The sequence below is a fragment of the Tachypleus tridentatus genome, chromosome 13 (genome assembly GCF_004210375.1).
Source record: "Tachypleus tridentatus isolate NWPU-2018 chromosome 13, ASM421037v1, whole genome shotgun sequence".
In the NCBI taxonomy this organism is placed as follows: Eukaryota; Metazoa; Arthropoda; class Merostomata; order Xiphosura; family Limulidae; genus Tachypleus; species Tachypleus tridentatus.
In genome coordinates, this window is record NC_134837.1 from 100,080,909 (window position 1) to 100,328,656 (window position 247,748).

Here is a 247,748-nt window from a genome sequence, read left to right on the forward strand (position 1 = left end):
TTAAAAAAGGCCTACGAAACTTGTGAAATTCCTGTTTATTCTCAGTTTATGACATAGTTGTTCTTATCTACATTTCAATTAGGCTTCTGACAAAACTTTAATTAAATATACATGTTGCGGTGAAGCCATCCATTCTTCTTCTCCACCTATTAACAATTTTTTACAACTTATACACAATTTTTGAGTACCTACTTCCGTTATACAATCATCCTGTTGTTTATATGGATGTTGAATGTGTAAAAGCAAATAAGTTGTTTAATTGGGAGAGGGTCACTTTCGATGTTAATGACAGCGCAAAAAATGTCATAAATTTAATGGAACAAACCAATTTTTTTCTTCAAAGACAGCTTCAGTTGCTGTAAAATTTTAGGTTCTGTTTCTTATATGGAGTTCCTAAGCTTCTCAAAGTGGTTCACTGGATTAAAGCGTACTCTGAGATAATCAAAGTAGGTTTTGGACGTTATTTATCTCAAGGACTATTGGACATTGCGTGATTTGTTTTCATTCTTAAATAAACAGGCATGCTCCATATCTATAGGTTTTCGTCAGTGTGAATAATTTGGCAATGTCTAAAACATGTAACAATATTCAAGACATATATAGTTCTCTTACTGTTAGCAGGGGCGAAATCCAAATCAAGTAAAATAATCCCACATTATGATTCCACGAGTGGCATGGCTAGGTGGTTAGAGCACTCAGCTCGTGATCTGAGGATTGTGGATTCGAATCCTCGTTACTTCATACATGTTCGTCCTTTCAACCGTGGGAGCGTTATAACATAACGGTTAATTCCACTGTTCTTTGGTGAAAGAGTAGCCTAAGAGTTGGCGGTGGGTCGTGACGACTAGCTGTTTTTTCTCTAGCCTTACACTGATAAATTAGGGATGGCTAGCTCAGATAGCCCTCGTGTAGCTTTGCACGAAATTCAAAACAAACAAAAAACCATGATTCTACAGCCATTCTTCACTTAGAGACAATTTAAACATATCAAACGTGTTTTCCATGTTGTCATGAATTCTATATCTATCCATTTGAAGGAATTAATGATTTACCACCATATTTTGTGTTTTCATATTTTTACATCATCTTCGATGTTCTTCGTATCACGACACCAAATATTTTAGTGGACAGTCAATCTGAGACACCCTATCCATGAAATTCAGTAACATGAAGTTTTTATTTCCTGGGTAATGGACTTAATGTCAGATTTGTGGTTACTTTTACAACGCCTTTGAAAAACAGTATAAACTGAGGAGATGTCAGTTGTGTTCACATTAATACTTTTATTTCTTCATCGTATAACTCATAATATAACTAAGTACGAGTAGATGATTAAATATATCATTAGTGTTTCACTCAGTGAGCCCCTTATGACGCTAAAAATAGGGATTTGGTACCTGTGATAAACACAGAATAGATAGCCCATTTTTTAGCTTATTAAACACAAAGCTCCGCCCACCACGGTATTGAAACCTGGTTTCTATATAAGAAACCATTATATTATGTGGTATAAGTCCGCATATTAGGGAGTTCTTGTATACTTAGAGTTCTTTAGACTACATGTAAATTTGGTGTGAACAGGACAGTACCAATACGGTATTTGCTGTCTTATGTCTTTGACAATATATTGTGTATGTCTAATTTTGTGATGATAATAGTGCCTTTTTCTCAAAGTTATTTTTATAAATTAACCACATTTTTAAGACTGCCAATAATTCGTTTGCAGAATAAAGCTCTGTATATTTAAAACGAATTCACTTAATAGTGTTTAACTACTGTCAATTACAGTATTATAACAGTGATACGCAGCTATATTTAACGTGTTAATGTCCATATTTGCACCACTGGTGTCTTCTTCATCATCAGTGTTTTAAGTCTTCACTATGGATGCTTACTTACATACTGCATGCCAAAATCTTGTAAGCCTAGGAAGCTATAATTATGATTAACGCCTATCAATCGGAAAACTATAAAACTGGACCAGGAACGTTAAAAATGTCGAACATTACAAACAGTTCATTTTCACTAAATAACTTCGGACGTTAGTATTTGTCCGAGGACGTTAAATATCGTCATTGGGAAAAAGTGAACTTGTAAGCGGTATGAGGCCAATTAAGCCTATCTAGTTTAAGCGGGTTGCAATAATACTAACTCAGAATTAAGTCGTTTGTCGTGGACCTGGATCGTCGATAAAATATTCAGTTATTATAAAATATCTTCATATGTTATAGCATGAATATCTATTTCATTTTTTATCCGCTTGAGGTATATATATATGTGTATTAGAGAGAGATTCATATCGGTTATGTTGCAAAAATTTCTAACCTCTTTTTCTTTTACCTTTCTATTTTGCCAAAGTTGTGGAACACTGATTAAATTGTGTTTCCTTTAACCCCTGAAACGTTATGAACAATTGTTTCGTCAACAAGCTGGGTTTTGCAAAGACAGAAGTGCTAATAATTACTAGTTATCTTAACTATAGAAGTCTATCAGTTTGATCGCTTGATGATGTAGCAATTGTTTTTTTTTTTTTTTTTTTTACCTTGGTAGTGTCTAGATAAATGGTCTTCTAGGAATTAACAATGGACATTTTTATGTTGGCTTCACAACTGCTTACTTGCAGATTTCCTTTGTTAAAATTTAGAATTCCACTTATTTGATCGATCATATCTTATATCCAGAACCAAACTTATCTCTATTCTGTTAAAAAAGGTATATAGGAATCTTGTGGATAATTTAACAAGAGAGCTAACAACTGTGGAAATTTTACTGATGATGTCTAAATATGGAAACACGTTCATAACCTTGGAGTTTTTTATGTTAGTATTAACAAGAAATTTTAGCTTTATTCAGTTGTGAACAGTCAATTGGAAATTCTCCTTTGCTATCTTGAAAAGGCCTGTTCTCATTTTGGCACTATCTTTCTGAGGAATGATTATCTTTATGGTTACCATTTCAAGTACTTAAATATGCTACGTAATAAATAGTGGTATTGAAATGTTCTCTTTTTCTCTTTCGTTATAGTTTCCATAAACACTTAAGCTTATTAAGGGGTGTCTTCGGTACTTCTTGGGAGACAGGTAATCGTACCCACAGTATAATTAATTCTAAGCTGGAATATGAACGTGCTTTGTATGGTTCTAGTCATTCTTCTATTCAAATTAAAAACAAACAAAACAAACAAGATCTGGAAAATGAAATTAAACAGGTCATTGTTTAATACAAAGATATGTCAAACTAATTATTAAGTACTCTTTTTAAAAGTTTTTAAACCTAGATCCAATTTCGAAAACATCTGATTTTAATATTAATTAAAACCGGTAGTGCCTTAACAAAATTGGACCAAACAATCATCAGGAGGTATGGCCCCGAATCAAATTTGCACCCCATCAATAGAAACTACGTAAATTCCACAACAATTGGGATGATACACATTGTGACATTTGTATACGTTGTTGCTTTGTCGGGAAATGAAGGAGATTTATCAACTTTAGTATGCTTCATTGTTTAACAATTATTGTTGTTTACTTTGATGGTGACAACATTTTGGCCATATTGACAATTCCTTGATCTAACTTGGCAAGGACGCTATTAAACACTGGTCAAGTGACGTTTCTTTGTAGCTTTCATCTCAGTAGGAAGTATCTTTTCATCATAAATATTTATAGTAAACCTGTGGCCAAGCTAGAAGTATCAGTTCCTGGTTCTTGAGCTACAAGGCCACATAAGTAATATATAAGATTATTTACATATTCCGTTGTTAAAACTGCTGGCATAAAACAGCTGTAGAAAATACCTAACTACTTAATTGAATTTATAACTTTAACAATTGTGCAACTGCTTTAACACTTAGTCTGATTGATCGGAACATGGGTAGAAAGAAACTTGTCTGGGATTTTCACAAGAACTTGCAAGCTGATCATTGACACTCTGCTGATATATAGTCGTAAACGACCAAAAATATCAAATTTATAAATGGATTTAATAATTACAAACATAGTTTTCGTTAGATCATAAAATCAACATCTAAGACAGAACGGTAAAGGTGGCACTGTTATGTCAGTTCAATGAATTAAAACAGATATCACCTCTTCCAGAACATCTGTAACTTTCTAAAGGTTTGTTTTTAAGAATTTTGTAACAGTCTTGACAGATAAGTGCCAAAGAATGATGTGGAAGAATCAATTCTGATAAGTTGTGGGACAGTAGAGCCATATTGCATTTAGTTGTTTAATATGCACTTCTACCGAGGATGTTTGTAGCAGCAAAGATGTCATTAAGTTCATATTCCTTGAGTTGACAAGCAGTTGCCTAAAATATGAACTCCAAGTTATCACCTCCCTTCCCCCAGTGGTACAGCGGGTACTTCTGTTAATTTACAACGCCCCTAATTTAGCAGAGTAAGACTAGATGGAAGGCAGCTAGTCATCACCACCCACCGCTAACTCTTGGGCTACTCTTTTACCAACGAATAGTGGGATTGCCGGAACATTATAACGCCCCCACGGCTGAAAGGGCGAGCATTTTTGGTGCGACCGTGATTCGAACCCACAACCCTCAGATTACGAGTCGAACGCCTTAATCCACCTGGCCGCGCCGGGCCAATAATATATATAAAAAAACACTACAAATAAAACCGAGTCGGAAAGAGAAGTGTTCCAGCTGCAATAAAAGTTTGGCTGTTAATTCTACCAAATACGTAATTATTACCATCTGTACGTTAAAATAAGATTGCAAAACATTGCAATTTATATTCCTTTAAATTTTGCTTTACTAATGTTCTAACTTGTGTTATAATAAACACCACTACGTGGCTGAGTTTTAGGTCTCAAGCTTACGACACAAAAAATCGAGTTTCGATACCTGTGGTGAGCAAGGCAGAATTAACTCATTGTGCAGCTTTGTAAGTAACAAAAAACTAAACAGTTCTTTGTTTGTAATTAAGTACAAAGCTACACAAAGATCTAGCTGTGTTCTACCCACCCCGGGTATCGAAACCCGGTTTATAGAGTTGTAAATCCGCAAACATACCGTTGTGCCACTGGTGGTCAAACGAAACGAGAAAAAAATGTTATAATCCTAATTTGCACAAATCTTAAAACTGTTTTAATAGTTTTATATATATAACCTTAAATAGCAAATTCGCGGCCTTACAAAAGTTCATTCTTTATTTTAAAAGCATTTAAACATAAAGACATTTCTTACTTTAAAAATAGGTAAAAGTCTGTTTTCTCTGTAGATTGACACAAGTGAATTCGTTACAGAGTATTTTTATACATCTAGTTCATATGTTCGGACCACACGTTTATCTACAAGATGTTGTATTTGAATTAAGCACAAAGTTACACAATGGGCTATCTGTGCTCTGTCACCACGGGTATCGAAACCCGGTTTTTAGCGTTGTTAGTCCGCAGACATACCGCTGATCCACTGGGGGGCTATCTAAAAGAGGAAGGAAATTTATCGCTGTTGCCACACTGTAGATATTTAAAAGATCTTAAGTTTTTACACGCTACTGGAACATCGTTCTAACGTGCAAGTTGTCATCACGAGCAATTTAATCAATTTTACCGTCCTGAATAAAATTCCTTGTAGTTAGGTTCGTTTATCAACAGATTTATTCTGCCACACATTCATTTTCCATTGCAAATGTCATCCAGTTATCAGATGTAAAGCCTATCAACTTGAATTCACATCATCTACAGAACAACTGCTGGAAAGTGTTTGATTGCGCTATTCAGAATTAACAATGAAAATCTAATGTTTTCCAGTTTACTTGTTGAAAAGCCTCAGATGAAAATCTTTTTCTTATACATGCAAGGAGCTGCCATTCTTTTATTGTTTATAGTGGATGCCAACGTTTTGGAAACCTTAGCAGCTTTTTTTGAACAGATTTCGAGCAGTATAGTACCTCTTCAGAGAAATTTTCAAAAGGTAATTTATATGCAAAAACGGCTCGTTTGGGCTGAGAAAACACTTTTACATAGAAGAGCGAACAACGAAGAAGGTCGAAACGTTGTTCGCTCTTCTATGTAAAAGTGTTTTCTCAGCCCAAACGAGCCGTTTTTGCATATAAATTTCTCAACAAGTGGGTTTCTCGTCATCACTGATTTCAAAGGTAATGTTACTGCGTTTCTTGGAAAGGACTGTAGCCCCGCAAGTTCACATTCTTTTCTACAACACGCAGAGATAGTTTTGACCTTTGTATCGATGTATTAGGTTCTTCCACGGGAGGTCTGTTACTCAAACTAGTAACTTCAATGCGAAAATCAGGAAAATGTCTAAATGTGTCTCAACAATCTATTGTCTCTAGTCGATTCCTTTCAAAAGTAATATGAATAAAATTATACTTATAAAATTATAGAACAACTGCAATTGTTCAAGCTATATTACATGCAAAATTGCTTCCAGATACAATCTCATAACACCAATTTTTTTACAGATTTTCTGGGGTTCACATATTATAACCCCCCTTTCAAACATGCTGCGTACGGGCCTAGTATTATAATGTACAAAGATGACTTGTCCCAGGGTTTCTTTAACACGATTCTATGATACAGATACGCACCCTGATGTGTTCGCAGCCCCATTGTAACATTATCTATTTCAGTCAGACCCATAAATTCCTAATCTTAGTAATGCATCATTAATAATTGAAAAACATCTTTCCCTTCGTGCATTCGATTTCTTTAATCTCTGCAAAATCTTCAGAGCTCCCAGTGCATTATTCACATACCGTGTACATAAATTCACATGCTTCTGCTATGAAAACTCTGTCGTTTTTTCACTACAGCAGTAAAAACTCTTTGCGTCTTTTAATCAACAACAACATTTGGGTCATGAGTCATATAATTTCATTTTGAGCTTTATGCGAAGTCCATTTAATTCCCTTTTCTCATTGGACCTACTGTTTCAACTCTGGAGATTTAGCACCTGAATTTCGATCCAAAGTCATAATGGCCACTTACTGTTAAATGTGATTGAGCTAAATAGGTAATGTTTCTAAATACAACAAAAAAGAGCATCACGGACTTATGTCATCTACTTCATGTTGTGGTCGTAAATCGGACATCAGTGAATTTTCCAGTGAATTAATTTCTAATGTTTCTTCTTTATGGTGCATCGTTTTTCTCCATTTCAAATTATTCAGTTGCTTTTTTTTCCCAATTATCAAAATTTGTTCATATGAAGGCTCTATTTGTTGACAATACAAACATATTTTATTTTTTAAACAAAGCATATAAACTACTTAAAATAATTAAGCTATAATGAGATTTTTATATGTTTTTCAAAGTGTGAAATATAAAAGAAACAAAGAGATGTTAAGCATTGACGAAACGTTTTTACTACAAATAGAATAGGTAAACATAACTGAATTAGTCATAATTCATTAAAACAAAGCAAAATTTAAGAAAAATACCAATATTTGGCTGCACAAATATCATAGAAAAAATAAGTCTTTAATAGCTGATAGGTTTTTCCATATTTTTAATACCTTTTTGCACATTTTACCCATACTGTTGATGCCATTTCAGATGACTTATTGGAGCAGCACAGTCCACTCCTGGAAGAGGGCAACTCTGAGCTCTTGTACAGTTATAGGAATAGGCTTTCTGTCTTTCTCAAATTTGTCTTTTGAAAGTGCGTATTTAAATAGTGAAGAATCTGCGGATCCTTTTTATTACTTAGTGATCAATTTACTTTAAGGAAACGGAAATTCATCAGGTAAACCAGATACCTCACATCCATCAGTGTATACATTTCAGTTAAAACTGAGTAGTTTTTTTTTCTGTAAGACTTACTAGGTATTCTGTTGTTTGTCTTTTGTTTTCTTAAATATATTTTCTATTTTCACTAATCTTGATTTCAGTTCGAGATATGCCAACAGTCGTGAACTGATTATTTTTTAGTAGTTTTTCAGTACATTTGGTTAGGCTTATTGGTCTGTAGCCTTTTGGTTTTCTTATGGCTTTCCTTGTTTCAGAAACATTAAAACGTCTGCTAGCTTCCAAGCAGTCGGTATACAACCAGATGTTAGGGATAGATTAGATGTAGCAGCTAAATGTTCGTACAATTTAGGCGTGCTTTTTATGAGAAGAGGCCTTGTTGTTCTTTTTTCACTTTAAGAATGTCTTGTATTTTTATAATTGGTTTGATGAGTGGTTGAATCGTGTTCAATTTCATCGTTGTTTAGTTGTTATGCTCGACCTGAGAGGGTCAGGTTCCTCTGATCTCTTCCTCTCTTCATTACTGTTGTTTATAAATTTCCAATATTCAAAAGCTAAATAGTTATTCACAAAATCGATGAACACTAGTGTAAAACACTGCATTGGAACATTGATATTATTTCTCTCTTCAGGGTCATATCCATGGATAGACAACTTATAGCCTTTAGTGCTATTTTACAGTTTATCTTAATTTGACTAAATATGCTCGCAAACAGTTCCACATAATTATTTCTTTTCATTTGGTCTTATATACTCACAAACATTTCCATAACAAAACATAACTTTTTTCTCTAGAAATAATTATCAGTCGCGTATTTCACACATAATAAACAGTTTTAAATACACAAATAATACTTAATTCTAAACGCTATGCTTATTTCTTGCATATGTGGTCTTTATTTTTATAGTAAATATTTAGTGGGGAGAGGTATTTAGAGCTATCGTCGTCATGTAAGATATAGTGACCTATTTCTGTTAATAAGTCCTTTTTATACACTTTAAAAAAAAATAGAAGTAGCCACCCGCTAGTACAGCGGTATGTCTACGGATTTACAACACTTACACAAATAAAAGTAATGGGACGAGTAGTTTATGCACCTGTCTATAATTTGATGTTTGTTTTGTTTTAAAATTTCGCGCAAAGCTATTCGAGGGCTATCTGCGCTAGCCGTCCCTAATTTAACAGTGTAAGACAAGAGGGAAGGCAGCTAGTCATCACCACCCACCGCCAACTCTTGGGCTACTCTTGATGTTGGCATAATTATGCATAAGGCTGTAGTGATTATTCCTTTCTGTATAGTATTTTGTTTCTTAAAATGGGTGTAGGTGCTGCATTAGTTAGTATCCCATAACAAGTCTAACGTATTGTTTGTAATTTTTTCTTTATGACTTTTGTGTTTTTGCCTGTTAATCTCTTAATATAGTTTACTCGTTGTCATATTTTATTCCTAATTTGGGTAAGATGTTTATTCCACATTCATTTTGAATCATAAGTTATGCTTAAAGATTTTGTAGAAGGGATAATATTTCTAAGAGCTCTATTTAAGTATACTTCAGGAAGATTTCTTAACGCTTTGATTGATTTTGAAAAAATAATAACAAAAACCAGGTTTGTTTCAAGAACGTTTATTTTTACCTTGGGTTTTACTTTTAGACGGTATTCTACAATTTTATTCAGAACGGGCTAAATTAGTAGCTGCTATCGAACTGGTTGGAGAGCTCTTCCAAATTGCCATATCTACATCGTCTGAAAATTGTCATGTTAAGCTAAAATTTTTGTCGTCTAATGGCTAACGCTTACGTACATGATCAAGAGGACAGGGTAATTCCATCTCTCTTTAGAACGCCTTTCTCAGAAGAAAAAAAAATTACTTACGGTTTCTTCTCCTTCTTCCTCCCCCCCCCCTCTCCCTGGCCTGGCATGGCCAGGTGGTTAAGACACTCCACCCGTAATCCGAGGGTTGCGGATTCGAATTGCCATCACACCAAATATGCTCGCCCTTTCAGCCGTGGGGGCATTAAAATGTCACGATCAATTCCCACTATTCGTTGGTAAAAGAGTAGCCCAAGAGTTGGCGGGAGGTGGTGACGACTTGCTGCCTTCCCTCTCATCTTACATTGCAAAATTAAGGACGGCTATCGCAGATTGCCCTCGAATAGCTTTGCGCGAAGCTAAAAACAAACCAAACCAATTAAACCTCACCCTTTTTTTATTTTCTCGAGGCAAATGCATTTCGAATAATCCGACAGGGAACGTAATCGTGTGCTCACGCTCAAAAATAAGTGTTTACTTAAACCATGACGAAAGAAAAAATTTGTTTCAAGGTAACTTACTTTCATTCCAACCTATTACTGAGTTTACGGTCAACTTTGTTTACGTAACGGAAGTGTAAGGAATAATCAAGTAAAATGTCCAGAAGCAGAACAAAGACAAAAATTGTAGACTATATTCCAAATGTGTATGCAGCTTAATAAAAGTGTTTAGTTAAATGGAAAGTACATAAATGATCTTATAAATCTTGTAAGTTTCAAACTAAATAACTTTAGAAAAATTGGAACTGAAAGGTTTAAGGTTTTAAGATTTCATTTTCTTTGTTAGTTTTGTCGTAATTTCAATAATAAATTATAATTTCATATCATGTGTTCATGATCTTACAGATGTCTTCAATGTTCAAGTTCAACCATTTAAACTTAAGTGACTTTAAAAAGAAAAAAGGCAGAGGATCAAACTTCATCAATGTAAATGGTTATTAACCTTATTGGCCTTGCACAATGATTGAAATGAGTTAAGGAAATTAAAAATGTTAATATTATTTACAATTGTATGATACTCGTAATTCTTCTGTAATCGCTTCCCTCACAGTGATCCCAAATTTCTTGGACTTTATTTACAAATATTCACGATATAAAATTAAAATCGTAGTTAGTTGAATAAATATGTACCTTAAATTGCCTATTAATGACAAGTATTAACAACACTGTTATGGTCACTTTCACCCTCAAAGATATACCTACATTTTCCACACCTTTTTAAATTATATAATAAACTTTATAAAGTTTAAAGCTGTTACAGCAGAACTGTAATAATGTTTTTTGTTGTTTTTTTTACATTTTGTCTTGTATGTGTTGTAACTTATACACACACTTTGTAATTTCTTTTTCATTTCCTTTCTTCCACTTGTTCCCTCTCCTTGATGTGCATCTTTCTATATTTGAAAGCCAGTTTTGGATCTTTAGTTTCAGCCAATTCTTTTAGTTTCAAAGCCTGTTTTGTATACTTTGTGTAAATCATTGTTTATTTCTTGGTCATTTCTGCTGTTGTAATTCCTTTATATTCTTTTTCAACAATTATTGCAGCTATTTTATCATTAATATGCTGCAATTTGTAACTCACTGTTGTACATTTCTTCAAGTTTTCTTTCCTTAACTTCCAGTGATTTGTTGTTTTCCCTTCTTTTGTTGTCAACTATCACCTTTGTCTTCAGTCTTTTAGTAATTTCCTGGAAAAACAATAACAAGAAGAAAGGTGACAAACAATACACTTCCCTAAAATTAATTTCTAATTAATGTCATCTCAACTGAAAATTAAATTATAACCTAAATGTTTAAAAACTAATAGTAGAAGTTTAATTGTAAATTAAAATTTAGTGATGCTTAGAAATATTAATAATTTTTTAAATTAAAACTTAAAAATTAAACAATGTTTATTTCACAGTGCAGTTCCTTGTTCCTTGCCTGTTTTGTATAATATTATATGTAATGATAACTCTCTTATATCTAGTTAGGAAATAACTAAACTTACAACCATAGTTCAGATGTATAGATTATTATTTAAATAATATTGAAATATAAAAATCATAATATTGTAAACAGTACGGTACAGGTGTAAAATATCATACTGGTGACATATATGATATTTGAGTTGTAGGGTTAGGTAGTGGTGAGGAGATGGTTGATAGGTCTCATATATATTGTGTTATATTCAGGTTTACATTCATATATGCTGTAAAAAAATAACTTAAATGGCAATAACACATGTTATCCACGTCATTTAACAGGGCAACATGCCACGTTTTTGAATTATGCATACAGCGTGGGTCACAAAATGTTATGTTAATTTGTTGTGGTTATTTTCTATTGGAAAAAAATCATGTATCATCCCAGAGAAACAAACCAGTGAATTACAGCATTAATAAAGAAAGTGATGTGAAGCTGTTAATCAAAGCACTGTTTTTTTTAGGGTTTTTGACTACTGTAATGTTGCTTTTGTTTTATAAAGGGTTTAAATAGTTCAAGTGAAGAAGTACATTATTGTTAAGAATACAATTACTGTGAATACAGAATATCTCTTATTTTATGTTTTTTATCAACTAGTGAGGAAATTAATGGTTTGTAATGAAGTGATTAGATATGATAAAATATACAAGAGAATTAATTTATTCATAAGGTAATATATATATGATATGTATTGTGGAATAAATACCTATAATTTTAAAAAGTGTTGAATGTTATCTTGAAGACCTTTCATGGTATGTGTTTGATTTTGTTTACTTCCAAAAGTTCATATAAAAATTTGGTTCAAAATACAAAAATAATGTGAATTGTGCATTTTCTTTCAACCCATAGCAACTGGTTTCATACTTATTCCTGCAATACATATTTTCAAACTATTTTGAAAATAATCAAAACTAGTCTCTCTTGATGTATTTGTTTCATAACTTTATGATTACAAATTAGATTAAAATTACATTGAATGTTTCAGTTAATTTTACATTATTAAAATTAATTTTTCAATAATAACCTAATTCAACACTTTCTAACATTCTATTTTCCAAAGCAGCACTGTTAGAACATTTTACAATGAGATATATGTGACTTGAATAATAGTGGATGATAGGAAGTTTGAATTAGTAAGATAATACATACAGTAAATATCTGCCCATATATGTCTGTCATATTTAGTGATACAATCAGTAATGTGAAATATTGTAATCTTTTGTTTTATTTATTCTACATGTTCATGAGCTTTGACAGTAGCCTTTGGTAATTCCAATTCTTGCCAATCAACTTCGATAGCTCATGACCCTTGAAGTGTGGAATGATAAATGTAACACCAAGTTTTATAATGTTTAGCACCAACATCTGAACTTGTACAGAGATAAGGTGTCAACTCTACCAAGACTGATATTGTTTCTCCCTTTATAATTTGAAAACATGGAAATTTGAGGACTTCTTTAGCTGCATTTTGATACAGTCTAAAACTGACATTAAGCTCTGGTATATACTGCATGAAGCATTCTAAATCTTGAATCTCCCTGGTTTACAGGCATCTTAACTGAATATGCTCAACACATACAAAATTGACAAGTTCTCAAATGTAAAAGTCTGGTCTATAACTGCTGACATTTCTAAAATAATTTCCAACTGAGAACTGTAAACTTAATCCTTCATTTCTATAGAATGAAGATTTACTCATCTAAAAAGTAAGTTTTCATTGTGGCTTATTTTGTGCCCTTGTCTACATAATATTAACAGCTAAAAGTGTCCAAATCTTGCCAGAATGCTAATATTTTTCTACCCCTTGCTTCTAAATATCTGTATAGACAGTCAACCTCTTTGCTGTTGGATAAGTTGCAAATCAACTTGAAGTCTTTGTTTGTAATTGTCTTCAGAGATAAAACTTTGACTTTGTAGGCATATGTGGTCTATTATGGACTTTTAATTTAATTTTCCACATATTGCTTTCTGATTTGATAAATTTAATTTTGAGAATTTGGAATTTTGACTTTGGTCTTTCAACTCCCTTTCCTCTAGTCTTACACTTTTAAGTTAGGGCGGCTAGCACAGATAACCCTCGAGTAGCTTTGTGCATAATTCAAAACAAACCAAAGTCTCCAATTTGTAGAGTAGCAAAGTGACTGCTGCAGAAGATTAATTAGTTTGAAGAAATGTCACAAAAATGCCAACTAAATATGGTTAGCCTTATCCCTCCCTATTTTATATTACACTAATGACTAAAAATAATTTGTACTTTGTCATACTGATGGTAAATACCTTCTCTGAAGAAGAGTCAATTTGTGCTACTGTGGCTGCCTCCTTTGTCTTTGCTAATTTCTGTGACTGTTTCTTTTAACGGAGTTGTGCTTTATTGAGGTTTCCTCGCAGCATTTTAACCAAAGCAGAAGGTAGTCTGTGTGGTGTAAGTCATCATTTTTTTCTTTTTTACAAATTGATATAGATGAAAATAATGTGAAAGTTGTTCTGTTAAATACTGAAGAAAGTATCAGTGGCAAAAATTGACAAGCAAGCTCAAAGATTCTTGCAGAACATGATACTACTTGATTAAATAAGGAACACATTTGTTTAATTAAGCAAAGAGCAATTTTTTATTCAGCAACTTAAATTTACTTCTTGAGTAATGATGTCTTATGAATTTATTTTAAATAATGAAATCTATAAACTTAATTAAATAAAAATATTTTTTGTAAATTTGTGTTAACTTGTAATGGTTAATTTCCTTTTTTTTTCAAATGTTAAAATGTGTGCAGTTTGAAGAGTTTAGTACTTTAGTTAATAATTACTGTAAGATCAAACTTGCATATACACTTAAATTTCAAGAAGTTAACATTGTAAATGTAATACTTTATTTTTTCCCATCAGATTATGTATGAAACTAAAGTAATGCAAAAAAATGTCTTATCCTTAGGGTGTGTATCAAATGTGGATTCTTCTGTTTACTACAAAGTTTCTTGTGAACAGATATATTACTGTGATGTGGTTATGTTTTTGGACAACTGGTCTTCAAGCTGCTTTGGGATTTACTCCACCAAATATTATCTTTGTTCTTACAGATGATCAGGATGTTGAACTTGGAGGCATGGTATACTGAAATATTTTATTTGTTGGATAAATACTGACATTTTTGGATAACGATAATAATATTTGGTAGGGTGTGAATTCAAATTGCATAACATATAATTTGTTGGTATAGTTTGTTGAAATATTTCTAAAACCAATCATTGGTAATTTAACTTTTAGTTCTATATAACATCAATTATAAAGGTTGCATTTTGGGTGAGGTAAATATCACTTGCAGTAATCCACACAAATGTGTGCTTTCTTAATTTTCATAATATTACTTTTTTATTTTAATAAATGTTACTGGCACGTTTAGTAGGCTGTTGTTCAGTGTATGAAATGAACGGTGAAAACTCTTGAATTAAAAAATCAAACAGTTTTCATTAAATAAGAATGGAAAAATGGTAATAATTTTTGTTTTTTGCTAAAATATGTTTGCACTGATTTCCATTGAAAGTAAAGTAGCCGTTTTGTTACAAATAAAACAAATTAGTTTTATATGTAAATAGTACTTATATGTGTAGTTTTGCTGATAAATTTATATTTTTAGGGAGAATACACTAAAGATGCTACTGCATGAAACTTGTTGAACATACATATGACACTATTGAAATGCAATTTATTTTTTTAGGAAAGATAAATCAGATAATCATAATTTTTTTTTCTTATGAAAGGATAGTTAAGGAGCTTATAAAGGCTTAAAACAAATGTTTTTGACCTCCAGAAAATGTTACTTGCAACAGTGCCAGCTAGCAATAAAAAGAAGGGTTGTAAGCTGTGTATTCTTAGACAATACAACAAGTCAACATTTATTATTTCCTGTTATTTGACATAGTGTCAAGTTTATAACTATGTTTGTGGTAATTTTATTTTCTATTATAAAATGAATTAAACGTTTGAATAAAAATTCTTAACACCATTTTGGACTCACTGTTTTTATGTAATATTTTAAACTTTTGGAATCCAATTTAGAGATGTAAAACAATCTACCAGAAATGGCTTATTGGTTTATTGTCATAGTGTGGGTATTATAAATGCTGTGCTTGCAACCAGCTCTTTTTTAATAATTATAATCATTTTTCACAAATGGTTTGAGTATTCATAATTATGGTTATTAGCTTCAACTAGCAAATGTTAATTTTGAGCCTTTTATCAGTTTTTGTGAACTATATGACTAGTAGGATTGAGAACACAGTTTTTAAAATATACTATCGTAATAACTCTAGTTTGTTTATTTTTTTGTTTGTGTCTTAAGAATTTTTCAGGAAAATCAGTAACAAGTCACATGCCTTAAAATTACCCAAACTTTTTATATGACCCTTAGCATTTTTAAGCAGCATTTTGAGAGAGAACATGATAATCAGTTTGAGTTAAATATCTTGATTCAAGAGAATGATGGTAATATTACTTATTGGGAATCCAATAAATTATATTGAAAAAACGAAAAAGAGAGTTAAACCCTGCAAATGAGAAAAGTACAGAGACTCATTAAATGTTTTACTTGTTTTATGTATGCACGTATGTGTGAATGTAATCATAAGTCTAACACTGGATGAATACAAACTTTAAATCACATTTTTAACAAAAACTAGTTTTACTTAACATTAAATACATTTTATACCTTATTTAAAAAAAACATGAAGTCACTTTCCTTGATGCAAGAATATGTAGTTTACATGTCTGTTTTTTAATTTATTGATTTATTTTGTATCTAAACAATTTCTTAATGTTTCAGGAACCCATGCTAAAAACAAGAAAACTTTTAGAAGTAGGGGGAGCAACTTTTAAGAACATGGTAAAAATGTTTCCTACATTTATTCTTAGCACACATGTAGGATCAATGTAAGAACACAAATTTTATATATATTTGTTTGATCATTCAGTCAATTGGCTGTTATCTCTTAAAAACAAAGTTTACATTATTGTGATTCAAATTGAGCATTAGACTGGATATTTAGATGTGATAACTAACTTTTGCATCAATAAAGTGGTACATTTCAATTCTCAACATTGTGCTGTCTATTTCTTATGTTGGTGCCACTTTCTTTCCTTCATTTTGACATATCTATTGTACTCTTGGTTACGAAATCAATTTCTGTATATGAGATAGTCTCTCCCATTATATTTTTACAAGAAATTCATTCTGTATTTGAAAATTGTTTTATTTATCACGCATTTCATAAATTTTGGTTTTGTATAATATGATTTGGTGCTGTGAACTTTGTTGTTGTCATGTTTGTGTTTTTGTTGGTAATGTAAAACTTTATTTTTTTTTTGTTTTTGGTGTGAGGGATTTTGTTGTGGTATCTGCTTTCATCTTCTGAGTTATATTTCTGACAGAAAAAAATTATATTTTTGTGTACAATTGCTTGTTGTCCAGGTTTTATTTACCAGTTCTGTTTCTCAAAGATAGCCTTTGTCTTTGATTTTTTAGTAATTTCCTGGTAAAACAATAACAAGAAGAAAATATGATATTTTTTAAATAAAAAATTTACTTTGGGTATTAAGGATTGGGGGTTGTTTTTCTTATGTAGAAATATCTAAATATCTAACCTAATGATTTATTGTTGTTGGCAATGGTTAGATCTCCTGTTGGTTTTTTCTGGTTTTTTTTCCTCCATGTAGTCTGTTACAGGCTTTAATAGTGTAGTAAATATTTATCAAATGTGTTGAAGGTTTTGATCTTTTATATTATTTTCTCATCAGTTTGATTGTTTGGTTACATTTCTTACAGATAGTATTTATCGGTTCAGGGTTTCAAGCTCATTCTTCTTATAGATATTTTGACTTTTTATGTTTTTGAAATTAATTTGAAAAATCATAGATATTCACGTTTTTATGAACACACCTATCTTTCCATCACTGTTTGAAACTCAGAAATCAAACTTTGTCACTGCTTTGCATGAGTTTAATGTTCATTTTCTTTTTTTAATTTTGAGATATGGTTTTTTTGTTCAGCATATAGTTCTGATATTTTAATAACTTGATATTTAATATTGAAAGGCATGCTCAAACAGAGTAGAAAGTAGAATCAATTGTAACGTTTTTGAAGATCTTATAAACCCTAAATGACCATGTCTGTTAACACACCTGTATTAATATGATTCAAAATCTTATATGATTTTAAACTACTGTTATAATTATATTTATTTATGAACTTCCACATGACATTTTATAGAAGGTTTCTAAAAATATATTATTTTGAAAGAGCATTTGACATGGCCCTTAAAGCTAGTTTTAACTAAAATATATTTATGGAAAAAAAAACATTTCATAAAATAACTCAAAATGTGATATGAGTACTTTATTTACATTTTTACTTAGAGAAAATATTTTTTTACTTTTCTGTGTTTTTCACTTTAGTTTGTTACTACTCCACTCTGTTGTCCAAGTCGATCTAGCATTCTGACTGGCCAGTATGTCCATAACCATGGAGTAGTGAACAACAGTGTTAGTGGCAACTGCAGTTCTCAGAATTGGCAAGCTAGTTCAGAGAAAAAGACATTCGTTACTTATCTAAAACAGCAAAACTACACAACTTTTTATGCAGGAAAATACTTGAACCAGGTTACTTGTTTTCGTGTTAAAGCTTTATGTAAAATACCTAAACTGTTTTATTTCATGATTATGTGGTGATAATAGTTCTTTAATAATAATTGAACCTAAAAATTTAAAAAATAGTGAATTATGCAAAAGTTGGTCATGATAATCAGATTAGTTAGTAAATATTGTTGTTATGATGTTAATAATTATATTTCAAAAGGTAAAATTTGAATCAGGAACATAAAAACCTTGAAAATTAAATAATGAATAATAAATCATGGACACTGTAAAAACTAAGCAAATTAAAAGTTTTTTTTAAATATATTTTTATATTTCATGTAAAAAATACATGACAATCTTTCTATAACTTGTTTTCATCTTCATTAATGAAATAAAAAAATATTATTACCTCCAAAACCTGAAATACAGAAATTTTCTTTTGATTTTGAATTAAGTTAATCATAATTATTTTGTCCCACAGTATGGTCGTCATAGTGTTGGAGGTGTTCGGCACATTCCACCAGGGTGGGACACTTGGATTGGGTTGGTATGTATATATTGTTCTTTTTACTAGAATTTTGGATGCCATATGTCTGCTGGAAACCTTGTGTTTGTATATATTGATACCTTAATTAAAAATTACTGACAAGTACAATCCATAAAAATTCCAAAGAAATGTTTTTCTCAACATGGAGTTATAATGAAATACTATTTACTTTAGTTTAACATATTTGATTTAGCTGAGTCACTTCAATTTGTTAAACAATTTCTTGCTATTGTACGTATTGTTTTACAGTTATTACACATACTAGTAAAATTGTTTTCTATTCTTGATATTTTCTCATAAGATTAATGCAGTTTGAATTGCTGAATGTTGCTTTCCATTCTATTTGTTTCAATATCAAGCTGATGTTGGTTGGATTACATAAGTACTGCTTTCTAAAGCTTTCTTCGTTGGTTTAACACAATTTCACTCTTTCTGGTCCAGTGAGCTCCTTTCATGTACTGACTGCATATTTTCATATAATAGTTATATATTTCAATAAAAGTAAGAATTCTCATCCTGTTTCAACAGTTTTCTTTTCAAAAATGTTTTTGAATTGGTAATTTGTCACTTTATAAAACTTGTTTTGTATAATTCACAGAAGAAAAATAAATGTTCTAAATTACTTTTCTGTGTACCTTTGCAGAGAGTTGCCTATAAACAAGGCAACTATAGGTTGTTTTTTTTTGTTTTTTTTTTGCTGCCCATCACAAAGCATATTTTTGTCTGTACTAAGAAAGATTCAGAACAACTACTAATATAGCTCAGTTTTGAAAATAAGTACAGACAAACATGAAATACCATTGGGAGCAGATTATAAATTATCTGTATTAATGTATTTTTTGATGATCAGCAATTTATGACTTATAGGAAAGTAATGAAACTTGTGTCATGCAGTGAACAAGAATACTTAATATTTTGTAAAATACTTAGTATTTTTAAAATTTAAGAATAAACAACATTATTGGAAAGTTTTATAGCTTGTTTTGATATTCTTTTAGTTCATAAAAATGTTTTTATGTTAAATTATTTGTCTGGAAGCTATGAAAATTTTCTTCGATGATAAGCTATCAAGTAAGCATTATTAGATTTAGAGAATATGGTGTGATTCATATTCTTAATTATTGAATATTATTGTGAAGTTTATTGTATTCAAACAACACATCTGGTCAAGATTTTAAAAAATGAAACTTGAAAATGAAAAGAAGTATTTTTAATGTTTTTTTTAAATAGTGTCCACAATAAATTTTTGGAAAATTCATAAAATTAAAATTATAGATAAACTAACTCAAATTTTATAAATTTTAAGACACTTTTTTAATAAATTTATTTTAGTATTCATGCAATTTGGCTAAGTTTTTCTGCTTTGTGTATAAAAAAAATTGTGGGTTACAGTGTCATGCATAAAGTTTGAATATACTAAATACTACTTTCAGTATGGTACATTACCTCCTATCACATAGATAACTATTCTCATTCAGTGCTACCATCTATATGGACAATTTTTTTGCATGCCACAAACCTTGAGCTCCCAAGATCAACATGATTGAACTGTGTTTTGCATACAAATTAACATGTTACAACCCTCCTGGCACAAGTGACTCCTTCTATTCGATTCTACTGCACTATCACTTATTGTTTGGCAGTGCTATTGTCAAGACATTTTTGTTATGTGCTCGTTTTTTTCATTGTGTGTGTTTTTTTGAAATATCATTTGAAGTGGATTTTTTTTTCTACTTCACTTTGTTTCTTTTAAATGATAACTTACCTTCATTGCTATGCCACTTGCTTTTAGTTTTCTCACAGAGTTTACGTTTTCACTTTGAGAGTGTTTTCATTCTTTTCATTACCTAGATTTCAGGTGGTGGTACTTGACTGAGGGATTGCCAGCTATAATATGTTAGGAGATAAATCATAATGCCAGTTGACCTTCATTGGTCCTTGATTTCGGTGGCCACATATTTGGGCCTGCCAACTTTGGATGTATAAGCTGTTATACTATTATAGCTTTTTGAATGTTTTGATAATAATATTATTATTTATAGTTATTTGGTTTCAATAACATACATTTAATTATATTTGAACCTAGTTCTTGTAATGTTAGGGTTTTTAATAACGTTTAGTTATTAACGTTTTAATAACGTTTAGTGGTATCCTTTTGTTCTACAATGTTAATTTAGGGTTAACATGTGTCTTTGTAATTTTAGGCTTACCTGTCATTCATCTTAGTGGTAAATTGTAAATAAAGTATATTATTTTTTCAAAAAATACCATTTACCAAATTTGTTATTGCCAATATGCAGTTACTCAATTTTATAATACAACGAGTTTTTCATTTTCATAACTAATTATATTTTATACTTTTTTCATTTAATATCATTTTTGAGAATGCTAGGGGTTCAAGATCTGCCCAACCCACAATTTTGCATTCTTCCTCAAACTCCAAACTCATCTTGGATTATCTCTATTTGACAGTTTTCATCTACCTGAGTACAAATTGGCCTTCTCAAGCTTCAACTATGGAGTTTTATAGCTCTACCTCGACCACTTTTATGTGTTGTATGTTGGTTACTTTTCAATCAATTAAGTACTTACCTGTCCTACATCAAAATAGTCCTCTGTTGGCCATGTATTCTCAGTGCAGGTTGGAATTCTGTCATTGATCTGTGCCACTTCATTTACTTCTGGGTTCTTTCCATTTTTCCTTTGTTTTTTATTACACTATTCCTGTGGTACTGTCTTAAGTTTGGATTGGTCACTAGTTTTGTGCCTTTTCCTTTAAGCTTGTTCCAGGTGTGTATGTTTTTGTTTCCTCATCCAATTGCCTTGGCTGTCAATGCATGCAGACAGGATTGGGACCTATTTATACGTTTATTTTCTCATCCAAGTTATGTCCTTCATCCTTACCATTCTGTGTTGAGTTTTTCTTTCCTACCTTCCATTTTGGCAACTCATTGAACATGTGTTTCCTCTTCTTCATTTGTATTTCCTTATATTTCACACTTGTAATCCTAATTGGATTCTGGTTTAAACACCAAATACTATGTGTGGAATGTGTAATAGCATATAAATTACAGTGCCAGGTGATGTACTCTTTTTGCTTTTCATATGCAAATTAATACTCTTATGCTACTGCTACATAATAGCACCATATGTTGTAAAGATACTTTCTGGCTACTTAGATAAAACATAATGTTATTATGTAGTGGCAGAACATTATAAAGTTATGTTATTATTACATACACTGCTGGCCAAAATCTTAAGGCCAATGAACATAAAGAAAAAATATGCATTTTGCATTGTTAGACTCAACCACTTATTTGAGAAGAGCTTTGAAAGATGAAAATAAGAAAAGGGAAAAAAAAAAACAAAATGTTTTTTAGCATTCAAGAGGGAAAATGTGAACACTATGAAATTAGCTTAAATACCAGCTGGTAAGAAGTTTAAGATCATACCAAAATGAAGTCCTAAACAGGGTAGGAAATGCCCAACAAGAGGTCTCAGTAGTGAGTTGTATGGCTGTCATTGCGAATAACTGCAAACATTCGCTTTGGCATGGTCGATATAAGCATTTGCAGAAGGCTGGCTGGAATGTTATTCCAAGTGGTGAAGATGGCTTCATGAAGATCATGCTGGATGGTCCAAAAGAATCACGTTATTCATCATGAAAAATCCTTTGTTCTGCAGGCATTGTGGATTGCAGCATTGTCCTGCTGAAAGATCCAGTCATTTACATGCAAACGAGGGCCTTCGGTCAATAAGTATGCTCTCTCCAATATGCCAATGTAGCTAGCTGCTGTTTGATGCCCCTGTATAACCTGATGCTCCATTGTTCCATGGAGGGAAAAAGCACCTCAGATCATGGTGGAAACTCCTTCACTGTGTCATGTAGAAAATGTCTCTGGTGGGATATCATTATCGTGCCAATAATGTTGGAAGCCATCTGGACCATCCAGGTTAAATTTTTTCTTATCAGAGAACAAAACCTTTGTCCATTTTTCTACGTTCCATGTTTGGTGCTTTTCAACGAAGTTTAACTGAGCTGTTTCATGGTATGGAAGGAGGCATGGCCTTTGAAGACATTTACAGTTTTTAAAGCCTTTCTCTCATAGATGCTGAATTATTATTGTTGAGCTGAATTCTGCATCTGTAAGGGCCTTAATCTGGTTTGACAATTGGCTGGTGTCTTGCTGGACAACCCGTCGAATCATCCCGCTCAACACTGGCGAAATTTTCTTGGGCCGACCACTTGAAATTCGTGTTCCGTATCCCTCAGGATCTTTTAAGAAATTTGCAACAGCAGTTTTACTACACCCAATCTCACCAGCGATGGCACATTGAGAGAGGCCTTGTGTTTGCAGTTCGACAATTCTGCTACGTTCAAACTCTGTCAGCTTTTTAACCTTTGCCATGTTTTTACCAAATGTAACACAGGAGATGTCAGTGGGAAATGTTGACAATGCTAATGCTTGAACGAACACAAATGACTAAATTTCATTTCATGTTTACCGATTAACGCTTCGTTTCAGTGTGGTCTTAAACTTTTGACCAGCTAGTATTTAGGCTAATTTAACAAATAACAATTTTTTGTTTTCCCCATTTTCCTTTGTTGCATGATAGTTCTTCTCCTAATTTAGTTTTCACACCTTCTCAGTATACTGGGATTCATGCTGAGCATCTTGCTTCCCAATTGGTTGAGGGTGCCAGCATGCCTTACACTTCTACAGGCTAAGGATCAGTTTGCTTTCGCATACCATCAAGCGGATTGTCCACTTTTAGACTCTCAGCAGTTGGGGCCTGTTTTCCCAGTTTTGGGGGCACTCCCTGATTTTCCAGTGCTAAATTTTTACATCTTCATCTTACCTTTCTTCATTTTTACTCTGTTCATTTACCATATGTCTCTTTTCCAAGGTGAGGTGACCTCCCAGGGAAGGTTCTGTTTTTTCAGTTTACCTCCTCTGGGATCTAAACAACTACCCACATGTTTGCCGTGTGTGGTGGCCTGCGATTGGAAGAAGAGGATCCTGGTGGTTGAGGGGTCCAACTCCAACACACCACTTTGGCCTTGAATTCCTGTAGATGGGCAGCCGTGGGGTAGCCCACTTTGGGTCAGTCAGCTGGTCCACTTGGGCTAGGGTCAACCAAGTACCAGTGTTGGATGTTCTCAACAGGTGTTGTGGACATTGTATCTGATGCTGGTGTTTGGCTACAGTGCTCACAAAACCCTGGTGTTTCTGCAGTGTCCTTGTTTGCATTCTAGTGCATCCCCTCATAGGGCTCTCTGGTGGGTGGGGTCAGTGGGCATCAAAATACTCTTTTTTTTTTATTATGGATCCTCCAAATAAAAACTTAACTAAAATAGCGAAAAAACAGTCCATAGGTAAACGACCACATCTTGAAGATTCTGAGCAGCAATTTTCAACATTTGTAACCCCTGTACCTCATTTTCTCATATTACATACTCTTTCAAACAAACCTTTAGGGCAAATGTCTTCCTTTTTCAGTTAGAAGGGACTAGAGGGATTTGATGGCTCTCCAAAGTCAGTCAAAAAGCTTTGCTTTGGTGACATATTGGTGGAAACATTCACATCTAAACACATTGAACTCCCCTTACATTCAAAGGCAATTGGGGATATACCCATAGAGGTTACGTCCCATGTTACATTGAATTTGTCACGAGGAGTTATCGAGGCAGGTTATCTTAATTGCAGGGTACAGCTATACATTCCAAACCCTCTCCGTTGTTTCCAGTGTCAGTGGTTTGGTCACTCAAAGATGTCATGTTATGGTTCCTTGTCATGGGCTCATTGCAGTGGCAAGGACCGTGATGCCTAAGAATGTGAAATGGACCCTCATTGCATCAATTGCAATGGCTCTCACCTGTCCAACTTTCGTTCTTGCCCTAAATGGTTGGAAGAAAAAGAGGTGCAGCATTTCAAAACGATTCATAACATTACTTATCCTGAGGCTCATAAGTTGCTGCCCTCCACTTCATCTTGGACGTATGCTGCTGCTCTTCATTCCACTACTACAGTGGGAGTGCAGACAGATCTATATGTGCTTCCAAAAGAATTGTTCTCAAAATCAATGAAATGTATTTTGACCTCCATGGTAAAAAAAGATGATAAATCAACTTCAACGCCCATCTCTGTTCCTTACATATATTTCAACAAATCCTGAGATCCACCCCTTTAGTTTCAAGTACATGTTTCCTTGGATACATCTTCTTCTTCCATCCCAAGATGCAAAACAGTCATTTGCTCATGTCTTCTGTCGCTGGAATCCTCTTCCAACAGCAAAGACCTGCCCAATTGACCCAGGGTAGGATCCATGGAGGTCAACAGACCTCCCTTGAATAAAGACAATAAAGAAAAAAGACATCATAAACAGAAGGGTTCCCCACCCAATCTGCCTACACATAAATAAAAATAGCCACCTTGATGCAATGGAACTGTCAAGGTTTACATTCTAATCTGGATTACATCAAAGCACTGATTGCTTCCTACTATCCTGTATGTCTTTCCTTACAGGAAACATTTCTGAAATCTGCAGATACAGTCACCTTCTGGCAGTTTTCTTTGTACAGAAATGACAGGCTGTATGATGAATGAATGCATGGAGAGGTGGCATTGTTGGTTGATCAGCATGTGCCAATTCTATCTTTGCCACTCGGCACACCTTTGGAGGCTGTAGCCATCCATGTTTCCTTGGGTCATACCCTATCACTGTTTGTTCTCTCTGCTTGTCGCCTGGAGAGACATATGAGCAATCAGACCTTGATGCTCTCATTGAACAGTTGCTGTCTCCCTTTTTAATCCTGATGGGATTCTGATGGACAGTACTTTACTGCTATTGATCTCTCAATTTGCTCCCCTTCACTGTTCTCCTATTTTTCATGGAGGGTTGACAATAATCCATGAGGCAATGATCATGTTCCTATAATTTTGAGAGAGACTGGCCATGCTCAATGCCACCCGACCCACATGCCCTGGTGGAACCTGGATCAAGCCAACTGGCCCTCTTTCACTGCTCTCGCAGAACTTGATCCTGCCATTGTCTGTAAGCCATCAATAGACGACTGTGTGGCAGGAGTAACTGTTACTAAATGTATTCCTAAAACCTGGGGTGGAATCCTGCCTGCCACATGGTAAGGAAGGCTCAAAAACGAGTCTGGGGTATCTTTCGTAGGTATTCCTCTATCACACCACATCACTTTCCAGCAGGCCCTTGCACATGCTCGATGGATAAGACGTCAAAGCCAGAAGGACTCTTGGATTAAGTTTACAGCCAGTGTATCTTCTACCACCAGTTCCAAAGTCATATGGGACAAGATTCCAAATGTCAATGGGAAATATAATTCTGCCCCCCTCTCAATCTTGCTTTCTAATGGTCAGGAAATAGCTAATACCCAGAGCTTCGCTGATACTCTAGGTGAAAGCTTTTGCCAGGTATCTAGCACTTCTGCTTCTTCCTCTACCTTTTTTAGCCATCAATACTCAGGCAGAGTGATCACCTCTTTCCTTTCGAGTTGATTGTCTCTATGACTGTAATTGTTCCTTTACACTGGTGGAACTCAAACTGGCTCTTCATCGGTCTTGCAGTACATTGGTTGGACCTAGATAATGTACACTGTAAAATGCTGCACCATCTATCTCCTGTTTCTCTTGCTATTTTTCTGATTGTTTCTAACCAAATCTAGCAGGAGAATGTTTTTCCTGATGCCTGGCACCAGGCTATTGTCCTATCTTTCTCTAAGCCTTGGAAGGATCCCAAGATTCCTTCAAACTACCATTTAGTTGCTTTGACGAGCTGTCTCTGTAAGACCTTAGAGAGGATGATTAATGCTCATCTTGTTTGGTTCCACGAATCAAACAATTTTTTGCTCACCCAGTGTGGGTTCTGATGACAAGAGCTCCACCATGGACCACCTGATATGACTTCAAACATCAATCAGAGAAGCCTTTCTCAAACAACATCTTATATCAATATTCTTTGACATTGAGAAGGCTTATGATATAACATGGAGGTATGGCATTTTACGAGACCTTCACATGTATGATTTACATGGCCATTTGCCCATTTTTATTAAAACATTTTTAAAGGACAGGTGATTCCATGTGGGTTCGACACTTTCCGATTCTTTTCTACAGGAACTTGGAGTTCCTCAGGCCTGTGTTTTGAGTGTCACACTTTTCAGTATAAAGATTAATGCCATCACTGAACAACTCCCTCTTACTGTTGCAAATGGGCTCTATGTTGATGCCTTTCACACTTTATAAGTCGTCAAACGTGAGGTGTATTGAGCAGCAGCTACAGGCTGCCATCAATCATTTACTGAAGTGGACCACAGCAAATGGCTTTAACTTCTCTCTCCCTCCAAAACTGTTTGCATACACTTTTTTTGCCAATGAGGTATTCACCACGATCCTTAAAGATGCTGGACCCCATTCATCATTAAGGTCTTTGGCTCTGCACTGGGGCTTACTCCAGTTCAGAGCTTATACACAGAGTCTCACGAACCTTCTTTTCGCCTCTGCCATTTATAACTCTCTTTACTTCGTTCCTTACCAAAGCATTCCACCTGGGGTTATGTTTTTCAGAAGAGATGATCTGCCATTGCTCCTTTTGGCCTTCGTATCCAGGCGCAGTTGGAGAAATTTAGTCTGTCCTTGGATAACATTGCTGTACCCACTGGTCACAGTCCCCAAATGTGATCTATCTTTAAGTCATCTGAGAAAAGCAGACACTCCCAATTTGAAATACTCTCTGCTATTTGCTGAACATCTTTCGAACCATCCTTCCATTCCTATTTGTACAAATGGTTCAAAATCAGGTGACTGTTTAGCCTCTGCCATGGTTTATTGTGGTTCGGTGGTTGTGCACAGAATTCTCTCTACAGCTTCTGTGTTCACTGCTGAACTGTACACCATTTCTTTTGTTCTGGATGACATCGAACTAAGCAGTACTTAAATTGTATTATTTATACTGACTTGCTTAGTTCTCTACTGGCCCTGGAATTGCTTCATGTTAGTTCATACCCTGTTCTTGCTGAAATTCAAAACTGACTGGCCCATTTTTCTTTAATATCTACTTCTATCCAGTTTTTCTGGATACCAGGCCATGTTGGTATTCGCAGGAATGAGCTCACCGACACCACAGCTAAATCTGTCTGCTCTAGCACCATTATTGCTGTTTCTGTTCCATACATGGACTATGGTCATGTATTCAAGGCTTGGCTCTGTGCCAGTTGACTTGGAGTGAGAAACATGAAAATAAGCTTTTCCAAATAAAACCCTCTATTGGACTTTGGCTGTCTTGCTTCCATAAGGATTGGAAAGAGAAAGTTGTTCTAACTAGACTATGCATTGGTCACGGTTTTTTAACTCAATATTTTTTTATCTGGGATTGATGCATGAATGTGTTGTCTGTTTAACACTCAGGTCACAATAAGCCACATTTTACTCTCTCGCTGTCATTATGACTCTGAATGAGGGTGTTATTTTCACCATATTCTGTCCCAAGGTTTGTCCATAACATTAGACAGTGCTATGGGTGATGGTGACACTGTTCGTCTTGGAAATGTTTTTTAATTTTTTAAAGGGCATCAATTTTTTAATGCTATTTAAGTTTTTTAATTTATGCATTAGACCTTATTTAATATGATTCCCTTTTAGGAATCAAAGTACATTAGTTCGATTTGAAATTAGAAAGTGATCGTAACATCCAATAACTTGAAACCAGGCCTGGAAAGGCCAACTTCAGGTGACTAACACTGGTGTTTGAACTATCCCTTAGTCATCCTGGAGAGTTATAATTAAAATTTTGCTACAAGTTTTTTAAAACTTGTATTACTTTATTTTTGAAAATGGCCATAACATCAAATAACTCGAAACTAAGACTGGAGAGACCAACTTCAGATGACTCACTGGGATGAACTGGGATGTTAATGTGGACCTCTGTTGCCTCAATTTGAACCATTTTCCATGTGTACCTTGTTTCCCCTTTCTCTAAAGATTTGTTTCATTTTCTGTTACTCTGAGGATGTTCGTAGTCTCATTTACTTCCATCAATAATTCACATACTCTTTATCATAGTTATTTTCTCCTTTACCCAAATCATTGTTTACCTCCATGAAACCTATTGCAACTATGGAGGGTAACTCTTTGTTTTAGCTGATTTTCCTTCTTCTCATTTCTCATCTTTATCCTCAGCCTGATCTGGATAGACATCTGTGTCCTATACATACTCTTCAGTGTTATATTGCCTGCACAGCTTCTATCCATGGTTCTTATTCCTACCTCTTTATCCCTTTGCAAACATCCTCTGTTTGTGATCTTCCTCTTTTCACCCTCATCATTTGGCCTGGACAAGCTTCTTCAATCAGGCATATGGACTACTATTTATACATTTGTCTTTCATCATTGATACTGGATCACAGTTTTTCCTCTTCTGTCTGTTGTCTTCTGCCTGTATCCATTCTTCAGACGTGCATGCAACTTTGACTGATTAAATTATTTTTATTCTTCTTTAATTTTTTTCAGGGGCCTTACTTCCCTTTTCATAATAATTATTCATCTTTGGATTCTTTCATGGGGTGATGATGGAATTGTTTCATAAATATGCTCGTCCCAGACAGTACCACCCATGGACTATATGGGTAAACAAGAATGCAATAGCTGCCTATCCCTGCTATGTATTGTATTGAATGAATTGGTATGGTATGCTTTTAAAAATAGCTCATTGAATTGCCTCAGGTGTTGAGGTTCTTATGGCCTCTTTACTGTGTTTCACCCCTCTTTTCTTCTAATGGAGTTTAAAAGTCCTTACTACTTTTCAGTTCCGAGCATCTTCCTGAATGGTTTAATTGAATAAAAAATTAATAAAGAAATACCATTCAATGCAGGGTAGGGTGGTGGTCTCTGCTGGTGTAAATTATTTGATATCCTCCACTATAGAGCAAAAGAAAACCAGAAGAATGAGACATCATATTGCAGCCTGCTGAATTTGAGGTGAAGATGGTATGATCCTTTTTTCTACCCTCACATGGATCTTGGTTCCTGGTGGCTGGGTTTTGGATTGAAATTGACTTACCTATCGTATGATCATGCTATCCCAACATGAATGGTGGTTTCTAGTGGCTTTTGAGTACAGCTGACTTGCCATGTAAGGCTCATCTCATCTTAGCCATTCTACATTTAGAGGAACATCCTTTTACTCTTACCCACATTGATGTACTTTGTGGGATTGAGATTCTAATATTACGTGGCTTGGACCCCTACCCAACTAGTGTTTTCTCTCTTTTGAATGTGCTCCTTCCAGTTTCTACCCATGTCTTCAACATCTGTGAGGATCCACTCTTTTAGGGTGTCTTTTTTGTGATTTTGCATGATTTGTTTTTCTTTCCCTTGCATAATTTCCTACACCTATTCAATGTGGGATTCTAGCTGGTTATGTGAGGAGAGGTTAGGTAGTGTATCAGAAGTTATAATTTTCTTGTACTGAAAGTTTATTTACAGTAGGAACTTACCTTTTTTCACACTTCCTAACCTTCCTCCCCACTTGGAAATCAATACTTCCACATTCTGCCAAAACTCGGTATAATTGATTAAAGGGAGTCTCATGCATAAGGATTATGTCACACTTCTATTGGTGGAGCAATGTCACATGATGAATTGCTTGCAAGATGTAGTTGAACCACATTATTCTTGTGGCATGCAAAAAACATTTGCATATAAAGGGCACCACTGAAAGAAAATAGCTATTTACATGAATTTGTTTCATCTTCATGTGGACACAATTTATGAGATGCGATGTATCTTTAATTTTTAATCATAATATAAACTATCATAAAAATTGTTTGCAGTGTAAAGGAAGAAAAAACTTTATATTTTTCATATTTATTTCTATTCATATTATGGCAGTGAATACTTTTTTTGTTCTTAAATTTATATCCTTTAGTTTGAAGAAGTACAGAAAGTACTTTTAAATATATCATAATATAAACTGACAACTCATGCAATATTTTTATTAAGTTTTATAACTCATATTTCAGAAGATAGAAATAAAGTATATGTATTCACATGCTTGTGTAATAACTGTTATTTTAATATATTTCCATTTTAGTTTCTAAAAAGAGAACATTTTTGTGTTATATGTACATTGTTTAGTAACATTTATTATGTATTTAATTTCTAAAAAAGAAGTTTAACGTGCTTGTTGAATAACAGGTGCAGAACTCTCGTTATTATAATTACAGTCTGTCGGTCAATGGAAAAAAAGTAAAACATGGAAGCAATCCTCGGAAAGACTATTTAACTAATCTTATTGTAAGTAATATATATCACATATTTATTGTATTATCTTTTATTTATTAAAATTTTAAAATTTATTTTTGTTCTGACTGTGTTGACATAATTATATGACGTACAAGCAAATTTAAACTAACCATAACATTAGTTAATAAATTGCAACAAGCTTGCAGTTTTAGGAGAATAATAACAACCAGTCTTTCCTTATGAAAGGCTGGCTTTCTGTTGACAACTATAAAGCTCTCACAAATCTTAATTTCTACCCATTGCCAGGTGGCCTTATATTAAAATCTCATTCATCATAATTACCACACGTATTCTTAAATCTTTGTTGTTGTTTTTTTCTGTATTCTTATTTCTAATTAGGTTTTATATTTATTAGCAAACCATGGGTATTTTATTTGATTCCCTGGTGCACCAGCTATAAGTTTGTGGAATTACAAATCCAATTCTGTGGTTCAGTTTTCAGCAGTAAACAGGATACATCCATCTTACTGTGCAGGTTTATGTTAAAAAACGAATTTACAATGCCTTAGATTTCATAAAAAAACAAATGTTTTGCTCAATTTTTTATTGATAAGTACAGGAGACAAGCTGTAATAACTTTTTAAAGAACACTGAACAACTGTTTTTATGATTATGAGAAATCTTCTGAACCTTGTTTTGAAACAGTATAGAAATTTTAAAACTAAAATTTCAAATTTAACATAATCTTACAAAGAAACCCAAGAAAAAGTTTTAAAATTAAGAATATTAAAAAGTGTAATCTTTCTGAAACTTTAATTTCTCAACTGAATAATTCTCTGACTGTTTTGTACAATTTAGTTTTATTGTTGTAATTTATTTACTTTAAAAATTTAATTGATATCAATTATAACAATATATTATCCCAATGCAGAACAACTTAACAAGTTGAATCAATCTAATTATTTTGAACATAGTCAGCCTTTTTAAACAAGTTTGATGCTGTTATTTTTAATTAGTTTCTGACAATTGAAATACTTTAAAAAAAAGCTACTTAACAGTTATAATACAACAGAATGAAATAAAATTTCAAACTTTTTCAACTGTAATTAATAATTCAAGTTGTAACTATAAATTTATTTTATATAAAGAACATATTATTATAAGAACAAGTTAACCAAATGTTTTTTCCTGCATTCATCTTAATTTATCCATTTCATATGAACTTTTGTCTGTTATCATCTAGCCCAATCTATGAGTTCTCTTATTAAATAAACACTGTTGGACAGTGACATTTTGGGAGTCAAAAGATAGAATTATAATTCTGTTTTTACTCATCTCTGATGTGGAGCTATAATGAACAGATTAAGAAGAATGTGAGAAAAAATCTGCAGTTAACGTGTTTTTATAACAAATCACTTGTAGTTTTACAATATTTCACTATTTTAAACTTTAACTTTTAAAGATACATGTTAGATGTTTTGTCATCTGTTCATAAGTAATTTGTATTGAATCAAGTTATAGGAATTATATATTGAAATTGTGATTTGTTAATTGAAGAACACCATGGAATTATCAATCTTAGTAGAAAATGCCAGTTTAGTTATAACAGAGCTAGGTGAAATAGAGTTGTCAACTTCAACACAACTGATTACATTTATAAAATAATATTAAATTATGGTGGTTAAATTTGTAAGTTAAATAATGAATTAATATTCAGTCCTTACAGTTAAATATCAAAAAATAACTGACAGAAAGCGTTCCTTCAATGAATTAAACCAGTTGAATATCATCTTGCACTTACATGTGGCATGCCTAAGGTGCATAAGTGAGATTCTCATGTAAAATCACCATCAAATTAATGTTTTTTTTCATACCTATAGTTTGTTAGGTGTTTTGATTAGTTTTCTTTTTCAGAAAGAAATCTTTAATAAATTCACCATTAAAAAATGTTGAAATTTTTTACCACAAAATTTCAAACTAATATTTATACATCAAACTTTAATGTTGTTAATTTTATATTTATTCTATTTGAAAAGATCATTGATTTGTACGTCACTTTAGTTTTATGTCTTCTGAAATTCTGAAAGATCTACCTAACGTGGTTTATAAATTGTTTTTTTTAAAGGAAAATATTTAGTATTAAACAGATGGGGATAGTGGCCTTAATCTGTCAGGCTTATTTGTTTGTGAGTCTTTAAGAGAAATAGTATGTTAAAAAAATCATTAAACCTCATTTTTTGTAAGCTATACTTTGATTTTTCATACACAGAAATAAATAAGAGAACTCCTTAAGTTTTTGAATAATAAATGTCAAAACATTGAATTTACAAAAAAATATCAACATGATGCAGAAATTGCCTTTTTTGATGTTTTTAACAGTGGGGCTTTTGTAGTATTGTTATAAAGATGAAGGCCAAATTTTACATTTAGTCAAACAAGAGTAACCTAAGATTTTTTAGTGAATGCTGTTAAATAGGTGCCTTTCCTTTAATGTTTCATTTCAGAATTAGAGACAGCTAGTGCAGATAACCATTCAGTAACTATAGGTAAATATCTGAAAACAGACTGCTGTTTAGGAAGATGTTATCTACAGTTACTTATTCAGTGTGTTTATGGACCTGTATTTGGCTAACTTTTTCTATTTTAAAATGTAATTCTTTAGAGTAAGAACTTGTTTAGATTTACAAGTTTAGATTTCCTTACTGTGCATGTGAGTATGCTGACTACATCACTAGTTGGTTATACACTAAAATAAGAGACATATTAATAAAACCAGGAAATTTAACTAACATATAATAGATTCATGAGAGCCTCATAACAACTAATCTGAAGCCTGTCTTAACTTAAAAACTTGACTTTTTCATGCCTCTTTTTTTTTTCAGTTTTGAAAAGAAAGAGGTGTTCATTAAAAAACTAATTTGTGTGTTAACCTCATGAATTAATGGAGCAAAAATAACTTTTATTTATCAGTGAGCTTAACATTTAAGATTATCAATTTTCTAAATGATTATTTCATTTATAATTCACTTCTGCACCTTCTATTTTCATGTAAAATTGCTACGATTAATTCACTAGAAGTATTATTTCTGTTTAATTTGATAAATCAAAATTAACTTCAGTAATATGTGACATGCTTCTAAGTCAGTTTTTTGTATTGTAGCGTAGAAAAGCAGCAAAATCTTTATTGGAACATTCTCAGAAAAGCCCTTTTTTCATGATGCTGTCTCCTCCAGCTCCTCATGCTCCTTTCACTCCTGTTCCATGGTATTCCAAAAATTTTTCAACAAAGCTAGCTCCACGAACACCAAACTTTGGTGTTTATAGCGGAAAGGTTAGTGCCAGCATACTGAAGTATGTAAATGTGATCGAGAATTATACTTTTTAAACTTCTATTTGAAACCGCTTATTTGCAATTAATTGTTAAATTTATCATCATAGTATATTATGTATTACTGAAAAATGAGAAGGTGGAACTAGGTTGAATCGATAAGGTACAGTTTAAATTTTGTTTCTTTTTCTCTTTAATAAATATAGCATTTTGTCCTTCTATTAACTTTCTCTCCTTTATCATTATAACCTTAGATATAAGTTTATGGCATTTAAACTATGACTGATTACAAAGCAGTTACTTTTCTCAGTGAATTTTAGTTTAAGTATCCTAGTCTTTTACTATCCATTATTCCAGATAATGAGGACTAAAAGTACAAACTTGATAATGTTGTCAAGGAACATTTACAAACATTTTTCACAAATGACAAAAACTCTTGTTTCTTGTTAACCCTTTCCAGTTCCATAAGAGAATATTGTCATTTCTGCATATGTTTTCCTAACCATTCATATATCAAATTTCACAATATCTGATGCTCAAACACCACAAATATAAAGCACAATAAACATTTGAACATTTTGTAATCTAGTTATAATAATGCCATTATGAAATATGTAACTATTTGGAGTCTAAATTTTGTACATACTTAACAACAGTACAGTTAAGAAATCTAATGTATCCTGTGCTAGTCCAGTTTGTTGAAAGAAATTTTTGAAATGAAACATATTTCTTTAACAAATATAAATAGATAGTTCTTAGTTTTGTATTTCATATTATAAAAGTTACTCCTTCTTTTATAAATTATGTGTTGGTGATTCAAAAATGACAATATTCTCTTATGGAACTGGAAAGGGTTAACAAGTAAACAAGAGACTTCTGGCTTTTGTCATATTAACATGATATCCAGGACAATTAGAAAATGTTTGTAAATGTTCCTTGACAACATTATTAACTATTAACTGTTTTACTTTATTTTGAGACTTATGGTTATATAGTGTAAGTGTTAAATTTATTTTCAGAAGTGATAGTGTATTGCAGATTCATTTGTATAACTTTGTAGGAATCACATGTTGTGTAGCTCAATTGTTGTTGGTTATTGCTTGTTGTATTTTGTCGTGTTACTGGAACCTTCTAAGTTTTCTCATTTTCATTGACTGTTGTTGCACAATGAAATCTTGTAGCATATGGAACAGTCTATGCCACTGTGAGGCCATATATATGCATTTAAAATGTAATGCGAGTTAGATAGATAGATCTAGAATGTATGAATGTGAAATTATTTATAAAGAGTAAATTATGGGAACTGCTAAGGTGAAGTTATAACAGATTGTATTGTAATAACAGAGTAGTGAAAAATAATTCAACTTGACAGTTATATTCTAAAGAAAGTGAAACAGCCTGTTTGGACTTTGATGAAAAACAGTTATTTAAAGCTCTGGATACAATTGTGATAAATAACAAAGTGACAAACATTTGTATATACATTTGATTTTGCTTAATATATTACTTTAAAACAAGTGGACTGTGTGATGTTTCGTTCTTGTTGAAATTTATCACCAACAAGTCACAGACACCTACTTTTCAAAGTGGTTTATCTCTTATTACACTACAACTATTATTCAACTGCTAAGGTTTCTTTTCCTTTGTGCATTTTAGCATTGGTCTAATTTTTTCATGCTTGTTCCAGTCTCATGACACTTTTCATCTACATCATTGTGCCCTCTATCTTGGTACTGTGTATAAATACATCCTTTAGATAATGTTGCTACTTTTTTTAATAAAAAATAATAATAATTTTCATTTGGCATGAGCTCCCAGATCAATATATCAAGTATGATTTTAGAAGTTTAATGTTGCCAATGCATATCTACACATTCCCACAGTGGAGTCATCCTGCTACTATCTGCATTTTTTACATAAAGATCTGATGCTAAAGTTCAGGGATCTGCCCTTCAGACTGACATTGTTTCTATAGGAGTTTTGTTGAATCATAAGAACCTTTTCTTGTCATCTCCATCTCCTTGGCCTGTAAACACACCATTCAATGGATGTCTGGCTACTTCTGATATACTCTTGTCAGTTGGTGAAATGTCACACCTAGATGCTTTTCAAAGCAACCAAGTTGGGATTTTCTATCAAATCCAAGACATCTTTACTCACTCCAACACAATACTTTGTCCATCTGAGTGTCTTTTTTTCATCATATATCTCAGTCAGGCTCATTTGATACCCATCTGGCTTCATGTTAATGAACAGGCAATCAGACTTTTACTCATGCATCCTTCTCTCATATGGATCATCACTCAATTATTTGGGATGAGTCCACATTAAATCTCTTCAATGGTCTCTAAGTTCATGATCAACTAGATTTTCCAATTTTCCACTTTATGAATTATCATCTTTCATCATGAGTGGTGGTTTAACTAGAATAATACTGCAGTCAATATTCTTCTGCTGCCACGTTGTCCAGAGATCCATATTTTCACAGAGCCTCACTTCACAAATGGGGTGAATATCTCAACTGGTAGAAATTCTGGGTCTTGTGGACAGATGATGAGGCTTTCCTCCACATCAATATATTTGAACTTCTTGTTCAAAGGGCAGTGTCTCAAGATCTAGAATTATTAGGTGAGGAGCAAAGTCGATATGCTTCTTTCCAAAAATTCTACAGTGGTATCTTACATTGCTCATCAAGGGAGCATTTGATCTATATATCTTAGATCTTTTATATTTAGCACACTCACATTAATCATCCTACTAGCTTTTCACATTCTGGGATGATGAACTTGGTGGAAGAAAAATTGTCCCAACTCTACTGGATTCTTCCAACAGAATGGGTTCTTCATTGAGATTTTTTCTGTTAAATTTTGCTCTTAGTTTGGGATACCATTTGCCACTCCTTGGACCACTCAACTACTGGCATTTTGGCCTCCAGTATCTCATCCTAGGGCATTGGCAATAGATGCATTCAATCAGGACTGGGCTGAATTGCACCTATATGCCTACTTACTTATTTTTTCATTACCCAGAGTCCTAGCACTAATTTTTTTCAGCCCTGACCATATTCTGTTAGTAGCATTGAATTGGTTTCATTTTCTGCCTACCTTTTCCATTTCCTCTTTGACCATCTCTGGTAAAGCAATTACGATCCAACATTTTTGCACACACCCATTCTGTAGCTCAAGCTTCATGCATAGAGGTTAAGCAGTCCTTTGCGTAACTTTGGGGTTTAACTTCTAAGGTGCTATGTACCTATCTCAATCTTTGTATTGCCCCACAATGGACATTTATGAATGGAAGTGATACACGTATTGGCAATAGCTTGGTTTTTGACTTGGCTTTTTGGCAAGGGTTTGCATCTTCCATAACTGCCCTACATAAGGTAGTTTTATCAGCCACCTTTAGATAACTACTTTCTGGTGTCCAAATTGCTTTGCGTCCTTCATCCAAAACAACCATTTTCAGGGTCCCTTACTTTTTTTCACAGGATCCCACTCTGTGACAAGTGTTACCCAGTTATTTGTGATTTTATCCAACCAAATCTGCACTAGCAACCACTAACACAATATACTTTATGTTTTGTTGGTTTGTAGTTAAGTACAAATTTACACCAATGACTATCTGGATTCCACCCACCATGGGTATCAAAACCTAATTTTTAACATTATAAGTCTACAGATTTTGTAGGCTGCAGCAGGCTATGTAGAAAAGAGGTGTTCCATAAGACCACCTACAGGAAGACTGATTAGTATTAGGATATTATGCTGGATCATTACTCGTGGGCTGTTATGAGTAATGGTCAGTTCATTGTTTTTCAGTCACTGGGGCGATGAAAAGAGGTTATTCCCCAAAAAAATGTTCTAATGATTTTCCTCCACTCTTGGAGAAGGGAATGAATTTGTTGGTCCTCCTTTCTGGGACCCTGGATATTTTCGTCTGTACAAGACCCTATTTATAATACTGGTTCAGATTTGGTGCTCAGCTATACAGTTTGGTTGAGCATGGCTATTCTTTTTTACCAGTATTGGTTCTTTACATTATTCATGGAAGAAAATCAATTGTCCTCTCATAAATCCTGGGCCCTTGGTTTGGACCATTTGTTCTACTTCATCCTCATAATTTTAAGGGCAAATGGAATTTACCTCACCCAGATGGTTGGAGAGTGAGAACGAGTGTTCATAATTCCAGACTAGATAAGTTTTGCTTCCTAAGTATGAGTATAGCATTCATGGTCTCAACATTCTGAGTTTGGGATGTTGCCTTTTGGACTTCTTCAAGTTAAGGTGAGGGTTTGTCATTTCTTGTTGTGATTTTGTGGCTTATAATGCATCACTCTGTAACTACAGGTTGGGATTCACTCACAGATATATCTGTTGCAGTCCAAATGCCCTTACCATCAACATGATATTTAGGATCCATAGTACTATAATTTTAACCCTGAGCAGTGAAACTTTGGCTAACTGGTTAGGGCCTGGCCAGTGCTAATGAGGGTTCTCATCAAATTCCACCCAAAGTGAGACTTACTGTTACATAATTCCTATAAAGCATTGTCTTGATATGAAATATGTTGTCATATGTAGTTCCTGCACTGCATATTTTATTTAGAAATTACATTGTGAAATAAAACAGAAAATGGTTATCTTGATGTGAAAATTGTTGTCATATGTGGTTCTTGTATTATGTTGTCTTGATATGAATGGGACTTATCATTGTACCTAATTCCTATATTGCATTGTTTTGATATGAAATATATTGTGATATGTAGCTCCTGTACTGTATTTTTGTGATATGAAACTGATTTCTACATGTAGTTCCTGTATTGTCTTCATGTGAAATATGCTTGCATATTTCGTTCGTGTATTGTGTTGTCTGGATATGAAACTTTTTTTTTGTGTAGTTCCCATATTACTTTGTCTTGATATCAAATATGTTTTATATGTAGTTACTACATTGTTTCATTTTAATGTAGAATTTATTTATATAGGGTGTTTCTGTATGTTGTTTTGATGTGAAACATGTTCATGTAATATGATCCTGTATTATGCTGTTTATATATATGGTTCTTATATTTTGTTGTTTTGCCATGAAACTTTATCATATATGTAGTTTTGTTATTGTGTTCTCTTCATATGAAATTTTTTTGTACATGTAGTTACTTTATTCTTGAAATAATAGAATAATTCAATAATCAACAGCTTGTGTTCATACCAAAGAAAAGGTGTGCTAATTCATTAAAACAGCAAACTTTTAAGATCCTTAGTAAAAGACTTGCTTAATGGGTAATCATTCAAGTTTGTTTGTTTTTTTTCAAACATATTATTACCTTGAACAGCAGCACATAAAATGATAAACCAAAATATCACTTTTACAGTCAGAATATTTCTCTGTAAATAGAAACACCATTTAATTGGGCCAGTAATTAAGAAGTTATTTGTGGTTGGGTAATTAAAGTTTTAGGTGTTTGGATTATTCCAAAGATAATACACTTTGTGGAACTTTCATTGTGTTTGTGGTTTGTCAAAAGATGACTTGTCATTGCTCTTATAATTTAAGCAGAAGAAAAAAGTCTGTATAGTCATTTTTTTTTCAGGGAAAACATTGGTTGCTTCAACAGCCACCTCATCCATTATCAGAGAAGGTTATTGAAAATATTGATGAGACGTTTAGAAATCGGTAGAGTATAATTTTTCTTGTTCTTTTTAAAGACTTATAAGCAGGATTCACACGCATCCGTCATACCCACGAGAAGTTAGTAAATTTATTTTAAGTCATAAAAATCATTAAAAACCAGGAAATTACTTTTTATTAAAAAGAAATGTGTAAAAATCAAAGATAATATCAATTCATGAAATATTATTCTTTACAAGTAAATTTTTATTCTTGAAGAAATATAAGTAATTTCTGTAATTTTTATGTTACAGTCAAAATAATGAATTTTGTAAACTTGTTAGTGCATTCAGAACTATGGAATATTTGAGAGTGCATACAGCAAAAAAATGCTATTTTGTAATTAGTTGAAGCCAGCTATGGCCAGGTGGTTATGGGGCTCAACTTGTAATCTGAAGGTCATGGGTTTGAATCCCCATTGCACCAAACACGCTCACCTTCCAGTCGTGGGTGCATTATAATGTGATGGTCAGTTCCACTATTCATCAGTGAAAGAGTAGCTCAAGAATTGGCAGTGAGTGGTGATGACTAGCTGCCTTTTCTCTAGTCTTATACTGTTAAATTAGGGTTGACTAGCTCAGATACAGTTACAACAAAAAGTGTTTGTACCCCTGTGTCGTGAGTAGTTTGTTTCCTCATAACTTAAAAATTATCATGATTAGGATAATGAAAGTATAGTCTATTGTAAATCTTATACTAACACACATCTACATAATTTTTATAAACAAATAACCAAACATAGAGGGGCAGAAAATGTTCTTGTGTCTACTTTAATGGTCAGTTGTGTAGCTTTTTAGGTGAATTACTTGGTGCAATCTTTCCTCATAGCCCTCCATGATCATTTGACAGTACTCGTCTGGTATTTTCTTCCATTCCTCTTTACAGAAGGCCTCCAACTCTTGCAATTTTTTTGGATGACACTAATGAACCGTGGTCTTCAACTCATGCCAAACGTTTTCAATTGGGTTGAGATCGGGTGACTGCGATGGCCACTCCATAATGCTTATGTGGTTTTCTGCAACCAGGATTGCACATATTTTGATGTGTGCTTAGGGCCATTGCCGTGCTGGAAGATCCAACGATGCCCAAGTCGCAAGTTCTGAGCATCATTCTTGATATAAGTGCCTAATATATCAACATACTCTTCTTTTTTCATGATTCCATTGACGAGGTGAAGGTTGCCTATACCAGAAGAGCTGAAGGAACTCCATAGCATGATCGAGCCACCTCCAAGTTTAACTGTAGGGATGGTGTTCTTTGGAATATTTTGTTCCCCCTTCTTATGGAAAATATTCCAAACATCATTGTGGCTGAAAAGCTTGATTTTAGTCTTGTCTGACCACAGAATACTCTTCTAATAGGTAATGGGTTTATCTGCATGCTTTCTTGCATACCTCAATTGTGCTTCTAAATGAACAGGCTTCAAATATGGAGTTCTACGAGAAAGGCATGCTTTGAACCCAGAAGAGCGTAACTGTAGAGGTGCTCACTTGAACCCCAGTTTCCCTTACCAGTTTCTTTATGTCATTACGTGTTAAATGAGTGTTTCTACTACCTTCACTGAGAACCTTCCTCTTGATTCTCTCTGGAATTTTGGTGGGGCGTCCAGAATGAGGGAGATTAGCAGTTGATCTTGTAAGCTTAAACTTGTCAATTATGCTTTGAAGATTTCGGCACATTAAGTTGTGTAGCAATACCAGAAAGAGACACACGAGACTTGTATCTTACAATAATTCATTTTTTTAGATCACTGGACAGTTGTTTCCTATTTGCCATGATGACCAAGCAGATAATGACAGAGACGGCACTAAATTGTCGGAAGTACATTTTTTGCTGGCTAAATTCCAATAGTTATGAACCCAGTGAAAATTAAAAACAAAAAGCAAGGATTTAGCTGAAGCATGTATTGATCTCAACAAAACAATGTGTTCATTGTATAAGAAATTTTTCGAATTAAGGAGCATAGATTAAGTCACTAGAAGATACATATCACATTACACAATTCAAAATACTAGCAGACTTTATTCAGTAGCAAAGGAAATTCTGAGAACAGCCTGTATATACTTTATTTATTTCATAACTATGTCTAATGATTATTTTTTATTTTGGTTAGGTAGTAATTATTTCTGAAAAACATAGTAAATGTAGTGATTTAAGCATCTAATCATTAACTGTTAAAGAAATTTTTAAACTTGGTAAATACTGATTTTGGAGTTTGACTTCACATTGCTCTCATTTTCAGCTGAGTGTTTGTTAGCTGAGGATTTTGTTGAAAAATATTCCCTAAAGAACTTTAAAATTGTATGCATGTTAGCAATAGTTTTTGTTAGCCATTATGTTCAATAATATAAATATTCATAATTGCTAAAAATTTCTTAATTTTTGATACCAACCATTGGTAAACACTTTTGGCCAATGCATACAAGAAAAAACATTGGAAGCATAATGAAGTTTGGAATGGCCTAGTGGTTAGGACACTAAACTTGCAATATGCAGATCCTGGGTTTGAATTCTGTTATTGAAGGTGCTTGCTTTTTAGTTGTGGAGGCATTTAAATGCCATAAGCAATCCCACTATTTGTTGGTAAAGAGTAGGTCAAGAGTTGGTAGTGGATGGTGTTGACTAGCTACTTTCCCTCTATTCTAGTACTTTAACATTTGGGATGGATAGTACAGATATCCCTTGAAATTTGTAGCCACAGCTAGCTCAATTTCATTTTTTTTAATCTAAATTCTAACAATATTTCAGTTTTATGCCCTTCCAAATGAATCCGATTTGATCTGGATTGGGGAACAATCCTGAAACCCAATTACTCACATGTTCATCCCCATAAACAATTAGTTCTCTCATGCACAGTACTTGAATATATGAAAATTTATGTTTATGCTTGAGATAATCCGTGCATTTGTATATCTGAGTGTTTTGTTATATTGCTTTGTCTTCACAATTTTGTTATGTTATAATTATACCATCATTGTCAACCAAGTGCATAAGAATAACTGACAAAGAATACCTATAAATAGATTCTCTCTGAGGTTAGCATGGTCACAACCAAGTGGGATTTCTTACAATAGACACTGGAGGCTTTGGAATTTGAATTAGGGGTTCCCAATGTACCTGCTGGTTGAACGAGATATTGATTTGTTTATCTTTTGGAAACTTTCAAATATTGTCTTGATTTTGATAACGTAAGAGTCAGAATGTATAAGATATTTAGTATAGGTCTTAATTCATTGTTTTATCTTGCCACAATCCTGTGTTGAATTGATATGTTTGTTAAGCTGTAATTTCATGCTCGTACCAGTAACAGTATAGCTTTGTGAACAATTGTCTTCTATGGGTCTGTAATTTGAATATCTGTGTTTATTTGCTTATATGAACTTTGGCAATGTTGCTAAACTTGTTAATTCTTTATTGTTACAGTTTCATGGTGTAGGTGGTACGAATGTAGTTCATCACATTAAATTCCATTTAAACATCAGTGATGTTGTGTGGGTTCATATGGGGAACAGTTAAACTCAGACGCCTTTAGGATTCATCATGAATTGTGATAATTGAGACACTCTTCGGATACAGGAAAATAGGAACTGCATGAGCGTGTCCATCATGTTGACTGATGTGACTCCTACTTGAGCAAGAGATGTACAAGAACCAAGAGAACTCCATGTAGAGCCCACAGTAAATGTGATGGAGGAGACAGAACAAGTCACAGAAAATCAAGAAAAGATTGTTGAAAGTGTGGAAATAGACATCACAACACTCAAGCCAGAGGTCTCAAGCATTTGCAAGAGAGATTGCAGCTCAACCTTGAAAATGAGAGCACTCAAAGAACAAGAGCACACAAAGAAGTTTTGGAAGCTACATTACAAGTATGTAAAGTTGTTAAAAGAATGTGAAACCAAGCTAGAAAGTATGTTTGAAATAATTACCATGCAACAGATGAAAACTGAACTGGAAACAGAGTTTTCAAGGTTGGAAAATGTCTATGACAATGTTAGAAAATTGACTGATAACCCAGATCCCAATCTTAGAAGAAGCATTGACCAATTGCATGCTGGTAGAGATCTCCTACATGGGATAATCCCAATGAGACTCCCCTCCCATAATGACAAGTGTCCCAAATCTCTTTGCTCTCTGAAATCAGTTTCATCCACATCATCAAGGAGCTCAACAAGAACCTCAAACACCATAAAGATGATGTAACTGCCCACAGAGCCAAGCTGGAGGCAAGAGAGGCCGAAATGAGGGAAGAAGATGAATTGAATGCACTGGAGCTCAAGGAAACAAAGAGAAGAGCTGAAGCAGATTTGTTTGTAACACAGACAGCCATCAACATTCCTCCTACAGACACTGGATTGAAAACAGCTGCATGTGTCATCCCTCTTATTTCAGCAAACCAAAGTATAGAACAGAATAACAATGAGAAATCACCAACAACTGCATCTGCACACACCTCACAATCCTGCCTAGAACAGATGGACACAATAGTCAGCCTCAGTCACCTCCCATCTCCTGAACCCTTGTATTCACAGGTGACTCACTCATCTATCATGACTGGAACATGGCATTCAAGTCTTTCATCGAAACAAAGAAGGCGAGCAATGCAGAGAAAATACATTACCTCAAGAGATATGTCAGCAGAGCAGCTGGGGATGCAATCAATGGTTATTTCATGCTCAGCTCAGAGAATGCCTTCCAGTGAGCTGAGGCAGTCTTGGAAGATCAATATGGCAATCCATTTATTGTAACTGAGGCATTCAGGAACAAGCTAGAAATATGGCCCAAAATGACAGGAAGATATGTAGGACTCAGGAAGTTCTCAGATTTCTTGAATCAGTGCAAAGCAGCCATGGCTGAAGTGAAAGGTCTGGACACAGAGAGAACCAGAAGCTCCTCAGAAAACTACAGGATGGTCGTGACAAGATGGCTGAAGGTTGTGTATACAATAAAAAACAAAACCACTGGTTCTCAATACCCATTATTTCACCAGTTTGTGAAATTCATGATGAGTGAGAGATGGCCTGTGATCCCATTGCCTCACTAGGATCTTTGAGGACCAATAGAGATCAGTCATTAAAGAGAGAAACAGACTACAGCTGCCAAGGTTTTTACATCAACAACTGACACACTCAAAAAGACAATGCAGAATAAAACCTGCCTCTACTGTGGCAGTAAAGGCCACTTTATGGTGGAATGCAGGACTTTCTCCAACAAAGCCTTGTCCGAAAAAGAGGACTACATTAAAAAAATGGGCTATGCTATGGACACCTCACAGTGGGACACTTAGCATGAAAGTGCCCCCAGAAGTGCATTTGCCAAAAATGCAACAAGAAACACCCAACAAGTCACTATGAGACAAGGGACACCTTGGTCAGAGACACAGACACTGGCAGAAGCCAAGTTAAGGAAGGAACTCAGAGTGCAGTGTGCTGTAAAGTTTTGATGTCCAGGAATGAACCTGTCATCTGCTCAATAATTGTGCCTGTCTTTGTCGCTAGTTTATGCACTCTTGAACATGCAGTCCGATAACACCTTCATTCTGAAAGACACAGCAGACAGACTTGGAGCCCAAGCAGAATCAACAGCTTTGAGGCTCACAACGATAATGTCTAAAGACCAAAGGGTCAGCTGCCCCCGAGTCCAGAACCTGGTGATACATGGTTTGCACTCTCCCACAAAAATATCTTTTCCAACTGTCTACTACAGAAACTACATCCCTGTTGATGTGTCACATATTCCAACCCCTGAAACAGCTAGATCTTGGCCCCATCTTTGTGGAATAGTACAAAAAATTGCACAGCTGCAAGACTGTGAGATTTGCCTTCTTATTGGGTACAACTGCCCACAAACTTTGGCTTTATTACTGGTGAGGGTAACCAGTCATTTGCTGAAGAGACTGAATTGGGATGGAGTATTGTGGGGTGCATAGACCTAGCAGAGGACTCGGGGGATATGATAGCAATTTCTCACAGAATACTTGTGAGAAAAATCCCAGAGGCATTCCAAGTGGCACATGGAGGGAGTTCCAGATATGAAGTCTACTGCATGTACAAGACATCCATATGGGAAGAAAGGTGTAACTCTCAAGAAATCAACTGGACCCTTGAGTCAGATTTCAATGATGTCCATGCAGAAAGAGATCAATTATTCTCACAGGATAACTTGAAATTCAAGAAGATCATAGGTCAGTCCATCCATGAAAAAGGGTATTATGAAATGTCATTACCCTTCAAGAAGAGGTCTAAACTTCTGAACAATAGAGAAATGACCCTGGATTGCCTGAACCATCTTCAGAGAAGGTTTTCAAAAGACTCAAGGTACCTCTCAGACTATGCTTCATTCATGAACAACTTGATCCTCAGCAGGGATGCTGAGAGAGTTCCAGACCCAGAAATTCCTGAAAAAATGGCTTGGTACATTCCCCATCATGAAATGTACCCCCCAAAAAAAGCCAAGTAAAATTCAGGTCGTCTTCAACTGTGCAGCAAAGTTTCAAGGACACTCGCTGAACAGCCATCTTCTTAAGGGCCCAAATGTGGTGAACAGCTTGGTGGGAGTGCTATGTCGATTCTAAGAAAAAAGTGTAGCCTTCACCTGTGACATTGAGAAAATATTCCACTAGTTCTGGGTCCAGAAAGAAGATAGAGATTTTTTAAGGTTTCTGTGGATTGAAGACCTGTCCTGGGATGTGGTGGACAACTGAATAAAGCTTGCTTATAACAACACAGTAGAAAGCCCCCAAGCTGCTTACTTCATTCAAGAAGGCTTTTATGTGGACGATGGCCTAAAGAGCATCAAAACTGTCAGTAAAGCTATCTATTTCATAAAGGAGACCCAAACAATTTGCACAAAGGGAAACATCCATCTGCACAAGTTCTGGACTCAAATTCCCCTACAGACATGTCACCAAAAACGGAAAACCTTAATCTGCCAGAGGAGGGGACCCCATTGGAGAGAGTGTTGGGCATACAGTGGTGTGTAGGGTCTGATCTACTTCAATTTTGAGTGACCCTCATGGATCAACCTTTGACACGATGAAGCATCCTCTTTACAGTAACTTCTGTATATGATCCTCTAGGGTTTTTCGTCCCATTCATTTTGATTGGGAAACAAATCCTGCAGCAAATGTACAAAGATGCTGCCAGATGGGATGACCCTCTCAGCGACAACTTGCATCCAAGGTGGAAGTAGTGGAGATCCAAGTTCCATCATTTAATCCAGGATAAAATAACCTGCTGTTACAAGCTAGAAAACTTTGGCAAAGTCATATGTCAAGAGAAACATCACTTCTCAGATGCAAGCATCTTTGGGTATGGTCAGTGCTTGTACCTGAGGCTCATGGATGAACATGGAAATGGGCACTGTTCACTTCTGATGTGAAAGGCAAGAGTGGCACCAATGAAGCTCATCACCATCCCCAGACTAGAGCTCGAAGCAGTTGTGGTGTCCACAAGAGTCAGCAAACTCCTTAAGCTTGAGCTCACCTGGGAAAATGTGGAAGAGTACTTTTGGACTGATACAAAGGTCGTGCTTAGCTACATCAACAATGACATGCGTCGCTTTCACGTATTTGTGGTGAACTGAGTCCAAGCCATCAAAGAAATCTCGGTCCCTTAGCAATGGAACTATGTTCGAAAAGATCAGAATCCGGCTCACCATGCAACATGCTCTGTCCACGTGGAGATGCTGGATGACATGAGCATTAACGCATTCATCAATAATTTGCAGTGCTTCATTGCATTGACTGCCCTCTGACCGAGGAAGCAACTTCATTGGAGCCCATGGATAATTTGCCAAACTCTTGGAGGAATGCAAGGAAGGCAAACTCAAGAACTTTCTGATCAGTCAAGGATGTGAATTTGTCCAGCATGTTCCCCAATTCAGCCACATGGGTGGCATCTGCGAGAGACAGATCCAATCAGTTCGAAACATCCTTACAGGTCTTCTTCATGTTGCTGCCAGAAGACTTAATAGCTCATTACTGCAAAGTTTTTCTACGAGGTGATGGCAGTTGTAAACAGTTGCCACTTGTCAGTGGAGAATCTCAACGATCTGCTAGGTCCAATTCCCATCACCCTTAAGACTGAGCCAGTGATTCCTCCCCTGGGAGAGCTTGTTTGTGAAGATCTGTATGCCAGAAAAGGGTGGAAGAAAGTACAGTATCTCACAGAAAGATTCTGGCAGCAGTGGCACAAAGAGTATCTGCTAAGTCTTCAGATGCATCAAAAATGGACAACCAAGCATAGAAACCTAAAGCACAGAGGTATAGTTCTAGGAAGAACACCCAACAGGATGCTGGAAATAAGCAAAAGTCATGGACGCTATGCCAAGCAAAGATGGTCTAGTGAGGAAACTGTAAATACTGGTGGGAGATTTGAGACTCAGTGACCGAGGACTTCCAACTAGGAAAACCAGCTATTTGGAAAGACCTGTGCATAATATCATCCTGCTGTTGGACAATAATTCTTCTGAATAATATGTAATTTAGTAAATTGAGTGATTTAGGGAGGTATGTAACCACAGCTAGCTCAATTTCATGTTTTGAATCTAAATCTTAACAGTATCTGAGTTTTATGCCCTTCCAAATAAATCCAGTTTGATCTGGATTGGGGAACGAACCAGAAACCCAATCATACACATTTTCATCCCCATAAACAATTAGTTCTCTCATGCACAGTACTTGAATATATGAAAATTTATATTTACCCTTGAGATAACTCATGTATTTGTGTAATCGAGTGTTTTGTTATATTGCCTTGTCTTTACAATTTTGTCATGTTGTAATTATGCTATCATTGTCCATAAAGCGCATAAGAATACCTATAAATAGATTCTCTCTGAGGTTAGCGTGGTCACAACTACATGGGATATCTTACAATAGACACTGGAGGCTTTGGAAATTGAATTAGGGGCTCCCCATGTACCTGCTGGTCAAACGGGGTATTGATTTGTTTATCTTTTGGAAACTCAAATATTGTCTTGATTTTGATAATGTAAGAGTCAGAATGTATAAGATATTTAGTATAGGTCTTAATTCATTGTTTCTATCTTGCCACAAACCTGTGTTGAATTGATATGTTTGTTAAGTTGTAATTTCATGGTCGTACTAGTAACAACATTTATGTGAAATTCAACAAAGCAAATAAACAACCAAGCAAGGGCAGAATTTGATTGTTCAATGACTGTCGTTCAGCATGATCTAAACAGATGAACATTACTTAGTATGACATAAAAAATCAATTAGAAAATAAACTTTTAGTGATAATTACAATAATTCACTATAAGAGAAACCTCTTCTAGTATAGTTTCTAAAGAAATAATTTACTACCATCAATGGTTATGGAATAGTTGTATCATTTGAATTCTTTGTGTGATTTCAGTAAATGGTTTCATTATTTCTTCAGCATAACAGTGATACTCTCTTGTTAGTACCTATAATGTTTTCAACTAGCCTACTTTACAACACCAGCTGAAGCATTTACATTTTAATTATGTGCATAAATAAAGTCAGAACTTTTAATATCACCAGAGTAAGGATAATAAATGTTTGAATTACCACTACTTCAATACTTACACAATGACATTATAGCAGTTTAGTGATTTTTGTACTGTTGTTGTTTTTTAATCATGACATGCATTGTAAGAACAGGAAGAATCTTGCAGAATATTTTCTAAGCAGGCAAAATGGGCATTTAATTTAACAAATTTTGTTGTCAAAGATAAGACTCAAGGCTACAGAGTGTTGTGTAATTATATCTTGTGGGTCCTATGCAGCAAATTGTATAGGAACCATTAATCACTGTTGTAGACCTCATGGAGCAACTTAGAATTGATTCAATCAATAATATTGGTAGTTATACCCATGGCTATTGATGGTGTGAAAGTGTTGGTCTTACTGAGGAGGAGTAAGTTTTGTGAAAATGCTCAGCCATCAGTGTTGTGAGAATCGTAACTACAGTTTTTCTTAGGCCTAGTATTATGAAGTAGTTAACACCAAAAATGCACTTTTTAATGTGTTAATTCTTTTATTTCATAATTTAAGCCAATAAATACAGAAATGCTAGATATATGTAAGATATATTTCCTCAAATATAAAAAGCATTAGCAGTAATATTTAATAGCATTCAAATAGGATATGAATTATAAAAAATAAAAAGAAAGGTAAAAAAAAAGAAACTACATCCATCAAACTGATAATACAACGTAGCATAAAAGTCAGGAAAATTTGAATATCCCTCTTGAAAAACATACAAATATATTAACTTTATTCAAATTCTGTTGTGGAGAGTTAGTAGCTGAAATGTAAGATAAAAGCCTAATTAGTTATTTAATAGGGTTAGTTTATCAAATTGAATATGAAAAATTTATTACATGTTTTCTCATGACACAAACAGTTAAGTTTTTAAAACACAAATGGCAGATATGTTGAAGTTATTAACATCTCATTGTTAAAGTGTCTGGATGACCTGTTGGAATTCCTGTTTGTTGTTTACTTGATGGAAACCTTTAAGAAAATTATAAAAAAAAAGTATGTGGACTTGCACATAAGAACTTGGGTTGTCAATAGATCAGTAAGTATACATTACTTTCAGTCAACATTTTTTAGTCATGGTACAGTATGAAACATAATTTCACATTTCATGAAAACTTTATTTGAGAATTGAAAACCTCCAGGAGGCTTTATTAATGAATCAATTGTCACTTGGAAATTTTTTTGCTCTGTTTCTACAAGATATGAAAAATGATCTCAAATAAAACTTAACTATTCTTGTGTAATATACATTTTTTCTTTGAGTATAGGGTCCAAAATTAAGCAAGTGGAATAGCCTTGGTTTGCTATCAAGCTTTAAATTACCTTTTCCATTAAATTCCAAAAAGGATAGAAGACTGTATTACAAGCGACTGAAGGTCTTTTCCTTTGAAACGTTGTAGCCACTGGTAGTTATAAAATATTCCTGTTTTAGAAAGAGGAATCAAAATAAAGCAATATCTACAATTTTAGTGGGAAAAATGTAACTGTAAATTTGCATTAAATCTGTTAACTTGTGTTTAAAAATTAATAGAAATTTTGTCAATAATCTACTAATTACTGCAAAATATTTATACATCCTTTCTGTATGTCCTAAAATAGCAATAAATTTTTGATAATGTGTCATGATATTAGACCAATGTATCAATATCCTAGTGGTGATCTTTAAATATGAAAACTTTTCAGAAATATCTTAAAGAAAAATATTTAAGTTAAACCACTTAAAGATGTTGTGGCTTTTGAGATTAAATTACTTAAATCAAATGTTTGTATTTTTCTCACATGTTAGAAAGCCAGTGTTGGGTTTGAAGCATCTGGAAAGGAATATAAGATTAATAAAAAAGCAATTAAGGAAGTCATGATGGAATATAAAAGATGTTTTAGAGGAATTTACAAAAAACTTTACCAAAATGAATTATATTGAAACTTTGTGGTTATGTTTCCTGCTTTAACCCATGAATAATAGCTTGAAATAAAAAGACTGTGTAGCTAAATTAAGAAAGTCTCGAAGGAATTTATTAAAGCTAGTGACCTATAAAAGTTATTATTGCAGAAGAATATGAAGAGTTTCTGGTTGTTAAAGGAGCTTGTAACATGCTAATGTTGAAATGCTATTCCTAAAAATAAAAAAAAACAGTTGACTTATATTTGAATTTTCACATGGTCAAAAGTCCATAAACTATTTTAATATGAAATAAAGTTGTTAAGCATGTTTTTTATTTAAATCATGGCCAAGCTGTGATGGAGTGTGGTTTTTATATAGACAAGCAAACTGAAGTCAGAAATGTAAAATAAAAAACGTCGTTGCCTTAAGAACTGTTTGTGACTGTGTGAAGGAGATTGGTTACTGAAGTGTAAATATTAATGAGAAATGTTTTCTCTTTCTGCTTGATCAACTACAAACATATGATACTTGGAAGAAAAAATGAACTGAATGAAATAAAACAGGTACTTGTAAAACCACATAAATCAATGAAATAAATTATCTCAGTGTTAAAAAAGAAGGCGTGAAGCAAACATTTCTCAACTTCTACAGTCATAATCAGATTTTGTTAATAATTCCATTTGTTAAAAAAATCACTGATGCTTCAAGAAAATATTGCAACAAAAAATTGTTGGTTGGCTGGTTGTTAAGTGCAAAGCTATACAATGGGCTATATGTGTCTTGCCCACTGTGGGTATCAAAACCCAGTTTTAAGCATTGTAAGTATATAGACCTACTGCTGAGCTAATGGTGGCAGTAGTTTTTAAGAGCTTATCTTATCAGAAAAGAACTGAACTGGGAGAAATTTCTAATATTATAAAAGAATAGATTGCTATCAGAGGTAAATATAAACAGTATATTCTGTCCAATTAAAAATTTTATAATTTATAATTTTTTATATATTTTTTAAGCAAAGTAAATTTCTTACACTAGATAATGTTAAAATATGTATTGGTGATGTTTAATGTTAATGAATACTTGATTATGGTATGCTGTTGTTATTAAATTATTTTATTTCTCTGTATGGTTTAATGAGTATGTTTAGGCTTAAGTTATTCTACAGTTTGTGTTAGTAAAAGATATATAAGATAAATGTGCATTTTATTTGTAAACTGTTATTCTTTATGTGCTAATTTTTGTTTTCAGGTGATTTATATATTACATACTAATACTTTTGTTTGGTAGTAATTCTTCTTGAAATAGTTCTAGACAACACCTTTAAGTAGAGGGCATGAACCCATTCCTTGGTTCCAAAAGTGAGAAATAATAGTCAAAGTCTGAAATTAAATATGCTAACTTACAACAAGTGTCAGTAGCATGTTGATATGTTTTTGTGAAGCATCTGAAGATTTATTAAAATCCTTTGATGGAATAGCAACATGTTGGCTAGGTATATGTGCAAATTTATCAGAATATCAGTAACATTTTTAATAGTTGTGCAAGTTTGCAGAATTAGTTCAGTGTGCTGCTTTAGTGTTGGTGTGTTATTTTAATAAATGTGAAAGTATCTGAATGAATTTGATATGAGTGAAAATGCTCAGAAGAGTCTGTACATTCTTACCAAACTGTACCTGATGTGATAGCTGCATGTTATTTAATGTTTTTATTACATCTAGAAGTGTTACCACAAATGCATTGTGTCATTAGTGTGTTTGCTGGTATTTATTTGATATTTTTATTGTAATGCTTTTATTGTGAGAAGAGTGTCTTTTCATGGTGTCTTAATTAAATACAAGTTAATATTTGTTGGAGTTCAGTCCACATTTTGTAAGTATTATATCAGTTTGCAGTACAAACTTCTATCACTAATATTGCAAAAGTATGGATGTATTCATGTATTTATGTATAAGATTAGAGTTTGTACTTAAAAATTTTTTGTACAGTTATTGCAAGAGTGTTCTCTATCATGGACATGACTTTGTTTCATGTTTTCAGATGGCGTACATTACTGTCAGTTGATGATCTGGTTCAGAAAATATTCCTTGTTCTGAAGAGAATAAAGGCTTTGAATAACACTTATATTTTCTTCTCTTCAGATAATGGATTTCATTTAGGTAAACTCTATAACTAACTTTTTTTTAAAAAACAGTAATAATATTTTAAGTTTCTTGCTTCAGTTAGGTCCAGTTCATGAGAAAAAGAATGTTTATCAATAGTAGTGACTTCAGTTTGGCCTAGTTTATAAGAAAGAGATGATTTACTAATAGAAGTGGCTTCCATTTGGATTTGGACCATTTTATAAGAAAGAGACTATTTATAAACAGAAGTTAGTTCCATTTGGTGCAGTTTATAAAAAAGAGACTATTTACCAATAGAAGTGGTGTCCATTTGGTCCAGTTTATAGGAAAAAGACCAACAGAAGTGGCTTCAGTTTGGCTCAGTTTATAAGAAAGTGAATACTTACCAAAAGAAGCGACTCCCATTTGGTCCAGTTTGTATATAAGAGACCAGTGCAAGTGCTTCCATTTGGTCAAGTGAAGAATGTTTCATGATAGCAGTTGTTCAGTTCTGCTACACAATCTGGATACTTCATTATTGTTTGGCCAGAAATGTTGATTTTAAGTTGACTTTCAATTGAATATTGTATATTGGGATACGTTTAAGAATGATAAATGTATAAAACAAAGACCCTGCATGCAGAACAAGGATTTTATGCTCAAATACATTTGTAAATTATTGTAATCTATTGTGTATATGATTTTAAGCTTTATAATTTAAGATGTTCTTCAAGACTAGCAGATTTATTAAAACTTATTCATGATATATCCAGCTGTCAACAGCAATAGTGTGTGAAGTGTATTGGACATAAAGTAATTTCCATTTTCACATACTTATTGCTGCATAACCTATCTGTATTCTTATAAGAAGGGAAAATGCATGTTTCATTTGCCACAAGTCATCCATTGTTTGGATCAGTACGCTATTAATACACCCATGTAGTACCTTAATGGCATAGTTTAGCTTTAAGTACTTCATTAGTGGTATGTACTTATAGATTTTTAATATTATTGTGTATTGTGACATTATAGGTCAGTTTTCACTTCCACAAGATAAAAGGCAGCTTTATGAGTTTGATATCAGAGTTCCTTTGCTAGTGAGGGGACCTGGAATAACACCTGGAACAGTGGTTAAGGTGAGGATTTTTGCTATAAAGAGATTGTCCTGAGAATTAAAATATTCAGTACCATAATTAGAAATGGAATCTAGAAATTAATACACATTCCAAAACATGCATACCTCCACTGACAGTATAGCTATTTCTTGACCTATAGACAAGTCTACTCTCCATATCAGTGTTCTCAAACATTTTGCAGTACACTATACAATGATTCAGGTCTGTCTTGCTTGAATGGAAAATTTTTGTGATGCATTCTGACAATTCCACAGTGGTATCTCAGATTTCTTGTCAAGGAGGCATGCCTTTGTTTTGTACGTTAGATCTTCTTTACTTGACTCATTCTCATTATATCAGTTTCTTAGCATGTCACGTTCCAAGTGTGATGAGTTTAATTGCAGATTATATGTCTCAACCTTATCAGATTCTTCTGATGGAATGGATGCCACATCCCAAGGTTTTTCAGTGGATTTGCTCTCATTTTTGGTATCCTATGACTGATGAGTTGGTAGCTCATTTGAATTCTCATTTACTGTTGTTTTGGTGTCCAATACCTCATCATCAGGTGTAGGCACTTAAGACTGGATGACTTTACATCTGTATGCTTTTCCCCCAATGTGACTATTGCCCCTGTGGCTGATTCTTCTCTCTTGGTTGCATCTTATTGGACAACTCAAGCATAGTCTCTGCTTCTTCAGAATCTGCAGGATTGTCCACATTGGCCACCTCTGTTGAGACAATTTTGATTGCACCTTATTGGACAACTCATATGTAGTCTCTGCTGCTTCAGTATCTGCAGGATTGTCCACATTGGTCACCTCTGTTGAGACAACCTTGATCAGCCATTCTCTACCAAGATGTTTGGAAACTCAGTAATCATGCTTGAAAGTTATGCATTCTTCTGCCTAGCATAAGAGTTTAACTTCTCATTTTTCTCTGTATTCAACTAAATCTCTTCATAGACCAACCGTGGCCATTTGTCAACAGAAATGAAATGTTTATCATCAGTGGTGTATTAAAAGGAATTTCAACCCTCTTCATCCTAAAATAATTCCTGTATCCCATTTTATGACTTAGGTATTTTAGGAGGGTCTTGCTTCATCTATGGTGGCTTTATAAGGCATACTTATTCACTATTTCTCAGTATTCCAGATATTGGAAGGTTTTTGAATTCCCAGTACTCTCAGGTCTGTTGAAATACTTTTATATTCTTTGGCCCAACTGACCTCTTCATTTATCAAATGGGGATTTTACAGTTGTTTTACATGTGCTATCCTCTCTTTGAGCCCTTAGCTTTGTGTTCTTTATTTCTTCTTTCTCGTAAATTTTATTTTATGTTTTGTTGGCTTGTGGATGTTGTCCATTGGAGTTATTTGCTTTACCCCAACAGGACTCTGGCATCCAGGGAAAGAGAAAGATCCTTCTCACCAATCCATTTGCTAGTTACTTCTCACATTTTTGACAGCTCCTGTTCTGATAGTTTGTTGTTTCCTGTCAGTGGGTCCTTAGGAGTTACATGGCTTGTACTATCTTATTTTAAGGAACTAGGAATTGATTGTTCATTCAGTGATATTTTATCAGTTTCTTATCTCCCATTATCCTAATGAGATGGCTTCACAAGTTGATTAACATGATCTACAGAGAATTATTGTTGCAGGAGAGGAAACTTTTGTGTCACATTTCATCAGATTTGTCATATCTCTATGTCCTGAACCACCTAGTAGAATTGATCTTTGGAAGACTTGTGGAATAGTTTATGAACTACTGTTAACACTTTTCTATCTCATTCTTACATGATCTGGCAATTTCCTCTTCTGAGGGTTTTTGAATACCCCTGTAACTCTTTAACCAAAAGTGTGCCTCTTCCTTAATCATATATGCTTTTATTTCTGTGGTCCCTTTATTTTTTACTAGATATCACTCTGTGACAACTGTTGGCCAAGCAGATATGCTTTCTATTTGCAATTCTGCACCAGCAACCAATTTCACTATAATTATTACAGGCTCTGTCAAAAAGGGGTACTCCATAAGACCATCTAGTCACATAGTGGATGGTATTACTATATTATCATGGACTGCTACTTGTGTACTATCATGAGCAAAAGCTAAAAGTTATCCTGCTTGAATAGATCAGAGTCAGTTTGCTTTTAAAAATGTAGGGAACTTGGTTCACCTGTTGCACAGTATCCTGAGGACTTTGCAGTGCATATTACATGCCAGACTCTACTAGTGGAGCTCAGGAGTCCTTACCACCTCTAATTTCCATTCACTGGGGTAGTTGCCAGAGACATTTCCTCTAGAATGTTCTAGTGCATTCTGCCATTCTTGGAGGAGAGAGCAAAGTTGGAAGCCCTCCTATTCAGGTCCCTGGAGGTTTTTCCCATGTACCAGAAGGAGTGGTATTAGCCTATGCAGGAGCCTAGTCATAATTCCAGTTTAGTTTTGACACTATGCTATCCAGTTTGGGTGTGCATATCCCTTCTCTTTGATCATTGTTGGTTTCATATATTGTTCATGGAAAGAAGTTTACTATCTTTTAATTATTTCAAATGTGAGGTTATCCCATCCTAGGTTCTTGGTTGAGCACAAGTTCCACATTCTCTACATAATTCCAGGGGCAAATAAAATACTCCTTACCCACTTGGTTGAAAAGTGAAGATGAATGATCATAATTCCAGACCAGATGAATTCTGTTTCTTTAGGAGAGTATGACATACACATTCCCATCATTGCAAACCTGGGGTGTTGCCTTTTGAAATTCTTAAGGTGAAAAAGAAGGTTTGTCCACTTTGGTGTAGCTTTCTTTCTTATTATGATTTTAGTGATTTGAAGTGCATCACACTATGGCTAGAGATTAAGATCCAATCAAAAATATGTGTATATATATAACATTGTAGTCCAATAGCCATAGCAACTTTGAGTTACAGAACCTCAAGTATCTGCTGGAGCTGACTTGTACTGACAATTAATCATATCATACCCCACCTTTGATATAGGAACTAGGTTCTGGGTGAAGAGCATACCTGTTCTGGATGTAGTGTAGTTCAACCACTTATCTTTATCTTGGTATGCTCATGCTCTGTAGAGATTCTTTCTGTATGGATAATACCTACACTGGCCCCTTAACCTTTTCAGCGTGAGATTCTAGCTATATTGTCAGCGGAGGTATGCATGTTTGGGAAGTTAAGATTTCGCTAAACTAAAAATGTATTTCCAATAATACGTACCTCTACTGCTGCTATACCATTCTACTTACCCACTAAGAGATGATTTATGTCTTAAAGTGAATATATTATTTGAATGAGGTGCTTATATACAGTGCCTAGATAGAGGATGCATTGAAGTTGGTGGAGGATTTTGCAAATTAGAATTTGTTAAAGTCATTTGAGTGGGGGTATAAAAGACTGGAGCAAGCATGTTCAATGCTTAGATAGACAAAGAGTGGAAACCCTGAAGATTTAAAAATAGCTGTTTTGTCAGTGGAGGTAAGTATTATTGGAAATACCTTTTCAGTTTAGAAAATGTTAACTTTCAAAGAAGTGATTAACTTGTGAACTTCGAGAATGCAAGAAAAATCTTCTGTGTGATAGGAAAAAAGGAAGGAATTAAATTTATAACTTACACCCTAAAATATTGACAATTAAATACATTTTATGTTTTAAACAATTTAGTTACTGAAATTTGTCATGAATTAATTGTGGTTTTCTTAGCATTATTATTGCAGAGTGCTTGAAGTTGACTCTTTCATAGCTTGGTTTTATATTCAAGTCCAGTATGCATGTTGGTAAACCTTATATTCTCAAGTTTGTGATGATAAATTGAAATATAGTAGCTGTATTTAAAAATGGTAAAAAGTTTATTTTTAGGTATTGTAGTATTCAAGAGAGATTTGAGTTTTTGTTGCTGTACTCTAGTTGTAAATTTAATATCCAACCTCTTTACCAAATGTTTATAATTAAACTTAGATTAATTTTTTTCCAGGTGTTAGTACTATTATTTATCTTTTATTTATATATTATAGAATCCTGTACTTAACATAGATTTTGCTGCAACATTTCTGGACTTGGCTGGTATTAAAAAACCAGGCTTCATGGATGGAACTTCTTTTGTACCTCTTCTGAAAAATGTGACTACATTAGTTGAGTCATGGCGAACAGAATTTGTTGTGGAGCATAAGGGAGAGTCAGAAGTTGGGCCAGCGAAAGGTTGTCCCCAGTATCCCAATGGTGGGGTAAAGGTGAGCAATAGCTACTAAACATTGCATAATGAAGAGTTGTCCTTAATAATCTACTAAACATTGCACAATGAAGAGTTGTCATCAATAATCTACTAAACATTGCACAATGAAGAGTTGTCCTCAATACTCCTGTAGTAGTACCAAAGTAAGACACAAGTTCTGTTCAAGTGTAAATATTTAGCAGTAGTATAAGGATAGGAGCATAATTATGGTAGTGTTTATTGGACAGAACTTTACTTAAGACACAAAATATCAACTGGCTTATGGAGCTCAACGTGGTTGAACTTGTAGAAATAAACGTTTAGTATGTGATCTAACAATGGTTGTAAACTCAGTGACCAAAACTAAACTAAGAAAAATCATAAAGTTAATGGTCATTTGCTTCCACAGCAATGCTGCTTTAGAAATACAGGAGTTATTTTTTTTCATTTATGGATTAGCTTGGATAATATTTTTAGAGTAGTGAAATACCATAAATTAAGAAGTAATTTTCATATGTTAAAATTAAGAAGTAATTTTTGTATGTTAAAATTAAGAAGTAATTTTCATATGTTAATAAAACCCAATTGACTCAATGAAGTAGTGTACATGCCAATAAAAAGGTGTGCTATCATATGAAACCTGTACTGGACATAGTGCAGTTCAACCATTCATGTATCATCTTTATCTTGATATGCTCATGTTCCATACAGATGCTTTCTGTATGGATCATGTTTGCATTGGCTCACCACCTTTTCAATGTGAGATTCTAACTATACTGTCAGCAAAGATATGTATGTTTTGGAAGTTAACATTTTTCTAAAGTGAAAATGCATTTCCAGTGATACTTACCTCTGCTGACACTCAACCATCTTACCTCCCCACTAAGAGATGGTTTTCTCTCAAAAAAGTGAATACATTATTTGTATCCTATGAACACTCCTAGAAAAGCTTAGCAAGAAACTAACATCATGTATGCTTTGTGAACAAGCTAGTGTTTACTTATGTAAGATATTCAGTGTCACTTTTATTTTAATTAGGTTTTTACACAATAGTTAAAAAGTCTGTGTTCCTGGTCTAATGATTAAAAAGGTATAATGGTGTTCAGACCATAAACATGTAAAACGTTCAATAATGTGAAGTTGTGTGGAAAATCTGTCAGTTATAACTGTAGTTTTAAAGAGTTGTAATGTTGCTCTTTCCCTGTGTTCCAGAACTGTGTTCCAGATTGCATCTGTGAGGACTCATGGAACAACACTTACACATGCCTCAGAATGCTTTCTTCTTCTGAAAACAGCATTATTTGTGTTTTTGATGATCACCAGGTATGATATTTAATGTGCCAAAAAAATTTGTTTTGTATTCAAAGGCTAAGATTTTTATGTAGATAGTGGTTTGTATTTTTAAAATATTTTTAAACTGTTTGAAGATTTATTGTGAATAAAACAACATTAAATGAATAGCATTGTTATATTTCTTATTGGTAGATAATATATTTGAGACAAAAGAATTTTTTTAAGTGCATTTGGTCCTATTTGCTTTCTAAATGTTTAGTCTGAAAGTAATTTTTTTTCTTATTAATTGTAAGAAAATTTTTTTCTTCAGTTTGACCATTATCATATGTAAACCTTATTTTTCTTGTAAAAAATGAAATGTACTTCACAAGAGGAGTTCATTAGAGCTGGGCAATTAATAGAATCTGCTACTCGTTTAATTGTAGATTGCATCCAACCAGTCAATTATTCTCACCTGAAGTGGCTAAAAAAGTTAAGAAAAATTATTTCTACTTAGGAGATGGCTAAAAAACATATATAATACAAAAATCTGGCTTTTGATGTTCATATCCCTGGTAGGAAGGGCATAGTACAGATGGCCCATTGTGTAGCTTAACAACAAACAGAATGTCAATATTTTGATTACTTGGGTAGTTAAAATAATTGAAAATAGTTATAATCATAAATCCTAATTTTGAATATTTGATTAATTTTTTGAGCTATGACACTAACTGATTATGTTTGATAAGCTTGAATGAATTAAAAATAATAATGAATAGTCATGATGACACTATCTTGATTACTGGATAGATGGAATAGTTTGAAACACTAATTTTGACAAATTAATTGTTGTTTATATGTCATTAATCAGTTTGTGATTTCATTTAGTAAATAGTCATGAATAATTGGAAATACTAATTGATTGTTTGTGTGGAATTAATCAAGGTATTATAATTTTGATTAATTGATTATTTTATGTGACAGCAATCAATACTCATTGGTTATTGATTTTATCTTTTAATCACCCACCTCTAGAGTCAATACTGCCATTTTCGTTTAGATAATCTTGATTTTTATAATTTACTGTTTGTTACCTGAGCTAACACTCAGTAAAATGTAAGTTGCAGGGTCCTGTGAGACCCTAGAGCCATTCACCATGTTTTTTGATGACTACAGAATAATTGATATAAGTATTTGTTACTTTTAATTTATTTTCAGCAAACCTTAATTGATAATTTTGAAGCTTGATTAAACATTAAAGAGACTACACCATGGAATTGGCAATAATTGCATACTATCAATTTGATTACCAGTTACCAAAATGTAGTTCATTCTTAGATCACCAACTTTGAATCAATTTGTATAAATCACTTAGAAAAGCCATGTTTGAAATGTGATGAATTACTTTGTGCAACCATGAAATTGTTATAACAGTCTATGAATTAAAAGCATATAACAACATATTCTGAGTGCTGTTAAACTTGTAAGTTTTTTCCAAGAGAAAGTCTCCTTATATACCATCCAAAACAAAAAGTTAAGTTCACTTAGGTTTCAATCATTTTTATATTTCTTTAGTATTCTTATTGTTTTACCAAGTTAGATTTGAAATGAATTTTTCATGTTCTACAGAATTTTGTGGAGATCTACAATATTACTGCTGATCCATACCAGCTTCATAATCTGTATCCTATGAACACTTCTAAATAAGCTTAACAAGAAATTGACATCATGCATGCTTTGTGAACAAGCTAATGTTTACTAACTTCAATCAAAACCTTGATGAAACATACAGATGAAGATAGGTATATGGATGTTTTATTATGAGACAAAGAAGTTTCATTTCTGAATAAATTTCTGTATTAATTAAGCTAGTATCCTAGTGAAGTGCATTAAATTCTAAATCTGTTATTGACATTTGACACAATAATGAAAACACAAATGTTTACTCTTATGGAAGTTCTTACTTGAGCATTAAGATATAAGTATTATTTTAAACTACATATTAAGTCATTCTCCTTTATCAACATAGTTTATGCCAGTCCTTGAAATTACTTAATTTTTGATATAGTCAAATTCAAGGACTTGAAAGTGCAAAAGCAGAAAGTTTACAGAAAGATGTTTTGATGCATTTTAATTTTGTTCTCATGAATGTTATAAAATGGTTTTGTGACTTTTAGTTTTATACTTATTTTGGAAAGTCTGAAAATTTTACAATGCCTTTTAAATTTTGTTTTTATGAATATTTTAAAATGGTTTTGTGACTTTCAGGTTTATATTTATTTGAAAAGTCTGAAAATTTTACAAGGTTATATATTTCATAAATTTTTCATCTGGAACATTGTAAACTGAAGTATACGTGCAGCATGTCACAGTGTAAAGTGTGCCATGTTGGCAGTAACATTATGTATCAATCTTTATAACATAATCAGGAGTATGTAGTTTAATAAGCTGTCTGCAAAAAAGTAGAAATATTGTGTTATGTGTTACCACCTGATTTTTTGTTTTTTCAGTTTAATTCTAAAACAAATGGAGGCATTGATTTAATGTATCTGTTGTATGAATTGATGTATTGCAAGAAAAGAAACTACTGGATGTACTAATTCAAAACCAATTCTAAAGCTTATATAGCTTCTAAAAATTAAAATGTTTGATATGTGATCTTTGCACAATTTTGGTATATGTTGTTGTCTTTCTTAAAAATTGCTTACCTTTGTTGTATATTTTAATTACCAATTTTCTTTTTACAGTTTGTATAGCTTATACAGAGTAAAATATTTTTATAGAATCTTTGCATGCTTTAATGACTATGTTTTTGAAACTTGTATTGTTATATGTTGTATAGTGATTTTCATGTCTCCTTACATTCTTTTAAAACTGTCTAACAAAGTTTTTATTTTATAAAATATTACATTTTATCTTATTTGTGATTTAAACACTACACACAGTTTCACAGTTCTTGTGATCACTGGCATTATAAAAATAATTTTTATAACATATCATAAGCAAGCCAACTTTTTTTTTTCTAGTTGCTTAACAAAAGGTTACATTTAATATAGGTAATAAAGTTTAAACTTATTTGATATTCAGCTATATTTTTATTTCTTTTTGGTGATTCATTTTAGCCATTCAATTAGCTGTCTTCTTAGTTAAACAAAACTTGAACATGTTGACCATGCAGTGATCTAATTAAGCTTATTTCATTAGAGGAAAGTATTTCTTTCTCTATCATACTGCAACATCATAATTCATATTATGTATAAAATTATAAACAAACTTAAAAATGTTTCAGAAATGTAATTGTGGTCAAGATTGTTGACAAGTCTTTTCTTTTAGCAACATGTCACCAAGGTAAGCTTTTATTTCTCTCAACTTTTATGTAAGATTCCACTAAACTGCAAGTTGTATTGACACACACAGTTTAAAATAACAAAAAAGAGCTTTCCTTTTGATTTTAACTTACTAACCTATTGCTTCTGAAAGCTAAGTTACAAGTTTAATATTGGCTCTGTTTTTCAAAACAGTTTAACTCTCCCCATGGGACAATGAGTGTCATATTATTATCAGAAAAAATTCAGGAAATTCACAAATACTAATTGTTTTTGTTTGTAACTCAGTGAAGTCAACCAAAAATATCAAGGTTTTTAGACTTTTAAAGTTTTTTTTATTTATAATTCAACAAATAAAACCATTTACCAAATAAATTTGAACTCAAGAGTTAATAAAAAAAGTAAGAACAGTAGTTAAAATTTAGTTTCTACAGGTTTTTTTTTCCTTTTGAACAGACAACAAAGGTTAATGAGCAAATGTTTTATGTGCCACTTGACTTAAAACATCAATTTAAGAATAATGTAACTGCATTCCAAAAATCAGAAGACTTAATGTGTAATAGAAGTAATGGAAAATAATCTGGCATGTGAATGACAAACTTTGGAAAAGCAGTATTTCACTTTTAATATTTCTGTCACAAATAAATTAACTTTGTAATATATCTGTGAAAAAAAAGTTCTTACTAAAAGTGTAAAGCTAGCTAAGGTATGACTTGATAAATATACTAGATTTTAAAGGAAAAAATTTTTCTATTGAGAAATTGTAATATATTGTTATACAAACTTTAAAACGTGAAGATTTTCATATACTCTTCAAAAAAAGAAAAGCAAAAGGCAAAATATGAGACAAATTGTTAACAGGTTTATTCTGGGTAGTTCTGTATGACATGTGTGAAACTTTGCACATTCACTGCTGAACATCCAAAGTCTGCAAAGGTGAAGTCCACGCTCACTAGGTGAAGTTTAACGTCACTCAACGTCAATAACGAGTATGCCCCCATGAGCATCAATAACTGCTTGGCATCTCCTGCCCATGGAAGCGATGAGATGACGAATCACATCCTGTGGAATGGCTGTCCACTCAGCCTGCAAAGCTGCTGCAAGCTGAGGTAGAGTCTGCTGTTGAGGTTGTCGTCGTCGCAGACGTCGGTCCAACTCGTCCCAAAGATGTTTTCGATGGGGCTTAAATCTGGTGATCTGGAGGGCCAGGGAAGAACGTTGATGTTGTGGTGTCTCAAGAAGACAGTGGTGAGTTGGGCTGTGTGAGGACGGGTGTTGTCATGTTGCAAAACGTCATTCACCATGATGGGTTGCACATGGGGCCTAAGAATGTCGTAGATGGTTGCGTACGGTCTGATCGGAAATCCTACGCAGCCCTGGTATGGTTGAGGCAGTAGACGTCGCAGTGGTGGTCCTATCCTGAAGGTGACGTAACTGGATGTTGCGATCTTGTGCGGGCGTGGTCACACGAGGTCTGCCAGATCGTGGACGGTCACGAGTTGATCCATGTTGTTGGTGACGATTCCATAGCCTTGTGATGGTGCTTGGGTGGACATTCACAGCTCTGGCAACATCTGATTGAGAGTTGCCTGCTTCCAAGTGACCAATGGCGTTGTTGCGTTGTGCTTCAGTCAGTCTTGGCATAACTGTATTGCGTGTTGGTGGCTTAACACTGAGCTATGGAAACCGAGAACCCGTCACTTTTATAGGGATTTTGCACATGTTGCACTTGCAGAACATGCAGATCTCTCAAACAAATTTATTGGACACACATGCGTTTTGGCAAAAAATCCGATGTTTTCCTCCGTTTTCAAAGTGCAAAACTTTTATTGTCATTTTGGTCTGACAATCAGTGCCTTAACACGTGTAATATCACATACTCTGAGCTTGTAACATTATTACATATATTTCTCTTTAAAATAACAAAAATATCTCTTTTGCATTTCTTGTTTTGAAGAGTATATTATAAAATAAGAGTCTTCAGTGTGTTGTGATATTAGAGAAAATGTGGGAAATTGCCCTTCTCTCTGAATCTCAAAATGGGTATCTCCTAGGAAGTATGATTCTTTTTCAATATTAACTCTTACAAATAATAGATGTAAACTAGTTTTATATGTTGTGTTTATGTACTGCTATTTCTTATGGATTAATAAAAATGCAAACCATTCTTTATCCACTTTAAATATGTACTTTCAAATATGTGCTTTAGAACATTCTTGTATCACAATAATAAAATATTCCTTTAAAATAACTTGGTTTGGTTTGAATGTGAAATGTAAAGTAGTGGAGGAGTTAAGATATGGTTATATTACTCCAAGTATACCGAAATCTGTAGAAAAATTGTATTAACAGTTAGAATGTGAAGTCATGAGATATTTCAGGACACACCAGTGGGAATAAGACTATTAGTTTAGTTCATCAGTCAGCTCATGGAAAAACATATGGTCAAAGTAATTTGAAATAAAGCACAATTCATATAATATACTACTTGTTTTATGCAAATAATTTTTTTGTTTACATAATAAAAGTTCACGTAAAGTTTCATTTTTGTTTACTTCATTTAACCTTGAATGAATAAATACAATTCAGTACTAGGCTTAATGTTTATCTTTATTAGTACTTTATATAAAAATAACACTTTTTCCCCTGATTTGAGTATTGTGTGAATATTTTTAAATAAAACTAATCTGAAATATTACAATAGCTTAACAAAGAATATCCTTGTTATGTTCTTTTTCCTTCCACTAAAGCTAATAACTTTAACTTTTATTGTTCTTTAGTACTGAAAAATGGAATTCTCTAAAAATAATTTCAGCATTTGACCATAATCAGGCAATATATAATATAATATATATATATATATTTGTAATTTTTTTTAATGTACTCTCCAAATTTTTTTGAAAATAGATAAAATGTCAAGTACAGAAGAGATAACCTATGCTATATAAAGAAAACAAGTGATAAATATTAGAGAAATACAAATCATTCCAAATATCAGTTCCTTTAACTGAAAAAATTTGTATTTCAGTAATGTAAGAGGAGTTCACAAATTTGATGGCTTTACCCACTTGTAGGTTCCATAGAACTTGAAACCCTTCTTTTTACATAATTCATCTGCTTCTTTTGGTCCACGACTGTAAAACATTCAAGAATTAACATTTTATATCTGTTTTATCTTCCTCCAAACTAATATAGAAAAACAAACTTGGCCTAATATATTCATATAACTATCTTATTGAGCTGTAATAGTTTCACAGAAATATTTTCAAACTAATGTAAAATTATGTTTAATTTTAATAGCATGAAACTTGTACCATTATATGTTGTATAATGTTGTATAACTTCACTATACCTAAATGTCCAGTTTTGGTCTCTTAACTTTTTTTTTCTTTTTTTTACTTTTAGAAAAGCCATAAAACTACTCTCATTACATAGAAATTGGAAATACTTTATGTACTGTCTGTATTTCTATCACAAATACATACTGCTTTCAGGATTTACTGATTCCACTTTATAATAAATTAGTATCTGGAAATTTCTGAAAACAAAAAAGACTAGTTCAAATTACTCACCTTCCATAGGTATAAGGTACTAGTTTTATGTCCTCTTTCTCGATTCTATGTAGCATTGGTGTAAAGATTCGCCAAGCTTGTGCTAGCTCGTCACTTCGGACAAAATGGATTTGAGTTCCACAGAATACATCCAGAATAAGTCGTTCATAAGCATCAGGCATTACAAGCCCCTATTAAAATAATAGTATAGTTGTTGAGTCATTGTTACACTGCTGAAATATATTCATTACTAAAACATATTCAAACTGAAAATGATATTCTATGTGGTAAATTTGTAATTGAAAAGGACATTATATTAGTAAAGTCTTATCATCACTTACACTGTGTGTATGTGTGACTATATTTTACATTAAACTGATATCTTTACCATTCATGGAAACATCTGACTTCAAATCATGTATTAGTTTTTCAACCCAGCTGGTATATTTTAATTAAGACATTTCTTGCCTTGTATCGACTGCCATAGGTCAAATCAAGCTCAGTTTCCTCAATATCAAAGGACATTCCTGGTGTTTTACTCATCATTTTAATATACACAGCTTCTCCTGGTTGTACTCTGATGACCAGCTCATTTCTCTTGCTCTCTCCATGGAAGATATCTCCTGGAACATCTCGATACTGTATACGAACTTCAGCTTTCCTCTCATTCAAGGCTGTTGAAATATCATGACAATAAAAATTAATGGTATTTTCACCTTCAGTTGAACATTAGGTGTAACCACCTGTACTTGCTTCATTTTATATTTCCTTATTAAATACGTTTCATGCTCAATAATTATAGTGAAATAACCCTGCATTTCAGATTATAATATAATTACTATATTAGTATTGAATTATTGTTACATTATTTTACAATGAATCTCCTTTTTTGTTTTTATAAAAGAATATTTACCAAATTTAGATTATTTTAAAATAAGACAAGAAACTAGTATACTCACCTTTTCCACAACGAAGAAAGAAAGGCACTCCTTCCCATCTTTCATTGTTAACATAACATGTAGCTAAAGCATATGTTGCAGTTTTAGAGCCTTTGGGGACAGTAGGGTCATCTAGATAACCCTCTTTTGCTTCTCCTTCTCCATTTGGATCACCAACATACTGACCTAAGACCGTATCTTCAAGTTTGACCTCTGACATGCACCTCAGGACCTTTACCTACACATTAAAGTAGTTAATATTTATTTCCAGAAAAGAAATGCATTAATAAGATTATTGTTTTTATTATAGATTTTGAAATAACTTAAAATTTACCTAACTAATAAAATGTCTAGAATACAATCTTTAAATTTTACAGAATACATAACATTGTTAACAGAATTTCAAAGTATAAATTTGTTGTTGTCACAAGGTACATTCTCATGTACAGTGGAACAAACCTAGTTTAAATTCAGCTGAGAGTCAGTAATGCAGGAACATGTATTATGGTTTTCACATTTTGTAGAAAAACTCCTGACTTTCCAGGCAAAATTTTATATTTTCTAGACCTTCACAATATATATTACATCACACTGTTCTATTAACTTTCTATAATTTTAGCCAATTAAGATTACTTGGTTATACATTATAATAAAAACTTCAGATTCACGAGTTTGATTCACACTATAATACTAAGAAAAAGGTTCTTTAAATAAAAACATTGAAACCTGATGGTGGATAGTAAAATATTTTTTTAATAATATTTGAACTAATATATCATCAAATGTGGTAAAATACTATAGAATGACTAACCAAGGTTATATTGAAGTATGGCAATAACTGGCATAACTGAGCAATATGGTTTGTGCAGATGTACAGGTTTTGAAATAAAAAAGAGCAAAAATTTCTCTCTTTTTATCAGGCTTTGAGATAATTTTTCTATTTTCCCTGAGTTTTGACTTCTTTTTTTTTAATTCTCTGACTATTCCATATTAGGGGTTGTCATGGTATAAGTAGAAATTATTACATATTATAATTCTATTAGAAACACAAAACTAATAAATTATTTACCTACTTTTATGTGTAAACTTAACACATCTTTGGTCATTTATGCTAAATACAAGTTACTCAAAACACTGCACTCATTAAAATGCCTCAAACTGAGGAACTAATTTTATAATTTTATTGTTCTTTTGAGAATAACCAAGATTGAGTTCAGTTGAGCACCAGTAAAAACTGTGATGAGTAAATTTCTTTGAAAGTTACATTATTCAAATTTTTTATTTTATAAGATTAACAAACTTTCTCTTGAATAGTTATTCTGCAATGGAAATAAAAGGATTAGTAACAAACATAATGTGGAATTATTCGAGTTTTCAGCAGCAGTTAATATAAACTGTAATGTTACATGTAGTTCTTAAAACCTGTTTAGAATTAAATTCAAAGAAAGTAGTTGAAACCACAAATTTTGTGTAATACATAACAAAACACCTGTTAGGCACATGTGTGAATGTTAATCTTTAGTAGCAATTAAATATTACTCTTAGGGAAGTATGTACATCACAGTTTATGCATGTTTATAATCAGCCTTTAATCAATAAGAGCAAAATGTTTTGAAACCTTCCCACTTCTTTAGTACACTAATTATGGACATACATATTGGAAATTGAAAAAAACAGATATAGAAATTGTAAATTTTATAACATCATTCTTGTTCAGATTGTTAAAAGATTGTCTTCTTACATGATCAAAAATTTAGATAAAATTCTAAACTGTTTATATGCTGACATGAGCTTGTGATAAAGAAAATATACTCTTTTAACATGTTCTTAAGTATTATGATATGAGAAAAGTACTATATAAATAGATGTATATTTTAAAAGTATGAATTATCATGCATCGTTGGATTATTATAATTTAAGTAACTATGTAAGATGGTTTGGCCAAAGGAGTTAGTTTAATTTGTAGCAAAACTTAAACAAAACAATGTGAAAGAATAATGTATTGCTACAAAGTTGTCTAGAGGGCCTTGTTGATTGTTTGTTTTGACTTATGTGTAAAGTTACACAAGGGCTATCTGCATTAGCCATCCCTAATTCAGTAGTGTAAGACTAGAGAGAAGGCAGCTATTAATCAAAACCCACCATCACCTCTTGGGCTACTGTTATACCAAAGGAAAGTGGGATTGACTTTCACATAATAACACACCCATGGCTGAGGGTGAGCATGTTTGATGTGATGGGGATTCAAATCCATGATCCTCAGATTGTGAGTTGAGTGCACCAGTTATCTGGCAATGCCAGGCCAGACATGTTGAACATTCAGTTCCATAAACTTGAAAGATGAAAAATCATGACAAATAAGTTAGAAGTACTTGTTGGCATATATAATGTACAACTTACACTTAATATGAGCAAAATAAGATTATCAACAGCAAGTTGTAAAACATTTTCAAAATACTGTGATAAATTTCAAAATTATAAATGCTTATTTGTCAGCATAAAAATTTAAATAGCTTTTAATGTTTTAAAAATAGCTTATCAGGAAAAAGGCATTTTAATGTATATACTAAAGGTTGCTTATGAAACAAAAAAATGCTATATTACTATAATCTAGTAATGATTCAACAATTTTTGTATGAGTGAATCATTTTCTTGTAAACTAATTAACTATTTGTATAATTCAATGTTCTTGTTATTATAAACTTTATATATGTCAAACTGAAAATTCAAGAGTCTGGATGAACTTGCATAAAACATGTTTTAAAAATTACAATAATAGTCATTTACCATGCTCTAAACGTTTTAATAAATTACTACAACAGCAAATCAGTTACGTAAAAGAGTTCCTGTTTTATTGCTTTCCTATTTGATATTCAAAGATTAAAGGATAACAAAATACTTTTTCATCAGAAATATTTTATACAGAAATTCAGAACAATATTAAACTCTTAATCTGTTTGCTAAAAATATCATTTATATTACATTTACATCAAAAATATCAGGTTATGATTTTTTACCCTTAAGATGCAGATATGAATTTGTAGAAATTGTAATATATATTTGCAGTGATATTCTTATATTTGTATTGTAGAAACAACTGAGATTGAGAGAAGATTAATCTCTGAAAGCACTTTTTCACTAAACAACTCTGAAATAAAACCAAGCCCGTTTCTGTGTTTGACATACAGTTTTTTCCTATATGTTTTTCTATGTGTTACATTCCCTTTTGTGTTTAAAACCTAATCATCATTTAAGTATTTTGTTTTTTCTTGTAATTTCAGGACAGAATTTGTGTATTTCAAACTTTAATGTGTTCTCATAGTGTAAAGATAGCTACATAGAATCAACAGATTTTGATACATATGTATATATGTAAACTTTTTGAAGTCTTAAATAAGGATTAAGTTCACAATATACCAACATTTCATTAACAGATGTGACGGAGAGCCAAGCAAAGAAGATTTCAAAGTATTGTGTGGTGTTTCAAATTACAGAGATATGAAACTGGAATAACCTTCACTTATTCCTCATCTGAAACCAGTCAGAGTAACTTCTTTTATTAAAAATGCAACAAGTCGATTTTAACTACCAAAGCTGCTTGAAGTATTTTCTATAAGTAAATTCAATTTTAAATTTATATGTTGATCAAGTCTTCTGGTAAAAGCTGTAATTTATGGTACAAAGAAAGAGTTCAAATAACATCAGTACCTTCTCATCTCTGATGTCCTCTGCTCCAGTAGATACAGGCTTTTCCATGGCAACTAAGCTGAGCATCTGAAGTAAGTGATTTTGCATCACATCCCTTAAATATAGAAGACATTTTCATAAATTGTTGTAACTTGTATTATAGTAAACTTTAAAAGAAATATATCTACCTGTAATTAATTTCCTATTATGGATTTGTTGTTAAATTTTACACTTACCTAATGATGCCAAAATTATCAAAGTATCCACCACGTCCCTGTGTTCCAAATGGCTCCTTGAAGGACACCATCACACAAGAAATATGTTCTCTGTTCCATGTTGGACCAAAAATTCTATTTCCAAACCTGTAAACAATATCAATGAACACTGTATTTCATATTGGGTGATACTTCAGTTTGTTTACTAAGAAAGACAACTATTTTTCAGCATTATTTTATAAATAAAATACAGTTGTATGAGCACAATATAGAGTGGATCATTAATCAACTGCTTAAAAGTACAAGTTATCTAAAATGCATTTTGACAAAATTAAATTGGACTTTGTAAAGAAGAGCAAAAATGGAAAATAAATAACCTAGTTTATGAAGCAAAAAGTTTTCAAGGATAAGAAAAATAATAATAGCAGCAACTTTAGTACATAAAGCATCTGTACTCAAACATGTGAAGCAAAATTTCAAATATATACAGAGACATTGTCATCAACATAACTTACTACAGCAGTAAAACAACTAGTAAATTTCTCTCTGTAACCCTTAAATATAATTCACCAATAGCCTTAGCAATAATTTCAGTTAAAGGTTTTTCGTCAAATCCTTTTTGTACCAAACATTTGACACCAGTTCATTGAATAGTAAAAGTTCCATAAATACAATACAATTTGTCACTTATGGCTCAGCAATAAATCTGTGGGCTTTTCATTCTGAAAATGGGGTTTAGATAATCATGGTGAGAAGAGAACATATATCTATTGTTTAGATTTGTGCTTAACAATAAACAATGTAATTTATTTTTGCTTTTATAGGATGTAGTTTACGAAACAAAAACGAAAAAAAAACACATTACTATGGTAGTTGGAAAATTACTACAAATTTTCCTCTTAGTTTAAGAAAGTAAACTGTTTGGTTTACAAAAATGTTTTTAAATTGTCAGATTATATACATTTTAGCATGTTTACAGACTTGCATGTAAAGAAAATCTGCCTTGTGAAGTATTAATCTTATTTTATGTTAGTCATGCATGGCCAAGACATATGTCATACTTGAATATTTTTAGGGTTTCTTATGGAAGATGTTGTTGGAGACCTGCTTTTGATCTTTTATTATCTGTCTGTAGCAACATCACTGTTTAAATTTAGAAATTTGTCAAAACTCTCCTCCTTACTTTCACTAATGACAAGCAGTGACATGGGTATCACCTATTCACTTAGAGGGATGATATTATTGTTTTTGTGTATATAATACCAGTCTGAAACAGAATAAATTCATCTAAGACAGATAATTTAAACATCTATTTCCTTTAGCTAGAGTTTCAATTAATTGTTCAATGCTTTGAACTTGTTATTTATTTAATAAAGCCTATTTTCACTTCAGCTGGTGTTCAGTCACTCCCATGTTTGAAACTCAGTCAGAGACAGCAGACAATATAGTTTAACTCTGTAGTAGATTTCTTGACATTCTTATCTCTAAAATTATCAGTGTACCTAAGAATAACATGTAAGGAGAAATTCTGAGATCATGCCCTCAGGATTTGTTATTGCAAAATTTTCTGTTTTCTCATGGAGAGTCTTCTACTGTGCTTGTCTTAGCTATTGTGTGTTTTATGAGTAAATAAAAGCTTCCAGGAGTGGATGGACTTATAAATAAGAGAAATAATTCATCACTTAAGACAGATGTATGTTTTAAGCATGGAAAGTAAGTGTTGTTTAAGTACGTGCCAGCAGCATGGAAAAAAACTTGATTTCAGCCGAAGGAGTCCTCATGTCTTTCTCCAGGCAGCTACCCACCTCTAGAGTAGGCTGTAGTTTATACTGTTCATATGATTACTGTACTACCAACTATACCAGTGGTTGCAGTATCATAATGAACTATCATCCAGTAATTAAGAAACTAGACTCACTCTTTTGGCACCATTAAATAAATAATCACCAGCAGAATTCTGCTTTTAGAACTTGAATATGATGCTTCAGTGGATACGAAAAGGAGATTTTCAAGTTGAAAAAGTTGAAATAAGAGAAGGATTTGCATTTAATGTGGAGTTCCTTAGTAAGAAAGTGGGTGTGGATGAAGTCTTAATGAGTCCACTCAAGAATACAGTGGTGCGAGACTAACCTCAACCCACAACTGTAGTTCTCCTGTTTGCAGTTGTGTTAAGGTATTGATTAGTGGTATGCATTGCACAGAGGAAAACCATTTGATACGTAGAAAATGGTCCTGGCACAACTTGACTGCTAGTATTGCTAATACATTTGAAATGTGAAAGGATGTTGCATTCCTTGTTATCCAAGCATTCAGATGATAATTTTTGCAATGCATCTTCACAGAATATTTCAAGTGGAAAACCATGAGATTTTTCATAAGCAAGTGCAGAATTTATATAGCATGTACTCAAAAATATGTACATCTTCTACATGCAGTAAAAATTGTGCTTGTTCTCATTCTCAGTAAAAATATGAATTAAATACTTATAAATATTACTGAAAATATCTTTGTTTTACTCAGTTCCTTACCATTGTTTGATGGTACTCTGTGTTACATATAAGTTTGGTGCCCTTAACCCAACCCATTTATTCACTTTGTTAGGCAATCAGTAACCCTCTTCAAGTTGGCATCTTAGGTGAACACACTGCTTGCACTACCCATGGTATGGTCCTGGCTTTAATAAATTCTGCCTGTATATATTTTTCTGTGATGCTTACTTAAGTGAGTGATTTGACAAGTGTTATAGTACAATATGATGATAGTTTGGCTAGTGGTGTTTGAGGCAGTCTAGTTAAGTTTATATATTTTACTGTGAAATATTGCATTTAGCTCATGCTGGTTTAAGTGTGTGTACTGATACATAATGTACTAGATAGCCAAACATTAAACCTACTTGAAAAGTCTTAGTTTGGCATAATTCTGGTGGTGATTATTTATTTCATTGAACCAAGAAAGTGAGTTGAGTTTATTGGCTAACAGATGGCAGTTTATTATGGTACTGCAACTACTTATATAACTAGTGGCACAATAACCACATGAGCAATATAAACTAGCACCCACCCTGGAAATGGGTAACAAGAGTAATGAGTAGGCATTAATCCTCCTTATGTTGCAAAAAGAAAATGAAAGATAAACTATTTTATCAAAGAAAAATATTTTGTTGGATTAGATAAAGGTCTATTTGCTATGGCTCATGGCTGTAATTTCTTTTAAAAAGATCAAGTCTGGGGATTGGGTGGCAAAAGCATTAGGTCAATAGATGTAAACAAAAACTCAGGAATCAAAAGATGGCTAATCTTGAGTTGAAAACAAGAAAGTAAGCAGCATGTATTACATTGGGGGCATATATGAAAAAACAAAGTACATGATTTGCAACCATAAAGTCATTTATTGAAAATCTATTTAAGCAGAAGTCAATGCTCAACTTTGTTGACCAAGATGATATACCCATCTTCCCAAAACATACTTTCTGCACCATTGACAATATGATTTTATATATATATATATGTGTGTGTGTGTGTGTGTCTGTGTAAGGTTGTTTGTGAATGTTGTATGGCACAAATTAATCAGTTTGTGCCCCAATACTGGGGTAGTCTTCCCCAGTATAAAAACATGCAATCTCTCTGACTGCTCTTGCTTTTACTTGTATTGAATGTCTCTAGCAGCATCACTCTATCTAACTTTGGAAACATCTAGAGCAGTATTTCTCAAATGGTGGGTGGTGACCTTCTTTAGAGTGATGAGTATATTTCTGGGATCACAAGGTGTCTACACTGAGTCAACATTTTTTTGAGTCTTCTGTGTGAGAGGTGCATATATTACTTTTGTTATGAACTGTGCCAAGAAACATCAAGAATCTTTTCATTCTTGTAGAGATAATGGGAGGTCACAAGGACCAAAGTCCAGATGGTGGGGGTCGTCTGGCAAATCTGGTGAATTGGGTATTGCATATGCACTGAGAAGGATGACATTATTGCTTTCCTGTGTATAATATCATAAGTTTTCAATCTAGAACAGAATCTCTTCAGAATAAGATAGAAAATTTCAAACCTCTCTATCTAGAAGCACCAAACATATATCCTTATAATTATTTGTTTTGATTATTTGGTACTTAATACATTACTTTTCACATTGTTTTCAGTATACTTTCTGTTCCAAATTCCATCAGAAATAAAGAATTCATTTTAACTTCACAATAACTTTCCTTACATTCCTGTAGTTATTGTAGTTACCATCTCTGTCTCTAAGGAATATCAATTACCTGAGAATACCATAATCTCAGACCTTTTGCTAGGTTATTTTAGTAATCCAGTTATGCAATATTACATTGTATAACTAATTTGGAGCTTACCTCAGAGCCATAAGGTTCTGTACCATTTCTTTGCCTAGGTAATGGTCAATCCGATAAAGCTCTTCCTCTTTAAACAATGAACTAAGATGATTGGACAATTCTGCTGAGCTTTCAGCATCTCGTCCAAATGGTTTTTCAATAATAGTTCTTGTCCAACCCCTAATAAAAGGACAGTATTGTAAAATTTATAAACTTGAATATTTTCTTGAACACTTGAATTTTAACACAAAATTTGTTCTTAATTCCTAAGATATAATTCAGCATTCTAAAGAATATCCAGAGAAAATTTGGAAAAAGAAATTATAAACAAATTAATCCTGAGTCTTTAAAGGTTTTCATTAATTAGTGGTTATATAATAAGTAGGTAACTTATCTACTCTAATATAATCTTGTTACAATTTGAACTTACAAGTACACATCAACTTTATCCTAATGAAAATTAAATTTATCCTTTATTTTTAAAAATTATTTTAGTTTCACAAATAACTGTTTGAATTTACTTTAAAGAAGTTACAATTTTAATAATACTGATCACCTGACTTGTGATTTAGGTAGAGTTACAAGTTTCAATAGGATTCCTTCCTTTGAACTTCTATTCTAAAGTGTGATATCACTGCTCACATATAATTGTATAAAACTATGTTGAAAGAGTAAAAATAAATTTGAAAAATTGGTAACAAAAGAAATCTCTACCCTGAATAACAGTATGAAGTAGCATATGTGCAATACAATATATTCAAAGAAAGAACCTTCTTTGTTAGATGAAAATGAAGTCATTTAAGTACTAAACTTACTTTTTGGCCATGCAGTGAGCTTTGATGTTACTAGTTGATGACTGAAAAACGTTTGGTGGTAATGCAAGGTAGAATAGCCTGTTGCAGTGATTGGCCACCTCAAATTTACTGATTTCCTCATTCAACTTTTGAAAATCCTCTGGATTATCATATGAGCCACTAACATAATGATTCATTTTGAAAAAACCATCGGCTTGCCCTTTTTCTTCATCTTTTACCTGTAACAGATGTGTGGAAAAATATTATTTCACATCCAGTAATATAAACTCTGACATTCCCTCACGACTTAAACAGAATAAGAATTAAAAGTTCTACAGTTTAATGAATTAGAAATTAATCTTTTTTGTCAATGGAGCTATTTTGCTATCTAAACCTACAAATATATACATATATTGTTGTATTCTAGAAATTTTCTTTTTTTTTTTGTTTGTTGGCTAGAGGGAGCTGCTGATCAATAATAATGTAATAATACAGACTTTGTAAAATAGCTAAAGCAAGGCTTACTTGTAAAATACGATTGAGCCTATGAATTAGAAGCTAGTGGTGTATAGTGAGAGTATCATTAAAGTTAAGAAGACTGTAACATTGTTTTAGAGTTCTTTCCAGAAGAAGGTAGAATGAATCAGTCAGGGTGTTAACTATCACTGTTACTTTGTGAAAGCAAGTTCATTTGATTTGAAGTTAATCCTAAATTGTTGGAGAAGTTTAAACATCATTTGTAATTAAGTCTACAATGAACTGCAATAACATCATACAAGTATTTAAGATTATAGATATGTTGCCAAGTGCACACGGGATAAGTTCATACATTTGAGAAGGTATGTTGATTATAATTTCAAATTTACTATATGTATCTAAGTGATATGTGGCAAGATTCTTGTCAAATGTACAAGTCTCTTTTTTTGCAAAAGTAAAATGTTTACAAAATTACTTGTATACTTAAGATACGTCTTTGAATTGCTAACCCGTGCCACCCATATATCATGCATTTCAAGGAAAAAATCACAAAAATTTGGTGAATGAACAATTTAATATAGTTTTATTTTTTTAATATTAGGGTCGTTCATAGAACTTCACAATACAAGAAGTAGCCAGTGTTGTAAGCAATATTTTTAATATTGTAATTTGTTAGCCAGTAAGAGCAGCAGGTCATGGGTAACGTAATGATCTAGAGACTTTACTACTAAGTTGTAAAACATGAGTAGGCTACTCAGTTACAAGCTAGTGGTGAATAGTGAATTGAGTATAGACAGAGTTGATAAGATTATGGTGTTGCTTCTGAAGTGTTTCAGGAAGATAACACAAATGTCAGTATGTTGGCTGTCAGGGTTACTTTGGACAAGTAAGTTGATTAGGTTATGCATTAGTCCTAGATTGTTTGAGAGGTTTAAACGTCATTTGTAACGTAGGCTTACAACATGTTATAACAACAATTGAAGCTTATTGAAACGTTAAAGGAGGAAATAAAATAATTTATGATTACTACGTGGGTTGGACTTTTGAGTTATTTTCACCAGATAATTTAAACGAACCCGCCAACAAAAAACAAACTTGTTAAAACAATACATATATACATGTACAAATGAGAGAGTAAAATAATGTGTATAGTAGTAAATTACTGCCGATATATATATATATATACAACAGATTGTTTTTGAATTTTACGCTAATCTAATATACAACAGACTAACAACATAAGGAGCAGGGCCTAAAAGTTTACATTCTAGACGGTAAGTCCAAGGGGCCATGGTTCGCATCTCGTTGCCGTAAAGACGCACTATTCGCATTATGGCTAGGACAGCATTATAAAATTAGAAGTTAAATTCTTATCATCAATGCCGACACAGTTGGCGGTATATGCTGTTGACTAGCTATCTTATCTCTTCTATCAATTTGCTGATACACGGAACAAATAAACAATATAAATACTAAGTAAAAGTTTTGTCATACAAAAATACCTTTAAATATGGCTCAGCTTTGTTCCTGATATCGTCAACAGTTAACGTGGAGCGTGCATAACCAACAAAAATCGTTTTCTTGGGAATGAGACCGTCTCGATACAATGACCTTTATCAATAAAATATATGTATATATATTTGTTTTTACTCACAGGATATTTGAAAAGAAGTATCTCCTCGAAATGGTTTATTCTGAATCTTCACAAACAAACAGCATATTTATGTAAAAATAACTTTTAGGCATAAAACAATACTAAATTTCAGCATTGATATAACCAGCTGTTTCAAACTTAGTTAATTATAATAACAAAACAAGCCACGAAACGTGATAAATAATTGTTGTAAAAACAGATACGAGTTGAGGTATTATGTTATACTAAATGTCATTATGTTATACCTTCCACACTAAAAACCACATGGATACATATATATATATATATATATATACTCTTCAAAAAAAAGAAACGCAAAAGGCAAAATATGAGACAAATTGTTAACAAGTTTATTCCGGGTAGTTCTGTATGACATATGTGAAACTGCACATTCACTGCTGAACATCCAAAGTCTGCAAAGGCGAAGTCCACGCTCACTAGGTGAAGTTTAACATCACTCAACGTCAATAACGAGTATGCCCCCCGTGAGCATCAATAACTGCTTGGCATCTCCTGCCCATGGAAGCGATGAGATGACGAATCACATCCTGTGGAATGGCTGTCCACTCAGCCTGCAAAGCTGCTGCAAGTTGAGGTAGAGTCTGCGGTTGAGGTTGTCGCCGTCGCAGACGTCGGTCCAATTCGCCCCAAAGATGTTCGATGGGGTTTAAATCTGGTGATCTGAAGGGCCAGGGAAGAACGCTGATGTTGTGGTATCTCAAGAAAACAGTGGTGGGTCGGGCTGTGTGAGGACGGGCGTTGTCATGTTGAAAAACGTCGTTGACGTTATCCATGATGAATCTCGTCGACGTATCGTTGAGCCGTAAGATTCCCTCGAATGTGCAAAAGGTCTGTTCTGGCATTGTAGGCGATGGCAGCCCACATCATGACGCTGCCATCATCAAATCTGTCAACATTCTGCACACAGTTTGCTGCAAAACGTTCATCTCGGCGTAGGTAAACACGGGTCCTTCCATCCTGCCTACGAAGCATAAAACGTGATTCATAGCTGAACCAAACATGCCTCCATCGTCGATGAGGCCATACCCGATGTTCCCGAGTCCACTGCAGCCGTGCTTGACGATGTTGCTGGGTGAGGATGACTGGCGTAGACGGTTGCGTACGGTCTAATCGGAAATCCTACGCAGCCCTGGTATGATTGAGGCAGTAGACGTCGCAGTGGTGGTCCTATCCCGAAGGTGACGTAACCGGATGTTGCGATCTTGTGCGGGCGTGGTCACACGAGGTCTGCCAGATCGTGGACGGTCACGAGTTGATCCATGTTGTTGGTGACGATTCCATAGCCTTGTGATGGTGCTTGGGTGGACATTCACAGCTCTGGCAACATCTGATCGAGATTCGCCTGCTCCAAGCGATCAATGGCGTTGTTGCGTTGTGCTTCAGTCAGTCTTGGCGTAACTGTATTGCGTGTTGGTGGCTTAACACTGAGCTATGGAAACCGAGAACCCGTCACTTTTATAGGGATTTTGCACATGTTGCACTTGCAGAACATGCAGATCTCTCAAACAAATTTATTGGACACGCATGCGTTTTGGCGAAACATCCGATGTTTTCCTCCGTTTTCAAAGTGCACAACTTTTATTGTCATTTTGGTCTGACAATCAGTGCCTTAACACGTGTAATATCACATACTCTGAGCTTGTAACGTTATTACATATATTTCTCTTTAAAATAACAAAAATATCCCTTTTGCGTTTCTTGTTTTGAAGAATATATATACACAGGAGAAGATATAACTTGAAACCGCAAAATTCAGCTGGCTATAATACAGAATTGTTTATATGAGCACACACGCGTATTCCAGAAGTAAAACTTGTTTTATTTTTTCCTAATATAATTATGTCTAAGAATTTCTATAAACACTATCGAAGTTGATTGTTTTTATTATAATTTTTTAAATAGAGAAAAAAGTTAGTTTTCTCGGGGTATATTATTCAAAACAAAAACCTTCATCAATTATTATTAACAATTCACACTTTAAACCGGGCTTCCATACCACTAGGGGGCACAACACAAATATCCCACTGGGTAGCTTTGCACCACAAATACCTGGTAGGTATTTCAGTTAAATTGTTGTTTGTTAATAATTCTCCATCTGGGTGTTCGAAGATTGAGCAATATGTTTTGGTAGTGGAATTACAAACTAAAGTGAATACGATCTATAATATACACACGGCTTAGCACTAAACAGTAATAAACTCCAATCCCGGACATACGTTCTTTGCATTTGACTACAAACTGTTATGAACAATCACATAAACGTTTCACTATTAATTTTAAGAACCTACAGATAAGTATCCGAACTTGCATGCATTTGATGTTTACTTACCATAATGTTGGATAGATTTTTTTCTTGGCAAGGTCTCCCTGACAAAAGCAAAACATGTGGGTACGTTATACACGATTATATAAACAAAATGTTAAAATAACAGCAATAATACAAAACAGTCATTCAAATCAAACCAGTACCTAATGCTTAGAATTTTGAACTTAATAGCTGTTATTTCTGGTTACGTTGTGACAAACTTAGTTATAAAACGAGTAAACGTTTGCTGTTGAGGAAACATTCGGTTAACGTAGTTACATCGTAAGACCCAAAAACACGACAGAACACTTAGAATTAATTCAAGTCTTTTTTTAGCTTTTGAGTTTTTATTTCATACATAATTTTACTCTGTATTATGATATAGCTACTTTCAAGAATGTATAAAATTATTCATAACAATCCAATGACTCTGCCTACAATACATAACATGGTTATGTAGTGTGAGACTAGGGAGAAGGCACTACCAACTTTTGGGCTACTCTTAGTGGGATTCCCCGTCACATTGTATAACTAACATTGATCGCGTAATTTGTTTTTATAAATTTTAAGTATTATGATTCTTTAATTTTGCTCATTTTGATTTTTATATAACTGAATAAATTAATTTTTTTGGCCTAAGGCTCTGAGGATGACGGACCACCTGTCACAATTGATAGGTAATAAATAAGCCAAACAAATAAACTGAAATTTGTTTTAATGCGATATTATAGCAACATATATAAAATTTGTAATACAAAAGTGTCATTAAATCAACGAAAACAACTACAAAACCGTGTTGTTTATTGACAACAATACAGAAAACAGATATAGCTTAGCACACGAAAAAAACTAGTGCGTATCTAACACGTACAAGCAAAACTTTCTTCGTGTCTACGTTTTTTCTTTCATTTTAAATAATATTTTGTTTTCAATTAAGAACTGACATAATATTGTTATTTCTAAGTTGGTTTTCTTTAATTCTTTCAACACTTAATTTTGTTATTATTTTATGAGAATGGCTCAACGAGAATCTTGAGGGCTTATAACGCTAAAATATTGGGCTCTATATGTGAAGTATCCCTGTGAGCTTAAAAGAAAAAAACAGTTGCTTGTTGCAATTACTCTGCATAAGGCACATGAGAACAAAATGCGGTCCGGCATAGTCAGGTGGTAGGAGGCTCTACTCGTAATCTGAGGTAGGCGGGTTCGAATCCTCGTCCCATCAAACATGCTTGTCTTTTCAGACGTAGGTGCGTGATAACGTGACGGTCAATCCCACTATTCGTTGGTGAAAGAGTAGCTCAAGAACTGGCGGTAGGTGATGATGACTAGCTGCCATCCAGTTTCGAGCTTATCTACTGGACTAATAGTTTAAATATCATAACATATTCCAGGAATACTGGGCAACTCGCTTGATGTGCGTTATATTCGTCGCGCAATTTTATGTGCACACTAAGTTCCAAAATTAGTGTCATTTGTAGGCACTTAGCAGAATAAAAAAATAAAGTAATTAGCCCTGTCGTCAAACATGCACTTCCATATTTTCCCTACAACCATAACTGTGTTTTCGACTTATAAAAGTATTTTCTTCACTCCAGTCTTCCTAATGGAGCTTCTAGCTTTTTGGTGATTATGTTTATTTTTAAATATTTTGGAAAATCTCTACAGCGTTTGAAATGAAAAGAACGTTCCTGAAACATGTGAAGGCTCGGCATGGCCAGGTGGTTAAGGTACTCGACTCGTTATCCCAGGGTCGCGGATTCGAATCCCCGTCACACCAAACATGCTCGTTCTTTCAGCCGTGGGGGCGTTATAATGTTACGGTCAATCCCACTATTCGTTGGTTAAAGAGTAGCTCAAGAACTGGCGGTAGGTGATGATGACTAGCTGCCCTCCTTCGAGTCTTACACTGCTAAATTAAGGATGGGTAGCGCAGTTAGTCCTTTTGTAGATTTGCGCGAAATTCAAAAACAAACATAACAATATGCACAAAATTTAGTTTTCTAAAAATTAAAAAGCTACTAACAATAAAGATAAAATGAAAACATTAATTAACAATAGATTAAGCGAGAAGTCTTTGAGTGCGTTCTTGAATAAACCTACAAAATGATTTTATTGATTACTATGGTATTTCTTGTTTTATTTAGGGTTTTTCACAAAAGAAGATAAAATCACTGAATAAAACTTGTTTTAACACAGCACTATTTCTGTTGAAATGTTAAGAGTTAAAATAACTACACTGATCAGATATAAACACACGTGTGTAAATTTGATAGTTATTTCCCGTTGACTGTCTTATCAAAGAAGTATCATTTCAGAATAATATTATTATTTATTATTTAAGGGTCTCATCTGTCTCTCAGCTAGCCACTTTTTATCGGAAACACGCAATTTTCTTGACGCTTTAACAATATTCTAGCGCATTTTTGTAAAATATTGTCGATTCTCACTTTCGAGAACGTTCTCAAACTTGGAAAACAGGCGGGACTTGCGCAATACACAGCTAAGAATATACGCCATATGCAAAAAAAGAAAACTATAATGAAACAAGCGTAGGCGTTAAAATAAATGTACAATGGTAAATCCTGCACACAAGTAACTGGAACTAATGTTTCGACATTTTTTATGTAAAGATAGGCTTAGCATTAGCTACGAAAAACTGTAAAACTTGTACATTTTGATGTTGAAACATAAAGTATATTTGTTATAATTAAGTGAAATGGTCTTTGCATTCTTACGGAATTTGACCCCCGCTAGTACAGCGGTATATCTCCGGATTTACAACGCTAAAATCAGGGGTTCGATTCCCCTCGGTGGGCTGAGCAGATAGCCCGATGTGGCTTTGCTATAAGAAAACACACAAAACACACTCTTACGGAATTTTACAGACCAATAAAAAAATTCATCTAACAACAGGCATTGTTACACCCACATACTGTACTTGTAGAAGATTGTGTGTTGTTGTTGTTTTTTTTCGTATAGCAAAGCCACATCTGGCTATCTGCTGAGCATACTATTGAGAATCGAACCCTTGATTTTAGCGTTGTAAGTTCGTAGACTTATCGCTGTACTAGCGAGGGGCTTGTAGAAGACATTAGCATAGTTATCAAATGCATGTTATTTGAAAATAGCATCTGTTTTATTTGTTGTTTTTTTCTCAAATGAAATTTCTATCACAGTTCTGATTACTTAGAAAAGATCAGGGTCACAGAAGTCAATATGAAAATGAGAAATTTCAAACATTTCTAGTGATGCACACTAGTAATTCTCTGATGCAGGAATCACCAAGAACAGGTAGCAATAGTCAAAATTCAAAAACCATGCCGGTAAATAAAACTGAAAGTGGAGAGCATTAATGAAAAAACATGTACATAAACTTACAAATAAATATTTATTTATCTATATATCAACAGGGTTAAAAGTGTAAACAAGTGCAGCCGTACGAACTTTATGGAAAGCGCAAGCTTCACTCCTGTATTAAAGATAACCTTCAAAAAATAAATGTGAAATTATGAAGTTAGTTACAATATCAGCAATGCTCCTTAATATTATAAAGCGCACAAAAAAGTAAAAACACGATTTTAACTCACGAAATCAGAAAGTATGTGTGTGTGTAATTAGAGCATAGTCACATGGGACTATCTGTTCTGCCCACCTAGGGAAATCGAACACCTGATTTTAGCGTTGTAAATCTGAAGAACTTACCGCGGTTCCACTGGGGAACCAAAATCAGAAAGTTAACTATCAACAATTGATAAAAGTTACAATAAAATATTTTGATGCCACAATAATCCTCTCACCAAGAAGGCCTCTGAACTTGTGCTCAAGCTTAAACTGGAAATAAGATAAGTACAATATGTTATTCCCATCATAAGTATTTCGTGGAATTGATTTATGAACACTGTAACCAAGGAAATTACGGAATGATATAATAATTAAACACAGCTACGGTGGGAGGTTTTACATATTGTGAGTGCGTCTCTGATAGAGATAGATTCTTTATAGTAAACCGAAAATCTTTTTGTAAAACGCCAAAACTGAGAACTTAATATAAGATTCCATGCACGTAAAAATGAATAAAATGAGACCATTTATTCCTATTATTAATTAACTAATACCGTATATCTGATTTGATTTGAATTTCGCGCAAAGCTACACGAGGGCTATCTGTGCTAGCCGTCCCTAATTCAGTAGTGTAAGGCAGCTAGTCATCATCATCCGCCACCAACTCTTGGGCTACTTTTTTACCAACGAATAGTGGGATTCACCGTAACTTATAACGCCCCCACAGGTGAAAGAGCAAACATGTTTGGTGTGACGAGGATTCGATTATGAGTCGGGTGCCTTAACCCTTTAGCCATACCGGGCCTAGTATTTCTGCATACGTTATGAAGGGCTATGTAAAATTTTTTACTTCTTTTGTTTATAAAAAAGATAAGACGATTTTTAAAATTGGAGTGGATTGCTCTTCTTGTGGCATGAGCATGGCCTCTAGAAATATAACGTTTTCATATGTATCTAAGCGTTTCATATGTACAAAATTTGAAGCTGGTCCCTTAATAATGAACGAGGAACTTGGCTGGGATTTCAGTTTGGGGAAAGGGTAAATCTTAAAAAATAGCGTTGCCATTGCTGGCGCTCCGTTGAGATTATATTTAAAATTTTGAGTAGTTTCTTTTTCTGAAAGAAAAACGAACTCTGAAATTTTTAATCATCTTCAATTGGAAAACTCCAGTACATAAGTATAATATGTTTTTAAAATATAAATACAGTTTGCAAACATAAAAATTGCGCATACATATGGCATGTTTCGAGACAAAAAAAATTTTGCTCTCTTTTTTAATTGTTGGGGGGACGGAAAAATTTCGGAGAGGGTATGCCCCCTGTCTATGGCCCTGTAATGAAGACTTAAATATTTGGGATGGCTGCTTTTAACTAAGGTTATATACAGCAATGTCGTACACTAACAGAATTAATTACTTTATCTTTACCACTTCTTTTTATTACAAAGCTAGATTATATAGTAACCTTTACTTTTTCTGTATCACCGTATAAATACCAGTTGGTCATTAAATGTCCTGTATTTTCGTAAAAATACAACCAAGGACGAACGTTTAGATATTATATGTTACGGAAAATGTTCTGACTTTTTCTTGAAAGTTACACAAGCGTTGATCTTTGGTTGGAGATTTAGATAATTTTATAAGGATCTGAAAGGATCAGGTACTATCGAAGATCTCTTCCTACTGCACAGCTGTTACAATTATCATGTAAAAATACACCATCGTATTTGCTAAATGAATTGTTTGCGAAGACAGCGCACCGTTTACAGCCTTTAGTTACAACAGTCCCTCTCAAAGCCATGACAATTCATATACCGCGCGTAGCATTTTGTATCGGAAGATACACATGACAAACAGTTCCGCGTTTCTTGACACGTTCGTTTCACTAATTCATGATGAGAGTATTAGACATAATTACTCTAATACTATTATTAAAAGCTAGTTAAATTATACTTATGTTTAAAAACCTAGTATTAGGGGGTCTGCTGCTGCTGGCCCGGCATGGAAAAGTGTGTTAAGGCATTCGACTCGTAATCCAAGGTCGCGGGTTCGAATCCCGGTCGCACCAAACATGCTCGCCCTTTCAGCCGTGGGGGCGTTATAATGTTAAGGTCAATCACCCTGTTCGTTGATAAAAGAGTAGCCCAAGAGCTGACGGTGGGTGGTGATGACTAGCTGCCTTCACTCTAGTCTTACACTGCTAAATTAGGGACGGCTAGCGCAGATAGCCCTCGAGTAGCTTTGCGCGAAATTCAAAATAACTAACTGTTGTTGCTCTTAAAGTATATATTAACTGAGGAGAGGTACTTGGGCATATTTTCATCATACATGAAACAGCGAGACGAGTTATACAAGAAAACATTATTTTGTTTGTTTTGAATTTCGATCAAAGATACTCGAGAGCTATCTGCGCTAGCCGTCTCTAACTTAGTAGTGATGGACTAAAGGGAAGACAATTAGTGAAAACCACTTGGCTCCAGTTCTTGGAATTGCTCGTAATATTATAATGCCCCCACGGTCGAAAGAGCAAGTACGTTCAGTGACAGGGATTTGAACCTACGACCCGCAGATTGCCCTAACTGCAAAGTCTATAAACGTCAAATGCTAAAATAAAGTTATCAAGTTACTGGCTTCACAACTTCATTTTCTGTCATATGAACATCCTAGAAATATAAATATATTCAGTACCTTAGGCCTGGTAGTTAAGACGCTCGACTTGTACTGAATATAAAATGGCACTGAACATGCTCACCACTTTATTCATGGGGCGTTATTTGTTACCATTAATCTCCTTATTCGTTTGTAAAGATTGCCCAAGAATTGGTGGTTGGTACTACTGGTCAATTGCCTTTCTTGTGGTTGGCACTTCAAAATTTAAGAACTGTGGCAAATAACCTCAGTAGCTTTACCGTAAGCAAAACTATCAGATAAAGGAATAAATACATTTAGAAATTGTTTGAAATGGCATAACCTGGTAGATAGCGTACTGAACCGTAAATCTATGGGTCTATATTTCGCGTCCCGTTACGGCAAAATTTCACTTTAGGGTTAGGGGTGCATTATAGAGTGACGGTCAAAACCCATTATTCAAACTGACTAGCTCAAGAATTAGTAATAGTTGTTGTTAACTAATTGCCTTCTCTTTAGTCCATCACTTCAAAAATTAGAGACAAGAAATAGCTAACGAATCGCTTTATGTGAAAGTCGGAAATAAACAAAGAAAGTCGGTATGATTTGGTGGTTAGGGCGGTCGACTCGCAATGTGCAAGTCACTTGTTTTAATCACATCAGGGAACATGCTTGTTTTTCAGCCGTGGGATATTACAATATGATGAGCAATCTCACTATATGATTGGAGTAATCAAAGAGCTGGCAGTTGGTGGTGTTAACTGGCTGTTATTCCTGTTGCCTCTCACTTCAAAATTAGGGTTAGCTAGCACATGTAACCTTCGTGTAGCTTTGGGCGAAATTCGTCGTTGAAATATACATTTTTTTAGACAATAAAAGGAATATATATTGCATAATAAAGAGTTAGTGTCATTTTAAGTACACACATTAAAAATAGCTTTTTGATTAATTTTTGTTGTAATCGTATAAATGCTTGAAAGTATAAAACATTTTACCAATTAAATATAAACGCATTGTGTAACGCATTTTCTGCATCATACTTTTAAAACAGTAGTTAATATTCTAAAATTAACTTAATGTATTACGCAATATTTAGGTTCCAATATATAACACTGGTCGGACCTACATACGGCGTAGTTGGTGTACATTCCGCCCCTCGCCAAAAAGGAAGCATCTAATATTGTTTTCTGGAGCCATGTTTTGTAGCTTCTTGCCATTTCAAACGTGGCTCTTAATTACAACTCATCCAATAGGTTAACCCTAACCCTTCCGTAAAATACCAGCCTCGCCAATATTTTAATATGTAATGGTGCATTATATAAAAACCTTAGAACTTTCACTTTTATTTTATTTTACACTTAATGAATTACTCATAACTCATATGGATATAAATGTGTTCAAGATTTTCTTTAAAAAATGTATATGTTTGACACCAGTGGTGCATAACTCATTATGGTAGTCAATACGTATGTAGAAACTGATGCCGTGATACCACACGTATTTTGAGACAGAACTTTTACCAACAGTTTGTTACAAAGTTTGACAATCTTGTCTGTATTTTATTATATATATCGCTAACGCTATCTTGTTTAAATACTTTACACTATACAGTGCTTTTTTTCAAAGTATCCGGTTTGATCAATTTAATAACAACTGACAAGAGAAGTAAAAATTAAAAGTTAATATCCATTTTGTTAATGTAATTTTATGTTACTCTGCATGTAATGTTTTTGATAAAACAATATGTAGTACTAAACACTCATCTTTCTTTATTGAGTCAATTTTTAGCAAAAATATTTTATTAGAAATTCTGATTTTCCTCAATATTTCTTTAATTTTCCAAGTTTTGCTGTCTTTTTGTACAGTGTGAATACATAATTCAAACGAAGTGCGCTTGAATATAAACACCGTTACAACAAACATACACTGGCATTTACTAACAAAATTTGACTAGCAAGAGATGGGTATCGCTGATAAGTTGATACATACTGTGTTGGAAGGACTTCTCAGCAACGAAGAGAATGGACCCCATGAAAATTGATTTTAGATTCTAACTGGATAACAGTAATTCATAGTTTTTATCCTTTCAACCAAAAAGTTATTAAAATGGAAATTATGCAGTTCATCTGTAATCAGTTATTAGAGTACATCTTACTTAATTTTTCTTTTCTACTTGTATTATTACTCACATGTGCAGTCAAAACAAAATTATGTTATCAAAAAATTATTTTTGATAAAAATGTTATCAATTAAGTTATCAAAAAGATAACTCTATTTCAGTACAACATAAGGATAAATAAATACCTACTTTTTAGATGTATTGAAGGGAGATATGATATCATGAATAAAAATGTATAATTTTATTTAATAGTGGCGAAGTACAAGCTAATTACTTATTTGAACTACCGACAACATAGAATGTAGCCTACCATTTACGCTAAGGGATTCACTATAAATTTTAAATTACACTCACAGTTTAAAGTATAGAAAATATATGTTGTATCACATGGATTAGGACTCGGCTTGCCAGCTCCAAAATCCAGTTTGGTTCGGTTCTACATCGAATTTCGCACAAAGTTACAAGAAGGCTCTCTGTACGAGTCAGCTCTGATTTAACAATATAATACTAGAGGGAAGGTAGATAGTCATTACACCCCGCCACCAGTTCTAAAGGCTACTCTTTTACCACCGAACAGTAGGATTGATCTAACTTTATAACGATCCAACCGATGAAAAGGCGCGCAAAGCTACTCGAGGGCTATCTGTGCTAGCCGTCCCTAATTTAGCAGTGTAAGTCTAGAGGGAAGGCAGCTAGTCATCACCACCCACCGCCAACTCTTGGGCTACTCTTTTACCAACGAATAGTGGGATTTACCGTGACTTATAACACCCCCACGGCTCAAAGGGCGAGCATGTTTTGGTGCGACCGGGATTCGAACCTGCGCCCCTCGGATTACGAGTCGAACGCCTTAACACACTTGGCCATGCCGGACCTTCTGAAAAATAAAATAAAACAAGCACCTCCTTCCAATTTAATGTGGTGTGATTTCAAGTTGAGTACTTAGTATTATTTTTAACGCTTGAATAACCACATAGTTTTATGTATTACTCTAATAATATAATATTTTACTATGTTTTATTACTGTAAAATAAAATTCTATATTTCAGTATGCAGCATCTGATTAAGTTGCAGGTAAAAAAAAAAAGGAGTGAAAATTCACTAGTTAGCTGTCTAGCTAGTCAATCATCAAAACTTGTGTTTAATCAACCATGTTTTGAGCCCGAGTAGTACCTGGTTCTCTGCGTGTTAAGTCAGCCTCTGCCTTTGCATGGTTCTGGATTAACGTATAAACCATCTTGGCCATGCAGAGATCACCCAAGTAAACATTTATGATTCGTATAACTAGCATAATGGAGGCAAGAGTGAGTTATTATTATATTATGCAAAGGATTTACTGTTATAGATTTATTTTAATGCCTACATTTTTTACACTTTGATGCATGTGACGTATATTGTTAGATGTTTATCATGTGAATCCCGCCTGTTCTCTAAATTTGTACAAAATTCTCGATAGTAAAAATCAACACTAAATATTTTACGAAAATACTAGCGTATCATCGAATATTGTTGAATGTTCTAGAATTTTGCCTGATGAGTATAAAATAAAGTCATCGCAAGACGCGGAGAAAATATAATATTGTTGGTCAGCTATAGTGAGTGTAATATAAGCCTCGGAAACTATAACAGTGGTTAACGCTTATTAACAGGAAAACTACATAATTTGACCATGAACGTTTATAGATTTTTAACGTTAAAAACTTCAGTGAATTAACTTCGGATGTTAGTATTTATACGAAGCCGTCGCATAACTCCATTAGAAAAAAAATCATGCGTGAAGGATATAGCAAGCTGGAAGTCTCGTCAAGTGAAGCGTATCTGTGTACCAAGATAAAAGTAATTTCGCCTCGTGAACCTCAATCGTCGATAAAATATTCAGTTCCAGACCAGATATAAGACTGAATATTGTTTGCGAGTCTGTAAATTTTTTGTATATAAATAATTATTTATTAACTCTTTGTTATAACCGTTATTATAAATTGTATTGTTTTGTCTTTTTCTTTTGTACATTAAATTATAGTGGTGTTGAGAAAAAAATTCTGTGTATCAGTCTTGTTGGCAAATATCATAAATTGGATACATATCGACCTTTAATTAACTTCTAAATTAAAATTAAAATTCCCAGCCATTTTACATCGTAATACAGAACGTATCTAACATAATAAATCGAATACTCGTCCGGGGTAAATTATAATACGCAACAATTACATTATAATCTGCGCCTAGAACCCCACTATACCTTAATCCAGCCATGCTTATGAGTGTTATCCAAGTTTCTAACAGTAACAAATATAAATTATCAAAAATAATGATAAAATAACTTTTTTGTTGCTTATTTGGACAACTTCCTTTTTTAATGTTTCTATAGAAGCAGTGCACACATTCACTAATTAAAAGTGCCCATCTTTTATGCTCATAGTGTTCTCCAGGTAAGCATTTTGCTGTTTCGTTTGATGAGGAGCAGCTAGTCCTCAGGCAAACCTAGTAAAATAATTGTGAATCTGGTCTATAAACAAGAACAGCTTACTTCACCGGCTCTGTATTTTCTCAGAGACCACCATTTCTCTGTGGATTACACATGAAATAAATTTTATCAATGGGACGCTACGCCGAAAATGAAGAATAGCATTATGTTACATAATGAAATAAGTATTATGATGTCCAGTACTTGAAGCTGTATGTTTTACTAGTATTATCATACCAACTTTACTTTATGGATAAAGGAACTGATAACGTAATATTTTTATTGCACAAGAACGTTCAATACAAGGAAAACTGGAGTGCACAAGGAAATCAACAGTATAATATTGCATGAATACTTAAATTAAAAAAGCCATGGAAATTTTCTGTATGCACAGGTATAAAATATGGAAATCACCATTTAAATACTTACATCCTAAGGCAAAAGGGTAAATTCAAGTAGCCAATAACAAGATATTTCCTGCAGGCTTAAGTAGGTACGTGTATTTCGTACTTTCCTGTGAAGCAAGTTGGAAAGAAACAGACCACGTGATTCATGTTTTATCTGATGTAATCATGTTATTTGGATAAAGAATTATAATAATAATAATAATAAAAGAAACTGTCAGTTCTGTACCACAAACTAACATAATTAATACTTCAACTGAGCATACCACTTTAGTTATAAAATCACTTTAGTGTGTTACACCATTTTATTGAAAAGACGTTTTGAAAAAGTTTAACTTTTTAAATCATTCATTTTTATAAACCTGTAAATTTCCTCTCTCTTACTACTCTGCACGAATAATACTTTATTTTATTTATCTACCTTCTCGTCTGTTTGTTTTTTACCAAGTACTTTTGAAAAATAAGGATTCTCAGGTGGGTCAGCGACAAGTTCACGGACTTAAGCTAAAATCAGGCATGGCACAGATAGCATTTTGTTTGGCTTTGCATTAAAATAATAATAATAACAATAGCATTTGCTAAGAAAAAATTCAGTTGTATGTATAGTTGACAATGATATTCCTAAATCCACAAAATTATCAACTTAAAAGAGATTCACAAAACAGCGAAACGTAGTGTAGAAATAACCTTTCTTTTTGTTAGTCCAACTGAGGGAAAGAATCATATCCTTTTAGATATTACTTTTCTAATTTGAATCATGGGTAGGTTTGTTTGTTTGGTTTTTGGTTTTTTTTTAAATTTTGCGCAAAGCTACTCGAGGACTATCTGCGTTAGCCTTCTCTAATTTAGTAGTGTTAGATTACAGGGAAGGCAACTAGTCTTGGGCTATTCTTTTACCAAAGAATAGTGGGATTGACCGTAACATTATAATGCCCCGACCGGAGAAAGGACGAGCATGTTTTGTGCGACGGGGATTCGAACCCGCAACCTTCAGATTACGAGTCGAGCGCCTTAACCACCTGGCCATGCCGGGCCAAGTAGACATATAGCGCACTGTGTTGTTTTTGTGCCTAAAAACAGTTGTAGTAAAAGTTATACATGTATTTACTTTTTCAATGTATACAAATTTTATGGTGCTCTGACGTGGTTTATAGCAAAAGATACTTTATGAACAATTGGTACAGAGTCTAATCGTAATCCAGGTACGTACCTATGATGCTTAAACGCAGAGGTTCCCATCATGAGGTAAAATAGCGAAGACTATTGAAAAATATTCAATTAAAAAAAACACGAAATTGAACGAAAGTGACGGTGAGTTACTAACATATTTCACTAACTATGTCACTCAGCGTTCACGTACAATTGGTTCGCCCTTGAATTAACTTCACGTTCGGGACCGAGTTTTTAGGTCGTTAAGGTTGAGGTACATTTTCGACTTCTTCCTCTCTCTCCCCGAAATTAACGATTTATAAACTATCAAATGCTACTGATAGCATTCTAACAAAAACCAATGAATTAACTTCTTCACCTATTCAGGGCTGTACCTTTAAATATAATTCTAGTATTGTTTAGTGTAAATTTAAATTCTTTGCTTCATTTGGTCACGCCCGCCAAGGCCAGGTGGATTAAGGGATTCGACTCCCCGTCGCATCAAACATGCTCGCCCTTTCAGCCGTGGGGGCGTTATAATGTGACGGTCAATCCCACTATTCGTTGGTAAAAGAGTAGCCCAAAAGTTTGGCGGAAGGTAGTGTTGACTAGCTGCCTTCTCTCTAGTCTTACACTGCTAAATTAGGGACAGCTAGCGCAGATAGCCCTAGAGTAGCTTTACGTGAAATTCAAAACAAACAAACATTTGGTCACAAATACTCTCAAAGATTTCGTACCTTGTATTTAGCTTCGTTTAGTTGTGTAAGATCAGAAAGAATTCTGAAATCAAATTACACTTGTTCAGCAGAGATATTGACCAGCGCGTACTTATACATAAAATACCCTTTTTAAATACCACGATGATATTAGATTTAACTTTTATTAATACAAACAGTTATTTATAACAGCCGCTGGTTTGGGGGTCTAACTGGGGTTACGTAGCATAAAATAGTTGCCCCGGCATGGCCAAGCGTATTAAGGCGTTCGATTCATAATCTGAGGGTCGCGGGTTCGAATCCCACTCGCACCAAACATACTCGCCCTTTCAGCCGTGGGGGCGTTATAATGTGACGATCAATCCCACTATTCGTTAGTAAAAGAGTAGCCCAAGATTTGGCGGTGGGTGGTGATGATTAGCTGCCTTCCCTCTAGTCTTACACTGCTAAATTAGGAACGGCTACCGCAGATAGCACTCAAGTAGCTTTACGCGAAATTCAAAACAAACAATAAAAGAGTTCGTCAACTCCTAGATTAACGTGTATATCTTTCTACCCGAAAGGTACAAAAATTTACTACAAATGTTTGATTTAGCTTTTATATTTCAGTTGATATCAACTTATGATCGCAGACAGTAGTTGAAGGTGGCAAATTACACGAAGAAATGTGTTATACATTTGTCAAACGCTGTACGATAGCATCATTTTATAGATCTAACTTTTTAACCAATAACAGTATTTATGGAACTATATGATGCCACACAAACACATGCAAAATTCAATAACATTATTTATCCAAATTTTAAATTGAGGATGCAAAAGTTTCTAACCACAAAATTTCATGAGTTTAGTATGTGACTGGGAACATTCAGTCTGTTTCAGATAATCTATATTCTTATTTACAGTTTTATACGCTAGGTAGATTTTCAAATGTTTATTTTATTTTTTTTTAAATCATGCAGTCATCGCAATTGCTATACCAGCTTAGTGGTTGAGACACGCGAATAGAAACCTACGGGAACTTATCCGGCCAATAAAACATGTTCATTCCAGTCATTAAGTCCCCCGCTAGTACAGCGGTATGTCTACGGATTTACAACGCTAATATCAGAGGTTCGATTCCCCTCGGTGGGCTCAGCAGATAGCCCTATGTAGCTTTGCTATCAGAAAAAACACACACATCAATCATTATACCAGCCTGGTGGTTGGGACACGCAACTCAAACCATGTAGGATCAAATCCCGTTAGTGCTCGTCCTTTCAGCTGCGAGACGTTATAATAATACGGTCAATCCCACTATTTAATTAAGGTAGCCCTATAATTGGCAGAGGCGTTACTTGCTGCCTCCCCTCTAATACATCACTTTAAAAAAATTTTGAACGTCTAGCAATCACTCGAAATTCACTATAGAAACATGGCTTCACGTCATAATACAATTGTTTGTCATTTTTAAAAACACGCAAGATGGTTTGTACTACTCCACTCGTCAACAAGAGGGAAATCCAAATAGATATTTCTGTGGATAAGGCATTATCGAACCGTAAACGTCTGTAATTATTTTGCAAAAATTTCTTAATGGCGCATCACAATTGGCCCGGCATGGCCAGGTGGGTTAAGGCGCCCGACTCGTAATCCCCGTCGCACCAATAAGCTCGCCCTTTCACCTAAGGGGGTGTTATAATGTTACGGTCAATCTCACTATTTGTTGGTAAAAGAGTAGCCCAAAAGTTGGCGGTGGGTGATGATGACTAGCTGTCTTCCCTCTAGTCTTACACTGCTAAATTAGGGACGGCTAACACAGATAGCCCTCGATTAGCTTTGTGCGAAATTCAAAAAACAAACATGACACATCATTGTTTGTTTGTTAGGTAACAACGCGGAAAAAGTGGTAAGGTACTCACGTGACACACGACTAGAAATGCGGATGTGTGACGAAACACTTGTTCGAATGAAAAATTGAGGAAGTATCTATTTTACAAACAAATTATTAAAATAAGAGAAATGCTGAAATATCAAGTACAGAACTTTTCAGACTTTTCAGGATTAAGATTTTAGCAACTTTGATGTTGTTAAAGTTAAAGAAATACTTTGAAACCTTAACACTTGAACTGAAGTATTATGATTATATATTTCAGAGCATTCCTTTGGTAAACTGTATAATGCTATCACGGTACGTAAGTAATTTTTCAATTTTTACTAGTGTTTTGACAGTTTTCAAGCAAATCCCCTCGTATGGTTATTTCTGGAAAGTGAACCTAAATATTTCAGTACTACCGTAAGTAATGGAAAAACAAACTTATAGTTATTAATCGATGGTTTTAATGGAACAGTTTCCAAGGTTACCCTAATTAAGTTCATGTATTAGCAACAGTAAACAGTTATAAGTGATTTTATTTTATCAGACATTAAATTTGGAGGTAAGTAAGAAAATTTTAAACCTTCACATATTTATAGTTCGGACGCTCATTCATCAGCTTGTTTGACGATGGTAATTATAACTGATAACAATTTTTATTGTTCAGATACGAAGTGAAATATAAAAGATTTTATAACCTATTCCAATGGACTTCGTATTATATATTTTTTTTGCTACAATTTATCGTAATAAACTAAATGTTTACAAAGTTTCCAAAAAAACTAACGGCCAATAATACTTTTGTAGTCATGCCATGATTAAAGTGTGTCGCACTTATGCAATATGACTTTTAACACACAGTTTTAATGCGTTTTTGGTGTATTATTATCAGCATTTTGTATATTTGAACCTTTCCACAATCCATTCCCTTCCAATACCAAAGACAGAACGATACCTGTACCTACGCGTTACGTACCAGCTGAACACACTGCCAACATTTCCACGAAGACTACTTACCGACGGCGCGCACTCTAGCGTTTTAGATTTCTAGTTCCACGATTATGTTATAGCCTAAAATATCGTAAGATTTTATGAAAAATCATAACACTTACAGAGGCACCTAGAACAACGAATATATGTATAGCACCTTCTTCATATGTTTCTTCGAGGTATTGAAGAGATTCTTTCAGCAAAGCAATAGAACGTTCAGTAGCCTCACTTTCCGCCATTTCTGCCCACACCTTCCGAATCCGCCGACCTCCTGACGAGTGAGATGATCCTCTATGAACGACTCCCAAGTCGAGTGACTGTGCAGTTTCAGAGCTCTGTACGCACCCCATCGTGCGTTTTCCTAGAATATTCAACCGTAATATGATAAACTATAGACTGGATAAACTCAAGGTATGAACACGTGCGTTTACAACTGTAGCTAACCCTATCACTTTTTTTATTGCTTATTTTCACGAAATTTGTTTTAAAGAATGCTACTATTTTAGATTGGAGTTTCACAATTCAGGGAAATGGTGACACTTAAGAGGAATAGGCTTTTAGGAACGCATCAATAACTATTGATTAAACGTACAACCTGTGACATACACAACATTCAACCGACAATTTTATGGACCGTTTACTTATTGTTGCTAGACCGTCTTGTGGCCTATCGAGGGATACTTACAATTAAATAAGTTCATACAAAACCTGTTCTGTAACATACATACTTAGAAACCGTGAACAACACAAGACACGTAAAGCGAGCAAAAAAACACTGAATGTAGATCGAGATACTCTGCATGTTTATTGTACGTTCACAACAATTTCATTTTGTTGTTTTAACCGTGAAACTAGGACGTCTAACCCTGATAAAAAACAACGTTGACGAAACGAGTACAAACAGCCGAGAAGTGCAATAAACATATTCTATAATCCTTTAATATGTACACAACACTAGTATGTCTTGAAATTCAACCGAAAAGAGATGGAGGGGTCCCTTTCCACACCAGCCCTCATTTCGGTAGCAAGCTGGATTTAATTCATCCAAGATGTACATTCAAGTTTTCAAGCACAAACTAATAAAGCATACTAAAAGCATGTATGAATTGACGCATTAATAATATATATATATATTGAAGGATAAACACATTTGTTAATACATACTGACTTTTTTAAATTCGATATTCAGACTTGGAATACGGTGTGAGTGCTACAGTTTTATGTAAGCTTAATTAAAGTTTCAGTTTTAATAAAGTCTTTTTTTATGATTGTCGTTTCGGTTGTTTCTCTAATTTCTTTCTCTACGGATACATATGTTAATGTTTACGTAAATAAATAAAGATATATAATAATTAGCAATTGTAACTATGTATATATGTTTACTTGATTTTTCAAATAGTCCTACAATTTTCGAGAAAACGACTTCGTACACATGATTGTCAGTTCCCATAGAGAAAGTTTGTTTTTTAAATTTCGCGCAAAGCTACACGAGGGCTATTTGCGCTAGCCGTCCCTAATTTAGCAATGTAAGACTAGAGGGAGGGTCATCACCACCCACCGCCAACTTTTGGGCTACTCTTTTACCAACGAATAGTGGTATTGACCGTCATATTATAACGTTCCCACAGCTGAAAGGGCGAGCATGTGTAGTGTGACAAGGATTCGAATCCGTGATATTCAGATCACAATTCGATCACCTTATCCACCTGGAGAGAAAGACATGAAAGAATCAATGAGAAATGTATAGATTTAATCCGTATTGATTGGAATAATGTACTTGAAATAAATAGCAACATTTACCATTTTGTTTTGTCAACAGGGCAGCATCCGATCAGATATCATAGCTTCTATATATTTTTCACAAAACGCTTTATTTTTCTGTAGAACATTTGTTACTCACTTTGAAATACAAGTTCTAAAAAATTTAGACTGTTGCCATTACTAGGTAGTCTAGACATCTGGCCAGTATCTGGTCAAGACATAAAAAAAACTGATGTCATATATTTAAAATTGACATAAGTTTATAATTCAACAGTAAAAACCATCTTTATATAAATTGATTAAACTGCTTAGAAGATCAGCGACAAAAAACAAAACAAAACTCGATTGATTCGTTTTGTACACGCACTAATACTAATCATGTACTACTTGTAACATTTACAACTTATATAGTTCAGCGGATAAGCACCCAAAATTGTCCAATTGCTCCAAGTATGGAAACGTGTAAAACTGCAATACATATAGATTTTTATATAGATGCACGATCCATCACAGATATTGTCACAACCAGTCACCATCGCAAACCGGAATTATTCAAACTATTTGCTTGATATGCTTGTTTGTTTGTTTTGGAATTTCGCACAAAGCTACTCGAGGGCTATCTGTGCTAGCCGTCCCTAATTTAGCAGTATAAGACTAGAGGGAAGGCAGCTAGTTATCACCACCCACCGCCAACTCTTGGGCTACTCTTTTACCAACGAATAGTGGGATTAACCGTCACATTATAACGCCCCCACGGCTGGGAGGGCGAGCATGTTTGGCGCGACCGGGATGCGAACCCGCGACCCTCAGATTACGAGTCGTACGTTTTAACACACTTGAAATGCACTTAAAAATGTTATCTAAATACTAAAATTTGGCATACACGTAGAATTTTAAATGGGAATTTGTACATAAGTAAGCCCCTTCGCATTTTTTGTGCTAAACAACCGCCATCTTGGATTCATAGCCACCATCGAAAACCAACATAAGTATATGTTTTAATGCTTATTGAAAAATGTTTAAACATGCGTTGTGCTAGCCAACAAATTTGATTTTAACACTTAAATTAATATATAATCCATTCTAAGTTTAAAACTCGCTGTTAACCTTTACTAGTTTGCTACAGCATCCGAAAATCAACTGGACAACAGTTAAGTCGTAGACAAGATGGAAACAGGAGTTATTTAGTTTTATTAAGTTTCACTTACAACATTATTTCTAGATTTAATTAAAATAACAAAAGTGCTTTGAAACCTTTAAATTATATCTAAAATACATTTCAAAGGGCAATTTGGTAACACTAATGCACCAGTGTATGACTTGAGAAGGAAATTTTTAAATATATTTTTACCCACGGGTATCACTCACAGTGAACTTCGATATCGTAATTTAAAAAAAGAAATGCCCATTTGCCCAAATTACATATCCAGGAGTCACGGGTTTTCTTTGGAGTGGCCAAAAACGTCTCATACGTCACTGCACACATCAATGTGAATGGTCTTGCTCCACATATTTCACAAGTGTGCCTCTTAATGAATATATAATTGATATAACTGTTTGAAGACGTTTTTGTTGCACTACTCAAACATGCTTCAATATTGTTTTTGTTTAACGTAGAAAAAATATTTTCCGAAATTCTACAACCATATGATGACATGTATCAGGTGGAGCCACATTGCTATTTGTACTCTAGTATTTTGTACATTAACTAACAGACATATTGAAACTACAGAGCTTCAAACACTACATTAAATTCCCTAATCAAAGTCTTTGACCAGGAAAATATGATGTTTGGTATTAAGATGATATTTCTATGTAAATTAAGAAGGTAGATTTGCACGAATCAGATGTTGTGAATTACTCGTTTGGAAAACAATCAGCATAATTCTTGTTTTTATATGAATATCTGCATAATAATCTATAGGTATATATATGTACAATTTTAGATAGCTGATATTTATACGTGCATTTGAAGCATATACTTGAGTAATGCTGATTTTCGATGTCTGTCATATTGGAATAAAAATGACTGATGGGTGGGATAAGATCCGAGATGTTATTGTTTTTATATGAATCTCCATACAAAAATCTCTATATACATGACAATCTTCACGCCTTTCTTCACAATTTGAACATTCTCGAGCTTATCTACTGGACTAATAGTTTAAAGATCATAACATATTCCAGGAATACTGGGCAACTTGTTTGATGTGTGTTATATTCGTCGCGGAATTTTGTATGCACGCTGGAGTCCAAAATAAGTGTCATTTGTAGGCACTGAGTAGAATAGAAAGTAATTAGCTCTGTCGTCAAACACGCAATTCCATATTCCCTCCTACTGTGTTTTCGTCTCATAAAAGTATTTTTTTCACTCCAATCTTTTTAATGGAGCTTCTAGTTTTCTGGTGATTACATCTATTTTTAAATATTTTGGAAAATCTCTACAGCGTGTGATATGAAAAGAACTTTCCTGAAAGATGTGAAGGCTCGGCATGGCCAGGTGGTTAAGGTACTCGACTCGTTATCCCAGGATCGCGGGTTCGAAAAACCGTCAAACCAAACATGCTCGCCCTTTCAGCCGTGCGGGCGTTATGATGTGATGGTCAATCCCACTATTCGTTGGTAAAAGAGTAGCCCAAGAGTTGGCAGTGGATGGTGATGACTAGCTGCCTTCCCTCTAGTCTTACACTGCTAATTTAGGGACGGCTAGCGCAGATAGCCCTCGTTTAGCTTTGCTCGAAATTCAAAAACAAACAATACAGTTATATTGAGGCATTTAAAATGGAAGTATAGAAATAAGATAAATGTTGAGCCGGATCTTCGTTTGAAATTAAGAAAGCCTATACAGTTTTATCTCTGTTATACTCGATAGATACCAATTTAGTATACAAATCTTGTATTTCTCTATACGAGTTCATGATGCTGTATGATGAATAGATTTTATATTTACTAAATGTTAAAAGTTAAGTTTAGTCCAACTAGCGACAGCCGAATTTTATGTTACTAGCAGTGTAAGACTAGAGGGAAGGCAGCTATTCATCACCACCTACCGCCTACTCTTGGGCTATTCTTTTACCAACGAATAGTGGGATTGACCGTCACATTATAACGCCCCCACGGCTGGGAGGGCGAGCATGTTTGGCGCGACGCGGGCGCGAACCCGCGACCCTCGGATTACGAGTCGCACGCCTTACGCGCGTGGCCATGCCAGGCCAATTGTGTTATTACTCCTGCAAAAGTAAACCCAGGAGCTTGTTATCTACGTTTCTAGCAAATGTGTTTTAAACATTTCAAATTGCGTCTAGACTTTTTACATTCTTATATAAGAATCCGTCTTTTAATTTTCTCATCATGACTGTTTTAAGTAGACACTATCCCAGTTAAGCTTGCAGCTTTAGATGGAGGATTATATTTTTTAAATTAATCGTTTCAAATTGTAATTAACTGTTTATAGCAAACTTGAGAGGTGGTAAAAATCAAAAGCATCTACACTAAGCAAATTAGCAAACAAAAGGAAAACAAACAGGTTGATAATTAATTACAACTACTTCTTAACATTAATTAACACGTAGTTCAACGACAGTTATATTATATATCTAAGTTGCCATTAGATCAGTCACGTCCGAGATTTATATATTCATTTTGTACAATATATTGAAATATGTTTTTACGCCTCAGTGTTAATTTAGTCATATGTTTACCAAGGTATGTGAAAACATGCATTTAGTGAATTTCTTTCTACAAATACTTAGAAAACGAAGTTACTCTTGATCACAATTTGATGGTTTACTATAAAAAAAAATAATAATAATGGCACTCAACCACTGGGTGTCATTGTTAATTTTTGTCTGATAGAACATAGGAGATTGGTATCCAGTCATTGATCTCGTCTATAGCATTGACTCTTATATGCCTTTTGAATAAGTGGGAACTTGATTCTCAGAATATTTAGAAAACTATACAGTAGTCATCATCTGATAAGTAGATAGAGTGAATATTACCTTCAATTAGATCGTCTTATACAATTATACTGAAAATCTAAGATTCTTCCTCCTATATTGTGAAATGAACAAAGCTAGTTTGCATTTTGATGTCCGGTTTTTGGAAGTCATGGATCTGAACAATAAGATCCAGAGATGTAGTGACGAGTTAAAAGTGGAGGAGGAAGCCAAGGTTTATTTGACCAAACGAAGAAAGGGAACGTGCGCCACAGGTGCACCCATTGTGGCTGAATGTAGGGTTCACCTTATGGCTCTGAATCTTTTTGTGTTCTGGATTAAATTTTATGTATTCTTCTACTTTTCCTGAGAGTAATATTCCTAATTGTGATTGGGGAGAAATTGGAAAGTGAGAAGGGGGGCATTTTCTACGTCACTGTGATATTTGGTTTTCCAAAATGAAGAGTCGATGGATTCAAACGTATTCAAACCAATGGCTTGTGTAATTGTATCATGCATTTTTTTGTTTTGTTTTTTATGAAAATTAATTTTATATAGAAAATAACATGATATTCCGCATTTAACGTTGCACTGGATTGTCGGAGCTATACAGAAACACCATCATGAGGATTTGTCCTAAAGACAGAAAAGGTGATGGGTACTCATCTTGTGAAGAAAATTATTTTGTTTATAGCATTCTGTTATAATTAAAAGTTCAGGATCATAAGATTTGATAAAGAAATTATCGAGAGTGCACATTTCACTGTTTAATGATAAAATATTTTTACTTCTGATATCGTAGTTTAATGTAATATTTGCTGTTTTTTAATATTTCAAATCAACGCGAGGCTTTATTTTTTTAAATACACAGTTACAGTAAAAGTTAGCTTTATTGAAAAAGAGTACTATGTATTTTGATGATACAAAATGTGTGACAAAACGACACTTCAGTTTATTTTGTTCTCTAACAAATGCGAAATATGAAATGATCACAAAGCTACTAATGTTAAAACTGAACATAGTACTGTAACAACAAAAATGAATGTCTGCATTTTTATTCTAACACTCGAGTGATGGGAATTTGGTAAGATGTTTAGTTTTTATTCACTTATCTAAGAAGATTTACAAAACAATATCAATATTAAAGATATGCCTCAGCCACTAGTGGCTCAGCGATAAGTCTTGAGGCTTATAATACTAAAAACCGGATTTTGATACCATAGGCCACACTACATAGAACCCGTAGTATAGCTCTGTGCTGAACAACAAATCTAGTTCTAAGCCCTAAGGAAATAATTGGAGAACATACAGATGACTAACGAAATTTGTGACGTTTGCAAGTGGTGATAAAATACTTCACATGAACAGATAGAGTCCAATTCTTTTATCAAACTTTATAGTTATCCAAGTGTGATATATATGCTTATGTATTTCTGCAATTTCCTTCAGCCTATGTTAAAACATGTAAACAAATTAATGATTTTAATGTGTTCTTTCTCAACTATAACCCCTATTAACAACTTGATTAAAATCATATGATGATTTTATACTTAGTTTTTCAAGCTCATGGTGGAATTAGAAAAAAAAAAAAAACCTCTTGAAACACCGGCAATTAAACGCTTTTCTGGTATTGTTTTGTTGTATTATTTCTTATAAGACTTCTATTTCCACCTTATGAATCATAATTATCATTTCCATACATTCATCCAGTATGGTACAAGCATTACAAGTTATCTTTCAAATAATAAATACTGCACTTTTTTTTTTTCTACAAGACTGGAGTGAATTTGTTTTCATTGGATTATATATTATCAACCACACTATAGCAAGAACCTCTAAGTTTTATCACATGAAACTCAAGAATATTGTTTTAAATAATGATTGGTTGGTTGATTTGGTGTTTTATGGCGCAAAACAACTAGGCTACCTGCGCTAAACATCCGGTAAAAAGTTAAAATTAAAGTAAAATTAGTAAAATTCATAAAAAGAAATCAAGTTAAAATAAAACAAAGTTTAATTTTTGAATTCAAACATAAATAACATTAGATCCACTTTTTACATCTAGTCTACAACAGTAAGAGAAAAACTACAGTAATACAAGTTGTAAAGGAATTTCTGTAGCATAATTGTAATTATTATAACTTGCCAGGAAGACTAACAGGTAAGTTAAAAAAACCACCGTCAGTCACCTGAAGTTGGCCTTTCCAGTTCTGGTTTCGAGTTATTTGACGTTACGGCCATTTTCTAATTTCAAATCGAACTAGATGTACTTTGATTCTTAAAAGGGAATCATATTAGAAAAGGTCTAATGTATAAATTCAAAAAACTTAAATAGCATAAAAAGATTAACAGCCTTTAAAAAACCAAAAACATTTCCAAGGTGGACAGTGTTACCATCACCAATAACATGGTCTAACGTTACTGATAAACCTTGGTATCAGAACATGTTAAAAATGGTGCCATCGTTGAGAGTCATAACGACGGCAAAACAGTAAAATGTGGCTTATTGTGACCCGAGTGATACACAGAAAACACATTCATGCATCAGTCCCAGATAAAAGAAAACGTTGAGTTAAAAAACTGTGAACAATACGTAGTCTAGTTAGAACAACTTCCTCTTTCCAATTCTCACGGAAGTAAGACGGCCAAAGTCCAGTCGAGGGTTTTATTTGGAAATGCTTGTTTTCACGTTGCTCACTCTAGGTCGACTACTAACTGGCACGGAGCCGAGCCTTGAATACAGGATCATAGACCATGTATGGAACATACACAGCAGTGATAGTGCCAGAGCAGATAGATTTAGCTGTAGTGTCGGCGAGCTCGTTCCCGCGAATACCAACGTGGTCCGGTATCCAGGAAAAATGGATAGAAGTAGATATTAAAGAGAAATGGGCCAGTCGGTTTTGAATATCGGCCAGAACAAGATATGAACTAACATGAAGCGATCCCAGCGCTAGAATAGAACTAAGCGAGTCAGTATAAATAATGCAATTTGAGTACTGCTTAGCTTCTATGTGATCCAGAGCAAGAGAAATGGCGCACAGTTCAGCAGTGAACACAGAAACTGTAGAGGGGATTCTGCATGCAACCACTGAACCAAAACAAACCATGGCAGAGCCTACACAGTCACCTGATTTAGAATCATTTGTATAAATAGGAATGGAAGGATGGTTTGAAAGATGTTCAGCAGATAACAGACAGTATTTCCAATCGGGAATGTCTGCTTTTCTTAGATGGCTTAAAGCTAGATCACATTTGGGGACTGTAATAAGCCATGATAAGATGGGCTAACCGGTGGATACAGCAATGTTATCCAAGGACAGACCCAATTCATCCAACTGCACCTGGATACGAAGAGCAAAAGGAGCAATGACAGATCGCCTGTTCTGAAAAAGTATAGCTCACTGAGGAAGGAAAACACAACCCCAGGTGGAATGCTTTGGTAAGGAACGAAGTTTTGAAGCATACAGTAAAGACAGTTGCAAATGGCGGAGGTGCAAAGAAGGTGAACTGTGGAAAGCCATAGTGCAGAGCCGAAGTCCTTGATGATGAACGGGTTCAGCATTTTTAAGGCGGAGGGCCTGGCAGAGCCATAGACCAGTGATCCATAGTCGAGTTTTGATCGAATAAGAGCACAATATATCTTTAGCATAGGGCATCGATCTGCTCCTCAAGTGGTGGAAGATAGGACACGGAGAATGTTCACTGCTCTCGTACATTTAACCCATAGCTGCTTGATGTGTGGTATAAAGGTCACCTTGCAGTCAAAGATAAGCTCCAAGAACTTTGTCTCACGGATCACAGGCAGCACAACTTTACTGATACGGAGTTCAGGACCAGTGTGAATATCCCATTGGAGGCAAACGGTTTTAAATCGAGAGAAGTTAAAGCCGTTTGCTGTGGTCCACTTTAGTAAACGATTGAAAGCAGTCTGTAGCAGCTGCTCAATATATCTCATGTTCGACGATTGACATGAGATGTGAAAATCGTCGACATACAGCCTGTTTGCAACAGTAAGAGGGAGTTGTTCAGTGATGGCAGTAATCTTTGCACTTAAAAGTGTGACACTCAAAACACAGCCCTGAGGGACTTCAAGTTCCTGTAGAAAAAACGGGAAAGTGTAGAACCCAAACGTGCTTGGAATATCCTGTCCATTAGTTTTTTTAAATAAAAATAAGCAAATGGCAACGTAATCCATATATATGGAGGTCTCGCAAAAAGCCATACCTCCATATTGTATTATAAGCCTTCTAAATCTCAAAGAATATTGATACAAGATGTTGTCATTTGAGAAAAGCTTCTTTGATTGAAGTTTCAAGTCGAACCAGGTGGTCCATGGTGGAGCACTGTTGTCGGAACCCACACTGGTTGGGCGAGAGGAGGTTGTTTGATTCGAGAAACCAAACAAGACGAGCATTAACCATTTTCAATAAAGTTTTACAGAGACAGCTCGTCAAAGCAATTGGACGGTAGTTTAAAGGAATCTTGGAATCTTTCCCAGGCTTAGAAAAAAGTAGGACAATAGCTTTGCACCAGGCATCGGGAAAAACATTCTCCTGCTAGATCCACTTAAAACAATCAGAAGAATAGCAAAAGAAGGAGGAGATAGATGGCGCAGCATTTCATAGTGTACATCATCAGGTCCGACCAATGTACTGCCAGACCAATGAAGGGCCAGTTTGAGTTCCACCAGTGTAAAGGGACGATTATAGTCACAGAGACAATCAGCTTAAAAGGAAAGAGGTGATTACTCTACCCGAGTCCTGATGACTAAGAAGGTGGAGGAAGAAGCAGAAGTGCTAGATACCCGGCAAAAGCTTTCACTTAGTGTATTGGCGATGCTCCAGGTATCAGCTACTTCCTGGCCATCAGATCAAGAGGGAGACAGAATTATGTTGCCCACTGACCTTTCGAATCTTGTCCCGTATGATTTGGAACTGGTGGTAGAAGATATGTTGGTTGTGAACTTAATCCAAGAGTCCCTCTGGCTTTGACGTCTTACCCACCGAGCATGTGCACGGGCCTGCTGGAAAGTGATGTGGTGCGAGAGTGTGGGATACCTACGAAAAGTATCCCAGGCTCGATTTTTATCCTTCCGTGCTATGTGGCAGGAAGGATTCCACCACGCACAAGGATATCATGAAAAATGTGTCAAGGTTTTAGGAATACATTGAGCAGCTGCCTGTATAATACAGTTAGTTTCTACTGCCACACAGTTGTCTATTGATGGCTTACAGACGATGGCAGGATCAAGTTCTGTGAGAGCGGTGAAAGAGGGCCAGTTTGCTTGATCCAGCTTCTACCGAGGCACGTGTTTCGGGTAGCATCGACCACCACCAGTCTTTCTAAAAATTATAGAAAAATTATCACTGCCCATGACAAGTGGGAGAACAGTGAAAGGGAGCAAACTGAGAGATCAACAGTAGTAAAGGACTGACGAGGTGCATGGAAATAAGTAGAAGAACCAGTATTAAAAAGAGAAAGGTTGTGATCAGAGAACATACGCTCTACAGAGCGACCCTCCTATCAATATCAGCACTTCCCCAGATAGGATGATGTCCATTAAAATCCCCCATGATAAAAAAAGGGAGACGGCAACTGTTCAATGAGGGCATCAAGGTCTGATCGATCATATGTCTCTCCATACAACAGGTAGAGAAAACAGACAGTGATGGTATGACCCAAGGAAACACGGATGGCTACGGCTTTCAAGGATGTGTCGAGTGGCAAAGACAGGGTGGACACATGATGATCAACCAACAGTGACACCCCTCCATGTACTCGTCCATCACACAGCCTGTCATTTCTATACAAAGAAAACTGCCAAAAGGTGAGTGTATCGGCAGGTTTCAGAAATGTTTCCTGTAAGAAAAGGCATACAGGATAGTAGGAAGCAATCAGTGTTTTGATGTCATCCATATTAGAAAGTAAACCTCGACTGTTCCATTGTATCAAGGTGGCCATTTTTATTTATGTGTAGGCGAATTGGGTGGAGAGCTCTTCCGTTCACGACCACGTCTTTTTTTCTTTATTGTATTTATTCGAGGGAGGTCTGTTGACTTCCATGGATCCTGCCTTGAGTCGATTTGACAAGTCTTTGTTGTTGGAATGTATGGCTGTACCTTGCAATTAAGATAATCTGCCTTGATGGTGGCAGGTGGACGCGGTGATGTAAATGTCAGAATGAGGACATTGGTCGGCATCATAATTCCATCTTTGCAAGTGGAGATACTCCTCACTGCAGAAACTTCTTGGATGAAGGAACCAGCAAGAATCTCTGGCTCAGGGATGTTCTTCAAATCCCTCTTAATAATAACTTCTCGTGACGAATTCAAAGTAGCATGAGGCTACTCAATAGGCATATTTCCAACTGCCTTTGAATGCAAGAGAAGTTCACTCTGTTGAGATGTGATTGTTTCCACCAATATGTCACCAGAGCGAAGCTTCTTTGTTAACTTTGGAGAGCCAGCAAGTCCCTCTAGTCCCTTTTGAATGAAAAAGGGAGACATCTACCCTAAAGGTTTGTCTGAGAGAAAATGTAGTATAATAAAATAAGGTACAACAGGTGTTGAAGATTGCTGCTCAGAATCTTCAAGTCGTGATCGTTTACATATGGACTGTTTTTCACTATTTTATTTAAATTTTTGTTTGGATGTTCCATAACAAAAAAAAATATCTCGATGCCCACTGACTCCACCCACCATGAAGCCCTATGAGGGGACGCAGTACAATGCCAAACAAGAACAAGGACACTGCAGCAACGCCAGGGTTTCGTGAGCACTATACCTAAATACCAGCATCAAACACAATGCCCACAACATCCACTGAGAACATCCAACACCGATACTTTGTTGACCCTAGCCCAAGTGGACCAGCCAGTTGATCCGAGGGGGCCACCCCAAGCCTGCCCGTCTACAGGAACTCAAAGCCAAAGTGATGCGTTAGGGTTGGATCCCTCAACTACCAAGGTCCTCTTCTTCCCTTCACGGGCCACTACACATCGCAAACATGTTGGTGGATGTTTAGATCTCAGAGGAGGTAAACTAAAAGAATAGAACCTTCCCTGGGAGGTCCCCTTACCACGTACAGGAATCCACACCGAAGGGTTTATATAATGGATTGGTTTCATTAACAATATTTGTCATAAGCCAATCATCTCAATTCTCTGTAACAATGCAATACCCATTCCTTTAATGCCAATAATTTTTGATGAATAATTAGGTTATTTTGTAATAAATATTCTAAATTTCTGTAACAATTCGATATACTTTTTTTTTTCAACCTTGGTGAGTCTGTTTGGTCATACAGTACTACTTACTATGTTGGTGAAAGCAATTTAAAAGGCATGCACAAGGACAACATCTAATAAAACCTAACAATATTGTATCTAGTAGTAACATTTATTTTGTTTTATAATAAATGTCATGAAGTATTGTGACAATTTCCAGGGAAATCTAAGGAATAGAATCAAACATATATTTCAATTATTACAGGTTTCGTACTACGGTAAATTTTCTTTCATGCAGAATCAGTGGTGTAACGCAAAATGGCGGGACCTAAACAAGAAAATCATATTCGATACCCCATCCTCCCTACATGGACATTTTGGAAAAAACAACAACAAACAACTGAATTTAGGACCGACACGAACCCAGGGTTACAACCTGAAAAATTTCCTACAAGCCCAGGGTTATATCTTGAAAATTTTCCTACCATTTTAAAATAGACTCGCCAATCTGCTCGTTGCTGTGAGAGTGGTTCTGCGTGAAGGGTTTGTTTCATCTTTTCTGCAACAAACGCAACAACAGGGCTGTTATACTCAGCTGTCAGTATAAGTTCCAAGCAGGGCTGTTTTACAAAGTTAATATGGGCTTCTGAAGTTCCAGAGTGTGAATTACAAAACATCCCTGCCCTTTTGTGTTTTCAAAGTTCTGCGGTCTTCTGACACGTTCTGGATGTACCTAGATAAGTTAAAGGAAATTGTCTCCCAGAGCCCGGCTTTATCCCCGCAACAAGGGGGATTGCGGGGCATTTGTTACGACACTGTGTACAAAATTTTAAATTAAAACAGTAGCTTATCCTATTATATCTAAAGGTGTCTATCATATTAAACAATAATTTTTGTATATATTTTAAAAACGAGTGATAAACAAGTAATATTAGTCTCATTTTAAAATTATCAAATAGTCGAACATAATCAATTAATTAACCTGATGATAAAAAATGCTAACTTTAGGGAAATTAAGTTAAATGCATGTGAACTCATTTTAGAAGAAATTTAAAAAAATGGTTTGATGTTGTGCTTAACTTTGTTTAATTTAATGACTCCAAAATATTTAAATATTGATAACAATGCAACATCAAAGTCACATTTTGCTTATAACGTTGAAGCACTTTTAACAACTGTTTCCTTCTGTAGTTATTGGTACTTCCTCTTTCGAGTTGAAAGCTAAATTTTTAAGTTAAACTTAACTGGAAAAGAAGGGGTTTTAATTCTTTATTACAAATCATTGTGTGACGCCAGTATAAAATTTTCCCTTAATTTTAACAATAGGTGAAGTTGCAACTACGGCTAAAATATTCGGAATATATTGATTTCTATGAAGTCCTGTGTGTTGAAATTATATACGGCCTTTTATAATCGGTAGGTGTTTTTCTTTGTTTGGTTTAAATTTCGCGCAAAGCTACACGAGGGCTATCTGCGCTAGCCGTCCCTAATTTAGCAGTGTAAGACTAGAGGGAAAGCAGCTTGCCATCACCACCTACCGCCAACTCTTGGGCTACTCTTTTACCAACTAATAGTGTGATTGAACGTCACATTAGAACGTCCCCACGGCTGAAAAGGCGAGCATGTTTTGTGCGACGGGGATTCGAACCCGCGACCCTTAGATTACGAGTCGAACGCCTTAACCCACCTGGCCCAAATATTAAGTTAATGTATAACTTAAACTTTAACGTTAAAAAAGTATAACTAGCAAAACATTGTTTACTGCCAGTATCATAAAATAATGTTTCTTCAATCAGATTGAAGTTTTATCGTCCAAGTTTAATGATCAAGCAATCTTTTCTTTAAAAAAATACAATTTGCTTAGGCTTACCTCTATTAATTATTTCCAGTTTGCTGATATCGTATTAATATTTTTGTTTGGAAAAACAGAATGTCTTTGATTTGATCCTGTGGTCGAGGGACTATTTTTTCTTTCCATCTAAACGACAGGTGATCGAATTTTTTACCAAATTGTTTAGCTTTCGCTTAGTTTGAACTACATTTTTATGTGTTTTACATTTTCTTTCCATTTACAACATAGTTTTTAGATATAACACATGAACTTTTAGTCTCATCTGAAACACATTGTTCAGCCTACGAATAACGTATTACTATGTTTCATGAGGTATAATCTTAGAGATTAAATCTAATACGTGAATTGGAACAGTAGTACCACCTCTAAAACTGTAATGTACTGTAACATTATAACTTCACAATTATTTAGGTTTTGTAACATTTGTAATAAATTACAGTATTTTATCATTAATGTTGGAATGTTGATACAAAATCAATATTTAATTGATTTAATAAAGAAACTTTAAACAAAATTATTAAAATATTCTTCAATAAGATTATTAAACAACTTGGCACTACTTTATGCGGATGATCACCTTTATTGCATATAAAAAACTTGTTTGGTGTATGAAAATTCGTAGCTACTGGGAGGTGGTTTGGTGTTATACTAGTTAGTTCAGATAACTGGTTGGGTGTGTGTTTTCTTATAGCAAACCAAATCGGACTATCTGCTGAGTCCATCGATGGGAATCAAACCCTTGATTTTAGCGTTGTAATAATTAGTTGGGACCCTTCATATTAGTATAATTCGTCTAATAGACTGCTAATTAGTGTTTTAACACCATAATAAGTGCTGGAATGCTAACTTCAGGAGATAAATTTATTTTACTTACTTACCACCGAGTAGCAGTACTCTTTTTTGTTATTTTCATATAATTAATTTTTTATTTATTTTTATTATTCTTTTTTAATTTTGAGAGCAGTCACCTTCCCACAACTGTCTGCAGGCAGTAAATGGTGATATAGATGTGGGACATTGTGGGCTTGAACACCCACATCTCGCTCTCATAATTTCTATTTAATTTTTTAATTATCCTTCATATGAGACTGGCGAACGGAGGTTAAGATGGACAGACAGTGTATCCCTACCGCAATGTGGGTCCTACCACCCAGCAGCCTCCAAACCATATAGTACATTTTATATCCCACATTATATTTTGTACCTTTGGGATCCTTTTAATTAGTTCAGCATTTTTTAAATTTTTATTTCGGCTTGTTTTTGTTTATAAAAATACTAACATTACTCAGAGGTTTAGATTTACTGTTTTTCAAGCCTACGGATTTACAACGATAAAATCAGGGGTTCCATTCTTTTCGGTGGACACAGCAGACGGTTCCATATGGCTTTGCTATCAGAAACACATACGTACATACGCCTTTTTATTTGATTTTACTCACCTCTATGGGGTAATAATATTCTATCCACATATACATTTATACAGTAAAACCTGTCTAAGGCAGAATCGCATAGGACTGAGTAAAATTTTCTGCTTAAGCAGGTTTTGAGGCTTAGACATAGTCAACATGTATTTCCTTAATTATATATAATGTTTGAGTGGAACGTTATACTTGCTTGACTCAAGGGAAGTAAGACGTTTGTAAATAAAGTTATTATACTGTTTATGCTATATTTATTAGAATAAGAACAAAAATAGGCATTCAAAATATACATAAGTACACAAAATCTTAATTAAATTTATTTGAAGAAAGTGTCCAATTTCAACGGTTTTGTTTTTTAATGGGTTTTCTCATACGGCTAAAAGAGAACGCCAATTCTACGGCCAAACCAAGGCTTTTCATAATGTTCATTTTTCTCCTTCATTTTTGCATGCAATTTGATAGCGTTAATATAACTTAACACTTGCGATGAAGTAGGAATTTCTGTTTCTTCGCTATCTTTTCCATTCTGTTCATCTTCTGAATCTTTCACATTGTTACCATCTTGCGATTATATTATAGATTTTAAATCAATTTCATCAGTTTCTGTTAAAACATTCTAGTCAAAGTTCACAAAACTTTCTGCGTTCACAGAATCATCTGCATCAATCTTCTCAATCAGAGTTTGGATTTCATTAGAATCGTAATAACAAATAACTTCTCCACATTCTCCATCATAATCAAAAATAAATCCACAGTTTTGATAGCACTTTATTACGCACTTGATTGAATGACTTAAAATGCAATTGCATCTAACACGTTAATTTTCATGGCAATTTCAGATGCTCTCTTACAGTCGCCCATGTTTGCAATAATATGCTGAAGCATCAATTTTCTGTATTTAAATTTTATACATTTTATAATTCCATCATCTAGTGGCTGTAGAATTGATGTTGTACATGGAGGCAGAAATTCTAACGAACACTTGAAAGTTGAACTTTTTGGGGACAAATTGCATTGTTTAGGAAAAGTAGAATATTCCCGTTTTCTTGATCCATTCCTTTGTTTAAAAATTCCTCGAATATAGTACTTGTTATCCACGCTTTATTATTCGCTTTCCATTCCACAGGAAGTTGATTTTTTTCTTAACTTTTTGAAACAGCGCGGATTTTCACTTTTACCTATTACCTACGGTTTCTCTAGTTTTCCATCAACAAATAAGACCAAAAGTACAGTCAATCGTTCTTTCGAATAGTGACCTCCGGAATAATGACAGCAGAAAAAAACAACAGAATATATTTAACTGATACTTACCGTAACAAAATGACTAGAATTTATTTATATTTAAATAAATTATTAATTAAATAAGAAATTAATATTTAACAAAAAATATTTTTTCCGCCTTACTCAGGTTCTAATCCTACTTGTTGGTAGATGAGGTAGGTGAAAGGTAGTTTCCCGTCCCCAAGCGCGTAAGGCGTGCGACTCGTAATCCGAGGGTCGCGGGTTCGCGCCCGCGTCGCGCTAAACATGCTCGCCCTCTCAGCCGTGAGGGTGTATAATGTTACGGCCAATCCCACTATTCGTTGGTAAAAGAGTAGCCCAAGAGTTGGCGGTGGGTAGTGATGACTAGCTGCCTTCCCTCTAGTCTTACACTGCTAAATTAGGGACGGCTAGCACAGATAGCTCTCGAGTAGCTTTGTGCGAAATTCCAAAACAACAACAAGTTTTCCGTCCGCGTTACTCACGTTATGCCACATAGAGAGCCTTTTATAAGAGAGAGAAATCTTAAAATAATGCTACAAAATTTTGATATTTCCGGCTTGTACAGGTTTCCTCTGTGCAGTTTCCGGCTTAGACAGGTTTTACTGCTGTATAACATAAACACGTTTATCAGATTTATGCCTTGAATTTTTGAATATTTGAATAAATTCATAAAGTACACAAACCTTCATGATGGGTTATGTGTGTTCTGCTTATAGTGAGTATCGAAACCCAAACATCAGTGTTGGAAGTGAAAACTAAAATAAAAGTAAATTTGTCAACAAAAATTAAACCTGCTGAAAACTCGAGGTTTTCGAGACCACTTCTATATGAACATCAAGGGTAGAGTAACCAATGGATTGCCCGACCACCTACTTACCCAGGTTAGAATTTTTAAGTGACGACAAGGGAGAAGAGGCTGTCACATCTTTATACCATAACCCCCCGAAAAGAAAATCACCCAAAAGACTTGAACAGTTTAATATAGTCTTATCTGCATATCAGAACTGCTCTCAAGCGAAAGATAGGATAGTTGTTGGAAACGTTTTTTTCTTATTTTAATGTAGATGTTACAGGCCCTTCAGTGTCAGTAATTAGAGTAAAGACCGGATTAAGGGTTTCACTGGCCCAAGGCTTCTCAACTTATCATGGCCCGACATGGCCAAGCGTGTTAAGGCGTTCGACTCGTAATCCGAAGGTTGCGGATTCGAATCCCGGTCGCACCAAACATGCTCGCCCTTTCAGCTATGGGGGCGTTATAATGTGACGATCAATCCCACTATTCGTTGGTAAAATAATAGCCTAAGAGTTGGCGGTAGGTGGCGATGATTAGCTGCCTTCCCTCTAGTCTTACACTGCAAAATTAGGGACGGCTAGCGCAGATAGCCCTCGAGTAGCTTTGCGCGAAATTCAAAACAAACAAACATTCTCAACTTATAGAGACTTCCTCGAGACAAAACTTCTACGTGCAATATATCTACAGTGTCATAGCTTGAGGCTCCCTAATTAGTGTGAGGCCCTGGGCTTGAACCCAATAAGCCCGTGCATTAATCTGGGGTTGATGAGAGTTATCGTGTCTGTTCACTTGCTCCATCAATTAGCGAGGAAATTCTGAAAGTTTATTTGTAATTCGGCTTACCCATAGACTCGGAATATTGTTTCGGAGTCTTCGTATATTTAGGCCGACAACTTGTGTCAAAGGAATTGTAGCTGTAGCAAGCACTATTGAAGAAATAAATTAAATCGTTACTATTACGTAGATTGGAGTTAGGGGAATCTAACCGCTGATTTTAGCGTTGTAAATCCGAAAATATACCGCTGTACTAGCGGGGGCTAATTATACTATAATTAAAGAAAACTAATAATATATACTGTTTTTTTGTTTTATTTTTTTGGCGCGTTGCGTTGATTATATTTATAGTTATGAGAAGAGGTTCCCGAAACTTCAGTTTAGGCAAAAGTGTAGAAGATACACCAGTGTTTACATACACACGTATGTTTTTGCTCTTACAATTAAGAATCGTCTACAGTTTTTGTAAATAGGCGGAAGTTTCGCAATAAAGGTTTAACAGTATAAAGTATGTACGTTCCTCAATATAAATTTAACTAAAATAAACATTGATATTAAAGTAGATATACGATAATTAATCCGTCACACTTCGAAAGACAGAAAACGTATTTGTAATTTTTGTTATTGTCTGATATTAAGCAGAAAGCTGCACAAAGAGTTAACTGTGTTCTGCTCACCATGTATGTAGAAACCTGGTTTCTTGTGTCATAAGTCTGCAGACATACCACTTTGACGCCTTCATAGTAATATTCTGTGATCATGGTATCAGAATTTCTCCCTTTTACTTACTGTGTGATATTCTCAGGCTAAATTGTTTTCTATAAAACAACAGTAAGTGGATTTACTTTATAACGGGAAGATTGTGAGGGTAAATCACAAAGTAATATTTAATTTAAACTGATTGAGTTTAATCAAAGAAATAAACAGTCTAGCAATGATATAAGTACAAAATGAATAATTATTTATACATGTCAGAAGACACTATGATTAGGCCTTTTACATTTTAATACTACATTGTTTATCTATTACTTTAGGAGTTTCATCAATTAAAAAAATGTATTATAATAATAGTATCTGAAATCCATTGCTTACGACGCATTTCGCTCAAATGCGAATGTCCTTTAAACACACACAGACAGAAATGGTCGGAACACTATTTAGTTTAAGCTATTTGATATATCAACAATGGCTATGATGTGCATACCTTTTACAATATGGCAAAACATGATAATAATTATACCTGTCATACGACTAGTATTAGGCCTATTATATTTTTGAACACTACTTTCTATATTTAGTCCTTTAAGGATGTGAATTAAAAGATAGTACAATAATAGTATTCCAACCACATTATATTTGTCATATCCAATGCTGACAATCCTTTTTACTTAATTCAGAGTCTTGCGTACTGATATAAAACACTGAGGGGAAAAAAGTTTCCAACAACTAGCCTTAATACGAAATTCTTAAGAGCAATTCTGATATACAAATAGACCTATATTAAACTGTACAAGTCTTTCTTGGTGAATTTCTTTTCTGAGGGTTACACTATAAGATGTGGTAGCCTCTTCTCTCTTGTAGTCACTAGGGATTTTTTCCTGGGGCCCTAGCATGGCCAGGTGGTTAAGGCGCTCGATTCGTAATCTGAGGGTCGCAGGTTCGAATCTTCGTCACAACAAACATGTTTGCCCTTTCAGCTGTGAGGGTGTTATAATGTGATGTAAATCCCACTATTCGTTGGTAAAAGAGCAGATCAAGAGTTGGCGGTGGGTGGTGATGACTAGTTGTCTTCCCTCTTGTCTTACACTGCTAAATTAGGGACAGCTAGCACAGATAGCCCTCGTATAGCTTTGTGCGAAATTCAAAACAAACAGACAAACAGACAAACAATTTTCCCATGGGTAAATAGGTGATTGAGTGACTCTACACTCACGTCTACAAGCGATCTCAACAGAAACCCCGAGTTTTTTCGCAGGTTGAATTTTAGTTGGCAAATTCTTCTCAAGCAATTTTTTTTCTGTATTTTAGTTTTTGACTTGTAACGCTAAAATTTGGATTTCAATACTCACTATAGGCAGAACATAGATAACCCAATTGTGATGAAGAACAAATAAACAAGAAGTTTTACTTCAGGAATTTATATTCATGTATTTAAAAATTTGAGGCACATGTCTAATCAATGTTATATAAATACTATACATTTTTTAAAGGTAGCGCTACTGTTCCAATGCACGTGTTAAAATTTGTCAGTTTGACTCTTATCTTACTAAACCTAATAATGGAAGAAATGATGTGTTCGGAATTAGGCTGATAGTTGGTTTACTTTTTGTCACAAAACTATGTTGCACATAAAAGTAAAATGCAAGAATCACAAATCTAAAAACATAGTTCAAACTAAGCGAAAGGAAAACAATTTATTAAAAAAATCTGCAGCTTGTAGGTATATGCAGAAAAAAAAAGTATCTCAACAACAGGATCAAAACAAGTTGTTGTCACATTCAAAGACATGTTCAGTTTTTCCGAAGAAAAGTATTTATACGGTATCAGCAAATTGGAAGCAATTAGCAGAGGTAAGTCTAGGCATTTTTTTTTTTAAAAAGAGATCGTTTAGTAATTAAGCATCAAAGATGAAATGTCAGTTTGATTGACGAAACATTTTATGACTCTCGTAGTAAATAATGTTTCGCCAGTTATACATTTTAAAGTTATGTATTAAGTTGTGTTCTAAAGATTTCAAAACAACATTGAAGTGACTTTTGACATTGATAAGGTGACAGTTAAAACCACGAAAATGTTACTGCCACTGAAAACCGAAAATTACTCTGAAGTTCAAAGCATCCATTTGTCGATTGTGTATAGTTTGGAAACTGCTACAATTCTCTGCATTCTGTCACATCACAACACCTAGATAAAACATCACTTTGCAGGTGTAATAATACATCATTACACAAACATTTTTACCGTAGCTAATGATCTACATTTAATATAACTGCATGCTATCAGTTAGTACATCTATAACAAGAAATTTAGATTTATGAGTAATTCCTGACACTAATATACACAAGTAAAGTGGTACCATTCCTTACATGTACTGTATAAAACCATTTCATCTTCTGAAACTGGTATGCAGCAAGTGCAATAAATTTTAAAGACTGGTTTCATTATTTTTCCTAACCTGTATAAGGTATGTCTTGTGTGGAATTGACTTATTTTCATTGTTCTAATGTACAAAAACAAATGTTTAAGTAAACTATTGTCATCAGAAAATATCAAATAGGATGGGTTCTTTTCTTCTGCTAGTACATTAACAAATGCTAAAACAACTACTTCACAATATGATCCATCTCTTTGCTGCTGCACTTGAAGAATTATAAGATACATTCTTTAATTATTACTGCATAACAAAGTTGCAGTCACTTCCTTTGTATCTGTAGTTACACTACTGGTCCTGTGTCTGTTGTACACTTTGACAACATTTTGTTTTTTTTACATGTAGTATTTGTACCACATAATCAATATATGTTATCACAATTCCACACTTGTATAAACTGCCTTTTAGGTTAGAAAGTTAATGTTCTTGATTGCATCACATTTTCAACATCACTGGTACCTGGAAATACTTACTTTATTAAAGCTTGACAAAAGTAAATAGATAGTATCATTCAAGCAGGTAGAATGAAAATATTTCATGTTGAGTTCTGTACACTTGATTGCCTGCCACTTTGGCAACTACTTTGTTAGGGTTTACAGGAAGGTTATCATTAGTTGTAATGTCAATCATTGTTGTACCATTCATCTTGCTTGAACATTTCCTCGTCTGCTCTCTTGCATAGAATGATAAGCAAGACTTTCAGAAGTTTCAAAGAGAGTTTTATTCCTCTTTGAGCAGGAAAAGTAAAATTATTTTGGTTATCACAAGTATTCCCTTTCTTTTTGGTCTTTTTCATCCTAGAAGGCCAAATAATTTCACTGTGTTTAGGTTGACTTTTTGGTTTTGCATGAAGAACTGTAGTTATTTGTTTTCTCTTAAACATGAAAAAGACAAAGTTGAAACCAGTAACAAAACACAGTTTTAATTACTACAACAAAGGTGCACATACATGACTACATGTTGTTATTTTATGACATTATGTATATACATAAGAAATTATCATATTTTCTGCTCTAGCATTATCATCTACAGCAGTAATACTTGTACTAAAATCAGGATCAATGGTACGATCATTATTAGAATCATTCACATGTCATGCCAAGATTACTGACATTAGAAAATGCTTAAGGTCTACTTTATTAAAGCTTGACCAAAATAACTGATGGTACCATAACAGCTTCGGTCACAAACAATAGAATTATCAACAAAATAAATAGATACATTACATTCCTTTATGGCTTTAGCAATGGCCAAATATCTTATGGGGATAACTGTGAAAACAGAATTGTTTTCCCACAAGTTCAAGACTTTTTTAAGTGCTTCATACTTTTTATGTAACTTGGATCTTTTACTTTGAGAGGTAGAAAAAGTTCATTTATGAGTGAGAGGATGAATCTTAAAATGGTTTTGATTTGAAGCAACATATTACTCAGTTTAGTAGCTGACTATATTGAAGTAAAGCACACTTCATTTGTTTCATGGGACATGTCATAACTTTGATAACTGAGCTTGACATTTCAGCCATCTATTTACCACAAGTGACGGCTGAAACATTGGACTGCTGCAATAACTGCAGTTCTTGAAAATATGCCTTCAAGGTATCAAGAGTTTTTTTTGAAAGGTACAAGAATGCCTTCCATTCTCTGGTGACACATAGTACAAGCTATTCTTGTATGAAATATCTTTTGTGACTGCCAAAATTTTAATGTTGTATTCAGCTGTTAATGCCATCTTCATCTGTTTATTCATAAACTAAGCAGTATATTTAATAGAAATAGACTGTATCTCCAAAACTCCAGATAAGTCAGTGTTTAGTGTATGCCTATAAGTTAATTCTTTAGTAAACTCAGCATGTGAACTGAGATTTCACAGTGTGAATAAATAACGGAACATTTTAAAGCATTTCAGATGGTGGAGTTGTTAGAAACCTCATTTCTTTTCACTTTTGTGACTCTAATTGATTGCATAGGCCTGTGAATTTAAATTTTCTAAAAGCTATTTTTTGTTTTAATAACTGATTTTCTGTAATTTAGCTATGCAGATTTTCAAAGTAATATTCCTTTGTTTCCACCACATAAGGATTCTTAACAAATCGGAAAGAGAAAGAACTTTTATTTAGATCAAATTATTATTTCATTTACCATAATGAACAAAAATTAACAAAAATACAAACAAGTTAAAGAAAAGGGATGAATATTGATGTCCAATGAATGTGCATCCTCAGTCATCCTGATTTTTTTAGTGTGTGAAATCTACATCTGTTAGTCTAAAAACTGTGTGTTATGGTCTTTCTTTTAAGTATTGTGTCTAGAGCATCTTACTTTAATGACCAGTAATAATTAGCTATTATGCTGTTATTCTGCCTTCTCTGATACCTTCTCTCCATTTCCCTGATGTCTTGATGAAATATTTTCCCTTGTTCTTTGCTGATTGCACCAAGATTTTCAGGGAAATTAGCCCATATGAAAGTGTATGAAGTGAACTTTGTAGTTCATATTGTAACTCAACTCTTTGAATTTATCAAGCATATTGTAGTAATTTCGGTCATTGTTGTTTCCTAAAAAAAATATTTGCTTCTTTTTCAACTTTCCTCATTGTTCTATTGAACTGTTCATACAAAATCAAATTCCTGATCTGAGGCCCAACAAAAACTCACCACAAATATAATGGAGTATGTTATGGTCATTTACACAACATTTTGCTGCCATAGCAATGAATAAATGACATTGAAAGAAAAAAAAGTGAAAGTGCAAGCTCAAACAAATACTATCCTGCAACATGTCGTGTGTCCTGTTAACTGTATACACTAGCAGTGTGTTTCTCATGGATTCTAGAATGATTGATAAGATTTTTACATTGCAGTTGATCCAGAGAAATCTACAGCTAATGGTTGTCAACATTTTGAGCATAACAAAATGTGACCTGATTTCAATGAAAATGATTCTCTTAAGTAAAAGTATGTATGCACGTTACATGTTCAGACTGTGATGAAGTGATGAATTTATTTGAGTACTTTTTATCTGCTCTTTTCAAATTAGTCTTCTCTAGTCTGTATGTGAAGGATGTGAAACAGGTGAGATACTTTCTTTTTAAGGTGATTTAGACCAGTTTTAAATTTCCTGAAATAAGAAAAGGCTGTCCCACAGTGTACCTATTAATATTCCTCTCTGCAACTGTTATAAGTATCAATTCTTAATTCTTGATGTTTATTTGTGTAACAAAGAAAAACATCTACTGACAATGAAAAAGGCCATACATATGTTTAACACACAGGTCTTTGTAAAAAATCAGTGTTTAAGCTGTAGTTGCAACTATACTTTTTTTTTAGGATTTTGTTAAAATCAAGTGGAAAATTTAGACGTCATCACATAATGAACTGTAAAAATGAATTTTACCCCCTTTTTTCCAGCTAAAATAAACTTCTGAACATTTATTGATGGGGGAAAAAAACATGACTTCATGACATTGATTATAAATCAGAAAAATACTAGATGTAACATTATAAGGTTTTATTGGATATTATCCTTGTATATGTTTTTTAATGCTTCAACCAATATAGTATGACCAATCAGAATCTATAAGATCAAAAAAGAGAGTATAATATTGTTACAAAAATTTAGGTTATGTATCATTAAATGAATACTTAATAATTCATTATTAAGTATAATGTTCTTAGGTTTCATGTGAAAAAAATATTAATCTTGCTACAGTGTGGTGGATAATATATAATTTAATGAAAACAAATTCATTCCAATTCTGTAAAAAAGAAAGTGCACTGTCTACTATTTGGGGAAAAATAACAAACTTGTAATATTTGTAATGATACAAGATTACTTTGTTGAAGAGATTACTATGATTCATAGGGTATTTTATAAGAAATAATAAAACAAAGCAATACAAGAAAACGTTTAATTACTGGTGTTTTTGATTTTTTTTTGTAATACCACCATCAGGGTCAAAAACATAAAAATAAATAACTTTATAAGTATAAAACCATCTTAAGTGAGAAGTTGTTAATAAGGGCTGAAGTTTAGAAAGAACATACTAATATTTATTAATTTTTCATCAGGCTGGAAGAAACTAGAAATGCATAAGCATGCTGAAAAATTGATAAATAAAGCAACTTAGTATAATAGGCAGTGTTTTTGTGGCATGTGATGATACTTTCATTTTCCATTTTAAGTTCTTTCTGTCTAGCTGGAGATAAGTACAACAAAGCAGGAGTGTTCATGTAAATAGGTTATCAGCTTAACAGTGTTATATATTGCAGTGTTAAATAACTGTCAAAAACTATTTAACAGATCTGTTTGGCTGGCAGTGATGGAAGTTGACATCATTCTTCAAACTTTCTATTACTGTTAGGGGTAGCTGTTTTAATGAATGCATTTTAACAATCTGGAGTCTTGTAATAACTTGAACAACCTTATAACCATCATATGTGGCTTTGAAACTATACATGCTATAATTTTGAATTTTCTAAGTGTATCTTACAATATTTTGCAAACTTTTTGTAAATGTTTTATGAATGAAATGGAAATTTCCTGTTGGTTCTATATGTCAGGAATGAAACACTAAGCAAAGGCTTTAGAATTCTATCAGCAATGATATTGAAAATTTTCTCACAAAATAAATGCTCTTCTCACCCAAGAATTAAGTCCTTTCTGTATTTGTGGATCCAAAGTGCACAATTTTACACTTCATGATATTGAAACTCATTTTCCACATTTTGGAAAAATTATTGTATTTCAGAAATAATTCAATGTCATACTTTGTTAATGAAGGGTCAGAACATTAACACTTAAAATTTATGGTTCTTTGGTAAAACCAATTTTTGTGTAAGCTGCACTTGTATATGACGCATGTTATGGCTTTGCAGACAAAATATGTGCATGGATGACAGTTTGTAATATTAAAACTACAGTAGTATTTTTAAGAAATTAACAAAAAATATTAACTTTTGGTTGAAGTTATGAATGTATTCTACAGCTTAAGCAGAATATATTTCTGAATTGTTGATGAAATTTTACTATTTATATTGGAACAATATTAATATTATATTATAATAGTATATTATTATTATAACTATTTATTATTATTAATAACTATTATTGATTTTTGCATATTTTATTTGAATTTGTCCTGTTGATGTACACTGAATGTCATCTAATAATTTTACAATAAAAGTTTGAATAAGGTTTTAATGATTTTCTGTTCTTAGTGGGGAGCATTGGATATTTTATTAAATGATATTGTACATTGGAAAATAATTATGATACAGTGTTACATAATTCTTTAATTACATATCACATAATTGTTACAGAATTATGTAATTTAAGCCATTCAGAACTTTCTATTACAGACATTACGGATAACTGAGAAAAAGGAAAAACTGGGAGAAAAAGAAAGAAAGCAAAACAATACTAGAAAAAATGATTCTACAGTAAAACCTTTGAGGTAGTGTACTGTCTTATTTGTATCATAGTAAGTAATTATAGTGGAAAACCTTTCATGGCTTTTGATACAGTTTTGGAAGCAATGGAATAAGAAAGGGCTTAAAAATGTCATTTAGCTTGTTTGACATGAATTATGATGGTACAGGATTAACATATATGTGTAATTGAAAAGTCTCATCATGCATTACTATAAATATGCAACATTTGTTAGGCATAAAGAAAATGTTTTTCAGGAGTCATTGTCATTGTATTAGTTTGATAAGATTTTAAAATAATTCATTCATCTAATAAAACATAACCAATGGACATTAAGGGACCATTTGGCCCCTTATTTCTGTTTCTTCACACCCACCCTTGAGAAAAGTAAAAATTTAAGTACACAATTTATTTTACAGGAATCATCAGTTTTTATGTTAAACTGCTGTAAAGTGCTGGTTTCCACTACTGCACATGGCAACTTGTTCTGTAACTCATTCACCTTGTTAATAATAATAATAAAAAACAAAAAAAAAACACCTTTACTGTTTAACTGGAGTCTAGTCTCTCTTTTTCAAATCTTTAACTTGGATTGTCCTCTTATCATATTACATTTAGAATATTGGACAAAGAAATCAGAGACTTTCATTCTTGTAACCCTTTTCAGTCAGTTGATATCCTTACTTGGATAAATAGACCAGAACTTCACATGGTATTTTAGGTGAGGTATGACTGGTGTTTTGTATATAGATTTTTTTGACTTGTAGTTAATGTCTGTAAATACACCTTTAAAAAGTTTTTCAATTTACTAATAACAACTGGGCATTGCTTTACTGACTTGTGATTTATCTACTACTATAGCAAGATCCTGTTTCTTCAGTTACAATATTTTGTTGATTCCTATTTATATTACATGTGATCTGTGTATTACCTTGCATTTTTCATGTAATTATAGATTATTTGCTGACTGTTTCTTCAGTTGATACAATTCATTTTGTAATACTTTATTCTTGATTATCACATCTAAACATACTCAAAAGTTTAATATATTCAGCTATCTTGATTAATTTATTAATTACATGGTTTCAAGTAAATATTTTTTCTTGGCATGTCATATGTCTGATCAAGTTAACTGAACATAACTTAGACGTGATCAGATATAAAATATTTTACTAAATTTGGTTGGACATATTACTTTTTTTTATTTAAGATAGAATTACATTTTCTTTATTTTGTTACTTTTCCTGTTTGCAGATACTGTGTTGTCAAAAATAAGTTAAAAAGAACTGTAATAGTAAAAATGCTATATTATGACTTTTTCCCTATCACAACCAATATGATATTTCAGGTGTTTATTTCATATCTGCATTCCAAACTTGAAGATTTAAGTAAAATGGTAATTTTTAACTCCCTATTTCAATAATTTTTTACTCAAAACTACTTCAGAATCAATATTTTGTCATTTTGTAGCAGTTGTTTTGTATCATCTATAATTATTAATGACTTGTGGTTCACCCTGATTTCTCTGTTTCACTGTTTTTATTATGGAGCCCTAGTTCCACCATTTTATGGTGTCATAGCATATGGTCTGGACTATTAATAAAGCACAGCTTTGGAAACAGCTACAGGCAATGTTTGAATATTAATAGATAGAGAAGACTATAAACTATTTGCATCAGTGTAGAGTAAATAAAGTGGTTTGAGCAGTAAATTATGGCTCTGTGTGACATTTACTAGCTAGAACTCCTGTAGAGATTAACAAAAGACCCTAATTGAAAGTTAGAAAACTTAGGAACAAACAATAGATCTGGGAATTTTGTTATAGTTTCCTCAGATAGCATATATGGTACCAGAAACACTTACTAAAGAATGGCTTGTGAGGATTTTCATTATTTTCTTCTCTCAAACAGATAACTTGTTTTCAATGGGCATTATGTCCAATGTAAATTATGATTTGGTCAAACATATTTAAAAATTTTGTTGGACATTGTTTGATGTCTGATTGTTAATTGCAGCCATGCATTTATTTTCCAATTAATATCATGGATGTAAATAAGAACAAACAAAGGCACAGGCTAATACCATTGAGGTACTCTATTAGTAACAAGAATCCAGATTAACTTGAGTCCATTAATAACCTTTTTCTTTTTCCCATCTAACCACCATACAATTTAATTAACTCATCTTTCCCAAACCTCTTTTTAGCTATGATGTGATTTTCTTAGCTTATCTTTTGTTAAAATCATTTTACACAGGGGCAAACCCTTTCCTTTGTGTAGATAAATAATGTTCTTGTTTAGTATTGCAAAACTTCCATTTGGTAAATTCATGTTGATTTTTTATTCATGATATAATACTGGATTGAAATAATGTGTAAAACTTCCTTTATCAGTTTCTATCAGTCTGTCTTGGACTTTTCCTGTTGCAGAAGTAAAATTAACTGATTTATAATTTGAAACTCTTATCACCCACCCCTTTAAAAATCAGAATAACATAAGTAACTCTTTAGCCCTAAGGCATTTGTCCTTTTTGTTGAACTAGTAAAAATGAAAGAGAGAAAGAGAGAGGTGTATTTATCTGTTGATTTGTTTTAAGAACTTTGTGAAAATCTTGTCTGTCTGATGCTTTAGCTGTTTCAAACAATTTTAAAGCTGTTAAGATGTGCTGAAGAACTGGTTACTTTTAAGTACTTTTTACAGTTGAAAGATTTACTGAATTGTATCAACAATTGTAGCTCAGCCATATTTAATTCATGTTATTATAGAGGAAACAAATCTTTATTTATTAAAATAAAAAACCTAGCTTTTTTATAATGTGATTTAAATAACTAGAGAGAGTATCATTGAAAATATTCTGGTGATGTTGGAAAACTGATGGATTAGAGTGACAAAAGTGGTAGTGATGTTGATTATGCTGAAAAACAAACAGAAGAAGATTTTCACAGTGAGGAATGAAGGCTTAGAAGATGAGTATACTGAAGAAAATGAATCGTAAAAGAAGCAACAAAGTGACTGTTAGTTTGATGCTTGGATAGAGCAAACTTGACAATTTGAAGTGTTGGCACTTTTGTTGAACAAAGTAACAGCTAGTTTGATGCTAGACTTAAGGTAAACTTGACACTTTTAAATACTAGTACTTATAGGGAATAAACTGACTGTTAGTTTGATGCTTGGATGGAGCAAACTTGACATCTCCAAATACTGGTACTTGTGGTGAATAAACTGACTGTTAGTTTGATGCTTGGATAGAGTAAACAAAGTGACATCTAATTTGATGCTAGATGAAGGTAAAGTTGACATCTCTAAATACTGGTACTTAAGGTGAACAAAATGACTTAGTTTGATGCTGGACCAAGGCAAGTGTGACATATTCAAATGCTGGTACATTTAGTAGTGCATCTGATGTTCAAGTTCAGGAAACAGAATTTCTCTAATTAATTTAAACTTGTGTAAATGTGAGTTTGTTGGTTATTTGGTAATTGGAGCAAAAATCCCAGCAATCTATTAGTGAAAAAAATCTGTGAGAAGGGGTTTTATAATAGAGAATGGTTTCTGACAAAAACATAGAAATGAAAGGGTTTCTTTGGTTGTCATTTATTCATGAATATTAATGAAAAACCTGTGATTGAAGTGTATTGGTTAACTGATTAACTGTACAACATTCGACTTTTCAAATACTTGCTCTGCAAAGGTGGTTACATTGTGTGTCAGCACTGAAAGGGTTAACCTCTCAGTCTTTCTACATACTATCAAGCATTTAATATCCACATGAATCAAATGAATTTCAATATTTCTCATATTCCTGAGAATTATATCTTTATCTTCTCTTGTTAAAATGAAGAGATAAACATTTAAAAGTTCAGCCATCTCATAATCTTTAGCAATAATCTTACTGTCAGTGCTCTTTTAACCCTCTGAGGATGTAGGTGAATCAAAGTGAACTATGTTAAAGGGAAAATATGAAACTTGGAGCCTTTTTTGGAGTCATGGGTTTGAGTCTGGAAGGGGTAAAAAGACAACCTAATTTCTTCTTCAATAAAATACACATTTTCACTTGCAAAAATGGAAATAAAAGTAGTAAGGAAGCACTATATTTACTAAAATTTAAGAAATCTATATCATTTTTAGAATCATGGCATTCACCTTGTGACTTTAAATGAGTAGGGAAAAAAATGGAAATAAATATTTTTGGATTCCTGTTGGCAAAATCTTTCAAAAAATGTATGTTATCAGTTTTTCTCAATAACTTCACACAAAATTTTAAATGACCATCTACTAACATGCCTAACTTGAATTAAGAACAATTTATTTAAAAATTATCTTATATCTGTCTGATGTTTTTTATCTTATCACATTAACGATAAATCTTTTTTAATTGGTTATTTAAAAATTAAGAACTAAAATTTCATTTATTAATATTTCAACATGTTTCAGAGCAGTAAATATAATTATGTATATTACAGTAAATATTATTATGTATGTATATTGATCACTCTTCCTCTGATACCCCTCTTCTCCAACGTTCGCAGTTTTAATGGTTATTAATTGTACATTGAAAATGTCTTGTTAATAGCACATGAATACTTTTTATGTTTTGCATCACACCTGAGTTGTGAAGTTTTAAACATTTTACCTTGCTGGAGTTTTGTTAGGTAAAGCTGAGGAGCTTTTAATTTTTGCATTTCAGTCATTTTTCTTAAAAAATATATAACAATACAAAAGAAAAAATGATTTCTAGAACTTGCTTTTTACTTGAGTGCCTTTCCACTCAAGTGAAAGTTAGTTATTCCTCCATAAGCCTTGTTGAGTCCTTGTTCAAAAAATAATTCATGCAGTTTTTAAATTCATGTCATATAATACAAAAATATCTATCTATCAATCAATGGTATAGAGTGTTCAAAAACTGTTGTAATTTATCTGTTGAGAACAGCATTGCCCTCACAAGAAACCAAGAAATTCCTACTGAATGAATATTTTCTTTGCCAAAAACCCCCCAAAAAATCATAGTAAGTGTCATGTAGATGAGAACCTTTAAAGTCTGAAAGAGAGTTTTTGTTTCTTGGTGGGTTTGCTAAAGTTATTGATAGCTCAGTGAAGGTAGATGGTGCAAATTTTATATTTTTGCTTATAATTATGTAGAGTTTGTGTTGCTATTTGGTTGGAAATTGCATCAGCCTATTTTTGAAGTTTCAAAATCCTGTAGTGGGAAAATTGGAACTTGGACAAGTTATCTACAAAGAAAAATGAAGATTAAGAATTTTCAAAATATTTCTATTCCTAATTAATAAGCTAATACTTTGAATTATAATTTAATCTAAATTGCCAGTAATTGAAAGTAAAATTGCTTAATTAAGTTTTGAATGTATTACTGTATAGAGTATCATGTGAAAGGGTCACTGATGTATGCATAGACCTAAATGTCAAGTGAATCAATTTTGTGGTATCAAGATATATGTTATATATATATAATAGTTTATTAGTGGTCTAACTAGACATATTTTAGAGTGCTGTGATTGTGTCACTGCTGACTCGAGTAATTGCAGTTGAATGCACTATAGTTTTATCTTCTGTAACAGATATATCAAGTGTATAAAGTTTTGATTTTTGTATGATAAAGTGTATTGATAATGATGCAGTGGCTACTAGTTGGGATACAGCTGATTAGTTTTACAAAATTAATATAATTTTTTACTTGTGGATATTTTTTGTTTCAGCAATACTCCTCCAGATGTGTGGTTTGATGATGTTGATAAAGATCTACTAGATCTTCCCATGGCAGTGGCATCTTTGGTTGAGAGTGGGCACTCGGAATATCTTGTGAAAGAAGGTTCTTTTTCGGGGTAATTATATACACACGTTTAAGAAGCAACTGTTTAATCTCTTGCATATGTATGCTTCCCAGTGGCACAGTGGTATGTCTGTGGACTTACAATGCTAGAAACTGGGTTTTGAACATGTGGTGGACAGAGCACATACAACCCATTGTGTAGTTTTGTGCGTAATTCCAAACAACCAATATTTCAACTTTTTTAAACTAAGCCATTATACATAAAGTTCATGTGGCAATAATGTTTTCTTTGGATAATAATAAATACACATATATGTGAAGGAACTTTTATAGCTAATTTGCTATATTGTGTTAATAAAGTGTTTGTATGCTTGGAAGTAATGTATGGTAAAAATATTACTCTGTTTTTTTTTTTACTTTACCAAGATATGTAAAGAAAAGGAATAATTATTTCTTACAGACCTTCCTAGGAAGCTATATTTTGAGAAATTGGGGATGATATTGATGAATCATATAATTCTTTTTTTGATACTGGTTAAACATTGCTGATAATGTGATCTTCTTTACTTGCACAGAACTTTATAATTATGGATATAATTTTGTTGTATTGACATGTTTCTTCACAGTGATGAAGTTCTGAGGCTTTTTTATGAAACCTTCATGGATGGCATAATCTGTGCAGGTATTGGTTGAGGAAATGTAGGAAGCAAGTTTGTAGTTTACTACTTCCACAATTCTCCAAAAAATAAGCTCTACATTGCTTGTAATATTAAAAATGTGGTAATATCCATTTTATATCATTTTGTAGATGTTATTTTGTTCAGTGTTGTATTGATTGCTATCTTGGGTCATCATTTTAGTTAGTCTCATCATTCATCAGCATTTTTAGCTGGTTGTCTTGCAAGGATGAAGAACTGTTTGCATGTTGTCACACTTTGCAAATTCTGTGTACACAACATTCATAATTATGTTTTAGAATATCAGATTCTAATAATTTTTCTTGTTTAAATGAAGTGTGTGTTTGGCTTCATTTTTCATAAATCTTTCTGCTGTAACATCTGGTTTCATTTTCATTCATTGGAGATGATCCTTTCCAATTTTGTATTAGCACGTGCCATCATTACCTTTATGTTGCTTGTCAGTGACAGAATAAACTGAGCACATCTTATTTGCAACATTTTAAAACTAGTTTCTTTTTCATGTGGTCACCAGTTAGTCACCTCATTCTGTTTATAAATCTTCTGTTTGGTCTACAATGTAGGATCTACATAAAATATCACAGATTATAGAGAAGTTGTTTCTTCTGAAGGCACAAATCCACTTACTCAGAATATCTTTTAGAATGGCATGTAAGAAGTCTTTCTTTCAGTTATATGTTATTCTGATAACTCAAGACACTTCTTGTTATGCATAAACTAATCCTGCAACTATGAAACCTAACATTGCTGCATCATTGATTACATGCTACTGTTCTCAGTGGATTTTGTCAGATACTTGGGTTGATTGAATTTAATGTGTCAGAATAAAGTTACTCAAATGATAGTCTGTTTATTCGTGTAGATTTACTACAATGTATATAAATATGTATATGTGCATAAACAAACACATTATTGTAATAAATGGAGGATTTTCAATTAAGATAAAATCATCAGTAATATTTCAAAGAAACTTAACAATTAAGGTTACTATAACAAGTTACTTCTCTGATTTATTAGACGTAGGTTTAAACGTTGTTATTCTGATAACTGGAAACGCATCTTGCTCTGCAAAAAGTTCCTACATTGCTGCATCTCAGAGATGATTCATATTGTAAAGCTGCATATACATTTTAGATAAAAGATACTTTGTAATCCTTATTTAATTTCTTTGCCTAAAAAGAAAACATTTTTTTCAGGCATTTCTAAGAATTTAATACGAATTTTTTCATTACAACACAGAAATGTAGAATCATTTGCTCTAGCAGTGAGTAAAGACTGAGTTAAACTGGCTGACTACAAAATCCATAAGAAAAGCTATTTCTTCGATTGAAGAAACAATTTTAATTGGTTGAGTTGTTGTTACTATTTTTTAAGTGAAATATAAGTAAGGCAACTAATAATAGATCACTAAAGTATTGTATATTTTTCTTTCAACTAGGGGCATTATGGTGGTAAAATAAAATACATGGTTTAACTAACTTATGATTGATTATTTGATGTAAAATTATTATCAATGTCATAAGTGTAATTATTTGTTTGGCTGCCAATGCTGGTTGCATTCCTTTAAGTTGCACATTAAAATATTTTGTGGTTGCACTTTTTTTTTATGCACTTAAGATAAGATGTTTTGGATTAGATATCATGACTTTTTGTTAATGGACTTCGAAAAATATAACAAGTAGGAAAGTAACACACATTTGATAGTAACCCACATTAGTTTTAGCATCACAACCTTATCATTTGGAACAGACTTATACTTTACAGAACCAACCAGATTCTTCAAAATATATGGTGGTGGTCTTCCTCTTTAAAACAGTGTTAATAACTTTTTTTATACGAGGGCTGTTAAAAAATACGCGGACTGACATCATAAAACAAAATGTACTTTATTTAGAAGTTACAGGTCTGGGACCCCTTCAAAGTACTCTCCTCCCCAACGCACACACTTATCCCAACGGTGTTTCCACTTGTTGAAACAGTCCTGGTACGCTTCTTTTGTAATGTCCTCCAGCTCCTTCGTCGTATTTGCCTTAATCTCGGGAATCGTCTCAAATCTTCTTCCTTTCAAGGGTCTTTTGAGTTTGGGGAACAAGAAAAAATCGCCAGGAGCAAGGTTGGGTGGGTGGGGAAGAACAGTGATCGAGTGTTTGGCCAAAAACTCACGAGTTCTGAGGCACAAATTTCGCAGCAGCGGTGCATCTTCAATTTTGGTCAAAATATCGTAACAAGATCCAACTGATATCCCACACTCTTCAGCAAGCTCCCTGACAGTCAGACGTCGATTTGCCCGCACCAGGGTGTTGATTTTGTCGACGTGTGGGTTGTCAGTTGACGTGGAAGGACGTCCAGGACGCTCATCATCTTCAATGAACTGTCGACCATCCTTAAAACGTTCATGCCACTTGAAACATGCCGTACGATTCATAGCAACATCACCGTAAGCCGTGTTAAACATACAAAAAGTTTCAGTCGCAGATTTTCCAAGTTTAACACAAAATTTCACAGCAAGTCGTTGCTCCTTCAGGTCATTCATTCTGAAATCTGCCAAATGAAAAAATCGTACTTCACTTAAAACCACATAGCTAATACACAAATGAAGATATCTGCAATCGGGAAATGGCGTCGTAATCAGCTGATCTGTGCAAACCTAGCGACACCAAGCGGATTCCCCTGGAACCAACTGGAGCTGCGCAATTCAAACAGTCCGCGTATTTTTTTAACAGACCTTGTAGTAATGCCATAACATCTAAATGAACAATTTCTTGTCATCACCCTCATGCAATTGGTATTGTTGTATCAAGCATCATTATTTGCTGTTTCCTAAAGCTAATCTCACAGGATGTTAAATGTTCTTTGATTAGGAAAATTTAGTAAAATGTAGCAAATTTTTGCTTAAATGTTGGTGATGGAAAATAAATAATAACTGCCCATCGGTATGATTATTTTAAAAACTTGAGGTACAAAACTGTTGGTCTAGTTTGCTTGGTCGAACTAATCCATATGTATCTGCATGTCCTTTCTTTCTTTTAGTTTTGCTGTTCTAAATCAACCATCTTTTAGTCCTCATAAAAAAAAAAAAATTAAAGTGATCCATTTTCACTTTGGTGAAGCTAAAATAAGTTTGATACCAAGAGCTCACATGAATTTTTGCATAGGTGTGCACAAATATTTTGGTTAAATTTGAGCAGTCTTTATTGAATAACTTTGCATGTATCTGTATATTTAAACTAAATTTACCATTTAACTGGAGGTTGTAATGATCTGTACATATGTAACAAATTTAAAAAAAAATCCATATAAGTTTTTTTCTATAATCAAAGTTTTTGTACTTTTGGTGCAAAGAAACAAAAATAGGAAGAAAATTAAAATTGGAGATGTTTTATCTTGTTTATTTCTTAATGGATTACCTTGAAATTCAGTATGTGGAGTAAGAGTCCAGTAGAACACACCCAAAGAAAAGATGATAGTTTGGATTATCACTGTCCAATATAAAGATGAAAAATTGCTAAACTATCACTTGTGTTAGTAACATACTGTGTGTCCTGCAGTAGGTTGTTTTAGTCATACTTCTGTGTGTTTTGATTGTAAGCAAAAAATATGTTGTTGTCATCTTGTAGTGGGAGTCAGTAATAGTCAGTTCTTTTGGAAATCCTGAATATTTTACGAGTCTTATGCTAATTGTTGATTTTGTGCTACTATCACACTAGAAGTATCAGGAGTATTGGGTTGAATGCTCATTTAGGGTCTTCTGGCTCCTTATCCTATTTTTATTCCTGCAAGTTGTTTTCAGATTTTGTTATGATCTTGGTTGTTAGAAGTTTACTTTTTGTAGTTGATTTCAAACACCTCCTGTTATTGGTCTTATTAGTAACATGGCATTTACTGAAGAGAAATGTTTTTACTTGTTAGACTTTGTAATTAATGTAAAATATTTAATGTTTCTAAGCAAATGCCTCTTTTTAGAACTGAACAGCTTCTTTGATAGAATCTAGTAAGTGCTCTATTTAAGCAATGTAATTGTAATATATATACAAATACATTTTATGGAAAAGGATATAAAATATTGGGTTTCTTATAGCATGGCAAAGGACAATGAAATAAATGAAACTTTTTTGCTTTTCTACAGGTTGACAAAAGTGATTGCCATGGACTGTGAGATGGTTGGTGTTGGAGACAGTGGAAAAGATTCAGAGCTAGCAAGAGTGTCTATTGTTAATTTAACAGGGCATTGTATTTATGACAAGTTTGTTAAGCCAAAAGAGAGAGTTACTGACTACCGGACCCATGTCAGTGGTGTACGACCTGCTGATTTAGAAGCAGGTTAGAAATTTTATTTATACCTTATCCTTACTAAACATAAAATATAATATTTTATTAAAGCTAAAATTTTTTTCTTCATTTGCAGTTGTATGGTATAAAAATTAGCACTTAGTGATGTTCTATACAATAGTTGGGCATATTGTTACACCTTGTAAATTGTCAGTGATACTGTACACAAAGAATGTAACTGTTATATTTCTCATAAAATATTAGTATTAAGCTTGTTACATTTTTAAATACTGTATTCATGACTTAGTTCCTTAGGGATTTTCAAGAATTAGAAAAGTGTATAACAATAATATTATAACTACAGTCTATTTATCATATATATTACTGATGATGCATTTTGCTCAATCCAGAGCTCTTCAGGCTGGCTTGGAACACTATTTATATAAACTGTTTGATACAAAAACAGTTATGGTGTCTATGCCTTTTACAGGCTTCTAAAGAATGATTACAATTATAGTTGTCATACAATATTAGTATCACTACTAAGCCTTAGAAACTACATTAAGAATGTAGAGTTTAGAAATGTATTAGGTCTGATATTAATGTCTTATGACAAATACAGTTGTAATCATTCTTTGCCAAAGCATAATTAGTTCAGGCTAGGAAATTTATCATTTTTTATTTTTTAAGGGAAAGACCATATGGCATTGGAATTTTTTTCAGTTTCAAAGGTACTAAGGTCATAGGGTACATTAATGTTAAAGGAACAGAAGTGAGTTTTCCAATTTATTTAATAAATATGGCATTAATATGTTTTACTGACTTGGGAAGCTGGTGTGTTCTTACAGGTTGTGTTTATCAGGTAGGTAAGTATAAACTTTAATCAATGAGATTTATGAAGTAACAGTATATCAGCTTTAAGATTAAAACAAGAGGTATCATACTGATCTAAAATGCCTGTGATCTTAAAAGTTCTAGTTTTTGTCCTGTCCTTATCCTAAATGATATTTGACCTGTAAATCTGTGCAACTTTTAGGTATCTCTGTCCAATTTATAAATTTGTTTAACACTGAGAAGGATCAAATAAAATCCTTGGGAAGAGAAGCATTTCAAATGTTTCTAGGATATGACCTCTGGTTACTTTACAAATCATGAACAAATTTAACCCTATTGTTACAGGTCATGTGTCAAAGGTCATATTGTTTTTATTTACTTGCATTCAAAAGTTTATTAAACTACTATTTTATGAATTTACATCAGTAATTTTGGTATGAAATTGTAGATTATAATTGAAGTTTTAGTATGATTCATTAGTTAAATTCTTAATTTAAAAGTAAATATTAACAAATAAATCCTAAATATCAAATTTTGTGTTACATAGTATGTTGAATGTAGCATTGGTCTAAATACAAAGTTTATAGTTTCTTACGAATTAGGGCTGAAACCCTCTGCCCACCATGACACACATCTTTATTCAGTGTGTGGTATATCAAGTCACCAATGGTTTCATCCAAATTAACTTTTTGTTTTGAACATCTCACAATATCTAAGTTTTTCCTTATAATTATTGAGATCCATACCACTGTTTTCAGTGAAAAATTCTGTAATTGATTATTTGTTTTTTATTCCTGAAATAGCATTGTAAAAATATGCACCCATGATTGTGGCACATGTATGCATGCAAGAATAGCACAAATTTCTTGAAGTATTACAGTATACGTTGTTGCAATGTTTGACATTTTATTGTACTATCTTTGATTTTTGTCATATTGTGATGAAGTATTTGGAACATAGACATGGTACCTTAATTCTGTTTGCATGAGCTGCAGTTGAAAAATAGATAAGTACAAAAATGGTTTGTTTCCTTTGAATTTTTTTCTTAGGTGAAGAATTTAGTTTAGTACAGAAAGAAGTTTATGATATTCTGAAGGGAAGAATTTTAGTGGGTCATGCTGTTCATCATGATCTGAAGGTAAGTACTTGATTTTTGAATAATAAAGAGAAACAGAACTGGAGAAAAGAAAATGTGGTTTATGAAACTTAAAAAGAGGAAATAAAAGCATTACTGCAAGAAAGTGCTAAAAAGTATTATTTGAATACTAATAATATAATAGTATAACCTTTTTATATGGGATCAAGAGTGTCCACCAATTAGAAACAGAAACTATAGATATTAACTGGCCCAAGTACAGAAGTACAACCTTTTTACTTTCTTTAGTTTCCATGATATCAATTACTTTATCACGTTCGTTATGGAAGTCCATTCCAAAGCTTAAGTTGCTGAAAGAAAATATTGCATAAATTAATCCTAGTGTAATAACATAATTTATCTCTACTAAAGCAATTGGAAACAAAGTGATAGTTCATTATATATATAAAAAATGGCTGGTGTGGGTAGAGAAAGCACTATGTAGAGGAGCGAACAGCTTTTGTGATCATGATGACCAAAGAAGTTTGAAATGTTGTTTGCTTCTCTACGTAGTGCTTTCTCTATCCATACCAGCCGTTTTTTACACACACAATTTTCTCTACAAGTGTTTTCTCGTCATCACGGATTAAAGTGATAGTTGAATGTTCTTCAGTATATTTTTATATGGTAGTGTAATATGTTTTAATATACACTTTGGAAATTAAGTTGTTCAATTGTAATTTAATATTGACAGAAAGTTGTGTTTATAAACCTGCCACCAGAAGCTACACTACTGAAAATACTTGTGTATGTTGTAAAATATTGAGCCACACAGTGTGCTATGGTAATGCAGAAATTGCATGCTACCAAGATATTTGTAAACCAAGTTTGTGTTTAACCCTTTGTTTTTATATTATCATAACTAGAATTGTAGAAGTTTAGCATCATTCTCTCTAGCAACATTGTTTTCTTGTTTGCAGATAATATCTTTCATTTAGAACTTTGAAATATTCTTCACATTTCTGTAGGTGTTGTTTTTAGATCATCCACGTAATAAAATAAGGGATACTGCTTATTACCAACCATTTAAGAAAATGTACAATGGAAAAACACCATCTCTGAAGAAATTAGCAGAATGTCTGCTTGGTGTAAAAGTCCAACAAGGAGAACACAGTTCAGTAAGTAGTTACAAGTAACATAAACTAAAAATGTGAGGAACAAGTATGTGATCTACAATGTATACAAGAAATTTCTTATAATGTATTGTTACATAGTTGATGCTGTTACATATGTAGACTGCCTTTTAGTGTAATTAAGATGAGTATATTTTGTTTATAAGGAGTGGTTTGGACAATATGTAATAAGGTTAATGTGTATACAGTATTTTAATATGGCTTCAAGTTTTAAGTGTGAAAGTTTATGTATACAGTACACTGCTTTCACATATCCTAGAACACTGTAAAGGTTTTGTTACAATTATTATATGGTATTGTATGGCAAGTCACCTTCATAAGCTAGTTTTGATAATAGAAACACTTCTATTTTTAAAGTGCTACAGATTTATGTTTACAGGAAAGTGGTATGAAGAAACGGGTAAGTTATTAGTTACAATAATAATTAAATTGTTAAATCTGGGACTAAGGACTATAAATGTATATAATGCAATTGGAATTTTAGTTCTAGATTACTTTATTTTAGAATATTTCATTGATCTAACAACTAAAATCAGTTGAGGAATAAATGGGTTAATACTAGGTTTTGTTTCCTAAGAATTAGTATAAACAAAATCATGTAGTAATAACTTTAACATTATAGTCACTTGTAATGTTTAAAGATGATTTTAAAAAGTCAGTTATAAACTAAAAGCATTTTTAAAAATTTAAATATTTAGGCATATTTGAAGTACTGTTTGCATATCTAATTAAAATGATAGCAGATTATCAAATAAAAACAGTTACGCTAGTTTCTAATGAAGAGGAATAACAGAAGGTTGGGTTTTTTTAAAAACCTGGCAACTAATTTTCTGGAATTATTTTTTGTATCTATGTTTATTTTAAGTTAACAAAACAGAAATATCTAGGATACTGGCTAAACTATTTTATGTTTTCATAGTGTATTTACTTTCAAAGCTACATTTTTTTAATGCATGAAAACAATCATAAAGAAACACAGATATAAGTTCAAATTCAAAAAATGTAAAATTTGTTTCAAGTTTTGAACTTACCTAATTTGCAAACACAGGTGTTATCTCTATAATTATAAAGCCCTAGTGGAATGAATGGGACCTTTTAATATGCTAGAATGTAGTGAAAGTTTTTGCAAAGATAATGCAATGTCTGAGATAAATTATAGTTGTTTAATTAATAGACGTGCTTGAACAACAGGTTTATATGATCATAAAATGAAACCTCACAGTATTAATATTGGTTATCAATTCAAAATATTTTGTATTCTTTCAAGTTTATTGTTTTACCTACGTGGTGTATAGTTCTTTTGGTTATTCAATAAAACTTGTTTTCCACTGGTGTATATTATAGTATTTGTTTGAGAGACTTGTGTCTTGATAAATTAAACAGTGCAATAAGCCTTGTACTAATTAATGTTTTGTATTTCACAGGTTCAAGATGCTCAGGCTGCAATGCGACTGTATACTATGTATCGTTCCGACTGGGAAGCTGCAGTACACAAATTAGCTCAACGCAGACGAAATCAGTTGAAAAAACCTAAATGATGTTGGTGAATTTGTAATTGTGGAATTTCTATACAAATGACTGAAAAGTTTTATACTTATTTAAAAAAACATCAAAAAAACCTGTCAGCGTCCTTGTCATTAAGTTAATCAGTTCAATAAAGTATCATGGGATTTCTGAGAGTAACAACTGTAAAAAGTAAAACGAACATTCTTAACGGAATTCAGTAAATAGATTTTATGTTTCAACACTCATATATCATCCAAATTTTGATTTTTAGGTGAATAAAGAATAAATAACTTGCTAAACTAAGTTTTATACATATTGAACAGGCATTCAAAGTCCTATGAATCCTTCAGTTCATGAGTTATCAGGAGCAGAGCAGCACACAAATGCTGTATTAACCAGACATGCCATGTCCTAGGTTGTGTATAGCACATGAAATTTGTGAAACAGAACCAATAGTACTTTATGTTAGTCATAGGTTTTAAGGTAGAAATGTTACATAAGACACATTTGTTTAATTTTGAAATGTTCATATAGGCAAGTTCATAGAAAATAAACAGTTGCAGTTAACAATTGTTTGTACCAAAGTGTTAAAAAAAAAAAAAAGAAGAGGAATGTGAATCTAGTAAAATTATGCATGTGAAAATAAAATTCAGTAAACCAGATTTATATACATTAAATTATATAATTATATTGCAAGTACATTAATTAATACAGTTTAACTCAAATTCATAAGTGTGAGGTAAGCCTATATTTAGCAACTGACAACATTGTTTTATTGTATATAACTAGTTATATATCATATTTTCTATTGATGATATAATTTAAAGTTTTATTGATATTTAAGTCAAAAAAATACTTTTATGTTTAAGGTGTTTTTAAAAACTATGACTGTGTAAACAAATCCCATAAGGCCTCGAGTTAGGTGGAACATATAATTTTGTCTTGAAACTACATCTAGTGCTTCTATTTTATGTCAGTACTTTTTTAGAAATCTATTTTAACAGGGTGGCTATCTTCCATTTATGAATGGTTTGAGATTTTATTTTTTACAGATAAGCATTGAAATGATATGGATATTGCTTTGACAGAACAAGATAATTCTATAGAGTCTGGGGTTTGACAGTCCTCTCACCAAAATTTTTTTTTACCTCTACAATTTTCATCCTTTTTCAAATCTCAAGTCTTTTGGTGTATTTTCATCTCTATTTAAATAAATTTAAATATCTGTAAGCAATGAATAGTATTGTTCAGTATACAACTTCTTATTAATGATATTTTAATATCAATACATATTTAATAGTGGAAAGAATGGGTAACTATTAAAGATAAAATATTAATGGTAGTTTAACTGTAAATAACAAACCACATTCCATTATTTTAGCCTATTAAGGTGTTCTTTAGATAATCTACCACTGAAAATATTATTACCTACTTCAGGTGAAACCACTTCAAGTATAATACATCTTATTTATCTTGTGTTTTTTTTACAGTCGTGCTACAGCTCTTCTGTTTCTTTAATCCACACTGAATTATTTTTGCTAGGAAAGGTTACTCTTTAGAATATTTTTTATTTCTTATTATTCCTGAAAGGTGTGTAGAGAAATTACTGACAAATTTTTGTTTTAAAATTATAAATATTCAAGTAAAGTAGAGGACTGTGTACACAATATTAAAATAATTTTGGAGCCTAATCACTTATTACAATCCATGTTACCATGACTATGCATCTTGATAGTAACCATGCAGCACAGTTTCCAGTGGATTCTGTTTTCCATCTTGCCAGCCAAATAAAATTTTAAATTGAAAAGTCAACTTTGGGTTATAATAGCAAAAGGAAAATATATAGGTTAGTTTGGAGAACTTGCTAAAGCCCATTTCATAATCTTGTACAAATGGTTGAGGCTTACAACATTGGTTCTTATTATCAACTCTTATAGTATCTTGGCCTGTTGACTCTTGGCCACTCTCACAAAGTCTCTCCATTTTTGTCTATCCTTTGCAGCTTCTGGCCATTCTTTATAAACATCAAAGACTTTCTCTGCAACATTATTTCACTATATTTTTTCTTGTTCTTCCTTGTGATCCACCAAACATAGCAATCTTGGAAGCAAAAAAGTACATATATACTGTGATATCTTTTGAAAAATAAATTATTTCATGGATAGTTTTACTTTCTGTACAATGCCAACAGTGTTTGTACTATCCACAAGTCATTCATTATTTGAGACAATGTAAGTAATCTATAATTAAGTACAGGTGACAATATCATACAGCAATAACAAAAACTGTCTCTTTCCTTGAAACAATGTAAGCTATAAATGTATCTCAGGATGGCAAGTATGGGTATTAACACTTTTACCAAAATAAAGCAGAGAACAATGTTTTTACCTTCGTAGGTCATTTCAGGTTAACCTGCCAGTTTTTCTGTTGGTTTCTGAACTCATTCATTGATACACAAGTAAATAAGTTATAAAACTTATTTTGAAACACACAGATTTATGTGTTTGACTTGTATTTTATTTTGTGTTTCTCTTTGATAAATTTCAAAAGTTTGTACTTAGACGATGACGTAACAGTTTACAACTCACAGTTTTATATCCTGTATTAGTAATTTGTCATGCAGCAGTTCTGTATTGGTTAAGATTCTTATGAATTAGAAATAAGTCATCATAAACTTACATTAATTAATCCTCACCTGAAAACAAGATTGCATAACATAGAGATCAGTTCATACAGCTTATACATACTTGACCAACTTTCTCTTTCTCTGTCTCTTGAGGGTATGAACAGGTTTTCCAATCTTACAATTTTGTTTTTACTAATACCATTAAAATAAAACATTTTCTTTTTTTTGCTATTTACAAGCTTATGGACAATGTTAAAGTTTTTTTTTTTTTATTTTGACTGTCCATAAATTTGTAGACTTACAGTGTGAATCATGCCTTAGTGGAGGGGTAACGTACTGAGTACAAGTTAGTATGGTCTGAGATATTAATCTGTGTTATTGATCCTTAAGGCTGGAAGATTGAAAGGTAACTGGAGAAACTCCAGCTGTTGCACCAACTCATATTCTACAGGTTATTTTCTGTATACAGAATCATGGATAAACCATGATTGTGACAATCAGCAAGGGCATCTATAGACTAACTGGATTGGTCTCTACAGAACACCAAGGCATTCATTTACTAGTCACCACTTTATATTCTAAAGATGGATGGCTGACATGGTTGTTAAAACTTTAAAATAAAGTACAGAACAATGTTTCGACCTTCTCAGGTTATCTTTTTTTAACCTGAAGTTGACTTGAGAAGGTCAAACAAAATGTCCTGTACTTTATTTTAATTAAAGTTTTAATACCTATACCAACTGTCTTAAGAATACATTTTTTCTTTAAGTAGGCTTCTTATCATCATGAATTTGTCACCAGTTTGTGCAGGTCTTTGTGACATTCAGCTTTCTAGTTTGGCAAAGCATGCTGATGACATCTTAAGCAGGGCAATGCAATGTGTTTTGCTCCCATCTGCAAGCATTGATTATATCATCCAACCAATAATTTTTTTTTTATTGGAATTTCACATAATTATACTTCTGAGAATCTGCCACAATGTGCAATTTCACATTTTTCATCTCAAATCATGCCAGCCCTGGTCCTGATTCTACATATAATGGCTGATGTGGATTTATAATACAACACTGATGGTATTGTTATATGTCAATGATGACTTTGCTTGAGAACAAGGCATTTGTCTGGGTGTAAAGATGCTGGCAGAAGATATCTGATTGTACCATTATGTTTTCTGGCAATTGAATGAAGCAGGTTAAGATATCAGTTTTTAAAAGACAGATAAATGTTATCTTGGTTGATTACAGCATTCCAAACATGTCACTGGTTGAACTCGGGAAGAGTCAGAAGGTTGTTTCTGTGTTAGCTTAGTTTGGGGTAGTTACATCAAAACCTTATGAAGGAGCCAAAAAACAAGCAACTTTTGCTGATACTTTTATTGATCAGTCTCCACAGTTAACAAATAAGGACTAACAACTCTAATACCACATTTTACTAAAACATGTAGTAATGCAGCCATCATACTATGGGCCAGTTTCTTAGGCCCAGTTAACTTGACTGCTGCAGACAATGTCCTAAAAATATACTTATTGAGCCTCTCTTTTAAGTGTACTTAATAGGTCACTGGGTCAAGAATTGTTTATATCATCTCATGTGATAGGAAAAACAGACAAACATTACATTCTGGCTGAAGCTGCAGTAAAAGTAAGTTGACAACAAGCCAATGCTTTAACTAGTTTAAACAAGTGGATGATATTGCTGTCAAGTATACAGTGGCTGATTCAAAGAAGCATGGGTTTGGCATAAATGGTATGTTCCTATAATGGTGCACATTTCAGAGGTCAATCTTATAGTGAATACTGAAGCATCCCAAACCCTACCATGTATGGTACACTTTTAGGTAAAGCCACCAGTTTAGCCACTTAACATGAACTTCCTTTTGACACTAATGTGAGTTTTATGTTGGCTACATATGTTAAACCAGCCACTGTATTACTTCATTATTCAAATTTTATATACAACTTGTTTCTGAGAGCAGGTTGGTGTTGTAAACAAAGAAACCTTTAAGTTAGGAAGCACTTGTCATTGCTTATAATGAAGTTGACTGAATTTCAATAATGACAAGGAATCAGGTGGTAGTTTATTTTTTCTATAGTATAGTAGAGGTAAAAGAAGTTGCAAAGGAAATGATTCTTGTTGTGTACAGTTGGGGCAACAGCCCTGAACAACATACTAAACATACGATAAGAATTGCCCTGGATTTTGCAGATCAGTGAATCTTATTTCTGTAGTAAGAAAAATTCTAGCACCTGAAAAAAGAAACTCAACATGGATTGACTAAAGAAGAATCATTCTCTACTATTTTCTCAATTATTTTCAGTACTTTTACACATTTTCTAGATAAAAGAAAGAGCATGGACTTATTATACTTTTGATAAGATGTAATGCAGAGATTTTCCTTAAGTTAAGCATATCAGTGTGGTTGGAGAAAGACTAGTAAATTAGATGGTTGAATGAGAGAAGGTAAAAAGCTGATCAAAACTGATCCTTACTACTACTAGTGAAGTGTTTTATGTATCAGTCAAGGGCGAGCCCACAGCCTGCAAGTACAGTAGCTATGGTATAGCATAGGATTACAGCCTTGAAGTTTGAATGTGCTCTGGCTGATTATGATTTATCTATGTACACCTAATTTTGTCAGTTATGTTTAAATAGTAGTATTTTCTAATACATTCTAGCTTAACTAAGGATGTTATGTAGTATAGAGTGGCTTGGATGTGTTGGAGTATTAGAAAAATATTTTGCAAATATTCTTTTATTCTAGAAAGTGCAAAAGAATGCATTTGGGTTATCATAATTTGGATCACAAAATTTATATAGGTTCATAACAAGCAATCATTGACTGAAGAAAAAGATCTTGGCATAGCAGTGAACCAATCACTAAAACAATCAAAGTGGTGCTGTGTTTGTTAATGGTAGAGCTAATAGCATTTTAGGGTGTATTTATAGCTATACTGATTACATTTCAAAATAATATATACTGCTATACATAGTCACCTGACCCACACAGCAAAGGGGGCAAATGCCCTCGCACTTTTTTCACTCACCATTATGCATGATATACAACTTCTCAGTATCCTCTTAATCTACAGGAAACCAACTAACCCTTTCAGATAATTACTTTTCTTTGTGCTACAACAAGAGTAAAAACATCACTTAAGACTTTCATGTTTCAAGGGCTTCTATAACATCTCATGATTTCACCTTAGATGAATAAATTATTATCTCTTCAATCTTTAGATAGCATCAATATTCTCTTGGTTTTATAAAAAATACTCCTCAAAAGGCAAAGAAGACATTTTCAGAAACAACAGCCATTATTGGTATTTGAAAACCAATATTTTACTGTGCACCACATTAAGTATATGAACATTGGTATGCTTAATTGTTTTCACCACCTGCTTTTAAACCAAGTTAGGCAATCATGCTGCCCTGTAAATCACTAGTTAGGCCTCATTTAAAATACTGTGAACAGTTTGGTCTCCTTATATGGAAAAAGGATACAAACTTACTTGAAAGGAGTCAGGGGAAGGGTTATTAGAATGATGATCATGGCTAGAAGGACCAAATGGTACTTTATTGTTCACAAATTATTATCTAATGTTGTCCTCACCCTCAGGCTTGTGTTTTTTGGAGAAAAAAAAATTAGTGGCCCTGGCTAAAAAGCTAAATGGCACTGTGATCCATCATCTTTAAAACAGTTACACATATAAAACGTTAAACTAAACAGTAACTTCTTTTAAAAGTACCTTACTAATATAGTTTTTAATGTGTGTTTCAGAGGAGTTCTGAATGCTATGTGTAAGTGGAATAAGCTGTGTTACAATTTCTTTGATTTAATCTTATTTTGGAATTATTTCCTCTGTACTGTTATTGGAGCTGAGACTGTTTTTAGAAAGTGAGCAAAGGTAGCTGAATGGTATATGAAATGGCTGTACCTGCAACTGGTAAAACCATTGTCATAGATGTGGTCTTGTTAGTGTACCTATATGCAGTTGCATAGAAGCTAGTTGGATTGAACTTATGTGCAAGTGTAGTGCAATGCATTCATGACTAATGAAAGATTTGGCACACATGCAACGTTTACATTATAAACTTTCTTCATGGCTTGATTAGTTATTTCAGTTAATATGTTATTAACTCGACTTCTCAACTATCAGGTAAAGAGTTAATTGATTTTATTCCTGAACCTGCTAAAAGATGTTAAGTCTTATAACTGCACTTAAAGAGATCAAAGACTTTCCTTTGAAAAACAGCAAATATAATGTACAAACTTCTTTATGTGCCATTTACTTTTAGACATGATCCTAGATATCTAAGCCAAGAGTTTTTAACATTGTTTCAGTAAATGGTGTAATTCTTTTGCTTTTTTTTTTAAATAAAATATTTTAAAATAAATAGAACCTATATGGAGGTTTAGTACCTTGTAACCAAAATGATTTTGGAACCTCTTTACATCTGATGACTGTGCATTTTGACAATAGCCTTGCAGTGTAGCTTCCACTGCAAAAGGCTTCATCATAAGACTATCATATTCAAAGCACACCACTCTTGTATATTAGCTTTCTATAATTCATCTAAAGTAAAAGGATGACTATTTTCCAGCACTGATTTAAGCAGCCCAATTACAGACAAACTTGTATGCACAGCATCTAGTAACTTGGCTGGTACATACTGCTTAAGATATGTGGCAGTTCAACTAATATGTTAGGAATACAACTTGTATATGACTTGTCTCACTTTTTCAGAGGGAAATTGTTCCTAATTGTGTCAATGACAGATATCCACTGAAACAATCCAATGCTAATTTTCTTAAAAGTAGTGATGAATAAATATAAAATGTGCTGTTAAATCAATCCTTTGGATCAGAGCACATATGCAAGGCAACTGTCTGGTTAGCCATTTACAACTGCATTTTGTTGTCACATTACTTCAATGAAAAAAACTGCATAGCTTTCTTTTTAAGCAATGCACTGTTGGCAAAAGTATTTGGGTTTCAATATACTGGGTACATCCAGTACAAGAGTCTAGGCTCACTATGTAACTGTGGGGATTTTTTCTGTTGGATGCCACTCTTCCTTGTAATTCTACCGAGTGCAAGAAGGTTTTTTTGTTTTGTTTTATACAGTTGTTATTTGTGCAAGAAGTTTCAAACAGGAGATATTCAATTCAATTTCATTGATGTGGTCCAATAAAATCATGCATGTGTATAATACAAACATGAAGATAACACACACACACACACACACATATGTATATGTATATAATGAACAACAAGATTACTCTCTTTATGCTTTTTTTCTTATATGCCTGTTCCTATCTTTGAAATATTTCCCTCAGTCATTTGATAATTTGTACAATTACTTTTGTGAAATTCCCTCATGAGAAAAAACTTTAAATTTTTTTCCCCCTGACTGACTGTGCTGTATATTTAAAGATTGGTGGATCAATATTGATTTTGATGTGAAATTTTAGGAACTTCAAAAAATAAATTTTCCTGTACTCTTGAAAAGAAGTTTTTTGATATATAAATTTGCTATAATTAACTGTTTAGGTGATAAAGTGTGCAACAAACAAATATGCAGCTATTTTATGTATATATACACACACCCACACCTACATATACTGTTGCATAGGGTAAGATGATGACCTTTGCCATTCACTTTTGTGCTCTGAATTTTCCTTTGTTACCAGATGTTCCATCTTTATAATTTCTAGGGTATGGCTTATTGCAGGTTTCTTTCTAGCTGGTCAAAGTTGATGAATATTCATTTGTTAAATCTTCAATCTTCACATCATAATGCCCCCACAGCTGAAAGGGCGAGCATGTTTGGAATGACAGGGATTCGAACCTGTGACTCTCAGATTATGAGTTGAATGCCTTAACCACCTGGTCATGCTGGGCCCAATAAAATGGTGTAACACATTAAAGTGATTTTATTAATAAAGTGGTATGCTCAGTTGAAGTATTAATTATGTTAGTTTGTGGTACAGAACTGACAGTTTCTTTTATTATTATTATAATTCTTTATCCAAATAACATGATTACATCAGATAAAACATGAATCACGTGGTCTGTTTCTTTCCAACTTGCTTCACAGGAAAGTACGAAATACACGTACCTACTTAAGCCTGCAGGAAATATCTTGTTATTGGCTACTTGAATTTACCCTTTTGCCTTAGGATGTAAGTATTTAAATGGTGATTTCCATATTTTATACCTGTGCATACAGAAAATTTCCATGGCTTTTTTAATTTAAGTATTCATGCAAAATTATACTGTTGATTTCCTTGTGCACTCCAGTTTTCCTTGTATTGAACGTTCTTGTGCAATAAAAATATTACGTTATCAGTTCTTTTATCCATAAAGTAAAGTTGGTATGATAATACTAGTAAAACATACAGCTTCAAGTACTGGACATCATAATATTTATTTCATTATGTAACATAATGTTATTCTTCATTTTCGGCGTAGCGTCCCATTGATAAAATTTATTTCATGTGTAATCCACAGAGAAATGGTGGTCTCTTTGAGAAAATACAGAGCCAGTGAAGTAAGCTGTTCTTTTTTATGGACCAGATTCACAATTATTTTACTAGGTTTGCCTGAGGACTAGCTGCTCCTCATCAAACGAAACAGCAAAATGCTTACCTGGAGAACACTATGAGCATAAAAGATGGGCACTTTTAATTAGTGAATGTGTGCACTGCTTCTATAGAAACATTAAAAGGGGAAGTTGTCCAAATAAGCAATAAAAAAGTTATCATTATTTTTGATAATTTATATTTGTTACTGTTGGAAACTTGGATAACACTCACAAGCATGGCTGGATTAAGGTTTAGTGGGGCTCTAGGTGCAGATTACAATGGGGAATAATAACACTGTGTAAAAAGTTTTGTTCCTGGATATTATGTGTTATTTCTTAATTGCTTATGTTGTAAAAGTACAGAAAATGGACATTATTCTCTTCAAACTTTGCTTTCTTAACCTGGATAATGAAATTTAGAATTTAACCTATTTTTTATGTAAAAATGGACAAATTTGTACATTTTTATTTACATAAGGTCTGAATAAAACAACATATGAATCAAGATTTACATGTATTTATACTAAAGTTATACAAAAATGTTTAGAAGTGAGTAGTTTTTTTGAGATTTATGACTGTAATGTAAATCTCTTTCACATATCAGCCTCCAAATATAGTCAAGTCTCCCATCATATTTTCGTTATCTGCTCCCAGATCACAAAAGCAAAGTTTGAAGAGAAAAATAGGTCTTTTCCATTTACTTTGGGCATAAGCAATTGGGAAATAACACTTTCTGCCCAGGAACAAGAAAAAGTAAAAATTTTGTTACATTGTGTTATAACTTTTCCACTGGGTGTGGGACTAATTAAAACATACTTTTTCTAAAACTGCTTTCTTGGGAATTTGGTTTAGTCTTGTTATTAGTTTGAGTTTTATTCCTTCACTATGTCTGTGCTGCAATGTTTTTATCAGGGAAAAGTTAAGTTCCCGTTCCATTTATATTGAAAAATTCGGACATTTTTATGTGTTTCCACTAACATTTGTTTGCTAAAAATATTCAAGCAAAAACCTCATTGCTTTTAGGAGGTTAATTGTAGCTTTGACTAGGTTAAGGGATTATGATTATTTTAACTGTGGTAAGTATGCTATATTAAACTCTTTTTAGGCTTTATAAAGGTGGTAAAATAACATTTGATAGCAGATTTCTAATCAAAAGCACTTTAGAATAGTATTTCTTATGTACTGTTCTTTGGCACAATCAGTGTTCTTAAGGCCTTTCATTAAATACTCATAATTTAGCCTGGATTTAGAGTAGATAAAATTATATCTAGAATGTAATTTGTTTACAATACAAGGTATAAAGTGCACTAGCATACCACTTCTAAGCTGGAAAGCATTACAGTTTTCACAGAAGTGACACATTTTAGAATTTATCTAAGTTTTTTTTTTTATGCAATGCTACACAATAGTTATCTAAATATAGCTGTCATACACTTAAGGGAATGCAGCTAGTCAACATCATGCACTGCCAACTCTTGTCTAAATTAATAGCAGGATTGGACCATCAATCTTATAGTGCAGCTATGGCCCCAAAGCACATTGTTGCAGCAATGGGATGTGAACCATAATTCTTGGATTCACAGTCCTGGAATACTGTTACTTTCATAAAGCCTAAGGGGCATCCCTGCTTAGGTGTTTCATTTCAGTGCATAGGGGACACTTCAGTACAGAAACTGATGTTATATAGAGATATATTTTATTTTAACATGCAGTTGTAATTCTATCAAAGTTCTCAAACAATCTGCATTGTATAACACACTTTGCTTACCAGTAGGAATTTCTAAGATAGATTTATTTACTATTGTAATTTAGTATCATGGAGCCACATATAATTTCTTCAAACCAATAAGAAAAGCAATTATCGGCTGATGACAATCCTTCCAATATTTTAATACAGATAATTTAAAATACAACCATATATCTGTTCAATAAAAGTATTATAAAACCAGATTGAGCTTCTAGTATAAAACAAATTCTGTAATTTTTTCCACAATTGACAAAATATAGTGTTGATATAACTGTGACTTACTGTAAATGATTATTTACTGTTGCACAAACTCAAACCTTCAATTAAAATTTGAATCAATTTAAAAGCTTACTGTTACAATTAATTTAAACTGCCTTAAGACTGTTTAAATCCTGAAGGGTTCTGATAATGATCATAGATTCAAGTCTGAAATTTTTGGAATATGTAGGTATTATCCAATAAATTATAGTAGTTTATCTATCTCACATTTTTATTATGCAGATACATACACCATTTTAAAACTCAAAACTATAGCATTATTATAACAAATACCTCTAACCTCTCCTGTAACATTAAATTTTGACCAACCTTCACTAATCAACTCTTAACACAAAATTTCCTCATTAAGTTGAAACTAAATCAGCCAGTAAGTGTACAGACAGTGTTGTACAATCATGCTGCATAGGTAAAACAATGCAATTTCAAGCTTTATTTAGTAGGTGTAAAATACAAATGTTTCATTTAAAAGTAAAACAAACAAGAATCAGTGGTAAAAGAACAGCTGGTAATTTATTTTTCCTGGGTACACTTACAACATATCTTTCCTTCAACTACCAATAAAAGTGGGTTATTCTTATGACTAGCTGAAAACTGCAATTTAATCATTATACATGTTGCTAATATAGTGTTCATCCATATGACCCATTTACTTGTGTAAAGAATACAGCCATAATAATGGGAATTTAACATGTACAAACTTAATTATGCAGACAAACAATTTTGCAAACTGTAGATTTAAAAGAAAAGAGCTTACCTAATTTATTCATAAATCTTGTGATCTTTTATCAGCATTTAATTCACAAAACATGATAAACTGCTAAAATAACAGTCAAGCTGAATTTCAAGCAAATTTAATGATACATTAGTTTTAGGCAACTGTAACCTGATTTATGCACATAACTGTTTCTTCTCTAGAAACTAAGCTAAGACAAATAATCAACTTTCAATGAAAGATACATTATCTTCAATGGGGCTACATTTAAGGGTTTGAGGATAGTTTTAAACTTTTGACAATTTGTAACAATATTTGAGCACTGCCAGATTTAATTTATTCTTTTATTGAGTTGTAGAATACCAACTGAAACAAATTGTATTAAAATTACAAACACCATCAAAACATTATACATCAGGTCTCCTTTTGTGTACTGGAACAGATCATTATGGTTCAGAATGGGGGATTGATTCATTTGGTGGTTGCATTGCTTCAATAAAATATACTGAATGCCTAGTGTGGAAGACATAAGAAAATCCAGGTTTACTTTCTCACCAGTGTAATTGTTCTTCTATTCTATTCTGCTGTTTATTTATTCATTTCGCTGATGCCTTTGTCCAAAGTGTATGATAATACTTCCTCTTGCAACTTTTTGTTATAGTTGAGGGTCCAAATCAGTTTCTTAATCAAACTATTCTTGCTAGTCTGTTCTATTTTACTCTTTATTTAATATTATTATGCAATATTATAATTAATCAATAATTTTATGTTAAAAATACTATGAATGTTAATGTGCTTGGAATAGCAACTGTTAAATTAAGATTTATTTTGCTTAAGCCAGCTGCAGTTCTTTCAGTTGGTTGCAATAAGGTTTTCTTGTAATGCAAGTCTACTGTATGTTGCTATATGCATATCAAACACAGCATGAAGTATGTGTCCATAATTATTTTAAATAAGAAAATGTTCAATATTTGATAAAATGCATTTCTAAATTATATGTAAACATTTTATTTTATTTATATGAATTACATATAATATGAAATTTAAACAAGTAGTTAAGGTGATGCTGCCAGTAAATTATGCAAATTAGTGTAACAATGTTATACCCTTTAAAGGCAAAACCTACCCTTAATTACAGACCTAATTATCTATAAATAAATATATATAATGAAGTATGTCAAATGTTTTCACTTTTCACCCAAGGGTTTAATAATGCACATAAAAATTCAGATAGCTACAAAAAATACAGAACATTCTTTCCCTCACAATACATTCCATGAATAGACATTTCTTTACAGTTTAAACCATTTAGTTAGCCAATATTTGACATCCAAGTAAAACTGACTTAAAACTTAACAACTCAGGGAAACACACAGTTTTCAAGGTACTAACTTTTATTTTATTCTAAAATTCCAGAACCAGGGTTTCTATTTATTACTAAAACTCAGTATTTTATTTATCAGAATCTTGTTAGACATCAATTAACTGGGAGTGTAAAAATTTTTCCACATTTATAATAAAGTAAAACACTAGATAGAAGAAAACATACTAGAAAGGACATAGTTAAAACTAGTTAGCAGTGAAAAACAAGGTAATACCAACAGTATACATGCACACTAACTATCCATAATAAACCATTTTTCCCAAAACTGTAAAATAAATCTCTTACTTCAAAACCAAAAAGAACAGTAAGAAAGTGAGAGGAATGCATCAGTCAAAATTAAAAGTAGTTTAACCCTTAAACTGCGGGAATGTTCTAGGTAGCAGCATCAACTGATGATGGCCGCTGTTTAAAGGTTAATGAAGCTATCAAAAGTAAAACAAAAATTCACATGTATTCATATAACAATGCTTAAGAAGTAATATTTTCATTTCAAAATACTTAAAACTTTATACTATTATTAATACTTGGAGAAACTGAAGAGTTTGGCTACGTATTATTCTACTAAGTGAAAACTTCCTGCCACAGTCTGTCAAACACCACTGAATTAATCACTGTATCAGGCCCCTATAAACATTAGCAAAATTGCTAGTTGTAGCTACATTCATGTACAATTACCTAAAGTTTTTAAATTTACATCATTTCATGAGCAGGTCCAAACTGATCGTCAGGTAAATGTGATACAACCAGTTTTTGCAGACAGAGTAAATCATAAGGTACCAAACATAAACCACTGCCATAAGTTCCATTTTATGAAAATTAATAGCTTTGAAGTAAAAAAAAAAAAAAAAAACTGGGTATTGTTTTGGTCAGAAACCTTTTAAGACATCAATACATAATTTTTCAGAATATATTTCTGAAAAATCCAAAAGTTAATACCGCTTAAACTCACTAACTATCCACAAACTAATAACAAAAATAATTAAGTATTGAAGTGGATCTAAATTATTGTACATGTAAATAATCAAATCTGAATAATATAGCTAAAGTCACGGGATGGACTGTCAGTTTGTTATAATATGATTAATTTTTAGTCGACTTAAATTGAACAGAATAAAGAACTAAAAAGTTTTACGCTTTTCTTCTCTGTGTGTTACGTACTAGATTTTTATCAGCCCAGACATTAACTGGTTCTGGTTGTTATGCTTGAGTATTAAAAGCACTTGTACAAATCATGGTGTGGTATTGGGTTTACTGAATTTCAACCACATAAATGGAAAATAATATAAAAGTATCACACAATGCTATACATTTCTTCTTATCACACAATTTACAGTTAATCTTATGTGACTTCTTATTTTGATGGTAATGAAAGATGTATTAAAAATTTCTTTAAACAGTGTTTTAACAAGTCATGTTTTGAAAGCACAAGTATATACTACTAAAGTTTCTTTCTTCACAGTCTTAAGTGGTGAAATGTCTTGGTAATAAATCTAACCCATAATCTTACAGACTCAAAATCTCTGACATATACACTGAAATAAAATTTACAATGTTTCTATATCATAAATGAAACTTAGTTGTAAGAAAAACTAATTTTCATACTTTTTCATATTTCCTATGTGCTCTTTACAACAATATTTCTAAAATGAGATACAAGTTTTAATAATCACTTTTCACTACATTATTACTTGTAAAACTTAAAAAAAATTTGAGCACACAAATCCATCCCTATGTTTATGTATTTCCATTTAGTCAATGCTTACAATTTTAAATGTTTACAATTAATCTCTAATGGTTTAAAATAGTTTTTAGCATAGAAATGTCCCATCCACATAACACTGACAGTTCAAATAATACACAAGAAACTTTTTCTACAAACAGTGTACAGAATATAATACAGTATGTAAATCATTACATAGCTTTATTATAATGTATTATAAGGACTCAAGGTGCAAGGTTAGGCACTTTGCCAGAGTAACAAAACTTGAGTTAAGGAAATCACCTTCTGGTCCCTGACACAAAAGGCCTCAAGGTCTATTACAGAAAGGAATTCAATGATGGTCAAAAACAATGGGTAGAATACATCTCTCACTTATAAATAGAAGTATACAGATATTAAGTTGTTTTTTTTAACGAACCTTTTTCATTCATTAAACAATAAGAAACAAACAGGTATATTTAAACCTTTAAAGTTTGATTCCATAGTTTAAACACTAGCTAACAACAAAGTAAACTTTGAAACATATCACAACCAAAGCTATAGATTTCTTTTTCAAAAACTCTGAGAATACTTTAGTCTCTAAAATATCAAAATGAGAGAAGTTCAAACCAGTTTGAATAAATATTAGCATTTGCAAATATACATACATACCTATATACATCTTAACTTCTTCAGTAAGCCAACAGAAATACTGTATTATTCGTACATGCAGTTCTATCGTTTCACAGTTCTTAACCATCATTGTTACACTTGTACATCCTACAGTGGATGTGCTTTTCAAAAATTTCCATTGTGGTTTCTTAATTATAATTTTAGATACAACCTTTATAGACACACCCACTATAAGATACAAAAACTCACCAAACCTAAGTAAACTCAGCAGATACACACACATTAACATAATTGAAACCCACCACTTTTTTTTTTTTACATTAATAAACATTTTAGTTAAGTCGAAAAAACTGTGGTTCAATTTTTCAAATATTCAAGTTAGATGCAACAAGAATCATAGTTCTGCCTCTTATAGTAGGACTGAAGTTATTTGCATTCAGTGGTCTCAGAGAAAAAATTCTATTTTGAATGATAAACTATACAATAACTATTTTCATGTATAATCTCCAAACTCAGTAATAATAAAATGCAAAACTTCTTCACTGTATTTAAAACTTCATAAAGTTTAACTCCTATTCCACTTCTATAAAACAACTGACACTACTTAAAAGTCGGACCAGTAATAACTTCAAAAGAAATTGGTGACAAATTATTTTGTGCATTCAAAATACACATTAATGGCACATTTTCTATGTTAAAACATTTGATCTGTCTTCCTCCAACACAAAATATCTTAACATTTAATATAAGTAGAATACCATGAATGACATTTTTTTCCTAATTTTTCTTAACAAAACTGTAAAGGTTCTTATCTAACTAATGTAGAATATTATCTACTGACTTGCACATTTGACAAATTCTTCTACTCATATGTCAGAGATAAATTGTTAAAGTATCAGTGATGTGTAACTTTAGCTGCTTATGCAATAACATTCAAGAGATTCTAGCTGGGTAATTTTAGGCCAAACCTTAAAATTCTACACAAATAAGCACTTTAGTACTACTACTTTTAAGGAGCAGTATACACACTCACATAAGCAAAACAACTATTGAGAATTTTAATAAGAAGGAAACATGCTACTTAAATGGTAATTATACACATATTTAACTTGCTTGGTATAACTGACAAGTCATCACACAGTCTACAGTTCTAATGCACTTTACACAAATATTAACTAAACACATCAAGATGATTCAGTATGACCAACCTTATTTCTTTCAAAATGTTAATCAGTTAATGAAAGCTTCTAAACAATAGACTTAATTAAATCTAGCAAAATTTTCAAAATGAAGAATGGGCAAACACACTAATCAATACATGATTTTACAATTGACTCTTTCTTTAAGCTTCTGAATTGAATTAAACTTGGAACTACTGACTTGATTCTTACAATCTTTATAAAATTACTAAACATAAAAAATAGTCTTAACTTTATAATCTTAAATTATTTTAATTATAGAAAATAAATTACTACTATCTCCAGGATGTTATTCTATACCAAGAATGCCTTAGGATACAAAGTTGGCATGTGTTATAATTTCTTTGACATTTTTGGAGTGTAGAACAAGTCTTGATAGCCTTCTAAAATGTACAAATTAAACACCCAACACATATGCATTAACTTGACGCTTTAAAACTCAAAATGCAGTTAAGACACCATCTGCTTCACAGAAAATATTGTGTGTTTCTTATAGCAAAGCCACGCTGGGCTATCTGCCGAGTCCACTGAGAGGAATCGAACTCAATTTTAGCATTGCAAATGCGTAGACTTACTGTTGTACCAGCGAGGGTCAATACCTTGTTCATAATGTCAATAAAAAACACAGAACAAACCAATCACCCTCAATATGAACTGACATTTGCAACAGGCAGAGATAAATGCAAGTCCAAACTATGTCATTATTCTTTATGATAAGACATTAATCACACTTCACTGAAGAGTTAAAAAAGACAATTGACCAAACTAGATTCTAAACAAAAACATTATAAAAACCAACTCAAGTAAGGAAAACTATTTCAAACATAAATACTACCATAACAAATAAAATCTATAGAATAGTTAACTGACCAAAACTACCACTGTGCCCTACATAAAAATGAGGAGTAACTTAGAGTTCATGTTAAAGTTTTCTATTTGTATAAAACATAGAAAAAACTGCATGAAGAACCTCTCATGAATTCCCAAACAATGTAGAAAGTTGTTTACAATGCCACACAAGATAAAACCCATGTTTGTTGAACTAAGACAAACTATTCATGATATGCACCTAGAATAAACAGAATACATTCACAGAAAAACACTGACAAATGCCAAAATAGAACATGTACAACAGACTTTCCCTATCCTAATCACCCTTTAAGAATCAGATTCTGCCACTTACTAAAATTTGTTTAGAACAGAAATATAAACCCAAATTATTAACTTTTGCTTAATCAAATTACCAGATGACTGCTTACATAAACTAATTGTGTGTTGCTGGGTAGAACTTTTTTTTTTTTTGTTGTAAAACTTTATGTCACAGTTTTGTTACAGCTTCATAATTTAAATAATCCTAAACAATGTCAGTCATTTGTAAGAGAACATTTTTAGTGTATGTTGTTAAATAAGAATTAAAGACACTGTTGGGAAAACAATGCCATTCTTTTTCAGTTTGGATCTACATAGTGGTGTAGTTTTTTGTAAATGATTTTTAACTTAGTAAACTAAATTGTTATTGAATATATGTATATCAAAACATCTTTGATAAAGGTATAAACTGAAATGTTACACAATGATCAATCTATATAGTTTCCTGTAGTTAGTGGTCATTTATTTTCAATAAAATGGTATTAAAATTCTAATATACATCTATGAACACTAAAAAACAAGAATTGCAATTAGGTATATATCCATACTTTTTGTTTTTTACATGTTTTTGTGATTTAGATCTTTGGAGGTAAAAATAATACATATAAACTTCCTTTACAAAAAGTGGTTGTGAAATACTCAAAATTATTTTTTTGTTATTGTAACTTTAAAGTTTTAAGAAATACAAACTTAGAACAGCTTATGAATAATATTTGCATTTTAAACATTATTTCTTCATTAGTATATTTCATTTATTTAAAACTTCATATTTTAAATTTAATTATTTAAAGTATAAAATCAAACTAATGATGAAAGTCACTTGTGAATTAATATTATTTAATGTCCACTGGAGATTAAAACAAAATTTTGCCTTTGTATATTTCATGACATACATTCTTCTTTATGAAATATAATAAAATCTGACACCTTCCAGGAAATATCGTATGTTTTACAGTATACTATCTTCCTCTACAATGCATTAAACATTCATTTATCTTTTCTTCATATAACATTAAGCTTGCTCTTGGGTTCCCCCATTTTGTTTATGACTCATCAAAGCCTACCTTACAGATTGAAGTACATGTAAATTCTGCCTATACATATTTTCAGGGTTTACTATACAAGTCTATTGAAGATCTAAGTCTTAAAGTTATATCTAACACTAAAAATAATAAATAAAAGCACAGTAATTTTTATTCAGATGCCTTATTCAACTGTATAACTGCCTCATGTAGATGCTTCACTACACACTTAAAATAATACATAAATTTGATGCATAGAAGTTCTTTACAAGCTTTCTTCAAATGTATAATAAAAAAAATCTAAGTTTTGGAGTTTGTAAGAAAAACCTTCAAATACAAGAAATATATCTGTAACAATTGCACATTACAAGAACTAAATCAGTAAAGGTTCAGAATAATGGTACACTAACCTCTCCCTTGCACTATAAACCTCTCAGTATCTCCATTTTAGTGTCACAATGCTCTTACTATCACAGGCTAAGCTTGTATCTCAAGTTAAAATTTTCACTTCTCTTAAAAGAACATTATATATTTAAAGAGAGCAAATACAAGAACATAATGATGAAGTAACAGTGTTTCCTATCTAATATGGCATACAATTCAAGTAGCTGACTGAGACTCAGATTTCTTAATAGAATTTTGTTCAATTAAATGCTGTTCTATGGCTTTCTGGATCTTTTCATGAAGAATTTTATATTTAGTTTGAACTTGTTTGATATATTCATCCTCTTCTCGATCCAGAATTCTCAAGAAGTTGTTCAGTTCTGGGAAAGTAAAATCATCCCACTAAAAGAAGAATAAAACATTACATTTATTTGAAATATTAACTGAGAACAAGATCAGTAAGGAAACACCAGTCAAAACCTATCCCTTCTTTGGTATATTATTTTAATAATTCTCTTCTTCTTTTGAAAATATGAATCAATGTTAAACACCTCTAGTTTGCAAGTCCTGTTTCTAAACATGTCACCAGAGATGTCAATCATGTTAATTTCTGTCTTTAAGGTAATTGGTAATTTTCTGTCTTACTCTTTTACTCATCAGAAATTAATACATAGTTTTCTTTCTTTATTATTTTACAATTACAAGCATATAGAAAAGGTATATACCACAATATCCCCCGTCTCATTCTCTTGAAGAACAAGTTGTTTCTCATCTGTTGACCACTGCAATGTCAAAACCAGAGGTTTTCCCCCATCCTGGATTCGCCGAAGCCGCACTAGATAATTTAAATAAAGATATTATTACATTTTTCTTCCTGAAAATAAATTTATTGATTTCTGATAGATTTTATAGTTATAGAGAATTGTTTGAATGTCTTGTCTGAGAAGTCTTTCAGGATTTGCAAGATAAACAAATAAAATTTGCATTGCATATACGTTTTCTCAAGATGGCTGGTACAGTTAGCATAGTCAGTTGCAAACTCTCTTCGTTAAACTGAAGATGACCTAAGAAGGTTGAAATACCGTTCTGTACTTTATTTTAATAAAAGTTTTAATACCCATACCAGCCATCTTAAGAATACATTTTTACTTCAAGTGGATTTCTTATTATCATGAAATGCATGTTTATTGATTACATAATTAACTAGTCATTTTTTACCTTTAATTTTAAATTACAAATAGTAAAATCTTGGACTTAGTGTTATTGCTAAACGTAAATAAGGCATTATCTCTTGTATTTTTAAACAGATCAATTAGTACAGTATTAACTTGTAGTTGAACAAGAGCAAATTGAAATTACATCTATAAAATCATTTACTAAGCAAAACGATAAATGTTACTGAATTTTAGAAGGTATTTAGTAATCCAATACAAATTGGAAACGTATACACCTCATCTTTACAAGAAACTTGTATGTAATAACACACCTACCACGACCATCTTCTTTATCAATATATCTCTCATAGAGAGCATACTTGTGTGGATTGTCTGCAACTTTAAATTTTTTCAGTAGTGTACTGATGACTTCTCTTGCTGTAAACTCACTGAAAAATCAAAGTTTGTATCATCTTACTTTAATGTATATTACTGTGGGCAAAAAAACATTTTGTACAAGTAGGCATACATTTGAATAGTGACTCCTTTTATTTCAAAAACTTGGTAGAGAAATCAGGTAAGATGGGTCTGCATACAGCATATCCAATTACTGTAAATATTTAGTTTTGTATATTGCATACAGAGTATTTTTTTTTGTTTTTATCTGTTACAGCATTTGAAGAACATGCTCAAAATCTGAGTACAGTAACTCTGTGTAAAATACACAGAAAACCCAGTAGTAATTAGTTAGACTCACTAGAATATTGATGGTAATTTTGTTTCATTTCATTTTGTGGCTTTATGGACCAATCTGGTGTATAACCAGTTTAAAAAAATGTTTAAAATGCTGATAGAACCCCCTACTGGTAATTTTTTATGATCAACATATACATAGTTACAACTAATATAAATTCAATTCAATATTTTCAGATTCTTTCTAATCTCAATAACCAAAAAAATTCACATGAACAACAATGTAATTTATGACAATCCCTTCACAGCCCATAAAGAAAGGACCAGAAACCAAGTGCACTTTAACTGGTTGACTTTGTAATGAAACAATTTTTTAAAATTTATTTATCATATACTTATTCATAATTTATAATAAAATCTACTTTCTTATGCACTAAGAAATTATGGTAGAGTAAAACAAAATATATAAACACAGATAAAACAAACAAGCTGTACAGCTAAAAACATTCTTGTCTACACCACTTATAGACCTTAAATACTCCTTTAGAATAACAGCAAAAAAGTTACTAAAGAAAAGATTCTCACACTGACAACTTTAATAAGATAAACCATAACTGTATAGATGATAAAGGTAAAGAAAACAAAACAGCAGATAATACCAAAATACAGAATTTTATATTAACATGCATAAGTTAAGACTTTCTATAATAAAGCCACAGTACAACCATTATATTTGAATATTTTTTTATTTTCTGATTATTAGAAGCTACAAATTTTTTTAATGAACAAACTTAAGTTTTATTTTACAGAAATTAAGGCTCTGATTGTTTAACTTTTCAAGAAGGCAAATTTGTTTTTATTTTCCATATATTCTGACACACTTCTTTATTTAGATTACATAATTATCCATACCTTTTAAATGGCAAGACCTAAATGAATCACTCAAACATTTATAAGAAAATCTGTGTAACTCAGATTTCTATTCATTTGGTCAAGACAGTTGATCAGCTTAGCAAGTATAAAAAAAATTACAGCACTTTTGTTTAATGTTCACTACTTATTGGAGAATAACACTGATTTGATTCAGAATTTGTAACTCAAACTACTGACATTTTATATATCAATTACTGATGTAGTCTATATACTGCATCAAATTCAGTAATTGTTTTTTCTGTTACAGGATTCAGTGTAAGGACTGACTTGTACAAACTGGATAAAATCACTAATTTTCTTCAGAAAATGTTCAGGAAACCCCAAGAGCAGTAACATTAACTGCATTATTGAAAGTAATTTTCTATGTTAGACTAGGTTTAAAAGTTAGCCTACATCAATATTTAAAATGAATTTGTTTATATATATTACAAAGATTAACATTAAGCATCTCTAAGTTTAGCTTTCTTATTAAGATGCAAAAACCAAAGTAGAAAAACCTTGTTACTTCTAGATCACATGGATTTCTTACAGTGCAGGCTTTTATATTACTGAATTTAATTTAATAAAATTAGCAAAATTTTATCATACACAATAGATATTGTATACAAGATTTTAATTTACAAAAAGTGGGAGATTTAACTAGTATGAAAGGAAACATTACCATTAGGTTACAAACAGTTATTATAAGGGTCTATTTTAAAGTTTATTTTAGTAGTTGAGATGGCCTAACTGAACCAACAGGTTCATTGCTGCCCTTAAATTGTGTGTGTGTGTGTGTGTGTGTGTGTGCATGCACATACACATGTATTGTATATGAACAGAACTTTGAACACAAAATATGTTAAAACAAAACACACTCTTAAATTCTTTTAATCTTTCCAGTCAAATACTCTGAGTTTTAGGAGAGCAGATTTCAGGTTTAGTTTTCTTTTGATATGTATTTTGTTACTTTTGATCCAATACTTCCCTCTACATAGTAGTTTTGTGCTGCCCTCTAACAAGCAACAGTCTTTCACCAACAGGATTACGACACACCTTCCTAGCAAAGTTGACTCCTATAACGACTGTTCAATTGTCACTTCTCGACTTGGCACTTTTACATAGTGATGCATCTTTTTTCATTTGCAAACTTTTAAGATAAGCATTTTTTTTCAGGGAAATATCTATAAAGATATTACCTATTGTGGAAGTATTTACTGTTAGATTTTCACTTTCCAAAGTTCTCAGCACCAACAGATTTTATGGCCTTTTGTTTCCACATTATTATTTCATAAGTGTCAGTAACTTATACTTTGTCTGGTGCAGGAAAAAGACATTGTTTACACAAGTATAACAACTACAAAAGTGTGAAATTTGACTTTTGTCTGTGAAACAAACAGTGGAGTCTTTCATTAGGCCTGTATCTTCTTTTCTACCTGTTATGCCTCTGCCTGTGTTTCTTAGTTGTGATGAAGGGGATTTTAACATTTTTTCTAACCATCTATCTTTGCTCATCTTAAACTCACCGTCTTGAATTTATACAAATCTTTGAAAAAATTGCAGCTGGATTTCTCAGTTCTGTTTTTCTTTTCTTTTCTAATTAATTCCCTGTATATTCCTTTACACTACAGTTTCTATCCAGATATGCAAGTACATGTTAAATTACTTTTATCACTACTACTGTGTATGCATACTCTGTCCTTCTTTTGTTACCTAGTGTAACTAGACATAATTAGTTACATTAGGAACATTTTTTTTCAGACTTAGGGGCTAGATATTTCATTTTTGTTTACTTTAGTTAGGCTTAAGTTTTCCCACCTTTGCCTTACACTCTCTACTCTTTTCTGTTATTTTTCATCAATTTACCATCTTTCCATGGTAATGCCCTATGGAGATTTCAATAGATGCTAAGGATGCTCTTTCTCTTATCTTCTCTATAGCATTGTGTTTATTTTCCTTGGCCTTATCACTTCATATCTGGTTGATCTGTTGTTACAGTTTGTTGGGGTATGATATTCTTGTTACTCAAGTGCTTTTGTCTCCCTTTTATCTCACAGGTCTTTGTTTGGCTCCCTTCATCTGCTTTTGTGATTTTGCTAAAGTTTTTGTTTTTCAGGAGTCATATTGTGGGGACACATGCCAATTTTAGTCCTTATCCTCAATGGTTTACCATCTTTCTGTCTCTTGTCTTCTTGCTTCTTCTCCTTTCCTTGTCACTACTTCCCATTCTTCTCTTTCCACCTGCACTCATTAGTGCTGTCAGTCTTGGCAGTGACTATCTTATAGTTTCAGGATCGTTCAAGCCTGTTTAGTTCAGCTTATGAATCCTTACTTTCCACTTGCAGCCAACTATTGGGTACTACAAATCCTGTCAGAGATTTTTTCCCTTTCCTCCTCCACTGTCTATTATTCCCATTACTTACCCTCCTTTAAAATATCTTATTTTTTGCCAACATTTATCCATTACAATGTTGGATCTAAAAGCTAGAGACATTATCAGATGGATTTCTCATCCTTTTATTGGATTTACTCTAATCTTTTCATGGTTCCAAAGAAACTCAAAGATAGGTATCAAGTCTTAGATATTCCGAATCCCAGTCTGGTTTTACATCTTCCTCAATTTATTATGGGAAGTTTTCTTTCTCCAGTGATCTTTTGTTCCAGGTCTTAGAATGACTAAGGTGGATATTTCAGATTGTTTGTTTTTTGAATTTCGTGCAAAGCAACTCGAGGGCTATCTGCGCTAGCCTTCCCTAATTTAGCAGTGTAAGACTAGAGGGAAGGCAGCTAGTCATCACCACCCACTGCCAACTCTTGGGCTACCCTTTTACTAATGAATAGTGGGATTGGCCATCACATTATAACACCTCCATGGCTGAAAGAGCGAGCATGTGCAACCGAGATTTGAACCCCCAATCCTCAGATTACGAGTCAAATGCCTTAACCCACCTGGCTATGCCAGGTGATATCTCAGATATTCTCATATGGCTCTGTCCCAACAAGCCTCCAACAGTCATCCTCTTCTCATCCTTTGGAGCAATGCATTTGGGATGGTTGGCCAATCTGGAAAAGTCACATCTCACATTCAATCAGTTTCTCATTCACTTGGATGTTTTTCAGTTTGAATCTCTGTAAGGCACAGGTTTTTCCTCTTTTTCCAATGGACACTGATTGATTAATTTCCCATGCCCTATTCTCTTCTTCTCTCACTATGTGGATGATTTTCTCTCTTTTGCAAACTTGGATTTCATGGAATCCCATATCCCTTTGGATTATGTTCATTTGGGAAGTCTACAATGGACTCTGTACTTGGGATTCCTTGTCCTCCATCATTCTCCTTCCTTGCTCAAAGACTTCACCCACTAACTTGATAAAACCAATACCATATAAAATATTCATTTCATCTGGGTCTTCATATGTTTCCAGATGCCTCCTTGACAAGATGAAAGAGGTATATCTTGACTATCAAGTAAATTCAAATCAGTGTTCCACCATAAATTCTTCATAAATATTAATATCTTAGAATTTTTGGCAGTACATTGAGGGTTGGATCATTTTTATATGATGGTTCAAGCACATACATTCAACTCTACAGTATGTCTTACTTCTTTTGGTGGAGGATTGTCACATGCTCCTTTTTTTGCTACAGCATGAGGAAATACACGAGTTTAGATGGGAGTTTAGAGGTTAGAGAAGATCAAAAAATTTGCATAAAGAGGGCAAAACAAAATAAGAAAAAGCTAATATGTGAATGGAATCAAGTATCTATAAGAAATACATTTTCAGTATTAGAAAATGTTAATACTTGTTTTAAATATAGTAATAAAAATATGCAACATGCTAACCCCTAATTCTGATTCATTTTTTTACCCATTAATCTAATTGTAATTTGTAGTTAATGGGAAAGACACACATATATTTCCCACTTTCATAATTAAAACTTGTCAACATATGAAACAAGGTGGCACATATATGGTTGGTGTGTATATACGTTGTTTACTTCTAGCTCAAATATTTTGAAAAAGCAATGAATTTTTGAAGTTGATGATATCAAAAACTACAACTGTATGCACTTTTTGTTTTAAAAGTTAAAATAAGTACAATAAGACCCTACTTAGTGGCACCCTGATTTAAACTGATTCACCATAGAGCTCTTGTATCCTTGAAATATTTTTTATGAGAGAGAAAAAAACAAAAATCCATAACTTCCTTCATACTAATGGTAGTAGTGCACTAAACAATCTTTAGTTAATAAAATACAACAACAATACGCAAAAAGCAGACAAAGTCTCATATCTATTACAATTTTCCTGGCATTTCTATAGATGCAACAAGAACTGTTAAAACATCATCCATTTATATGAGAAGGAAACTTTCTTAAGAAACAATCTACAAATCTCTATACTGTTTGAAAGCTGAGATAGTGTCAGTTTATTTGCCATAAAGCTTTTTTCTTTCCCTTACATAGACAGTACATTTCTAATCTTCTAGTTATTATACTTGAAACTTTATCACATGCCTTCAACTAAACTAATTATATCAGTTTTATATTGTTCTTGACTAAATGAATTTGATTGATTTCCATGCTTGTTTATTTTGTTGAAGTAATTACTTTGAAAGTTGCCTTTTGCTTTCTAACTCAAAACAATCATCTTACAGTGGAATAAACTTCAGTATGAATTTAGTAATTAGTTTTTTAAACATATGTATCTAATTAAAAAAAACAACAACTAGTTCAGAGATAACGTTTGTAAATGAGATATAGTAAGATTGGTATTATTTATCTAATTAGTTTTAATAACACACAAAGTTCATACAAAAATTAATTTCAAAAAAGTGTGCCAGTATACAAAATAATGTCCATGGCTTTCAGATCAAATTTTTTAAATGACAAAGCTGCTAAAACATTAAAGGTTATATGTCATGGTCCACAATTTTTAATCTCTGACTATAAGGAAGACAAGTTTAGCACTAGGTTTCAATCCCACAACCCACACATTATAAGATAAGCACCCCAGTCAGCAGGCTATGCAAGGCCCTAGATCCATAATTACAGGCCTATTAAGTAATGGTGTAGTGATTTTTATTTCATTATAAATCATAAATTTACCAAAACATTTCATATTTAGAAATATTCAACATTTATGTTTACTGTTTGAGTGTGTGTGTGTGTTTCAGATTCAATGGCATCACAAGTTAATTTTTAGAAATGCAAATGTAGACAGAAATGGCAAGTGTAATATGACCAGGCTGGAATGGGTTAATGAAACAAGTAATATATAAAAACAAGGTAGGCAAAAACATAGTTCAACAGAAATTTTAAACTTAAAATCTAACAAAGCAGTACCTTGTAACGTGTAAGGCTTTTACAGTATCCCTTGGCAAGTAAAAAGATGTTAGAGTTTTTCTTTCACTCTCCTCTCCCTCCTTAAGAACATCGTAAATGGACGGAGGTCTGCTTCCGGAAACTACATTTATTGGTCGAGAGAGGTTAAGATGTACACGTATGAAACCACTGAAGGATACTCCATCATCTTGCTGTGAATAATAAGTGTGAACATTAATTACAGAAACAAGCCCAAAGTAAATTAAATGTTTGTCTTCACATATATAAAAGCACATTTCTATAATATAGTGATTCTGTCCACACAAAATCAGTCAAAGCAACTGTAGAGTATCCAGATCTAGGATTTCAAAGTGTCATAATATACATATAAATAGTTAAGATAACAACAAAGTATCTAAAACCTAGGGTTTTGGGCCTGGCGTGGTTAGTTGGTTAAGGTGCTTGACTCTTAATCTGAGGGTCGCAGTTTCGAATCCCTATCATATGAAACATACTTGCCCTTTCAGTCTATAATGAGGGCATTATAATGTGAAAGTCAATTCCACCATTCGTTGGTAAAAGGAATAGCTTGAGACTTAGTGGTCAGTGGCAATGACAAGCTGCCTTTCCTCTAGTCTTACATTTCTAAATTAGGAACCACTAGCACAGATAGCCCTCATGTAAGCTTTGCCCAAAATTAAAAATACATTCCAAATCAAACTTAGGGTTTCAAGATGTTAAAACAATATGGAAGTAGTTACAAATTAACCTGATTACAGGTTTATTTTTAATTACGTTTTTGTTTTCTTATAACAAAGCCAAACTTGGCTATCTGTTGTGTCCACCGAGAGGAGCCTAACCCACAAGTTTAGTGTTGTAAATCTGTAGACTTATCTCCATCCCACTTTATGCATTTATACACATTATATCACAGTCTTGTTATATTTAAACATGCCAGTTTTATAAAACTTTCCAATGTTGCAAACATACAGAAATTTATGTTTAACCTTACATGAATGGATGGATTAAAAAGTCAGGAAATTTTCAAACTCGTCTTCTTGACTTACTCAGATGTCACTATACATGTTCAACCCATATTGACATGTTTCATCCATGTCATTTTTTTTAATTGTCTGTAATTTTCCCTGACATTGTCACTGGACATATTTATAACCAATAGAGAGCAATTTTTACATTACATAAATAACACAACTGTACCTTTTGTTTGAGCTGTAAACACCAACAATTCATGGTGAGAGCTCAGTGGTTGGGACAGAAATATTTCTCAGAGAATAGAAGAAATTGTTCCTTATTTATAAGAAAATTAGATAATCAGATAAACTATATTGGTTTTTGGACATTCTAAATTAATGTTTGATGTATTCATTGTGTTCTAAAATAGATATCTGAAAGCTACATGAAACATTTTTTGACAACCAAAACAGTATTAAAAAAGTTTTAATGAAGTATATTCTCAAGTACAAATAACTCTGATAAGCAGTAGTCTCTTTTTACTGTATACTTTTATTTATTATTATTATTATAATATTTTTAATAAAAGTAACTAAAATGTAAAAACTAGAAATTTATTAGATTAAATAATAAAAGTTAAATTAAAAAAAAACTATTTCACCTTGGCCAATATATAAGTGACGAATATGTAACTCAATAGTTTATGGTAACTTGCACCAATCTCTTGCACCAATTAAAGAGAAAAAATTAAATGAAAAAGAGATGCAAGCTATTATGAGACTAGAGCTGTTTTGGATAAATAACTCTAATTGTCCGTTACAACTTGAAGTTATTCTAGAGCAAAAAAATGTATTTATGATTTGATTTCATATTTTAAGCTTGTGCTATGGATGATTTTGTTACACTTACTAATAGGGTAGAGAATACAAGATTAAAAAAGGTAAAATATAATGTTTCAGCAAAAAACACTTTTGTTATTCATAACCTTTCTCAATATGGGCCTGCTCCCAGGGATTGACCCCATCTCCACTTTTACTTGTATGTAAAGTTAATACTGTACATGTATTTTCACAAAATTTAGCAGACTTTTAGTAAACATTACACATTGCTTGCACACACAAAAAATCTTTTTTTTGTAATGAATTATTATTAGAAAAGATTGGTCCATAAATATATCAAGCCTTTTTTTTTTACCAGTCCAAGTACATAGTGATTTTCATATTAAGAACAAAAAACTTTTCATCTCAGAAATCTCAAATGTCATTTGCATATAACCTCTTGAACACATTTCAAATGTACTTTTAAGTAAAAATTGTTATATTTCACTTATTTTCTTTAACTCTGTAACCACCAGAATAAATCTAAATTACCCTTTTCTTTCTAGAATAATATCAAATTGTAACATGAAACATTTGTTTATTATAAGTAGCTCTAAACTCATAACAGTATACATCTATTTACACTTAAATTTTATTATCCTTTGAATTGTGTCTGATTATTATTTGCACTAACTTGTAAATCACTTGGAGAATATGTGACTTACACTACACTAACAAATTACATTACCATATTTCAGAAAAAAAGAAAGCCCTAACAATAATTGCAAAAAAGGTAGCATATTCACCATTCTACTAGTTGATATGTAATGCTACTGGAGTACTAGGTTAATCACTAAGCATGGCAGCGCTTAGTATATAAGAATGGACCAGGAAAACAAATCTCTCTTATAACAATCTAAAAGACTTTTTTATAAATATCTAACTTAGGTTTTGAGGTTCTCAAAAGCAATTAAGACTAAAGTACAGAACTGGTGAGTGGCATAGCAACCAAATATTCTACTGATTATTCTGATTCTGTTGTCAGAAAGGTTATCTCACCAATCATTGTAGTTGTGATAATTTACACAAGAAAATATGGATTTCACCTTGGGGAGTGCAGGAACAGTATAGCATTTCATTAACTTCAAATTATGATGTCTTCTATACAACTCATCACACCAGACTAAAACTACTTTCTTTATAGCATCGGTCACTCTTTGATATTGACTGTTTACAAAAGAAAGACAAGCAAGTAATAAAAAAATAAATAAAAAATAAGGATGATATATGGACAGCAATGGCAAAGAGTACAGAAACAATTGTTTTTTTTAATTTTGCACACAGCTACTTGAGGGCTATCTGTACTAGCATTCCCTAATTTGGCAGTGTAAGACGAGAGGGAAGGCAACTAGTCATCACCACCCACTAACTGTTGGGCTACTCTTTTACCAACAAATAGTGGGATTGACCATCACATTATAATGCCCCCATGGCTGAAAGAGCAAACATGTTTGGTGCAATGGGGAATTGAACCTGTGACCTTAAGATTATGAGTCAAACACCTTAACCCACCTGGTCATGCATGGCTGTGTTTTAGTGGACTAGTATTTTGTAAAATAGTCACATTTCAGTTTTAATACATTATACATAGACACGCACACATACATTTTTACTATTTATAAATAACTTCTTAAGCTTATTTTCCTTAAAACATAGAAGAGTAAATGAAGAAGTAAAGCAAATAGCCATTTCATCTAGCTATGACCATTGTACTCATTTGCTGCTTGTCATAGGTTCCCAAGCCTTATAACATTTAGCACATGGAGGTTGCAAAACAAATTTTTTTAGGTATTATATATTCATTTGAGATAACTAAAAAAATTCATGCATTACTATAATGATACTATAGAATTCATTTATAAAGTTTAGTAATCAAGCTGTGATTGGGTTAAAAAATGTATGAAATTTTGAGCAGACAAAAACTCAACTTACCAGCTTGAAGATTTGAATTGAAAAAATTATGATTTTATAATACTTGAAAATGACTAAGAAAGCCACAAGGGGGACATTACGAGCTTTTGATTTGTTATTCTCATGTCATATACAAAAGTGTACATGAGAGCATTTCGAAAAATGGAAGGTGGTGAGCAGAGTTAGTGTGTTTCATTCAGTATAGAAGCAATATCTCAGCAAGTAGAAGAGACATTCTAGCTTGTAAATATCAATAACATTAGTTCCTATTGTATAAGAATCTGTAGAATTTGTATTTGGACATCACAAACATCTAATATGAACAAATGTTGTATTCAACATACCATTTGAAACACAGAAGCCAATATTTAGGTTTTCTTTTTTTATATTTTAACTTTTAAATTAAGAAATTAACTAACAGATCATAATAAATTTGAACTATAATCTACAATTTGATACCAAACGTATTGATACAGTAGTTTTTGAACGTGACTCAACAAATATACAATGTGGCCTTTGACCTCTGATGACAGAGTTAACATCCAGAAGTTAAAATACAACTAAGATGCATATATGCATATGAGAATTAAAGTTTTTCTCAATGAGTCCAGTGATGCAAGATTTGTGGGGTCTTACTTCATTAAAATAAAAAATAAATCAAAGCACATAATTACTGATATTTTACGAAATTCTCTAATGTTATCTGGTTCTTGGGAATACTCAATGTGGCCACAAGAGGATTAATGATTGTTCTTCATTGGACTTATAGCTGGTTATATATTTCTTTGTAAGGTCATATAATTAACAAAATTCTATTGCGAGGGTTTAGTTTAACAAACTGTTTAAAAGTGATTATTCAAATCACAAGTAACCAAATGTCATTTTAATGTAGGAGAGGCTAAAGTAATCAAAATTAATCCAATATTTATCTTAGGACATTTGATGTGCAGCCATTGTTTTAATATCTTATTATTATATATAAAGATTTCACATGCATACAACATACTTATGAGTAAACACTTTCTTCTTGAAAGCCAGTATTTTGATTTAATAACAAAAACTGAAGTGTCAGAAAAAACTTGGAAAACCAAACATGTTCCAATAATCCAACATTTTAAAAACATTCATTAAATTAGCTGGTAAATTGGTATCAGTGATATATAAACATTGTATGTTTGAACAATGACAAATAACTATTAAAAATGGAAAATAATATACATCATTAGTAAGATGTCACTGGTCAGTGTGTATTCATAACTGTATCTTATGTTGATTATAAAATACAAAACCATTTCATCAAAGGAACATAAAATTTGATAAACATAATTCAAGCACTTGGTTGCACAAAAATAAATTTAACTAAATGTACAGTAACAATAATCTATTAAGGTTGAATTTCAAAAGATAATCAGGAGATAATTAAAAAACAAAAACATTATGGAAACTTTTACAAAGACATCAGGTTTGCAAAACTTGGAGATTATCTTAATTACTTTTACACTATCTATATATTAATTTTCAAATTCATAAGTATCAATTAGGGTAAGATGCATGACAAATATTAAAAACATCATTGAAGTTATTTAACTGTGCAATTTATTTGTAAAATTACATTAAGACATTTACAAACACTAATTAAACATTGTATTGGGATAGTGATTATGATATGTTAACCACTGTTTATTAAGTTAAATGTGGTTTATATATCATTTCAACTGCCAGTTTTTGGTCTCATTTTTTTCACAAATCAAATACAGAATTCAATAAGGCTAGCACCAAAATGCTGTCCCTCAGATGTATACATTAATCAATAATTTTAAATGTTAATTATTTCAAGTTTTTTTCCAAAATTTGTTCAAATTAGTAACAACTTCGTATAAGAGTAGTAATAACTATATTATTGATATAAATCAGTATGATTGCTAGTGAGCTAATTCTGTAGTAATAATTACTACTTTTCCTTATTTTCTACAATGTTTTTAGCACAATTAACTGTAAACCATGAAACTCAGTTAGCATAGCTTAAATTTATTCCCTAAACAGATTTCCATATAATATACATCAATTATTATGTTCACAGTCTGCAGGTAGTATCAACAGTCAGAATTAAGATATACAGGGTGTTCGGAAAGTCACTGTGCAGTTTTGAAAGCAGCGATAACAGCATTCATTCAGTCTATTTCAAGCCAGCAACCAATAGCAGTATTTAGAAACAAAATAAGAAGGATCCAAGCCTGTATTGACACCAATGGGGGTCACTTTTAACACTGTTTGAAATTGTCATTCATATTTATCTTCTGTATTCTATATTGAAACATGTCTGTTAATAAATATATAAGTGCACAGTGACTTTCCAAACACCCTGTATAAACATTCACCAGCCATGACTATTTATAGCAACAAAACCTTTTGTAAATAGTTTTCATTGCAATTAATAGGTAGCTGTACAGCTGAGAACATTCCTGATAATTTTTGTCATCACTCTTAAGCCTAGAGAAATAGTCCTCACTATCTGTGCTCTGGTATGCAAGTTTATATGGTTTACTTTGCAAGTTTGTACTTTAAATAACTATAACACTATAACATAACACACATTACTACATAAGAATGGTAAGAATACGAGAAGTGTCACAGACGTGGAGTAAATCCTACTAATGAAGAAATCAGGGCCAAAATTTGAAACTTTCAATTTTAAGTATTGTGAGAAAATGAGTCTTCATTACTCTTAGAATAAATAACCATGTGAAGAATATAAAAAGAAACAAATGAACTTTACTTGTATACAGTATTTTTCTACTTCAAAAAAATGGTTTCGAATTTTGTACAAGTTTCCTTCAAATAGTTAAAGTACAGAGACATGTATAATGTGATGTAATGAATGGTAACATATACATAAATTCTTAAACTGATTTTATACAAGCAGCTAATTAAAAAAAAAGAAGTTTATTTACCAGTGTCATGCCAAGTCCTTGACACTGATCATTATATCTCTCAATCCTCCAGTACAATTCTTCTCCTTCCAAGTTTCCAGAAAATAATGGGGAATGTCGACCCTAAAAATAATCAAACATCTCCCATACATTTTATCTGACTTTTGTATAACAGGATCTAATAAATTTTGAAGTGTTCAGACTTCATTAGATTAAAGGTCATCACCTAAATCTACCACACAGGTTCAGTTAGTTATGTTCAAAGTATTTTCACTTGTATAATTAATGAAAACTTTAATTTTTTTACACAAAAAATTATCTTTTGCATTTACAGATCCTTTCCCACTACATGAAAGCTTTAGAAATCTCCAGTGTTGTAAGCAACTGTAATGAGTGATATTTTAATCTGTATTGGATTTTGAAATGAAATAATACAATTAAATCTCTGAAATAGTAAAAGCTATTTTAATAGATTCAACTAATAAGTTTCTTTCAATTATTTTACAATCTTTTTTCCAGTAAAATGCCTCAAAAACCCAAAGAAAGCATGACCCATTGCTTTAGTTACATATAAAATTAATTTAAACTTTATTATGAATGTAACCCAATAAACTTAGTATGAAAATGTAGTTTATAATTCAGATTTTAAATTTCTAAGCTTTGATTTCTTAATTTCAAAAGAAAATATAAATTTCTAAATTTTCATTTTTGTTGTCATGTTAGTCATCTCAATTCTTTTCTTTCTACTTTTTATAATTTCAATAACATAGCAACTACAAGTCTAAGTAACGTAACAGAATCTATAAATATTTACACTTCAAATGTGTAGTTTCAACATCCTAACTTCTCCAGTTGTTTAGATATCAATACATCTTCTCAAACCCTGAAAGAAGCCCTGCCCACCTATCCTAAATTTTCAAGGCAGTTTTCAATGCCATGAGAGTTAAAGCACATGTTCGTAACCAACAGAAAGAGTTTACTTTGTTTCAAGCAGACAACAGATATTTTGAATTTAACTGCATCAGACATTAGTCCAGAAGTGACACATATACATATTGCAAGTAAAATTGATTCTTGTAGTATTAATTTTTAAACTGATTTACAAATTAATCAGAAAGCTAATTAAGTCATACTTTAATTTGAACATTCTATGTTAGTGATTTATTACACACACACACACACACATTTGAAAATGCATATTTGAGAGATATCTGATGTTTTGTTTTGACAGTGAACATTAGAGAAAAAACTAACTAGTTACATGTTTGAGTGCACCTTTTGATGTATGCAAAATATTGGTCTATAAAACCTGCTAATGTGTTCCCACTGTTACGGTTTGCTTTTCAGGGATGAATAAACTGTATGCTATATGTTATAAAAACCATAATATTAAAATAAACTGTAGTGAAAAGGTAAACAACTGAGAATATATGATAATGAAAAAAAAACTATCAAAATGACATCTTCAAAGGAGGAAAAAGGTATTATTCATTTTATTTAATAATTTGTAAAATTATATTTTTCTTTGATGATTTAACTACAGTTAAGAGTAGAGAAAATAACAAAATAAGCATTTCATGAGAAACTTTTAATATTTATTTAGGAGGTTTAGAGGTTATACATATATAATATGGAAACTGCAAGAGGTAAAGAAATATTTTTATTCTTAGCATGAAAAATCTCTCTGCATTCAGACTAGCCAGAGCAAGTCAAATTGATTCTATAAACTCACAAATTTGTAGTAAAAACATTAAACATTCTGATTTTTTGTATACACCATACTTGTAATGTGTACTAAAAGCTTGCCAAATTTTGTGAAGAGGAACTTAGTACATTCAGAGTTATAAAACGTATAGATTCATGGTTACAAGGTCAGTCAAAAAGACCAAGACAAATTTCAAAGTTAAACCAATACAGTTTGTGCACAAAATCAGTTCTTTATGTCTTATAATGGACAATTAGATTTAGCTTGAGTTTAGTGCTAAATGTTTTATTTTATATTAAGAGAAATCAGTCAAGTGGTAATTTTACTTATTGTAAAGTTAACTTGTTATATCAAGATCATTATACCTCATTTCTGCTTGGAGTTGAAGGCTTCTTTTCTTCCATTACCACTTCTGTTAGTTCTGTTGTGTCTATATCTGTCTTGCAATCTAGCGTGACCAAGTCACGACAAACTGTGTGACACGTATAGTGACAATCTAAGACACCAAGAAACAGTTTTAATAAAATATAATTTAGAATCTTATATAATTCAAACTTCTTTCCCCATAAAACAATGAACTCTGAAGTTTATGGAATTTGTGGCACAAATTAATAATCATCTTATTAAAATTCTGAGACATTTTCCAGAGTGCAATTAGATATATAGCAGGTATTTTTCACAAGTTCTTTTTTTTCATAAAGGTTTCACTATAATCGAAGTTAATCACTGGAATGTTAATTTATTAATGTAAGTCATTGTCATTGTGAAAATGTTAAAGTTTGACAAAATCAACTGCTGAAGAAGGATTTCCCTATGTAACAAAATTTTTACTTTTTCTTGTTCCTGGGCAGAAAGTGTTATTTTCCAGTTGTTTATGCCTAAAGTAAATGCAAAAGACCTACTTTGCTTTTGTGACCTTGGAATGTATAACAAAAACATAATGGAGACTACATTTGGGGGCTGATACGTGAAAGTGATTTACATTACAGTCACAAATTTTGAAAAACTACTCACTTCTAAGCATTGTTGTTCATTTTTGTATAACTTTAGTATAAATATATGTAAATCTTGATTCACATGTTGTTTTATTCAGACTTTATGTAAATGTCTTTACATAGAAAATAGGTTAATTTCTCAATTTCATTATCCAGGTCACAAAAGCAAAGTTCAAAGGGAATAATGCCCATTTTCTGTACTTTTACAAACATAAGCAATTAAAAAATAACACATACTATCCAGGAACAAAATTTGTTTACATAGTGTTATCTACAAAGGTGTAAAATACCAACTCAGTATATTGCTTTAGCAGTCCTTGATGAATACTGGTCTAGAATATGAAATAACACATTAAACATCTTTTAGTTTTTAAAATATTTATTGCCGACTCAAGGTGTCTGGAGATAGTAAAGAAACGCACTGAACATTTTTCCTCCCCCACTCCAAAATTTCTTATGTCTCCATGTTTAAGTTTTACGTACTTATTAAGAGAATATGCAACTATTTATTCACTAAAACTGTAAGGTACAGTTTCAATGTCTCTTTTTATGTTTCACATGTGTACAATGTGATGGTAACATCTGATAATTTAAACAAATAACATATGATTCTGAAAATACAACAATAAAAACTTATTTGTATATTAAGAAATCAGCATTGAAAAGTAAATAAAAACAGTACTTAAAATTAAACTATGACAAGTTAAAAATGTGAAAAAGAAAGTATTGGTGAGATTTGCATTTTACTGTCATAAATTAATATTATATAATGTGTAAAGCACTGTAAATATTTTTTGTAAGTACAGGGTTATTCAATGAGATATCCCACTCATTTCTTTTAGAGAAATTATAATACACCAACGACACAAATTTGAGTCACGAAAACAGAACACTTGATTTGTAACAGTCAGTCAGTACAACTAAAACAATGCCAATATTTTACTTAAAAATATTAAACATGAATATTCAAAAACATTAGTGTATTATATTCTCCACTAAGATAATCAGTGAAGTCTCTCTCATTGGATCATCCTATACAAGTGCAAGTGATACGACAATTAAAGGTACCACTCTGGTTTTTATTTATTTGAAGAATGTTTACTTGATGAGTCACTTCTAGGTTTTTGCCTTCTTTAAAAATTGCATTTTAGAGGATGCTGACAATAAAAGGAGAATGACTGTTACCCTATGGTGGTCCATGGTTTCCTAAATATATGCTGCTTGGGAACTTTTGTTTAAGTTTGTAAAGTGCACTGATTGGTTCTGAAATGCATGTATGTAAAAGTAATGTTGTTTTTACAGTGAATATATCCCACAAATATTACATTTAATTTGGTGCACTACATTTCTGAATTGGCATTTCTGATTTCAATCATTTACATATTTAAATGATGGTAAGATACAATTTCTTTTCATTACTTTAATAGTATTCTTGAATATTTAAGATGGTTGTTCATTTTGGTAACTTACTTCTGCATCGCAAACATTGCTTAGATTTATAAACTCCCCAGATGAAGTCTCCACACAAGTCACACCAGGTTGGGTTCTTTAACTGAGCTGCTTGAAAATTGTGCCCCACTCCTCTCTCTGCAGGATCAAACTCGCTGACTACACCAAAACTGGCAAGTTCTATAAATTCCCTCTTTGTCATGGTTCCAGTGATAATAGGATGACTACGTCGTGAGTCATGCTATAGTACACCCACAAAGAAGAATTAATTTCTAATATTTTTAAAATACCTAATGCAAAGATGAAGCAAGTTTATTCTTTAAATAAAGGTTTTAATACTTTCTTAAGATATATAACAGAAAAAGTTAACAATTTACATGCAAAATCAAATAACTTAAAAATAAATAATAACAGCTATTTGAAGTAAATTATTCACTGGAAAATAATGTTATAATCAAGAAGTTGATTTACATGTAAGTTTATGATCAACTCAATAAAATTTAAAATTACTCAACTTTCATATCTTATATCCTGTTTGTTCTTGAAATTGGATTTTCACCATCTTCAGAAGTTCTAATTACTCATGGTGTAAGCCCCCCCCCTTTTTTTTTTTTTAATAGAGTTCATCTTAAATTTATTTATTATCTATGTTAAGGAAAAGTGATTATTCAATTTATTAAAGTTGCAAACAAAAATTAAAGGAATATTTCAGTCATAGTTATATAAAACCTTAGAATTACAGATATGGACCTCCATTGACTTTAAACACATTATTCTAAATAGTTCATACAAAATTTGCTTGTGGGTCCATGAACTTGTTTATTATGAGATCTATGATGACATGAGACACAAAATAAACAAAAGTATCATTAATATTTTAATTAAGGTAAACAACTACTGTTGGAGTTTCCTATGAATTTTATGTTGAAAACGAGTGATTTCATAAAATATCTTGGCTAGCTCTTTACAGTGAGCATTGGAACAAGCAACCCACAAAAGCATTCAATATGGTCACACGAGCAAGGAAAGTTACAAAAACAAGTTTAATTTTAGGGTTATATGCATTAACTTAATTTTTACAAACAGGAAAGGGCCTATTTGTCCACCTAGGCTGTCCCATCCTCTAAACTAAACTAAAACTATTAAATAAAAACAAAACCTTGAAGCCAACCCTTAACATTCATAAAGTTATGACACCATCTCTTAAATTCATTTAAATGTACTTTCTCTAAAATATCTGAAGGCAACCCATTCAAAACACCAACCACCCTCTTAGAAAAAGAAAAACTATTAGACCAAAAAAACAAAAATGATAATGCATCAATACTATAAATTCCCTTAACAATCTTAAACACCACAATCAGATCTCCCTAACTATTCTTTTTTCACGAGAAAACCATTTCAGAGATTTTAACCCTCCATTTCAGGATTTGTTCTAGTATTCATCCTCTGAAGCCTGTTTCACAATTCAATGCCCTTCTTAAGATAAGGAGCCCAAGAGTGAACACAATACACCAAATGATGTCTAACCTGTGACCTGTAAAATTAAATCATGACCTCTTGTGTGTGTGTGTGTATTTTAATGGTTCTGTTCTAAAATCCTATTTGCTGTATCACTAACAGCAGCACATTACTTAGATGATTTAACAAGCTTATCAAATACTACATCAAAATCTGTTATGACACTGCTATAGTAATTCCCATCCAAATTATGTTAACCCACACATATTATCCTCCACTTATTGTAAATAAAACCCATGTGTCATTTATTCACCCAACTCACGAAATGATCTAAATTCCTTTTTAAAGCAGCATTCTTCTCACAGCCAGCAACACCCAAGACTTTAATATTAATAAATCTAAATAATTTATTGACCAGTCCTTCACCTACATCATTGACATAAATCAAAAAAGCAAAGATCATAAGAGTAAGCTCTGAGAAACCCCACTTGTGGCATTTATCCTGTTTGACTAAACTCCATTTATAACAACCATCTGCTTTCTTCCATCTCATAATTCTTCTATCCAATAAGCCAACTTGTCCTCCACATCTACAGAGATAATTATTTTTGATAGCCTTCTAGGTAGCACCGTGTCAACTGCTTTCTGAAAATCCAGAAAGACCAAATCTACATCTTTATGCACATCCACACAAGCAGTAACCTTTTCAAAGAATGTCAAAAGATTTTTAAGGCAAGATTGTCCCTTACAGAAACCATGTTTCTAAACTTTGTTAAGTCACTTTGTAAAGCATTGTTTAACAGACTTTTCAAAACTTTTACCACAACAGATGCAAGACTAATAAGGCTATAATTACTGGAACAATTCTTATCACCTCCCTTGGAAAAGAGGAGTAACATCAGTCAACTTCCAATCCTCTGGTACCTACCCACTATTTGAGGACTTGTATCCAGTTCTAAACCTTCTTCAAAAACCTTGGTGAAATATTATTTGGCCCAGGAGCCTCATCTTTCTTTAAACTTCCCAATTATTTCTTAACAAGTGCAGAATTAATGCAATCATAAAATCTTCATTAATAAAAACTGAAGAAAAGGAAAATTTAGTAACCCAGCCAACTCAAAATCATTAGATACAAGACTTATTCTATCCCTCAAAAGGTCCTACCCCCAGTTCAATACTTGTAGTATCATTAAATGCATTTAAAGAAAACCCTCACTGTTAATTCTGATATTTTTAGCCAACCTTTTCTCATACATCCTTTTTGATGTCCTAATTTCCTGTTTTACCAACTTGCTTGATTTTTTATAATCTTAAGTCTCTCATCACATCAGTGAATTTAAATTTCTTAAACTTATTATGCTTTCTTTAATTTTAACCCTTGCAGCTTTTGTGAAGTCAACCTGGTTTTATACTCACAGCCACCATTTTCTTTCCATAAGGAACATGTTTATCTTGAATATTTAAAAATTCTCACATTAGGTCACTGTCTCCAAATAACACAGTTGCCAAATTCATAATAGATAATTCTTGACACACACTTCAAAAATTTTTTTTTTAAATCTATAAACAAAATATTATTCCTGATCTTCATGTCCAGCAAAACAATAAAACTAACAGACCAATGATCACTTGCACAAAGATATTCCATAATTTCCACCCTCTCTACCATATCTATACAGGAAGTTGACAATAAATCTAAAATAGCATTATTTCTAGTAGATTCCTTAAAAAATTGGTAAAGAAAACCATCTTAAACAGTTTCCAAAAGCTTTCTCCCTGAAACATTCAATATGCAATACTGTTACACAGTTAACCTATTTAAATAAACAGTACTTATTATTAATCATAACTATCTCCAGCTAGACAGGAGGTATTGAAATGGGAGATTGAAAGCCTGTCATCACATGCCACTCAAACAATGCCTATTACAGTGAGTGAACTTATTTGTCAATTTCTCAGCACACTTATGTATTTCTACAGTTTCTTCCAGCTGTAAAATGTAAATGCATTAACTATTTTAATGTGTTCTTTCTAAACTTTAGTCCTTATCAACAAATTCTTACTTAAAAGCATACGATGTTTTTATAGTTATTTTTAAGTGTTTGATTCTGATGGCAAAATTACAAAAAAACAAAACAAATCCTAAAACACTGATGTTTTTCTGGTATTGCTTTGTTTTATTATTATTATTATTTTTTATAAAGTTTCTATTTTCACCTTATGAATCACAGTAATCTCTTCCACAGAGTAATCTAGTATCATACAAGTATTATAAGTTTTCTTCCAAACAAGAAACACTACTTTCATTTTTCACAAGATTGGAGAGAATTTATTTTTCATTTTGTTTACATACTAGCAATCACATTGTAGCAAGAATCTTTACTAATTTTATCACATGAAACCTAAAATATTACTTTTAATCCAAACTCCATTTTGTCCTATTACATTATAAAAGGGTTATATGTTATTTCTTTGATATTGAACATGCATACTAAACACTGCAAGCAACAAAAATCGTGAACAAAGATATTCTGCCAATATGGAATCCTGTAAGATCAGAAGTAATTGCTATACAGAGCCTCTTATTGTTAGCATTTTGCTGCTACAGTGGTGGAGTAATTACTACAGTAAATTGTATAATATTATTAAACACACAGGAAGAAAAAACAGAACTCAAAACTTGCAAGTTTCTCATTTTTAATTCAAAATACAGTTTGATGCTTCTCAACTACAAGAAACTCGTAATTTTAAGATTCTGAAGCACAAGTAAATTGTGCTGGATCTTTATTTACACATACATGTATATATATAATAAACATCAGGTTTAAGAAACTGACATGACCATTTTGGCTAGACAATATACTTACTCACATTACTAAGATGTAATAACATACAAGTATTTCTTTCAAAGATGCAGCTAATAGATCCAGCTGTTAGATGCAAATTGTATATGCGAGGGTATTAATTTTTTTTTTGTTAAATCTAATTACACAGTGTTTTGTAGAGACTTACCAGTAGACTGTATGTGTTTGCTGATGTCTAATTATACAAAATCAATCTGATACTGATACCAGATGTGCTGTAACTAAATACTTTACTGAATTTCTATTGAATTTAAAATCCATAAGAAATAAGAAACATAAGAATGTTAAATGTGATAGGAGGTCATTAAATCTGCCAAGATCACTACTCTATCTACCCAAAAGAACCAAGCAATAAAAACTAAGTCCTTCAGATCAGTATTCCAAAACCAAAAAAAATTAAGAAGCAATTGAAAGATAATAGCCCACACCAAACAGTTCCACTAGAAAAATATCTTTTGCTGAAGAAAAAATCTGGATATGTTAATTTGAAGTGAATACAGGTACATGTAGTTTTCAATAATATTTAAGCTCACATTTATGAACTTTCTCATTACTCAAATCATAGGCTCTTAATATAAGCCTCTAACAATCTTAAAAATTTAAATCAAATCACTTCTAGTTCTTATGCACATACAGTCCATAGCAAACAAGTTCAAATCTTTAGGTCAACTTTCTAACACCTCATTTTACTCAAGTATCTTATTTCTGTATTTTTCAAGCATGTAGATATCTTCCTCATTACAAAATAATCAAAACTTTACACAGTAGTCTACAAGAGACCTTAAGAGTCTCACAATAACATTTTTGTTCTTAAATCCAAAATACTTATGAAAAGAACTTAATGTTTTCATCAGATTTAATATCAGATAAAGGGATTTTTATTAATGATCATCCCAAAATCCTTTTGTTTTCCATAGGATCAACATTCATCTAACATAACAAGCATGCACTTAATTTCCATACTTTACGTGCGCTGATTTAAATTTATTGAATTTGAAGCTCATTTTCTATGTTATGACTTACCTATTAAGATATCTAGGATAGTTTAGATAATAGAAACATTCTCTTCACTATCAGCTCTCTCTAGCATTTTAATTTTATTTATTTTAAGTTTGACACAAAGCTACAAAAGGGTTTTCTATACAAGCTGTCCTTAAGTTTTTAGTGATAAACTAGATGAAAGGCAGCTGATCAATAACACCTAATGCCAACTCCTGGGCTACTCGTTTATATATGAATAGTGCAATTAACTGTCACACAATAACACTGCCACAGATTACATGGCAAACATATTCAGATATGATGATTTGAACCCATGGTCCCTATAATTTTAGCATCATATTCAAATGGCCTGGTGGTTAAGGCCTTCAACTACCACTCAAGTTGCAAATTTGAATCCTGTCATTGGATATGCTTGCTTTCATTTTTAGTTAGTAAAAGAGCCTAGAATTGGCTGTGGGTGGTGATGAGAGGATGCTTTCCATCTAGCCTATTGAATCTAAATTAGGAAGAATTAGTGCAGACAACCTTTGAACTGCTTTGCTCAAAATTCCACAAACACAATATATCATTTCAATAATTTTGCTGCCTCTTGTAAGTTTCACTTTAAGGTTTCTACTAATTCACTGTAAATCTCAATTAAAAAATTATTCTTTGATGTGATGCCTTATAAATGACTTCCCAAAATTCTAGATTTAAGTTATCAAAAAAAAGTTCATTATAAAAAATTGTATAAACTTTGTCAAAAAAATTTTGAATATCATTTAAAGAATGCTAACTTTCCAGGTTTATGATACTAAACCTGATACTTGTTTGTTAACTTCACAACTCAAACCAACAGGCATGAGCTCTCTTCTAATTATCAAGAATTTTTCTACTGCAAACCAACTTTTTGGAAGATGATAGTTAAATTTAAAGGCCACAGTACCTTCTCACTTGGTTTCTTAAATAGTTTAGGGTAAGTATTGTTAAAGACCACCTTTTTGTCTAGAAACAAAGAACTAAAATGAAGTACACCCAAATCAAGAGAAATTAGTTATTGAACACTAAAGCTGTGCTCCATTCTCCAAAATATTTCCTTTGGAATTTATGAATATATAGTAACATAAGCATAATAACCTTCACATTAAATTTAAAGTTCTTGAAATAATAGAATTTTATAATTCATTTTCTCTAAAGTTATAATTATATAATACAGTTACGAAAATGTGTTTGTACCCCTGCAACCTGAGTAGTTTTGTGCTCATAACTTAAAAAGTATCACGATTGCTACACAACTTAATGTGCCAAAATTCCAGAGAGAACCAAGAGGAAGGTTCTCAGAGAAGTTAGCAGGAACCCTCATTTAACATGTAATGACATACAGAAACTACGGTTGAAGTAAGCACCTCTACAGTTACAAACATGTTATGCTCTTCTGGGTTCAAAGCATGCTGACCTTGTAGAACTCCATATTTAAATCCTGTTCATTTAAAAGCACAATTGAGGTATGCAACAAAGCATGTAGATAAACCCTTTACCTACTGGAAGAGTATTCTTTGGTCAGATGAGACTAAAATCGAGCTTTTCGGCCACAGTGATGTTTGCTATATTTTCCGTAAAAAGGGGAAACAAAATCTTCCAAAGAACACCATCCCTGCAGTTAAACATGGAGGTGGCTCGATCATGCTATGGGGTTCCTTCAGATCTTTTGGTGTAGGCAGCCTTCACAGCGTCAATGGAATCATGAAAAACGAAGAGTACATTGATATATTAGGCACTTATATCAAAAATGATGCTCGGAATTTGCAGCTTGGGTGTCGTTGGATCTTCCAGCACGACAATGACCGTAAGCACACATCAAAATATGTGCAATCCTGGTTGCAGAGAAACCATATAAGCAATCTGGAGTGGCCATCGCAGTCACCCGATCTCAACCCAATTGAAAACGTTTGGCATGATTTGAATACCAGGGTTCATCAGTGTCATCTGAGAAACTTGTGTTGGAGGCCTTCTGTTAAGAAGAATGGAAGAAAATACCAGTTGAGTACTGTCAAACGATCATAGAGGGCTATGAGGAGAGATTGCACCAAGTAATTCACCTGAAAGGCTACACAACTGTCCATTAAAGTGGATGCACAAACACTTTCTGCCCCTCCTATGTTTGGTTATTTGTTTATAAACAGTTTATTTGTCATTCAATTTACATAAAAATTTATGTAGATGTGTGTTGGTATAATATTTATAATATACTATACTTTCATTATCCTACTCATGATACTTAAGTTATAAGAAAAAAACCACTCAGGATGCAGGGGTACAAACACTTTCTGTCGTAACTGTGTTTTCATTCACATAAATGAAACTCAGCATTCTCTATTTCCTTAATAAATGTAATGTGCTTTAAGCTGGATAAGTTTCATTAAAAACTAAACTATCCATAAACAGTTAAATGAAGTTAAAGTTAAAATAAAGCTTTTAGATGAGAAATACATTGTCTTCAAATGTACTTTAAATATACTAGAATTTCCCAGAATTCATTAACCTGTGGTTTGAAGTTAATATACATCTGGTAGCATTTCACTAGCTAAAAATCTATTATTTTGCAACTAGTTATTTGAGGTAGAAGCATTTTACTCATACCTTAAATACTTTTTTTTAAAGGCAAACTAACATTTTTCAAGTAAGAAAGTTACTGCTAATAAAACCTCCCAATTAATATGTAACAATTTATACCACCCTATGGAATCACCCAGGAGACATGTTTATGGTGCATTGGTAATGTGTATAAAGTTTCAAGGTATAAAGTTCATTTTATAGATCAAAGGTAAAATTACATTACTGCATTAAAACTTTGTAATATATCCTTATTTTCACTCCAAGTCATGCTGAAAATGAATATACATTAATTAGGTGGTTATCTTTTTCTTCTAAGTCAAAATTGCTTTCAGGTAAAGTATTACAGTATAATGCGCCTTCAAGTATATACATAATATAGCAACATAATATTTTATAATTTTCCCTTCTTTGACTGATAATTGTTACTATACATTGTAAAAACTGTGTAAAATACTTCTGTAGAATTACATCAAATTAAAATGCTTGATGAAAAGTTTGACGTAATGGGTAGAAGAGTGTTTGTTTGCTTAGTTTAGTGCAGAGCTAAACAATAGGCTATATGCACTCTCTCTCTCTCTCCATTATGGGAAACTGAGCCCTGAATACGTGTCCTTTAAGTTCATAAACTTGCAGTTGAACCACCGGAGGAGGATTAGAGAGGACTGAAAGAGAGGGTAAGGATTTAATAATAAGAATGTTACAGAATTTTTTAGTTTAACTAAAATTTCAAGTGTTGTAACTATCAATTAATATACAGGCTTTTATGAATATGAATAATTTGGTATAACAAAAGTCTGCACAGATCTTTTAACTGTGAGAGTTTTTTGCCACAATATTTTTTTCTGAAATAGCTCAGTTGCAACTAAGATAATTTGGATTCAAGAAGACTGGACCAGTAAGTTGCACTTGAAATACTTTATATGTTTGACAAAATCAGAACAGATAAGAACTGATAGAACACTAGTTTTCATGCAGAATATTTAGTACGTTATTTTTACTATACTCTTAATGGAAAAATATATTTAAGTACTATAGGCCTACTCATTATTTGTAGCATATGCAAAAATTATTGTACCAGATTCATAAATGGTCAAGTCCAAGGTAATTTCAAGTAAATACAGTGTACTACATGGTAATGCGGGTTATACAATCCTTTAACTCACCAGTGTTTTTTTTTTAATACATATTTTCATACAAACATATCAACTGTATATGTTTCAAACAAATTTATACAACTTTAATACCTATTTCAGAGAATGAGATAAACTTATAAATTACACCCACTTCAAAAACTACTTAAAACAGTTAATCTAATGAATTTAAGATATTGTGTTAAGGTATAACTTGTATAAATACATGTATTAAAATATCAGACTAGATCCACTGTGAAATTCTGATATCTGTTAAGAACTTTGATCATTATGAGGAAGCTACTGCTTAAGATGTTACTTAATGATAGATTTGAAGGTAAAACAAATTTTCAAGTATCATTCTCTTAGATGTTTAACAGCATAATTCTTTTTTTTTTAATTCAGCTTTTAATATTAACTGCAACAGCTAGTGAAAATCTATAGCAAAATTAAGAAGACAACTTTTCTTTACATACCTTTGGTTTTGATCTACGACGAAAAGGATTTCCAAAGTTTTGCAGAAATCCTGTTGGATTAAAGCTGAGTCTAACACGAGGATCAGCATCTGATGTTCCTCGTCTTCTTCCAAAAGGTGGGGTTGCAGGGGGAGTGGTCCTCCTCCCAGCTCTATACTCAGCATACATATTAGACATACCCATCAATTACAGGATCTGACGAAAAGATTACCTGTAAACAAAACAGAAAAAGATAATATACAGTCTATTTCACATTTTCAATGATTTATCTTAAAATACACTTACATAGACTTGTAAAAACACATTAACCAGACATAATAATGAGATAATTATTCCACAGAACATAAATTGAATATTTAACTGATAACACATCACCTTCACAACTGTAGATTTATGTAAAAGTTACATTTATTCAGTGTTTGATAATTAGAAAAGTAAATCAATAAAGATAGCACTGTTTAATTATCAATGTATGATATAAATTGTTTTTAAATATTAAATTCTCCAAATTACATTGTTGTATTGAACATGTTACTTCTTTTCTACACCTTATCCTCGCAGGCACGTGTATAATATTTCTTATCTACTATTATCTAGTACAGTAACTTAAGGTCAGAGGAATTTTCCAAACTTTTAGTGCATTCGTGGTTGCAGACATGTGCATAGACTTAACAATGTCAGGTTATTTAGACTTAACAATTTCAGGTTATTTAGAGAAGTTGGCCAATCTCCTTTTGCTCTTTGTTGTTCTGGCTTATTCTACATTTGTTTTATATTCAAAGTAAATTTTTATAGCCAGCAGGACAGGTGATGCTTGGGTGGTATAACTTCACTCAGCAACTTTATAATGGAATGATCAACAGTGCCAAGGGTGTCATACACTCTGTGCGTGTGATAATGCTATTCTGATAGTGGGCCTGTGTTATTATATATATATAAAATCTTAGCAGATTTGAGAAGCAGGGAATTTTAGTTATTTTCTTGTAACAACAGTAATTATGCTCTATCATTATAACTAATTGTAATTTATATTTTTTATAAAGGTTATTTTAAATTATTAGTTTAGTTTATGGATCTACGAATAACCTAATTCTACCAAGCTGGCAAAGCCAAAAATAACTTTTACCATAATGCAGTAGTTCATACTTGTGCATTAGGTTAACAAGTGGAAATTGTATCACGGCGGGTATATATAGGGTTGGTTAGAATAGAATCTACTTTCATTATTTTTCATTTTATTTTTATGGTTTATTATTTTAATAAAATGTTTATTCTACGAAAAACTAATTTTAATTTTACAGTTCATTATAAAGCATAACAGATTGTTTCTAATTTTTACCTTAATATACAGTTTGGAGACTAACTTAATACTACTAAGCTATTCAGTATGGCAATTATAATTTTCACCACACTGTAGTTTATATATGGACATTCGCCTCAACAAGAGTAGCTTTTACCACAGTGCTGACAATGTTAAAGTATTTAACTTACCTATGTAGCAAACTGATGAAATAACCATAATATCTATATCCTAATCATTATAAGTAGTGTAGGTATATTTTGAACATCATGTTTAATTAGCAATGCTCATTATAACATATGTATTTAGTTTTGATCTTCACAGGTAGCTTGCTTTATTCAGAAGTTCACATTAATTCTCAGGGAAGCAAGTCATCAAGCTATTATGTCCTCAAGAACCACAACCAGAATTATTTAGTGCACTATGCATACTGCACTGCATATAGTAGTAAAGTGTACAATTAATTTATGCAAAGGCTAAATAAAAAAAAAACATCTAAAAACTTCAACAAAACAACATCACTCTGAATAATCACAAAATAAACCAAACTTGAATAATCTTTTGGTAATTAGTCCAAAATGGATAAAAACTTGACAGATTTAACTAGTTTTTTGCTCTAATAGTCTGCAATGAGTAAGTTAGCTCATTATTAATTAAAAAATGTTTGTATCAATTATTCTCAGAATTGTACGTCATCTGCACTGACAAGTGTGATATTTTACAAAACAGCAATATGTTGTATAGACCAAATGCTATATTAAAAAGAGCTAAACATTATAGCAATGGCACTGAGCTAAGAAAGGCTTATGCAAAAGATATACCCACTATCACTTAATGATTTTTAGTTGTAGTCTTTAAGATGTTTAGGAAATACCAGCAAGTTACTTTATGTATTACAAATATGAAAGTGCAATTTTAAGCATAAACATCAATACTGAAACAAAGTAAATTTTGTTCTTTTAACATTATTTTTTAAATTTGGAGATAATACAAAATATTATACAGTTAACATTCTTTTAAACTGTCTTAAATGTATGAACCTTTTATCACTAAGTGTTCTTTCAGCCAATCATAACCCAGACTTGTAGCCTGGATACAAGTGCAGTTGAAATTTGAGTTATAGTATAATTTGGAAGAAAAAAATATTACATTTAATGACAAATTACACTAGTTCATGTTAAAAGTTGAACAAATTTTGATCAAAACACTTAAGATATTTATTTTTTATATATTTAATTACAGTTGAATTACACCAGTGAGATGGTATCAACTTGAATGTGCAGATCAGGTACCATTATTAAAAAACCCCAAAAAAAACAAACAAACCAGTATGGCATACTTAAGAAAACCGAAAACATTTAATGGAGACAGTTTTAAAACATGACTATTTTTTTTTTATTGGAAACATATATACACATATACTACTTAAATCTACAATAATTATATAAAAATAAAATGATTGAAAAGAAATTAATCAGGTTACTGCAAACATTTACTGAAAAACAAAGTCTTGGATTAAGCTTTATTTGATATAATTCCTAAAACATTTTTTTAATGAAGAAAATGCTGTGTTACTTAAATACACCTTTACATATTTCATACTGTACAAAAAACACGTGGGTACATAAAACTAGAATAATACAAGCAATAAATAATGAACTTTGTTTTCAAAGTATTTAAGTTATGTTATACAGAGAATTTTTTTAAATACTACCTTCACAATCTATAAATGAAACACATTTAATGTGAAACATACAGACAAATGACTATTTGGTACATCAAGGCTGTCTTGCATATCTACTTCTGAAAACGAAAAATTTAAACCCACCCTTTACAATTCAGGAACTTGCCAATTCTCCTCTTAAACTCCTGTATGTGATGGCCTCCAATAGTGCCAATGACAACTTATTCTTTAAGCCAATCACAGTATTACAAAAATAAAACTGTCTTAGCTGCTTTCCCAAATCTTAAACTTGTGTTCTTTCATCCTATTAACTTCAGAAGATATAACACAAATTAAAGAACTTTATCCTACTACTGATCCTGCAGATTATTTTATAAATTTGGATAAGATCACCTCTTATCCATCTTTTCTCATCAAGAAAAAAACAAGTTAAGAGATATTACCTATTGCTATAAATTAACCTTTTTGCCCTTCCAGCCTTGGAATTATTCTAGAAACCCCTCTTTGAGCTCTTTCCTATGAGTAAATATCTCTTTTCAAATAAGGACACCAAAGCTATACACAGGATTCCAATTAAGGTCTAACTCAAGATTTTTATACAGAGAATTATATCTTTTGACTTAAGTCATGTGTATATCCTACAATTCTATTAACTTTACTAATAGCAACAAAAAACAATTGCTTCAGAGGTCTGAGTGATTTATCTACTACTATTTCAAGATTCTTTTCTTCAGTCACATTACTGATTGAGTTCCCTACTACACGATACATATGATTCAAATTGTGATAACTGAAATGCATTACCTTACTCTTACAGTAATTGAAAGTAATTTGATGAATATTTCTAAGTTATCCATTGATATATGTAATTCTGTACTATTTCAACATCCTTAATACTACTAGAAATGCTTAAGTTTAATTTCACCAGCAAACTTTATAATTTATTAAATATATCCTTATTGACAAAAGGGCACTTGATGCACTAATGTTGCCTTTCAAAACCCAAAACAAGTATCAAAATTGAATAATGTTTTGTTAAACCTCGGTGACATGATTTTCAACTGTTACACTTATGAATAATTTACAAAATGCCAGCTTTAAGTTTTTAATAACATATAGTACTTTATTAGCATCTTTACCACAGCCAAAAACAATTTTAAAAAAACATTAATATGCCACTTTTAATCTCATTAATTTCAATATGTTTCCTAACTAAATTGAAATGTCCTTTCAAATTCTGCAGAAATCAGCAACTTATCAGACTGTACAAGTCTAATTAAAGTAAAAAAAAAAAAGGTGAATATCTAGCAATTTGGTAACATGTATAAATATAGATAATCATGTGTTCTTCATGATATATCAACAAATGGAAAAAAACATTAAAAAAAAAGAACAAAAGATGTCTAAATTGCTGCACCAAAAAGTGAGGAAACAAAGTAGGAATGGGCATGTTGTAATAAAACTTTCTCTGTATAACTTCACATGGGGACATGCCCAACTTCCTGTCCATGTTAACTTTATTTGTATACAATAAGCCAGATGGAGTAAAACTTCTCAAACTTAATGATGGTTGTCATACAATAGCTAGAAGTTTCAATAAATTAAATTATTGGAGGCAAAAAGTACTGTAAGTTCTGTTAAACAAGATCAGAAGAATCAAATATTTATGCAGATCCACATCTCACAGTTTGTTTTGTTTTTTACAACTTGTCCCACCTTTAGCAATTGCATGAAAAGGCAACAGGATTTCATGCATTAGCTATACACATGGATTAAACTCAAAGATAAAAAATCCTAAGGTTTTTGTGTATCAACACTATGGTCATGGATTCATTATTGCCTATACAAAAGTAGAAGAATCATACACACCTTTGTGTGTACCCATAAGTTGTACAATATTATGAACACAAACACAAAGTAGGTATGAATGGGATATTGGACACACCCCTTTGCGAGGTTGTACAGAAGAAGTGTTTTTACACCATGCAAATTCTCACCTTGTTTCTTCACTTTTTGGTGCACCCATTCCTACACTTTCATTTTTAAAATACTTTTCCACTTGTACATACAAGGTGACATGATCTTATGCATCATTTATTTGTGTGCAGATCCTGTATGTATAACAATGATACAGGCAAATAATGATGTCTGTGCACTGCAAGTGTACAGGTGTGCTGTACATGTGATGGCACATACTATACTTTGTAATGTAATTTGGATGATGTAGTATGAATTGTGCAAATACTAAGTGTTGATAAATTAATTAACTACTTCACACTAGCATATGGTATTTGCACTATTATTCTCTTCTGTGCACTTATAACTAAAATAAGTCTGTTATACATCTAGAAGCTTTCAACAAAATCAGTCAGTGAGATTGAGAGATTTCTGGATTTTTTTGTATCTGCTTTATTGATTTTCTCAAGTAGTTCTATGAATTTTAATTTTGTATGTGGTTTGTATGCATCTCTCAAATACTTTTGAAGATTTATTATTTGGTTGTTAAAGGTTTATGAGTAAATAGTTTGTACTGTATGTATGGTGTACCTGCCCTATTTCTATTACGAGTATTACCATAATTATGATAATTAGGGAGGAAAAAAAGTATGCACATAAATTACAAGCCTATTTCAAAGATTGAAATACTGATATTATTAAAGCCACTTTAAGGTAAGAAATATATGATCATAAGCAAGTGTTTATAGTGTTTTTAAGTCTGATGTATTATATTGCATATTCACAAAATTTATCATGATGGTATGACAACTTTTGGACTTGATAGCAAAAAACAACAATCATTTTAATTTTATACACTGTAGTGTTGTCACAGTAATTATATTTAGTTGTTTATAACAACAGACATGACAGATCTTCAGGAAAACCATTAAATAGATTTCCCAGTGATGTAGCTAGAGAAATAAGTGGAGCTATAAAGGATCTGGTAACATTTAGCCATTAATGCACTGATAACATTATTGTTAATATGTGCCACTGTGGTTTGTAGTCCAGGCTTAATAAGTTCTTACTGTTTTATATTTTTAATGGTTCTTTTCTTGCTTCACCATGAAATTATTAATAATCATTCAAATACATTCTTAATTTTAAAATTTTAGGAAAAATGTTATGCAAGTTTCAAATATGTAAAAGTGTTAAATTTTTCTTGTAGATTTCATTCCTTTGGTTTATATATGTATTCCTTTTTTGTATAATCTTTCAATCAGTTTTATTAAAGAGTAATTACTCTAGAGTTACCTACGTGGCAGTTTGGGCAGTAAAAACTGGGTTTAATATTATTTTCACAGTTCATAAAAATTATATTTGCCAAGCTTATATTTTAGTTCTCAATACCATGTCATGATCTGTTTATTAAAATTTTGGATGAGAATTTTTTTTCATGTAACTTAACACTACACTTATGTTATTAAAAAACAAACTATTTTTACGACTGTTTACATGAAAAAAAAATTATCATCCAATATTTTGATCATTACGTAATGCACTGCTTTCACTTTTTTAGACTGAGAGTAATATAGTTTGTTTTATTTCCATACACTAAGAGTGACAATTTCTCTAACCCGGAATTTATACTAGTGCAATTTATATTTTTGCTACCATCAAAAATGCAAGCCTGAGCAATCACTGAATATTTCTATTCACAGAATAAAAGCTTACAAAAGGAGAGCAGACAAGAGGAAACAAATCAAGCAATCAATGTTTTATTATTAGTCTTTTGTAGAAGAATAGCCTGGTATCCAAAGCTGTCTGCACTAAAAAACAAACAAACCATAATTAATTATAAAGTTTTCAAAGAAATATTTGTACAGACTGAACTTTTAATAAGTGACATTAGTGCATTACATTCGAATGCAAGTCTCCAAGAACTAAAACATCAAAGCCAGAAGACAGCCTTCAGAATGTTTCTTTAGATGAAAAATGAAATAAAAACCCTATAACATGAGCACTTTCAAAAGGTGGGCATTTCTTCTTCAGGAGTAAACTGGTTCCAGCTTTTCTTTAAATGAAATATTGATTTTAAGTAATTTCAAATAAGTTATGGTTTTGATTTGTTTTCTATCAGACTTCTTATAAAGATGTAGGTTACTGCTGCTCCACATTTGAGAACCCCCCTCACATATTATTATTCCATAGTTTGTAGACTTTGTATCAGAATGTAGTTTGGAACTGATCAGGGCAGTGAATTTTATTAGAAGTATCATATACAGATTAAAATAACCCACAGTCAACTTACACCTATCAGCATAACAACTTTCTTTTTTTGTTGTTTCTTTCTAATTGTTCTGCATTTTCCTATTACAATATGTGATCTGTTTGGTGCATCAGGTGATTTGAGCAAGATTCCAATTTTTAAGCAGAATTAACACCAAAACTGTTTTTACATTGTGAAGTTGCCATTACATTAACTGTTACATACTGTTCTTCACTTAGTCTAAATAAGTTGACTACTACATTGGTGGCATGGCTATACCCGTGATGTGCGATGAAAGTGTAAAACCTCTATTGAAGCTCGAGTGAGAATAAGAGATTGTATGATGCTGGTTTAATGTTTTTATTTTGTTTATTTATTTTGTCAACTCAGTAAACTGAATTATTCTGTTGCTTTAGGGGCAAATTTATTCTGAGTGGGAAAAAATGACTTGATTGGAGGGGGGAGGGTTTTTCCAATTGGAAGATGAACTATGTCAAACTGATAAAGATAGCAGGAGCAGAACATATCTGCTAACCAATTACATACAAACTCTTTGAATGAACATTTCAAAAAAAAATTTTATTACACAAGTTTACTGATAGTATGAGGTTCTCATTTCAATCTCTACTTACAGAAAGAGTAAGTTATCCTAGTTTTGAGTATCAAAGAATTTAGCGTAAGTAGTCTTCTTGGTGGTCTCAGTTTATTCAAAAGATTTTAATTTTCATAAAAGTTTTAAATTCTAAATGGGAGTTAAAGAATTAATTTTTATGATATAGGTTACCACTAGTAATAAATATCAATATCATACTCTATATAATTATAAGCCTAATAAAGTTATAATTCTTTTATAAGTAGAGGCAAGACAATTTATTTAAATCTTCATTGCAAAACCATTATACTTCACGTAACCCTGAAGAAGTACAGTCCACCTTTCACAGGTGTTCAGGTTTATACAGTTTTTATCATCTTGTATCAACACCTGTCAAACTTACGTTTTTCTGAGATTATGAATTTTTTATAAGAAATGGTATACAGTATGTTAAGACTAAACCAGAAGGCGTTAAATTAATTGAGAATGTCAGCACAAAATGTATCACCAAGTTGTAGTAATAATTGTTCTTGGTTCAATCCCTAACGCCAATACTAATTGCTAGTGCTACTATCTACAAATAATACTCAATTACGCAAATTATACATTATACTCACTGCAGTTATAGGCTCATTAATAGTAGTACTAATCGTATTATTAGTCATTTTATTTACAATGGTTGATTTGAATAAATATGTAAAATATAAAAAATGGGACTTTATTTTGTACATAATTTGAAATATTTATGAAAAAAAGAAAAATATTGTAATTACTCATAAACAAGTTCAATATTACCTGACTATAGTGTTAACATCATTCTGTAAAGAAAGTATCACTCAGATTTAAGATTTTTTTTTTTTTTTTCCACACCCACGATTACACTAACCAAACGGCAAGAAACTAGTATTTATACCCACTTAATTTCATTTCACTGTTAACACCTGTACAAAATGCTAGCATCATCTGGTGGATAATATTTACAACAACAGCATCGTGAATATCCTGGTATGAGTTTCTAAGATTAGTGAAAAACTTTTTGTTGTTTTTTTTTTACCGGAAAGAATGAATCTTCTGATAAGCTTCGAGACTCTTATTTTTAGTAACTGATTTAGTAATTAAAAGGGAGTGTGTATTATCCAGCAAGTGAAGCTTACATTAAGCTCTTATTTTTTATCTTTGAGTAGAAATATTATTAAGGTATTTCATATATTTATGGTAAAGTTAATAAGTTTATCTACAGCTGTTCTTAAAGTTGAGCCACTGAACAAAGAGAAAACAGAGAACCAATAACACCATACCTACCATTCACATTAAAGAATTGACTGCCACTATTAAAATGCATCTTCTGCGCAGATAATATTTTCTAGGTTTTTTGCGTATTCGAACCCCGGGGAGAAAGTTAAACCAGATATTTAACCTTTCCTTTCCTACCGAGAAGGTGAAGAGAAGCTTTCGTGGGAAGTTAGACAAAACAATTATTTAAAAACTAGTTACCCAATAAAATATTTAAAATGCAAACAATTAATATAACCTTATTCTGAGAATTTATTAGGTTTGGAGACAGCTTGGAAGCTTCTTATAGTTAGAATTTTATAATATGAGCCTCCCTAATGTAAAATGCTTTTAAATTAAGTGTTAAAAAAGGAGATAATGAATTCAGTGTATTGTAGTAACTTTAAAATCCTCTGAATAACGCATATCTAAGACTAATATTTAGATAATTATAACAAAATTCTATTTAAAGCTTAAAAGAGGTCATCTGCATATTAAGAGTTGGTTTGTTTTTTTTTAAATTTCGCACAAAGCTACTCGAGGGCTATCTGTGCTAGCCGTCCCTAATTTAGCAGTGTAAGACTAGAGGGAAGGCAGCTAGTTCTCACCACCCACTGCCAACTCTTGGGCTACTTTTTTACCAACGAATAGTGGGATTGACCGAAACATTATAACGCCCCCACGGCTGAGAGGGCGAGCATGTTTGGCTCGACTCGGGCGCGAACCCGCGACCCTCAGATTACGAAGCGCACGCCTTAACGCGCTAGGCCATGCCAGGCCCTTAAGAGTTGGGAATTGGTATTTTGTGGGCAAAAAAAACTATATCGGTTCGTTTTCCAAGTATTTTTGAAGAATTCAGAAATCAGTACTTTAATTATAAACTAGATGGACTAAAATACCAGAAACAATTGTAATAAAAATAAAACTTCAATCATTGTCAGGAAAAAGCTGTTTATGTAAAATAAAAATAAATATACAAATTAAGAAGTTACATATAAATGAGTCGTATGTGGTCTGTTTGTTATCTCGCTGGAATGTAAAATTCAAGAGCCCGTGCTTCGCGTTCATTTCCGCACAATCGCGCCTTGGGATTATGGGTGCATTATAAGAGAGAAAATAAAACATTACTTTTCGATAGAGTAGCCCAAGAATTGGTAGTAGTTGTTGTTCACCAGTTGTCTTTCCTCTAACGTATTAGTTTAAAATTAGGGACGGCTTGCGTAGATAGACCTTGTATGATCATTGGTTTGTTTGTTTGTTTGTTGTTTTTTAATTTAGCGCAAAGCTACACGAGGGCTATCTGCGCTAGCCGTCTCTAATTTAGCAGTGTAAGACTAGAGGGTTTGTTTGTTTGTTTTGGAATTTCGTGCAAAGCTATACGAGGGCTATCTGCGCTAGCCGTCCCTAATTTAGCAGTGTAAGACTAGAGGGAAAACAACTAGTCATCACCACCCACCGCCAACCCTTGGGCTACTCTTTTACCAACGAATAGTAGGACTGACAGTCACATTATATCGTTCCCACTGCTGAAATGGCTAACATGTTTGGTGTGACGGGGATTCGAACCCGCGACCCTCAGATTACGGGTCGAGTGCCTCAACCACCTGGCCATGCCTGGCCATGATCATTGGAAACGAATAAACATACGTAGTTATCCATCAACTATATATATCATTTCTCATAATGTTTTAGCAAAGTATAAAGTTAATTATATCTTGGACGTTCTCCAAAGGTATATACTGAAATTACACAAATCTCGAGGTTCGATGTGGGTGCATTGTAAACGTGATAGCTAACTTTTAAAGGTGGAAGGGTTCTGTCGACTGGCTGCCAGTTTTTTCATAAGAATTTCCAAATTAGAGACAGTGGCAGGTAGCCTTAGTGGTTTTACCATAAATATAAATATCGATCAAATAGCTGTATCCAGAAATTAACCACAAATAAAATTTGAATATTTAAACATTAGACCAAAAATGCAATTTACTTTTTTATCACTGAGAGATTAGTTTGGTGACATAATTTTGTTACTTAGATAATGCACCTTGAATTTTGTAATTTTCTCTTGAACATAACTCTGATCTCTTACGAAAGCTCGTTGTTAACTTTTAACGAGCTCTAATTGAAATATAATAAAATGAGAAACAGCTGTTGCTATACGCAGGCATATAATATGCTTTTTCCCTACTTTAAGTAATATCAAGATTTTGAATTTATTTTGGTTTAGTTAGTTTTATCCAGTTACGGCATAAGCACTTGGTCCAGAAAAATGTTGAAGTTGCCTGTGTATGGGCCCGGCATGGCCAAATGGGTTATGACTTTCGACTCGTAATCTGAGGGTCGAGGGCTCGAATACCGGTCGCACCAAACATGGTTGCTCTTTCAGCCGTGGGGACGTTATAATGTAACGGCCAATCCCACTATTCGTTGGTAAAAGTGTAGCCTAAGAGTTGGCAGTGGGTGGTGATGACTAGCTGCTTTCTTCTATCTAGTTTTGCTAAATCAGGAGTGGCTAGGGCAGATAGCCCTCGTGTAGCTTTGCACGAAATCCAAAAGCAAACAAACAAACAAGTCTTTGTGTGTGTGTGTGTGTTTTTTTGTTGTTTTTTTTTGTGGCAAAGCCACATGAAGCTAACTGCCTTTGTTTTCTATATTTGATGATATCTACTTTCCCCAAGGGGATGAACACTGCAGTAAGGTCGCATATCCGTACTAAAAGCGTCAATGACTGTAATATTCTTTGCTGGTCAAGTGGATAATGTCTGTATGTTTTAGTTGACGAATACTGTAAGAATTTGATCAACCACATTGTGATGCCATTGTAAGAAAAATGCCATAGTTTTTTGCGATATTAAGGTGCTGGCTATCTCTTGCATCCAGTGGGTCAGCAAAAAGTCTCAGAACTTGTAATGCTAGAGAGTTTGTCCAGAAAATGTATAGAAATTAGATTTTGATATCTATAGTTGTCAAAACACAAAATTCCAATTTTATAACTTTATACTTACCAACAAACAAACAAAAGTTTTCTTTCATTTCTGTTTTTGCATTCCTACTATTTAGCTCAGCAGAATATAGTCGTGAGAGAAGGTAACTACCGACCGACATTTTAGACCTCTAGAAGCGATTATGTAAGAGTCTTTGCGCAAGTGGAGCTTTCTGATATTTGCGCGGGGGTAAGATTACTTGACAATACCAAGATATAAAGATTTTATGAACGTGTTAACTGTTATTTTACTCTAATGTGCTCGCCAAGTATGTGGTTACTAAGAGCAAAACAATAATATTTTGCAATAAATTATTTTTGGTATCATTATACGGAAAGTAAAGTGTGTTATATTAAAAACAATTGGAGCCTCAACATATAACTACAGTCCACATTGACGTTTCCAGTCATGCTCTAACCAGTGATAATATATCTTGACAATAGCTCGCAAGCACATTTTCCATTGAAAAGGCTCTCTTTTAAGTGTGTAACGTCTAAAGCAAGCCACTACTACATGATGAATCTCCTTAATCCATCTAGAATACGAGGACGACGGTTTTCCGGCGTTTATTTCAACAGTCTAATCATTCAGAAATCCATAGGTAACTTGACCTCTATGTGTTCATGTAGAATAATATGCAAATTCAGTTCATTTTTCATCTGCTTGAGGTATGCAAAGGTTGAATAGTAGATATACTGGAAGCCTTATCTTGTTGAACTCACACCTTGTTGACCTTATTTCTAGACGGAAATCTCTCTTGTTTATGTTGTGTATTGTTGCATTGAACACTTTTACAGCTAATTTTTGTATTTATAGATTCTCACCTCTTACAAGATGCCACACAGCTGGGGTGTAACTTGTGGTGCAGGTTATTTTGGGTTCTCAGGTTGATCCGTACTATTTTGTTTTCCAATACTAATAAATACAAGTGATAGTCTTGTCTTGAACATTTTTAACACTTGACCTGACTTACGTCGTTGATCTAAGAGTACGAACATTTTCAAAAATATTTTTTTCATTGCACGACACTTCTAACCAAATGCCAAACAAAGTCAAAAGGCAATTTTGATACATGCCTTTTCACTGTAATCTCAAACCAGTTGTGATAATCGTGTGAATTATTTATTTTTTATTTAAATACTTTTAATATAACGTATTCAACCGTCAGTATAAACGGAAGTTACTTGCAGTAAAGCAAAAGTTAATAAAAATGAATAGATGTATTACTTCATACAATTTTTCTACTCACAAACTGGGATTTTGTTTGTAAATAATTAAATTACACTCTCTCTTACCAATAATTATGAAGAAATAGATTAACCAGATTTTTCAGGTCTAAAGGCTGAGACTCATTTTTTACAAGAAAAAGTATAAACAATCAATTATTCAAATGATGAAAATCATCAAATGAAAATAATATTTTACTTACATTATTATTTCTCTAAATATCTTTCTGAGGAGTAATGCCATTATGGCCGAAAAGGTGAACTTTTCAGAGATGAGATTTGATTTAATGGTCAGCAAATTGCGACACTAGTGCCCAAACTACGAGGCTCTTTTAATACAAGCTAGTTAAATATCACACATAGCAACAAATAAAGATATAGCGCAAGTCTGAGTAACTGAGTAATAATAATAACTATCAGCTTTCCATTGTAGAAACATTCAGAAAATGAAAAAATATATTGAAGTGAAAACTGGAAGTGGATTAACATTAATTATCAGGTCGTTCGAATTCGCAATTCCCACTTATGTTCATGTCTGCTACAGAAAAATCAAGGACTCATTTCACGCTTCGTCTCTTTTTATGCCCACTGAAGTTTGGTATTTATTGAAGATCTGTCATTTATAATTTTGCTAACATTTCAGTGCTATTACTTCCTTTTCTTCTTTTAATTTTTAGATTTCGATGTAACTTTACCAGAGAGTATTCTGGTAAGGCAACTGGCTTTAAGTTATTGTATTTCCCTTGGTATTCAGCTCAAACCAGATCTTCTACATGTTTTTTGCAGCAGCTATGTTCAAAGTAGTTCGAATTTACCGTCTCCCATTTGATTTTAACGAAGCTGCCTGTTTCGTTTTGTGTCCAAATGTTTGTTATTAAACTAACCACTAGGAAATAAAAGAAATTATCTCATGAACCCTTTTTGTTTATGCACCCCTAAACCACACAATACACCAACTTGCTACTGAATGATTACAATTATTACTACAGATCCTTACACTAAATTCAATGCCTGTTATGACTCCTGGCTTATGCGTTTACCTCCATAGGGCTACTCGCCGAAAATAGCCGAGTTTTCCCTAAAAATGTGCATGTTTGAAGTACAACCAAATATTAACGGCGTTTCACTACTTTTAGACTTTATATATATTACAATTTTCAAAATTATTTTTGTGACGGATTTACCGTTATACGTTTATTTTAATAACAAGGTTTGTTTTGGTTTGATGCATGTGACGATTGTTGTTGGATGTGTATTGTGCAAGTCCCGCCTGTTTTCTAAATTTGTAGAAGATTCTTGAGAGTAAGGATCAACAATATTTGTTTTACGAAAACGCTAGCGTATTTTAGAACATTGTTGACACTTTGAGAGCCTCGCGTGATTGTTATATAAAATCGACGCGCCGAAAGACAAGTAGTAAGATTATTATTAGTCAACTACAGTCAGTGTGCTATAAGCCTAGGAAGCTATAATTGTGATTAACACCTATTAATCGGAATACTACAGATATTTGACCAGGAACGTTTATAGATTTCGAACATAACAAACAGTTTAACTTCAGTGAATTAACTTTGGACGTCAGTATTTATACGAAGACATCGGTAAAACTCAGCTTATAAGAGGCATGAGGCCAAGCGAGCTAGCTAGCTGAAGCAAAGTGTGACAATGTCAACTCAGAATTAATTTGCTCGTCATACACCTGGATCTTGGATAAAATATTCAATTGTAGACTGAATATAAGATTCAGTAAAAATTTTAATATGAACCATTATTTGTAATAACTGTTTATAATAACCGTTATTATAATCTGTATTATTGATTGTATATTAAAATATAATTTTGTTAAGGAAAAAAATTGGATGTATTAGTCTTGTTGGCAAATATTATAAATTTAATATATATTACCATTTAATTAACTTCTAAATTAAAATTTTCAGTTATTTGAAACAGAAATACGTATAGTGCGTAACATAATAAATCGAGGGCTTGCAAACATTTTGTAAACAGCATATAATAATAGACTTCAAACATTACATTCCTGAAAAAACACACTTATACGTCCTTAATGTAATGATAATGCTTTGATGATATGTTATTCTGCAATGCAACAATAAACAAAACTGTAACAGTTTCAAGCAAATTAAATATTAATAATGTATATACATGTACTTAATGTCAAACTAATAAAAATACTGAAGTAGTACACTCAATTGAATATCAAATATTTTTAGCATATACTTTACTTTCTAGACATAAAATATAAACAAGTTGGAGTTAACATACAGTTTATATTAATTATTTATCTAAATACTTGCTTTTGATGATTTTCAGGGTAGTCAGAAAAGGTAATTCACAATTCATCAATGTCTTGAGAATTTTCCTTGGTGGATTTAACAAACGGGTAGAATGTGCTATGGATACTGTTGTGGTATTTGCATATTTTCTTTTCTTCCTCAGTGAATTATGGACATGTAATGTTAAATAACAGGATATTCGACCGAAACTGTGTTACAAATACTGTCTGAAATCCTCTGACTTTCTATGAGAAAGAGACTTGACACAACTATGAACAAAATAACAATCCGTATTTACCAATCACATAAAAGACACAATCCAAAACAACCCTTCACTTGAGGTAGAAATGAGTTCTAACGTCTCACAGATTTAAAGTTATATTACGTTATAAATTATAGTCATTTTTTCACGGGCCCGGTAAGGCCAAGCGTGTTAAGGCGTGCGACTCGTAATCTGAGGGTCGCGGGTTCGCATCCCAGTCGCGCCAAACATGCTCGCCCTTTCAGCCGTGGGGGCGTTATAATGTGACGGTCAATCCCACTATTCGTTGGTAAAAAGAGTAGCCCAAGAGTTGGCGGTGGGTGGTGATGACTAGTTGCCTTCCCTCTAGTCTTACACTGCCAAATTAGGGACTGCTAGTACAGATAGCCCTCGAGTAGCTTTGTGCGAAATTCGAAAACAATCATTTTTTCAAAATTAAAGTTTATTTCATTATGGTATTTTAAACCTTAATCTTAATTTTATCGAGCTGTTGAAAATTTTTAAAAACTGTCATAAAACTTTACTTCTCATCTTAGCTAATATAAAGCTAATTATGAATCTCCAACATGTGTTCTTAGTTTTGTTTTGTTGTATTGAAAAAAATAAAATAAAGACCGGACTGTTCAGTGGATGCACGTTACAATTGTGACTGTAGATAGTGTTTGGTTCAGTACAAGGGCAATCTGTGCTCTTGGTGCATCACTCAACTTGCCAGTAGAAAAGACTGTTGTTCATTTGGAACTACATACGTGAAATTGCAGTTATCTTTTCTTGTTACATAATTCAATTGGTTTCCTAGTAACGTGACCCAGTTCCATGTGCAACTTGGATGAGAAGAGCTTAGTTGCTTTTTTGATCAACATTTCATGTCGAGAGCTAAACATTCTTTTTAAGCACAAAATAAGTTAAAAATAAAATCTGCATATTTATTAGTGGGTTAAAAACACATGACATTATTTCATATTAAACGTTTCTCCTTCTTTAATTTTAGTCCCAAGGTGGGTCAGCGGTAAATATTCAGATTTACAGTGCAAGAATCAGGTGTTCATCTTCGCCTTGGTGAACACAGCATATAACCAAAGAAAACGCATACACGTCTTTGATTTTAAAGTTGACCTAATCACTTTTAACTTTAAAACTTAAAAATAAGTAAAATGTATCTTAAGTATCATTTAAACAAAGCAAAATGATTATCGTTGCAAAACGCTTCTGCTACAAAACATTTTAATAATACAAGTAAAGCAACTTCACGGAACAATTCATGTTAGAATAACACAAAAATTGCTCTTTAACAAACATCAATAAGATATATACAAAAGAATATTTACCAATGATAAATACACAAAAAATGAAAACGCATTGAAATAATACCTTTAAACAACGAAATTAGAGAAAATAAAATAGGTCTCATTCAAAAGTAATTAAGAACGTAAAGACAAAATCCCATTTTGGGAGGGAATACCAGAAAGAAAAATAGGATATACTAATAACAAACCTTTTACATTGTAAATTCAAAAATACATGTGGTATTTCGAGGACGTCAAAGCAGAGATGGGGTCCACAAAAAAAGAGGAGGTTTGCGGATCTTGTAAGCGGGTATAGATACAATACAAACGTTTAATGAAAGTCGGCACAACTCAGAATGCAAAGAACAACACCGTATTACTCAACTCAAGGCAAAACCACAAATTAGAACAGGGTGAGTTATCATTTAGGTGTAAAAGGAAGAACAGTGTAGCTAGCAGGAGAAAGTCTTACCCGAAAGGAAGATGCACTCAAGTTAACTTCATACAACTGAGTCTTACCCCAACTTATCATGAATTTATAGAGTCAACTCTAATACAAAATGAAAATCTGAAATAAATAATGCTAAATGCACAAACATACTCACTATTTGCTCGTAACTAAACTCGCTCTGTTATTCAATAAACTAAACTTATGAGCGAATCCACCGGTACAAATTAAAGTAGAAGTTAACTGGATAGTCACTGAGAACGTACACCATTCTTGAAAACAAAACAAAACTGTAGACACATATTACTATTGACCTTGTTACGACAGAGGAACCTCAAAACTTTAATTCTCATTAATCTAACTGAAATTTCTTTCAGCAGCCCATGGAAACTTAGTAACATCAAATGATATGTAAAACTGTCCATCATCAACGCAGAACGCTCTCAAAAGCTAAAGAAAATTTTTAAGGTAAACTCTGGTTAAATTTTGATAAGATATCTGACGAAGAGCTATGGAAAAGTATGGTGAACTTTCTTCAAATGTATGAGAAAATATAGATAAAGGTGAAACTTTGTAGAATGGACGACAACTAGTGTAGAGGACGACGTTTCGAAAGTTTTCCGCCCATACTACTAAATTTCATCATGAATACTCTGCCTAAACAATCTTCCAAAGAATAAATAAAGGTCTCTGGAAATGTAAGACAGAATCTTGTAAGGTCTCCTCTTGTAAGCACCAACACTACTTTAAACGTGGCAATAAACTTTAACTGAAAATGAAGAAACTCAAAACAAAAAATGAATCAACGTGTGTCAATGAAATGAAAACCCTTCACAAAACTGAAAAAAAAATTATTAAAAGATAAAATAAAGTAACCTTTCATAGTAACGAAAAGTAAAACCTCATTGAGTAAAATATTTACATACTTAGAAGTGCACTTATCAGACTGTAACATATACACAGCTATTGGTAAGCATAGCATTTTTAAAAGGAAAGAAATACATTTAATACATACATAAAGAAAAAATCATCTAAACCTTTATACATGATGAAAGCAATATTATATAATACCAGTAGGGGGCAGTCGGAACATATTAGTCATGCAAGTATGAACAATCAGAAAACTAAAAATGTGGCAATAACATTATACAATTATTTAATTTCTGTAGTGGATATTGATGTATAGAAGACAAATTAATACTAAGATTAAATGACTTAATAACGCCAGAACTGACAGTACAAACCTTCGTGCTGCAGGATTTATGAATGTCTAGTCTCAATCAGGCCATGCTAGGCGAATTCTGCATGCCTAATCTTGCATTTCCAGCAGTATCCTATTTTCTGGAATGACGTTACTACTTATTTGTAGAACCGCGCAAGTTTTGCTGTGTTAAAATACCAAGAGAGCTATTACACTCAGATATCCAACACTGATAACGCACAGCTTGCATGCTTTATTTCACAAGCCAAGAAATTGGGAGAGTTTTTATGTCCCTGTTGTAGAAAAATTTGTAAAGAAACATCGTCAGCTGGATTTAAATTAAAGTAGCATGAGTAAATCTGTTCTCTGGAGATATATTATTTTAAGACGTTATTATTCTATGAACTACTTGAAAATTCACCACACTTCACTGATACATAAATAAACTGTGATTACGATACAAAAACAAACATAAACAACATTCTTTTAAATACAATTCTTTACCTAAACGATAAAAAATAATGTATTTAAATACTGACAGGGACTTTAGAGTTTCTTGTCTCTAGATTAATGAAATTTTTTTTATAGTTTCAATGTAGGTTAATCTATGAAACAGTTGATTCAAGTATGACTTAATGATTAAGTTGGCGTAGTTTGACTTGGTTCACTATAATGTCTTGTTGCTCTACGCACCATTTCAGGAATAAATTTCTCCATGAAATTGAGCTGTAGTTTATCTTTATCTTCATCGAATATAACTGCTTCAATCGTCTCATAATCTGCAGATCTTTTCTTAAATCTGTTGTCATGTAAAACTTTCTTTATTGCCACCAACTCTCTATATTTACAATTCAAACTTGATAAATCAAACAAAAGAGCCGTTTTTGATAACTTTGGTATCAGTGTAAGACACTTCTTGTAGTTTGTCTGGCATGTAGCCTATAGTTGTCAAAACAATAGTGAGAATTTCCTTCATCTTAACCTCCATGATTTATTACAGTACCTTGGAACTGCATTGCAACACTAATTAGAATCAACCTAAAACTGGCCAGTTTAAAACGAGATAGTTAAAAAATCTTAGAAAACATAAGGTTAATATTATTAGTGCCTGGTTATAAAACTAGTCAGAAGTGTAGTTCAAAGTCGCGATGGCCCATTTACAAAGGATTCCTGTCCTATTACATCTGGAGATGTTCTAGTCCACTCGAGCTGAATTTGGACTCATTATTCAGCTGTGCTTTCCACTGGTATCATCACCATGGCAACAAATCACAGCTGCTTTGAAATCCAACAGCATCCCTTTCATTATGTCTGAATGTAATACATAATAGATCTTAGGTCTAGTAAGAAAAAATGAAGGCATACTACAAATGTGCACTTACACAAGTAACCAAGATTTACCTTGATTTTCTGATGAGGAGATTTCATTAACATCAACATTTTATTTCCTTTTTGGACTCCTTTAAGTTACAAGTCAACCTAGTTAAAGAAAACCACAAAGCAATATCGCACGGATATTACTTCCTGGCTCTGGCTATACATTCACAGTTTCCACTTTTATACATCATAAACGCATCTTGTACTAAAACTGTACAAAGAAATTATGCAGAAACTGCATTCTTCCGATTTCACCTGCTTACAAGCATTTTACTTTCATCCAATTGAAACAGTTTTAGTTATTGCTAGCAGAACGACAGGTAATATTTTGATTTCTTACTAACATAATGTGAATCGAGCTATTAATCTTACCTCTTCCATAAAAATCTATTACCTATGAAATATTTCAGCAATGAAACTCAGATATTAGTATGCGTACCTTCAAATAATGCTTCATTAGTCAAGAACCATAGTGAACTTTCTTCTTCGAGAACTATATCTTGACTAAATTCTTACTTCAATTATATGTTCTCTACCAACAGTTATGTTGTCAGTGGTTGATATATTTATGTTATACAATGCTCATGAATGATTTTGTTTAGTATTATATACACATGTGATGTGTGAAACATAAACGTATATTTCGATATAACACATAATCTCATATACTTGTAGCCAGCTGTTAATGGATCCCTTTGGTATTGTGGGCTGTTATGCAAGTCAATTATATCTTGACAGTTATAGTGCTGTAATATACTGCCTTCTATGACAGTGAGATGCAACATGTTTTATGGACATTGCAACACAAATAATCACTGGCATAATTCAGTCAAACTACGACTTTTCATCCCAAATATCTAAGGTTTGATGAACATGCATGGTTCACTGCCATATACGTCGGTTATCCACTCATAATCAACCTGGGCATGACTCAGTAATCTATAAAATGCATTTATTTTCCTAATTGTTACTAACACTAGTAGAACAGCTAGCAGAATATACTATTGCCACACATGAGTCGATTCACCTCATATACTTAGCACCACAGAAAAATAAATACAGGCACATCCAATGAGATAAAAAAAACTGTTTAATTCAGTTTCACAGTGACCTGCTTTACATGTTTTGGATGTGACATAACTTCTGCTAGTTCACATAGAGCTGCTATACATCTTCAAATGTACTGAGGGATTTTTGAGTACTCTAGAAATGGCTCTGGGGAACTTTCACCACTTGGCTGAATATGGTGAGCATTCATCATAAAGCGTGATGGTGATTACTTTATCAGAGAAAGTTATTCCATAGGTTGAAGCTTTCAGCTGAACTTTTACATTCAGAAAAAAACATCTCTAGTGATATACATCAATGATACTCTGTATTTTACATCTATTAACACAACCCATCCTAATCTGGAGTATCAAACCAATATAGTACGCAGATATTACGTTGTTATACATTTCTCAATAGCTTATAAAGCAAGATTCACAAAGCTTTTTTTAAGCCCAGGCTACCTTATAATCTACAATCATTATAACTGTGTGGGGATCATACAGTATATTGCATACTTCGTATTGCCATCGACACTTGATAACTTCTAAAGCAAGGATTGCTAATTCATTTCAGTTAGTGATCTTACAATCACTGACTGTTCTAACTACTAATAATCGAATAGTAATGTAGTCTATACATTTTGCGATACAGTACCACCTGATAATTTAGAAAGAAAAGAATGATTTTAAAATTAGATTATTTTCTTAGCTTCCTGCCCCTCATTGGCACAATGGTATATCTACTGGCTTGCTACGCTAGAAACCGGATTTCGATATCCATGATGTGCAGAGTTAAGATAGCCCACTGTGTATGTTTGTGTTTAACTTCAAACAAAGAAGTCCCTTAGTGGCACAGAGAAATGTTTTTGGACTCACACCGCTAAAAATTGGGTTTAGATACTAGTGGTGAGCACATCACAGATAGTCCTTTGTGTAGCTTTGTGCTTAATTCCAAATCAGTCAATAAAACAAACAAATAATCCTAGTTCTTATTAGTTCAGCCATAATAATAAATGGGTAATTTTCAGTGTTTTGGCTAATCATTGCAACCGCAATACTGCCCCACATCTTTCAACTAAACTGAATTCAACATGAAACTATACAGATTCATTATCAGGCATAGCACTGCCTGTTTCCATACACAGTGAATTGTCTAATATGTTTAATGAAATGGTCTAGACTTTGTTTGTCTATATCCTTAAAACGTGAGGGGAGGGATCTGCGTAGTACCACTCAAAGATGGCAGAAATATTTCTCACTTGCAATCTTGACTAGCACGTCCTTAACCTCAAGGTTGCAGTTTAGTGGGTTGGTGCAGGAACTCATACACTTAAACGAGTGTTAATTTCATGCAATCTTGTCACACAGGGGCAAGTTACAAGGGGCAGCTTAACCATAATTTCTGTATAACCCCGGGCGCCTCTGTCATCTATAAACATTGTGGAAATATACCTTTGAGTGAAAAAAGACCTGACACTGACTTAAAGATAAGCAACTTTCTCAGTTAATTCTCTCACCCTTGCTTACTGGCAAAACAGCTCCTGCTGGTAGACATTGACCACCAAGGGCACCTACAGTTTCACTCTGCAAGATACTGGTAGTATCAACCAGAATCGCGATTGCCTGTGAGTCCTGTTGAAACTCTCTTATTCAGTCCTAGATTCACTCGCCAGAATGCAGTCAATCATGATGATCCTTTGTCATTTCAGCTTCTTCTACACTGAGATGAAACCTCAAATGAGAACTTAATCGGCAATTCTGGGTGAATAAGTTAATGGCAATTCTCATTCTTGAGTTTGTGGCAACAACGAAATAGTCAGCATGGACCTCTGCAGCATTATCAAAATCTAATGTTCAGGAGAAAACATGAGATACCCGACAACTCTTTCTTTAACAGACATCACTCCTCAGTACTTACCTCTTTTTATGGTCACAAATCCTTTGAATTCAGAAAAATGCAATTTTATCAGCTTCATAGTTTCAACAGACTAACTCAATATAACGATAAAACACAGGCAAACATACTCGTCTAAGGAAAACAATTATTCTGTAGTAAAATCTGTGACCACAGCTACAATTTCTCTCCTTTATAGTGTTCTCAGAGTGACTGTTTTCCTTCAGAGTATAATGGGTAGAAACTGCTGAATAAGAGAAAATTCGACAGAAATTGTATTGCAAAGCAGTATTTAATTTTATCTAAATTTGACTGAGTCTGACACATTAAAGAAAAAAAATCTAAATAATCACAATTTCTATTCACCAATCTTACAAGAAACACAATCTGGAAAAAAAGTGTAATTGTGTAACAGAGAGAGAGGGTGAAATGAATTCTATGTACTGAAAAGCTAAGAGCTAAAGTTTCATTCCATTATAAATTATAGTCAATGTTCTTTAAAGTGAAATTGTATATCAAGTTGCAGAAGTCTGTATCTTGACCTTAGATTTTTACCAACTTGTTGAAGATCTTTAGAAAATTTGTAGAAAAACGTTTATACTTTTTCATTTCATCTAGCCTAACACAATTCTGAATCAACAATGTATTCTTAGTTCTCTAATTTCGATAGAACTGGCCCACTCAGTGATTCAGAAGTCAGTCTTCAGTGAAGTTTATAATGCTAAATGTAGGGTTTCTATTCTAGTTGTAGGCACAGCAAGATAGCCAATTGTGTAGCTTTGTGCTAAAAGCTTTCATGTCACCAACACCATTTTAGATTTATTTCGATTCAGTAGAAGAGTTTCACTAGACCTGTTTCTAGAAATCACAGCTGTCTACTTTGGTACAGCATGTGGGAATTTACAGTAATCTTTCCTTCTAGAGAGCTCCTGTGATGCCCTAGTAAAATGACTCTATTTCATGTATAATTAAGGTAAGAAAAACTTACTTCCTCCCTTGATCGACTTTTTGTGTCGGGAGCTAAACACCATCCGTATCCACAGAAAGTTTGAAAAATACTAAATAACTGTCCATTTCTTAATTTCATATGAAAAAGTAATCGTAAAAGAAGACTCACCACATGAATGATTAGTTATGGATAAGTTAATTATAAAGTAAAATTAACTTTGTTTTTTTTATATTTTCTTTCAAAAAATAAACGACCATAATACAGTTGTTTTTGTGCTATATAATGGCATATTATAAATGTTGTTTTAAAAATATTGCCATAAAGGTAGTATCTAAACGTTGTTTCTTTTCAACTTTGTCAGACGCTCAAACTGCTAAGTGAATTATTATTATAAAAATGTCAGTGTTGGAAGTAATATCAAAAGCTAAAAATAACTTCATTTTTAAATTAAAATTTCTCTAAAATGACAAGTGAAAGGCCAAAAACTAAGTGAAAAATCTGTGGGCTTCTAATACTAAAATTGGGTTTTGGCCAATCATAGTAAAACTCAAATACCTTATTGTTCAAACACATTTTTCAGACGTTTTGACTGTGCTGCTATCTAGTGTTAACGAAAGTCAAAATTATGTTAAATATTGAAAATGGCAATGTGCGGGCTTCATGAAAGTTTAATTCACAAACCTGCCTTTTATTATTAATAATTAAAAAAATGATTGTTATTACTTTAACACACATAAATAAACAAACATAGTGGCATTTTCAGAAAATAGAAACAATATAATTATGTTTAATCGTTAAGTATAAACCTGTCGCCAAATATATGAATGAGAAGAAAGAAAACTCGTCGGATGTGTTTCACTGTTGGTAAGAAAAACTACACAATAGGCTATTTGTACTGTATTCACCACAGCTATCAACGTCTGATTTTTGCGTCAAAAATTAATATACTTTGAAGGTGCTGGGTGTTAGTAAATTATGTTGCTCGCATGATTTCTTACACATATACACACATATACATGTTTAAAATACTGACAAAAATTACAACTTTACTAATTTTATTCCACATTATTACCATCTAATGACAATCATGCTTTGGACTTTATTTTTTTTCGGTTTTGAGATGCTTAGTTATATTTTTCATTAACAGAGCTCTCTAAAACTGTTTGTTTGTTTTTGAATTTTGCGCAAAGCTACTCAAGGGCTATCCGCGCTAGCCTTCCCTAATTTAGCAGTGTAAGACTAGAGAGAAGGATGCTCGTCATCACCACGCACCGCCAACTCTTGGGCTGCTCTTTCACCAACGAAGAGTGGGAATGAACATTATGGTGTGACTGGGATTCGAGTCTGCGATCCTCAGATTACGAGTCGAGTACCTTAACCATCTGGCCATACCGGGCCCTCTAAAACTTATTAACTCAAAATAACGGTTTTCGACAAGAGTAAATGTTGATTATGAATTACGTTTAGTGATAATTAATAAACTTTCTCTAAACGTCTTCTCGCGGTCAGTGATACGTTTACGGACATACAAAGCTAAAATTCAGTGTTCGATTTCCTGCATTGAACAATGCTCAGACAACCTATTGTGTGGTTTCGCTCTAAAACAGACAAACACATCTAAAATCATGTGGTAGCGATACTGGCTGAGGAATTAACAATTAATTCTTATTAATTATACATCATGTTCTCTGACCTTTCTTACTACAATGTTACCGTGGTAAGGGTGTTTGTACTGTGAATTCGAGGATTCATAGTTCTAGGCCTTTGGAGCGGTAAGTCTGGTATATGGGTGGTCCTCAAATTCTATTATTCTGTTAGATAAGAACAGTCATTGAGTTGGTGTGGATGGTGTTGAATAGCTACTTCTCCCAGTGGCGTAGTAACTGCGAAATTCCAATGTATGTATTACATACATATATTTAAGGTTATATCCTTTACCTCTCTCCCCCCAAAAAAAAAATATCGTTTTTCATGCTTTGGGCCTGTGGGTGTGTTGTATGAGCGACGACCAAATCACATTGTTCGATTACAGTAGCCCATAAGTTGGCGGAGAGTTGTGTTGATTAGTTGTCTTCCTTATAGGTTATAATTTCAAAATTAGGGGTGACTAAACTCAAATATCCCTTGTGTAGGTTTGCGCTAAAATTCTGAAACAAAGAAACAAGTTCACAGTTAGTTGTTTAATGACTAATTAATTGTTCTAAATAAAGATGGGTCTTGTGGCTAGGGTGGTATTGATTATTTGCCCTCTTTCTAGCCTATTATTTCTAAATTATTAGCGGGAGGGACTTTAACCAAAAATGCGAATAGTAGCTGAGACCACTGTGAGCATGTTGTTGTAGGATATATAACCACGAACTAAATGTTTTAGCTATAAAAATTCTCTGAAACTCTTGTGTTCTGTTATTACACAAACCACTTGATTAGTTAGAGAATATTTTTATTTTTCATTTTTCACGATGGGAAAAGCAAAAAACAAAACGACTTTCTTTTCAGATTCTTGCAACATGTTACATTTGTTCTCAAAGTATATAAAACTTATGATTCAACGAGAGAAAACGCGCTTTAAAATCAACGTTTCTCTCCAGTTTCTTACACGAAAGTCAATTTACGTATCAACTCAGTAGTTTTCCTGAGAAAAACGAAATAAACCATACGCAGTATTATAAAAGAGAATACATCTTTCACTCTTTCAGAGTGGTTTATTCAACGTTCAGATGTGTATTGTATTTCGCTACGAAAACAGTTCTTTGCTTCCTAAATCTAATTCATTACGTTATGCGGGATAATATGAAAAATTCTATCCCTATATTAAATGTAGAACTAAATTGATTTAGTAGATGTTATTTGGATGAAAGACCGACAGTAATTATAATACATGTATGTGTGTAGGGAAAAAAGAAATAAGAACACCTTACGTTTTCGATAATAATAATAATAAATCTATCACCTTTCAAGTTCTAAACCTATTGCTACCGATATGTGTCAAAGCCTATTCTATGAACTTAAGCAAAGAAAGAAAAATATGTAGAATATATACACTTCATCCTCGAACTAATGGTTCAACAGTAAGTCTGAAGCCTTATATCGTTAAAAATCGAGATTAGATTCTCGTGTTGTCAATAGCGCAAATAGTCCATTGTGTAGTTTTGTGTTTGATAAAAATACAGAAGTATTCAATTAATATTTATTGATCATCGTAGAAAATAAAATAAAGCTGCACAAGTACTCAACCTTTCTGAATCATTATTTTTATCCGCGTAAATACTTGTATATACAGTTTAAAAAAAATGCTACTTTTTATAAAATGATTTTCAACTATATCACATGATTTTATTTAATTACTAGTATTTATTATGTTCTCGAACAAACTTGTGAAAAAAAAGCCCAATTAGAAGTTCATGACTTAGTTCGAAACATGTTTACTTAATTTATTTCCCTATGATTATCTTATACATTTAATCATTAAATTTTTGTGAAGACCTGCACATAATTTGCACCCATAAAAAGGGCAAGAAGCATATGCTTTTTTTGTGTGTGTGTGCAGGGAAATATATAATTCTTAAAGCTTTCTTTTTACGAGACTACGAGCCTAATTTTCAGAAATAACGACGATTCCACGCTCCAGTCGAAAAGTGTTAACGTTTTTGTGAAGTAGCTAAAAGGATCATAATAGCGTAGTAACCAGTGAAGTTGGTAATTAGTCTCATAATGAAAACTTGAAAAAAAATGCTGAAAATTTGTGTTCCACTTGCAGAAAATTACACCAAACGAATCTTACTAAGTCAAAATCATGAGGTGTAAAGCAAGGCTGCCGTTACCGAGTGCATATTGATCTTTGCTTCAATAACGGTTCTCAAATTAAGTTATTCTGGTTACTATCAGGTTCATTCTATATGCGAAAGACTTGATTAGACTATTTTTCTCGCCTGAATAATTTCTTGTAAAGTGTTTGGACACACTGTTTGTTCTTATAAATAAACTAACATTATTCATTTGTCAAAAAATGAGTTTACAAATAAAAATTATTTGAATGACAAACAAAATTTATTTGATATTGAACAACGTGGTACAAAGTAAACAAACTGAAAAGTCTTGAGAAAATGCTCACTCTAGCTAAAACAGAAAAAGTTGTTTCGAACGGCGAAATGTATTTCTTATTCAAATAATTATTATAAAAAAAATCAATATCTTTTTTCTTAACCTACATGATTAGTGAGTCATTTTAAAAAAGAATAAAGTGAAAAACATATTTCATATTCACGTATTCAGAAAACTGAAACAACTGTTCAAAAGTATTTTGCAAATGATATTTATTTTGTTTATTCTAAAAAAACAATAGCTGAATCATCAATGTAATTTTAATTTGTACTTTATCTAAAAATATTAAGTGATCACAAAGTGTTCTTTTATTCCTTGCTATAGAAAGAAAACAATTTAAACATAGAGGATGTTGTCTCAAAAATCGCATAGGTAGTAATTAGTTTGAATAGGGAATGCAGCTTGTTTGAAATACGTAACCTTTACCGAAATTAAAAACATATTTCATACTTTTTAACGGTTGATGCAGTTCACGGGCAGTAGGTAAATAACTAGGATCTGAATTAAGACAGAGAAGTGGATAGAAAAGTTTAGGAATAGTTTGAAGGCCAGAAGTAAATTATTTATATTGCAGTTTCATCAGGCAGTATGTTTTAAGTTTCACGTTAGCTTGTTTGCCATTTTTATACACTTAAAAGTATTTAAAGTATGATAATTATATATAATAATAAATTTATTTTAAATTCAGATTTGGTGTTGTTAAGAATTGTAATCAAAACAAAATGTAGTGTTATATAATTAAAATATTTTGCATACATAAGTAAACAACAACAGCCAAATTGGAATGAACAGCCATGTAAATATGTGTATTTTAAAAAAAGGAACAAAATTATACAAGAGTAAACTCTGTAAAACTATAATGTAAGAGAGAGTGAATTAAACAATTAAAAAATGAGGAAAACTTGGCCTTCTTTCTATATTCATGTTGCTATTTGTTACTGTTATAATAGAAAAGGTTAGTCAATTATTCCCCAGTTGCTCAACCAATATGTTTTTACACAGTTCAATTCTTTATAACTTGGCTGTTTCTTATACAGTGGTAAGTAATGGGCTATACGTCTAAACCAAGTAATTTGGTCGTTTTGTGATATTATGTCTTTAGATGGTTGATCCGTTTAATTTAACTTGGTTGTTTCTGTACACGTGAAATGTTTTGATCAGATAACCTTTCAGAAAAGAACTTCAATGGGAAACCGTTTTAAAGTTTGTTTGTTTATTTTTTTAGAATTTTGCGCAATGCTACGCAAGGACTATCTGCTCTAGCCGTCCCAATTTAGCAATGAAAGACTAGAGGGAAGAAAACTGGTCATCACCATCCACCGCCATCTCTTGGACTATTCTTTCACCAACGAATAGTGGGCTTGACCATCACATTATAATGCCCTAACCATCTGGCCGTCTACTGATTTGATATCTAAAAATGTTTCTGAATAAAAAGCATGACAAAGAAATTAAATATATTTTGAAAAAAAAATATATAGGGGTAATTGGTTTTAATAAAGTTTACAAACAGTACTAGAGAGAAAGTCCGACTATGTTCTCACAAGAAATATGTTTGTATAACCTCCACTTTTGTTTGTTGATAAAGTGGTATTCCAGTTTTTAATTTAATTTCTTGCTGTTTTAAATTTGAGCAAGTCTACCTAAGTGATATCGATTTTATCAATCTAACGTAACGGTATACTAAAGTAGTTACTATCAGGTTTCTTTAACTCTCTTCAACTGGTGTAAAAAGTATCAGATTACCGTGAATCAATAACTCTAAAATATAAACTATCAGTTTAGTGTAACACTGTAAAAGTAAAGCAACAATATCACAGTAATAGAATAACACAAATCAAATTAAAGAAACACTAGCAGACTAACGCAGTATTATGATACTATTATAAAACTAGCTCTTAGACTAAAATAACACTTTCAGACTATTCTAACAGAGTAAGGTTACCTTCTTCAAATAGTAATACTTTCTCCGGAACTTGAATTTTATTGCTAAAGTAAGTTAGAGCTCAAAAAATACTGTATAGGCGTCTATATTATTATTACATGTATATATATTATTATTTGGTTTTAATCCTACAGACTGCTATGACTTTTATTCGAAAGTTAATGGAATTAATAGATGATTAAGCAAATACGTTCTGCTAAATATGTTACAACCAGCTGACTCTGTATTGGATTTTACCTTCCAGGCATCAAACGATTAAATTTACGTAAGAGAGGAGCCTCTGGCGGAAAAACGATTAACAACATGTATGTTTAATCAGTATTCAACACGATTAACTAAATATCTCCTGCATTAGAGGGGATTTATTTATTCATTAGGTTAAAAGCATATTAAAAACGACTAAAACACTTCGGATGCGTATTTGACTTTCTCCATACATACAGAAGTATCTACAATATTTTAAATGCACAGAGAATTAGGGTAGAAGCTCAGTTATTTCGTTCTATCAGAAATACAACAACCGACTCAAAACTAGTTCGCTGTCACTAATTATATATCTAGATGAAATGGTAATTTTACACATGTATTTTACTCTTTTATAGTGTTTTGAGTAATTATTCGGCGTGATATCAATCGTATGTTTGATGAACTCACCAAATACACATATGTGACACATCAGAGTTTGTACAGCGTATTGAGATCTCAAATATTTTAAGCCACATCGTACCGTATAAACTCTATGTCGCACGCAACGTCCTCTTTATTAATGTTTGAGAAAAAGAATAAATATTTGTCAAAACTTTGTGGTAGTGTTCGTTATTAACTGCAGCATTTTACTTGTTTTCAGTAGTGTTAGCAAACCGGTGAATGTGCGTTACTTACACATACACACTTCTAATAGTTCGGCCTCGGTGCCTTATTAGTTTATTAATGACATCGATCTTGTAAAGGGCGGACAAAGTTACGGCAACCTCTGACAAGCTCGTGTTTCACTTACAGACCAACAAACACCAAGACAACGTAGTAGGCGTAAAGGCAGCTATTCATTTTATTTTATATTTGTTTTTCATTGCGGACGTGAACATACTATCATCTTCAGCTTATTATTACTACGTCAAAAATATTCATAAATAAGGCTTAAAATTTCATAAAACAAATCGCAGACTATATTAACAAGCATACATCTTGTTTGTAGTAGCTCGTAGATTTATTGGCAATTACTAATTTCTTGGGGTACCTTAACTTAAAGACAAGTTGGAACGCAAAAGAAAGCAGATGCATTTTCAATTCCTTAAAATTTACTGTTTATCTTATTAATCCAAAAGATGGCGTTGTATCTGCTCAAATCAAGCAAAGTAAATTGACATTCTAAACATCAGCTATTCATTTTGCTCTCTTTCTGGCTCTTCTAGTTCTTTGCAATTTTGTTCCTTGACAAAGTTAACTAGACAATCTATGTACAGTAAGTAATCCCCTGTCTTGAGCACTTTCTTGCTTAGATCAAACCCTCGGTTGTCAACAGCAAATTCTCCTTAAATACATTTATAATCTTATCTCAAATGCCTCTTAAATTCTTCGCTTGCCCAGCTTTAATTAAGCTCTTTCAATTCTGTCATTAGGCGTAATATATGTAGATGTCGGTTTTTCATTCTTCAAAAGCAGTGTTTATTACTTATAAAGCAAGAAAAAAATGAAGAATATTTTAACTTTAAAAGTCAAGAATAAAATATTATTTGGATGATCTATTGAACAAAGATTGTTTACCCATCAGTATTGCAAAAAAAGCAAATAAAAATAACAAGCTATGAGTCTTTTGTTTCTGTAATCTCCACTGGTTTTGAAAGAAAAAGTAGGAAGGCCCAAGATCTTTCTGTTATAAAAAAGTGTAAGAATGTGAGTTTACGTAGACCAAATAACTGTGGCCACAGATTTCATGTAGTAACATTCTGTAATGATGTTTTGAAATAAGTTTGCACCGGAAAACCCACGTTATTAATTTCCTCCGTAGTGAAGGACAGCTTTGAGGCTTTCACTGTTTTCCTTTTATTTATTCTATTCACCAGGGGGTGTATTTCCTGTTGATTTGATTGTTCGTCACAGTGGTTCTGAATTATATGAAGGATTTCGGGAAGTTCGAACAAGATCTTGTATGGAAAAAGAAACTGAAGTTAATTTGAAACAGTGTTCGTGCCTTATTACAAAGGATGAATGTTTCCGACCGTTTGAAATTGATACAGTTAGTTACAGTACCCATTGCCTCTGCTTTAGGATCATTATTCAGTTTAAATGTTAGAGAAACTCTTCTAAATGAATTTAATGGGGTTCTTTGTCATAGAGCCATGTCTTTAGATCTCTGAAATGACATACACTTAGTCTATTTCGAGACTTGGCTACTTGAAAATTCTGTCTTCGAAGACAACAGATAAGAGATACTTTTGCTAAAACCAAGTGTTTAAACTACTTGGTAAAGTTTGCTTATTTAAGATTTCTAGTTGTTCATATCTTTAATGACAAAGAATTTGTCCTGCTGTAGGATATTTCATCTTTTTTTCTAAATTACTGAAGAGAAAGAAAGGCTGTTGCAGTTCATCTTTATATAACCATCCTTTTTCTCTTTTGTAAAAAAAAAAAGCAAATTATGTTATTTAACTATTCAGACAGATCTAGCGTTCATAGCTTTCGAAGCTAAATATTTTTATCATAAAGCATACTAGCTTAAATTATATAATATATTGTGATGAGAGCTGAACAAATCGTTATGTAAGAATTTAAGGGAAGCTAGGTAGCATAAAGCAGGAGGTATTTCCATTTACCAAGCACTGCTAAGCATCAAGATAATGTTTAATACTATGAAAACATTTGAATAACAAATTTACTAGCTGATAAGAGTCATGTGTTGACTAATAATTCACACAAGTAACCATTTAAGCTCACCTAAAAATTCTGGATATGTATATATATTTGTCACTATCGAAACAAATATCAGTATTTAAAAATATTCTGACTTCACTATTGCGACTAGAACCCATATGCGCTTTACATGGTTTTTACGAAGTGCATTTACTTCAACTTTAAACATACTTTTTTCAAATCCTCAATGGCGCCAACACTGGAATCAACTGAATAGTGAAACTGAATTGTGGAAGTTGTAACCTTCTAGTTCATCAGTTGTAGCTTTGCCATTTAACAGAGTTAACTGATTAGATAAAACAGAAGAATAACAATGTCACTGTTGACGGTTTGTATAAAGTATTCGACTTTGATCTCTAAAGTCTCTTCAGAGATAAAACAAAATCAAATTGAACACTTCTTGTAAATATATTTCTAGACTTTCCATTTGAGAAAAGAAGTTGTGGCCATAGCTAGTTTAATCGGACTCTCTTTGTTAGAAACACGTTTGCAATCATTACTGAGTCTAGACCCAGACAGTTAAGTCGAACAAAGAAGTGTCTGGCAAGAGTAGAATTGAGTTAGCTGCACTTTATTGGAATCAGGCTTTCTGTAAATGTAGACTTTCAAACTCTAAGAGAATAAAATAAAAAAAAAATTCCCGTCCTTCTTAATAAGACTCTACCAGTTTTTTCTTCTTCTTTTCTTTCTTATTCGGTCACTAGGGAAACTGTTCGGAAAGTTGGATATTCAGCACGTAGTGTAAAAATGACTACTTAAACACATTCCAACTTCATTCGTTACTTTTCCACACTGTTAGTCTGAGTTGTTAAGTGTAATATTTCAAGGTTTTCTCTTCCAGTACAGAGACGACCATCTCTTAAAATGCACATGTGATATTTGTATATTATTCTTCTAATTCATAAATTTTTCATGATTAAAGCGATATTTTTATTTGAAATTCGGTGAATAATTTGAAATAAACAAAAGTAAAATTTAAAATACAATCTTAGAGTGAACTTAGTAATGTAATAAGGCTGTGTATCACAATAAACCGTGATGACGAGAAAACCCACTTGTAGAGAAAATTATATATTTAAAAACGGCTGGAATGAGTAGAGAAATCACTATGTAGAGGAACGAGCAACGTTTCGATTTCCTTCGGTTCACAAAGAAAGAAAGGGTTACTGACCGGTAGCTGACCACATGTTTGAAGGCGATGGTGTATTTGAGTGTAGGAATGTAGAGGGCGTGCTTAGATGTTGGATTATATTTATTAATATAGGTATAAAAATGTTCCTTAGTATTGGTTTATTTTGGGCTTGAGTTGTTGTATAAGTAAGGCTTCTTTAATTTTGCATTTGTTTATGTTTGTTTCTTTATTTAGTATTTGGGTGTTTGCTATGGTTATGTTGTGATTATTTAAGTTGCAGTGTTCGAAAACATGTGAAGGTGACTTTTTGTGTTCTTTGAATTTGGTTTCAATTTTTTTACTTGTTTCTCCAATATAGAAGTTGTGGCAGTTATCACTTTGAATTTTATAAATAATTTTGGTGTCGTGTTTGTCAGTTTAGTTTTTACATAGTATAGACCTTAGTTTTGTGCCTGGTTTTTGAATAAATTTGGTATTAACTGGAATGTCATATTTTGTTGCTAGCTTTTGCCAAATGTTGGTTATTTTTCTGCTGATGCCGGAAATATATGGTATGCAGCAGTATATGGTTTTGTGATTTTTTAAATCGTGGGGTATATTTATTTTTATCAGTTAATTTTGCTTTTTGTCTAGGCGTGTGCGATAATGCTTTCTACGGTTTGAGGATGTTGATGAAGTATTGTTTTATTTTGTCTAATTCATCGTTAATTTTATCTGGTGAACATAGTTTTATGGCTGTGTTTATTTGGTTTCTTAGTATGTTGAGTGTTTGTTTTGTTTCATGTACTGAGTCCCAAGGAATGTATAGTCCAGTATGGGTGATTTTTCGGTGTATTTCTGTTTTAAATTATGTGCCGGTTCTTGTAATTTTGAAGTTAAGAAATGACATCTGATTTCCTTTTTCCTGTTCACATGTGAAGTTGATGTTGGGATGTGTAGTGTTAATGTGATTGAAAAATTAAGTATATGTTCTGCAGATGTGAATCCTGCAATCGTGTCGTCTACATATGTGTACCAGTACGAGGGCTGTTCAAAAAATACGCGGACTGATAGTGAATACCAGAATAACAACAGTACACAAGTAAATAACTAGATTTGGCCCGTCAAATATAGACTTATAAACAGTAATGTTTCAGTTATAAATTTTACTGCCATTTGCATCAAAATATAAATGTTTCAAAACTAGAACTTTTCAGCAGCTACTTCCTCTGATATGACCAGTTTCTGGTATAAATACATGCAAAATGTATCGATTATTACATATGTTCTTCTCTAGAGTAACATTTACTTGGCTTCTATATGTCTGTACTTTAAAAGTTAACAGAGCTGACCCAATAATAATATATTTTGAAATTCAAGATTTAAACGTATATTAATACAGTATTCATTTATTATTTGGTGCACTAACGAAGCACCAAGGTTTTTGTAAGAGTGCACAGCATAAGATCTCTAGTAAAACAGTTAAAACAAAAACGTTAAAAAGACTTACCATGTAGGAAGCCAAGAATATTTACATGAAACATAATCATTAAATCCAAAGGCAACTCCAACCAATCATCTAAATGGGTTCTACTGCCTGCGGCCCGTCACATGACGGACTAGCTCCATCTTTCTCTTTAAAGTTACTACCAATGTGGAACAAATAGTAATCACTGTAAAATGTGAACATAATCTCTTCTTTCATAGCTACAGGAAGCTAAGTAGCCCCCTATTGCTTTTCGGGTTGTTACAGAAAAATTAATATTACTGGTTAACTTAAATAATGTACTTTATTTCTCTTGTTTAAATCCGTTTATCGATTTGCATTTTGTGTATTGATTGTACGTTATTCCAGTTAGAGTTGTATAATGTACGTTATTTCTGTTATTCGCTACTTGTTGTTGTCTGTTACCTTGGTGATCGTTCTAAAACAATAAAAAAACAAACAAATATATGACTTATTGACGTTTAGAACAAAACGAAATGTAGAACCTAAGATGTATTGAAAAGGTATCAAACCTTTGTACAGTCATGTGATTCAGAGATATAACTAAATATTGTTGATCAATGTAATCAGACAGCGTAAGAAAAAAGATTTGGTTTGTTTTGAATTTCGCGCAAAGCTACACCAGGGCTATCTGCGCTAGCCATCCCTAATTTTGCAAGGTAAGACTGGAGGGAAAACAGCTAGTCATCACCACCCACCGCCAACTCTTATACCAACGAATAGCAAGATTAACCATCATATTATGATGCTCTCACGGCTGAAAGGGCGAGCATGCTTGATGTGACGGGGATTCGAGCCCGCTACCCTCGGTTTACGAGTCGAGTGCCTTAAATACCAGGCCATGCCAAGCCAGTAGAGAAAAGGAAGGCCTTTGCATTCAAAGTTATTATAAGAATTGTAATTTTCAATTTCATACCGATGGTTCATTACTGTATTCTTTTTATGTAATTTCATACTAATGGTTCATTACTGTATTCTTTTTATGTAATTTCATACTAATGGTTCATTACTGTATTCTGTTTATGTAATTTCATACTAATGGTTCATTACTGTATTCTGCTTATGTAATTTCATACTAATGGTTCATTACTGTATTTTGTTTATGTAATTTCATACTAATGGTTCATTACTGTATTCTATTTATGTATATGTTGTAAAAGGCTGTGCTACTGCAGTTTCAATATAAAAGTTATAGCCCATTATGTATTACGATAATTGAACAGAACAATAAAATATTTCCTGTTCTTAAGACTAGCACACTAACATTCTGCAGTCATTACATGGGTAGCTAAATTCCATAGATAAAACACAGTTGTATGCAATGCGTTTATGAAGATAAGATTTCTTTCAGCAGCAATAATATTTACATTCAGACTGTTTTTATCCTTACATACATTTAACTTATGACTGTCTTTCATCTCTACATCTGTAATTATTTGGAATCTGGCGAAAGTCCTCGTCGGCTTTGGATACAGTAGATATAGTGTGGTTGGTTTATATTGTTGTACATTTATTTGTCTCCACGTATTTTCAATGTATTCTTCTCCCGTTGACAATGTGGTTCGTTGAACCGATAACAACATGGCTAACTGTTCTTCAGAGCTTCTAAATGACATTAATTGAAGTAAAAAAAAATTATGTTAAAATAAATAAATGGTACTGTGTTACTAATCTTTACCCTAATTCTGATTTGTAAACGACTCTTATAAAATTAGTAAAACATCACACTTCATCAACGTAATGCAGTACTGAGTATAACAGTCGTTATTAATGGAATCTGATAATATGGATAACGTTTTAACTAATACTGTGTCTATCGTATCTCATCTGTTTTGATAAGCCTAGCATTGGCCGAAAGACCTCATCGTCGTGTAATAAAGATAAAGTGTGGTTGATATATTGTTACACATTCTTTCATTTCGCCCACAAGTTCTTAGATCTTTATTCCTCACATTTAACATGTGTTTGTCTTTCATATTCACGTTTATTTTACGACTGTGTTTTTTCTCGCGCATTGAGTTATCTCTTGAAATATGTTAGTATTTATTTCATTTTTAATAAGGTTTGATGGTTTTATGTGCTTATAACTTTCAAGTAATAACATCTGTTGTAGGAGAAAATTCATGACTCGTATCTTTGTTATCCTCTTCTTCCTTTAATTGTATTTATATGTGGGCATGGCTTAGTGGTTAGCATGTTAGAACTGAAATTGTAAAAAATTCCTGGTTCGCCTCCCGTTGCCACAAAAACTCGATCTCCGCACTTCAAAGCACTGGTGTGTTAAAAGAGCGACGGTCGCTCTTTGTTGAAAATAACACTAACCCAAGCGTTGTTGGAGGGCATTGTTGGTTATCTTCTTTATAATTTTAAAATTAAGAACGACTATGCACAGATAGCCCTTTGTGTGTCTTTGATGAAGTGTCTACAAACAGTAACGGGGCTCCTTTTATTTACTAGTTCCAGTCAGTGTAGATTAGCGGCTAAAAGACTTCCAGAATTTTGTAAGGATTAGGTAGAATCCTAGATAACATACTTAATACATAGAGTTATGTAACTAAAAGTTCATAAAGTATGCAAACTGCTGTTTATCGTTATATCTTTATCCACTTGAAGGTAATTGATAAAAACTAAATTCGATATTATCGTTCCGTCGCTGCAGAGGTAAACTTGCGGATTTACAACGTTAAAATTCAAGGTTCAATTACCCACGCTGGACAGAGCACAGATAGCATAAGGTGTAGGTTGCGCAAAAACAATAAAAGTAATCATGTGTTAGATTGGTTTAAATAACAATAGTATTTTCCCTCAGAACTCCGCTTGTATTGCGGCAAAGCTACTCGAGGGCTATCTGCGCTAGCCGTCCCTAATTAAGACTATAGGGAAGGCAGATAGTCATAATCACCCACCGCCAACTTTTGGGCTACTCTTTTACCAACGAATAGTGGGATTGACCGTCACGCTATAACGCCCCCACGGCTGAAAGGGTGAACATGTTTGGTGTAACGGAGATTCGAACCTGCGACCTTCATATTACGAGTCAAGTGCCTTAACTGTTCGTCCGGAGCTTCATGAAATGGGTTTCCATGGCTAAGTAGTCGCACACAAGCCTGAGATTACCATGTGCAATGCCAAGCGTCGGCTGGAGTGGTGTAAAGTACGCCGCTAATGGACTCTGGAGCAGTGTAAACGCGTTCTCTGAACTGATGAATCACGCTTCACTATCTGGCAGTCTGAAGGACAAATCTGGGTTTGACGGATGCTAGGAGAACGCTACCTGCCTGAATGCATAGTGCCAACTGCAAAGTTTTGTGGAGGAAGAATAATGGTCTGTCTCTGTTTTTCATGGTTTGGGCTAGGTTCTTTAGTTTCAGTAAAGGGAAACCTTAATGCTACAGCATACAATGACATTCTAGAGAATTGTGTGCTTCCAACGTTATGGCAACAGTTTGGGGAAGGCCCTTTTTTGTTTCAGCATAACAATGCCCCCGTGCACAAAGCGAGGTCCATAAGGACATGGTTTGCCAAAATTTGTGTGGAAGAACTTGACAATGGGATGAATTGTAACGCCGACTGCGAGCCAGGCCTTCTCCCCCGATATCAGTGCCGACCTCATTAATGCCCTTGTGGCTGAATGGGAGCGAGTCCCCGCAGCCATGTTCCAAAATCTAGTGAAAAGCCTTCCCAGAAGAGTGGAGGCTGTTATAGCAGCAAAGGGGTGACCAACTCCATATTAATGCACATGGTTGTGGAATGAGATGTTCAACAAGCACATATGGATGTGATGGTCAGATGTCCACATACTTTTGGCCATGTAGTGTATAAGTATATATGAAATATAGCTAAAGTTATAAATATAATTCTAAACAGGTGTAAGAAAATTCACAAAACAAAGGTTAGAAAGCACTGAACCATCTGCTAGTTGGGCATCTTCGCTTTTAGTGATATTTACGACAGGAATTTTAGTAACATCTTAAGAAGCTTGGAGATCTAGTGTAGTCTTAAATCTGTGCACTAAAGTAAGAGAAAAAATAATTATTATAATAAATAAGATGTAATATAAAACATGTGTATAAATAACACACACACATATTAAACATTTCAATGGATACTGTTAATGAGACTAATACCAGAGCAAGAATAGAATAAAACTTTACATACAAAAAGCACGCATAAAAACATCTCTTTGCCATAAGGAATAATCGTAAAATGATACTGTAATTTTTGTACAGATATGCTGATAGTGAGAAGACGTATAGGATATTTGGTGTAGTGTTTCATGTTAATTAAAAAGTTAAAATAAATTTAGAAGGGCAAAAGCGAATATTGTATGTTGTGAGTTTTGTAAAGTTTGGATAATATCGTGTACCTGGTGGTGATTTTAGGATGTTCAACAATTGAAATTTTTTGCAGTGAGTGAAAGTTCGTTTTGTTCTATTAGTCAATTAACAGCAAATTCTATTTCATGTTATGTTTTGTGTGGAAGAACATCGTTGGGACTTCAACAGGATATTTGTATCAATATTGATAGCTGATGTGATCCGTTCCCTCTTTTATGTAAACCCCTCGTGTGTACAGGCTTGATGATTTTGTTATTTCGCTGCTGGAGTTACGATAAAGCTTATCGTTCTTCTTATTGTGAGTATTTGTTTCTTTTTAACTAGTTTTAAAGTTCAAACAATAAAGTTGAGATTGACAAAGACGGGTGACGGCGTTTATTGCTATTTTACAAATTTTATTATCTGTAATTTCAAGAATACATTTGAGTTTACGTCTCAAGCCTAGTCGAATTGAATGTCCTGAGGGCCATGTTAATGTTTATAATCGTAGTGTTCAAGTTCACGGTGTTTTAATTTTAATATGCTGTCTGAACTGTAGCAGAAGTAAACTATCAGGCACGCGTGAAAAACCAAACCTAAGCTTTAATACTTTATACGCATATATACACCACGAAACAGTAGAAGGTTCATCCCTTAGTCAGCATTCAGTGTTTATTATTACTAAGCTGAAGGCTTGATGGAATAGTCACTGGAAGACAGGTTTCATATTTCAATTGTTTGGACTTGTATAATAAATGTTCCATGAAATAAAATCTTTATAGAAAGACATAATAAGTGTGTTTAAACCCTGAATATGGTGATGGTTAACTCGCGTACATTGTTGGCCAATAGACGGATAAAATAAGACAAATACAATAAGAGTATGGTTACTCGTTAGACCATCTGATTTTATATCTTGTTTCTTCCACTATGGTCCCCGGTGAGACAACGGGTAGACTTCGGGCTTATAAAGCTAAGATTGGGAGTTCGAGTCCATCGAAGTGAACACAACAGATAGCCCAATGTGGCTTTGCTACTAAAAACAAACAATCTTCTATTTGAAACTTTGTAATGTCAGTTTTGTTTGTGTTTTTGGGAATACTTCTGAATAAGCTGTAAAACAAAATGTTGAATGTATAATTAAATAACAACATTTTGGTGTTATGAGGTTGTTTAGTTCTAGTATTCATATATCTTCTATGCACCAATATGCGCTACGAAAATTAAAGTCTTCCACTATGGATGGCGTGTTGCTCATATTAGTGTAGATTTCAGTCAAACTGAGATGGATATAATGAAAGTTCGTTAAAAAAACAACAAATTTCGTAAGTACTATTTAAGGAATTAATTTGATTTTGTAAAATTCGTTGTGGATTTATCCAAGCAAAACAGAAAGATAACTTTAGGAAAACATTAAAAACGAATGCAGAGATCTCATCTTATTTAACATAGTTTTTTTTTAAAAACGGCACTGGTATATAACGCTTGAATAAGGTTTTGACAGTTGAATGTTTTGTACGATATTGTTATGGTAAAACGAATAATAAAAGGCAGTAGGAGCAACGTCTGTAGTTTTATAGCATATTTCAAGATACATTTTGGAAAACGTTTTCGCTCGCGCTTTACTGCATAGCAATTTATCCAAGAACGGAACGTGATATATGTTCTATAAAAACCTCACTTCGCGGACCATAGATAAACTAACCACACTGTTACACATTTATCCATTAGTAAGTGCCACCTCTTCGTTAGAACAGTAAATTTTATTCTTGGATGTATATTATCCACAATAAATTGTATGTTATTGTATTCGACATTTTCTATTCCAGGTACAACAACACGGTTTTTTATGTCTTAGTGTTTTTCACATGTAGAAATGCGATCGAAATATTGCTACATAAATTCGTTATAAAGATGTTTTAATGTATATAAGCGTGTGTTTATTCGTGTATTTATTGTAAATATAGTGTTTTTAGAAGATAACAATGTTAGTTGAATGTTCCATTGTTGAAATATATATAAATAAGTAAATGAAGTAAGTAAAAATTAACAGCTCAAGAGGTGGCGGAAGGTGAAACTCTTCCTTTAAAATAAAGGACGACGTGCACAGACACCCTTTGAGTGGCTTTGTACAGAATTCTTAAACAGTGTAAAAGAAAGGAAAATTAGCAACTAATTTCCGCAGATTAATTATTTAAGTATGAAGTTCATATAAAAAGACGAAGACTTTGACAAGCGAAGTTGAAGTAATTAGGACAGGAGATTAATCTGTTGAAAATGTATAAACTTATGTTTATATTAGTGGCTCTCCTTTTGAGTTTATGTCGTTACAACTTGTTACACCGAAATGTTCAGTCTTCAGATGTCGCGAAAAGAAGTGTATAACTAGTTGATAACTGACCTGATTTTTAGTATATTATTTCAACTAGCAGTTTAGTACTGTATGTGTTTTAAGTTCTGCACCTCTAAAATTTGCATATAATAGCCTTTTCTGTTTTTGGCAGAAGGCCAAAAATGTTCGCAAGATTCTAAATAAATTACATGTGGTTTCAGTGGTTAGTTGCCAATATGTAAAATGCTGTTTGAATATAGTATCTTTTATAGTGCGTTTGAAATACTCACATGTACGTTTTGTTTTGATTTATTTAATTTGTACAGTCCCTAACATTATTCTGTTTAAATGGAACGAGTTGTTTTCTACATCAGAAGTTGATAAGAACATCGGTTATAACAAACAATTAAGTTTTGTACATGAATTTTAAACACTGGACTTTCTAGAGATATTACGAATTACTCTCATTTCTATAAAAAAATTGTTTTTAACATCAACGTGAAAAAGATAATCTTGAAATTTATCGAAGTTTCAGATGTGGAAAACAAAAAGAGCATGTATGGTAAAGTTAGCTGTCGTTCTATATCTGTTAATAGAAACACTATACACATTATTTATACAACCTTACTGAAGGCGTATTTTACATAAAATACGATATTTTTGAAATATATGAAAATTGTATTGTTTAGAGATAGTCAATATAGTTGTATCTCAACTGTGTAAAGCATATTAAAATTATCCATATGATCTCGGTTAATATTTAGTTCTTTGTTTGTTTTGTTGATTTCCCTCAAAGCTACCTGAGCTGCTGTCTGTGCTAGCCGTCATCAATTTAGGTGGAATAGATCCATTTAACATCACCCACTGCAAACTCTTTAGCAACAAAAAGTGGGATTGATTTTCACATTATAATTCCCCAAAACCTGAAAATGAGAACATGTTTGGTGATAGAATTCGGACATACAACATGCAGATTGCGAACCGAATGCCCTAACTATCCGGCTATGCCAGGCTAAAGCCATATAATGGATTAACTGCACTTTGTTTGTGATTTATACACTGAATACTAGTGCAATAGAAACAGGGAAAAGTAGTTCGGTCTATAAAATGAAATTATAAAGTAAATGAATAGGCTTATGTGGGATTTCGATCTTAATGACCTCCAGTCCTTACATTATACAGGGTTTGTAGAATCTACTTCTACACGGGATGTTAGACAAGAGCTGCATCACAGCCGAATTGCCAGTTCTAACTGCTTGTACAATTTCCACAGACTACATGCATCCACAACCAATTCCTCAACCCGTGCTGAACACACATTCTGTTGTTCCACAGAGCTAGGAGCACTCAAGCAGGCTCTCGGCATTTAAATTGATGTTTTCGGAGCTCTTGAGAGGTAAGTTTAAGCATCCAGTCACCTGTGTGATGTTACCTTTTGGGCAGTTCTGTGTTGAGACAGTGGACATGGTTTCTTTCTAAACTTGATATCTTGGGTCAGTACATTCAGTTAATGAACATAAAGATAGTTTATTTGCATTTCCATGTTTAATTACCATATGATCCTGTTGGACCAGGCTGATTTTTGAAGTTAGTTATTTCAGTGATGCTTAATCCATCCCGAAGGGAGAAATTTCTACCCACAAATATTAGTGCTTCACGAATACTACAACTGCAACAGGCTATTGTTTGTTGTGCAGTATCTCTATTCAGGGATAGGAGACACAAGGCTCACTTATGTGATCGCTCATTGGATTCCACTCTATAACAGCAACAACACTTCTATGACTCCACTGTTGTTTTCACTGGTATCCAACAAGAACTCACAATCCTGTGTCTGAAGCACCAGAATGGGTGTTTCCATCAAATCACACTTCAATGAGAAAAATGCATGTTTGCACTTAGTTCATTTGGAATGTGTATTGGCTTCAGTGTGTGTTGACATTGGATCATAAATATAGAAAATTTTGTTCTTAAAACATCAATAATACTATGCTCTCGTTGTCATCAGTTTTAAGTTGCTAGAGTTCACATGAAGGTGCCTAACTTTGAGCACCTTTCAACACATCCAAATATTCATCTGCTCATGGAAACAGGAAGATATCAACGTTTATCATGGCATTCACTCAACCTGTTTATACCATTGTTCTTCCATACAATCATCATTGGAAATGATCATGAACTCTGAGGAGGCTGTACACTTCTGTTAATTAACACTCCTGTTATCTTAATGCTAGCTGTATCCCTAGTGCTTCAACAAAGCCAGCAAGGACTTGTATGACATGTTTCTATGTGATGGCAGGTGACTACAGTTATGTTCAATTGACCATCAGGTCCAACAAATACCTTAGTATACTTTGCCAGCAGGTGTTTGAGGCTCTGGTGCTGAATGGGACTTAGATTATTTCTACAACCACCAAATAGTGATTTCAAGTAAGCTGAGACCAGAGTCTTTGTTTTTAGGTATAGTGCAATGGAAACAACCACTAGTATTATAACTAGTATTGGCCACCTTCACTTTGCATCTCACACTGATGATCGCTCATTTAAAAAGCTGGACATTTGACTCCCTTTAGTTGCAGAAAATTATTGTGACTTCATCTCTTCATATTAAAAATATTACAATCTGTGCTACTCTGCTTGCTTTCTGGACAGAATATAATGTATATCATAAATTAGTTCAACAGACACGGTCTGATTCGTAGCAAACCATGGTATACCACGACATTAATATCAGTTCTTCCAGGTATACATGAATAGCACACTGTGGGTTGTTTCTTATTGAAACTAGTTATATTAACCAAAACTCAATTCGTCTGTTGCAAAGGCGAGTTTAGCAGCAATTATTTTGCAATACTTCAGTATTCAATATGCCAATGACAGATCTCAGATGCGAACCAACAATGTTTGTCCTGTGTCTCATGTGGCATAAACGTAGTCAAAGACACGTGTGTCCATTTGTTAGAATTAAGTGACTATCTAAAAGCCAAAGAAGTAGCTTTACCTATAATGTCTGATACATGAAAGTGACCACCACAGTTGTAACAGCTTCTACGTTTTTGCGTTTTCCTACCACTATTTTGCCCTCTGTAGATGGCTCTTCGCCAAATTTGGTATGGAGGTTTACTGAGTCCATGGGGAGATACATACAAATTTTCAGTTTTGTGTTTTATGTATTTTATCACTATTTCTCCGCGTTGATGGATCTTCGCCAAATTAAGCATAAAGGTTTGTTTGGGCCATGTATATGTACATGTAAACTTGCGTTTTCACATTTGTTGTTTTACAGTTTTTATAGGCATTGTTTTTTAATTATATATATGAAAAGCAACTTCTCATGTACTAAAATAACTTTTCATTAGTCATGAATATAGAAAACTTCTGTCCAGGACACAGATACTCCAACAAGTCTATATAAATATAATAATACTGTTTGTTGTATGCTAATGTAACTTTTTCGTAGGATGTGAATGGATCTTCATCAAAATTAATATGGAGGTTTATAGGATGCATGGAGAGATATACATAAATGTTTAGTTTTTCATTTTGGGGTTTTATGAGAAGTAGTGACTTCTTCTGTTGATTGATGGATCTTATTGAGTCTATGGAAGGATATACAAAAATTTTTAGTTTTGAATTTGCGGTTCTTATGGGCATTTTTGCATTTTTTACAGTTACATGTAAGGGAAGAAACTTTTTATATTCTAACATAACCTTTCATTATGAATTTACATAACTTCCGTACATGAAACAGATACTCAAGTTAGTACATATTCAGCATATTATTCAGGTTATATCTGAAATTAGATGTTTTTGTAATTAAACTTTAAAAGTGCTAGAGAACACTCTGGTTGTTGTCAGTCTGTCTACCACAAACCCTGTTACCCTCCCTCAGGAGATGGTGTGAGGCACCATGCGAAAGCTCCAACTCAAGAGCAGGAACCTGATTGTTAAAATAATTTTGTCACACACCACGTGATTACTAAGATACGATAATTGTTTAAAACACTTAATAGAATACATTTTACAAACACACTATGTGTTTAAAAAGTACAATATTTTTAAAAGGCTTGTTACTTACATAATATAAAACCAAGATTTTATGTTATTCAGTTATTCTTGCTGGTAGGATTGCAGGTGTGCAAAGCATTATAAATATTAGTTTTTGATACTGTATTGCAATTAGAAATGTAATATGTTAATAAAATATAACGTTAGTGACTTTTATAAGGTACCTAGTAGGTTTTTTCGCTTGTTCCTAAATTTAAAGGAAGTTTAATTGTGTGTTTTCTCTTATTAATATATGTGGATTAAATTTATTGCTCATGAAGTAATTAATGTCGTGTACATTTTCAATTTTAAAATGGACTCAGAAAGTAAGTTTTGAATATGGGATTTTCGCCATGGTGGTAACGTTATACGCCTGACAAATTTTGCAGGTCTCTGTCACTATACCATTTAATGCAACATTACTGAAAATAACAGTTGCTCTTCAAGTGAGTCTCATTCGCTGCATATTCCTGCCACTATGCACACGATGCTTGCGATTAGTGTTGTTTAATTGGCCTGATGGTTATTATATATTTTGTTTAATATAGCTTGGTTTGTTTTAAATTTCGCCCAAAGCTACACGAGACCTATCTACGCAAATCGTCTCTAATTTAGTAGTGTAAGACTAGAGGGAAAGCAGCTACTAATCACAACCATCTCTTGGGCTACCCTTTTACCAACGAATAGGGGATTGACAGTCATATTATAACGCCCCACGGCTGAACGGGGAGCGTCTTTGATGTGACGGTGATTCGAACCCGTGACCCTCGGATTACGAGTGGAGTGCCTTAACCATCTGGCCATACCGGTTCTTTTAATACAGCTTAATAGCTCGCTTGTGAATCTTACACTCCCTAAGGAGACCTTAAATATGCATGTGACGTTGACCTAGCGCCACCTTTTAAATATAACTCTCTACATGCTCAACACATATCGTCTGCAGGAGATACTTAACAGAGTAAAATATAAGGAGTATTTATTTTAACTGAACAAAGTGAAGTATAAGAAATATTATATTTGTATTGCTTTGATTTTCTCTGGAATTTCTAATTTCAAGTATTGACATTTGCAATACCATCGCAAGAGATATAAGGACTACGCTGATCGAAAAGGGCAGATTTTAAAATCTTAAGCCACACCTCACTGTGTATTTTATTCGCCGAATGAAAATATCGTAATATGCCCTCTCAATTGTTGAAGGACAGGAAAAAATCAACAACAACAACAAAACCAATTTACGTTTTGTATGGAGAGCTTGAAAAATATTTCTGTATAACGATTTGTATGTAATTTCTGCTATACCGTTTGATTAGTTGTTGTTAAACATTACGCAGCGCAGTGGACTTTGTTCTCGACTGAATTTCAGCGTTATGAGCTGTAGCTTGCAGCTGTGCCAATGAAGGGTAGCATTTCAGAAGAAAATCAGGTAAGAAGTAGGTGGGGATTGAAATTGATTAAGTGTTTCTGAACATTTTAACATACATATTTGACTTAACAATATTTCAAGTCCAAAGTTCATTCAAGTTTTATTAAGGTAGAATTGGAAATCTTACGTTACCTGAAAGTTTCAACGAATCAGTCTTGTCGATAAATAATTGAATATACGTATAAGGAAAATCGTCATACTAAAATATTTTGGATTACAATTCTATTTTGATTTTCATGTCTCACATTGGTTTCGTGTGTAACCCTACTGTTCAGTAATATACACTTTAGAGCATGAAATAGCTAAATAAAGTAAGAACTTTAAACATTTAAAACCTGGAGACAGATTAAATATTTACAAGTTAATTGAAGTAGAAGTTTGTACCTCTTAAAAAAGGAATAGAAAAAGCAGTAAAATGGATAAGCGAAAAGTAATTGTTCAAAGATAAAATTAATGTAAAATGCCAAAGATATAACATTTTTATCTACTAATAAAAAAACAACACTCTTTAAGATAGTGTAGAGAGCTCTTTAGCGGTTATTTAACATATTTTCAAATAAGCATCAAAACGGTCGATAAAATAATTTTCTAATATTAATCTATTATTTTTACTTAAACATGATCCAAAGGGCTGTATGTGAAACACACGATTCCCTTAATTCTCCAGAGGTATAACAGTTTGACAGTCATAAAGGTGATAAATGACCGCTTTGGCTCATATTTGTATTTCTAACATTCTAAAACAGTTGAGTATGACTTTTTTCTCATACTTAAAATTTGGAGGGGTGTCCTTGTTATATGCATGAATATATGTTAATGTGGCTTTTGATATGCAGCCTGGCATGGCCAGGTGGCTAAGGCACTCGACTTATAATCTAAGGGTCGCAGGTTCGAATCCCCGTTACTTCAAACATGTTCGTCCTTTCAGCCAAATGGACATTATAATGTGATGGTCAATCTCCCTCTTCAGTGATAAAAAAAGTAGTCCACAAGTTGGCGGTGAGTGGTGATGACTATCTGCCTTCCATCTAGTCTTATACTGCTGGCACTCGTGTAGTTTTGCGCGAAACTCCAGCCAAACCTTTTAATGTTCGGTATTATAAAGATTGTGTAATGTTGAAGTCAAAATAACATTTTATATTCTATGTAATTTATATTAACAAAGAAATTGATATTTTCATTGGTATATTTGGGAAAAAACAACTCAGAACCGTACAACACTTTTCATGGGTTATGTGGTATTTTTGAATGTTGACTGAATACCAGCTTTTGGTTTATTGTTAACAATGGTTATGGCTTTTTATGTACAATCTGTTGATTAAAAATAAATGAATTAGTAGTACTTTACTGAGCCTGCAGTAAAAATTACTTTTTGGTAAAAAAATTCGCGTTTTTTTAGGAGGGAAAAATAGTAAAGTACAAATACTAAAGTAAGACGCTTAAACTTCATAATGTAATTTTCTGGTTTACCATTTGCTATTGAAGGTAGTAATTTATTTGGAAATTTTATCTTAATTAATTTCATGTAAATTTGAAACTCATAAAGGTTTTGAGGATTATTTTTCTATTGTCTAAGAAATGTTTTAGCCATCGAATATTCAGTTTGTAATCGGATGCCACGTGTGTATATTTTCAAGCCTACTCTGTCTTGACATGCTTTCTCAAAAAATATTTTGTTTTAATACTCACCAAGTTGCCATAGCAACTAATTAATTTTTAAATTAGTTGATGGAATCTAATCTAAACTGCATATTGAACTTCCCACATACACACTAACAAAGAACTACAAAGTTCAAAGTAAGTATATATCTATACCAGTGCAGGTCCAATACATAACAAAGTCACAAGTCACCGGTCCACCTACACAAACTGTTATAAACACATACTGCGCACATTGAAAAACAAAAAAATTAAATTTGTTCTATATATTTTAAAAAGTCAAATAGTGTTAGTTTTGTTCAATTTTGCATAGGAGAAGTATTTGAAGAAAGTAATTACAAATATTGTTGTAGCATTTAGGTTTAAGTAATATGCATTAATATTAGGACCGATACAATGCGTATCTTGATATTGATGCCGCAATCTGATATACATTTAGATGTAGAAGTCTTATCAATGGTTTGTTACAAATTTAACAGTCTTGACATTAAAAATTAATTAGAAATAGATGTATAATATTAAGAACTTTAAGTTTAGTGTAAGCAAATGTAGTTTCCTGCTACAATTTGAAGTACTTCTAGAATGAGAAAAAGAGGATAATTTGATTTATCTTGTATTTTATGGTAGTTACGAGGCTGGTCAAACTGACCGACTTCACATAAAATTAGAGTAGTGAAAACAGCAAATAAAATATAAAAATTTATTGTGAAGAAGGTCAGAAATTTACTTCTGGAGTTCCAAAGATTACACAAAAGAAATTTGTTAATTTTTAGATTGAAAAAAGTATTTTAAATCATAACACGAAAATCGCTTTACACTCAGACCGGTAACTACATTAATTCCATATATTAAAGCATTAATTTTGATCAAATATAATTCATTAGAAATTCTGCTTTTTACTGTAGTAAAGTATATTTATTGAAAACTTGGAAAAATTTGCCAAGATGCATAAATTTGTCGCAACGTGTTGAACGATGTATCAATACAATTGTATTGCGGTTTTATCGCCACACCCCTTTTTAATATATATAAATATGTATGTGTGTGTCAAGCTACATCTATTCGGTTTCTTACGTCAGTTTTTTTTATGGAAAGACCGAGAAAATTCTTCAGTTAAGTGTAAACAAATGTGTCTATCACTTTATTAAAACAAACATTGAAGTATAACAGTCAGTCTTTTTTCATCATTCTAGCTTTGAGGTTTCGAAGCAAGTTAGAAGTGTATTAAATTTGGTTTGGTTTGAATTTCACTCAAAGCTACACGAGGGCTATCTGCACTAGCCATCCATAATTTAGCAGTGTAAGACTAGAGGGAAGACAGCTAGTCATCACCACCCACTGCCAACTCTTGGCTACTCTTTTACCAACAAATAGTGGGATTGACCGTCACATTATAACGCCCCCACAGCTGAAAGGGTGAGCATGTTTGATGTGACGGGGATTCAAACCCGCGACCTTCGTATTACGATTCGAATGCCTTAACCACCTGGCCGTGCCGGGCTAGTATATTAAGAAAACCGATTGTAGCTCATAATATTTACAATTACTATACGAGTTTTTTAACTACTTTCTAGTTCAAGATGGCAGTTAAAGCTCATTTCACCAAGTAGATAATTAACATAACTATCCTGTTTTCTAAAAAAAAAAAATGCTTTTATGAGCTGGAGTCCTTACTTCTAGATTTCGTTTGACATACCTTGTAGGTAGCTCAGATTTTTGTTGTGCATTTTAATTATTAATATGACCATTAGATGGCAACCCCTCATCTCTGATATTTTAGTGCAGGGTCACCAAACTACGGCCCTCGAGGTTATTTTGTCCGACCCGCCAGCAGCTAGCCGCTTGGAAATAAAAAGTGACATTTCATCAAATGTCCGACTGTCATAACAAAATAAATCACACCGATGGTCGCTTTAAGCTGGCAAACACAAGACGTTATGATAAAAAGAAACAAGGCTGTCACGCGCGTTTTAAACCAATAGGAAAATTTTTCTTTCGTCCTTGATGCTCGTTTATTCATATTGAGGCACGTATCTATGAAAGCATTAGGGTTTCGAAAACAAGTACAGATTTAACCCTCGTCCTATCGACTCGTTTTGTAAATTCACCGGCCTAGGGTTACCGCTTCAGCAAGCTCATTTCTCTTAGTAATCGGGTTATGCGCTTTTCGTAACTCGTTCTTAGGTAAGTGTCGTGGCAAGCGTATGTTTCAATATATTTTGTTTGTGCGTTCTTGGACCAGTACAATACTTTTCTCACAGCGTTTTTCATTTTCAGATTCTGTTTTTTATTATCCATCGTTATGGCTGCTTTTAAAAGAAGAAAAGTAGACTTTGAGTGTCGTGCTTTCAATGAAGAATGGGGAGAAAAGTACTTCTTTGTGGAAACAAAAAACCTACTTGTGTGATATGCACCGAACGTGTTGCTGTTTTGAAAGAGTACAATCTTCGGCGTCACTATGAAACAAAACATCTATCAACATATTTGAAATTTTTAGGAATGTTCCGTTTTGAGAAATTTGAATCCATGAAACGTGTTTTTGAATCTCAAAAGAATCTCTTCACGAGAAAGTTTGCTGAAAATGAATCTATCACTCGTACAAGTTACAAAATAGTGCATAGGATGGCAGAGCGAGGAAAACCTTTTACTGACGGCTATTTCATCAAAGAGTGTATGATGGAAGCAGCAAATGAGCTGTGTCCTGAAAAAGCCAATTTCTTTGAAAGTATCAGCCTTTCAGCAACTTCAGTTGTACGGAGAGCAGAAGAACTTGGAGAGGACATCGCATTACAGATACGCAAAAAAGCTAGAAACTTCCTATGGTATTCTCTGGCACTGGATGAGTCCACTGATTTCTCGAGTACGCCACAACTTCTCGTGTTCATTCGTGGAGTTAATTTGGACTTTCAGATTACGGAAGAGTTGGCATCAGTTTGCAGCATGCACGGAAGAACAACTGGAGAAGACATTTTCATGGAAGTGCATAAAACTTTACAAGACTATAGCTTTCAGTGGAATCAGTTTAGAGGTGTAACAGTTGATGAAAGAAAAAAACATGGCTGAAGTAAAGAAGGATCTGATGGAGCTGATCAGGAAACAGTCATAAGATCTTCAACTCCCAAGCGCTCTGTTCATACACTGCATCATACATCAGCAAGCACTCTGTGGAGAAGACTTAGATATTTCTTGCGTACTGAAACCAGTCACTTCTGCAGTGAACTTCATTCGGGGTCATGCACTTAATCATCGCCAGTTCAAGGTGTTTCTTGAAGAAATTGATTCGGATTTTTGTGACTTGCCTTATCACACGGCGGTGAGGTGGCTCAGCTGCGGTAAAGTCTTGTCTCGTTTTTATAAGCTGAGAAAAGAAATAGATATATTTCTTATTGAGAAAAATAGAGCCGATCCACTTCTGTCGGATCCAACCTGGTTGTCAAAGTTGTCATTTTTGGTTGACATCACATCCCACATGAATGAATTGAACTTGAAACTTTAGGGGAAGAATAACCTTGTCTGCGATCTTTATAGAATCATTAAAGGATTTCGGAGAAAGCTGTCATTGTTTGAAGCACATTTGGAAGGAGGAAACCTCTCTCATTTTCAGTGTTTCAATGAGTTTCATGCTGGAATCACAGAAGATGTCAACCTGGAGTTTCAGAAAAATATTATTGGTGATTTAAATAAGCATTTTTAGAGAGATTTTCGGATCTCGACAGAATTGACAATGGCATTCTCCTTTTTCAGAATCCTTTTGATTGTGTCATTGATGACGTGCCAGTGGAACTTCAGCTGGAGGTCATCGATTTGTAAGGAAATGACATGTTGAAAGCAAAACACAGAGAGGGGCAACTTATTGAAGTTTACAGCTGCATACCTAAAGATGATTTTCCAAAGCTGAAGCAGTTCGCATCTGGTATGGCATCGGTGTTCGGAACAACTTATGTCCGTGAACAAGCATTTTCAAAAATGAAACATGTGAAGTCGGTACATCGATCATGGTTGACTGATGAACAATTGAAAGCAATTCTAATGATTGGATGCAGCAATTCAAAACTGAACATTGAAAATATTTTGAAAGCCAAACGCCAATTACATAAATCTCACTAACTTTTTTGTGGCTCAGTGAAATTCAAATATGTACTCACTATGTGGGATGTGACAATTGTTTTTGCTAATGCCACCTTCTTTGATAATCCTTTGGTAAATAAAAATGTTGGTTGTATTTCTGTTTGTTTTTTATTATATGTGTGTATTGCATGCTACTCCCACATGGCTATTGTGACACAAAAGTAAATGGGTGTTCGTAATGGTACCCAAGCCAGCTAATTTTGTTACAATGTAAGCAGCTTTTTCGTCTTGACTTTTGTCTGTTATATGAAAGTCACCTATGATATTCTGCTGTAAAATTCTCACCAATTTTCCATCTATAAATTATGATTATTTTTTCCAAGAGAACGACAATAGATAGCTTATTTTAGCAACAATATCAAAACAACTTTGGAGTATCACACAGAAGATAAAAATTTCATACCTGCCTGAAAAACAAATAACGGGAGAGAGAAGCACAGTAAATCTACCAGTCCCTCTGTTCCAACGTTCCTCTTTAAGTGAAGATTCCACTGTACGTCAACCAATACCCTTTTTTGCACGATACTTTCGTTCTCACTGAAAATATATCTTGTAGATCAACATTTACTGTTTCCTCACCAATGAGCCAAGGAAAGTAAACCCTTCTTCACAGAAAAGACACTATTTTAAACGAACTCCTACTATTTCAGTATAAACAGACAAATCACGAATGAAACTCGCCATGATTTCGTTATTAATAACCATAAACTATAATCTAACTTTTAGTTGAAATGTAAACAAACTAGTAATAAAACGTTTGCTCATAAAACATCACCATCTTTCAGTCCAAAAATTCCCAAATGAAATCTAATTTCTCAAGTGTTCTCAACAACTTGTGACTTTTCTGAAAGTAAAATCATCCCTCTGTTGAACTATCAACAAAATAATCAGTTATGAATGTACTTCAAAATTTTAACGTATTACTTTTAGAACAAAATTACCCAAAACAGTACATATGGACAATATCCCCCTGAAGAGATCGAATCCCCAGTGTTCATTTGGTATGCCTTCAAACTTATTGTTGAGAAACATGAATGAGAGGGCAGTCAAATAGACATACTATACAGAACACTAAGTTGAAATACGGATCATAAGGTAGGCTTTACTTAACAGGAAGCCAAAATCTGAAATGTTCATTAAAAAAGTATCATGAAACACGGAAGAGTTGGTCGAAATGTTTTAAAATATAAAAATAATACAACGAGAAAATTGACTATTAAAGTGGATACTGAAGTTTTCTTCAACAGTTCTGTGACTCGCTGTCATCAGACATTGATCTTAGGAATGTGAAGGCTATCACTGAATATATATGTACAGTAGTGTACAAAAGTGTTAGGACAAGATAATAGTTTGCCATTATTTCCATTTTATGGGGGCTATTCTTCCATACTATTACAGAACGTAACTTTCAAAACTATGGTAATATTTCACTGATCCATGTTGACAATTGAATGAGCCAAGGTGAGAATACTTATCATTTTTTTAGAATTATCCTACACTTGTACCAAGGGCATATCATAAGGGATCTGCTTGAATGAGCATACTGATTGAAATAACTGTCATTGTACCCTATGTTGTGCCTTAACTATACGAAATGAAGCTAGCAAGGAGCGAGCATAAAGTGGTACCGTATTTAATAGCAGTCCACAAAAAATCATTGAGAAAAACAGTGCTTAACAATATATTTCAAGCTTTGTTGTCATGCCACGGCTCAAAAATCATAAAGAATTGTCAGTAGGGCAGAAAGTTCATATAAAAGCTTTACATGACACTGGTTGGACTTTTTTACAAATTGCCGCAAACTTGTAATGCTCCCCAGACATGTCAAGTAAATTTAAAAATAGGACAGGGAGAAGTGAAACACCCAAACTTACTGATACCGATGTTAGGTTTCTTTGTTTATGGAGCATTCGGGACACAAGGAAGAATGCCACTGACCTTAAGCATGAGATAAACGACTATTTATGAAATTATAGAAAAGTGTCCAGATTTATAGTATCAATAAGCCTCAATGACAATAAAATGTTTGTCGTGTAGCAGTTAAAACCCTTTAGTTTGATCTCCAAATATTTCCAAGAGTCTGACATTTGCTAAACAGTACAAGAAAATGGACTGCTGATTATTGAAAAAAGGTGTTATGGATGAGTCCAAGTTTAAAATATTTGATTCAAAGCGTAGGCTGTACGTCTGGTAGAAGAAAGGTGAAAGATATGTCAATGCATACCACCTATCATGAAGCATGTGAGAGGCAGTGTGATGGTTTATGGGTGTTTTCCTGCTGAGTCAACAGGAGATATTTGCAAAATAAATGGAGTAATGGTCCAGCGCAAGTACCATCATACACTAATTCATCATGGTACATCCAGTGGTTCATGTACTATCGGTAAAGGATTTTACTACCAAAAAGATAAATGACTCCAAACAGTCATCCAACCTATGCAGAAATTACTTAGCTAAGGAAAAAGTTACTCCCAAATAAATTTTAAGGGATTGTATTAGAGACAGCTGGAATAAAATCTCAAAGGACACTTTAATGAATATGTTAAAACAATGCCTGAAAGACTGTCTGCGGTTATTAAAGCAAAAGAACAATACACAAAATATGAACTGTTTACTAAACTCAAGCACTTCCACTTAGTTTCTGTTGAAGGTTAATAAAATATTGATGTTTCACCTATGACTTATCTTCCATTGTGTTTTAAAAGTATTCTGAAATATAATTTTCGACTTTGTTCTAACACTTTTGCAGAGTACTGTATATACATTTATATATATTTGTATTGACGTTTCCACAAAGTTACTCTGCACACACCTCATTAATAATATCTAGCCGCAATTTCCTAAATTCTCGTATTGTAAACAAATTATAATTTCAGGTTAACCAATAAATATTATCTCTTCATAAACTAATGAAAATATACCCACACAGGGCCAAAATTTAACTTTTATTGGGCCCGGCATGGCCAGGTGGGTTAAGGCGCTCGACTTGTAATCTGATGGTCGCAGGTTCGAATCTCCGTTACACCAAACATGTTCACCCTTTCAGCCGTGGGGGCATTAAAAAGTGACGGTCAATCCCACTATTCGTTAGTAAAAGAGTAGCCCAAATGTTGGTGGTGGGTGGTGATGACTAGCTACCTTCCCTCTAGTCTTACATTGCTAAATTAGGAAAGGCTAGCGCAGATAGCCCTCAAGTAGCTTTGCGCGAAGTTCAAAACAAATCAAACCAAACCTATCAACATTTATTCCACATACTTCCCAAATGATAAATCAAATGATAATTTGTCTCTTTCGGCTGTAAATACAGTTTTCTTGACCAGACATTGAATCATTGTGTATTTTTTACCCATCCATCCGTTTTTGTAAAATATAACTGAGACTGTGCCAGAAATTTTAATAATCTGCAAGGTAATACAGATAACAATATTAATGATATAATTTTAGGCTTATAAAAAAGCATAATTTATTTTTGCTATATTATTTATAATCATAGTAATAATATTTTTTATATTTGTGTTTCGAACTACTTACTTTACTTGCAAAAGTGCTTTCCAATAGAGATTTTATATGCCCCTATGAGCGAATACTAAAGACTATTCTTTGAGCAGCAGCATGCTGTATATTGCGAAACGCTGAAGAAGGTTAACCGCAATGAACTTTAAACTAAAATATGCGATGAACCATCACTATCAGACTGATAACAGCTTTAAACACATCACGTAGTAAGGGTTTCCTATAAACGTTCTCAGTCGCTATAGGTCACTGTCGACTGTCTGGTCTATCACCACGTTTCTAGGATAATGATAAGCCGAGCAGTAATTTTAAATAAATCTCTCTTTTTGATCGGCCTTTCTCTCGTTTTGAGCATCATGATACGTACTGTAATTTCAACTATATTTTATCTCTTGGACTCTCGATAAGTACCAGAGTTCTTAGGCCAACTACAATGTTTTAGAGAGCTTCGGTACTTATATCAGTTAGTGGTCACAACTCACAAATCATGCTTTTCAGTAAAAAAGTAAAAACTTGAGTAAAACATAACGTTTATAAAAGGTTTGCACATTTCTTCAGCGGGTAAAAATATTTTTAAAATTTGACTCTGTTTAAGACAATGTAGAGTAGGAAAATTTAAATATATAATTATTTTAAGTAATATTAGAGAAAAATGTCTTTAATGTCTGTATTTTAAGTGTGATTCAATGGGTTTAATCAGTGACCAATAGATCACAATTCTGGATGTGATTTTGAATCTTTTATAGGAACATTTAAGACAAGTAAATTTATTTAAGATACAACAAAACAGAAAAGAAAAGAGATATTAACGCACCACTTGTTTTTTATGGGAAAAATCGCTACTGTGATACTGTACACATGAAGTAAAGAAGGCCTTTTCAGTATATGAGTTGAATGTTTTATTTTAAACTGAAAGATTGCATGTAAAGTACATACTATTATTTTGTCTTATCTTATTCAGTTGACATGTAAATAAAACGACGATATACAAAGTATGTACAGAATATTTATTCGACAGCATTCATCTCTTCTATAGTTTGCTTCAAAATCGAAAAAAAAAAAGAAGTCAAGTGCTGCAAATTGCGTGAAAATAATAAAAAAACGGAATATTTTTATGAAGGGATAGACTATTATGTAGATCTCTCAATAACCAAATTAATGTTTCACTTCTTCTTTCTCTACAAAAAACTTTGGTATCTCAGTAGTGACTTGCATGTTTTAATAGTGTAACTAGTGAACAGCATCTCCAATAATTCTACATTCAAGTGTACAAGAAAGTTTGGTGACTAGCACTGAAAAAATGCACCATTGTGATTAGTTGATTTTATTGGATACCACATCTACTTCACTCTTGCATACTTTCTTACATATGTCTTGTTGCGTGGTAGTAGGTGCTAGCAAAAAAAACCAACTATACAAGATTCCTTCTCACAAAGATAGGGAAGAAATATATGTGAAACTAAATTTAGACGAAAAATCGTTAGTTGAAACTGGCGCTGAATTTAACTGAAATGAAACTAAAACCTAACGATTTTGATAGGAAGGAAGCTGCTCGTGCACATCATTTATTCAGTCAAGCAGTAAGTGCAGAATTAACCTATCTCATTAATGATGCAACTGTGGTGTAACTTTCAAAACACCTGCATGGTTTATTTGTTTTTGTATTAAACAATTCGACTTAATTTCTCCAAGATCTTCAACAACAGCTTTCAGAAGCTTCAAACTCCAAGAAGCATTTGAGTTCATCCAAATTGTAATCAAGTTGTCTAATGCTTGAAAACACGGATTCTCTTAGTAATTTAATTTATCTTATAGTTGAACTGTTCCAGCTTGGCATCAAGTTTATTTTCAGTTTACCCAACACTTTTTAGAGACCATTTTTGCGTGTGTCTGATGAAACAAACTCTTGCCAACACCATTAGAACTCAAAAATAAGTTAAGAATCATCATCAATGTTTTAGAGTGTTTAGCTGTAATCTCATCATCAAGTTATCAAGAACACGAAGACATGTTTTTAATAGCTTTTCGTGACATAGCTAAACATAAGGTATAGAAACAAATTTCAATGTGAAAGTCTATGTTACTTCGGTGGTTGTATTGTAGCTTACATCAAGAATCGAAGTAAATGTTGTAATAACGTTTCTTCAACCAACACAGCACATGCATCCCGAAGTAAAGACGACAGTAGTTTTGATAAGTTGGTCAATTTAAGAGCTTATATAGATAAGAGCTTAATATATCGTAGTGATGCTGTAAGTAAGAGCTTAATATATTGTAATGATGCTACAGATAAGAGTTTAATATATTGAAGTGAAGCTGTATTTAATTTGTTTGTAGAATAAAAAAGAGATTTTTTGACAAAAACATGAGGAGCAAAATCAGTAACAATAGACAACATTGGAAAAGAAACAAATGAATATTTATCTTCAAACTTACTACAGTATAAAAAAAATGTTTACCTGTTTTGTTATATTGCACCTGATCATGTACTCTGAAGAGTTAAAGCAGAGTTAAATAAACTCGTGCTACAAATGCAAAACGAGCCTGATAGCAGAAGTATTGCTATAAGATTTCCAGTGAATAGTTAGTTTTTGTTTGCTTAGTTGTAAAAAAATTATAATAAATTAAAAGAATATTTATTT

General features: G+C 32.9%; 4 protein-coding genes across 11 annotated transcripts; 2 read left to right on the top strand and 2 right to left on the bottom strand.

Annotated features, from left to right (window-relative positions):
* The first annotated feature begins 9,938 nt into the window (after positions 1–9,938).
* Positions 9,939–65,637, top strand: LOC143240497 (N-acetylglucosamine-6-sulfatase-like). Of its 4 annotated transcripts, none has more exons than XM_076483011.1 (13): positions 9,939–10,052; positions 14,434–14,607; positions 16,321–16,380; positions 17,949–18,152; positions 18,610–18,675; positions 30,900–30,998; positions 34,108–34,278; positions 39,866–39,948; positions 53,391–53,509; positions 54,485–54,588; positions 58,592–58,807; positions 60,001–60,111; positions 61,690–65,637. In XM_076483011.1, the coding sequence occupies exons 1-13, from the start codon at positions 10,026–10,028 to the stop codon at positions 61,765–61,767; spliced, it is 1,512 nt and encodes a 503-aa protein (XP_076339126.1). In that variant the 5' UTR covers positions 9,939–10,025; the 3' UTR covers positions 61,768–65,637. The 4 variants fall into 4 exon arrangements, with proteins under 4 accessions (XP_076339126.1, XP_076339127.1, XP_076339125.1 ...); XM_076483012.1 differs by lacking the exon at positions 9,939–10,052 and adding an exon at positions 10,111–10,248 and having other exon boundaries at positions 61,690–62,849; XM_076483010.1 differs by lacking the exon at positions 9,939–10,052 and adding an exon at positions 10,371–10,466 and having other exon boundaries at positions 61,690–62,849.
* A 343-nt stretch (positions 65,638–65,980) lies between these two features.
* Positions 65,981–97,675, bottom strand: LOC143240496 (glucose-6-phosphate 1-dehydrogenase-like). Its single transcript, XM_076483009.1, has 11 exons — positions 97,369–97,675; positions 81,383–81,420; positions 78,881–78,989; positions 76,923–77,140; positions 76,129–76,287; positions 71,799–71,924; positions 71,584–71,677; positions 67,897–68,113; positions 67,406–67,611; positions 66,959–67,128; positions 65,981–66,520 (listed from the first exon to the last, which is right to left on the bottom strand). The coding sequence occupies exons 1-11, from the start codon at positions 97,594–97,596 to the stop codon at positions 66,430–66,432; spliced, it is 1,656 nt and encodes a 551-aa protein (XP_076339124.1). The 5' UTR covers positions 97,597–97,675; the 3' UTR covers positions 65,981–66,429.
* Positions 97,676–118,509: 20,834 nt separating this feature from the next.
* LOC143239970 (RNA exonuclease 4-like) lies at positions 118,510–141,407 on the top strand. 3 transcript variants are annotated; one of them, XM_076481683.1, is made up of 8 exons: positions 118,510–118,846; positions 124,772–124,881; positions 130,570–130,695; positions 135,468–135,661; positions 137,494–137,582; positions 138,548–138,697; positions 140,137–140,251; positions 141,271–141,407. In XM_076481683.1, the coding sequence occupies exons 1-7, from the start codon at positions 118,616–118,618 to the stop codon at positions 140,248–140,250; spliced, it is 1,014 nt and encodes a 337-aa protein (XP_076337798.1). In that variant the 5' UTR covers positions 118,510–118,615; the 3' UTR covers position 140,251; positions 141,271–141,407. The 3 variants fall into 3 exon arrangements, with proteins under 3 accessions (XP_076337798.1, XP_076337797.1, XP_076337799.1); XM_076481682.1 differs by lacking the exon at positions 141,271–141,407 and having other exon boundaries at positions 140,137–140,384; XM_076481684.1 differs by lacking the exon at positions 141,271–141,407 and having other exon boundaries at positions 118,512–118,846; positions 124,787–124,881; positions 140,137–140,384.
* A 10,538-nt stretch (positions 141,408–151,945) lies between these two features.
* Positions 151,946–196,837, bottom strand: LOC143239969 (ras association domain-containing protein 1-like). Of its 3 annotated transcripts, none has more exons than XM_076481678.1 (9): positions 196,668–196,837; positions 188,090–188,300; positions 178,583–178,802; positions 176,483–176,613; positions 174,434–174,535; positions 167,743–167,933; positions 161,127–161,239; positions 160,362–160,471; positions 151,946–160,038 (listed from the first exon to the last, which is right to left on the bottom strand). In XM_076481678.1, exons 2-9 carry the CDS (start codon positions 188,270–188,272, stop codon positions 159,853–159,855), a joined length of 1,236 nt encoding a protein of 411 aa, XP_076337793.1. In that variant the 5' UTR covers positions 188,273–188,300; positions 196,668–196,837; the 3' UTR covers positions 151,946–159,852. The 3 variants fall into 3 exon arrangements, with proteins under 3 accessions (XP_076337793.1, XP_076337794.1, XP_076337796.1); XM_076481681.1 differs by having other exon boundaries at positions 158,672–160,038; positions 161,123–161,239; XM_076481679.1 differs by lacking the exon at positions 174,434–174,535 and having other exon boundaries at positions 196,668–196,815.
* Positions 196,838–247,748: the final 50,911 nt, after the last annotated feature.

Coding starts and splice junctions, on each gene's coding strand:
- LOC143240497 (XM_076483010.1), top strand. CDS start 10,374: ATGATCTTACAGATGTCTTCAATGTTCAAGTTCAACCATTTAAACTTA. Junction 34,279..39,865: donor TTGGTGTTTATAGCGGAAAG/GTTAGTGCCAGC, acceptor TTTTTTTTTCAG/GGAAAACATTGGTTGCTTCA. Junction 58,808..60,000: donor ATCCCAATGGTGGGGTAAAG/GTGAGCAATAGC, acceptor CCTGTGTTCCAG/AACTGTGTTCCAGATTGCAT.
- LOC143240496 (XM_076483009.1), bottom strand. CDS start 97,596: ATGGGGTGCGTACAGAGCTCTGAAACTGCACAGTCACTCGACTTGGGA. Junction 67,612..67,896: donor CTTTCTTCGTTGTGGAAAAG/GTGAGTATACTA, acceptor ATATTTCAACAG/CCTTGAATGAGAGGAAAGCT. Junction 67,129..67,405: donor CCTATGGCAGTCGATACAAG/GCAAGAAATGTC, acceptor TTATTTTAATAG/GGGCTTGTAATGCCTGATGC.
- LOC143239970 (XM_076481683.1), top strand. CDS start 118,616: ATGTTGCACATAAAAGTAAAATGCAAGAATCACAAATCTAAAAACATA. Junction 130,696..135,467: donor AAAGAAGGTTCTTTTTCGGG/GTAATTATATAC, acceptor GCTTTTCTACAG/GTTGACAAAAGTGATTGCCA. Junction 137,583..138,547: donor CTGTTCATCATGATCTGAAG/GTAAGTACTTGA, acceptor ACATTTCTGTAG/GTGTTGTTTTTAGATCATCC.
- LOC143239969 (XM_076481678.1), bottom strand. CDS start 188,272: ATGGGTATGTCTAATATGTATGCTGAGTATAGAGCTGGGAGGAGGACC. Junction 161,240..167,742: donor AAAGCCTTACACGTTACAAG/GTACTGCTTTGT, acceptor TTGATTTTTCAG/TGAGTTTACAGCAAGAGAAG. Junction 160,472..161,126: donor TGATAAAGAAGATGGTCGTG/GTAGGTGTGTTA, acceptor TAAATTATCTAG/TGCGGCTTCGGCGAATCCAG.